We start from the raw sequence: 288358 nt of genomic DNA on the forward strand, positions 1-288358 counted from the left end.
GTGCTAGGGATGAAACTTGAATCTTTAACTTTTTTGGCCGCCTGTCAAACAGCTAATGACAATCAGTAAACAGCAAAAGTACAACAAAAGAACAATAATTTATGGTGCACCCTTCTTTTCACACAAGCCCCCCCTCCAATCCTTTTCAAATGAGATTATTTTCAGAGGTCCTCTGTATTCAGATGAATGCCACTGCACACTGATTGAAACTGTAGTGGGAGAGCCAGTTTTCTTTCCCCAACATTCCCACCCCTACTATTCTGTCCCAAGTGCACTTCAGTAATTAGGTTTAGAACAGGTGTGCTTTGTAAGATGATACATAAAATGTGTATATGGAATTATATTATATATCTGAAATAACAGACGGGCATTCACAGATCTATCACCTAGCTTAGGATATAGAATATTATCAGATACTGTTTTTTGAACTTCTAATCTTATTTTATATTATTAATTTTCTTTATTTTTCTAGATTTTTAAAACATTTTTATTAGATATATTTTTTTACTTACATTTCAAATGTTATTTCCTTTCCTGGTTTCCTGTCCATAAGCACTCCCATCCCCTCCCCCTCCTCCATAAGAGTGTCCCCCCCATCCACCCCCTTACCTCCCACCCCCGAAATTCCCCTGCACTGGGGGTCCAACCTTGGAAGGACCAAGGGCTTTCCCTTCCACTTTAGCCCCAAAAAGGTTATTCTCTGCTACATTTACAGTTGGAGGCCTGGGTCAGTCCATGTATAGTTTTTTTGGTAGTGGTTTAGTCCCTGGAAGCTCTAGTTGGTTAGCATTGTTGTTTTTATGGAATTGCGAGCTTCTTCAACTCTTTCAATCCTTCCTCTAATTCCCCCCCATGGGGGTCCTATTCTCAGTTCAGTGGTTTGCTGCTAGCATTGACCTCTGTATTGGACATGCTCTGGATGTGTCTCTCAGTAGAGATCTATATCTGGTCCCTTTCAGCATGCACTTTTTAGCACTTTTTCGCTTCATCAATCTTTTCTAGTTTTGGTACACACACACACACACACTCACACACACACATCTATATATATGTATATGTGTATGTGTATGTGTATGTGTATGTGTATGTGTATGTGTATGTATATATATATATGTATATGTATATGTATATGTATATGTATATGTATATGTATATGTATATGTATATGTATATGTATATGTATATGTATATGTATATGTATATGTATATGTATGGGCCACATGTGGGGCAGGCTCTGAATGGCCATTCCTTCAGTCTCTGCTCTAAACTTTGCTTGCATATCCCCTACTATGGATATTTTTTCCCCTTTTAAGAAGGAATGGGAGCATCTGCATCTTGGTCATCCTTCTTGAGTTTCCTGTGGTCTGTGGATTACATCTTGGGTAATTCGAGCTTTTGGGCTAATATCCACTTATCAATGAGTGCATACCAAGTGTGTTTTTCTGTGATTGGGTTACCTCAATCAGGATGATATTTTCCAGTTCCATCCATTTGCCTATGAATTTCATGAAGTCATTGTTTTTGATAGCTGAGTAATATTCCATTGTGTAGATGTACCACATTTTCTGTATCCATTCCTCTGTTGAAGGGCATCTGGGTTCTTTCCAGCTTCTGGCTATTATACATAAGTCTGCTATGAACATAGTGGAGCATGTGTCTTAATCTCTACAATACCTTTTATCTGTTATTAATGCCCATCCCTCCAGAAGAAGATACCACAATTAATTTTATGTTCTTGATTCTTTTCTTGCTATATGAGTTTTTAAAGGCATCTATCTGTGTATTAAGACATTAAAATTTTATATTTTATCTTTCTAAGAGTAAAAAAGATTGTGAATTTATTTTCCTCGTATCCTTATATTTATGTGATAAAGATCGTTACTTAACTATATTTTATTTATATTTAATATTGTATTCCACTGTATGAGTTGGCCCATGCAGTAAATACTGGGTATATATGCAAAATTAATACTAGCAGATCATAAAAATTGAATGTATTCAATGTTTCCAAAGTTTTCATACCAGTTATTAGCTGACTGTATAAGTAACCTCATCTTTGTAAATACTCATTAACAGATTTAACATTTTTGTAATTGTAAAATTTATATTGTTTTTATTTTGTGTTTCTTTGATTATAAAGGAGGTGGGCAGCTTGTCATATATTTTATAGGTCATTCATAGTAGTTGGGAAGTGTCAAATAACTTTATTAGATGTTCATTTTTCCCTATGAACTACAATAACTAGCTCTGTTGTATTTTGGGTTTTCATAATTGCATACATATAATTTTGAATTCCTTGTTGGATTTACTTCATTTTCCTATTCAATCTTCTTTTTTCTATTTCATCTTAATTAGGGTGACTGTATGAGTCAAATTTTGGAGAGATGACTAAATAAAAAACTAAAATTTAAGAGTAACTGTTTTCAGGAATATCCTGTAATTGTGTGTTTACTTTATCAATGTTTTAAATGGGTAGAATACCATAGGGATTAAGTGATTGACTGGAAAGGGAAAAAAGGGGGAGTGTATTACAGCTTATAAATATATATAACTACCTCTGCCATAATCATTCTTAAAGTCATTTATGCTGTATTTTTATTGTTTTTGAAAATGTTGGGACTGTATACAGGAACTCATTGCATAATAAGTAAGTTCTTTATCATTTACCTATATCCACAGTTCTAACATACTAAAATGATACACAATTGTATGTATTTATGGAGTAGACTATGATAGTGTGACACAAGCATATAATATGCAATAATCATATCAAAGATCAGCATTTCCATCTCTTTGAACACTGCAGTCAAATGGTTTTAAGAGCAGAAAAGCTAAATGCACAGATGTATTAGTATGACTGTTGCTAAGTACGTGATGAAGCATGTGATTTTATTTCCTTGAGTTAGGCAGGGAGTTAGTTCAAGGATAGTGTGCTTGTCTAGTAGATATGAGGTCCTCAGTTTGCACAACTGCCATTAAAATAAAATTAATTTCAGGAGATCCCATTTATTAATTTTTATTTTAGTGCCTGTGCTATCAGTGTTCTGTTCAGAAAACTTTTCCTGTGTCAATGAGTTCAAGACTATTCAGTACTTTCTCTTCCATGTATTCAATGTATCTGGCCTTATGTTGAGGTCTTTGATCCATTTGGACTTGAGTTTGTGTAGGGCAGCAAATGTGAATCTATTTTCATTCTTGTGCATGAAGGTAACCAATTTGACCAAAACCATTTGTTGAAGATGTCATTTTTCAGTGTTCATTCCTGGGTTCTTTATAAAAACTCAGTTGGGGGCTGGGGATTTAGCTCAGTGGTAGAGCGCTTACCTAGGAAGCGCAAGGCCCTGGGTTCGGTCCCCAGCTCCGAAAAAAAGAACCAAAAAAAAAAAAAAAAACCTCAGTTGTCCATAGGTGTTTGAACTTACTTCTAGGTCTTCAACTCTATTTCATTGATAAATCTATCTGTTTTGTTCAATACCATGCTATTTTTATCACTGTAACTCTGCAGCACAATTTGATATTGGTGATGGTTATATTTCCTATAGTCCTTCTATCATGTGTATGTGTGTGTTTCCTTATGAAAATTGTCCTTTTAAGTTCTGAAAATATTTGTGTTGGAATTTTGATGGTGATTCCATTGAATGTTTAGATTGCTTTTGGTAAGATGGCCGTTTTTTACTGTATTAATCTTATCAATCCATGAACATAGGAGATCTTTCCATTTTCTGATATCTTCTTCAATTTCTTTCTTCAAAGACTAGAAGATTTCATCATATAAGTATTTTGTTTGCTTGGGTTAGATTTACCTGCAAAATATTTTAAATTATTTGAGGCTACTATAAAGGGTGTTGTTTCCCCGATTTCTTTCTCAGTCTCTTTGTCATTTGTATATAGGAGGGCTACTGATTTTTGTGAGTTAATTTTGTGTCCTGCTACTTTGCTGAAAGGGTTTATCTGCTGCAGGAGTTTCCTGATGGAATTTAGGGTTAGTTTTGTATACTATCATATCATCTCCAAATAAAGATACTTTGACTTCTTCCCTTCCTATTTGTATCTCATTGATATCCTTTAGGTGTCTTATTACTCTAAGACTCCAAGTACTATATTAAATAGCTATGGAGAGAGTGGACAACCTTGTGTTGCTCCTAATTTTACTGGAATCTCATTGAGTTTTTCTCCATTTAAATTGATGTTAGTTATGAGCATACTGGTAACTGCTTCTATTATTTTGAGGTATGTCCTTTTCTCGCTATCTTTCCAGGACTTCTATCATGAAGGGGCATTGGACTTTCTCAAAGACTTTTTGTGCATTTAATGAGATAATAAAGTTTTTGGTCTGTTTATGTGGTGGATTACATCGATTTGCATATGTCAAATGTTTCTTGCATCTCTGCGATAAAGCATACATGATCATAGTTACACTCTTTTTGATGTGCTTTTGAATGCAGTTTGTATTTTATTGAGAATTTTTGTATCCGTATTCATAAGAGAAATCAGTTTGCAATTCTCTTTCTTTCTTTGGTTTTTATGTAGTTTGGGTATTAGAGTAACTGTGGCCTCATAAGATGAATTGGGCAATGCTCCTTCTGTTTCTTTTTTGTGGAGTAATTTAAGAGTTTTTGCCATTAACTCTTCTTTGAAAATCTGATAAAAGTCTGTGCTAAAACTATTTGACCCCAGACATTTTGTGTTTGGAGAATTTTAATGACTACTTCTCTTTCACTGGGGGTTATATGTCTGTTTACATTGTTTACTTGATCTTGGTTTACCCTTGGTATGATGTATGTGTCAAACACATTTTCCATTTTTCTTAGACTTCCAATTTGGTGGAATACAGGTTTTTAAAGTATGTCCTTATGATTTCATGGATTTCCACGGTGTCTATTGTTACGTCTCCTCTTCATTTCTAATTTTCTTAAATTGGATATTCTTTTTCTGAATTGATGCTTTCTTCTTTAGATGTATATAAGAACATTACAGAAAACTCTTACCAACCAACTTAGTATGAAATACATAGAAGAATATGATAAGGACACTTATGTGGTTATTCATAAGGTTAAAGCTAAATAATAATGATTAAAACAGTTATCCAGTATTCACTGCATATTTTCTAGGTGATATAAGAACCATAGAAGCTGGCCATAGTGCTGAATGACTTTAGTTCTAGGAATATACAGGCAGATCTCTGTGAATTCAAGGACAAATTGACTATTGACAAGTCAATGTGACTTGTTCCAGGACAATTAAAATTACATAGAGAGACCCTCCCTCAAAAAAGAAAGAAAAGAAAGAAAATGAAGGAAGTAAAGAAAGGAAGGAAGGAAGGAAGGAAGGAAGGAAGGAAGAAAGAAAGAGGATGCAATAACTATCCAGTTGATTTTGTATTATCCTTGAGATTTTAGTAAACTTTTGCAGTGTGGACTTCAGATTTCTATTCCTATTCTTCTCAACCATATTCATACTTTCCTTTATGTATTCATCCCTGCCTTTAGCAGGAAGCTTGCCTCAGGTCATAGAGTCAGGGTAAATTTTGGTACCCTAATTTGGAATTCTGAGAAGAATTTCTATACGCCCCTCTAGGTGCTAATAGCACATGCAGTCTTCATTGTAGTTGGCAACTATGCTATCACCAGTAATAGATCAATGTAGAACAAAGCCAATCCTGTGTACTGTAGAACAGAAAGTGAGACCACATATTTGAAAGCATTAAGTTAAGGAATCTACTAGTATCTAGATGCTCTAGTTAATTAAGAAAGTAAATACCCTTTTTGTTTAGGCCACTTTGCATTAGATATTTTTGGTTTTTGCAACATAAAGTATTAGTTAAAACATAAATATTTTCACAACTCAGGTAATGAATGGTATAATAATTCTTAAGTTTTAGTTGAACTAGTAAGTGTTGGGTATGGGCCCAGGTCAGCAGTACTGCTATTACTTAGGAAGTTAGTAGGAATACAAATTATGTGACTGCACTCTGGAATTTCTGAATCAGAAATTGTTGTGGGAAGGACTAAGTGATTTGTGTTTATTTATTTATTTATTCATTTAATTTATTTATTTTTGTTTTGTTTTAAAGCTTTCTAGGAGGTTATGTTGTATGTTGAAGTTTTTAATTGCTGCTCTAGAAGTTTAGAAAATGAAAGATTAATATTTACTGAAGGATTTTGGAAGACTTCATGGAGGAGAAGTGCTGTACCAGCTCCAGTGGTGCCTGTCTGACATGAAACAATCATGGTCAGCAGGCTAGAGATATGTGATCCGTGCAACTTGGTCTCCTGGAGACACTTGGCCACTTCCTTCTCGACTTTCTGCCTAGCTGACTCGAATAGACTTTCTGCCTAGCTGATTCGAATAGGTACGATCGGGAGCTACATACTGGCTTTTTTGTTTCTTTCTCTACTAACTGGAACATTGAGACCTGACTTGGTCTTTATGGGTCATGCCTCTTTTGAAAGCACTAGCAAAACATAAGTAGAATCAGAATGAAACTCTAAGAGATGTGATCAATAACTTACAGCAGGAAGAATTAACTGTGGACAATCCAGACCTCATGTGAAAGAATTAAGGCGCTAGCTATTAGAGGGGAAAGTCCCGTCAATTATAAAAAATCCAAACATTTAGGAATTCCTATCAAGTAGTTACATGGAAGAAAACACTATTTAATTAGAGGAAGGTGGTGGGCCCCTCCTTTAGGTTAAAAACAGCTTGAGTACATACAGGACCACTGCGGAGCCATTGCCCTACACAGGGACATATGATGAAGAAGGCGATTGATGGGTTAATATTGATGGAAAGAGAGTATTATATTATTCTTCAAATTTTATAAAACGCTTGACCAGATCACATCCCCGTGCTTGCCTATTATCAAAATGAACTACCCTATCTTTAAAAAGATAATTACATGAATTTTGGCTAACAGAGAATAAAAGACTAAAGATTCCTTACAGCTGGCTGTCCTGTTGTTATCCGAGAAATGATATTCAGAGATTGAGGTAAATGAGGTATATGACCACTGTCTGGCACCAGTCTGATTCTCAGGAAAATTTATTTCCTGTCTCTCTTTCTGTTCTGAACTTCATGTAAAATGTTAAACTCCAAAAAATTAGCTCCTGTTCAAGCATTGTATATAACCACAAAGCAGATTTCAGTAAAATTGCAGCAGATTCAAACTACCCTGAGTGTGTTGTGTCTGCCTGTCATTGCGCTGAACCTGTGCCTCCTGAGAACCAGAGCCCTGCTTCTTCCACAATGTCCTCCATCTGAGTGGTCCGTGACAGAGAAGAAAAGCAATCTAAATCCACACACAAGGATACTTGTAAAATAGAATGTATGAATGAAGAGAAATAGTAATGAATATTGGTGCTTATGAGATGTTAACTGAGGTTGGGGATTTAGCTCAGTGGTAGAGCGCTTGCCTAGCAAGCGCAAGGACCTGGGTTCGGTCCCCAGCTCCGGAAAAACATAAAAGGAGATGTTAACTGAGTACATTAATACAATAGAGAAGATTAATGTTCTGTGGGGAGTGAGAATGGTATAAAACTAGTGACTGAGAATGTTTTTTTAAATTTTTTTTGCTTCCACTTTAGCCATATTCCATTTTCAATGAAAATATGAAAAATAGAAATCATATTGGTATTATTCATTTCAGGTGCTTTTATGTTAAGATGAGACTATTCAGGATAGCACTAAGTAGTAAGATCTTAACTTGTTAGGGCATTGGGAGATGTTTGGTAAAATTCTTTATTTTCTTCTATATTTTATGAGTGAAGTTTCTACATTAATAATGGCATCACTGTCTGATGTTCATTATCTGTCCAGTGTGTCTGCTTGCTTTGTTAATGTGTGCTTGGGTGGAACTGTTTATATTTTAGCTTTTCCCTAAAGCTCTATAAGCCAGGCATAAAGATGCAATCCTGTGAAATTATGGGATGGGAAGTAACTTTGGCTCAGAGACGCTGCTGGAAAAAGAGAGGTAAGCATTTTACACCTGAAGAGCTAATGGCTGTAATAACCAAACACTAGAAGGTTTAAGTCTCTTCTTTGTAACTTGCCTGGATTTGGTGTTGTTGGTGGTATGCATAAGTGTGTGACGTTGGCACTGAGGAAGAGAAGAATGCTTCAATGTAAATAAACAAATAGACTTTCCTGTTGAAAGCTTTTTTGCTAACAGTGCCAGAATAGTGACTAAGCATTTCTAAAGTATAGACATAGCTCAGTGAATATAGTTATTACTTAATTAGTCTTGATAATGGGACATCATTTTAAAGAGTCTTTAATGATCATGATATTGAATGACCTTATTATGAAAAAGATTCTCTCTCTCTCTCTCTCTCTCTCTCTCTCTCTCTGTGTGTGTGTGTGTGTGTGTGTGTGTGTGTGTGTGTGTATAAAATGCAAATAATGCAAGTGGCTTTTGGAGTTGAGCCAGAAATCCCTGAGCACCAAGCTAAGGTTACGTTAAATCTGCTTGCTTTGCAGGTCATATTTAAGGATGTCTGAGACAAGCAATAAATTCTTCCCTTCTGCCACTCTGGAAGGACAAATCAGCCAATGAATCACCTCTTGTTTGTTTAGCTAGACAGAGCCATCATTTGACTTGTATGGATGGTCAAAAGCTTAACTTTTTCCTGTCTTTGGCAATTGGGTAAGGGGTGACCACAGACGGTTCAAGTCAAGAGACACTAGTGATTTAGGGAGGGAGGGGGCAGGAAGAACTGTAGGGATTGCTTCAAGGAGCAATGCTAGCTTTTTTTTGCCTATGAAAAAATTTCCCGATGCAGAGTGGTTTCCATGGGTACAGGCTTGAGGACAAGGCGGATTTGCAAAGCTCTTTGTTTTAAAAGGTAGAGTGTTTTGATTGTCTTATCACAGGTTTCATAAGGCCTATTTGAGTCTCTTACCAGTTTTACAAGCTAGGGCCTTAGAGACTTTGACTAACATGAAATTGTTTTTTTTTATTCCTTATTTAAGCTCTTGTATATTTATAATATATTCATTTAAATACCTTATTTGGAGTCCATTTCAATCATGAAATGCATCTCTGGCTCTAAGCATAACCAATTTGAAGTCAAAGAAAAGATATATGATCTGAAATTCCCTCTTGTGTCTTGTAAAGTGAAATAGGTCCTACTGCAGCAAACATACTCAAGAGACAACTGACAGGAGCACTTCAACTGACATTGTTGAGTGAAGATGTAACATACTAAATATTCTACATGATATTTACATTCAGTTGGTTTGCTGACACCATCATGGTTTTCTATAAAATTCATGAACTATATGTTGCAGTTTTTCTATTGCAGAATGCATAGTACTTTGGACTAATATCTCAGAGTATATACTTCACTTATTTCTTTGAATTGCATTTCTTTCAAGCATGCACAGGTATACATGCATGCATGAGTGCATGTATGTATGTGTGTGTACGTGTGTGTGTGTGTGTGTCTGTGTGTGTGTCTGTGTGTCTGTGTCTGTGTCTGTGTCTGTGTGGGTTTAGGTCAGAGAGAGAGCAGACACAGGTGTCATTTCTCAACTGTTTGTGACATGTTTATTTGTATATATATATATATATATATATATATATATATATATATATATATATATATACTTGTCTAAAAGCCTGCAGAGATTTTCCTGTCTTTTCCTCCCATATTCTCATTGGAATGCTAGGGATGCAGGTGTATACCATAGGGCCACGTTTATGTGGGTTCTGGGGATCAAGAACTCATGTTTATGTGACAAGTGCTTTACATAGAGACATCTTACTAGTCTTGTATTTTCTTCATAGTGAATCCTTGGGGAAGACTTATTCTTTCAGTTTTGATTACCCCAATTGTCGTTTACAACTTATACTTGACTTTCCTCTTTCATGGGGTCATTATAAGTGTGGTAACAAGACATTTAAGATTAAATTAGAATTGCCTTACCAGTCAGATACTCCTAAACACATAGAAAAGAAGCACAAAATAGTTTTGTTGAGTGTCAGTTGTTATGAAAGACTAGAGTCTCCTAGAAAAGAACTCCTCAGTGGGCAGGGAAGGATTCAGACACATGGAACTAACCAAGAACTAAAGATAGGGAGTTACAATAAAAGAAATGCCAAAAGTCTTTAAATGCATGCTCGGAACCTAAAGTAAAAGGACATCTGAAACATTTTAGCTTAATCAGCAGCCCAGAATGTAAGAGTTCTTAAATGTGCAACAACAGGAGTAGGAGATCTTTTGTGGGAAGCAGTTGGTTATTACTCTCAGAATAGCAGAAGTGTCTGGGAAAAGGCTTCAACTTTACAGGGTAGGCTGAGTGTAAATAGGTAGGATGATAGGAGGCTGTCCATTGAGTATATCCCAATCTGAAAGAGGATATTGCACTATGCACCTAAAGTCCTAACATAATTGCTAGCTTAAAAAAGACAAGAACTCCTAAGCCTTATTTTAATGGCAAATTGTACATAACATGGAGCTTGGATAAAAAGGAAGTCAATTGCAGCCTCTCTGCCTTAACTGACACCTACTTTGAATCATTCAAAGATCACTCCTACTTCCTTTCTGTTTGGCTATTTTTCATTTGTTCTAATATTCCTTTTACTTAGTCAATTTATGCTCTTGGGACATTTTGTTTTGTTTTCTATGCCTATGACTCATTTATAGGCATGAAGGTTATCTAGTTTAAAAATGGTTTGAATAAAGCTGCAATTACTGTAATGTTTTATCCCCTTTAAAAGGTGATTTTGTCATTTTGAATACAGCCAACTTTGCAATCAAGAACTCATTTTTGTATCATTCTGGACAGTTATTTTTCATATAAGTTGTATAAGATCTCTAGAATCAAGGTGTTTTGATTTGCTGTAGCAGAATACATGAGCTGAGGCAAAATTCATTTCTTAGAATTCTCAGAGCTGGGAAGTATGAAGTCATGGCCCTGAAAGATTCATTGCCCAGTAAGGGACCTCCCTCCCTTTCCCTCCTTCCACAAGTCTCCCTGTCTCTCTGTGTATCTATCTCTGTTTTCTCTCTCTGTTTCTCTTTAACTGTCTATCTGTCTCTGTCTTTCTCTCCCTTCTCCATCCATCTCTGACAGATACTGTGTAGTTCATGCTGCCATTTTGACCTTGAACTCATGATCTTGATTCAGATTCTTAGTGTAGACAGGCACCCCTTCCTTCTAGAATTGACTTTTGTATTCTGGTCCATTTCAGGTGTGTCCTTGCACAGTAAAAGAGGCAAGTCAAAGCAAAGTGGGGCATAGTAGTGTGAGCCTATAATCCCAGCTATTCAGAACATTTTGAGACAAGAGGATTTCTTGCTCTGAGTAGTTTTGAAGCAGCCTGGGGAACATGATGCTACTCCATTCTATAACAACATAGCAAAGAAGCTCTCTGACTTGAATGAATAAGAGCACTGGCCCTTCAATTAGAGCTCTGGTGGTTAATATGGATTGTTAACTTGACATGCTCTAAAGTCATCTAGGAGGCGAGGCACGTCAGTGAAGGGGTTTCTAGATTAGGTTACAAGAAGTAGAAAGGTTCATCCTAAATGCTGGTGGTGCCATTCCATTGCCTGGACTGAATAAACAGGAGAAATCCAGCTGAGCACCAATATTAATCTTTCTGCTTCCTAACTTTAGATGCAATGTGAACAGCTACCTCCTACTTCTGTTGCAATATTTTTCTTGCCATGATGAACTGTACCTTGGAACTGTGAGTTTTTCTAATGTTGCTTTCATTAGCTATTTACTCATGGCAATATGAAAAGAAGTTAAGACAGACAAGTGGATAAAGGACCTCCACATCAAACCACACACACTCAAACTAATAGAAGAAAAAACTAGGGAAGCATCTGGAACACATGGGCACTGGAAAAAATTTCCTGAACAAAACACCAATGGCTTATGCTCTAGGATCAAGAATCGACAAATGGGATCTCATAAAACTGCAAAGCTTCTGTAAGGCAAAGGACACTGTGGTTAGGACAAAATGGCAACCAACAGATTGGGAAAAGATCTTTACCAATCCTACAACAGATAGAGGCCTTATATCCAAAATATACAAAGAACTCAAGAAGTTAGACCGCAGGGAAACAAATAACCCTATTAAAAATGGGGTTCAGAGCTAAACAAAGAATTCACAGCTGAGGAATGCCGAAAGGCTGAGAAACACCTAATGAAATGTTCAGCATCTTTAGTCATAAGGGAAATGCAAATCAAAACAACCCTGAGATTTCACCTCACACCAGTGAGAATGGCTAAGATCAAAAACTCAGGTGACAGCAAATGCTGGCGAGGATGCAGAGAAAGAGGAACACTCCTCCATTGTTGGTGGGATTGCAGACTGGTACAACCATTCTGGAAATCAGTCTGGAGGTTCCTCAGAAAATTGGACATTGAACTGCCTGAGGATCCAGCTATACCTCTCTTGGGCATATACCCAAAAGATGCCCCAACATATAAAAAAGACACGTGCTCCACTATGTTCATCGCAGCCTTATTTATAATAGCCAGAAGCTGGAAAGAACCCAGATGCCCTTCAACAGAGGAATGGATACAGAAAATGTGGTACATCTACACAATGGAATATTACTCAGCTATCAAAAACAATGACTTTATGAAATTCATAGGCAAATGGTTGGAACTGGAAAATATCATCCTGAGTGAGGTAACCCAATCATAGAAAAACACACATGGTATGCACTCATTGATAAGTGGCTATTAGCCCAAATGCTTGAATTACCCTAGATGCCTAGAACAAATGAAACTCAAGACGGATGATCAAAATGTGAATGCTTCACTCCTTCTTTAAAAGGGGAACAAGAATACCCTTGGCAGGGAAGAGAGAGGCAAAGATTAAAACAGACACAGAAGGAACACCCATTCAGAGCCTGCCCCACATGTGGCCCACACATATACAGCCATCCAATTAGACAAGATGGATGAAGCAAAGAAGTGCAGGCCGACAGGAGCTGGATGTAGATCGCTCCTGAGAGATACAGCCAGAATACAGCAAATACAGAGGCGAATGCCAGCAGCAAAACACTGAACTGAGAACGGGACCCCCGTTGAAGGAATCAGAGAAAGAACTGGAAGAGTTTGAAGGAGCTCAAGACCCCTTATGAACAACAATGCCAAGCAACCAGAGCTTCCAGGGACTAAGCCACTACCTAAGGACTATACATGGACTGACCCTGGACTCTGACCTCATAGGTAGCAATGAATATTCTAGTAAGATCACCAGTGGAAGGGGAAGCCCTTGGTCCTGCTAAGACTGAACCCCCAGTGAACGTGATTGTTGGGGGGAGGGTGGTAATGGGGGGAGGATGGGAAGGGGAACACCCATAGAGAAGGGGAGGGGGAGGGGTTGGGGGATGTTTGCCTGGAAACCGGGAAAGGGAATAACACTCGAAATGTAAATAAGAAACACTCAAGTTAATAAAAAAAGAAAGAAATGCTGTGACCTTCAGTCATTGATCTACATAGAGAATAAAAATTTGTAGTACATAACGAAAAAAAAAAAAGAAGTTAAGACAGAGAAGTGGTGCCAAGAAGTGGAAGCATTACTGTCATAAAACTGAACATGTATTTTTTAGACACTTTTAAAAATGGTTTGTAGGAAGAATGTGGAATAGTTTGGAACTTTGACCTAGAAAACCCCTAGAGTTCTGCAAACAAAGATTAATAGACCATATGGGTAGGAATTTGGAAGGACAGAATGCTCGAAAAATATGGATATTGGACTTCATGAGGCTTAGAAGTAGAATAAGGACTATGTCAGGAATTTTTCTAGAAGCCATTTGTTGTTTAATCTAATAAATAATCTGGCCACATTCTTCCTGTGTCCTGAGAATTTGACTGAGGTAGAATTTAAAGGCAATGGACTAAGTTATTTGATACTGGAAATTTCAAGAAAGGATAGTATTCACACTGTATAGTCCTTACTTATCACTGCTCTTATTCAGGTCTAAAGTGAGAGAGAAACCTGAAGAAAGTAAAATGATATGAAAGATGTGTCACTCGATGGGAGAAAGGAGAGAGCTTGTAGTTGCACACAAGGCAAGTGCTTTCCTATAATTATTAAATCAGCCTCAATTAAGAGTTTTCTCCCACAAGCCCATTGTGAAACAGACTTTCTTAGAAATGACTGCATAAATAAGATAAAAATGATGCAATATCAATGGACATGTCAATGTGGAAGGGGGAAAATTTCATGGGGGTCATACCCCCTAGACAAAGAGTTACAGAGAAGTGATGACTTCTGGGACAGGGGGAATTCTCTTCTCCCTGGCATGAGCTCCCTTACTGGTTGTCCAATGTAGAGTGGGCAACTCTGAAACTATATGCATACAAAAACCAAAAGTAGGCTCAACATATTTTAATTTTTATATCCATGCACATAAACACATAGATATATATGTATGTAACAAGTAATAAAGCAAAAAGATGTTATCAGTTTGAGAGTACTGGAAAATATGGGAAGGGTTGAAGGGAGGAAAGGAAAGGGGGACAGTGTTACAATCATATTTTAATTAAAATGTATTTAATCAAAGAAAAATATGTCAAGACTACAGATTATATATTTAGTAAATACAAGTGGAAAAGTATTTAAGAAACACACACACACACACACACACACACACACACACACACACACACACACACACACACACACACACAAAGCTTTGTCACCCAATATGCTTTCTTGTACTTGCTATTTGAATAAGAAATCATTTTTTCTTAAACTAATTTATGAATTCACACATGACTATTGTAATTATTAAATAATAAGTCTTCATGACCAGCAAAACAGAGAGAAACTTGCTGCTCAGCACTGGGACAGTAAGAAAAATGTCCTAAGGGCAAGAGTCTTTTCACTGTAAGCGCTATCTTGTGAAAATGCAAATTTATTCAAATGAAGAGAGCTTGAACTGAGAATTTCCTGTTCTAAAGTAACTTCCCAGGAAAGCGCTTTTGGATTTTGCAGATTTAAATATGTAAAGCAACCCACAGAGGCCACTACAACATTAGCATTGGTCTAAGGGCTTGGGCCTCTGTCCCAGGCTTAGAGCGGAAGTTGATAGCGTTGTCCGGATAGTACTTGTTTTGCAGTTATGAAATGAGCAAATTCATGGACTCTAACACTACAGTTCCAGAAGGCTGCTTAAGCCAGACAATGTACGACAGGGTTCAACTGTCTGTTAGAGTACATAGATTATGTGAAGGTGAAGCCAAAGTTGCATTGGAGATACCAAGATATTGGAGATGCCAAAGCCTTAGTAGGTGAACCACTAAGGAAAGCAGAACGTACTGAAGGGAGCTAGCATAAAAAGAGACTATTATGTATTTTAGAAGGCAGAGGTGGAGGGGCAGGGTTACTGAGCCCTTTGGAGCCCAGATAATCCTATTATAAGCACCACATGCAGTATTTGGAACTTTCTTTGGCCCAATTATTTCTTGTTATGCCACCATTTCTCCTTTTTGGGTAGTAAGATTTACTCTGTGAGATTATACATTTGGAGTTATAACTTGCTTGACCACAGTTAGGTGATTTCCTGAAGTCTTAGAACAGACTTAAAAGTTTTGGGCAAACAAACAAACAAACAAACAAACAAACAAAACCAAACTGTGGGAATGCCTAGAGAAAAACTAAACACATTTTACATTATGAGATGAAAATGAGATTTTTGGAGACCAGGGGTAAAATATTGATAATTTAAAGTGATATGTTTGACTTAAATTGACAAGGATAATATTTATTATACTGCTGGGATCTAGAGCAGTGGTTCTCAACCTTCCTAATACTGTGACCCTTTATTACAGTCCCTAATGTTGTGGTGACCCCAACCATAAAATTATTTTTATTGTTACTTCCTAACTGTAATTTGCTATTGCTATGAATCATAACATAAATAAGTGATATCCAGGATGTCTGATGTGTGACCTCCACAAAGGGGTCATAACCCACAAGTCGAGAATGACATATCTAGACTAACCTAGGTGGCAGACCTCTGAACATGATTGAAGTAATTGAAGTTGGACAAGCCACCGTAAATGTGAGTGGGTAGGGTCCTTAACCAAATAAAACAAAAATAAGATCAGCACCCCTTGCTCGCTGAGTGCAGAAGTAACTTGACTGGCTGCTTTCCAATACTGTTTCCATGCTTTTTCTTCCATAAAACTGTAACCCAGAAATAGCAAAACCAAAAGAACCAAAAACCTCCCTCCCAGAAATTTCTTCTTGTTAGGCATTTGGTCAGAGCAATTAATTAGAAAAGTGACCAACATAAGAGTTTTGCAGTCCTGACTTTCCAAAGACCTGTCCCCACCCCAGCCAATGCTTTCACATTGCATTGGTGATTAAGTTTCAGCATGTTAATTTCTGAGAATGCAAACCTTCTACTTTAAGTAAAAATCTTGATAAAATTTAGTGCTGTCCATTTGTTCCCATGTTCCTGGTTTGAGGGATGATTATTAGGTATATTGTCCAATTGGGGAAACCTTCACCACAGCGAATGACATTTTTCCCAAAGCAACATTTACCACGATTCTTGAAGAAAATGTGAAAAATAAAAATAGAAAATAAAAATCCTTTAGGGATCTCAAGGACCGCCTCACCATCCTACCCCAATGTAAGCTTATGGAGCCCAGTTTACTAACCCAGGAATTACTCCAACTCACACATTTCTAAAACAGGACAGAAAAAGCAGCAGCTTTATGAAGTCTATAGATATTCTATTAGTCTTCATATCATCCAGCATTGATACTTTTAGAATGGGAGTACAGTTAATACAAGACTGATTTTATAGGTTTATCAGGGCACTGATGTCACCTGGGAATAACATACTTCACTTACACATCATGTGTGAAAAACAGAATCAGACACAAATCACAAAGAAATGTAGTTAATGTTTTATGAGTTCATAAATCTGGAGCTGTGACCAACATTGGGATCTCCAATGGTAGCCTCCAGCCTTATAATTCAGGTACTCCGAGGATTAATTTTACCATTCAGAGTTTAGGCTGGGAGCTAAACTACATTTACATGCAAATCCAGACCCCCGAGAATAACTAAATACATTTTTACATGGAGATTTGTAAAAATGTAGTGGCAAAACAACTATACTAGGGGCCTTTGAATTGTCACTTGCTAGTTGCATTCACAATGGGAAGCATATGATATTTCTGTTCAGTCAAAACTTAATGTTTAATGATAACTAGATTTTTAAATGTTAACCAAAATTAACAGGCATTAAGTCATGTGAATGAATATGTAAAGTTGTATGACTATTTATTGTTATTTAAGTTTTCATTTATCATTGTATATGTGTTTATAATGTAGTGTGAATGTATATATATCTGAGTGTGTGTATGGCACCGTGTGAATCTGGAGGTCAGAGTACAATCTCAAGTATCAACTTCCCTTCTGCCTTGTTTGAGAGAGGATTTTGTCCTGTATGCCTCACAGTATGTGGCCAGTGAACTTCTTGGGATTCTCCTGTTTCTGCCTCCCACTGCTGTATAGGAGTGCTGGGGTTCTAGATGGTAACACTGTAGTCATAGTTTTACCTGGGCTCTGGGGATTTGAATCCAGGTACTCATATTTTTCTTGCTTTTGTTTTTACAAAGTGAGCCATCTTTTTAGACCCATATTCCTACTTTATAAGTCAGAAACTTGAAGCTAAACCCTGGTAAATAAATCATTCAAGGTTATTAAGCCACGGCCTTAGAAATGGGAAACAAGTCCATGGTTAATTATCTTCCTATACAATCACATCATATGAAACAAGAATCCCATAAATCTATCTCTTTGTTCCTGCAAACATATAGACTTCATGGACAGAAACATATACACCTGATAAAATACAAGGATCTGAATGGTTGTGGATATAGAGGTCATGCAATATTGTTATGACTAAGAGGAGCATTGTAGATAAAGTTGAAACGTCTTGTCAATTATACATCATTTCTAGGGGAAAATTTAGACTTCTACCTTCCTTTTAATGCGTGAATTTCTACAAAGTCAAACAGCTAATGTTGAAACTTAAAGCTTCTTGTGATATGAGTTAGGGGAACTGGGGTACCCAGATATCCATATAAACTACAAGGTTATTCTTCCTATTATATTTGTTCATAATAGATGTCTATTTAGAGACTTGCTTTTTAACTTCTCATTTTGAAATATTTACAGTGTACTATAAAGTAATAAAAATAGCAGAGTTCCATGTACACTCCACGAAGCTCCTTATGTTAGTACCTTACATAAAATATACTACACTATTAAAAACCAAGAAATAAATTGATGCAGCACAAAGCTGTTAACTAAACTATATGTTTTTCCAGATTGCACCACATTTTACATGTACTCATTTATAGGTAGGGTGTATGTGTGTGTGTGTGTGTGTGTGTGTGTGTGTGTGTGTGTGTATGTTAATTCTGTTACTTGTATTTTTAGTTTTCTCTAGTTTAAAGCTCTAATTTTTATTGAAATACTAAATTTCCCCCAATAGGATAAATATTATTTTGGTGACAGAAAGAACACAGACTTTGGAACCTGACAATCTTTTTTTTTCCATCTTTATTAACTTTAGTATTTCTTATTTACATTTCGAGTGTTATTCCCTTTCCCGGTTTCCGGGCAAACATCCCCCTAACCCCGCCCCCCTCCCCTTTTTTATGGGTGTTCCCCTCCCCATCCTCCCCCCATTGCCGCCCTCCCCCCAACAGTCTAGTTCACTGGGGGTTCAGTCTTAGCAGGACCCAGGGCTTCCCCTTCCACTGGTGCTCTTACTAGGATATTCATTGCTACCTATGAGGTCAGAGTCCAGGGTCAGTCCATGTATAGTCCTTAGGTAGTGGCTTAGTCCCTGGAAGCTCTGGTTGCTCGGCATTGTTTTTTCATAAGGGGTCTCAAGCCCCTTCAAGCTCTTCCAGTTCTTTCTCTGATTCCTTCAACGGGGGTCCTGTTCTCAGTTCAGTGGTTTGCTGCTGGCATTCGCCTATGTATTTGCTGTATTCTGGCTGTGTCTCTCAGGAGCGATCTACATCCAGTTCCTGACAATCTTAAGAATTAAAGTCTAGACTTGTGTCTTAATTAAGGATTTTATTGTGTGAAGAGACACCATTTCTGCCACACCGTCTATAAAGGAAAACATTTAATTGGAGCTGGCTTACAGTTTCAGGAGTTTTGTGCATTATTGTCATGGCAGGAAACATGCTGACATGCAAGCAGACATGGTGCTGGAGAAGGAGCTGAGACTTCTACATCTTGATCTGCAGGCAACAAAATCGACTGTGCACCATAAGCAGAGTAGCTTGAGCATGTAAGAGCTCAAAGTCCACCTCCCCAGTGACACAGCTTCTCCTCCAACAAGACCGCACCCACTCCAACCAGGCCATACACCCTAATAATGTTGCTGTCTATGGCCAGCCAAGGAGTCAAACACATGAGTCTATTGAAGACATATCTATTCAAAGCACTTCAGTTTGCCTTTTCTCAGCATACAAAGTGACTCTGATGTAAGGAATTCTTTCAACTCAACAGCTTCAGTTTTCTCTTCTGCAAAATGGGGGTAATTTCTATTCATGGGACAATGTTTTTGTTGGGGGAGAATTAAAAGCCAAAGTGATTGGTCCAGCAAATGCTCTTTCAGTTTCTAGTTTTAAAAGGCAGCGTTTTAAGCTGATAATGCTTTTTTTTTTTTTAATTTCGGAGTCCGTCTTGATTAGAAAATGTTTCAGTAGGAAGGGAAGTAAGTAGTGCATGAAAGGATTGTATGTGTAAATTGATTTGGAGAGAGAGGAGGATCTGAGAAGGGAAGGCATAGAAGCAACAAAGGAACACTTCACCAAGTTTATAATTTTGTTTGATATTAATCCTGTTATAGGAGGTGTGCAGCTTCCTTCAAGTGCATGTTTATAATATTCCTACTGTGAGTTTACTTTAAACAGGAATTACAGACCTAAAATATTTGGAAGTAATTTTTTTCTTTATGTTTTACCATTTATAAGGTCAGAGGGATTGATGTTTCTGGAGTTTCAATTATTATACAAGTAGTGCTTTATACATGTCAGTGCTGTCCTAGTCATATAATAATGCTGCTCACTCTTCTTTCTGTCTGGATAGAGAAAATGACGACAAAGTTCATTAAGGATGCTGCTAAGTTTGGGGGTCTGACCTAAGGTTCTCTTTCTTTTCATTTATATACTTAAAAAAAATCAAGGTTATAGGGCTAGAGGGATTGTGCTAAAGTTAAGTGCTCTTGTTCCCCTTGTAGAGGATCAGAGTCCAATTCCCAGCACCCACATGGCAGCTCAAAACCATCTGATGCTGTCTTCTGGTCTATGTAAGCCCTGCAGACATGTGACACACTTATATACATACAGTTAAAACAATCAGGCATATACAGTCTTTAAAATTTCAAAGTTATTGAGCCATAAATCATTCACCAAAAATTTTACCTTTTTCCTAAAGTCATATATTTTGACAAATAGTTGTATAACAATAATAATCAAGTTATTGAATATTCCCATAACCCCTAAAAGATTCCATATACCCTATCATAGTCAATTTCTCCCACTTTTCGCAGCTATTAATTTTTTTATTATATAATTTTATTTTATTTTTTTTTAAAAAAAAGTCAAATCATGTAGTTAGAATTTGAGTCTGGCCTTCACTCTTTATTTAACAAATTTGAAACTAATCTATGTTGCTGTTAGGCTATTAGCAGTTTTCCTGGGTAGTATTTCATTGTATGGAATACTACAGGTGTGTTTATTCATTTGCCTGTTAAAAATATTTTGGTTGTTTCTAATTTATGGATACAAACAAAGCTGCTGAAAAAAATGTGTTTCGAGTAAAGGGGATTGCTGGGTCATATTATATGAACATGTCAAACTATTCTTCAAAGTAGCTAATAATACATTGCTTAGTTGCTCTGTATCTTTGATAATTCCTCAAAATATGTCTTTTTCCTACTCAGAAAGGCTTTTATTCATATATCATATCATTTGGTTATTTTTTATTGCATTGTTTGTTTTGTTCCAAATATTTTGGTTTGGGCTGTTATGTATTCTGGATATAAGTCTTTATCAGATATTTAACTTCAAAATATTGCTTCCAGCTCTTTGACTTGCTTTTGCTTCCCTAGCATTGTATTTGTAGAACAAAGATTTTAAATTTTGATGGATCATCCTTTTGGTGTCCATTTTATAGCCTGTTATCTTCAACTCTAGTCTCAAAGATATTTTCTTATGCTTTCCTTTAGACTTTGTTACTTTTATGTAGATATGATTGACAAGATTTGAGTTAACTTTTATATACAGTGCAAGGAATAGTTTGATGTTAACTTTTTAGCACATACTTGTTCAATATTTCTAACACAATGTGCATTGTCTATCTTTATACTTCTTTCATCAAATAAGCAAATTATATATGTATGGGATTAGTTCCAGACTATTTATTCTGCATGATTTATCTAAGCACCTATGTTTCTGTCAGTATCATACTGTTTTGTATACTGTGCCTGTGTATAAAGCTGATATAAGGTAGTATGTACATGTTCTCCAACCTGTTCATTTCAAAATTGATCTGGCTATATCAGATTCTTTGCTTTTCTATGTGAATTTTATGCTTATCAATTCCAATGAAAACATATCCTCTGGAATTTGAGTATGATTGCATTGAATCCAAAAATCCATTTTGGGAAAAGATGACATTTTCCTGTTGTATTTTCTGACCCATTAACTTGATGTGTATATGTAGTTTTAGATTATCTTGCCCTTTTTACTATTTTACCTTTTTTTTTGTTAGAAGTGCATTTAAGCAGTTAATGTTTGGGGCTGATTGTACTGCTTTATTATTACTAATGTATACGATATATTTGATTGTGTTTTATTATTTTTTATACCCTGGGAACATGTTAAATTCTTGCTATTAGTTCTAGCAGCTTAAAAGATTTCTTTGCAATTCTGTAGACCATTATGTTATTGTGAACAGTATCAGTTTTATCTCTTTGTGTGCATTTTAATGTTATTACTACTGATTTTAATTTTGACTGACTTCTAATTTATTGGATAGCATTGATGAAAGTAGATTTTATTCATTTCTGTTTGATTTTAAGTAGAACATATAGACCTTGAAAGAGCAATTCTCAATTTCATGTGGAACTACAAAACTCCCAGGATATCGAAAACAATTCTTAGTAATAAAAGAGCTTTGGGAGGAATAACCATCCCTGAGCTCAAGCTTTACTATACATCAATAATGATATAAACCGCATGTGTTAATACAGTAACAGTTTACATTGATCAATGGAATTGAATTGAAGACGCAGAAATAAACCCAAGTACCTATTGATATTTGATTATTGATAAAGAAGTCAAAGCCATATAATGAAAAATAGCATCTGCAACAAGTGGTGCTGGTTCTTGGTGGATGTCTATATGTAGAATGAAAATAGACCCATATTTATCATCCTGCACAAAACTCAAGGCCAAGTGGATCAAGGACCTCAACATAAAATCACTAAATAATACTAAATAATAACAGAAGAGAAAGTGGGGAATACCCTTGAATACATTGGTACAGAAGACAACTTCTGAAACAAAACGCCATTGGCTCAACAATTGACCTCATGAAATTGCAAAGTTTCTACAAGGCAAAGGATAATGTCAACAGGACAAAATGGTGGCCTACAGATTGGGAAAGGATATTCAATAACTCTACATCTGATAGAGAACTAATATCCAAAATTTACAAAGAACTCAATAAGTCAGACACCAAGAAACCAAATAACCAAATTAAAAAAATGGGGCACAGAGCAGAACAGAGAATTCTCAGCAGAGGAATCTTGAATAGTTTAGAAGTACTTAATTAAGTACAAATGTTCATAGTCCTTAGTCATTGGGGAAATGTAAATCAAAATATCTCTGAGGTTCCATATTACATCTATCAGAATGACTAAGATCAAAAATTCAAGAGATAGCAGATGCTGGCATGGATGTGGAGCAAGGGGAACACTCTTCCATTGCTGGTAGGAGTGCAAACTTTTTCAACAACTTTGCAAGTCAATTTGGCACTTTCTCAGAAAACTGGGGCTAGTGCTATCTCAAGGCCCATCTATACCACTCCTGGGCATATACCCAAAAGTTGCTCCACCATCCCACAAGAACACTTGCTCATCTATGTTCATAGAATCTTTACTCATAATCGAAACTGGACAAAACCTAGATGTCCCTCAACTGAAGAATGGATAAAGAAAATGTGGTACATCCACACAGGGAATACTATTCAACTATTAAAAACTGAGACATCATGAATTTTGCAGGCAAATGGATGGAACTTGAGAATATTACCTGAGGGATGTAACTTAACCCCAAAAGACATGCATGATATGTACTCATTTATAAGTGGATATTAGCCATAAAATCCAGGTACCACATTATATTCCACAGATCCTAAGAAGTTAACAAGAAGGAAGGCCCAAGCAAGGAAGATTGAATCTCATTTAGAAGGGGAAATAAAGTAGTCATGAGAGGCAGATGGAGGGAGGGAGTTGTAAGGGAGGTGGGTGAAGAGGAGAATGGGGGTTTCAGGATCAGGTGTAGGGAAGGACAGGAGAGATGGCTAGATGGCCATGAAAATGTGTGGAAATCTGCAACTAGTGGGACTGGGGAGGTAGGGAGCATCTTCAGAATAAGACAGAGACCTGGGATAAGGGAGGCACACAAGAATCAATGGGGGTGACTTTAGCTATGACTCACAACAATGGAAATATGGAACCTGGAAAGGTCACCCCATGTAGCCAGGCAGTAACCCTGGTGGAGTGATATAAACACTAACCTCCCCACAAAACTTTCAACCCAAAATTTATCCTGTCAACAAGAAATGCAAACACAGGGGATGGAGCAGAGACTGAGGAAATGGCCAACAAATAACTGACCTAACTTGAGACCAGAGCAATCGTCAGTACATGGCAGCATTAATGATACTCTTCTATGCTTGTAGACAAGAACATGTTGCCCTTTGTGAGGCTCTAACTCAGCAGTTGACTCAGACAGATACAGAAACCCAGAGTCAAACATTCAATGGAGCTTGAGGACTCTTATGGAAGAAGTGAGGAAGGATTGGTAGCTCCAAAGGGCTAGGAACTTCATAGGAAGACCAACAGAGTCAAGTAAAATGGATCTCTGGGGCTCTGAGTTTGTGAACCACCAACCGAGGAACATACACGGGCGGGACCTAAGCTTCCCTAAGCTGATGTATAGCTTGGTCTTCATGTGGGTCACCAAACAGTTGGAGCAGGGGCTATCCCAAAAGCTGTTTCCTGTACATGGGGTACGTTCCTCTAGCTGGGTTGTCTTGTCTGGCCTCAGTGGTAGAGAAAGCGCCTAGTCCTGCAGAGTCCTTGAAGTGCCAGGGTGAGGGGATACCCAGGGGGCCTCATCTGCTCAGAGGAGAAGGGGAGGGATGATGAGAGAAGGATTGCAGAACAGGGTGACCGGGAAGGGAGCAGTGGGCATAATGTAAAGTGAATAAGTAAAAAAAAGATCCCCAGCTTGATTTACCACATTAAAAAAAAATGTAGGGTCTTTGGGTTTCATACTGAACAGTAATTATCAAAGATTGTTCCTTAGTGTAGTAATGTCAGCTTCATGTGGTAGTAGTAATTTAAATTCTTAGGAAATGACACCATCACATACCTACTGAATAAAACTTTTAGAAAAAATATTCAAAGTGCTTAAGCAAGTTATTCAAGTGTTTTTGATACATGTTCAAATTTGAGAATTGTTCTCTTAAGGACAAAAGTTTATATTTCCAGTTATTCATTTCATATCTGTGAGGAGGTAGGCTCCCTTTGGTCTAAGTGTTTTGAATGCAATTTAATGAAATAAGGTGAGGAGTACTCAAGGGCCAAACCTCTGTTTTGGTTTTGTTCCAATTTAAAATTTCATCTGTGACTCTGAAAGAATTGCATTTATCTTGGGTGTGCTGGGCTGAGGTTTCATTTTTTTCTGGTTCATCAGTTCAGCATTCTTTGCCTTTCACATCTTAGGAATTCCTAAAGTTTGTAGATTGCCCTAGTTTTCATCTCCAGACTCTTTTAAAGAAAATCTTTCATTTTTTTTTTCTATCAGCCACTGACTTAAGGACGAGGAACAGAGCTATTGTTTATTCCTATTAAAATGCTAACACAAACCCTTTCTACCTAAGGGCTCATTAGGAAAGGAAATTGGTTTTCTAACTTCTTTTGATTTGGCAGAAATATATATATATATATATATATATATATATATATATTCTGGATATTCAATGAATAGTAGAATTAAAGAACAAATCATGGCCATATTGTGTTGAACTTTAGAAATACAGTTTTATGTGCCCATTTCACCAAGGAGAACATTACAAGTGGGGAAATGTAGTTTGACCTAGTTCATATAGCATGTTGTTTCAGGGCTGGTGAACTTACAACTCATAGTGAACTTGCGATTCCTGTTTGTCGAGGCAATGTGGAAGAAGTTGAAGCAGAAGGACAACTTTCTGCCTTGGGTTGATTTAAATACAAGCATCTCTCATAGTGTCCCGTGCTAGAGCAAACTGGCTCCTAACCATTGCCCAGCCTCGGTGTATGTAGGCTGCTGGCACTGAAGTGGGTCACACAGTGGAAAAAAAAAAGAAAAAAAATTCAAGCATGCATCTACTTTTGAACTTTATTACCTTGACTACAATAATCTACTACTTTTACATGGTTTCAACTTTCAGAAAATCAGGCAGTTAGAAGTCAGAAGGAATTAGCAGTTGATATATATATATATATATATATATATATATATATATATATATATATATATATATATACACACACACATATATGCACAGAGGGCTTTTGCCAGCATTCAAAAATCTTGTCATATTTGAGAAAATGTTCCAATATGGTACATATGCTCATTCATGTGTGTAAACCTATGGTTTTAGTGCCTTGCCAATACAAATATGGTTTGCATTATAAGCTGAAATGAGGGCAAGATTGCATGTTTATCCCTCAGAATCAAATTGCCCACCTCTTTGATTTTGTGCTTCCTTTGTTTCTTTTCTTACTCTTGCTGTTTCACTTCTTGGAGAAAATAGTGAGGGATGTAGGGATCATGTTAGTTTCGTCAGTGAATTCACTCTGGTTCTCTCCATACTTGTTCTTCCTTTCAAGTCTACTGACACCTCTCTTTTAATCTCCATCATGGCCAGAGTTTGGAGAAGAGGCCCTATGTCTCAGTAGAGTGGAATTATGATTTCTTTTTTTTTTAAATTTAGAGAATACTTTATTAGTTTTTGTAATCAAACCCACGTAGATAAGACCTTACATATTTAATACAGTGTGTTACCCCTGTACAAATGGAAAAAACTTAAGTTCAACATTTCTAGACCAATATGGCTGTTAATTTCTGTACAGTGAACTCAACACAGTAAACGGGGATACTTTTTTCCAAAGTTGACAGCACAGCTAAAGTTTCAAAAAATTCAAATTATATATCTGTATATATATATATATATTTATATTTATATAAAAAGACCAATAATAGCAGTGTGTTATGCATCAACAGCAGCAACAGCTTTTCCAGGTTCTGCAGTCATCTGAACAAAACTGTAGAGACATCCAGCACACTCCATTAAAAAAAAAAGTAAAAAAACAAAACCTAAGAAAACAGCACAGTTCTGTTACTCTTGTGGTACCTGGCACCATTTTATATATATATATATATATATATATATATATATATATATATATATATATATATATATATATATATTTTATTAACTTGAGTATTTCTTATATACATTTCAAGTGTTATTCCCTTTCCTGGTATCCGGGCAAACATCCCCCTCCCCCCTCCCCTTCCTTATGGGTGTTCCCCTCCCAACCCTCCCCCCATTGCCGCCCTCCCCCCACCAGTCTAGTTCACTGGGGGTTCAGTCTTAGCAGGACCCAGGGCTTCCCCTTCCACTGGTGCTCTTACTAGGATATGCATTGCTACCTATGAGGTCGGAGTCCAGGGTCAGTCCATGTATAGTCTTTAGGTAGTGGCTTGGTCCCTGGAAGCTCTGGTTGCTTGGCATTGTGGTACCTACGGGGTCTCGAGCCCCTTCAGGCTCTTCCAGTTCTTTCTCTGATTCCTTCAACGGGGGTCCTATTCTCAGTTCAGTGGTTTGCTGCTGGCATTCGCCTCTGTATTTGCTGTATTCTGGCTGTGTCTCTTAGGAGCGATCTACATCCGGCTCCTGTCGGTCTGCACTTCTTTGCTTCATCCATCTTGTCTAATTGGGTGGCTATATATGTATGGGCCACAAGTGGGGCAGACTCTGAATGGGTGTTCCTTCAGTCTCTGTTTTTTTTTTTTTTTCAAGCTCCAACAACTTTATTTTTTTCTCTTAGCCTTCTTTTTTTTTTTTTTTATTATTAACTTGAGTATTTCTTATATACATTTCGAGTGTTATTCCCTTTCCCAGTTTCCGGGCAAACATCCCCCTCCCCCTCCCCTTTCTTATCGGTGTTCCCCTCCCCACCCTCCCCCCATTGTCCCCCTCCCCCCAACAGTCTAGTTCACTGGGGGTTCAGTCTTTTTTTTTTTTTTGAAAATCAAATATTCTCTTTATTGTGCTTTTTCTTTTTTTTTGACTTTCTTTATTTTTATTTTTTATTATTATTTTTTTATTAACTTGAGTATTTCTTTTTTTTTTTATTATCCATCTTGTCTAATTGGATGGCTGTATATGTGTGGGCCACATGTGGGGCAGGCTCTGAATGGGTGTTCCTTCAGTCTCTGTTTTAATCTTTGCCTCTCTCTTCCCTGCCAAGGGTATTCTTGTTCCCCTTTTAAAGAAGGAGTGAAGCATTCACATTTTGATCATCTGTCTTGAGTTTCATTTGCTCTAGGCATCTAGGGTAATTCAAGCATTTGGGCTAATAGCCACTTATCAATGAGTGCATACCATGTATGTCTTTCTGTGATTGGGTTAGCTCACTCAGGTAGATGTTTTCCAGTTCCAACCATTTGCCTACTAATTGCTTCTTCTAGGGTATAGCTTGCCTCCTTATGTTGGGCTTTACCATTTATTATCCTTTGTAGTGCTGGATTTGTAGAAAGATATTGTAGAAAGATATTGTGTAAATTTGGTTTTGTCATGGAATATCTTGGTTTCTCCATCTATGTTAATTGAGAGTTTTGCAGGATACAGTAACCTGGGCTGGCATTTGTGTTCTCTTAGGGTCTGTATGACATCAGTCCAGAATCTTCTGGCCTTCATAGTTTCTGGTGAAAAGTCTGGTGTGATTCTGATAGGTCTGCCTTTATATGTTACTTGACCTTTTTCCCTTACTGCTTTTAATATTCTTTCTTTATTTTGTCCGTTTGGTGTTTTGACTATTATGTGACGGGAGGTGTTTCTTTTCTGGTCCAATCTATTTGGAGTTCTGTAGGCTTCTTGTATGCCTATGGGTATCTCTTTTTTTAGATTAGGGAAGTTTTCTTCTATGATTTTGTTGAAGATATTTACTGGTCCTTTGAGCTGGGAGTCTTCACTCTCTTCTATACCTATTATCCTTAGGTTTGATCTTCTCATTGAGTCCTGGATTTCCTGTATGTTTTGGACCAGTAGCTTTTTCTGCTTTACATTATCTTTGACAGTTGAGTCAATGATTTCTATGGAATCTTCTGCTCCAGAGATTCTCTCTTCCATCTCTTGTATTCTGTTGGTGAAGCTTGTATCTACAGCTCCTTGTCTCTTCTTTTGGTTTTCTATATCCAGGGTTGTTTCCATGTGTTCTTTCTTGATTGCTTCTATTTCCATTTTTAATTCCTTCAACTGTTTGATTGTGTTTTCCTGGAATTCTTTCAGGGATTTTTGCGATTCCTCTCTGTAGGCTTCTACTTGTTTATTAATGTTTTCCTGTGTTTCCCTAAGGGAGTTCTTCACATCTTTCTTGAAGTCCTCCAGCATCATGATCAAATATGATTTTGAAACTAGATCTTGCTTTTCTGGTGTGTTTGGATATTCCATGTTTGTTTTGGTGGGAGAATTGGGCTCCGATGATGCCAAGTAGTCTTGGTTTCTGTTGCTTGGGTTCCTGCGCTTGCCTCTCTCCATCAGATTATCTCTAGTGTTACTTTGTTCTGCTATTTCTGACAGTGGCTAGACTGTCCTATAAGCCTGTGTGTCAGGAGTGCTGTAGACCTGTTTTCCTGTTTTCTTTCAGCCAGTTATGGGAACAGAGTGTTCTGCTTTCGGGCGTGTAGTTTTTCCTCTCTACAGGTCTTCAGCTGTTCCTGTGGGCCTGTGTCTTGAGTTCACCAGGCAGCTTTCTTGCAGCAGAAAAGTTGGTCTTACCTGTGGTCCCGAGGCTCAAGTTCGCTCGTGGGGTGCTGCCCACGGGCTCTCTGCGGCGGCAGCAACCAGGAATACCTGTGCCGCCTCTTCCGGGAGCTTCAGTGCACCAGGGTTCCAGAAGGTCTTTGGCTTTTTCCTCTGGCGTCCGAGATGTGTGTGCAGAGATCAGTCTCTTCTGGTTTCCCAGGCTTGTCTGCCTCTCTGAAGGTTTAGCTCTCCCTCCCACGGGATTTGGGTGCAGAGAACTGTTTATCCGGTCTGTTTCCTTCAGGGTCCGGCGGTGTCTCTGGCAGGGGTCCTGCTGCTCCTGGGCCCTCCCCCACGGGAGCCCAGAGGCCTTATACAGTTTCCTCTTGGGCCAGGGATGTTGGCAGGGGTGAGCAGTGTTGGTGGTCTCTTCCGCTCTGCAGCCTCAGGAGTGCCCACCTGACCAGGCGGTTGGGTCTCTCTCTCACAGGGTCTGGGAGCAGAGAGCTGCTGCGGGCCGGGATCCGAGGGTGTGGGACTTCTGGTAAACACAGAACGTGCCTGGTCCTAGAGGAATTCTGCTTCCGTGTGTCCCAAGCTCACCAGGCAGCTTTCTTGCAGCAGAAAAGTTGGTCTTACCTGTGGTCCCGAGGCTCAAGTTCGCTCGTGGGGTGCTGCCCACGGGCTCTCTGCAGCGGCAGCAACCAGGAAGACCTGTGCCGCCCCTTCTGGGAGCTTCAGTGCACCAGGGTTCCAGATGGTCTTTGGCTTTTTCCTCTGGCGTCCGAGATGTGTGTGCAGAGATCAGTCTCTTCTGGTTTCCCAGGCTTGTCTGCCTCTCTGAAGGTTTAGCTCTCCCTCCCACGGGATTTGGGTGCAGAGAACTGTTTATCCGGTCTGTTTCCTTCAGGGTCCGGCGGTGTCTCTGGCAGGGGTCCTGCCGCTCCTGGGCCCTCCCCCATGGGAGCCCAGAGGCCTTATACAGTTTCCTCTTGGGCCACGGATGTGGGCAGTGGTGAGCAGTGTTGGTGGTCTCTTCCGCTCTGCAGCCTCAGGAGTGCCCACCTGACCAGGCGGTTGGGTCTTTCTCTCACCCATTTTTTTTTTAAATTAGCTTCTCAATCATCATCTGGAAAGAAAACATTCTGAGCAACATGATTAAAAACAGCTCTGATAAAGCACGGTCACTACTACGTATCATAAAGCAGGTACAAGCTATTTTACATCCACAGAGGTATGATACAGTACTGTCCTACATCTATAATACTAGAGGATACAATTTAAAAGGCATTATTTGAGACTTGATTCTACTTTTCCAGCAGAGGGCCCAAAGGATGGTGTGACACAGCTTTGTAAAGAAACATACTCTAGACAGGATTTCCTTTCACTAGTGGCACAGTTCTAAGGATTCATTCTCTCCATGAATGTCAGCTAAAACCGTTATTAAAAAAATGAAATATCCGTAGAACAAAACCGTATAACCACCGGATTCACATGAAGATGACCTAGTGGAGACAAGCTGGACCTCACCTTACCAACAAGCTATCAAATCTGTTATGTTTAAACAGTGAGACCTCCAAGGAAGGAGATGCCAAGTAGTGCTTCAAAGCTTCGGACCACAATCAAACACAGCATCCTTTTCAACAGAAGCAGAAGCTCATCTGAATATGCTCAAGGATGCTGACATCAACATTTAATCATCTCCTCACTCATCCAGGAAGAAGGGGAGATCAGTTACTACTGTACTTTATTGTGTTCAACCAAATCACCATGTTACAAAAATAGCAAGCTGCCATAATAAAAAATGAGGCTCCTCTATCCAGCACCAGATAGCATCATTTTACTTTCAAGCCTAGAAATTGCACAATTGTATATAAACCAACCGAAGATGAGGATTGAGAGTTCATCTTGGTGGATTTTTCCTTTGATGAATATGAAGTGTCCTTCCTTATCTTTTTTGATGACTTTTAATTGAAAATTGATTTTATTTGATATTAGAATGGCTACTCCAGCTTGCTTCTTCTGACCATTTGCTTGGAAAGTTGTTTTCCAGCCTTTCACTCTGAGGTAGTGTCTGTCTTTGTCTCTGAGGTGTGTTTCCTGTAGGCAGCAGAATGCAGGGTCCTCATTGCGTATCCAGTTTGTTAATCTATGTCTTTTTATTGGGGAGTTGAGGCCATTGATGTTGAGAGATATTAAGGAATAGTGATTATTGCTTCCTGTTATATTCATATTTGGATGTGAGGTTATGATTGTGTGCTTTCATTCTCTTTGTTTTGTTGCCAAGACGATTAGTTTCTTGCTTCTTCTAGGGTATAGCTTGCCTCCTTATGTTGGGCTTTACCATTTATTATCCTTTGTAGTGCTGGATTTGCAGAAAGATATTGTGTAAATTTGGTTTTGTCATGGAATATCTTGGTTTCTCCATCTATGTTAATTGAGAGTTTTGCAGGATACAGTAACCTGGGCTGGCATTTGTGTTCTCTTAGGGTCTGTATGACATCAGTCCAGGATCTTCTGGCCTTCATAGTTTCTGGTGAAAAGTCTGGTGTGATTCTGATAGGTCTGCCTTTATATGTTACTTGACCTTTTTCCCTTACTGCTTTTAATATTCTTTCTTTATTTTGTCCGTTTGGTGTTTTGACTATTATGTGACGGGAGGTGTTTCTTTTCTGGTCCAATCTATTTGGAGTTCTGTAGGCTTCTTGTATGCCTATGGGTATCTCTTTTTTTAGATTAGGGAAGTTTTCTTCTATGATTTTGTTGAAGATATTTACTGGTCCTTTGAGCTGGGAGTCTTCACTCTCTTCTATACCTATTATCCTTAGGTTTGATCTTCTCATTGAGTCCTGGATTTCCTGTATGTTTTGGACCAGTAGCTTTTTCTGCTTTACATTATCTTTGACAGTTGAGTCAATGATTTCTATGGAATCTTCTGCTCCAGAGATTCTCTCTTCCATCTCTTGTATTCTGTTGGTGAAGCTTGTATCTACAGCTCCTTGTCTCTTCTTTTGGTTTTCTATATCCAGGGTTGTTTCCATGTGTTCTTTCTTGATTGCTTCTATTTCCATTTTTAATTCCTTCAACTGTTTGATTGTGTTTTCCTGGAATTCTTTCAGGGATTTTTGCGATTCCTCTCTGTAGGCTTCTACTTGTTCTCTAAGGGAGTTCTTTATGTCTTTCTTAAAGTCCTGCAGCATCATGATCAAATATGATTTTGAAACTAGATCTTGCTTTTCTGGTGTGTTTGGATATTCCGTGTTTGCTTTCGTGGGAGAATTGGGCTCCGATGATGCCATGTAGTCTTGGTTTCTGTTGCTTGGGTTCCTGTGCTTGCCTCTCGCCATCAGATTATCTCGAGTGTTACTTTCTTCTGCTATTTCTGACCCTGGCTAGACTGTCCTATAAGCCTGTGTGTCAGGAGTGCTGTAGACCTGTTTTCCTGTTTTCTTTCAGCCAGTTATGGGGACAGAGTGTTCTGCTTTCGGGCGTGTAGTTTTTCCTATCTACAGGTCTTCAGCTGTTCCTGTGGGCCTGTGTCTTGAATTCACCAGGCAGGTTACTTGCAGCAGGAAGGTTGGTCCTACCTGTGGACCTGAGGCTCAAGTTTGCTTGTGGGGTGCTGCCTACGAGCTCTCTGTGGCGGCAGCAACTGGGAAGATCTGCGCCGCTCTTTCCGGGAGCCTCCGTGCACCAGGGTTCCAGATGGCGTTTGGTGTTTTCCTCTGGCGTCTGGATGTGCACAGAGTGCAATCTCTTCTGGTTTCCCAGGCGTGTCTGCCTCTCTGAAGGTCCAGCTCTCCCTCCCATGGGATTTGGGTGCAGAGAACTGTTTATCTGGTCTGTTTCCTTCAGGTTCCGGCGGTGTCTCAGGCGCAGGGGTCTTGCCGCTCCTGGGCCCTCCCCCACGGGAACCCAGAGGCCGTATATAGTTTCCTCTTGGGCCAGGGATGTGGGCAGGTGTGGGCAGTGTTGGTGGTCTCTTCTGCTCTGCAGTCTCAGGAGTGCCCACCTGACCAGGTGGTGAGGTCTCTCTCCAGTGGGGTTTGGGAGCAGAGAGCTGCTGCGGGCCGGGATCCGCGGGTTTGGGACTTCCGGTAAACACAGGAAGTGCTCGGTCCTAGAGGAATTTTGCCTCTGTGTGTCCTGAGTTCACCAGGCAGGTCTCTTGCAGCAGAAAAGTTGGTCTTACCTGTGGTCCTGAGGCTCAAGTTTGCTCGTGGGGTGCTGCCTATGAGCTCTCCGAGACGGCAGCAACCAGGAATATCAGTTTTTTTTTTTAATGTTTATCTTTTTTTTTATTAACTTGATTATTTCTTATATACATTTCGAGTGTTATTCCCTTTCTCGGTTTCCGGGCAAACATCCCCCTAATCCCTCCCCCTTCCCTTTTTTATGGGTGTTCCCCTCCCCACCCTCCCCCCATTGCTGCCCTCCCCCCAACAATCTAGTTCACTGGTGGTTCAGTCTTAGCACGACCAAGGGTTTCCCCTTCCACTGGTGCTTTTACTAGAATATTCATTGCTACCTATGAGGTCAGAGTCCAGGGTCAGTCTATGTATAGTCCTTAGGTAGTGGCTTATTCCCTGGAAGCTCTGGTTGCTTGGCATTGTTGTACATATGGGGTTTTGAGCCCCTTCAAGCTCTTCCAGTTCTTTCTCTGATTCCTTCAATGGGGGTCCTATTCTCAATTCAGTGGTTTGTTGCTGGCATACGCCTCTGTGTTTGCTGTATTTTGGCTGTGTCTCTCGGGAGCGATCTACATCCGGCTCCTGTCGGCCTGCACTTCTTTGCTTCATCTATCTTGTCTAATTGGATGGCTGTATATGTGTGGGCCACATGTGGGGCAGGCTCTGAATCGGTGTTCCTTCAGTCTCTGTTTTAATCTTTGCCTCTCTATTCCCTGCCAAGGGTATTCTTGTTTCCCTTTTAAAGAAGGAGTGAAGCATTCACATTTTGATCATCTTTCTTGAGTTTCATTTGTTCTAGGCATCTAGGGTAATTCAAGCATTTGGGCTAATAGCCACTTATCAATGAGTGCATACCATGTGTGTTTTTCTGTGATTGGGTTACCTCACTCAGGATGATATTTTCCAGTTCCAACCATTTGCCTACGAATTTCATAAAGTCATTGTTTTTGATAGCTGAGTAATATTCCATTGTGTAAATGTACCACATTTTCTGTATCCATTCCTCTGTTGAAGGGCATCTGGGTTCTTTCCAGCTTCTGGCTATTATAAATAAGGCTGTGATGAACATAGTGGAGCACGTGTCTTTTTTATATGTTGGGGCATTTTTTGGGTATATGCCCAAGAGAGGTATAGCTGGATCCTCAGGCAGTTCAATGTCCAATTTTCTGAGGAACCTCCACACTGATTTCCAGAATGGTTGTACCAGTCTGCAATCCCACCAACAATGGAGGAGTGTTCCTCTTTCTTTGCATCCTTGCCAGCATCTGCTGTCACCTGAGTTTTTGATCTTAGCCATTCTCACTGGTGTGATGTGAAATCTCAGGGTTGTTTTGATTTGCATTTCCCTTATGACTAAAAATGTTGAATATTTCTTTAGGTGTTTGTCAGCCATTCGGCATTCCTCAGCTGTGAATTCTTTGTTTAGCTCTGAACCCCATTTTTTAATAGGGTTATTTGTCTCCCTGCGGTCCTACTTCTTGAGTTCTTTGTATATTTTGGATATAAGGCCTCTATCTGTTGTAGGATTGGTAAAGATCTTTTCCCAATCTGTTGGTTGCCGTTTTGTCCTAACCACAGTGTCCTTTGCCTTACAGAAGCTTTGTAGTTTTATGAGATCCCATTTGTCGATTCTTGATCTTAGAGCATAAGCCATTGGTGTTTTGTTTAGGAAATTTTTTCCAGTGCCCATGTGTTCCAGATGCTTCCCTAGTTTTTCTTCTATTAGTTTGAGTGTATCTGGTTTGAGTCTTTGTAGTTTTAACAAGGTGGCTGAATGTCTACCAGTCTAGTTACAGAATAAGAGATTTGGCATTGAACAGAATGTAACACGGGGCAATTCAAATGTCTGAGGTGCTATACCCTTTTAGTTCATTCTATAAGTACATTTAATATTCTTTTCTGTTCACCATCTTCAGATAATAGAAGATCAACTTCATGAAAATTCTTGTAAAACACCTATACATAATCCTTATGTAAGAGGCATGGAATCTCAGTGACTAATTGATTTTATAGCTGATAGTTTGAGTTTTGGAACTTTTTTTGAGTCATTAGGTAGGAAAATACACTGCTTTTACAAGCAATGCTGATGACATGAGTTATCAGATACTAGTATTTGTATTTTTTATCCAAAAGGAAATCTGTTAAGAGATGAGGATGGATATTAAGTCCTTAGAATCGAATCATTCCTGAAATGCAATATATATATATATATATTATATATACGATTATATTATATATATATGATTATATATATTTTATATATATATATATAATTAAAGTATGATTTTGGAGCAGGCTATTGGTCACTTGCCACTTAAGGAGCCTTAGTTGACATATCTCATTTCATATCCTCTTCTTTTCTGACACAGTCTCCTCTCTTTTCTGCAAATCAGCAGGCTGGGATAAAGATATGGTCACAGTTTGAGAAAACACCATAGGGTTGATCAAGTTTGAAGGACAGAACATTCCTATTCCTTATGTAACCATTAAATGAGAAGTCCTCAAATCTATGCTCATGTACTTTAGAAAGGGGAAACAATGTAGTTTTTGAATTGCCCACTTTCTGCTTACTCTGCACTTGGCAGGGCAGGGAGTCCTATGTCAAACTGTTATCTGGCAAATTAGAGAAAAGCTGCAATTACAAAACTTTTGCTTGTTCTTTGTGTTTCTCAGTGTGCAAGGAACGTAGTTTTGTTCATGAAAAAGCATCTTGATAGACTTTTTTATTATACATGAAAAGTTGGAATTCTAGGGCAAGATCCACAATGAGAAATTTGATAGAAAATTGCAAAATTGACCTTTTACATATAACAGTTTTGTGCCAGAGGAACCTTATGGATGAAATAAGGAGAACCTGTGCACCCCTGTAATGTGACACTCTGGTCAGAGACCAACCACAGCTCTGAGTACAGGGATATGAGATGGTTGGAGGGGAATAATAAGAGTAAACTAGGAAAATGCAAATCAGAACATAATTTCTCACCCCAAGGAACCCTGGAATATTGGAGTGTCTTTACCTTTTCAGATGATGCTTATTTTCAGACAGAAGTTAACTCAGAAGCTGGAAGGATTGAGAAAGATAACCATGAAACACATTCATCCTCTCTGTCCCTTTAACCACTTCTGGCCTGTCTACATAAATACACTCTCAGTTCCTGAAAAACAAAACTCTCCTGGGGATATGGTTTTTTCTCTGAAATTCATCCAGACCACATCCAGCTCCCCCATTACTTGTTTCACCTTGAGCTTACTCTATGTCACTCAATGTCATAGTTTCTGAAGAGTGTCACTTTATATCCACTTCCTGAGAGGAGCTCTTTATTATCCACTTCTGGTTAATAACTATACTTACAGGGGATAGGGAGAGGGAAATCAGTAAAGAGTTTGCTGACAGGTACACAGGCCTGAGTTCAGATCCCCAGGAACCATATAAAAAAATGGGCTTGGTGGCATATGCCTGTAACTTTTGTGATGGGGAGGACGAGGAGACAGGCACATCGGTGGAGCTCATTGGCTACGAATCCTAGTCAAATTGATGAGCTCCAAGTTCACACTGCATGAACACATCCACATAGCTGTACAAGAGACAGACACATATGGAGAGAGACAGAGACACAGTGATATAGAGACACAGGGACCTAGAAGCAGAGAGACAAAGACAGAGACAGAAAAAGAGAGAAAGAGGAAGAGACAGCAAAATTCCCAAGAAAGGCATCTGCTTCATTTGTCTGGACTTGTGATACCAGCAGGTCAGGCCTATTCTACCTCAGAATTCTTGCTAAGAAATGAAGATGGGAAAACTTTCTCTTTCTCAAATTGTTCAATTGCTCCATCTGTTTTGAAAACGTAATGTATTTCTTTGCTGAACTATCCCAGGTGATATTTTCAGCCTTAAGTCAAAGCATGCACCTTCAGTTTTCTTAATGCTAATAAAGTTATATAGTGTATGGTGCTGTGGACATAATGAATATCAGTATGCTTTGGGTGGAATGCTTACAGATACTCTGCTAAATGTAGGATATTTATGTTAATTATATGATATGTACATTACAGGATTATTTCTGTTCACTGAGTGTCTTTAATACTTGTGGTGTATCATCCTTTTGATCCTCCAGATATCTTCAGAACTGGGCTTTATCTCCAAGGAGACCAGTTTTTATGGGTCATATGCATCAGTTAGGTCCCTTTCTCACTGGTTTTTGATTTGGTTTTATAACTGGGAAGAGTTGGCAGGGAGTTGGAAGGTGGGAGGAAAACAGCGAGGCACTTACTCTAGTTCTCCTTCCTGATGTAATTTGGGATTGACTTTGTTCCTTTATGGAAGGGCACAGTTTCTATTAGGTATCTCTCCCCTACAGTTCTTTCATGCTTGGTTAGTGCTTTAGATAAGCATGGGATTAATGTTTTCTGATTTATCTACTTTATCACTCCTTGCTGATTTCCCTTAATCATTTTACATTACAAAGAACTCCTTTATTAAATATTAAATTATGTTTCTCTTTGTATGTGTCATCTATTTCCTGAGGTGCAACTCTAGTTCTGTATAAAACAATGTTCCTTATTATTAAGATGAGTTTTCATCTTTAGAAAACATTCTCTGGAAGAGAAATGAGTGTATTGCTTTCTTAGGCATATTTGAATATGCCTATGGCATTGGTTTTCAATTATCATGGACTAGCTAACTCTGGTCTTTTGCTTCACTATCAGTGAACTTCTCAGAATTTTATATTCTGATTGGTAACATGTATATTCTATTGTACAGCACTATAAACACTGCTATAGGACTTACATGAATTAAATTGTCACCTAACTCAGGTTTACCAATCTTGTGGGGCTAAGGAAGCCACTTGTAATGTTTTGATTCCTGTAAGAATCAAATACTGTTCTTCCACTGTCACTCAGAACACTTGTACTATTACTCACAATAAACATCTTTTTTCCCATTTTTAAAAATTAATTTTTAATGTTAGCACACAATTAAATATTTTTGTATGGCATTTTCATGTGGTGTTCTTTCAAAAATCACTTTTTTATGTTTATGTGTGGGTACCTCTATGTATGTCTGTATGTATGCATGCATGTATGTATGTATGCATGTATGTATGTACATATGTTTGTATGTCTACCAAATACATGCCTGGTGCTCATGGAAACCAGAAGAGGGAACCAAAACCCATGGAATTGTAGTTATATGAAGTTGTGAACTACATGATGTGGGCAGCAGATAGCAAACTGGGGTCCTCTGCATGATTAGTAAGTGCTGTTAACTGCTGCGCCATCTCTCCAACTCTCTCTCTATTATTCTTATTGTCTCTGCTATTATTAACTTTGCAGTTTTTAATGAATTACCTGGGAAGATATTCACAATGAAGCATTGTTTGCATTTGGTTTGCCTGTAGGCATGTATATGGGGGTTGTGTATCTCAATTAAGGAAGGTCCAGTCAACTTTGGGTGGCACCATTCTCTAAGAAGGTGGAAGGTGGTACTGAACTGTGTTAGAGTCTAGCAGCTGAGCCGAGCACAAGCAAACAAGGAAAGAGTCAGCTTGAATGAATTCACTTCTTTCTGTTCTTCACTATGAATGTGTAAATTTTTGCCTTGACTTCCTTGGAACCTGGAATTATATGTCAAACAAATGCTTTCTTCTGTTTCTTTTCATTGGGGTATTTTTTTATCACGGCTACATAAATGAAATAATAACAGCTCTCCCCACTTAAATCACTCTGTTACTTTTATCTTCTTATGTCCCTTTCTTGTTAGTATCTGTTCCCTGCCTACAACACCCTCTTTCTTCTTTCATGTAGCATGTATAAATGCATCAGTCTAGGCAACATTGCTGGCCCAGATCAAGCAGAAAATGCTTCAATCTACCAATATTGGTTCATTAGTGCCTTCTTTGACTAAGACAAATGTTGATATTGTTTAAATCAGTAGCAAAGCTAGAACTTGGATGATGTACAAAGGCAGAATGTAAATGAAGTCTTCCAAAACAATACTCATATTTTAATTGTGGAAAGTATATCTTGATGCTTCTGTACCTCTTTATCTTGGTTTTCAGAATATATAAGACAGATTTCCAAACACAATTACAGCAATGATTTTATTTGTATTTTTGGGTAAAACTATAACTCCCTTTTTCATCAATGATGACCACTTTTTTCTTCTTTATTGAACTGGTTTTGGGGTTATTAAAATCCTATTGAAGCTACTTTAAATTCTTCTTGATATAGAGGATATTATGAGTGAAAAGGAATGGGTCAAATATCTGTGTGCTTCCTGTGTCCCCACTCCTCAAATGCTCCAGTCTCCCAGGGCCTCAGATTCTTTTTTGTACTTTTGCCCAGAAAATGACTCCTAGAAATATTTAGAATGGGTTTCATAAGGTGCTTTTAAAATCATAAAATATGAGGGAACATGTTACCCTCTGAAATTAACATCTGGGTAAGGTAGATATATACAACTATTTAAAGTTAAATGGTACACAGATTAGTATTAATGTGTATACTATATTAATATATTAGATAAAGAAATCTGTAAAGATGATATATCATTCCAATAAGTATAAAAGAGATTCAGGAAATCACATGGTAGCTGTGTCTACCAAAGCCTGCTGAGAAGAGGAGAGAGTTTGAGCTAATGTTCTTCTAATACTCTGACCTATTATTGAAAGCATCTCAATAAGACCAATGCATCAGGCTACAAATGATGCCTTTAAATCTTAGATCCTTTTGATTTCCTTTGTGATGATTTCAAGTTCATTATGTAAACCTTCTGAGTATTATGTGGCTTTCCATGCACTACAACTACGACAGAAAAATATCCTGTTCTTATCAACTATGAATAATCCTGTGCTGGTGACAGTTAATTCTCAGTGTAAATTTAATAAAATAATGTTTTATTATGATTTGGCCTCCCACATGGTATGACTACTGGGAAAGAATTCTCTTATTATGCTGACTTGATTATGCTAGTCCCTGTGAGGCTTATATTTTGCTTTGTCAGTTAATGAACTGGCATTTTGGTGTCTGTTTCAGTCTGGGGAGCTTAATTAGTGTGCATGCATTGCTGAGATGTGGATTTGTTGGTGAGCTGATAATATCTGGTTTCAGAGGTTGCAAGGCATAGAGCCAAACCCAGCACCATGGTAAGTTAGCCAAAGTAATGAGCACCTTTCTGTGAGGTCTTGTGGGAACCAGCATGTGGCCTTTTTCCCCTAATGGTATGCTATGTAGCCGAGACTAAGTGTGTTTTTATTTTATTAAATGATAGAGCTTCTAACAGCCTATTAGCCATGCTTACTCTATCTTGGATACCTAGCATGAGCCTGTGGTAAAGTGTATTTACATTATTTTTTTTTCAGTTTTAAAATTCTGTACTTGAAAACTAGCAAATTACTAGCACTGTTAAATTTTTTTCATTTTCATTCCTGATTTGAATTCCTGCTTGTCTCAAAGGTAAGTATTGGCCTAAACTATGCACTTAACATTTCCTTGAAATCAGAACTTTATCATACATGTAGATGATTCCAACTGGCGTTTTTGTCCATTATTGTTTTCGCATGAACATCATAAAATCTGTATCATGTTGTTGTCTTAGATACTTTTCTATTGCATGATACTACATCCTGACAAACGCTATTTATAGAAGAAAGTGTTTGGGGCTTACAGTGCAAAGAGTTAAAGGCAATGGTGGCAGAACAAAGGTATGATTGCAGGAACAGCGGGGAGATTACATTTTGATCCACAAGTAGGAGGTGCAGGGTGGTGGAGGACAAAAAGAGAAAAGGTGTTGGGAGGAATGTGGAAAGCCCACAACTAGTGATATGCCTCCTCCAACAAGACCATACCTCCTCATCCTCCCCAACAGTCCACCAACTGAGGATCAAGTATTCAAATATATGGGACTACAGGGACCATTCTCATTCAACCACACTATGTGTTTTTCTCTGACATGTCTTTTTTCATTCTATGTTCCAGAATTGTGCATATTGTTGCTTTTATGTATACTTAAATCATTTTTATTGTGAATAATATTTCTTCATGTGACTATGTCACAATTTGTTTACTGCTGAACATTTAGAATATTGCAAAGAACACCATTATAAATATGGGAATAAAATTGTTTCATAATAAGGTACATGTCATCAATTTTACCAGATGACAACATCTCCAAATGATTACAATTATATTTCCACCCACAGTGTGAGATCTCCTGTGTTCCACATTCTTTCCAACACCTTTTCTCTTTTTATAAAAAATATTTCCTTTACTTTGTGATATTATAATGACATCATTTTCTTCTATTTCTTTTTCCCCAAAATTTCTTATATACCTCTGCTTGCTCTTTTTTTCAAATCCATGGCCCTTCTATTCATTAATTCTCAGTATCTCTCTCTGTGTGTGTGTGTGTGTGTGTGTGTGTGTGTGCACACATGCATGTGCATACCTATATATTCCTAAATATAATCTGTTCAATGTATATAGTGTTACCTTCATGTATGTTTTAAGAGTTGAGTGACTCTGGACTACCAAATGGTGTTCTCTCCCAAAGGCCATTTTTGTTGCTCTCAGCTTTTTTCAGTTGCCTATAGTACTTTGTGTAAGGTTAAAACCTCATGGACGTTTTCCTGTGTTTGTTGCTTTTTTTTCTTTTCAATTTACGTTTGGGTGGTCATTTTGCCAGGACTTTAATGGAATAGCCTTTGATTCAGAAATCCATGATCTTCTGCCTCTTACAAAACCATGCACTTGAGATACAGGGCCTAGAGACTCTTGGGATAGAACTGATCTGAATGCCTCCTTCCTGAGGATGAGATTTCACAGTACCACAAGTTCCATAAAAGCTTTCAAAGGAGGGAGGTAACTGATAGTCTCACCTACCTGTGATGTCTATGAATCATATCAATGACCAGTATGGCACAAAGATCAAAAGGATAGTTAATGGCACACATACCATTGTGGTGAGTAGTATCTCTATAATTGGACTTAAGACCCAGTTAACAAGAGGGATACCATGCCTGGTATTGGAAACCTAGATAAAACTCAGAGCTAATGAAATTATGGTAATTGGAGGAGAATCTCCAACCACTAACTTACCAAACCAGCACGATACTTAACATCAATTTATAAACATTTGTCCTTATAACTGCCAATAAGTATAGTCTTCACCTATATGCCTATCAAGGAAAACTCATTGCAACAGACAAAGACAAGTACAGAAAGCTACAGCCAATCAATATGCATAGTTGTAGAGCCCAGTCACAACTGATACATCTACAAAACACTCTCACACCCAAAGCTCAGAGAACATTGCAGAAGAAAGGGCAGAAACACTATACCTTGATCTTAGTAATTATATTAGTCATGGTTCTCTAGAGTCACAGAACTTATGGAATGCCTCTATATATTAAGGGAATTTATTTTAATGACTTATTGACTGTAGTTCAACTGACCCGACAATTGGCAGGTGTGAATGGAAAGTCCAAAGAATCTAGTAGTTACTCAGCCCATTAAGCTAGTTGTTTCACCTGATCTTCTGTATAAGCTGGAATCCTGAAGAGGTAGGTTCCAACAGATACACTGGCATGTAAATGCAAGCAGGTAAAGAAGGGTGAGCCTTCTTTCTTCCAATGTCCTTATGTAGTCCTCCAGCAGAAGTGGCTCAGATTAAAGGTATGTACCACCATGCCTGGATCTGGAGCTTGCTCTGTCCCAGGCTGACCTTGACCTCATAAATCTGCTTGCCTCAGTCTCCTGGGATTAAAGGCATGTATTGCCTTGCCTGGCTCTAAGCTTTTCATGTCCACTGTGCCTCAAGGTCTCCATGTCAAAATTTAGGTCAGAAGCCTGTGTCTTCCAGCTCCTAGATCTGGATCACTGGTGTGCCATCCAATTCTGGATTATATTTTTTTTCTAGATGTAGTCAACTTAATGAGAAATAACTATGAAAGTAATTGTATGTCATAATTTTGTAATTGTTGCAAAGATAACTGACTTAAAAGAAGGAATGAACAATTTTTTTTGTGACTAATGGTCTCAGACCTTTCAGTTCATAGTAAATTGATTCTACTGTTACTGTCCCCACCTATATAGTATGAGGCAGAATACTGGAGAATAGTATCTCAGTTCATTGTATCCAAGAGACAAAGAAAATGAAAATAATGAATGTTGCACAAGTTATACTCTTTAAAGGCATGCTCTTAGAAACTTATTTTTCTCTGACTAGTTTCAATCTTTTATGAATTCCTTCACTATGATGTCATCAATGAATTATTACACCAATCAAGAGTTCTTTCATGATCCAATAACATTAATACCAATACTGACTGGAGACCAAAGCCTTTAGTACCCTAACAATTTAGGAGAGTAGTTCATATCCAAACCCTAGTAACAATGTCTGTCTTCTGCATGCATGTGGAGCTTCCAAAACATATGCAGTGAGTGTGTTTCCATAGTTAGCATGCCATTTCCTTTACTCCTAACTCAACATCTCTAAATCTGCCCTCAGTTTAGTTGCCTGGTTACCTACTGTGAAGCCCATGGACCTTGCTGCCCAAGAAACTCTGAGGCTGCCCTTCCATGTGCTGCTTTCTTTTTCCACTTACATTTTGGAAGATCTCTCTTGCATCTCTGAGATTGTTCCATTTCTCTCTCCCCAGGTCTCTTGATTCTCCTTATCTCTCCTAGACCAAGGGAACCCCTAGGTCCCACCACTTTCCTTCTTCCCAACCATTAGTGGCTAGCATCTTTATTGATTGATTAAGAACCAACTGGGGACAAAGACTTTCAGCGTCAGCATTCGCAGATTCCAGATTAAAGCATCAGAATCATTTCTCTAAACTTCCCTCCTCATTTTCCTTCTCCTTCCCTGCTTTCTCCTCCTCCCCCTTCCTCTTCCTCTTCCTCCTTCTTTTGGAGGAGGTCATAAGGATTGGGGGCAGAACTTGGAGGACTGAGAAGTGTGATCAGAGTGCATGATATGAAATTACCAAATAATCAATAAAACTATTATTTTAGAAAGAAAAGAGAAATCAAATTGATCACCAGCCCTCTTTTCTCTCTGCTTCATGACTATGGATATGATGTGAGCAGCTATCTCATTTTCCTGCTACCATGACTTCTATCTCATGATGAAGTATATCCTTTTAAACTGTGGACCTATATAAAGTATTCCTAAATTTGCTTTTGTTAGGTATTTTATCACAACAAGGTTAAAGGTCACTGATATAGTCATTAAAACTATATTGCTTTCTACTTGTTTTTAAGTAGAATCTTTCATAAAGATTCAGAAATGCTCTTCATTAAGGAGCCATGGGCATTATTTATATTTCAAAACTAGAACATATGACCTATGTATTGAGTTTATTTGATTTTTCTAGCCATTAATCTAGCACATAGGGAAGCTATTATTAGATTTATAGCATATTTCCCCAAGTTTCTTAAAAGCATATATTAGAACAAAAAGATCTCCATAGAATTTTTCTGTATATAATATAGTTTTCAAGATAATATAATATAAACATGTTATAATATTCTCTAACTCATAGTTGAGCTAAAGATATGTCTAATTTATTAAGTTTTACTATTTAAATTTCAACTGGCAGTACCTGTGTAGAGTATACTAGTAACTATGTAATTTTTACCTACAGTGAAATGAAGGAATATTTTCTCTAAAAGCTGACTGTATTACTGATATCAAGAGAGAAAAGCTGATGTTCTTCAAAATATGGGAAATTTTGTTCAATGCATAGATTCATTAAATATTTCAAACATTCTTAATACCTGATATTCGGCTACTCTCTTTTTTTTTAATCAGCAATAAGACTCATATAATCATAGTAGTATAACTATTATTTCAGGTGTCAAATAATGTGGAATGAGCAGATTGATCCCTGACTATTATCTAAAGTGGGGTACAAGCTTGTTAGTCATTGTTTAAGTGTTTTTTTTTACTTTTCTTTTTTTCTTCCTATAATATCACAAACTATTTTTCTTTTTTATATTTTTTAATTGGATATATTTTTATTTACATTACAAAAGGTATTTCCTTTCCTGGTTTCCTGTCCATAAGCTCCCTATCTCCCCCTCCCCTTCTCCTATAACGGTTTCCCCTCCCCATCCACCCCCTTCCCACCACCCCTCCAACATTCCCTTACACTGGGGGTCCAATCTTGGCAGGACCAAGGGCTTATCATTCCATCGGTGCCCAACAAGGCCATTCTCTGCTACATATGAAGCTGGAGCCATGGTTCTGTCCATGTATAGTCTTTGGGTAGTGGTTTAGTCCCTGGGAGCTCTGGTTGGTTGGCATTGTTGCTTTTATGGGGGTATAAACCCCTTCAGCTCCTTTAATCCTTTCTCTAACTCCTCCAACAGGAACCCTGTTCTCAGTTCAATGGTTGGCTGTTAGCATTCACCTCTGTATTTGACATTCTCTGACTGTGTCTCTCCGGAGACACCTATATCCGGTTCCTGTCAGCATGCACTTCTTAGCTTCATCAATCTTACCTAGTTTTGGTGACTATATATCTCACATGTGGGGCAGCCTCTGCATGGCCGTTCCTTCTATCTCTGCTTGAAACTTTGCCTCCATATCCCCTCCTATGAATATTTTTGTTCCATCTTTTAAGGAGTAAAGCATCTGCACTTTGGTCATCCTTCTTCTTGAGCTTCATATGGTTGGAGGATTATATTTTGGTTAATTCGAGCTTTTGGACTAATATCCATTGATCAGTGAGTGCACACCATGTGTGTTTTTCTGTGATTGGGTTACCTTACTCAGTATGATATTTTCTTTTTTTTTTTTATTAACTTGAGTATTTCTTATATAAATTTCTAGTGTTATTCCCTTTACCGGTTTCCGGGCAAACATCCCCCTCCCCCTCCCCTTCCCTATGGGTGTTCTCCTCCCAACCCTCCCCCCATTGCCGCCCTCTCCCCAACAGTCTAGTTCACTGGGGGTTCAGTCTTAGCAGGACCCAGGGCTTCCCCTTCCACTGGTGCTCTTACTAGAATATTCATTGCTATCTATGAGGTCAGAGTCCAGGGTCAGTCCATGTATAGTCTTTAGGTAGTGGCTTAGTCCCTGGAAGCTCTGGTTGCTTGGCATTGTTGTACATATGGGGTCTCGAGCCCCTTCAAGCTCTTCCAGTTCTTTCTCTGATTCCTTCAACGGGGGTCCTATTCTCAGTTCAGTGGTTTGCTGCTGGCATTCACCTCTGTGTTTGCTGTATTCTGGCTGTGTCTCTCAGGAGCGATCTACATCCGGCTCCTGTCGGTCTGCACTTCTTTGCTTCATCCATTTTGTCTGATTGGGTGGCTGTATATGTATGGGCCACATGTGGGGCAGGCTCTGAATGGGTGTTCCTTCAGTCTCTGTTTTAATCTTTGTCTCTCTCTTCCCTGGCAAGGGTATTCTTGTTCCCCTTTTAGAGAAGGAGTGAAGCATTCACATTTTGATCATCCGTCTTGAGTTTCATTTGTTCTAGGCATCTAGGGTAATTCAAGCATTTGGGCTAATAGCCACTTATCAATGAGTGCATACCATGTATGTCTTTCTGTGATTGGGTTACCTCACTCAGGATGATATTTTCCAGTTCCAACCATTTGCCTACGAATTTCATAAAGTCGTTGTTTTTGATAGCTGAGTAATATTCCATTGTGTAGATGTACCACATTTTCTGTATCCATTCCTCTGTTGAAGGGCATCTGGGTTCTTTCCAGCTTCTGGCTATTATAAATAAGGCTGCTATGAACATAAGAAGGATGACTAAAGTGCAAATGCTTCATTCCTTCTTTAAAAGGGAAACAAGAATACCCTTGGGAGGGAATAAGGAGGCAAAGTTTAGAACAGAGACTGAAGGAACATCCATTCAGAGCCTGCCCCACATGTGGCCCACACATATACAGCCACCAAACTAGATAAGATGGATGAAGCAAAGAAGTGCAGGCCGACAGGAACTGGATGTAGATCTGTCCTAAGAGACACAGCCAGAATACAGCAAATACATAGGTGAATGCCATTATTAAACCACTGAACTGAGAACGGGACCCCCGTTGAAGGAATCTTAGAAAGGACTAAAAGAGCTTGAAGGGGCTTGAGACCCCATATGAACAACAATGCCAACCAACCAGAGCTTCCTGGGACTAAGCCACTACCCAAAGACTATACATGGACTGACCCTGGATTCCAATCTCATAGGTAGCAATGAATAGCCTAGTAAGAGCACCAGTGGAAGGGGAAGCCCTTGGTCCTGCCAAGAATGAATCTCCAGTGAACATGATTGTTGAGGGGAGGGCGGTAATGGGGGGAGGGTGGGGAGGGGAACACCCATATAGAAGGGGAGCGGGAAGGGTTCGGGGGATGTTGGCCTGGAAACCAGGAAGGGGAATAACAATCAAAATGTAAATAAGAAATACTCAAGTTAATAAAGATGAAAAAAAAATCCCGGATCTGAAAATGGAAATAGAAACAATAAAGAAATCACAGAGGAAGACAAATTTGGAGATAGAAAACCTAGGAAGGAGATCAGGAGTCCTAGATGCAAACATCACCAACAGAAAACAAAAGATAGAAGAGAGAATCTCAGGGGAAGAAGATATGATAAAAAAAACTTTGAAACAATCATCAAAGAAAATATAAAATGCAGAAAGCTCCTAAACCAAAACATCCAGTAAATACAGGACACAATGAGAAGATCACATCTGAGGATAGTAAGTATAGAAGAAAGCAAAGATTCCCAAATTAAAGGGCCAGTAAATATCCTCCACAAAAGTATAGAAGAAAACTTCCCTAACCTAAGAATAGAAATGCCCATAAATATACAAGAAGCATACAGAACTGCAGATAGATTGGACCAGAAAAGAAATTCCTCCTATTACATAATAGTCAAAATACAAAATGCACCAAACAAAGTAAGAATTTTAAAAGCAGTAAGGGAAAAAGGTCAAGTAACATATAAAGGCAGACCTATCAGAATTATACAAGACTTTATTGTGTAATTATGAAAGAGATTGTGAAAGGCAGAAAATTCTGGGAAGATATATAGACCCTAAGAGAACACAAATGCCAGCCCATGGTACTATACCCAGCAAAACTCCCAATTAACATAGATGGAGAAACCAAGATATTCTATGACAAAACCAAATTTACATAATATCTTTCCACGACTCTAGCCCTACAAAAGATAATAGATGGAAAACTCCAACACAAGGTGGGGGAGGGAGGGACTACACCCTTGGAAAAGCAAGAAAGTCATCTTCTTGCAACAAATCCAAAGGAAGAGAGGCACAAATACATAATTTCACCTTTAAGAACAAAAATAACAGGAAACAACAATGACTATTCCTTAATATCTCTTAGCATCAATGGACTCAATTTTGCAATTAAAGACATAGGCTAAGAGAATGGATATGGAAACAGGACCCAGAAGTTTGCTGCATACAGGAAACATACCTTAGTGACAAAGATAGCCACTACCTCAGATTAAAATGCTGGAAAACCATTGTCCAACCAAATGGTCCCAAGAAAAAAGCTGGAGTAGCCATTCTAATATCAAATAAAATTGATTTTCAACCAAAAGATATCAAAAAAGATAAGGAAGGACACTTCATATTCATCCAAGGAAAAACCCACCAAGATGAACTCTCAATCCTGAATATCTATGCTCCAAATTCAAGGGCATATACATTCATAAAAGAAACCTTACTAAAGCTCAAAGCACACATTGTACCTCACAGAATAATAGTGGGAGACTTCAACACACCACTCTTATCACTGGACAGATCATGGAAACAGAATCTAAACAGAGACATAGAAAAGCTAACAGAAGTTATGACACAAATGGATTTAACAGATATTTATAGAACATTTCATCCTAAAACAAAAGAATAATCCTTCTTCTCAGCACCTCAAGGTACCTTCTCCAAGATTGACCATATAATCAGTCACAAAACAGGCCTCAGCAGATACAAGAAGATTGAAATTATCCCATGCATCCTATGAGATTACTATAGACTAAGGCTGGTCTTCAATAACAACAAAAATGACAGAAAGCCCACATACACATGGAAATTGAACAACACTGTACTCAGTGATAACTTGGTCATAACAGTGATAACTGTACTCAGTGAAAAAAAATAAAGAAATTAAAGACTTTTTAGAATTTAATGAAAATGAAGGCACAATATACCCAAAGTGATGGGGCACAATGAAAGCAGTGTTAAGAGAAATACACATAGCTTTGAGTAACTCCAAATAAAAACTGGAGAGAGCCTACATTAGCAGCCTGACAGAACTCCTACACTCTCTAAAACAAAAAGAAGCAAGAGGAGTAGATGACAGGAAATATTCAAACTCAGGGCTGAAATCAACCAAGTAGAAACAAAAAGAACTATACTAAGAATCAACAAAACCAGGAGCTGGTTGTTTGAGAAAATCAACAAGATAGAAAAACCTTTAGCCAGACTAATCAGAGGGCACAGAGAGAGTATCCAAATTAATAAAATGAGAAAAACAAAAGGGAGACATAACAACAGAAATTGAGGAAATTAAAAAAAAATCAGATCCTACTACAAAATCTGTATTCACCAAAACTGGAAAATCTGGATGAAATGGACAATTTGAGAGAGAGAGAGAGAGAGAGAGAGAGAGAGAGAGAGAGAGAGAGAGAGAGAGAGAGAGAGAGAGAGAGAAAGAGAGAGAGAGAGCAGGTACCAAAGTTCAATCAGGATCAGATAAACCATCTAAACTGTCCCATAACTCCTAAAGAAATAGAAGCAGTTATTAAAAGTCTCCCAACTAAAATAAGCCCAGGACAAGATGGGTGTAGTGCAGAATCTATCATACCTTCATAGAAGGATTAATACCAATACTGTCCAAACTATTCTGCAAAATAAAGACAGAAGAAACCCTACCCAATTCGTTCTATGAAGCCACAGTTATGCTTAGAACAAAACCACACAAAGACCCAACAAAGAAAGAGATCTTCAGGCCGATTTCAATACTTTGTGAATATTGACACAAAAATACTCATTGAAATTCTTGCAGGCTGAGTACAAGAACTTATCAAAACTATCATCCATTATGATCAAGTAGGCTTCATTCCAGGGTTGCAGGCATGGTTCAATATAAGGAAATCCATCAACATAATCCACTACATAAGCAAACTCAAAGAAAAAAACACATGATCATCTCATTAGATGCTGAGAAAACATTTGACAAAATTCAACACCCCTTCATGTTAAAAGTCTTGGAAAGATAAGGAATGCAGGGCCCATACCTAAACATAGTAAAAGCCATATACAGCAAACCCGTAGCCAACATCAAACTAAATGGAGAGAACTTTGAAGCAATCCCACTAAAATCAGGGACTAGACAAGGTTGCCCACTCTTCCCCTATCTATTCAATACAGTACTTGTAGTCATAGCCAGAGCAATCAGAGAACAAAAGGAGGGCAAAGAAATACAAATTGGAAAGGAAAAAGTTAAAATACCAGTATTTGCAGATGATATGATAGTATATTTAAGTGACCCCAAAAATTCCACCAGAGAACTCCTAAACCTGACAAACAACTTTAGCAGAGTGGTTTTATATGAAATTAACTCAAACAAATCAATAGACTTCCTGCATTCAATGGAAAAATAGTCTGAGAAAGAAATTAGGGAAGCAACACCCTTCCAAATATTCACAAATTACATAAAATACCTAGGTGTGACTCTAACCAAGCAAGTGAAAGATCTGTATGAGAGGAACGTCAATTCGTTTAAGAAAGAAATTGAAGAAGATTTCAGAAGATGGAAAAATCTCCTATGCTCATGTATTGCCAGGATTAGTATTGTAAAAATGGTCATCTTGCCAAAAGCAATCTACAGATTCAATGCAATCCCCATCAAAATTCCAATTCACTTCTTCATAGAGTTAGAAAGAGCAATTTGCAAATTAATTTGGAATAACAAAAAACCCAGGATAGTGAAAACTATCCATCGACAATAAAAGAACTTCTTGGGGAATCACCATCCCTGACCTCAAGCAGTATTACAGAGCAATCATGGTTAAAAACTGTATTGTATTGGTCCAAAGACAGGCAAGTATATCAGTGGAATAGAATTGAAGACCCAGAAATGAACCTACCCATCTATGGTTACTTGATCTTTGACAGAGGACCTAAAACCATCCAGTGGAAAGAAGACAGCATTTTCAACATATCCTGCTGGTTCCACTGGAGGTAGAAGAATGCAAATCAATGCATTCTTATCGCCCTGTACAAACTCAAGTTCAAGTGGATCATGGATCTTTGCATAAAACCAGATACACTCAAACAAGTAGAAGAAATATTGAGAAAGAGCCTTGAACACATAGGCACTGGGGAAAATGTCTTTAAACAAAATACCAACTACTTATCCTCTAAGATCAAGAATCCACAAGTGGGACCTCACAAAATTGCAAAGCTTCTGTAAGGCAAAACACTCTGTCATTTAGGACAAAACAGCAACCAACAGATTGGGAAAAGATCTTTACCAATCGTTCATCAGATAGAGGACTAATATCAAAGATATACAAAGAACTCAATAAGTTAGACTCCTGAGTGTCAAATAACCCTATTTCAAAATGGAGTACAGAGCTAAACAAAGAATTCTCAGCTGAGGAATATAGAATGGCCGAGAAACGCCTAAAGAAATGTTCAACATCCTTAGTCATCAGGGAAATGCAAATCAAAACAATCCTGAGATTCCATCTCACATCAGTCAGAATGGCTAAGATCAAAAACGTAGGTGACAACAGATACTGTTGAGGATGTGGAGAAAGAGTAACACTCCTCCATTGTTAGCGAGATTGCAAACTGGTAAAACTACTCTGGAAATCAGTCTGGAGTTTCCTCAGAAAATTGGAAGGAGCTGAATGGTCTTGCAACTCCATAAGAACAGCAATACCAACCAACCAGAGCTTCCTGGGACTACACATTACCTAAAGAGTACACTTGGACAGACCCATTTCTCCAGGTGCTTATACAGCAGAGGACGGCCTTGTTGGGCACCAATGGGAGAAGCCCTTAGTCCTGCCAGGGTTGAAACCCCCAATGTAGGGAAGTGTCAGGGTGGGGATATGGGAAGGCGTAGGTATTTGGGGGAGAGGGAACACCCTCATAGACTAAGGGTGAGTGGGGAGGGGGTATATGAATGGGAAACTGGGAAAGGGGATAGCATTTTAAATGTAAATAAGAAATACCCAGTTTAAAAAATAAAAAAAAATCTGTAATTTTCAAGGAAAATTCCCCTTATAAGAAATTGAATTATATCAAATGTGTAATTGAAATATGACTTGTTTGTATATGTTTATATTCTATCCAGTACTTCTAGACTGTTGGTTTTTGCATGTTGCTGTATATATATTTGAATTCATGAAGATGCTTATAACAGGTGGCAATTAACACAGAAACCCCCAAATTGGTAAAGATACAGAGAATAGGAAACACTGGAATGTTGATCCCTAAATGGGGCATACATCATCATGCTCTTTCCATGCAAGTCCCAGGGATTGTTATGGATGTGGGAGCAGAGAGATTGTAAGAGGCCGTGATTGTGACACACATCAAGGAAACTGTTTTTTTCCTCTAAGGCATGCAGGGCAATTGGATATGCAATCTCATAGTGACTGCGACAGCATACATAAGCACATGCCAGACAAAAAAATCACAGCATGGCAGGAGGTGTGCATGGAATCCCACCCTGAGCTGAGGTATTTCATAACTTCTGGGGAACTGAGGGAGATCTATTTTTCTTTAATGATGGGACTCCTGGTAGACTGAACAAGTGCTAGAACAGACTCCACTCCCAAGAATAGGTAGGCAACACAAACTCGACCCAAAGGGGTGGGGGTGGAAGCTTGAAATTGGGTGGGAAGGGTTGGTTGAGAGTGGGGATATGAGAGAAGTTGGAGGATAAGCATAAATATGATAAAAATATGATGAATACTCAAAGATCTCATAAAATATTAGAAATAATTTATATTATGTAAAAAGAGTAAGATCACTTAAAATGTCATTTTATACCCTCCCCTCTAATATATTTTTTGTTAGCTGTGCACTTCTATCAAACTAACCTCAAGTTAGTGTACAGGCAAATTTTGGATGCCTCAACACCTCAACCCACTCCCAGGGAGACTAAATCTTTCATACATCCAGTTAGGGGAGCAAAAATACAGATGGCTATAATGGCTGACCATTCAAAAATAGTGTTAAGGTAAAAGATATGGGAACAATTTGACTATTTAATTTACACAGAAGCAATGCTGTCATCTCCTGGTGTGGACTCAGGGTGAGCACTTAGCTATCTTCCTCTAAGGAGTGGGGGTGGCTTTTTGAGCATGAGGAACTTCCTGTAGCCATATATCTCATTGATACTTAGAATGACTATTAAAAACAAACAAAAAACGATGTACAAACAATGTCCTCATCCATATTGTAGAACTTTGGGGGATGCTTGCTTCAACCGATTACTATTGGCTTCACCATTCCACTTTTAAAACCCTGAGTCAAAAGCACCAAAACAAAACAAAATGACATACCACAGCTTCTCTTTGATGTTACTCACAATTTCCCTTTTGGCTTTAGTTGTGAAGCTTTAGCCACACTCAGTCAGGATCTTTATGAGATAGTCTGTCAGATCACAGCTAGCCAAGTCCAGACAAAGGATGGCATGAGGAAGAGCCTAGTTCTCATAGATGTTCACAGTGTGGATGACCCCATCTCTGGAGTTTGTTATAATGCCAGTGATATGACCAGAAGCATACAGGGACAGCACAGCCTGGGTGGCTATGTCCATAACTGGGGTTTTGAAAGTGTCAAACATGATCTTGGTTATCTTTTCACAGTTGGCCTTGCTGTTCAAAGGGGCTCCAAGAATAGTACGAGGTGCTCCTCAGAAGCCACATGCAGTTTGGTGTAGAGGTGTGGTGCCAGATCTTCTTCATATTGTTCGAGCTAGTGACATTGCCATGATCAATGGAATACTACAGGGTCAGAATGCTTCTCTTGTTCTGGACATCATCATACACATAGGTGTCCTTCTGGCCCAAGTCCACCACCCCATCCTGGTACATAGCGTGGCTCATGATGAGGAAGAAGATGGCCTAGGGAACTTTTTTATTTGTGAAGCTAGCTTTGCACATGCTGGAGCCGTTGTCAACAAGGAACAAAGCAATCTCATCATTCATGGTGAGCTGGTAGCAGGTGTAGACTGGTGATAGTAGAGATGTAAGAGGACTGTGCTAGCAGGTGGACATGGACTGGATCCCCTCTGATATTTTACAGAGCATGGAACAGCCTTCCATTTCTTGTGTACACCCCTAAAATCCCCCAAGTTCTAGATGTTCATGTTGGCCTGCTAGTCTAGTCTTCATTTTCTCCTTCTCTTGTTAGATGTAGTCTTACCTCTTTATCTTTCTCAAATCAAGAATTTGTTCATTGTCTTTCTCAGTTTAGTATCTGGTAATATGTCCTATCATTACTATGTCAATCAACCTAACACATTACAAGGGAAGGATTTCTTTTGGCACATCATTTCAGTGTATGATCCCCTTGATCCATAGCTATGAGCAAGTGGTAAGGCAGAACATTATGGTGATGAAAGCATGCTATGCAACAAAGCATAATACTAAAATGGGGATGGGACTGGGACTTAGGGAAGGGATAGAATGTGAAAGAGCATTAATAAAAGATTATGGAGCAAAAGAGCCAGAAAGCAAGAGTGAGAGCAAGACTGAGTGAATCTGTGTGTGTGTGTGTGTGTGTGTGTGTGTGTGTGTGTGCGCACGCGCGCGTGTGCATGCGTGATAAAGAGACAGACACACAGAGAGAGACAGAGAGACAGAGACAGAGAGGGAGGGAGGGAGGGAGGGAGGAAGGGAGGGAGGGAGAGGGAGGAGGAGAGGGAGAGGGAGAGGGAGAGGGAGAAGGAATCTCTTTCAGGACATACTCCTATCAGCCTATTTCCTCAAACTAGACATCTCTGAAAGTTTCTATAAACTAAATATATCATCAGATTATGAACCTATCAGTCGGTGAGGCCAGAGCCCTAATGATGTAATCTCCTGAGCATTTTTGTGGATATTACCCTCTTCTAGAAATAGAAGATTAAGAGGCATTTTTTAAAATTTTATTTCAGGACAAAAAAAGGATTTTGAGACAGGGTCTCTTGCATCAAATGATAAGTAATCTTCCTGTTCCTGTCGCCCAAGTGCTGGGGTCACAGACATGCAGTACCATATTAGGCTTAGAGGTTAATGTTTTTAACATAGCCCTAGAGATGACACAGCAGAAACACAACCTTTGCAGTATCTGTCCTGGAAAGTAAAAAGAAAATCTCTTGGCTGGATACTATAGTTTGAAAGAAATATGGTTTTGATTACTTGCTGTGGCAAAATACAACAATCATCATTTTAACCAATTTTAAGTATGCGTTGTAGTGACAAGAATTACATATAAAGGGATATGAAACCACAATTACCTATTTCAAAAACTTTTCTTCACTTAAACAAACTTTATAGTCACATTCAATAGCAACCTATAACATTCTGTCCACAATCATTGTATAACTTGTACTCTGATTTTTAAGTGTTTTCTTTTGTGACCACATGGCACTTATTTTGAGAGGAGGCCTATCATTGGCTTGAAACTAGACTGACTGCCTGGCTAGTGAGCCCCAGAAATCTGCCTGGCTTATTCTTTTTCCTATGTGGGTTTTGGAGAATAAAACTCAGCCCCAATGCTTACAAGGCAAGCAATTTACTGACTGAGTTATCAGCTTTACCCTAATCTCTATTCTTTCCACATGAATGTATCTATTTCAGATATGCCACCTTGTCCTTTTGTGGGTACCTTATTTCACTTAACATGGTCTTTTTTGGGTTTATCTACATTGTAGCCTGTATTCATTTTGTTGTTGCTATAATAAAACATCCTGACAAAAACAGCTTAAGAGTGAAAAGATTTATTTTGGTTACAGTTCTAGAGGTATAGAGTTCAGTGTGGTAGGGGAGACATATTAACAGGCAGGGCAGGGATGGTGATAGAAACAGAGAAGCCTGGATAATCATATTCAAGCTACACTCTGGAAATGGAGAAAGAATAGCAAGTGAAACCAGGCAATAGAATCTCAGTTTCCCCCAAGTGATGAATATATGCATAATTTAGGAGGCTTCTTCCATCTTTAGTATTATTTATTACGCCTTACACTCCTTCCTCTACTATAGTCTCTGTTTCACCATTCCAGTTCAATCCTTCTTGTTTCTTGTTCCATGATTCACTTTTAATTCTTTTTAATTACAGGGTGTTCTATCTTCCCTCCCTTAAAAGGTTCTCCTCATTGCCTCCTTGTAATTTTCTGACTTTTATGGGTATTCCTGGTGAAATGAGAATTTGGAGATTCGTAGATGAAAGAAAACATGTGACTTTTGTTTCTCTGGGTAATATAACCCAGACCCAGACATTTAGCCACACATTTTATCATTTCATTTGTAAGTACATGTACCATACATTCAGTATCCATTTACTAACTGATGGGCATCTTGGTCGTTTCCATTTCCAGATTTTTGTGATTATAGTAGCAGTGAGGATGGATGAGCAGGTTTCCCTAGAATAGAGTTCTTCTTCTTAGATTCTGAATTGACTCCCTTACTTCATTTATAAGTTTATTTGAATCCTCCCCATGTTCTGAAAAGTCACCCTTTGCAATCATTTTCTGGCTTTCTAGATATATTCATAAGTATAACCTGTCGAGTCCATATAATGTTGCTTGTATATATGTTTTCAGAGCACTGAACAACCAACTTGTATGCTCTTGAGAAGACCATCTCTTCCACTCCCAGAATTCCTCAGCTGCCTATAGTTATTTGTGAAGGTTGAGTTCTTATGGGTTTTCCCCCATCCACATTGGCATGTTCATTAGTGTCCACTTTTTTTCAGCTTATGTTTGTGCAGTCATGTTAGTAAGACTTAATGGGTGTAGCTTCTGACATTCCTCGGAGACAGTCTCATAGCAAACTACCCAGCCTTCTGGCTCATAACTTTTCAGACCCCTCTTTAACAATGTTCCTTGAGCCTTAGTCATAGAGCGCTTTTTTTTCTTTTCTTAACATGTATCCATTTAGACTGGGCTCTACAACTCTGCATTTTGATAGCTTGCAATTTTCTATAGTGGTCTCTGTCTCTTGCAGTGGAGTTTCATTGATAGGAGTAAGGGGGAAGACTACATTAATCTGTGGGTATAAGCACAAATGCTTATTGATAACCCTTAATTTCTTTTGGTTTTGTCCTTCTACACTTCCTTTCTAGCATTTTTTGGATAACATTTGCTATCTAGCCTAGGCTGTCCTTGAACTCAAGTTCTCCCTCCCTCTGCCACCTATGTGCTGGGAATAATGGCATAAAACATCATCCTTGGTTGCTTTGGCTTTCTTAACTATACCTAGCTTTGTCCCAAAGTAGGGCCTTTGGGTTTTGCCAATAATATCCCATTTCCCCTTTCAATAAAGATACCATAAGTCTTCTCAAAGGTCTTACACTTGAAATAGTTTGTGTCTTATTTTCAAGAGGTATTTTTGTTGTAGTTGTAATAGAGTGCAACTGCTCCTTTGATTTATTTAAATAAATGTTCATGTCTCTTCATGCACAATGATTCTCTGCAGGGAAGATACTACTTTATTTCTTCTCTTCTTATTCATCACAGACCTTTGAACTCAGTTAGATGATACTCTGAGACATGGTTTGATTATATTTTTGAAGTTTATTTTAAACTCCTATATGAAATAGTTGAAGATGTACATGACAATGGGTACCATTTAATGTATATATTTGTGTGTATGAGTGTGTGTGTATGTATGTGTGCCTCTGATGCTCAAATCAGATTAAGCATATCTACTGGAACATTTGCCATTTATTTATGGTGAAAGATTTCAAAAGCTTTTCTTTTAGCTTTTGGAACGTTGACTATACTCCTCTTACCTATGAAGACCTTAGAATTCCATACCTTTTTGTTCCTACTTAACTGCAACTTATTGTATACTGATCAGCCTTTCTCCCTGGACTCTCCCTGACCTGATTTACTTCAAAAAGCTCCCTTTCACTAAATTATTAAAGTATTTCTCAGGAACATTTACATTTTAGGATCAATTCTTTTAAGATCCTATTCTTTGAGCAGTGTTTTCCCACAGCAAAATTGTCTAAAAGCATTTTTAACAAGGTACTGTTGGAAACAATGTGGACTTCAGAAGGAACAATAATTGACTCATTTAAAGATCAGTCATTTTTCAATTGCTCCAGAAAGTTTCAAAGAATTACAGAAAGTATAGAGTTTTGTTATATATTTCTCTGTTAATTGACCATACACATCAACACTAGGTTAGGACTGGAGGATGTAATTAGAGAGAAACTCCTCAAATAATGCTACAGTGATAAAAAGCTCTCTCGAATGACATTAAATCTGTTTCTACTAGGGCAAACTCTTTGGAAGTGGTTGTTAAATGGGACAGAATCAAGAATTGGGAAAGTTTTTAAAAAGTTTCCTAAAAGAGAGAAGACCCAGGCTGAAAGTTCCTTTAGAGGATATTAGAGAAAACAGTGTCAAAGCAGTTCAATTGTAATTAAAAGTAAACGGTGCGTAATTTCTAAGCATTAAGTAAATACTTTTTCATATACTCACAGGAAAGTGTAGCTTAGCTCTCACCTTTCATCAAAGAAATTTCTTTTCACAACAAATAATGACTGTCCTGGAAATCCACAACTGTTCACAATGTAGAGATTGACAGACATCTGGGAGCTAAGTCCAAATGGATACATTTATATCATAGTTCATGCATTTATACATCATGGAATATGGGGAGAATGTAAGGATATCAAGAGCTTTGCTGGGATAGTCTCTTCTAGAAATGTGTACATAAACTAGACTGGAACAATGACAATTTCAATAGACATGCAAAGGCAAAACTGGAAATTTTCACTCCAAAAAAATTATGGACATCTAATGACTGCTGAGAGAGAGAGAGAGAGAGAGAGAGAGAGAGAGAGAGAGAGAGAGAGAGAGAGAGAGAGAGAGAGAGAGAGAGAGAGAGAAGGATGAGCCTCTTTATTGGTTATCCAATACAAAATGGTCAGGTTTGAAATCATATAACACAAACACAAATATTGGACTCAAGCAGTTGTATTATATATTTGTTTATCCAACAAAGTAAAGGAGGTTATCAATTTGAAAATGTGAATGAAATTAGAGGGGTACCTAGGAGAAGACTGAGGAAGAAAAAGAAGTGGATAAGTGTTACAATTCTAATTTTTACTAAAATAAAATGTATTTTAAAACTAAAAACATCATCAGAGAACCTCTAAGACCCATACAGAAATTCTCTTGCATTGATGTAACCTATCTTTCTGGTTTTTCTACCAATTTATTTTAAAAATGCTTTGATTTATGATTTTATTTTGTTCTGTCACTGAAATAGTTTTATGGAAACATTTCTACATTGAAACATGTTCTTTGGGCTGTCTGGATCTGTGCTCCTATGCCATAGTCACTCATACCTCTAGAATAAACTATTTCTCATTCCCTTAAAAAAGGGAGAAGATACCAAATGTCACTAGGTGATTTGCTCTGTACAACCATGGTTGTTTTTTTTCCCTTTCCATAAGTTTCTTTATTTAATAACACATTACCATCTTTCTCAGAGGAATAACAAAGAAGGGAACTTGCTGTGGTAAATATTATGAATTAAAATTAAGACATTAACCCATGCTATTGCTGATACCACAGGGGCACATGGCATCTTCTGGGTATTTTCATCTTAATCAGCAAAGTGTCTCAACCAACTTACTAAGTTTTCAATTTTCCTCTCATGCTATTGCCAGCCACTCTCTGGGCCCTGTGGTCTTTCCAACTCCATGACTAGCACCACAATGGCAGTCATCTGTCTTGTGGCTCTCTGCTATGAACTCTGCTCTCATTCACAGCATCTGCCCACTGTGGTTATTGTAACAATTTCCAGTATCCCAGTAAAATCAAAACCTTAGACGCTTGTAATTTATTAGTCAGATTTATATCAGTAAATTCTCACTCCACAAAATGTCACACAATGAACCTAGAACCAACTAATATTGATATAAACTGGCCACCTAAATAAGACAAATTTTCCTATAATTATCCATCTTTATATGATTTTTCATAGCTACTTGTGGTTATTTAAAGCCACACAGAGGGTGGGTCATCCTTCTCCTTCTGCATCTTCATTTGTTCTTTTTTTGTTTCCACTCTCTCTTCCCTCTCCAAAACTCCGTGCCTGCTATAATTTTTTACTGTCCAGGCACAGGCCTTGCCTTATCTAATGCCTGTCCTCACCTGAATAAAGACATCAATCCACAGGATTTTGATAATCATTAGAAAGTCCCAATAAGGGTAATAATAAGGCTTTGTTGCAAAAGTCTAGCAGAAGCTTTGTAAATCACTAATGAGCGAGTCATCTATTCTACTTAATTTTAACTAAGTATTATTTAGATATGACTCTTTAGTATATATAAGTCTTCCATGGCACGTGTTTCTCTCTCTCTTTTTTTTATTAACTTGAGTATTTCTTATTTACATTTCCAGTGTTATTCCCTTTCCTGGTTTCCGGTCAAACATCCCCCTAATTCCTCCCCCTCCCCTTCTTTATGGGTGTTCCCCTCCTCATCCTCCCCCATTGCTGCCCTCCCCCCAACAATCACGTTCACTGGGATTTCAGTCTTAGCAGGACCAAGGGCTACCCCTTCCATTGGTGATCTTACTAGAATATTCATTGCTACCTATGAGGTCAGAGTCCAGGGTCAATCCATGTATAGTCTTTAGGTAGTGGCTTAGTCCCTGGAAGCTTTGGTTGCTTGGCATTGTTGTTCATATGGGGTCTCGAGCTCCTTCAAGCTCTTCCAGTTCTTTCTCTGATTCCTTCAACGGGGGTCCTATTCTCAGTTCAGTGGTTTGCTGCTGGCATTCGCCTCTGTATTTGCTGTATTCTGGCTGTGTCTCTCAGGAGCGATCTACATCCGGCTCCTGTCGGCCTGCACTTCTTTGCTCTATCCATCTTGTCTAATTGAATGGCTGTATATGTATGGGCCACATGTGGGGCACGCTCTGAATGGGTGTTCTTTCTGTGTCTGTTTTAATCTTTGCCTCTCTCTTCCCTGCCAAGGGTATTCTTGTTCCCCTTTTAAAGAAGGAGTGAAGCATTCACATTTTGATCATCTGTCTTGAGTTTCATTTGTTCTAGGCATCTAGGGTAATTCAAGCATTTGGGCTAATAGCCACTTATCAATGAGTGCATACCATGTGTGTTTTTCTGTGATTGGGTTAGCTCACTCAGGATGATATTTTCCAGTTCCAACCATTTGCCTACGAATTTCATAAAGTCATTGTTTTTGATAGCTGAGTAATATTCCATTGTGTAGATGTACCACATTTTCTGTATCCATTCCTCTGTTGAAGGGCATCTGGGTTCTTTCCAGCCTCTGGCTATTATAAATAAGGCTGCGATGAACATAGTGGAGCACGTGTCTTTTTTATATGTTGGGGCATCTTTTGGGTATATGCCCAAGAGAGGTATAGCTGGATCCTCAGGCAGTTCAATGTCCAATTTTCTGAGGAACCTCCAGACTGATTTCCAGAATGGTTGTACCAGTCTGCCATCCCACCAACAATGGAGGAGTATTCCTCTTTCTCCACATCCTCGCCAGAATCTGCTGTCACCTGAGTTTTTGATCTTAGCCATTCTCACTGGTGTGAGGTGAAATCTCAGGGTTATTTTGATTTGCATTTCCCTTATGACTAAAGACGTTGAACATTTCTTTAGGTGTTTCTCAGCCATTCGGCATTCCTCAGCTGTGAATTCTTTGTTTAGCTCTGAACCCCATTTTTTAATAGGGTTATTTGTTTCCCTGCGGTCTAACTTCTTGAGTTCTTTGTATATTTTGGATATAAGGCCTCTATCTGTTGTAGGATTGGTAAAGATCTTTTCCCAATCTGTTGGTTGCCGTTTTGTCCTAACCACAGTGTCCTTTGCCTTACAGAAACTTTGCAGTTTTATGAGATCCCATTTGTCGATTCTTGATCTTAGAGCATAAGCCATTGGTGTTTTGTTCAGGAAATTTTTTCCAGTGCCCATGTGTTCCAGATGCTTCCCTAGTTTTTCTTCTATTAGTTTGAGTGTATCTGGTTTGATGTGGAGGTCCTTGATCCACTTGGACTTACGCTTTGTACAGTGTGATAAGCATGGATCGATCTGCATTCTTCTACATGTTGACCTCCAGTTGAACCAGCACCATTTGCTGAAAATGCTTTCTTTTTTCCATTGGATGGTTTTGGCTCCTTTGTGAAACATCAAGTGCCCATAGGTGTGTGGGTTCATTTCTGGGTCTTCAATTATGTTCCATTGGACCATGACTGTCTCTGTACCAATACCATGCAGTTTTTATCACTATTGCTCTGTAATACTGCTTGAGTTCAGGGATAGTGACTCCCCCTGAAGTCCTTTTATTGTTGAGGATAGTTTTAGCTATCCTAGGTTTTTTGTTATTCTAGATGAATTTGCAAATTGTTCTGTCTAACTCTTTGAAGAATTGGATTGGTATTTTGATGGGGATTGCATTGAATCTGTAGATCGCTTTTGGTAGAATGGCCATTTTTACTCTATTAATCCTGCCAATCCATGAGCATGGGAGATCTTTCCATCTTCTGAGGTCTTCTTCAATTTCTTTCTTCAGAGTCTTGAAGTTCTTATTGTACAAATCTTTTACTTGCTTGGTTAATGTCACAACGAGGTACTTTATATTATTTGGGTCTATTATGAAGGGTGTTGTTTCCCTAATTTCTTTCTCGGCATGTTTTTCTTTTGTGTAGAGGAAGGCTACTGATTTATTTGAGTTAATTTTATACCCAGCCACTTTGCTGAAGCTGTTTATCAGCTTTAGTAGTTCTCCGGTGGAACTTTTGGGATCACTTAAATATACTATCATGTCATCTGCAAATAGTGATATTTTGACTTCTTCTTTTCCGATCTGTATCCCCTTGACCTCCTTTTGTTGTCTGATTGCTCTGTCTAGAACTTCCAGAACTATATTGAATAAGTAGGGAGAGAGTGGGCAGCCTTGTCTAGTCCCTGATTTTAGTGGGGTTGCTTCAAGTTTCTCTCCATTTAGTTTAATGTTAGCAACTGGTTTGCTGTATATGGCTTTTACTATGTTTAGGTATGGGCCTTGAATTCTTATTCTTTCCAGGACTTTTATCATGAAGGGGTGTTGAATTTTATCAAATGCCTTCTCAGCATCTAATGAAATGATCATGTGGTTTTGTTCTTTCAGTTTGTTTATATAATGGATCAAGTTGATGGTTTTCCGTATATTAAACCATCCCTGCATGCCTGGGATGAAGACTACTTGATCATGGTGGATGATTGTTTTGATGTGCTCTTGGATTCGACAACCATGGTTGTTAATGGTGGCTAATTACTAAAATGACCTGGGAATTTATGAAGTACTGACCTCTGTGTTTCATATTTGAAATTTTGGATGATATAGCTTGAGCATTTTCATATTCTTTCCCCTCATTAATTTATATATTCACTTTACATCCTGATCACTGTTCCACCTCTTGGATCCTCTCCCACAATTCCTTTCCCCTTCACACTCCCCTTCTACTCTGAGAGAGTGGAGCCTCCCTTGATATCCCTCCACCCTGGCACATCAAGTCTCTGAAGGGCTAGGTGTATTCTCTCCCACTGAGGCCAGAAAATGCAGCCTAGCCAGAATATATATCCCAGAAGCAGACAACAGCTTTAGGGACAACTACCCCCAATCTGTTGTTGGTGAACCCACATGAAGACTAAGCTGCATATCTGCTACATATGTGTGGGAGGCGTTTATTCAGATCATGTATGCTCATTCATTGGTGGTTCATTCTCTAGGAGCCCCCAAGGGTCCAGGGTAGTTGACTTTGTTGGTCTTCCTGTGGAATTCCTATCCCCTCTAGGTCCCTCAATCCTTCCCCTAACATTCCAGACTCCCTGAGCTAATGTTTGGTTGTGGGTCTCTGCATCTGACTACAAGAAATGCAGTGACAAAGATGGAGCAGAGGCTGAGGGAATGGACAACCAATGACCAGCCCAACTTGAAACCTATCCCATAGGCAAGAACCAATCCCTGACACTATTAGAATGTTCTGTTATACTTGTAGATGGGAGTCCAGTATAACTGTATTCTGAGAGGTTCCATCTAACAGCTGACATTTTTGAGATTCTTAAAGATCTGTAGGTAAATGATATGTGCTGACAAGTTTGAGAACTGTTGCTGGGGCTAACAAAGCAGGGATTGTGACACTATACTAAAGTGATGTGTGTTATAGTTTTCACATTTACTAAATGAAGTGAAAGTGAATTCATTACCTTGCCTAAGATATCTAAGGGGTGTTTGATTGTTTGATTTTGAATATTTCTGGATTTAAAAGTAAAACATATTTAAATATACTTTTCATTGAATAGAGAACTCTCAGTTCCATATCATGCAATTTACAAATTTAAACTTTATGCTTACAGTTAGTATGTTTTAAAAAATAATCCAAAAACTACAGTAAATTCTTATTATCTATGGCATTGAATAATACCTCGATCCAAGATTCTGTCTAGAACCTGAAATGTGCTTCTTTTAGATTCAAAAAACATTTAGAAGAGTCATTTCACATTTTACTTTGTTAAGTATGATTATAAAGCAATGCTATATGTACAAACCCTTTACTTTATGATAGGTAACATGATAGACATTTTAAAAAATGATACATAATACTTCATTAATCCCAGAAGTAGGTATTATGGCTGTCTTGATTTTGAAAAATTAAAATAAAAGAAAGAGGGAGAGAGAATTGTCCCAGGTTATAAAGTAACCTTTCGACAGAACTTGCATTTCATTTTCTATTTTTGCTGAAGCAAAAAACCAAAACAGAACAAAAAACAGTCAAAAAGTCTTACTTATGGTAGAAGTAATCCAGCATTCATTTGGGTATTTAACTTTTATTAATAAGTTGTTGAATACAAAATTCACTCAAACAAATCAGTAGCCTTCCTCTACACAAAGGATAAATGGGCTGAGAAAGAAATTAGGGAAACAACACCCTTCACAATAGTCACAAATAATATAAAATACCTTGGAGTGACTCTAACCAACCAAATGAAAGATCTAGTTGACAAGAATTTCAAGTCTCTGAAGAAAGAAATTGAAAAAGACCTCAGAAGATGGAAAGACCTCCCTTACTCATGGATCAGCAGTATTAACATAGTTAAAATGGCCACCTTGCCAAAAGCAATCTACAGATTCAACGCAATCACCATCAAAATTCCAACTCAATTCTTCATAGAGTTAGAGTAATTTGCAAACTCATTTGGAACACAAAAAACCCAATATAGAAAAAACTATTCTCAACAGTAAGAGAACTTCTGGGGGAATTACCATCCCTGACTTCAAGTTCTATTACAGAACAATAGTGATAAAAACCACATGGTATTGATATAGAGACAGGCATGTGGAACAATGGAGTAGAAGTGAAGACACAGAAATGAACCCTCACACCTATGGTCACTTGATCTTTGACAAAGGAGATAAAACCATCCAGTGAAAATGCAGTGAAGATAGCATTTTCAACAACTGGTGCTGGTTCAACTGGAGGTCAGCATATAGAAGAATGCAAATTGATCCATTCTTAACTCTTTGTACAAAATTCCAGACCATGTAGATCAAGGACCTCCACATAAAATCAGATACACTGAATCTAATAGAAGAGAAAATGTGGAAGAGCCTTGAACATGGGTACAGGGGAAATTTTCCTGAACAGAGCACCAATGGCTTATGCTCTAAGATCAACAATCAAAAAATAGGATGTCATAAAATTGAATATCTTCTGTAAGGCAAAGGACATTGTCAATAGGACAAAATGGCTACCCACAGATTGGAAAAAGACTTTTACTAACTCTCCATCCTATGGAGGGCTAATATCCAAAATATACAAAGATCTCAAGAAGTTAGACCTCAGAGAACCAAATAACCCTATTAAAATGGGGTACAGAGCTAAACAGAGAATTCTCAACTGAGAAATTTCGAATGGCCAAGAAGCACCTAAAGAAATGTTCAACATCCTTAGTCATCAGGGAAATACAGATCAAAACAACCCTGAGATTCCACCTCATACCAGTCAGATGTCTAAGATCAAAAACTCAGGTGACACCAGATGCTGGCAAGGATGTGGAGAAAGAGGAATAATACTCCATTGCTGGTGGGATTACAAGCTGGTACAGCTACTCTGGAAATCAATCTGGAAGTTCCTCAGAAAATTGGACATAGTACTACCTGAGGAATCAGCTATACCACTCCTGGGTATATAACCAAAAGATGCACCAACATATAAAAAGGACACATTCTCTGATTATAGCAGCCTAATTTATAATAGCAGAAGCTGGAAACAACCAGATGTCTCTGAACAGAGTAATAAACACAGAAATTGTGGTACATTTACACAATGGAGTACTACTCAGGTATTAAAAACAATGACTTCATGAAATTTTTAGGCAAATGGATGGAACTAGAAAATATCATCCTGAGTGAGGTGATCCAGTCACAAAAGAACACCCATGGTATGCACTCACTGATAAGTGGATATTAGGAAAGAAAAGCTCGGATTACCCATGATACAACTCACTGATCATATGACGCTCAAGAAGAAGGAAGACCAAAGTGTGGATGCCTCAGTCTTACGTAGAAGGGGAACAAAATAATCATGGTAGCTAGAGAGTGGGAGTGAATTAGGAATAAGCACATCTTGAAACAAAATTTACATGAAAAATAATCTGTCTAGTGGTGGTCACCTACTCCATGGCACTCTATTGGAGAAGACTGATTTACTCTTTCCCATCAGGCATCAGTTCCAAATAGCTTCTTGATGCCCACATGCCATTCTCTGAGCTGGGATTTTGGAGGTTTGAACCAGTGAAGGTCTCATGCATTGTGTCACAATATATATATATATATATATATATATATATATATATATATATATATATATATATATATATATATATATATATATATATATATACTATACTGATATATCAGTTTAGTTGTGTCTGTAAGGCTATATTTCTCTGGGATCACCCACCACCTCTGACTCTTAGAAATTTTACCTTCTATTCTATGTAGATCCTTGAGAGGTGGGGTGTGATAAAATATACCATCTAGGGCTGAACACCCGAAAGTCTGTTGTCACTTTCTGCATGTTTCCAAAATTTTGGGTCTCTGTGTGAATTACCATTTACTGCAAGGAGAAGCATCTCTGTTGAGGGCCAGTGACTCATGAAGATCAGTCACTGAACTAATCCCAGTGCATAGTGTCAAATGAAGAAAGCAAACAAAGAAAAAATAATGATGTTTATTTTGCATACTACTATAATAAGAGTGCATATGTCACAGTAAACTGAGAATATATGAAAACCTTGAATCAAAGATACTCTTAAAAGACAATGTGAAATGCTTCTTATAGCAGCTGATGGGAAAAGATACAGAGATCCACAAGCAAATATTAGGTGGAACTCGGGAACCTTAGAAGATGTAGAGGAAGTGCCAGAGGGATCAGGGATACCAGGAGAACACAGCTCATAGAATCAACTAAACAGGACTCATAGAGACCGAAGGAGCAACCACAGAGCCTGTATGGGCCTGAGCTAGGGCCTCCTCTACACATGAATTTTGGTTATGTAGCTTGGTGTTATTGTGCGACTCTTAGCAGTGGGAGTGGTGGTGTCTCTGACTATTTAGCCTGCATGTGGGACAATTTTCCTCCTACTGGATTGCCTTTTCCAGTCATGAGGAAATGTTTCTAGAATAATCACAACTTGATATACCGTATTTGGGAGGTCTGACCTTTTCTATAGGGAAAGGAGGAAGAGTGGATCTGGAGGAGTGGGAAGGTGGCAGGGGAGAGACTCAGGGGAGAGGAGGAAGGGATTGTATGAGAGAAGAATAAAAAAAATGAAAAAAAATGTGAGAAGGATCACAGTGATTAACAACAGCAAAGATAGCCTTAGATTGAACAGACAGCTGCTGGCACATTTTCTTGTATGATATTGTGCTGTGTGTACAAATTCTTTTATTTTCAATAGTCTTTTGTAATAGTTATCAGAAATCATGTGTAAAAACACTTGCTTCAAAACGTTTCCTTTTATCTACTCTTTCCTTCTGTTAGGGTTTGTGGGACTCTTTTGTTTCTGAAAACTTTGGCATTTTTCTCCCATTCTCTTCATTTTCAAAATTATTCCATGAAAATGTGTTTTATTAACCATCCCACAGGTTTTGGACCTGGGTTTTGTACTGGTTGTTGGTTTGTTCTCTTCTAATGAGGGATATCTGAGCTAAAGTTGAACAATTTATGACTGTGTTCCAGTGTCCAAAACTCTTTAGATTGAACAGCCAACAACTAGTAAACGGTTTGTTTTCAGACTAAATTCAAATACAATTTGTGGTTATGTCTTACATTGCCATCTAAAATCACAGGGTCATTTTTTCTTTTTAAAAGTTACACTTCTGTAGAATTTTGGCAGGCAATTGCAACAAAGCTTGAAACAGAAAATTTGAAACAAGAAAAACAAACAATTTGAATAATAGTTTTGAACTAAGAATCTATTTTTATCTTTCTATAATAGTGTTTACTAAAGATAACCAAAGAAAACTTTACTTGTACAATGAGTTTTGTTTTGTGAAAAATCATATTTAAGAGTAGAGATTTAGGGTGTGGCGAGATGGCTCAACAGTTCAGAGATTACTCTTCCATCGTACCCAGGTTTGATTTCCAGTAGCCTGTGGTCTTCTAGGGCACCATTCATACATGTGGTTCACAGACATTCATGCAGTCAAAACACATATACACACTAATAAAATGAAATAAATTAAAAATATCTTAGTTAATCTGCAGCCTTTTGATGAATTTGGTTGCAATCATTTAGAAAAATATCAAAATTGTAGATGATAAAAGGCTAGGACTACTACTAATAAAATTTTGTTAGAATTTAGCATGTAATAAGGAATTTTATTTCCAATATTTTATCATAAGGGCCATGATAAGCCTCATTATCCTACAACTATAATAATTTTATGCATTTTATGTAATGTTTAGAATATTTAATATAAAATATGATCACTACTGACTGGTGAATTAACAGCTATTTACTTAACCTGTGTAACTAACCAAATTTAACTAAGTGTAAAGTAACTACTTCAAAGATTCAAAGTGCATACATATCTTTTTTTTTATTAAATTGAGTATTTCTTATGTACATTTCGAGTGTTATTCCCTTTCCCAGTTTCCGGGCAAACATCCCCCTCCCCCTCCCCTTCCTTATGGGTGCTCCCCTACCCACCCTCCCCCCATTGCCGCCCTCCCCCCAACAATCTGGTTCACTGGGGGTTCAGTCTTAGCAGGACCCATGGCTTCCCATTCCACTGGTACTCTTACTAGGATATTCATTGCTACCTATGAGGTCAGAGTCCAAGGTCAGTCCATGTATAGTCTTTACGTAGTGGCTTAGTCCCTGGAAGCTCTGGTTGCTTGGTATTGTTGTACATATGGAGTCTCGAGCCTCTTCAAGCTCTTCCAGTTCTTTCTCTGATTCCTTCAACGGGGGACCTATTCTCAGTTCAGTGGTTTGCTGCTGGCATTCGCCTCTGTATTTGCTGTATTCTGGCTGTGTCTCTCAGGAGCGATCTACATCCGGCTCCTGTCGGTCTGCACTTCTTTGCTTCATCCATCTTGTCTAATTGGGTGGCTGTATATGTATGGGCCACATGTGGGGCAGGCTCTGAAGGTGTTCCTTCAGTCTCTGTTTTAATCGTTGCCTCTCTCTTCCCTGCCAAGGGTATTCTTGTTCCCCTTTTAAAGAAGGAGTGAAGCATTCACATTTTGATCATCCGTCTTGAGTTTCATTTGTTCTAGGCATCTAGGGTAATTCAAGCATTTGGGCTAATAGCCACTTATCAATGAGTGCATACCATGTGTGTCTTTCTGTGATTGGGTTAGCTCACTCAGGATGATATTTTCCAGTTCCAACCATTTGCCTACGAATTTCATAAAGTCATTGTTTTTGATAGCTGAGTAACATTCCATTGTGTAGATGTACCACATTTTCTGTATCCATTCCTCTGTTAAAGGGCATCTGGGTTCTTTCCAGCTTCTGGCTATTATAAATAAGGCTGCGATGAACATAGTGGAGCACGTGTCTTTTTTATATGTTGGGGCATCTTTTGGGTAAATGCCCAAGAGAGGTATAGCTGGATCCTCAGGCAGTTCAATGTCCAATTTTCTGAGGAACCTCCAGACTGATTTCCAGAATGGTTGTACCAGTCTGCAATCCCACCAAAAATGGAGGAGTGTTCCTCTTTCTCCACATCCTCGCCAGAATCTGCTGTCACCTGAGTTTTTGATCTTAGCCATTCTCACTGGTTTGAGGTGAAATCTCAGGGTTGTTTTGATTTGCATTTCCCTTATGACTAAAGATGTTGAACATTTCTTTAGGTGTTTCTCAGCCATTCGGCATTCCTCAGCTGTGAATTCTTTGTTTAGCTCTGAACCCCATTTTTTAATAATTTGTCTCCCTGCGGTCTAACTTCTTGAGTTCTTTGTATATTTTGGATATAAGGCCTCTATCTGTTGTAGGATTGGTAAAGATCTTTTCCCAATCTGTTGGTTGCCGTTTTGTCCTAACCAGTGTCCTTTGCCTTACAGAAGCTTTGTAGTTTTATGAGATCCCATTTGTAGAATCTTGATCTTAGAGCATAAGCCATTGGTGTTTTGTTCAGGAAATTTTTTCCAGTGCCCATGTGTTCCAGATGCTTCCCTAGTTTTTCTTCTATTAGTTTGAGTGTGTCTGGTTTGATGTGGAGGTCCTTGATCCACTTGGACTTAAGCTTTGTACAGGGTGATAAGCATGGATCGATCTGCATTCTTCTACATGTTGACCTCCAGTTGAACCAGCACCATTTGCTGAAAATGCTATCTTTTTTCCATTGGATGGTTTTGGCTCCTTTGTCAAAAATCAAGTGACCATAGCTGTGTGGGTTCATTTCTGGGTCTTCAATTCTATTCCATTTGTCTATCTCTCTGTCTCTGTACAAATACCATGCAGTTTTTATCACTATTGCTCTGTAATACTGCTTGAGTTCAGGGATAGTGATTCCCCCTGAAGTCCTTTTATTGTTGAGGATAGTTTTAGCTATCCTAGGTTTTTTGTTATTCCAGATGAATTTGCAAATTGTTCTGTCTAACTCTTTGAAGAATTGGATTGGTATTTTGATGGGGATTGCATTGAATCTATAGATTGCTTTTGGTAAAATGGCCATTTTTATTATATTAATCCTGCCAATCCATGAGCATGGGAGATCTTTCCATCTTCTGAGGTCTTCTTCAATTTCTTTCTTCAGAGTGTTGAAGTTCTTATTGTAAAAATCTTTTACTTGCTTGGTTAAAGTCACACCGAGGTACTTTATATTATTTGGGTCTATTATGAAGGGTGTTGTTTCCCTAATTTCTTTCTCGGCGTGTTTTTCTTTTGTGTAGAGGAAGGCTACTGATTTATTTGAGTTAATTTTATACCCAGCCACTTTGCTGAAGCTGTTTACCAGCTTTAGTAGTTCTCTGGTGGAACTTTTGGGATCACTTAAATATACTATCATATCATCTGCAAATAGTGATATTTTGACTTCTTCTTTTCCGATCTGTATCCCCTTGACCTCCTTTTGTTGTCTGATTGCTCTGGCTAGAACTTCAAGAACTATATTGAATAAGTAGGGAGAGAGTGGGCAGCCTTGTCCAGTCCCTGATTTTAGTGGGGTTGCTTCAAGTTTCTCTCCATTTAGTTTAATGTTAGCAACTGGTTTGCTGTATATGGCTTTTACTATGTTTAGGTATGGGCCTTGAATTCCTATTCTTTCCAGGACTTTTATCATGAAGGGGTGTTGAATTTTGTCAAATGCTTTCTCAGCATCTAATGAAATGATCATGTGGTTTTGATCTTTCAGTTTGTTTATATAATGGATCAAGTTGATGGTTTTCTGTATATTAAACCATCCCTGCATGCCTGGGATGAAGCCTACTTGATCATGGTGGATGATTGTTTTGATGTGCTCTTGGATTCGGTTTGCCAGAATTTTATTGGGTATTTTTGCGTCAATATTCATAAGGGAAATTGGTCTGAAGTTCTCTTTCTTTGTTGGGTCTTTGTGTGGTTTAGGTATAAGAGTAATTGTGGCTTCATAGAAGGAATTCGGTAGTGCTCCATCTGTTTCAATTTTGTGGAATAGTTTGGATAATATTGGTATGAGGTCTTCTATGAAGGTCTGATAGAATTCTGCACTAAACCCGTCTGGACCTGGGCTCTTTTTGGTTGGGAGACCTTTAATGACTGCTTCTATTTCCTTAGGAGTTATGAGATTGTTTAACTGGTTTATGTGTTCCTGATTTAACTTCGGTACCTGGTCTGTCTAGGATATTGTCCATTTCCTGCAGATATTCAAGTTTTGTTGAATATAGGCTTTTATAGTAAGATCTGATGATTTTTTGAATTTCCTCTGAATCTGTAGTTATGTCTCCCTTTTCATTTCTGATTTTGTTAATTTGGACACACTCTCTGTGTCCTCTCGTTAATCTGGCTAAGGGTTTATCTATCTTGTTGATTTTCTCAAAGAACCAACTTTTGGTTCTGTTGATTCTTTTTATGGTCCTTTTTGTTTCTACTTGGTTGATTTCAGCTCTGAGTTTGATTATTTCCTGCCTTCTACTCCTCCTGGGTGTATTTGTATTGTCATGCTGCTGACATATGCTCTTTCCTGTTTTCTTTGTGCAGGCACTCAGCGCTATGAATTTTCCTCTTAGCACAGCTTTCATTGTGTCCCGCAAGTTTGGGTGTGTTGTACCTTCATTTTCATTAAATTCTAAAAAGTCTTTAATTTCTTTCTTTATTTCTTTCTTGACCAGGTTATCATTGAGTAGGGCATTGTTCAATTTCCATGTATATGTGGGCATTCTTCCCTTATTGTTATTGAAGATCAGTTTTAGGCCGTGGTGGTCTGTTAGCACGCATGGGATTATTTCTATCTTTCTGTACCTGTTGAAGCCAGTTTTTTTTTTTTTTTTACCAATTGTATGGTCAGTTTTGGAGAAAGTACCATGAGGAGCTGAGAAGAAGGTATATCCTTTTGCTTTAGGATAGAATGTTCTATAAATATCTGTTAAGTCCATTTGGCTCATGACTTCTCTTAGTCTGTCTACGTCTCTGTTTAATTTATGTTTCCATGATCTGTCCATTGATGAGAGTGGGGTGTTGAAATCTCCTACTATTATTGTGTGAGGTGCAATGTGTGTTTTGAGCTTTAGTAAAGTTTCTTTTACGTATGTAGGTGCCCTTGTATTTGGGGCCTAGATATTTATGATTGAGAGTTCATCTTGGTGGATTTTTCTGTTATGAATATGAAGTGTCCTTCCTTATCTTTTTTTGATGACTTTTAGTTGAAAATTGATTTTATTTGATATTGGAATGGCTACTCCAGCTTGCTTCTTCCCACCATTTGCTTGGAAAGTTGTTTTTCAGCCTTTCCCTCTGAGGTAGTGTCTGTCTTTGTCACTGAGGTGTGTTTCCTATAGGCAGCAGAATACAGGGTCCTCGTTGCGTATCCAGTTTGTTCATCTATGTCTTTTCATTGGGGAGTTGAGGCCATTGATGTTGAGAGATATTAAGGAATAGTGATTATTGCTTCCCGTTATATTCATATTTGGATGTGAGGTTATGGTTGTGTCCTTTTCTTCTCTTTGTTTTGTTGCCAAGACGATTAGTTTCTTGCTTCTTCTAGGGTATAGCTTGCCTCCTTATGTTGGGCTTTACCATTTATTATCCTTTGTAGTGCTGGATTTGTAGAAAGATATTGTGTAAATTTGGTTTTGTCATGGAATATCTTGGTTTCTCCATCTATGTTAATTGAGAGTTTTGCAGGATACAGTATCCTGGGCTGGCATTTGTGTTCTCTTAGGGTCTGTATGACATCTGTCCAGGATCTTCTGGCCTTCATAGTTTCTGGCGAAAAGTCTGGTGTGATTCTGATAGGTCTGCCTTTATATGTTACTTGACCTTTTTCCATTACTGCTTTTAATATCCTTTTTTTATTTTGTGCGTTTGGTGTTTTGACAATTATGTGACAGGAGGTGTTTCTTTTCTGGTCCAATCTATTTGGAGTTCTGTAGGCTTCTTGTATGCTTATGGGTATCTCATTTTTTAGGTTAGGGAAGTTTTCTTCTATGATTTTGTTGAAGATATTTACTGGTCCTTTGAGCTGGGAGACTTCACTCTCTTCTATACCTATTATCCTTAGGTTTGATCTTCTCATTGAGTCCTGGATTTCCTGTATGTTTTGGACCAGTAGCTTTTTCTGCTTTACATTATCTTTGACAGTTGAGTCAATGATTTCTATGGAATCTTCTGCTCCCGAGATTCTCTCTTCCATCTCTTGTATTCTGCTGGTGAAGCTTGTATCTACAGCTCCTTGTCTCTTCTTTTGGTTTTCTATATCCAGGGTTGTTTCCATGTGTTCTTTCTTGATTGCTTTTATTTCCATTTTTAATTCCTTCAACTGTTTGATTGTGTTTTCCTGGAATTCTTTCAGGGATTTTTGCGATTCCTCTCTGTAGGCTTCTACTTGTTTTCTAAGGGAGTTCTCACGTCTTTCTTGAAGTCCTCCAGCATCACGATCAAATATGATTTTGAAACTAGATCTTGCTTTTCTGGTGTGTTTGGATATTCCATGTTTGTTTTGCTGGGAGAATTGGGCTCCGATGATGCCATGTAGTCTTGGTTTCTGTTGCTTGGGTTCCTGTGCTTGCCTCGCCATCAGATTATCTCTAGTGTTACTTTGTTCTGCTATTTCTGACAGTGGCTAGACTGTCCTATAAGCCTGTGTGTCAGGAGTGCTGTAGACCTGTTTTCCTGTTTTCTTTCAGCCAGTTATGGGGACAGAGTGTTCTGCTTTCGGGCGTGTAGTTTTTCCTCTCTACAGGTCTTCAGCTGTTCCTGTGGGCTTGTGTCTTGAGTTCACCAGGCAGGTCACTTGCAGCAGAAAAGTTGGTCTTACCTGTAGTCCCGAGGCTCAAGTTTGCTCGCGGGGTGCTGTCCACGAGCTCTCAGTGGCGGCAGCAACCAGGAAGATCTGCGCCGCCCTTTCTGGGAGCTTCCGTGCACCAGGGTTCCAGATGGCGTTTGGTGTTTTCCTCTGGTGTCTGAGATGTGCGCAGAGTGCATTCTCTTCTGGTTTCCCAGGCATGTCTGCCTCTCTGAAGGTTTAGCTCTCCCTCCCACGGGATTTGGGTGCAGAGAACTGTTTATCCGGTCTGTTCCTTCAGATTATGGCGGTGTCTCAGGCGCAGCGGTCTCCTGCTCCTGGCCCCTCCTCTGCGGGAACCCAGAGGCCTTATACAGTTTCCTCTTGGGCCAGGGATGTGGGCAGGGGTGCGCAGTGTTGGTGGTCTCTTCCGCTCTGCAGCCTCAGGAGTGCCCACCTGATCAGGCGGTGAGGTCTCTCTCCCACGGGGTCTGGGAGCAGAGAGCTGCTGCGGGCCGGGATCCGCGGGTTTCGTGCATACATATCTTAAAGATGTTTGTTTAAATTACAAAAAATCTAATAACTATAGCATAAATTTTAAGAGATTACATTGATTTAAAACGAATCTTTGTTTTCTGGAATAGTTTTTGTGACTTTTATTAAAAGCATATTAATATCTAAAGAAAAAAACTTGCATTAACATAAAGAATCAGTTTGTGGGTCTAAATTAGTTTTAGAAACCTATGCAAACAATTGCTTTTAGTTATACCTAACTTGATCATAACAATATTTTCTTTCATAAGATTCTCCTTCATGAAGTTGTGTAATGCCCAGACTCCTTTAACCTTTAGTTTTTCCTATCTTTCTTCTTTCTAACCAAGGAAAACCCAACCATACTACTTGAAGTAAAAATCATACACTATGTGACATTTCTTATTAAAAACCAACATATTTTTCGATGAAAAAAATCTATCTCCTCTGTTAATATTCCTCATAAAAATCTCATTATTTTCACATTAACTTTTGACTGTTCTCTATCTTTTCTTAAATTTACATTTTCACCATCTCTCAAAAATCTCCAAATTAGAGAAATGTACCTTTTCCTTAACTAAACAGCATACTTTGACCTTCATGTAGTTTAGTAGTATAAAACCACAACTTAAAGGCTCTGTTATTAGAAACTATTTCTATGTTTATTATGATATATGTCATATAATACATAATTCATATATAACATATATAATGCAATTAATAAATATGCATGGACGCATTGTGTGTGTGTGTGTGTGTGTGTGTGTGTGTGTGTGTGTGTGTGTGCATGCATTTGTGTGTAGATTAGAGGACAACTTTGAGGAGTCAGTTCTTTTTTTACACCATGGTTTGGACTGATGAAACTCAGGTCACCAGACTTGTATAGCAAGTAGTTTTACTTGCCGAACCATTCCAATTGCCCTCTTTTTTTTGGTGTTCTTTGCATATACAGCTAATAAATACATATTATTTAGAACTTTAAATTATTAGCACCTTTCCTTTTGGTAACAATATAAAACCATTCTTACTGTGTTAGATCTTAGACCTGAGGCATTGATAAGCATGTGACAGAGCAAAAAGCAGACTCTAGAGCAGTGGTTCTCAACCTGTTGGTCATGACCCATTTTGGGGGAGGGGTTGAATGACCCTTGACAGGGGTCACATATCATATATCCCCACATATCAGATGCTTACATTGTGAATCATACCAATAGAATAATTACAGTTATGAAATAGCAAACAAAAATAATTTTATGGTTGGGCTTCACAACAACATGAGGAATTATATTAAAGAGTTACATCATTAGGAAGAACCACTGTTCAAGAGAATATTCTCTCACAAAATTTTAGAATGCAGATTCAACTAGTTACACTGCTGGTGTAGTGTAACTAGTGCAGACACTATGTAAATCAGTATGGTTTCTTCAAACATCAGAATCATTATTTTGAAGTCTACTGACTTTAAAATTAGGTATAATGAGTGATTTTGATACCATGAATATTATGTAGACACTTAAGCCAAATCTTCAGTTATGTTTCACCACAGATATATTGACAGCTGGTCTTTTTCCTGATGTGATTCGTCTCTATGTATTTGTGTATATAGATATTTGGTTTCATGTTATCACAATGAATCTTCCTGGTGATTTTGTTATTGTTTATTGTTATCACTAAAGATATAAAAATAAACCACCCAAACTGGGATAATATAGTCCAGTCCAGGAAATTCATAAAAAAGGTTTTATCATTATGTCACAGATATCTTTTTCATCCATATTTATTTAAGTACTACTCATAGTGGTGCAGACATTGGATTGGCCTACAAACAATCAAGTGACAAATGAATAAAAATGATGGTATATATATGTATATATATATATATATATATATTTTAAATGGAGATTTATTTAACCATTAAAAAGAACAAAATATTGTCACTTCCAGGAAAACAAATAAACAAATAAAATTGAAGATTATGATATTTAGTGAAATAAGCCAAATGCAGAAAGATAAATACCATGTTTTTCCTCATATGTGGAAAGAAGAGTGATAAAAAACCTACAGAATAGAAAAAATATCACCAGTACTTCTGGAATATATGAAGAACTCAAAAATTAAACACATAAATAGCCCTGAGATAATGTCTCCAGTAAATGAAAATGACATGAATATTCTTTCGCATATGTTTAAATGTATGCATATATGTGTGATATATATGCATATATATATATATATATATGACGTGAAAATAGAATGGAGCATAGTTAAAAAGAAGAATGGGAGTTAGTGAATTTGGTCAAAATACTTGCTATGTGTAAAAAATGGCATTAGGGTACCCATTACTTTGTACAATGAATACATACTGATAAAAATTAAGAAATATTTACTCATAGATTCAAATATATTTTACAAATACAATTTAAGAGGCCTATTATATTTTACAATAGTTATTTTAGCATTTTAATTTACCTAGAAAATTATGTTTTACATGTTACTTAATGTATCACAATGTAATTAAAGTGCCAAATGAATACATATTAATAGTGCATCTTAATGGATTAAGTGTAATGTTTCCATACATCCATCAGTCAGGCACTGATTAAATCCAGCTATAGTGATCTTTCCAATCACTGGCAATCAAGAATCTAATGTAAATTGGAACTTTTTATTTTCAGGTCTGAGGAAGCCCACACAGGACTTGTCTTCCTGCTTCTCAGTTATTGCACTGGGTACAATGTTTCAGTTTGTTGCCAATTAGAGGATTTCAATTTTTGAAGTCTGAATAATAATTTATTACTCTATATTCATTATATATTCTATAGAATGATATCCTCTAGACATAGCCACCATCATCTTTATCAGTGCAACTGTGACTACTTGCAAAAGACCTGAGATCAGCCTGAGGCAGGACCCTCACTTGAGATACCAGCCACTCTTGCCTGCACATCTCAGCCAGCTGTATGTAATTGTTTCCTAATTACAGTGAGTCTTATGGTCATGGGAGGTTCTAAGGAATATAGAACAGGATTGTTTAACTGAAAAGGAGGACTCCCATCTAGTTAGCAGTAGAGTGAGTCATGTTGGTGTTTTAATTGCTTCATGGTCATCCACACTCTTTTAAGTAACACCCTCATTCATTACTATATAAATAAACTCAATAATCTCATTGGTTCCCTAAGCTGGGAACCTTGGTGTAGTCACACTTTGGTGTGCAGCTTGTGCTTTATATTGGAGGGGAGACGCTTGTTCATGTCTCCCCAGGAAAATGTTATGTTCATCCTTTGATTCCAAATATTGGAAACTGATTCTATATATGTTATTGTCAGTACTGTTACAGTGAACACACTCAAACTAGAATAAATAAAGTGATTTCAGGGTTGGGGATTTAGCTCAGTGGTAGAGCGCTTGCCTAGCAAGCACAAGGCCCTGGGTTCGGTCCCCAGCTCCGAAAAAAAAAATAAAAAAAAAAATAAAGTGATTTAATTTCCTTTGCATGTATACCCGAAAGTGGATAGTTAAGGAGTGGGACTTAAGTTCATCCTATTTTTAGTGTTATTTTTTTCAAGCGACACACCATGATTCACGGTAGTCTGCTTTTCTTCCAACAACATGCAAGGGTCCCCTTTCTTCCCTTATATCTTCGGTGGCACTTCTTATTTTTTCTTTTTCTCTAAAACAACATTTTTAAAAATATTTTTATTGGATATTTAATGTATTTACATTTCAAATGTTATCCCCTTTCCTGGTTCCCTTGTCTCCCACCCCACCTCCCCTTGCTTCTATGAGAATGCTCTCCCTCCTATCCAACCAGCCCCAACTCAACACCCTGGCATTTCGCTACACTAGGGAAACAAGACTTCACAGGACCAAGGGCTTCTCCTTCTACTGATGGCAGACAATGCCATCCTCTGCTACATATGTAGTTAAAGCTATGGGTCCCTCCATGTGTACCCTTTGGTTGGTCCATGGGAGCTTGGGGTTCTGGTTGGTTGATATTGCTGTTCTTCCTATGGGGTGGCAAACCCCTTAATCTCCTTCAGTCTTTTCTCTAACTCTCCCATTGGGGTTTCCATGCTCAGTCTGATGGTTAGTTGCAAACATCTTCATCTGTATCAGTAGGGCACTGGCACAGCCTCTCAAGAGACACATATTTGGCTCCTGTCAGCAAGCACTTCTTGGCATCAGCAATAGTGACTGGGTTTGGTGGTTGGATATGGAATGGATTCCCATGTGGGACAGTCTCTACATGGCCTTTCCTTCAGTTAATGCTCCACTTTTTGTTCCTATATTTCCTACCATGAGTATTTTGTTCCCCTTCTAAGAGAGACTGGAGCATCCACATTTTGGTATTCCTTCTTCTTGAGTTTCATGTGGTCTGTGAAATGTATCTTGAAGATTCTGAAGTTTTGGGCTAATATACACTTATCAGAGAGTGCATACCATGTGTGTTCTTTTGTTACTGGGTTACCTAACTCAGGATGATATTTTGTAGTTCCATTCATCTGCCTATGAATTTCATGTGTCACTGTTTTTAATAGCTGAGTAGTGCTCCATGGTGTAAATGTACCACATTTACTGTATCCATTCCTCTGTTGAAGGACATTTGGGTTCTTTCTGGCTTCTGGTTATTTATTATAAATAAGGCTGCTATAAACATAGTGAAGCATGTGTCCTTGTTATATTTTGTAGCATCTTTCGTGAATATGCCCAGGAGTGTTATTATAGCTGGGTCTTCAGGTAGCACTCTGTCCAATTTTCTGAGGAAATACCAGACTGATTTCCAGAGTGGTTGTATCAGCTTGCAGTCCCAACAACAATGAAAGAGTATTCCTCTTTTTCCACATCCTCACCAGAATTTGATGTCACCTGTGTTTTTGGTCTTAGCCATTCTGACTGGTGTGAGGTGGAATCTCAGGGTTGTTTTGATTTGCATTTTCCTGACGACTAAAGGTGTTGAGCATTTCTTTAGGTGCTTCTCAGCCATTTGATATTCTTATTTGAGAATTCTTTGTTTAGCCCTGTACCTTATTTTTAAAAGGATCATTTCATTCTCTGCAGCCTAATTTCTTGAATTCTTTGTATATATTGAATATCAGCCTTCTATTGGATATAGGATTGGTTAAGATTTTTCCCAATCTGTTTGTCAACATTTTGTCCTATCGACAGTGTCCTTTGCCTTACAGAAGCTTTACAGTTTTATGAGGTCCCATTTGTTGATTCTTGATCTTAGAGCATAAGCCATTGGTGTTCTGTTCAGGAAATTTTTGCCTGTGCCTGTGTTTGAGGCTCTTCCCCACTTTCTCTTCTAGTAGTTTAAGTGTATATGGTTTGATGTGGAGGTCCTTGATCCTCTTGGTCTTGAGCTTTGTTCAAGGTGATAAGAATGGATTGATTTGCATTCTTCTACATGCTGACCTCCAGTTGAAGGAGCAGCATTTGTTGAAAATGCTATCTTTTTTTTTCCACTAGATGGTTTTAGCTCCTTTGTCAAAGATCAGCTGAACATAGGTGTGTAGGTTCATTTCTGAGTCTTCAATTCCATTCTATTAATCTACCTGCCTGTCTCTGTACCAATACCATGCAGATTTTATCTTAATTGCTCTGTAATACAGCTTGAGATCAGGGATGGTGATTTCCCTAGAATTTTTTTTTTTTTATTGTTGAGAATAGTTTTCAGTATCCTGGATTTTTTTGTTGTTCCAAATGAGTTTGCAAATTGCTCTTTCTGACTCTATGAAGAATTGAGTTAGAATTTTGATAGTGGTTGCATTGCATCTGTAGATTGCTTTTGGCAAGTTGGCCATTTTACTGTATTAATCTTGCCAATCCATGAGCATGGGAGATCTTTCCATCTTCTGAGGTCTTCTTCAATTTCTTTCTTCAGAGACTTGAAGTTCTTGTCATACAGATCTTTCACTTCGTTAGTTGGAGTCACAACTATTTTATATTATTTGTGACTATTGTGAAGGGTGTCATTTTCCTAATTTCTCTCTCAATTTGTTTATCCTTTGAGTAGAGTAGCAGTGATTTGTTTGAGTTAATTTTATTTGTTTTTCTTTCTTTTTTTCGGAGCTGGGGACCGAACCCAGGGCCTTGAGCTTGCTAGGCAAGCGCTCTACCACTGAGCTAAATCCCCAACCCCTTGAGTTAATTTTATACCCAGCTACTTTGCTCAAGTTGTTTTCAGGTTTAGTAGTTCTCTGGTGGAATTTTTGGGGTCACTTAAGTGTACTATCATATCATCTGCAAATAGTGGTATTTTGACTTCTTCCTTTCTAATTTGTATCCATTTGACCTCTTTTTGTTGTCTAATTGCTCTGGCTAGGACTTCAGCCACTATATTGGCTAGGTAGAGAGAGAGTGGGCAGCCTTGCCTAGTCTCTGATTTTAGTGGGATTGCTTCAAGGTTCTCTGATTTAGTTTGATGTTGGTTATTGGTTTGCTGTGTATTGTTTTTACTATGTTTAGGTATGGGCCTTGAATTCCTGATCTTTCCAAGACTTTTTAACATGAAGGGGTATTAAATTTTGTCAAATGCTTTCTCAGCATCATAGTGGGTTAGGCTGATGGATTTCCATATATTGAACCTTCCCTGCATCCCTGGAATGAAACCCACTTGATCATGAGGAATGACCACTTTGATGTTTTCTTTGATTCTGTTTGTGAGAATTTTATTGAGTATTTTTGCATTGACATTCGTAAGGAAAATTGATCTGAAGTTCTCTTTCTTTGTAGGATTTTTTTTTTGTGGTTTAGGTATATTTGTGGCTTCAAAGAATGAATTGGGTAGTGTTCCTTTTTAAAAATTCAATTATTTTTTCTTTCATTGTTAAGTTTTAATTTTCATTTTAAATGTTATCCTCTTTTCCAGTTTCCCCTCCAGAAAAGCCCTATACATGTTCCCTTCCCTGCTTCTATGAGGGTGCTCCCTTACTCACACACCCACCCCCTCCTCCTCGCCCTGACATCCCCCTACACTGGGACATCGAGCCTTGACAGGACCAAGGAAGTTCAAGAAGAAGGGTGTCCAAAATGTGGATGCTTCTACTCCTTCTTAAAAGGAGGAACAAAAATATCCACAGGAAGGTAGATGGAGGCAAAGTTTAGAGCAGAGACTGAAGGAACGGTCATTCAGAGCCTGCCCCACATGTGACCCATATATATACAACCACCAAAACTAGATAAGATTGATGAAGCTGAGAAGTGCATATAGCTCTCTCCTGAGAGACACATCCAGAGCTTGTCAAATACAGAGGTGAATGCTATCATCAAACTACTGAACTGAGAACAGGACTCCCTTTGGAGGAATTAGAGGAAGGATTGAAAGAATTGAAGGGTCTTGAAACCCCATATGAACAACAATGCCAACCAACCAGAGCTTCCAGGGGCTAAACCACTACCCAAAGACTATACATGGATTGACCCAGGGCTCCAACTGCATATGTAGCAAGGAATAGCCTTGTTGAGGCACCAGTGGAAGGGGAAGCTCTTGGTTTTGCCAAGGTTGGGGGGGTGAATGGGGGAGACACCCATATGGGGGAAGAGGGAGGGGATGGGGGCTTATGGATAGGAAACCGGGAAAAGGAATAACATTTGAAATGTAAATAAAGACATATATGTAATAAAAATTTAGGTTACTTATTATCGTTGAGTTTTTCTGAATTATTGAGATATGACTGATATGTTATTCATATCAATCCTCTGGCACATGAAGTCTTAAAATTATTTTCTCCCATTCTAAGGGTTTTCTCTTTATTTTATTTATTTATTTATTTATTTATTTATTTATTTATTTTTGCTGAACAGAGACTGGCTTGATATAATCTTATTTATCAATTCCTGGTTTTGCCTCCTGTTTTTTAAGTCTCATCGTTACCTATTTCATTATCCTGAAATGTATTTTGTATAACCTTCATATAACAAACACTCAAAATTACAGGAAAAACTAAGTGCCTCTATGATCCAATTACCTGTTCCTATAACATCTACCTGGGGCTGAGCCTGTAGCTCTGGCTGACCCTTTTTGTGGCTCTTACTTCTGCAAATTGCAGCACTAGTTTTATGACGATTGTGGAAAGAGGTGATTGTGCTTCGACCTAACTTCCCAGGCATTGGGTTGTCTCCCCATGGCATATTTTCTCCTGTGGGAAATATGCCAAAGAGGTTGCAACTAATATGATTCTTGCTTTATCAAAATAAAAAAAATTTTTTTCAGCTGAAAAAGTATGGCTATAGCAGCATAATTTCTCTTTGGTAGGACACAGATGTTTGACTCTATCCAATAGATACTATTTAAGATTTCAGATTATGTTGTTTTAGCCATATTGCGTATCATGTATTTTAGCATTTTACTTATCATCACTGCCATGTATGAGTGGGGGGCATATAGATGCAATTTGGAGAACAACTTTTTTCTCTCCCTGCTATCATAAGACTGAGGGAGGAGTCAAACAGGTCATTAAACTTTAAGAGCGATTGCTTTCATCCATTAATTCATGTCACTGGCCTCATTTAACATATTTTGTATTGTTTTATATTTTATATTGTTTATGAACAATTAATATTTAACATTATTATATCTTTTAGTCTTCTGATTCATTTTGTTTTTGAGACAGTCTCACTATGTAGCCCTGTTTGTACTAGTACTCACTCTGTAGATAAAGTTGGCCTTGAATTCTACCTGCCTCAGTCTTCCAAGTACAGGGATTAAAGGCATGTGCCACTTTGTCAGCCTTTTAATTTTTTTAATTTAATACTAAAGATAAGAATGATGTGTATATAACATTTACAATTACAGAATAGTTTCACTTTGAATAATTAATCTAACCCGCATCATTCCTTTCCATGCTTTTGGTTTGAAGAATTTTTTTTTAACATTTATTATAGGGCAAGAGCTGTGTTCTTCCAGCATTTTCCCCAGAATCTAATTTCTTCTTCACTTCCAAACAATAGCTTGGGTTGTTACAATATTCTTTGTTGCTTGCTTAAATTTCCCTTCTGTTCTTTGAGAATGCCTCTTCTGGATGATAAGATTCTGACTAAGAACCCTCATAGCAGACAAAATGAGTTGTAAGTGCTGGATTATATTATGTTTTGGGGGTAGACATGGTTGAGTTAAATACTTGCCCCCCCATGTCAATGTTTCTTGCAGTTTCTTCATTACTTTGCATCTCTTTTGTTGTTTTCTTTCAAGTTCACCAATTCTTTCTTCTGATCTGGCTTGAGTTTACTGCCCTTTGTTCAGTTCATTAAGTTTTTTCTTTCTTCTGTTTGATTTAAAAAAATTTTGCCATCTTTTTATTAAGTTTATCCATTAGAGTACTGAATAATGATTTCTGTGTTTTTAAAAATTCTTTGAAACAGCTATATTAAATTTAAGAATTCGTCCAGCTGAATACTGTTTGGTGTTTTCTTAACAGCTCTTTTTTTCCTGTTTAGTGAGATCATGGTTTACTGGAAGTTATTGAAAGGTATTAGTGTAGGCTTTTCTGATCACTGAAGGATATGATTTTTATTACTGTTCCTAATCTACAGTTCTTTGTAGCCACATTTCTAATATTTATAAGCATGTACTTTTTTCTCTTAGCATGTAATAACTTCTGGCATTTCAGAAGTGAGGATAGCCCAGGTCCACATTTTCCGGGAATATGCTGGTCTATTTAGAGAGTGATACAAAAATAGGTTTGTTTCAAATCCATAGTTTGTGTGTTGTTCTGCATGAACACAGGTTGTATATTGAAAGATAAGTTAGAATGAAAATTTGATACAGATATATATATATATATATATATGTGTGTGTGTGTGTGTGTGTGTGTGTGTGTGTGTGTGTGTGTGTATGTCTTAGTAAGTGTTTCTATTGTTGTAAAAAGACTCCATAACCAAGACAACATTTAATTATGGCTGGTTCACAGTATCAGAGGTTTAATCCATTATTGTTATAATAATGGAAACATGACAGGGCTGGAGAAGGAGCTGAGAGTTCTACATCTTGGTCTGAAGGCAAACAGGAGACTGTGACACAATGGCCAGACACGAGCATAGGAGACCTCAAGGTCCACTCCCATACTGACACACTTCCTCCACCAAGACCACACTTATTCCAACAAGGCCACACTTCCTAATAGTGCCAAACATTTAAACTTATGACTCTATGGGGGTCATTCCTATTCAAACCATCACTTATATATATTATATTATATATTATATGTATATGTATATATACACATATTATATGTGCATGTATATGTATATATATACTTTGAATATATATGTATATATACTATATATATAATTTGAATATTACTCAACTCTAAAGAAGTGGATGGACTTAGAATGCAAAATATTAAATGATCTTAGAAAGAAAAACCTGCATGTCCTCTCTCATATGTGGAATTTAGTCAATAGTATCTGTATATATGTACATATGAAATAACATGTATATATGAAAACAAATGCACATGTGTGTTTAACATAACATGAAAAAGAAAAATAAGAAATCCTAAATAAAAGGGAGTAAGGAAGGACTGAATATAGAAAATGGACTCAAGTTATGAAGAAGATATTAAGCTAATTAATTTTTTTAAGTTTTAATTTTGTCATGGAATTTTTGTTTCTGGTGGTAGATAAATACATAAAATATTTAGTAGAGAAGATGTAAAGTTTAATGTAAATTTCCTTAACTTTCATTTCAAATACTTATTCTACCTGTATAGGAGTATTATTGAGTTGTATATGTTTTGTGTCTGGTTAATTTTGGTATGTAAAGTTTTTGTTTATTTGTAATAGTTTGATAATATTTTCCCTTTCATTTCCTTCATATCATGGAAAATCCATCCTGTGTGCTTTAAAAGAAAACAAATTACACTCTCCATCTTGTGACATATGACTCAGCATATGACCCATGCAACTCTACTGTCAAATAATGTGGAAGTTGACAGAATCAAGACATAGTGATTTATGGCAATAATAGTAATAATAATGAAGAAGTAGCTATAACTCAAACATTATGAAAAGAAGGTTTTGTAGTATCTATTACTAAAGATGTCCACAACCAAAAAAATGGTAGAAGTCATGGAATTTTTTTCAACTGAAAATACTTGTGGACTCTTTCTATTGAGCAGATGATTTCACAGTTCATTATGGAAGTAGATTTTCTAAATTTTGGGTTTTCATGATGATAATGGTACTATTAAAATATTTGTAGATCTACACTATTCTAAGGAAGAAGTTTGTCAATTTGAGGGTGAATATATTGTTTATACAAAGCTGCTCTTTTTCCTTATATAATTTACAGTTATTGTATAATCTCACAATAACTTCCCTTTTCAGTTTAAGTGACAATTAAACTCTATGTTTTGAATTAGTTAATTGCTCTTTCTTGTGAATAGTAGCTGCTGAGGTCTTAGAGATGATCTCATTTAAATCGTACAGTATATTTTGAGGAAAATCTTATTCTTTTAATATTCAGCCAAGACATTCCTTTTCAGGCCATTGATATGCACATTGATAAGATACTGCTCTTGCTACAGTGTTCAAGGTAGTGAAAATTGTAGAACTATTAGAATGTGATATTCTCCAAATTTATACTATGTGACAGCCTAGCTCAGGGTCTCTGTGTGAGAGAGAGAGAGATGTGTATTTACAATTGAAGCTGGCCCTGAAAATCTGATCATCAATTGAGAAAATCACGCTCAGAGTCAGCTTTCTCTGTAATTGGTTAACACTTCACTTTCTCCATGTAATCAAGTAATAGAAAAATAAATGCAGAGTAAATAGAATTTCATGCTTGTGTAAGTCACTGGCAGAATCATCATTGGGTCATGCAAGAAGAGGTGTTCTATGTAGAGAAAAATTATCAGGAATGGAAACATTTTATTTCAATTTCTCTTATTTATCCTTTTGATGTTCTGGTCTCAAAAACACTGATATTTGCAGATAGACAGGGAAAGATAGTACTTTGAACCCATCTTTGGCTTCGGGTGAGTTATTTCAATTTATCAATACTGATTTATGTATGTAGATTTGAATACCAGGGTTATTTGAATACCATATTCAATGACATAAGTGAATATTAGAACCAAATTGCTATCAGCAACAATTATGAATTATATTTGTTGGAAAGGAGGTAAAATAATCAAAGGTAATATTATAAAATAAATGACTTTAATTCTGTTTTTTTCCTCTCCTAATCACTTTTCCTGCTACATATACTAGTTTTATATTGTTGGAGTAACAATTACGTACTGGTTACCTTCGCATAACTGTAGCAGAATACCCAAAGGAGGTAAAACTTATTTTGTCATGCTAATAGTTTTTTTATTGTTTTTGTTTCCTGAACCTGTAATGAGGCAGAATGTCACCATAACAGGGGACATATTGTGAAACAAAATGGCTCACCCAGATGTCTACATGTAGAAGAATGAAAATAGATCCATACTTACCACCTTCCACAAAACTCAAGTCCAATTGGATCAAGGACCTCAATCTGAAACTTGATACAGTAAATCTCATAGAAGAGAAAGTGGAAAATACCCTTGAGCACATTGGACAGGAGACTAGTTCCTGAACAGAATGCCAATGGCTCAGGCTCTAAGATCAACAATTGGTAAATGGAACCTCATGAAACTATAAACTTTTGTAAGGCAAAGGACATTGTCAATAGGACAAATTGGTAGGCCACAGATTGGGAAAGGATCTTCACCAACCCTTCATATGAAAGAGGGCTAATATTGAAAATTTACTAAGAACTCAAGAACTTAGATACTGACAACCCAAATAACCCAATTAAAATGGGGCACAGAACTAAATGGAGAATTCTCAACAGAGGAATCCCGAATGGATGAGAAGCAATTAAGGAAATGTTCAAAGTTCATAGTCATTAGGGAAATACAAATCAAAACAACTCTGAGGTTCCATCTTCTACCCATCAGAATGGCTAAGATAAAAAAAATTGAGGTAACATATTCTGACATGGATGTGGAGCTAAGGGAACACTCCTCCATTGCTGGTGGGAGTATAAACTTGTACAACCACTTTGGAAATCAATTTGGCATTTTCTCAGAAAACTGGGACAAGTTCTATCTCAATGGGACAACTACACCACTCCTGGGCACATACACAAAAGATGCTCCATCATCTCACAAAGACACTTACTATGTTCATAGTATCGTTATTCACGATAGCCAGAAACTGGACACAACCTAGATGTCCCTCAAAAGAAGAATGGATAAAGAAAATATGATATACCTACACAGTGGAACACTGTTCAGCTAATAAAAACCAAGTCATCATGAATTTTGTAAGCAAATGGGTGGGACTTAAGAATATCATCCTGAATGAGTTAACCCAGTCTAAAAAGGACATGTACTCACTGGTAAGTTGACATTAGTCATAAAATATAGGTACCATGTTGCACTCTACAGACACAACGAAGCTAAGCAAGGTAGAAGAAAGGCCCAAGTGAGGAAGCTTGAATGTCACTTAGAAGGGGAAATAAAATAATCATAAGCGACAGATGGAGGGAGAAACCTGGGAGGAAGAGGGGATGGGGAGGGAATCAGGATTCAGGATCAGGTGTGGGGAAGGAAAGAAGAGATGGCTAGCTAGATGGCTATGAAAATGAGTGGAAATCTGCAACTGATGGGAGTGAGGAGGTGGAGGCATCTCTAGGGCAAGACAGAGACCTGGGATAAGAGAAGTACCCAAGAATCTATGGGGATGACCTTAGCTGTGACTCACTACATTGTGGCTATGGAACCTGAAGAGTCCACCTACTGTATCCAGTTAGGAACCCCAGTGGAGCGATATAGACACCAACTCATCCCCAGAATTTTCAACCCAAAATTTATCCTGTGTACAAGAAATGCAATCATGGGGGTTGGAGTAGAGACTGTGTGAATGGCCAACCAATAACAAGCCCAACTTGAGACCCATCCCATGGGCAAGCACACTCCCTGACACTATTAATGATACTCTGTTATGGTTGGAGACAGGAGCATGTTGTCCACTGAGAAGCTCCACCCAGCAGCTAATTCAGAGAAATAGATACCCACAGCCAAGCAGAGGATGGAGCTTTGGGATTCTTATGGAAGAGTAAGAGGAAGGATTGAGGGTTACAAAGAAGATGGGAACTCGGCAGGAAGGCCAACAGAGTCAACTAACCTGGACCATTGGGGTTCTTAGAGTTTGAACTACCATACACAGGCTGGATCTCGGCCATCCTGCTTGTATGTAGCAGATGTGCAGCTTGGCCTTCATGTGGATCTTGAACAACTGGAACGGGGCTATCCCAAAAGCTGTTACTTGCCATATTACCCAAATATTATCTCAAGTATTATCTTTGAGAATGCTATGGAAGATGAAAGGCCCTTATTGCATTGTAAATACTCATTGTCTTCAGCCAGAGAAGAGAAACTGCTAGAAATAAAGATAAATAAGGATAGCAAAAGACAGAGGAAGGCTGTCCTCTGTGAGGCTCTACCAGTAGCTGACTGAGACAGATGCAGATACTTACAGCCAACCATCGGACTGAAGTTGCAGAACCACTATGAAAGAGTTTGGGGAAAGATCGAAGGAGCTGAAGGGAATGGCAACCCCATAGGAAGCTCAACAGTATCAACTAACATGGATCCCTGGCAGCTCCCACAGACTAAGCCACTAACCAAAGGCACATATGGGCTGATTTGAGGCCCCCAGCACATATGTAGAAGAGGACTGCCTTGTCTGGCCTTAGGTGGAGAGGATGTGCCTAATCCTGTAGAGACTTGATGCCCCCAGGTAGGGGGATGCAGAGGGGAAAGTTGGTAAGGTGGGATGAGTAGGTGGGTAAGGGGAGTGGGGATTAGGTGGGGGAGCAACAACTCAGATGCAAAGGGAGGGGGGATGGGGTGAAGGATTCTTGGAGGGGGGACTGGGAATGGGGACATTTGGAATGTAAATAAAACAATTAAAAATAAATAACATAAAAAGAGTGAATAGGTAGGGCCAGGGTCCAAATGTAACTTTCAATGGTATCCTTCCAGTCATCTAGTTACTTCAAATAGTCCTCATTTCCTAGAGTTTCCATCACTTCCCAATAGCACTTTTTTTTTTTTCCGGAGCTGGGTACCAAACCCAGGGCCTTGCGCTTGCTAGGCAAGCACTCTACCACTGAGCTAAATCCCCAACCCCCAATAGCACTTTTGACTGGGGACCAAGCCTCTAATTCATTACAATGTAGGGTACTTGAAATTGGAACTAAGACATTGCAACTTTGTCCTCTGTGGTTGTTTGAGTGAGAAATATCTCTCATAGTCTTGGACATTTCAACACTTGGTCTCCAGTTGGTGGTGCTGTTTAGAAATGTTTAGGAAGTACTTTTGGCTGGAGGAAGTATGTTACTAGGGAAGGGCTTCGAGACCTTAAAGCAGCGGTTCTCAGGGTTTGCCCAAGGCCATCTGAATTCACAGATATTCACATCATGATTCACAATGGTAGTATAATTACAGTTATGAAGTAGCAATGAAAATAATTTTATGGTTGGGGGTGGGTTCCAGTAACAGAAGGAACTGCATTAAAGGGTCATAATGTTAGGGTGTTAGGAAGGTTGAGAATCAATGCCTTAAAGCCTTTCCTAATTTCAGTTCACTCTATTTCATGATTGCTGTTGAGGATGGGAGCCCTGGCTTTGGCAGCCATGCTCCTTGTTGCCACACCTCTCCATCACAATGGACTCTTACCCCTCTGGAACGCTAAGCATAAATAAACTTTTTCTTCTCTAAATTGCTTTGGCCATGGGTTTCATCACAGCAACAGAAAAGTAATATTCTCCACAAGGCTCATATGCATTTCACAGAGGAACATGTATCCTTTCTGTATCTCAGAGCCTTAACAGTTTTATCATAAAGTTCACAAGTCTAAACCCAGTATCTCCAAAGTTTGAGGCAATCTACTTAGCATAAAACTTTGCAAAAAATTAAAAATAATCAAGTTATAGATTTTAACTATATACTAATAAGAAAGATAGACACTCTTATTCTGAGAAGGGAGAAATAGGGGCCTAGGAGGGGCGATTGAAGCAAGACATATCTAACAAACTTAAAGCAACAGGAGAAACATTAAATCTTGCAATTACCAGATAGGAAGGCTCTGACATCTTAGTATACCCTTCATGACAATGCCCCCAAGGACCTATGGCTTCAAAATGAATGACCTCCTGATATTTTCATTTCCTCCCCAAAGTACTATCATCTGCAGAACAAGACCTCAGCACATTCTGGGGGATGAGTAATTTCTAGACTATAACAAATTAGTATAATCTTACTGGATTAATTAATACAAATGTTACCATGAAGTTCTAGAGACCAGTAGTTAAAGCAAATTTCAGTGAGATAAAGTCAAGGTTTTGACAGAACTGAATTCCCTTCTAAAGACTTGGTAGAAGAATGTGCTTTCTTGCCTTTTCCCACTTCTAGAAGCCACCCACATTTCCTTAGTTCATATCCCTTCATTTTCAGAGTTTGCCATGGCTACCCAAGGTTTCTTTATGTCACAGCCTTCTGAGGTCTTCTTTCTTTTACCTTTGAAGCCCATTCTGAATACAGTGAACCAACCTGTACAATATAGGACTAATCTTTGCAAAGTGGGCTTATTTAGTGCATTTAATTTTACTTGCAGTATTATTTTCATTTTGCTCTAAAGTCTAAGATATTTAAAGGTGCTGGGGATGAGGTTGTGAATGCCTCAGGTAGAGGCTTTATCCTCCTAATACAGATGTCAAATACTGCAGGCTTTAAAAATGTTTATGTATTCACGTGTATACATCTGTGTGAGAATAGAAGCCAGATTATGGTGTCTGTGTTTTCTCTTAGGCTCCAACTTTGCTTTCAATGTAGGGTCACTTCCTGTACTCCGGCTCATGTTTTATAGACTATGATAAAAGCAAAAATGTTCTGTTGATCCTCCTGTCTTCATTTCCCTCAGTTCTGGGTTCACAGACATGTGTTGTATGCGTAACTTGTTGCATGTACACTGGGGTCCAAACTATGGTCTTCATGATTATGCAGCAAGTGATGAACCTCTGAGGCATCTCTCCAGCCCATGTTCTAGGCTTTTTATCATATTCATTATATGACAAAAAATATGCTCTCTTTTCTAAGAATGCTACTCTTTAAAAAATATTAGAGTATATTTGATAGGAACATTAGATTGAACAGCCAAGGACCTGGGTCAGAAACCAGCCTGTTCACCTTTGAACTGTATAACGGGCTCAGCTTCTTCATCTATGACCTTTTACTCCCTCTTCTACAAAATCAAATTTGTTCTGTGTACTCATTAGCATTTCTCAACTGAGAACTCATTAATTTGGAAAATGAATTCAAGCTAAAATGTTAATAACTAGTAATGGCCTCATGTACTCCCATTCCCTTTCTCACCCCACTCTTCATTTGCCCTATAAGGCAGCATTTATTTTAGTCAGATGAATTCACAAGTAAATGGAGTAGGCTACTGACCACCCCTTAAACGCTGGCAGTCCTTATGCACTTAAGAAGATAGTATGTGTAGGATTATCAGAGAAACTAGTTTATCTATGTTAGTACTAGCTTGTGTTTATGACCTTGTTATCTCTTAAATGTCCTGGTTTGGGTGGTTTTGATTTCAATATATTGAGTGTATTATCACATTTCTACCATGGTGGGTTGATGATGTAGTTTGGTGGTCAGATGGCTACATAGAATTTTGTAAAATCCCTTCCCTTTCTTCTATCTTGAATGTGTTTAAAGACTAAGCCATTTCAATTACTATTTACAATTTTCTGAGGTACATAGCCTAAATTTCACGTATCATGGATTCTGCATAGCTGTTTCTGACTTATTATACCCTACATTTTATTATATTCTTGTCATTATTATTTCTCCAAGTAAAGTTTTTAAACCAAGTATTAACAAGACTGTGATGGTCACCAATCTCTATGTTGAATCCTTAGCTCTCAAAGTTACTGCATATAAAGGGAAATTCTTTAAAGTGAAAACAAAAATTAAATGAGGTTGTAAGAGAGCAGAACTGCAGTCTACTTGTTTCCTTATACAAAGAGAATAACACCAGGAATATGCAAGAGGAGAGCATTGTCCACGTGAGGGTAAGAGGAAGGATGATGGCCACTGCTAAGTGGAGAAAAGAGGCACTAGGAAAAACTCCAATTGATAACACCTTAATCTTGGACTTGGGCATTTTTATTAGTATTTTGCTTGTATAATTTCCAATTTTGTGTTTTTATGGATTCGTGTGTATCTATGTATTTTCTTCATTTTTTTTACTTTATTATAACTTGCTTGTTTTTGTCTGCCTATTTGAGAAAGAAAGAGACAGAGAGGGAGAGAGAGGAGAGGGGGGCATGGAATTATATGGGTATGGAGGTGGGTACGAGTTGGGAGGAGTTGGGGGGAGGGGAAATCATGATCAGGATATATTGTATAAAACATTTGTTGCAATTACAAAAAGAAAAAGATTAATATACTCAGCCTGAAAGAATTTATTATGACTGCCTTTGCCCTATTTTGTATAAGTAACTGATTTTGTTAAAAATTCAGTTTTCAGAGGCTATCCTGCTTGACTTTAGACTCTGTTTAGTAGGGTTTGAAGACATGGTATTTTCCTAAGTGACTCTTATGTCTCCTAGGAAGGACCACTAAGCCTCAACCTTACACAAAGTACTTTAAGCAGTTTGTGAATGCTGAGAGTGGGAGAAATAGTTTTCTTGAGGGGAGAGTACAACATTTGGTTGTCTATCACCAAGTGATCAACCATGAAAACATATATTCAAACAATATCATACAGACCCAGCAGCCTATATGTAGAAAAATTATATATATGCCTACATACACATGTACAGGTATGTATGTAACAACTTATGAAAAAAAGAGGACATGAATTTAAAAAGAGCAAGACCAAGGAGGGGCATATAAAAGGGTTGGAAGTTGGAGGAGAAATGATATAATTATAAGTTCAAACAATAAAATAGTTAAGATTAATCAAATTTAAATTTGAAAAAAGGATTAAATTTAAGAACCACCGAATCAGAGGTTAAGCACTAAAATCCTTACTATATTTGTTTATTTATTTACTTATTCACTTTACATTTTGCCCATTGCCCCATCTCTGTTACTCTCTCCCACAATATTTCCTCCCATCCTTTCTCCCCTTCTCCTCTGAGCAGGTGAGGACCACCCTGGGTATTCTCCACACTGACACATCAAGTCTTCATGGCTAGGCACATCCTCTCCCACTGAGGCCAGATAAGGCAGCTCAGGTAGAAAAACATATCCCACATATAGGCAACAGCTCTTGGGATAGCTTCTGCTCTGGTTGTTTGGGACCCACATGAAGACCAAGCTGTATATCTGCTGTGTATATGTCCGGAGAGGACTAGGTCCAGCCTGTGTGTGTTCCTTGGTTGGTGGTTCAGACTCTGAGAGCCCCAAGGGTTCAGATTAGTTGACTCTGTTGGTTTTCATGTAGAGATGCTATTCTCTTCAGAGCCCACCACAATCCTCCCCCCATTCTTCCATAAGAGTCCCCAAGTTCCATCCATTGTTTGGTTGTGGGTCTCTGCATCCATTTGAGTCAGCTTCTAGGTGGAGCCTCTCAGACAACACCCATGTTAGACTTCTGTCTGCAAGCATAACGGAGTATCATTAATAGTTTCAGAAACTGATGTTTGTCGATGGGATGGGTCTCAAAGTTGGGCTGCTTATTGGTTGGCCTTTCCCTCAGTCTCTGCTCCATCTCCTGTGCCTGCATTTCTTGTAGGCAGGATAGGTTTCGGATTGAAAGTTTTGTGGGTGTGTTTGTGTCCCTAACACTCCTCTGGGGTTCCTGCCTGACTATAGGAGGTGGCCTCCTCAGGTTCCATATCCCCAATACTGTGATTTTTGCATGCCTTCCTTTTCCTAGGTCTCTATAATACTTCTTAAAGTATTATATCATGTAGGAGTGCTGTACCTTCTTATTCTATTTAGGGACTTTCTATATATGCAGAAAGATTGAGTATCTTGGTAATCTTTGGAATGTGGTGTTATCAGTGAATAGTTTGAGAAATTGCAGAGTATATATTTGCCCTGTATATATGACGAATCTATGAGTTAAAGACCACGTAACTTTAGGGGAAAACTACTATCAACAACAAATTAGAAAGTTATTAAAGCTGGGTATAAGCATTGCTTCTTACGTTAAACTAGTAAACAGTACTCAGATGTAATCCTTCATCTCTTTACTTGGGACACTTAAAGGGTTTTGATTTTCAAGTCTTGTAGAATAGGTACCTTGACTGCATATCTGACCCTGTGCTTCAAATATGGAGTTACATAGTTTCCAGAAATTGAAGCATATTTGAATGTAGCTATATTAGGGTCAGAAAAATGAAGGGTCAAGCAATCAGCTGGGAATTTATTCTAGAAAAATGTTCATGCCAAAGAAGTCAGGTGCAATGTAAATGTCAGATCTAATTACAATTAACTTGCATTTCCTTGCCAATTTCATGGTTGTTGAAAGTGCCAAACCTTCCCCTGATCTCTAAAATTCAAATTTCTGCCAATAATTCAATTACACAGATTTTTTTTACTATATAAAGATTTTATATAAACATTTTACTGAACCCTGTAGGAGATTTGGAGTCATTCATATTGTAGCTAGGCAAACAATATTAACATGCTCTAGTCTTAGCTGTCAGACGCATTTTACTACCCATCATTTAAGTCTAGCTCCTTTTTATATTGCTATTTTTTTTTACCTTCTCCTATATTTAAGGTCAAAACAATAAAGCATTAAGAGCAACTTTTCCCCCACCTCTAGGATGTGCTGCTGCCTGGTCATTCAAGTATTTCATGGCAAGAGAAAGGAATGATTGAGAAGATTCATTTTCTATCCTTCTACTTTAATCACATACCAAGGCAATCATTCAAACCATGATAATATTATTCTTAAGAGAAGTTCTAGTGATCGACTTTGTCTCTGTCTTATTTCATAAGAATACTATTTAGGTTACTGCCATGAAACAGATATTATGGATATGTCATGGGTAAGTGAGAAGAACACTATCAGGCAAGAAGTTAGTTTACTAAAATGCATCCTATGTGCTCAGAACAAAGCTAAGTAATTTATGTATGCTTTCTTACTTGATTTTCAAAATAATTATCTTTAGTATATCATTATTAATCACACATCACAAATTAGGGACATGAGGGTCAAAGAGTGTATATGAAAGTGACTTGAGCTACTAAGAAGAAAAATCTAGTATGTAAATTCAGGTTTTATGACTATATGTATTTTCATTATGTAGATTGTGAGTCATGATTCTGAAATCCAAAATGTAGCCCAATCATAATACTCTAAAATAGAATCTTTTTTGAGTAATGAATTTCTGGTTTTGCATATTGTCTTTTTAAATTATAGACAGCCAGGCAACAAAGTTTATTCAGGTATTCCCAGTTGTGAGAAAAAAAACACCAAAAGCTCTGAATTCTTTATTTTTTATTTTTCTAGTGGATATTTTTATTTACACTTCAAATGTTATCCCCTTTCCTGATTTGCCACCCACGAACTCCCTATCCCATCCTCCTTCCCCCTGTTTCTATGAGGGTGTTCCTCCACCCACCCACCCCTGCTTGCCTCCCCTCCCTGACATTCCCCTACACTGGGGCATTGAGCCTTGTTGGGATCAAAGGCTTCTCCTTCCATTGATGTCCAATAAGGCAATCCTCTGCTATATATGTAGCTGGAATCAAACCTGAATTCTATGAGACTGTTCTTATTTCTTTTGGAGAAGGGATATTCAATCTTAAGCAATATATGTGTCACCACTAGGAATCTGGGATTCCGGATTCTACTAGTGGCTTGGGTGACCTTGAGGAGATCACGGTCTGTTTCTGAGTTTTAGTTCCTTATCTAGAAAACAGAAATGTTGAGCTAAATTGTTTCTGACAATTTTTGAATGATAATATAACTTTCTTTTATGTCCTTATACAATGTACAAAGTCAAATGAGAGATGGTGTACTATGCCTTGCTTAATTAAGGCAGGATTTCATAATAACCCAAACTCTGGACTTTTCTTGTCTTTGCTACTGGAATTGATTATTTGTTATGAGACATTTATTTATTTTCATAGTATAAAATTACTGGGCTTCTTATTTATAATAGCAAGAAGCTGGAAAGAACCCAAATGCCCTTCAACAGAGGAATGGATACAGAAAATGTGGTACATCTACACAATGGAATATTACTCAGCTATCAAAAACAATGACTTTATGAAATTCGTAGGCAAATGGTTGGAACTGGAAAAATATCATCCTGAGTGAGGTAACCCAATCACAGAAAAACACACATGGTATGCACTCATTGATAAGTGGCTATTAGCCCAAATGCTTGAATTACCCTAGATGCCTAGAACAAATGAAACCCAAGACGGATGATCAAAATGTGAATGCATCACTCCTTCTTTAAAAGGGGAACAAGAATACCCTTGGCAGGGAATAGAGAGGCAAAGATTAAAACAGACACAGAAGGAACACCCATTCAGAGCCTGCCCCACATGTGGCCCATACATGTACAGCCATCCAATTAGACAAGATGGATGAAGCAAAGAAGTGCAGGCTGACAGGAGCCGGATGTAGATCGCTCCTGAGAGACACAGCCAGAATACAGCAAATACAGAGGCGAATGCCAGCAGCAAACCACTGAACTGAGAACGGGACCCCCGTTGAAGGAATCAGAGAAAGAACTGGAAGAGCTTGAAGGAGCTCAAGACCCCTTATGAACAACAATGCCAAGCAACCAGAGCTTCCAGGGACTAAGCCATTACCTAAGGACTATACATGGACTGACCCTGGACTTTGACCTCATAAGTAGCAATGAATATTCTAGTAAGATCATCAGTGGAAGGGGAAGCCCTTGGTCCTGCTAAGACTGATCCCCAGGGAACGTGATTGTTGGGGGGAGGGCGGCAATGGGGGGAGGATGGGGAGGGGAACACCAATAAAGAAGGGGAGGGGGAGGGATTAGGGGGATGTTTGCCTGGAAACTGGGAAAGGGAATAACACTCGAAATGTAAATAAGAAACACTCAAGTTAATAAAAAAAAATTACTGGGCTTCATATGTATTGGTCCAAGGATTCTTTATTTTTTAAAAGAAATATTAACTTTTATATTTTATTTTACCCATAATTGTCAGCTTTACCCTGAAACAACAAGCTTGGATGGTCACTGAAATATTAATGAGGTGTGTGACAGCTTTGTCCTTGTATATAAGAAGCTGTAAAAGGAATGTTTTATATTCTTCATCTTGGACATTACTCCTAAATCATAAAGGTTGTTTCTGACCCTAAGTGTCCATAGCCTAGGCTGCTGCCATTTTCTACATAACATGCACTAATGAAGAAGAGATGGCCGAAGGTGAAGAAACCCATCACCATAGCAAATGCTTAGCAAAGGTTACACTACCCTAGTGGCAAATGTAAATGTAATCATCTGGTTTTAGGGCACTTGTTTATAGTGAAGACTTGCTACTATATAAAGTAATCATGGGCTTAGTGTACTGGCTAAATTGTTATCCATGTGAAGAGGATTTAGTAGAGTGCTATACAGGATCCTGCTTGTATTTAGTAAATACAGTAAGGAATGGAATTTCTCAGGAATGATCTTAAGATTTATGGCCATTTTACAAATTCTACGACTTGCACTAACTATTTCTATCTGGCAAAACTCCTGCTTCCAAAGTCAATAAGCAAACAACATTACCATTTATTTCTCCAGTGCTTTCAGTGTGTTGCTTTATTTTACAATGACAACCCAAGAGAGTCCTTGTTTCTGTTCAAACTGTATAGATGAGGATCCCCAAAGTCTGCAGGTTTATATAGCTCTCCAAAGTTCATATGGCTAGCTACTGTCGAACAAAAATATTAATTTTTGTGTATCCTCTGATGCTTCTGCTTCCTTCCAAACTCTGCTTTCACTGTCTCTGTATCAGCTTGATATCTGGTAGCCATCCCACTGAGTACTTTGTGGTATTCCTTCCACAAGTATTCTTCCAGGACAGTTGAGACCAATGGGTTAAATAAAAGTCAATAGACTGATCTGTCAATCAAGTAGTTAAGTATTCATTTAATGTTGCTGTATACAGGCCCTGAGGATACAGTATCACAAAGACACAAGAGTAACCCTTATCCTTATGAAACACAAGTTAACTACCAGTACTATCCAGAGAAATAACCAGTGCCAATTTACATTTAAGTTAACTAAAGTTCAAGGCAATGAAAAATTCAGTTTCTCTGTCATGCCAGCCAATTTTCAGATGCTCAATGGACATACAAAATTATTGGCCACTCTCTTGGATGCCATAGGTATAGGATATTTTCATTTTCAAAGAAAGTTCTATGGGACAACACAACACAATAACAGTTTTTCTGCATGCAAAATTGACATATAAATGGTTGCAATTCTTCGCTAGGAACTATGAGAGGCTTTTTGTGAGTTGTGCTTTTGATCAGAAATAACTGACCAAATATTCATGCCCATGAGATCTAGAATATCTGTTGATACTCTGTGATGTGAGACTGGACAGATCCCATAGTGATAGAAGCAAGGTCAATTTGCTATTTGTCTTCCATTGAAGGGAACCTTCATTCTGGCCTCAATAGACATAACCTTACATAAACAAGGAAGGACAGAATAGAGTACAGTAAGACTATTTTACATCTCTATTGTTTAAGATCAGCTTGATTGAACCCAGAACCATGGATTACTATGAGTGAGGACCTCTGCATCTTTTTAGTTTAGTTCTTGATTACATTTTCCTTTTAAATGTGAATATATATCAACCTGTATCGTAATATTAAATTTTCTAGGATGTACAGGATGATTTATAGTTTCAGAGCATCTTGAACAAGGAGAGAAAAATGGGCTAAGAAGAGAAGCAGTTAGCTGTGCCTGGGTCTATATGGTATCAGGAGCTATATGCTCCATGAGACTCAATAACCAGCACTAGGGAGGCGAAAGATATTTATATATCCACACATTTGTAGGTAGGGAGTTAAGTTTAAGTTTACAACCTGGCTTAGAAATATAGCAGTTTGATTTATCATAAAATTAATTACAATAGAAATAGACTTTTTCCCTGTCATTCTCTCTCCTTTTTCTATTTCTATAATCTATCTACATATTTTTCAAGAAGTCCTGGAATCTCTAGTTACAGCATCTTAATTCAGGCCTCAGTTCTCTCTCTGATTCAAGTATCTGTTCTCTCCAATGTCAATGGTATGATGTACACATATTTTATATTTAGTTTGCTGAGAAAGAAAACAAAGTTCCCAAAATGGGAATTGAAAATTCTTATCACAGCTACCGGCTCTGTCAGTAAAAACTGCTGATAAAAGTTATCTGTTTGTATCAGAAGTGTTACAAAAATCAGGCAGACTATATGAGCTTCTAGCTTCCATCCATCTATATTAGCTTCACAGAGATGTCATGATGTCAGAAATGAGAACAAATCAGATCCTCAAACACACCCCAGTTTTAAAAATCTCTGTAAATGGCTCCATCAGTCCTTTATATCTAGCAGATATTTTTCACTTGTATATTGAGATATTTTTGAATGCATGATATTGCTACTGTTTTGAGAGTTAGGATTTGCTTCTGAAAGTCACATTTTCTTCAAGAGCTACTGAAACTTTTCCTTTGGTGTTAAATCATGCTCTCTGCCATCCTTCAGAGACCTTGACTCACTGGCTATGGCTGGAATCCAAGCCCTGTCCCTTTCAGTTTTTGCTGCATATTCTGAGCATTGTCAAAGTAATGTTGAATTTGATTTTTCTTCTGCCAGGATGGTGACTCTGTATCAGCCAATGTGCCAAGCACTCCTGTGGGAACCTTTCCAAAGCAGATAATTTAATTTCCTTGTTTTCAGAAAGCAAAGAGCGAGCCTTCTTATTAACTAGAAATGTGCTTATTTGGTGCCGAGGAAGGGCTAACATTATCCTTCTGAATGTTTTAAAGAATCTAAGCCTGTCCCTAAGATCTCATTTTCCTTAGTGTCTCCGTGAAATTCTCTTGTTCTTTACACGTTCCTCATATATAGACACGTGCTTCCAGCTCTAAGCCCTGTGAATCCTATGAGGCCTAGTTTATATGCCATCACCACCATGGATTCTTCTCTAAGGAAATGGAACTGCTTTTTTCTCTTCTTCTACACTGTTTATTGTGCACAATACACAATTGAATGCTTGTTTATTGTACTAATTTATGCCATCCCCCTTGATCAGAGAATAAATTCTTTGAGAGGGACTACTTAAGGTATTAGAAATGTTTACCAGTTGAATTTTTATCCCTTCTTCTAATCAACAATCATATATTCAGCACCCACCACATATAAGATCTTGAGATAAGCAATGGAGCTATAAAAAGGAGTAAGAGAAAGTTGAGTAAGACTTTGTTCTTGTCCTTAAGAAGAGATCAGTAGAAAAAATTAGGAACTAAGTATATGGGGGTAGTGATGTATTGTAGGCACTATGATAGAAATCAAGATAAGGTGATTAATATAAGCACAAATGAGGGATGGGGCAGTTCTATTTAAATTAGGTGGTAGTAGGCTGAAAAAGGCAATGATGACTAAGCCTTGTCTTAAAAGCTTAGTTCATATTTACTTGGCATAAAAGAGGGAGAACTGTCATCCAAACAGTAAGATCAGCAGAAGAAATGCCAGAAACTTGAAAATGTATGAAACATTGATTATAAATGGTTTGACAGGACCAGAAGGTCATACTTTGAAAGTAGGTCAGACAAATAAACGAAAGGCAGTAAGGTCCTGATTACGGAGGGTCTTGCCACTTTTATGATACTGTAACTTAAGCTGCAGACAATGATGAATCATTGTATAATTCTGTATGGAGTAGTTACATAATCTGATTTGTGTTTGAGAATGGTTAATGAATCTAATTAGAAATAATGGAGAGTAATAGACTGAGTTCTGTGGGTGTAGGGATTGAAAGGAAGCATAGAGGCTCGAAGTATAAGGAGCACAGCAGGACTTGGTGATTGATTGAACAGGGAGGACTGAAGATGGGGAAGTCATAGTCAAGGATACATCTCAGGTACTGTGTTCAGACCACAGGGTAAGGGAGTATTACTTTTCTTTATGAATTGTCTCCTCAAAGGCTCATAAGGTAAAGTGTGTGGATGCAATTGCTGAGAGGCAAATGCATCCAGAAGACTCTGACCTAATCAGGTGATAGGTTTATAATCTCATGGCATGATTAAGAGGTGATCAGACGAAAGCCAGCCCTGAGGAGCGACTTCAGGCCTGAGACCAGAGGTAAGACCAACATGTCTGCTCCGACTTGACCTGCCTGGTGGATTCAGGACACACAAAGACAAAATTCCTCTGGGACTGGACACTTCCAGTTTTTAGCTGGCGCCCAGACCTCACTGACCCCAGTGCACAGCTCCCTCCTCCCAAACCCTGTGGGAGAGAGAGTGGATCACCCAGAAGTGTGGTCAATCCTGAGACTGCAGGGCAGGAGAGAAAGCCACGTCTGCCTACCTTTGCCCACATCCTTGGCCCAAGAGGAAACTGTATAGTGCCTCTGGGCACAGGAAGATTGCAGCAGTCAAGCTGCAGGAGCCCTGTGGTCCAGACTGTGCCCAGATAATGAAAGGACCCAGTCAAACAGCTCTCTGCACCCAAGTCCCATGGGAGAGAGAGCTAGACCTTCAGAGGGGCAGACACGCCAGGAAGAACAGAGGAGACTACTCTTTGCCCACATTTCTGACTCTAGAGGAAAACACCTAGCACCATCTGCGCCCCCTGCACACAGGGACCTAGGAGAAGAAGGGGCAGGCACTTCTGGTTTCCACCCACAGGGACAGCTGAAAGCCAGTGGACAGGAATGACTACATGCCTGATAGCAGAACACTCTGTATCCATAACTGGCTGAAAGAAAACAGGAACAAAGGTCTACAGTACTCCTGACACACAGGGCTATAGGAAGGTCAACCACTGTCAGAAATAGCAAAACAAGGTAACACCAGAGACAACCTGATGGCAAGGGGCAAATGCAGGAACCTAAGCAACAGAAACCAAGACTACATGGCATCATTGGAGCCCAATTCTCCCACCAAAGCAAACACTGAATATCCAAACACACCAGACAAGCATGATCTAGATTTAAAATCACATTTGATGATGATGCTGGAGGACTTCAAGAAAGACATGAAGAACTCCCTTAGAGAACCGCAAGAAAACATAGATAAACAAGTAGAAGCCTATAGAGAGGAATCATAAAAATCCCTGAAAGAATTCCAGGAAAACATAATCAAACAGGTGAAGGAGTTAAAAATGGAAATAGAAGCAATAAAGAAAGCACAAAGGGAGACAACCCTGGATATAGAAAACCAAAGGAAGAGACAAAGAGCCATAGATATAAGCATCACCAACAGAATATAAGAGATAGAAGAGAGAATCTCAGGAGGAGAAGATTCCATAGAAATCATTGAAACAACGGTCAAAGATAATGGAAAATGGAAAAAGCTACTGGTCCAAAACATACGAAGATCAAACCTAAGGATAATAGGTATAGAAGAGAGTGAAGATTCCCAGCTCAAAGGACCAGTAAACATCTTCAACAAAATCATAGAAGAAAACTTCCCTATCCTAAAGAAAGTGATGCCCATAAACATACAAGAAGCCTACAGAACTCCAAATAGATTGGACCAGAAAAGAAATTCCTCCCATCACATAATAGTCAAAACACTAAATGCACAAAACAAAGAAAGAATATTAAAAGCAGTAAGGGAAAAAGGTCAAGTAACATATAAAGGCAGACCTATCAGAATTACACCAGACTTCTAACCAGAGACTGTGAAAGCCAGAAGATCCTGGGCATATGTCACACAGACCCTAAAAGAACACAAATGCCAGTCCAGGTTACTATATCCAGCAAAAATAGATGGAGAAACCAAGATATTCCATGACAAAACCAAATTTACACAATATCTTTCTACAAATCCAGCCCTAGAAAGGATAATAAATGGTAAAGCCCAACACAAGGAGGCAAGTTACACCCTAGAAAAGGCAAGAAACTAATCATTTTGCAAGAAAACAAAGAGGAGGAGAAGCACAAAAACATAATCTCACTTCCAAATACAGAGATAACAGGAAGCAACAATCACTATTCCTTAATATCCCTCAACATCAATGGACTCAATTCCCCAATAAAAAGACACAGATTAACAAATTGGATACGTAATTAGGACCCAGCATTTGGCTGTATACTTCAGAGTACAAGGCTGGAAAACAAATTTCCAAGCCAATGGTCTGAAGAAGCAAGCTGGAGTAGCCATTATAATATCGAACAAAATCTATTGTCAACCAAAAGTCATCAATAAAGGTAAAGAAGGACACTTCATATTCATCAAAGGAAAAATCCACCAAGATGAACTCTCAATCCTAAATATCTATGCTCCAAATACAAGGGCATCTACCTACATAAAGAAAACCTTACTGAAGCTCAAAGCACACATTGCGCCTCACACAATAATATTAGGAGATTTCAACACTCCACTCTCATCAGTAGACAGATCATGGAAACAAATTAAACAGAGACAGACAGACTAACAGAAGTTATGAACCAAATGGACTTAATAGATATTTATAGAATATTCTATCCTAAAACAAAAGGATATACCTTCTTCTCACCACCTCATGGTACTTTCTCCAAAACTGACCATATAATCGGGCACAAAACAGGCCTCAACAGATACAGAAAGATAGAAATTATAACATACGTCCTATCAGACCAACACGGGCTAAAGCTGATCTTCAATAAAAATAAGGGAAGAACACCTACATATACATGGGAGTTATACAATGCTCTACTCAACAATAACCTGGTCAAGGAAGAAATCAAGAAAGAAATTAAAGACTTCCAAGAATTTAATGAAAATGAAGGTACAACATACCCAAACTTATGGGACACAATGAAAGCTGTGCTAAGAGGAAAACTCATAGCTCTGAGTGCCTACAGAAAGAAACAGGAAAGAGCATATATCAGCAGCTTGACAGCACACCTGAAAGTTCTAGAACAAAAAGAAGCAAATACACCCAGGAGGAGTAGAAGGCAGGAAATAATCAAACTCAGAGCTGAAATCAACCAAGTAGAAACAAAAAGGACTATACAAAGAATCAACAGAACCAAAAGCTGGTTCTTTGAGAAAATAAACAAGATAGATAAACCCTTAGCCACACTAACCAGAGGGCACAGAGTGTGTCCAAATTAACAAAATCAGAAATAAAAAGGGAGACATAACAACAGAATCAGAGGAAATTGAAAAAAATTATCAGATCCTACTACAAAAGCCTATATTCAACAAAACTTGAAAATCTGGAGGAAATTGACAATTTTCTAGACAGATACGAGGTCCCGAAATTAAATCAGGAACAGATAAACCATTTAAACAACCCCATAACTCCTAAAGAAATAGAAGCAGTCATTAAAATCTCCCAACCAAAAGGAGCACAGGTCCAGATGGGTTCAGTGCAGAATTCTCTCCTTAGAGACACAGCCAGAATACAGCAAATACATAGGCGAATGCCATCATTAAACCACTGAACTGAGAATGGGACCCCTGTTGAACGAATCAGAAATGACTGAAATAGCTGAAAGGGCTTGAGACCCCATATGAACTACGTTGCCAAACAACCAGAGCTTCCAGTGACTAAGCCACTACCCAAAGTCTATACATGGACTGACCCTGGGCCCCAACTGCATAGGTAGGAATGAATAGCCTAGTAAGAGCACCAGTGGAAGGGGAAGCCAAAGGCTTCTTGTGGGGAGGGCGGTAATCGGGGGAGGCTATGGAGGGGAACAGTCACATAGAATGGGAGGGGGAGGGGTTAGGACGATGTTAGCCTGGAAACTGGAAATAACATTTGAAATGTAAATAAGTAATACCCAATTTAATAAAAATGGGAAAAAAGAAATCTATGGTCTTTGAAGAACTGCCCCCCCAAATAAGTGCTAAACTAAGAAATTTGTGACTACAGATATGTTTCTGTATGCAAATTCATAATAAAGAATATGAATTACAAAAAAACCAGTGGTGATGATCAGACCTTTTGGAGGCAGAACCTAGTTGGGTGATTTAGGAAACTGGGAGTATACCCTGGTCCTTCTTTTTCTCTCTGTCTCTGATTCCTGTCTACCGTGAGGTAAAAAGTTACAGCCAGCCAAGCAAGTACAGAACTCTGAGTCTAGGAGCTAAAGAAGTTTTTCCACTTTTATTATTTTCTTCTGCTCCTTGTCACAGTGATAGAACACTGATTAGCATAGTGATTGTGTCACTCACCAAGGCAGGAAACACCTGAGGTTTCCTCCTTCCACTGGTGTCCTCAGTACTTATTCAATGAATGTGTGATGTTTATTAAATCTCTCTCTATTAAGAAAGAGGAGAAAGTCATGGCCCAACTTAGCTTCTATGAGATGTTCCCAGTATGAAAAGTTGCTTGGCCTGTTAAATTCTGTCGCTTTATGACACATCTGCTGCTCTGATCTATCTCTATAATCCTTTGGTGCAGGTTTGAGGCTCATTACTCAGCTTGCTTTTATTGTTAGTGCTGTACACCTCTGATCTTTGTCTCTATGTGTGATTTAATAACAGTAATTTCTCACATTTGAACAGTGATTTGCAGTTTACAAGGCATGTTCAAATATATCTCCTTTGATCCCTATTTCTGTTCTGTAAAGAAGACAGTGAAGTAAATTTCATTGTCCCGTTTCATATGTAAAGGAATACAGGCAGTGGTGATGTGACCTCCCAAAGATCACACAACCACTAAGTATTATAACTGTGTCTATGATTGCCTCTATAGCCACTGTGCCTTAATTACTCAACCTTGCTGTCTGTTAAGCAAGCAGTTCCAGAATCCCCTGAGCTATTCTCATATTAACTCCCTACATCACTATCACTCCCAGCACTTAGATGTCTCAAGTGCACTATGAACTTCTACTTCTAGCAACTTCGCTTGCTAGACCATGCTCTGAATGTGCAAGTTTGCTTTGACTCCCTAGTTCAGTCCTCTTGGCCTGTCTTTGTAATCCTAACTACATTCTTGACAGTGAGTCAGCAGGACTTGCAGATGGATTTGTAGCACTAGAACGTTTCTTCTCAAGAACATAGGAAGACACCCACAGTCAGTCTGTTGGAAGCAAACTTGACCTGAGGGGATATTGACCTTTGGGACTGTGATACTTAAACAAGTATTTCATTTGTGATGTGATCTGCTAGAGAAGGCAGTACTCAAGACAACATTTCCAACTCACAGTTTTTCTTGCCAGTACAGAAGTCACTTAAGGCTGTTGCTGTGGCTAAGTCTTTCCATGAATATATGCATCTCCCTATTCAAATGTTTCAGACTGTGGTAGCAGCCATCTCCTGTTGGGAACAAAACTTTTGGAAAAGCTCCTTCATATTAGATATGGTTGATATACTAGGACCTAGGATTACCTTGGCTCTTTTAGTACTTCAGCATTTTTTAGTTGAACAGCAAATACTTGTGAAATACCTACTCACAGGTTAAGCATTCTCAAAGAACTAATAAACACAAATGAACCAAAGATCCCCTTCAAAGCAAACAAACATGTTACTAACTCCTTGCTCTTGAGCCTGATGTGGCATTGAGAGTACTTTGTGGTACTTTAGAGTTGTTGCACTGTAACTGAGTAGTAGCACACAAAACATCTTATGTTAGGAATTTGGAACAGAAAATGAACTAGCAGTACCCTAGGAAAACATTTTAAACTGGTCTTCAGGAAGGATTAAAATGCAGAGGAGAGTGGATGAGTCAGCGTTAAGTCTGCTATTCTTGGTTGGCACAATGGTGGGATGTAAATCAAAGAGGATTTCCATCTTGGGAAGTGAATTTAGAAGGGCACTTGTCAAACCAGACTTTCCTTATTAGCAAAGCCAGATCTTATACCTTACTTTCCTTAATTCTATAGTTTCGTTCCTGTGCAGGACGGTTTTACGCTGTGGTGTGAACTCAGTCCAGGAGACTCCTTTCTCAAGTTAGACTTCAACTCAGGTAAAAACTGAGTTTGTACTTTTGAGATAATTGTTCTAAGAAGGGAGCACTGCTAAAACACAGGCCAGAATAGCAAAGTTAGCTTCGTGTTGCTCTGAGATGCAATTATCTCTGTTCTTCTTTGGCAGAGATGATGCTGTGACTGGGGAGCCTACTCAGAGTGACAGATCTGTGTAGGCTGAAGCCCCAGTTTGATCATGAGGAGGCGGAAGATGGAAATGTCTTTTTCCCCCTCTATGATAGATTCTGATGCAGGCGACTATATGTTAAGGAAGCACTTGCTGGGGGCTTTGTTATTGAACAAGCAACCTCTATAGCATGCTTTGACAGTGGGGTAGGGGGTAGGGTATGCAAAATGAGAGAAATTAAAATTGGAGTAAATTTGTTGCAGTCATGGTCTGAAAATATGCTGCATCTGATATCAAATTCAATTGCTTCACCCAGTTTTCCACTTCTTTCAAAGATTTTCCTAGATGCTAGGGTCAACTGAGGTAAGCTATTCCATCTCCCAGTTTGGATAGTAGTGGGAAATTGTTAAAAGTGGGTAGAGATAATTGGTTTTTGAACAATCTTGAACTTATACATACATACATACATATATGCACAATTCAACATGTTAATTTTATGTGTTTAGCTTATCTGTCTGTGATTCCTTCTTAGTATTCTATCCTGAAAAATTAGAATACCTGTGAATTCTATGCTGAGATTTCAGTAGTGATGCATAAAGAGAGAGTGTACTTGAACTGTAAGAATGGTGTCAATGCTATCTCATTAAAGGTCTCCATCTCAAGTACAATGTCTTAAGAAAATAGCACATTCTTGCTCAGCATAGCTTGTTGTCTGTGCCTCAGGATAGGAATTGATTGTCAGACTCAATCTGGGTATGTCCCTGGAGCTTACTTGACAAAATGCACCTCAAAGACTTCGTTAGCATGGCTTCAGTGGAAGAGCAATTAGTATAAATAAGGTAAAAATAACATCTACCATTTATTTATCCCTTATTATATGACAGGTGTTTATGTAAAGTTCTTATAAATTTTTTATAACCATATGAGCTAGGTCATTTTTATCAATGTTTTACTCATAGGTTAAAGAAAGTTTTATGGTTTAAGTCCTCAGAGATGGCAAATAGAACAAGATTGACTAGCTTATTTTTTTATTATGATAAACACATTAAATTGACTATTTCAGACACATTCCAACAAGAATTAACTTTTGTTGCAATATATCTTGATCATTTCCCCTTCCTGATGCCTTCCAGATCCTCTACACTCTTCCTAACCTCCCAACTTCATGTTCTTTCTCTTTCAATAAACAAAACAAAGCAAAATCAAAACTAAAGCAAAACAAAATGAAAATTAGAACAAACACACAAACAAACAAAAAATTGAAAAGAAAAAAAATATCTAAATAAAATAAAATGAAACCATGCTGGTCATCTACGTTTTTGCATGGGACCTGCTTTGGAGTGGAGTTGACATACCCAGTGACACTCCAAGTAAACGAGTTTCCCTCTGCTAGTGGCTACCACCTGCTAATAGCTTTTTGGTCTCAATGGAAATTTTTGCTATGTGGGTCGATCCTCTATCAGACTTATAATTGGTAAAGATCTTTTTGAATTCTGTAGGCTGTTATTTTGCTGGAATGATGTTGTCCTTTGCCAGAAGCTTTTCAATTTCATGAGATTCTATTTATTAACTGTTAGACTTATTGGCTGTGCTTTCCCGTTCAGGAAGTCTTCTCATTTGCCACTGAGTTCAAGCCTATTCCCCACTATCTCTTCTTTTAGACTTAGGGTATTTGGTTTTACAGTGAGGTCCTTAATCCATTTGGAGTTGAGTTTTGTACAGGATGAAAAATAAGAAACAATGTATATTCTACATACAGATATCCAGTTTGACCAGTTCAAATTGTTGAAGATTCTGATTTTTCTCCAGTGTGTATTTCAGGCTTCTTTCTCAAAAATCATGTGACCAAGGGGGACCTAGTAGTGCATGGTTTTAGTCCTAGAACTTGGGAGGCCGAGGCAGATGGATCTCTGTGAGTCTGAGGCCAGGCTGGAAGAAGATTCTCTGATGAGGGTTGAGATTTCACTTAGGATGATTGTTTCTAGCTCCATACATTTACCTACAAATTTCTTTTTTAAACAGCTGCATAATACTCCATTACGTAACATGTATCACATTTTTATCATCCACTCATCAGTTGTTTGACATCTAGACTGTTTTTTATTTCTAGCTATTTTGAATAGAGTAACAATGAACATGGCCACCAACAAAGGCATACTAACAATTAATAAGTGGAACTTTATTTACTATAAAAATATCCATTCTTATCAACTCATAAAGCTCAAGTTCAAGTGGATCAATGACCTCCACATAAAACCAGATACCCTGAAACTAATAGAAGAGAAAGTGGGGGAAAGCCTCAAACATATAAGCTCAGGGGAAATTTTCTTGAACAGAACACCAATGGCTTATGCTCTAAGACCAAGAATCAATAAATGGCACCTCATAAAATTGCAAAGCTTCTGTAAGGCAAATGACACTGTCAATAGGACAAAATGGCAACCAACAGATTGGGAAAAGATCTTTAGCAATCCCATGTGATAGATGGCTAATATCTAATATGTATGAAGATCTAAAAAAGCTAGACTACAGAGAACCAAATAATTTTATTAAAAATGGGGTACAGAGCTATCAAAGAATTTTCAACTGAGGACTATTAAATAGCCAAGAAGTACCTAAAGAAATGTTCAACATCCTGTCGTCATCAGGGAAATGCAAATCAAAACAACCCTGACATTCCACCTCACACCAGTGAGAATGGCTAAGATCAAAAACTCAGGTGACAACAGATACTGGCGAGGATGTGGAGAAATAGGAACACTCCCTCACTGCTTGTGGGATTGCAACCTGGTACAACCACTCTGGAAATCAGTTTGGTGGTTCCTCAGAAAACTGGACATAGTGTTATCTGAGAACCCAGCTATACCACTCCTGGCCATATACCCAAAAGATGCTCCAACATATAACAAGAACACATGATCCACTTTGTTCATACTTATAATATCCTTATTTATAATATCCAGAAGCTAGAAACAACCCAGATGTCCCTCAACAGAGGAATGGTTACAGAAAAAAAGTGGTTTATTTATGCAATAGAGTGCTATTCAGCTATTAAAACAATGACTCCATCACAAAAGAACACATATGGTATGCATTGACTGATAAGCAGATAGTAGGAATAGCCAAGCTTGGAATACCCAAAATACAATTCACAAACTGCATGAAATTCAAGAAGAAGGAAAAACAAAGTGTGGATATTTCAGACCTTCTTAGAAGGGGGAACAATAATACTCACAAGAGAAAACATGGAGACAAAGTGTGGAGCAGAGACTGCCCCACCTAGGGGATCCATCCCATACAGACACCAAACCTAGACACTATTGCAGATGCCAAGAAGTACATGCTGACAGAAGCCTGTTATACCTGTCTCCTGAGAGGCTCTGCCAGAGCCTGATAAATACAGAAGCAGATGCTCATAGCCAACAATTGAACAGAGAACAGGGTCCCTAATGAAGGAGTTAGAGAAAGGACTAAAGGAGCTGAATGGTTTGCAATCCCATAAGAAGAACAACAATACTAACCAACCAGATCCCCCCAGAGCTCCCAGGTACTAAACCACCATTCAAAGAGTACATAGGAATGGACCTATGGCTTTAGTCACGAATGTAGCAGAGGATGCCCTTGTCAAGCATCATTGTGAAGAGAGACCCTTGGTCCTGTGAAGGCTTGATGCTCCAGTTTAGGGGAATGTCAGGGTTGGGAGGTGGGAGGGAGTGGGTGTGTGGAAGCACCCTTATAGAAGTGGAGGTTGGGGGGGAGAAGGGGATGGGATAGAGGGTTTCTGCAAGGGAAACTGGGAAAAGGGATAACATTTAGAATGTAAATAAAAAATATCCAATAAAAATTACATTCACAAAAAAGAAACCAAAACCAACCAAACAAACCCAAAAAACAAAAAGCAAAAAACAAAACAAAACAAACAAATAATTAAAAAAAATCCATTTTTCCTTTTCCAGCCCCAGCTCTGGGAATGACTCTGAGGCTAATTATTTATTATTAAATGCCTAAGCCATAAACTTTGGCTCATTCCACGACTGTGTGATAGCTTATTTAACCCATTCCAACCATTCTATTCTACCATTTGGTTAGTTACTTCTTTTCAGACCCACTCTACCAAATGAGCTGTACCCAGAGGCTCTGCACATATCAAAAGTTTTCAAAGATTTAACGAAGCCCAGAAATCTCCAATGAGTCCATTTTAGAATATGTCATCACCCCAGTATGAGATCTCAGATACATTTATTAATGATTTCTTTTGATCCTTAACCCTGCTTGCTCCAGGAAACCACTAATCTGGTCTCTGTATAATTCTCTAGAACCATTTTTAAAATTAAGTTATTTGTTTATATTGCTTTTTGAAAGAATGTGTGCTGGGGGGAGGGGAGAGAATAATTGTGCACATTTGGAAGTCAGATTACAACTTGGGAGTTGATCTTCTGCTTCTGTCATACAGTTCCTAAGAATTAGCCTCAAGATATTAGTGGGTTCCATGGTACAATGGTGACCTTGGACTCTGGACTCTGGACTCTGAAACTCCAGATATCCCACTTGACAGCAAGTGCTGGTACTTACTGAGCAGTTTGGAGGTCTCAAAAATTATTTTTAAATGGTAGACTTTAATTGTGATAAAAAGATACTACCAAATTATCATATAATTTAAAAAGTATTGAATATAATTATGTTACTATGGTAACCAGTTTTGATAACTTTTTCATCTTTTAACTAAATCTGTTACCCATCATGTAACAGATCATTTATTTCTTTTTTCCCCAACTTCTTTTATTTTTTTGCATTTTATTTGATATTTTATGTATTTACATTTCAAATGTTATCCCTTTCCTTGTTCCCTCCTCTCCTATCCCCCTCCCCCTGCTTCTATGAGAATGCTCCTCTACCCACCCACTCCCACCTCAACACATTGGCATTCCCCTTTACTGGGGAAATGAGAATTCATAGGATCAAGGGCTTTTACTCCTATTGATGCCAGACAATGCTGTCCTCTGCTACGTATGTGGCTGGAGTCATGGGTCTATCCCTGTGTACTCTTTGTTGGTGATTTAGTCCCTAGGAGCTGAGGGTATCTGGATACGTGATACTGTTGTTCTTCCTATGGGGTTGTAAACCCCTTCAGCTCCTTCAGTCCTTTCTCTAACTCCTCTATTGGGGTCCCAATCCTCAGTTCAATGGTAAGCTTCAAGCATCCTCATTTGTATCAGAAAGGCTCTGGTAGAGTCTCCCAGGGGATATTCATGTCAGCAATTACTTTTTGGCAACAGCAATAGTGACTGGGTTTGGTGGCTGCATGTTGGGCAGTCTCTAGATGGTCTTTCCTTCAGTCTTTGTTCCCATATTTCCTCTGGTGAGTATTTTGTCCCCCTATCTAAGAAGGACTGAAGTATGTACATTTTGGTCTTCCTTCTTCTTGAACTTCACATGGTCTGTGATTTGTTTCTTGGGTATTCTGAACTTTTGGGCTAATATCCACTTATCAGTGAGTACATATGATATGTGTTCTTTTGTGACCAGGTTATCTCATGCAGGGTATTTTCTAGTTCTATTCATTTGCCTAAGAATTTCATCAAGTCATTGTTTTAATAGCTATGTAGTACTCCCTTGTGTCAATGTACCACATTTTCTGTATCCATTCCTCTGTTGAAGGACATCTGATTCTTTCCATCTTCTATTATTAAAAAAAAAGGCTGTCATGAACACAGTGGAGCATGTGTCCTTGTTATATGTTGGAGCATCTTTTGGGATGCCCAGGAGTGGTATAGCTGAATCCTCAGGCAGCACTATGTCCAATATTCTGAGGAAATGCCAGATGATTTCTGGAGTGGTTGTACTAGACTGTAATCCTACCAACAATGAAAGAGTGTTCTTTTTTCTCCACATCCTCTTCAGAATATGCTGTCACCTGAGTTTTTGGTCTTAGCCATTCTGACTAGTCTAAGGTGGAATCTCAGGGTTGTTTTGCTTTGTATTTCCCTGATGACTAAGAATTGAACATTTCTTTTGGTACTTCTAGGCCATTCGATATTCCTCAGTTGAGAATTCTTTGTTTACCTCTCTTCCCCATTTTTAATAGGCTGATTTGGCTCTCTGGAGTCTAACTTCTGAGTTCATTGTACATATTGGATATTAGTCCTCTATTAGATGTAGGATTGGTAAAGATCCTTTCCCAATCTGTTGGTTGCTGTTTGACCTATTGACAGTGTCCTTTGCCTTACAGAAGCTTTGCAGTTTTATGAGGTCCCATTTGTCAATTCTTGATCTTAGAGTATAAGCCACTGGTGTTCAGGAACTTTTCCCCTGTGCCCATGTGTTTGAAGCTCTTCCCCACTTTCTCTCCTATTTGTTTCAGTGTATCTGGTTTTATGTGGAGGTCCTTAATCTACTTGAATTTGAGCTTTGTACAAGGAGATTAGAATGGATCAATTTACATTCTTCTACATACTGGCCTCCAGTTGAACGAGCATGATTTGTTAAAAATGCTCTTTTTTCCACTGGATTGTTTAGATCCTTTATCAAAGATCAAGTTACCATAGGTGTGTGGGTTCATTTCTTGGTCTTCAGTTCTATTCCATGAATCTACCTGCCCGTCTCTGTAACAATACTATGTAGTTTTTATCACTATTGCTCTGTAATACAGCTTGAAGTTACATATAGTGATCCCCCAGAAATTCTTTTATTGTTGAGGATAGTTTTTGCTATCCTGGGTTTTTTGTTATTCCAAATATATTTGCAAATTGCTCTTTCTCTAATTCTGTGAAGAATTGAGTTCAATTTTGATGGTGATTGCATTGAATCTGTAGATTGCTTTTGACAATATGGTCAGTTTTACTATATTAATCCTGCCAATCCATGAGAGTGGGAGATCTTTCCAACTTCTGAGATCTTCTTCAATTTATTTCTTCAGAGACTGGAAGTTCCTGTCATATAGATTTTTCTCTTGATTGGTAAGAGTCACACTAAGGTATTTTATATTAATTGTGACTATTGTGATGGGTGTTATTTCCCTAATTTCTTTCTCAGCCTCGTTATCCTTTGTGTAGAGGAAGGCTACCGATTTGTTTGAGTTAATTTTATACCCAGCCACTTTGCTGAAGCAAAGGTTTGTGAGTTCTTTGTTGGAAATTTTGGGGTCACTTAAATGTACTATCATAGCATCTGCAAATAGTGATATTTTGACTTCTTCCTTTCCAATTTGTATCCCTTTGACCTCTTTTTTTCTCTGATTGCTCTGGCTAGGATTTTGAATACTATATTGAATAAGTAGGGAGAGAGTGAGCAGCCTTGTCTAATTCCTGATTTTAGTGGGATTGCTTCAAGTTTCTCTCCATTTAGTTTTATGTTGGCTACTAGTTTGCTGTATATTGCTTTTCTGTGTTTAAGTATGGCCTCTGAAATTCCTGATCTTTCCAAAGCTTTAATGTGGAAGGGGTGTTGAACTTTATCAAATGCTTTTTCATCATATAATGAAATGATTATGTATTTTTTCCTTTGAGTTTGTTTATATAGTGGATTACATTGATGGGTTTCTCTATATTGAACCACCCTGCATCCCTGGGCTGAAGCCTACTTGATCATGATGGATTATCATTTTGACGTGTTCTTGGATTCTGTTTGCAAGAATTTTATGGAGTATTTTTGCCTTGATATTCATAAGTGAAATTGGTCTGAAGTTCTCTTTCCTTGTTGGGTCTTTGTGTGGTTAAGTATAAGCATAATTGGTGCTTCATAGAACGAATTGTGTGATGTTCCTTTTTTCTGTTGTGTGGAATAGTTTGAAGAGTATTGCTATTAGATCTTCTTTTAGGGTCTCATAGAATTCTGCACTAAACCCATGTGGGTTTGAGGGAGGGGAACTGGGACAGTGTAGAGGGAAGACTTGAGTGAGCAAATGATGCAATTTTATTTAAATTAAAACATTTGAAATGAAAATCTCTAACTAGTTAAAAAAGAAAACCACTGTATCTTAATATGATTTTTGGAAAGTTTTAAACTTATGCATTTGTTTCTTGATCTATTTTATTAATCATAATACCATTTAGAATTTCTTTCATCTTGAATGAGTTTTAATAGCTTAGTGAAATAATGGGGTTTTTTTGAATCTAAATTGTCATAGTAAGTTCTTAAAGTTGTCTTGTGTGGCAAATTTTCACTATTAATGAGAAATCCATGAGAAAATCAGTTTAAAATCAAAATCAATAGTTCCCGAGGATTCAGTGAGGCTTCACTGCTGTGGGTTTCATGACGGAAATGTGCAGTGCAACACAATAGCCTACCCGATGATGGGAAGAGAAAGAGGTTTTGACATATATCTAATCATCTAATTCTCTAACCAGGCTCCACCTCCTATTTTCTATCAATTCCCAATAATGTCATCTAAGCGGAAGTTCACAAAATGGATTGTTTCATTGATCAAGTTCGGCCTTTGGAATGTAATCAATTCCCCCAAAATAATCAGTTGGCAAACCAACTCTTGGAACAGAGACAGTTCATAAGCAAATCATTACACTTTAATATACTTTAAATGGTTTTAGTCATTAGCACCCATATATTTCACTTCTGGATTGATATCTATGCCTCTTACCCTTTCTTATTCTTACAAAAATTATGTTAATCTCTTTTTTAAATTTAAAAATTTCATATATGTGAACTTCATTCACATAATTTGCCCCCTCCTTCTATTACCTCCTTGGTCCTACCTGCCTTTTCTAATTCATGGCTTTTTTTTATTTAATTGTATATATCTATATGTATATAACTGAGTAAAATGTAAATTCAATATACTGAGTCTGTTTAATGTTGTTCATGTGTATATGCTTTCAAGGTTGACAACTTGGTAATGGATAACCAATTTGGGGGTTCTTCCTTGCTTTCAACATCCCTTAGTTGCTTATAGAATTTTTTAGGGTTTAGGTCCTATAATGTTTTGGAAGTGTGCTGGACATCTCTGACCAAAAGTCAAAAACAGATTGCCATGCCTGGTGCTGCATATGTGTATACACACACACACACACACACACACACACACACACACACACACACACACACACATATATATATATATATATATATATATATATATATATATATATATATATATATGTCTCATGGAGGCAGCACTGTCATTCCAGATGGGAAAACTTTATAATTGTACTTAAATATATAAAAGCATACATTATTATAGAAATTTTTTAGGTATATAGGTAATGGCATGATTCCTTGTGACCTTTTCAGACATCCTGATTGCTATTTTATGCTCATTCTGCATTGATCTCCCTCTGGTTTCTTAATTGCAGCTACTCTATCTTCTGCAATTTCCACATTTCTCCCCTTTGAATCAATTGTTCTCCTTCTATTACTCTGCCTTCAGGAAACATGTGTTTTTGCTTTGTTTTGTTGTTTTTTTTATTTTTTTAAAAATTATTATTTATTTTAAATTTTTATTAGACATATTTCTTTTTTTATTTTTTATCTTTATTAACGAGTATTTTTTATTTGAATTTTTTTGTTATCTTTATTAACTTGAGTATTTTTTATTTACATTTCGATTGTTATTCACTTTCCCGGTTTCCCGGCCAACATCCCCCTAACACCTCCCCCTCCCCTTCTCTATCGGTGTTCCCCTCCCCATCCTCCCCCCATTACCGCCCTCCCCCCAACAATCACATTCACTGGGGGTTCAGTCTTGGCAGGACCAAGGGCTTCCCCTTCCACTGGTGCTCTTACTAGGCTATTCATTGCTATTTTTTAATGAATTAAAATTTAGTTCATTAAATATTTAATGAATTCATTAAATATTTAATGAATTTAATGAATTTTTAGTGAATTTTTTAATTAAAACATCTTAAGCAAATGGAGTAAATTCTAGTCCTTTCCAACACTGATTTAGAAGAATACTAGTTCTACAGGAGATTAGTAGGTATTTTATAACATACTCTATTCTTAGAGAAATCAGAAGTTCAGAGCTACAGACACTTTAAGGACTGCCTTGTGAACTTACAGGTATATTGAGGGAAGCATTATAAAACTCTAAATTTGTGATACATCTACCAAAAAAGTGCCATGCCTTACTGCTTTAGTATAACACCAAACATTCATTTGGTTGTTGATTTATTTGATGGATGGATGGATGGATGGTCTTATATGTCCCACATGGGTCTCTAATTCACAGTGAAATTCACAGCCAAAACTGACATTAAATTTATGATTCTGCCACATCACTCTTTCCCGTGTTGGGATTATTAGCATGAACCTCCATACCCAGCTGTGCTATCATTTTTTTTCTTTTTTTTTTAATCTTTATTAACTTGAGTATTTCTTATTTACATTTCGATTATTATTCCCCTTCCCGGTTTCCGGGCCAACATCCCCCTAACCCATCCCCTCCCCTTCTATATGGGCTTCCCCTCCCCATCTTCCCCCCATTACCACCCTCCCCCCAACAATCACGTTCACTGGGGGTTCAGTCTTGGCAGGACCAAGGGCTTCCCCTTCCACTGGTGCTCTTATTAGGCTATTCATTGCTACCTATGAGGTTGGAGCCCAGGGTCAGTCCATGTATAGTCTTTGGGTAGTGGCTACTTTTTACTCTGTTTATCAGGGATGTTGGTCTGTGATTTTCTTGTCTTCCTTTTGGTTGTTTTATTTTTACCTGGTTTTTGTATTAGAGTGATTCTTTTTATTAATCATTTTATTTTTTTACATCTCAAATGACATCCCACTTCCTGGTTAACCCTCCACCAACCCCCAACATATCTCTGCCCTCCCCCTCTCCCCTTTGCCTGTATGAGGGTGCTCCCCCACCCACCCACACTCTCCTGCCCCATCACTCCTCTCCAGTATCTCCTTACACTGGGACACCAAACCTCTCCAGAACCAAGGGCTTCCCCTTCCATTACTGTCGGGGAAGACCATCTTCTGATATATATCTGGAGCCATGGATCCCTCCAGGTATTCTCCTTGGTTATTGATCTAAGCTCTTGGAGAACTTGGTGCTCAGGCCAGTATATATTGTTCTTCCAATGGGGTTGCAGTCCTCCTCTGCTCCTCTAGTCCTTCTGCCAGCTCCCCCACCATTTATCATTCAGTAATGAGTTATTTAATCTGCATGAATTTGTTTACTTGCTAGAAAATTTTTGGTTTTGTTTTTAAATGTTATTGCACTATGGCCAGATAGAATGCACAGAGAAATTATAGTCTTTCTGAATTTGTTGACATTTGTGTTAAACATAATTTAATACTGTTACCGAGAGAGAAATCGACTTATCAAGTTGAATAGAGATTTATAAAACAACATAAACACACAAAACTTTGGTACATGATAGCATAGCAATATTTTTCTGGTAGGAAATTTATAAACAATTCAAGTCATAATTAGGAGAAGAATTGTATAAATTGTTCCATAGTGGCACAGTGGAATATAGCAGAACTTTGGAAATTAATGAGCTACAACTTTCATGTGTTAATTTTGAATAGTGTAGTGATTTAAAGTATTAGTTTAAAAAACATTCTTTATAGAATTACACCCTTTATGAAGAACATATTCCAGATAAAAATAAAATATATTTTTAGTTATAGGGATGAACACTGTAAAATAAAAGAAAAAAACAAACAAATCATAAATGCAATGTAACAGTCAGGTTGGTCATTGTTTCTGGACATGAAACAGAAGAGATGTGGAGAGGGTAGGTATCAGTAGTACATTTGTAATGTTCAATGCCTCAGAATGTTTTTGGTGATCAAATTGTTTGAGATTTTTAAAATAGTATATAATCTAGTAGATGAAATAAAAACACCATGTATGGGCCTATTGTGACAATATGTGGTTATCTCAGAACCTATTTTGTGCATCTTTGGTACTTTAGACCAAGGAATTGTCAACTAATGATAATAACCAAAGTACATCATGGTCGAAGTTCCTATAGGTTCATTGTACACTGATGTAGAATCAACCATCCTTCAAATATTTCTTTTCATCTTTGAAAAAGTCTACAGATATCTACTAAAAATACTTAATAATACATGAATAGATAAATAATGTTAGTTGAAGTATGAAGTGGTATCTGAGTGACCAGTGACTAAATATAAGTGCTTATGAGAACCAGTGTGGACTACTCTTTGTAATGGCAATGATGACTATGTAATTCTGATGGCTCTATTATATACTCAAGTGTTCCTTAGGAGTTTTGGATAAAAGAAGGAAAAATAATGGAATCCAATTTATTAAGTATAAATTTTTGAAATATGACAAGAGCCTATCAGTCTAAATTTTTATAATGTATATCATTTTATGAACGTTCTTGGCATGATATAAACAAATTTTAATCCAGAGTCAGCCCAGATAATGCAGCAATGTCAGAGCTAAGCATGATTTTACCGAAGTATACCTTGGTATACCAATGCTTTTATTTATGTTTAGTGAGTTTAACCCCATCATGGAAGAAGAGCTCTTGGAAGCCTCGCCATGGTGTCTTGCATTCAGTTAACTTTCTCATTTCTATCTCCTCACCTGTAACTGGAAATGGGTAGGAAGGAGTAATGTCTAGAATCTCAGGTGAGATTCTTATGTCTCTTTCTTTTCTGCTGCTATTATGGTATGTTAAGAGCTATATTACTATGATCACAGACTGAAATATCATTGTATGACTGTTTGATTAGTTGTTGTGGCTATTGGGCTAAAGTAATATTTACTTCAAAATGGCAATTTTCTGTCCACATATATGCTCAGGGGGAAAAGACCATACTATAGCATACTCACACAAAATTAAAAAACAAACATTTGATTCACGGTGAAAATAGAGGTATTCTGGATTTTTAATTAAGAATTTAGTATTGATCTAGTAGCAAAAGCTTACTGTTAAGACAAAATATTCATGGAGGACTGCCTGAAAGATACACAATTCCTCACAGTAATTGTTTTTAAAAAACAATTAGATGTCTGCCAACAATATTAGCATCCTTTGGCAGCTTTTAAGAATTGGATAAATCATAGGCTCCATTTCAGAGCTCTCAAATCAGTGCTTGGTCATGAGCCTGTCCCTATAAAACATTGGTCTCTCTAGGAGGCCAGATCCTACAGCCTGACAAAATGAAGTTTTGTTCTCTTCAGCATTCTCTCTCTCCCTTCCTCTCTTCTCTGTCTCTGTCTCTCTGTCTCTCTGTCTCTGTTTCTGTCTCTGTCTGTCTCTTTCTCTTTCTCTGTCTCCCTGTCTTTCTCTGTCTGTCTCTGTCTGTCTCTGTGTCTCTGTGTCTGTCTCTCTCTCTCTCTCTCTCTCTCTCTCTCTCTCTCTCTCTCTCGGACAGTTAAGAAGCTGTTCTGTACTGTGATTTTTACAGCTATTAATTTATGGTTTTATCCAATATCTGGCTCCTGCATACATTTTGTCTTGTAGGGTATGTGAAATAAATCATGTGATGTGGAACTTCCAGCCAGGTCCCACAAGGATATAAAAATCATATATTTTCCTTTGTTTGGGAAATTTCTCTGAAGGCTCATTTCTTTGAACCTTTCTCTGACATCTTGCCCACAATGGTTTTCCCTCTTTGTCTGACTTTAACTTACCTCCCTTAATGAAATTCCTTGATGAAATTCTTAAAGGAAGCCTGTCTTTCTTTAAAACCTTGTTCAAGTACTGTTCCTTTTTTAACATGTTCCTACCTCAAGGTCTGATCATGGCTTCCATGATCTCAAGGGCTTTTCTCCTAATCAAGCTAATTCTTGAAGGGCACTCTCCTTTTCCAAACCAACCTGCATGCCCTAACACTTGTCTTCTTTACTTACTAATCAGAATTTTCATTTAGCAGAATTCTCTAAACATTATGTGTACATGAATGTTTGAGAAACAGTCGTGCTGAGGCTTATGAATTGAGGCTCACCAAAGGCTGTATTTAAATGTCTTAATTTATTGAAACTTTGCACAAAATTTTGAGTTTGAATATTTTTTCTAAGATGTGAAATATATTTCATTCTTAGATTAGGTAGACCATTGAAATCTTTAGTTGTTACCAAATCTTTTGATGGATAATTATTTCTCGGAATGTACCTTGATTTTATGTTTTATTTCCTTGCAATGAGAAACACCATGAAATGTAGCTGTTGAAATTCACAGTATATTACTTATTATTAGACATAAGAGAATATGTTCCATGGGTGGTTATAAAGCTTGCTTGCCACATATAATCATCTGATATCATTTTAAACTAAGGTATTGAAGTTCTACCTAGGACTATGAATTTTTAACAAATCCTCCTGGGCATTTTGATCAAACAGCTCCATCAAATAGTGAGATGGAAACAGTTTCTAAACTGCAGAGAGAGAGAGAGAGAGAGAGAGAGAGAGAGAGATCACCCCTTTATTTATTTTGGGTAACTGATACACACTTATCATATGGATAGTTCAAGCAGGAATTGTCATGAGCATACTAGATCAAAAATATAAACACATTGTATCTTTCCACAATGTTAAGGTCAAACTGGGATTAAGTGGCAACTATCTATTTGCCACATACTATTTCTTGATAATCCTGGCCACAGAAAACAGAATTTTTAATCCACTTTTCATTAATAGCAAATATCATAGCATTATATATATATACATATATATATAACATATATATATAAAACATATACATATATAAAACACACACATACACACACACACACACATCAGATTGGCTATAAAGGGTCACAAAGTCACAGTAGCATTCAAGAGGTTCTAGAGATAAGCTGATAGAAGTGGAAGTGGATTCTACTTCCACTGAACTGAACCAGGATACAGGGAAGAAGCTGAGGAAATAGTAGTATCTGAGGATGCCATTGGTTTGAAAGCAAAACAGCAGAGCAGAATGTGACTGCAGATACAAAAGAGTAAGACAGTGTCCAGATGAAAGAATGGATAGAGAGTTAGACAGCAGGTTCAAACAGATGAACAGGAAGATGGCCAGGAAAATGGAAAATTGTGAAGGTCAAGTTAGCAGTAGGGATCAAACTGAGATAAAGTCCCAAGGAGAGTCAAGAATTCTCTTTATTCCTGTATACTGGTCCTTGATGCATAGACAGAGTGATCAGATGACAGATCCTTGGGGGCTGTCACTATCACACTACTCAGAGTCTACCTATTTAAGGATTCTGACTAAGGGTGTGTCTTATCTTTGATCTGGCATTCTGCTCTTTAGGTTTTTTCTCCCGGGAGGTGAGGACCGAACCCACAACCTTGTGCTTGCTAGGCAAGTGCTCTACCACTGAGCTAAACCCCCAACTGATCTGGCATTTTAAATGTTATTATTTATATTATTTTATCATCTTTACATGTTTTTATATTTTAATTCACCCAGGGACAGACAGTTTATCAGTTTGTGCTTCATGGATGGTGTCACACCAACAGTGAGGTTGACAAGTACATCTAGGTGTCAAGTCATTCTCCATCTTCAAAAAGGACTCACAGTTTGCTTATAAAATGGCGTCTCGGCCCAGGAGCGGCAGGACCCTGCGCCTGAGACACTGCCAGAACCTGAAGGAACAGATCGGATAAACAGTTCTCTGCACCCAAATCCTGTGGGAGGGAGAGCTAAACGTTCAGAGAGGCAGACACACCTGGGAAACCAGAAGAGACTGCACTCTGCACACATTACTGATTCCAGAGGAAAATACCAAATGCCATCTGGAACCCTGGTGCACTGAAGCTCCCGGAAACGGCAGCTCAGATCTTCCTGGTTGCTGCTGCTGCAGAGAGCTCGTGGGCAGCACCCCGCGAGCAAACTTGAGCCTCGGGACCACAGGTAAGACCAACTTTTCTGCTGCAAGAGACCTGCCTGGTGAACTCGGACACACAGAGGCAGAATTCCTCTAGGACCGGGCACTTCCTGTGTTTACCGGGAGTCCCACACCCGCGGATCCAGGCCCGCAGCAGCTCTCTGCTCCCAGACCCCGTGGGAGAGAGACCTCACCACCTGGTCAAGTGGGCACTCCTGAGGCTGCAGAGCGGAAGAGACCACCAACACTGTCCACCCCTGCCCACATCCCTGGCCCAAGAGGAAACTGTATAAGGCCTCTGGGTTCCCGTGGGGGAGTGCCCAGGAGCGGCAGGACCCCTGCACCTGAGACACCGCCGGAACCTGAAGGGATCTACCAGATAAAGAGTTCTCTGCACCCAAATCCCCTGGGAGTGAGAGCTAAACCTTCAGAGAGGCAGACACGCCTGGGAAACCAGAAGATACTGCACTCTGCACACATTACTGATTCCAGAGGAAAACACCAAATGCCATCTGGAACCCTGGTGCACTGAAGCTACCGGAAACGGCAGCTCAGATCTTCCTGGTTGCTGCTGCCACAGAGAGCTCGTGGGCAGCACCCCGCGAGCAAACTTGAGCCTTGGGACCACAGAGGAAAACACCAAATGCCATCTGGAACCCTGGTGCACTGAAGCTCCCGGAAACGGCGCCACAGATCTTCCTGGTTGCTGCCGCTGCAGAGAGCTCGTGGGCAGCACCCCGCGAGCAAACTTGAGCCTTGGGACCACAGGTAAGACCAACTTTTCTGCTGCAAGTGACCTGCCTGGTGAACCCAAGACACAGGCCCACAGGAACAGCTGAAGACCTGGAGAGGAAAAACTACACACCCGAAAGCAGAACACTTTGTCCCCATAACAGGCTGAAAGAAAACAGGAAAACAGGTCTACAGCACTCCTGACACTCAGGCTTATAGGACAGTCTAGCCACTGTCAGAAATAGCAGAACAAAGTAACACTAGAGATATTGTGATGGTGAGAGTCAAGCGCAGGAACCCAAGGAACAGAAACCAAGACTACATGGCATCATCGGAGCCCAATTCTCCCATCAAAACAAACATGGATAATCCAAACACACCAGAAAAGCAAGATCTAGTTTCAAAATCATATTTGATCATGATGCTGGAGGACTTCAAGAAAGACGTGACGAACTCCCTTAGAGAAAGACAGGAAAACATTAACAAACAAGTAGAAGCCTACAGAGGAATTGCAAAAATACCTGAAAGAATTGCAGGAAAACATAACTAAACAAGTAGAAGCCCATAGAGAGGAGACACAAAAATCCCTGAAAGAATTCCAGGAAAACACAATCAAACAGTTGAAGGAATTAAAAATGGAAATGGAAGCAATCAAGAAAGAACACATGGAAACAACCCTGGATATAGAAAACCAAAAGAAGAGACAAGGAGCTGTAGATACAAGCTTCACCAACAGAATACAAGAGATGGAAGAGAGAATCTCAGGAGCAGAAGATTCCATAGAAATCATTGACTCAACTGTCAAAGATAATGTAAAGCGGAAAAAGCTACTGGTCCAAAACATACAGGAAATCCAGGACTCAATGAGAAGATCAAACGTAAGGATAATAGGTATAGAAGAGAGTGAAGACTCCCAGCTCAAAGGACCAGTAAATATCTTCAACAAAATCATAGAAGAAAACTTCCCTAACCTAAAAAAAGAGATACGCATAAGCATACAAGAAGCCTACAGAACTCCAAATAGATTGGACCAGAAAAGAAACACCTCCCGTCACATAATTGTCAAAACACCAAACGCACAAAATAAAGAAAGAATATTAAAAGCAGTAAGGGAAAAAGGTCAAGTAACATATAAAGGCAGACCTATCAGAATCACACCAGACTTCTCGCCAGAAACTATGAAGGCCAGAAGATCCTGGACTGATGTCATACAGACCCTAAGAGAACACAAATGCCAGCCCAGGTTACTGTATCCAGCAAAACTCTCAATTAACATAGATGGAGAAACCAAGATATTCCATGACAAAACCAAATTTACACAATATCTTTCTACAAATCCAGCACTTCAAAGGATAATAAATGGTAAAGCCCAACATAAGGAGGCAAGCTATACCCTAGAAGAAGCAAGAAACTAATCGTCTTGGCAACAAAACAAAGAGAATGAAAGCACACAAACATAACCTCACATCCAAATATGAATATAAAGGGAAACAATAATCACTATTCCTTAATATCTCTCAACATCAATGGCCTCAACTCCCCAATAAAAAGACATAGATTAACAAACTGGATACGCAATGAGGACCCTGCATTCTGCTGCCTACAGGAAACACACCTCAGAGACAAAGACAGACACTACCTCAGAGTGAAAGGCTGGAAAACAATTTTCCAAGCAAATGGTCAGAAGAAGCAAGCTGGAGTAGCCATTCTAATATCAAATAAAATCAATTTCCAACTAAAAGTCATCAAAAAAGATAAGGAAGGACACTTCATATTCATCAAAGGAAAAATCAACCAAGATGAACTCTCAATCCTAAATATCTATGCCCCAAATACAAGGGCACCTACATACGTAAAAGAAACCTTACTAAAGCTCAAAACACACATTGCACCTCACACAATAATAGTGGGAGATTTCAACACCCCACTCTCATCAATGGACAGATCATGGAAACAGAAATTAAACAGTGATGTCGACAGACTAAGAGAAGTCATGAGCCAAATGGACTTAACGGATATTTATAGAACATTCTATCCTAAAGCAAAAGGATATACCTTCTTCTCAGCTCCTCATGGTACTTTCTCCAAAATTGACCATATAATTGGTCAAAAAACGGGCCTCAACAGGTACAGAAAGATAGAAATAATCCCATGCGTACTATCGGACCACCACGGCCTAAAACTGGTCTTCAATAACAATAAGGGAAGAATGCCCACATATACGTGGAAATTGAACAATGCTCTACTCAATGATAACCTGGTCAAGGAAGAAATAAAGAAAGAAATTAAAAACTTTTTAGAATTTAATGAAAATGAAGATACAACATACTCAAACTTATGGGACACAATGAAAGCTGTGCTAAGAGGAAAACTCATAGCGCTGAGTGCCTGCAGAAAGAAACAGGAAAGAGCATATGTCAGCAGCTTGACAGCACACCTAAAAGCTCTAGAACAAAAAGAAGCAAATACACCCAGGAGGAGTAGAAGGCAGGAAATAATCAAACTCAGAGCTGAAATTAACGAAAAGAAGAAACAAAAAGGACCATAGAAAGAATCAACAGAACCAAAAGTTGGTTCTTTGAGAAAATCAACAAGATAGATAAACCCTTAGCCAGACTAACGAGAGGACACAGAGAGTGCGTCCAAATTAACAAAATCAGAAATGAAAAGGGAGACATAACTACAGATTCAGAGGAAATTCAAAAAATCATCAGATCTTACTATAAAAACCTATATTCAACAAAATTTGAAAATCTTCAGGAAATGGACAATTTCCTAGACAGATACCAGGTATCGAAGTTAAATCAGGAACAGATAAACCAGTTAAACAACCCCATAACTCCTAAGGAAATAGAAGCAGTCATTAAAGGTCTCCCAAAAAGAGCCCAGGTCCAGACGGGTTTAGTGCAGAATTCTATCAAACCTTCATAGAAGACGTCATACCAATATTATCCAAACTATTCCACAAAATTGAAACAGATGGAGCCCTACCGAATTCCTTCTACGAAGCCACAATTACTCTTATACCTAAACCACACAAAGACACAACAAAGAAAGAGAACTTCAGACCAATTTCCCTTATGAATATCGACGCAAAAATACTCAATAAAATTCTGGCAAACCGAATTCAAGAGCACATCAAAACAATCATCCACCATGATCAAGTAGGCTTCATCCCAGGCATGCAAGGATGGTTTAATATACGGAAAACCATCAACGTGATCCATTATATAAACAAACTGAAAGAACAGAGCCACATGATCATTTCATTAGATGCTGAGAAAGCATTTGACAAAATTCAACACCCCTTCATGATAAAAGTCCTGGAAAGAATAGGAATTCAAGGCCCATACCTAAACATAGTAAAAGCCATATACAGCAAACCAGTTGCTAACATTAAACTAAATGGAGAGAAACTTGAAGCAATCCCACTAAAATCAGGGACTAGACAAGGCTGCCCACTCTCTCCCTACTTATTCAATATAGTTCTTGAAGTTCTAGCCAGAGCAATCAGACAACAAAAGGAGATCAAAGGGATACAGATCGGAAAAGAAGAGGTCAAAATATCACTATTTGCAGATGACATGATAGTATATTTAAGTGATCCCAAAAGTTCCACCAGAGAACTACTAAAGCTGATAAACAACTTCAGCAAAGTGGCTGGGTATAAAATTAACTCAAATAAATCAGTTGCCTTCCTCTATACAAAAGAGAAACAAGCCGAGAAAGAAATTAGGGAAACGACACCCTTCATAATAGACCCAAATAATATAAAGTACCTCGGTGTGACTTTAACCAAGCAAGTAAAAGATCTGTACAATAAGAACTTCAAGACACTGAGGAAAGAAATTGAAGAAGACCTCAGAAGATGGAGAGATCTCCCATGCTCATGGATTGGCAGGATTAATATAGTAAAAATGGCCATTTTACCAAAAGCAATCTACAGATTCAATGCAATCCCCATCAAAATACCAATCCAATTCTTCAAAGAGTTAGACAGAACAATTTGCAAATTCATCTGGAATAACAAAAAACCCAGGATAGCTAAAGCTATCCTCTACAATAAAAGGACTTCCGGGGGAATCACTATCCCTGAACTCAAGCAGTATTACAGAGCAATAGTGATAAAAACTGCATGGTATTGGTACAGACAGACAGATAGACAAATGGAATAGAATTGAAGACCCAGAAATGAACCCACACACCTATGGTCACTTGATTTTTGACAAAGGAGCCAAAACCATCCAATGGAAAAAAGATAGCATTTTCAGCAAATGGTGCTGGTTCAACTGGAGGGCAACATGTAGAAGAATGCAGATCGATCCATGCTTATCACCCTGTACAAAGCTTAAGTCCAAGTGGATCAAGGACCTCCACATCAAACCAGACACACTCAAACTAATAGAAGAAAAACTAGGGAAACATCTGGAACACATGGGCACTGGAAAAAATTTCCTGAACAAAACACCAATGGCTTATGCTCTAAGATCAAGAATCGACAAATGGGATCTCATAAAACTGCAAAGCTTCTGTAAGGCAAAGGACACTGTGGTTAGGACAAAACGGCAACCAACAGATTGGGAAAAGATCTTTACCAATCCTACAACAGATAGAGGCCTTATATCCAAAATATACAAAGAACTCAAGAAGTTAGACCGCAGGGAAACAAATAACCCTATTAAAAAATGGGGTTCAGAGCTAAACAAAGAATTCACAGCTGAGGAATGCCGAATGGCTGAGAAACACCTAAAGAAATGTTCAACATCTTTAGTCATAAGGGAAATGCAAATCAAAACTACCCTGAGATTTCACCTCACACCAGTGCGATTGGCTAAGATCAAAAACTCAGGTGACAGCAGATGCTGGCGAGGATGTGGAGAAAGAGGAACACTCCTCCATTGTTGGTGGGATTGCAAACTGGTACAACCATTCTGGAAATCAGTCTGGAGGTTCCTCAGAAAATTGGACATTGAACTGCCTGAGGATCCAGCTATACCTCTCTTGGGCATATACCCAAAAGATGCCCCAACATATAAAAAAGACACGTGCTCCACTATGTTCATTGCAGCCTTATTTATAATAGCCAGAAGCTGGAAAGAACCCAGATGCCCTTCAACAGAGGAATGGATACAGAAAATGTGGTACATCTACACAATGGAATATTACTCAGCTATCAAAAACAACGACTTTATGAAATTCGTAGGCAAATGGTTGGAACTGGAAAATATCATCCTGAGTGAGCTAACCCAATCACAGAAAGACATACATGGTATGCACTCATTGATAAGTGGCTATTAGCCCAAATGCTTGAATTACCCTAGATCCCTAGAACAAATGAAACTCAAGACGGATGATCAAAATGTGAATGCTTCACTCCTTCTTTAAATGAGGAAAAAGAATACCCTTGGCAGGGAAGGGAGAGGCAAAGATTAAAACAGAGACTGAAGGAACACCCATTCAGAGCCTGCCCCACATGTGGCCCATACATATACAGCCACCCAATCAGACAAGATGGATGAAGCAAAGAAGTGCAGACCGACAGGAGCCGGATGTAGATCGCTCCTGAGAGACACAGCCAGAATACAGCAAATACAGAGGCGAATGCCAGCAGCAAACCACTGAACTGAGAATAGGTCCCCTATTGAAGGAATCAGAGAAAGAACTGGAAGAGCTTGAAGGGGCTCGAGACCCCAAAAGTACAACAATGCCAAGCAACCAGAGCTTCCAGGGACTAAGCCACTACCTAAAGACTATACATGGACTGACCCTGGACTCTGACCCCATAGGTAGCAATGAATATCCTAGTAAGAGCACCAGTGGAAGGGGAAGCCCTGGGTCCTGCTAAGACTGAACCCCCAGTGAACTAGTCTATGGGGGGAGGGCGGCAATGGGGGGAGGGTTGGGAGGGGAACACCCATAAGGAAGGGGAGGGGAGAGGGGGATGTTTGCCCGGAAACCGGGAAAGGGAATAACACTCGAAATGTATATAAGAAATACTCAAGTTAATAAAAAAAAATCCAGAAAAAAATGTTAAAGATAGTTATATAAGACCAAACAATTCTAGTATATGATATATATGTTTAAAAAATAAAAATACAGTTCTATAAAAATGTTATACTGAAATTTTCATAATAACCATATTTTAATAGATCAAAAGTAAGAAACAGATCAAAAGAGCACCAAGGGGTAAGTAGGGTGTGTGTGTGTGTGTGTGTGTGTGTGTGTGTGTGTGTGTGTGTGTGTTTATGTAGATATACATACATATTCACATAATATGATATTTAAATATTTTTGGCTGTAGAAAGAATGTACCATTGTTGTTGCTTAAATGACGTTTATTGGACCAAATGAATGGTGCTTGATATAAAAGTCCATATTATTATTCCATTTATAGGAAATGCCAGGCACAAAAGTCATTTACCACTGACTATATCATCAGAACTCCAGTACCTTGTTAACAGAGTATCTGTGACCATGGGAATTTTTGATTATTTTAACAGAGTGATAGTTAAATTATATGGTGTTCTTGTTCTAAAGCTTCTATTCAAATAGTGATGTGTGTAGTCTCCACTCATATGTGGTTGCCTGAAACTAGTTGGATGGCCATATGGTCATACATAGTGTATATTGTGTTTTAGGGCAAGTGAAGGTGATAAGGGTCAAAAAATTTAATTCTGCTGCATTATTCTACTGTATAGGAAACTACTACAAAGGAATAAAATATAAATATTTGGCACATAGTCCTTAGTGTTCAATTAAGTATTTTTAAAATGTGCTTATTGATATCAAATAACTCTTCTGATTTTGAATACTGTTCTTATCTAAGAAACAATGAGATAGGTTTCCAGTTTTGGCATGTCTTACTTCATGAATAACGCCATAAATTATTTCTGTATGTTATAACTTAATAAAACAATATATGTACATATAAGATAAAACAGTAGAGAAGTAAATATGTTAGAATTGGAGTTTTTGATGGATATCTTTAAATGTATTTCTTTATAAAAGACTATATAATTCTACATTCATGAAATATAGTAGAAGTATAAAAACATACTAAAAAGAGTGTAAGTATTACAAATAGAGTTGTGAACAGATGCAGTAAACACTTCAAAGTGCTGTGTAATGCCTCTTGGGCCTGATTGATTTGAGAGACAGTGGGCATATGCATATGCCTACCTTGACATCTTCTATAATTTTCATGGTACTCATATTTAATTAATGAAATAATAAATTCTGTGAAATAGTTTTAAATGATCTTTAAATACTTCGGGCTTTTCATTATTATCATCGCTTCTATTGTCACAGGATTTAATTTGCTTTTTATCATTACTCTGTGAGGTAGAATAGATTTTGTGTGTGGTTGTTTCTGTCTATAGTTAGGAAAGCTCAGAACTATTTATCATTGTTCACAGCTACATGGTTAGTAAACAGAGGCCTCATACTAGAAGTCATTATGTGTCTCTCAGGTCAGCATTGTTCCTCTCTCACCAAGTTATTGGATGGAACATAAATGCACTAGAGGAAATTTAAAATGCCCTAGATGAAAGAGGAAAGGAAAATTCTCAATTTCCCAAGGTGTAGCTGACATTGCATCAGCAAACAAGTTGAAGAAACAGAAGGTACTGCCTTCTGATAAGGGAAAGAGATTGTGATAGGACTGATTCCCTGTATGGTCTAAAGTTAATGGTGAGAAAATGGTCTTTCCAAGGGACCAATTAGAGGCTCGGTAGCCTGATGTATTTCACAGAATGTCATCTCTCAAAGAAGCTGAGGAAAGGTAGTTATGCCTGCCTTGAAGAATTGTGCAAAGTGGGCTGGCAGTGTTGCTTCCATTTTTGTGACAGACAATACCTTTCTAATTTTAGTCTTTTAAGGGGTGGATAGGCTTTTGTGCAAAAGGTAGCTTTGCTCCGTGCTCATTTTGAGAGGCATCTGTGAATGCATTTTGTATCCTGTTTGAAAAAGGAAGACAATGAGGTGCAAGTGTAAAATGAGCTTATGTATAAGGTTACTATGTTGCTCAGTAGAGATGGTGTAAATAGGGATGTAAATACCACCTATTGCTGTCTTCTCTGTGTTATAGAGATGCGTATCATTGGGTCAGTGCAGATTTTGGAACCCTTTGATTGTAACATATCTCTGGGTGTGGTAAGGTGAGCATGGTTTACTTAGCAAGTTGTTTAAGAAGTGACAAAGATTTTTACCTGGCTGGCTCTTTGAGTCTTGGTCAGCTTCTCAATCATAGGAAGGGAATTTAGTTTATACATTCTAGTTTTTAAGATATCACTTATAAGATAGCTTTTTTTTTCATTTTTGCCTTTGGTCAAGGAACAAATGGTCTAAATAAAAATGCTTGGTATTGGGGAGGTTGAATCAAGAAACCATGATCTTTCTATTTGTAGTACGGAAAAGGAAAACAATTTGGAGTAAGTGTAAAATGAGTTTGCTTACGTATTGAGGTTACGTTATGTCCTAAGCAGGAACTTGTCAATTTTCTTTTTTAAACAAAGAGCTTACATGTATTCTAAAAGTAGGACTTCTGGGCTGGAGAGATGGCTCAGTCGTTAAAGGCTAGGCTCACAACCAAAAATATAAAAGTAGGACTTCCATCTAAGATAAAGTCTTCAACTAATCTAGGATCTAAGTCTGAAGTTTTCTAATCCATTATTTCATTATGAAGTGTTTTCATTGCCAAATCCTAAAAGGCTACATTTGATTTAGATATGAATTAGAAAATGGCTCACATGTGGTAGCTTATGACTGTAATCCCAGCATCTGGAAAGGTTGCTGTGATTTCAAAGACATTTTGGGCTAAAGAGTGAGAGCCTGTCCTTTCTTTCAAAGTAGGAGAAAGGTCTTGTTCAGGACCAAAGTCTGTAAGATTCTTTAGAATGTGTACTACATTCATTACTATACTATTATACTAGACTTCCATTATCTTCAGAGCAACTGCAAAGGAAAGGAAAAATCCTAATGAGTATTTGAGCTGAGTAATTGCCACTCTCCCCACCTCCATCTCTATTTCATAGGATGAATATATGAAAATCTGTTACTATTGTAAAAAACAAGCCTCTAATCTACTTGTAAATAGCTTCCCACCCAAATAATGCACTAAAGAGATTTTTTAGTTATTCCCTGGAGCCTTTAAAATATTTACTATTTGTTTATTTTACCAATTCATTTTTTGATAGTGTGGTGGTTTGAATGAGAATATCACAATAGGCTCACATATTTGAACACTTAGTCCCCAGCTAGTGGAATTGTTTGGGATGGATTGGGGAATGTGATCTTGTTGGAAGAAATGTGTCTCTGGGACTAGGCTTTAATATTTTAAAAGCCTACACTATTCCTAGGTTTATTTACTCTCTCTTTATCTGCCTTGTGCTTGTGGATCAAAATGTAAGTTCTTACATAGTGCGCCAGTGACTCCCTTCCTGTTGCCATGCCCCAGCCTTAATGACCATGATCATGGACTCTAACTCCCTGCAACTGTGAACTCCAAATTAAATGGTTTCTAAATTGCCTTGGTCCTGGGATTTTATCACAATAATAGAACTAAGACAGGCAGGGTTTCACACTGTAGTCAAGGTGGCACTCCAATCACAGTTATCTTCCTGCTTCAGCCTTCCCGTGCTGGGTTTACAGTTAGGTGCCACGACTTCTGCCTTGTGTGTTGCTGGCTATTAAATTAGTGGTCTTATTTCTTTTTCTCTCTAAAGTTTTATCTACCTAGAAATTTAAAGAACTTTCTAAAGTAAAAATTGATCGTATCTAATGCCTGCTGAAGTCCTTTAATGACTTCCCTTCGTCATTAGAACAAGTGTATAATTTTCTTTTAACATAACCATAAGGTTTTGAATAACCTGCTTGAATTTACTTTTGCCATACTTTATTTCCTCAGTGTATTACTCAGTGATAGTCACAGATATTTTGCCTTCTTTGTATACATCTATTTATTTCTACCTCCAGTTCCATGACTGAGTTTCAAACCACCATTTTCTTTGCTTTGTGTTCATGTTATGATGAATATTTCATTGATTTATCTGATTTCTGTATGCTTGTTCTCCTTCAATACATCCCCAGAGCAGTCAAGATCCTATATTTAGTACAGATAGCTCGTGTGGCTGTTCTTTAACTCTTCATTTATCTACATCATATATAACAAGGACATAAATTAAATGAGTGGTTCAGGATCATGTAAATGATTATGTGTCATCTTTTTATCCAGTACTAGATATTAAATCCAGGTCTTTGTAATTCAGTGGTAGGCACATTTCCTACTACTGACCTACATCACCAGTTGCCAAGGTTATATTTTCAATGTAGCAAATAGGGCCTTCTTGGACATGGCTTCAACTTCCTTTTCAGCTATGCTCTATTATTAATTTTCACTGTGTGGTGTCTTTAACAATAATTATAATAGTAGTAACAATACCATATAATACTAACATTTACAAGTTATCAACCTTTGTTAATATAGTACCTTTGTGATAATAAATAATTCTCAAAAGAGTATTTCTAGTTTTTATGGAATCAGTACTCTTTGTTCCCTATTAGAATGATGGGCAGTGATTTGAAATAAAGTTCTTTTTTATTATATTAAGTAATATTTTTGTCTTTGAACTTACTATTTCATTCTCTGACTCAGTTTCTTCAGTGAAGTACACAGTTCCAGATGTAGACTGTCATCTTTTTCCTGAACAATTTCGTCCTATATTTGTTTGTTGACTCCAATTCTTTCTAGTTATGGGGCTTTATGCACTGAGATTCAGTCTTTGGTATGGAACTGGGATACAGATATGACTTCAAGCTGAGAAAGTCATTGAGAGAAGAGTTTTCAAGCATACTTACAGGGTCTGGTTGTGCTGTGCTAAACCAGGAATCCCATGGCCAGGACTTGTAAGAAGGCAGCATATGAAACTTAAGAGAGTAGTGTTTCATAGAATGTAAAGGCAGACAAAGTTTTGGCTTACAGAACATGACCAACCACTTCTTGAGAAAGGACACTGCTGTTGTATCTGGTACTGTATAAACTAGCCTAGGAAGAAAATCTTCAAATAGTCAGTTATTAGATGTGATTTCATTTTCTATGCCCCACTGGGCTCAGCACTGGCCTGAGAATGCCATTCTAAAGGCTAGAACAATGTCTCTAAACAATATGCACATTGGATGGAATGAATAGAATTGTCTCATAGGAGAATGGGGCAAATGAGGCAGAGCAAGATCCCTATAGAACTGGAACTACTGATCCCTTCATACCTAGTCCCTCTTCTCCCCTAGTCTTCCACCAGAAACTCATGGCCAACAGAAATGTGTGTACTCTATGTGCTTTGCATTAATTTTGATGCATCCATAATAAACTCAGACTTACCAATAATTCATTGCTGTTACATTAAGGAAAAGGAATCAGGGTATTTTCCCTCACTGTCATTTAGCCAGGAGCAAGCACAGATTTGAATGCTTTACTTCATTGTCCATGTGTTTGTTGTCCTCTGTCTGTCTGTCTTCGTGTGAGACTGAAATTGCCTTCCTAAAGGCTGACTTGTGAATCTCTCCCTGTGTCTGTCCTTAACAGAGGACTCTACTTTCTTTTATTGAATAGCACAGAAAGTATCAAATCAAGAAGGAAGGGGGCTAGTTTACAGAAAACATTAACAGAGTTTTACAAGCGATTAGAGCATCAACCCTCAGATGACCCAAATATAAAACAATAATAAAAGCATCATTGTTTATCAACCAAAATCTTTATTATATTCAGAGGATATTAATTTTGTAAGGTTGCTTTCTAGCTATATTTGTTGTTTTCAGAAAATGATTATTATGTCATATATACAGGGTCACAATTGAGCACATAGTTTAAGATGGAAGCTACTTATTAGTGTCAAAGGCAAATATGGATGGTTGTTACATTGTTCCCTTAAAGGGAGGTTAAACAAACAGGTCTAGTACACAGCAGTCTGAAGAGACCTCGAAATGTACTATTAACTCTGCCCACGAGGCAAAAGTTTCAGTCTCTTAAAATGTAAGAGAGATTTTAATATTAATGCATCACCACAGTACTCCTCCAGGATTTTCTCTTTATTCTGTAGAATATCTTCTCACTTTTTGCCTATCAATTCTTTGAGCTTGAGCTAAAACATTATCTTCACTGCACAGATGCAATTACTTTTGTCTGTGTTCTCACACCGACTTCTGATTTATTTGTGGATGTACTTTGCTTTCATCCATGGGCTCCTTACTTTGTTCTCTTTTCACTGGGTATTCATTATGTGCTAAAACATCTACCACTCAAAATATCATACGTATTCATTCACCTGTCTTCTTCTTTCTCTAGATTGAAGAGCCTTTAGAGGCAAAGCTTGTCACTCATCAGCACTCTTAGTATGAACATACCTGTCTCAGGAAAGAAAACATTGGTCCACATTTTGTGTGATAAAGATATGAGAAAATATGGCCAGATTTCATGGGGGGAGGTCAAACGTAGTTATTCCAAGAAATTATCAGAGCCGTTCTCCTGTATGGCCAAGTCCACCTAAGCTCTCTAACTGCTTGAGGAATAGAGTCACCTGAAATACCCTCCTATTCTGAAGCTCCTGAATACCACCCAGCTGATGATACCATTGAGACCATGGGAGCTATCTTTTCTGTACTTAACAGGGTTACAAATCTTAGAATCTTGCATCTGAGTAAGGGATTCTTGCCAGAATCTAAGGGAGTAGATAGCAAAACTAATTTTGGTTGAGAGGTCACAAGGAATCCTATAAGAAATATCACTCTTCCACTATCGATAGGAGAAAACAGCAGCCTACAGAGTAGAAAAAGATTTTCATCAACCCAACATCTAATGGAGGGATCATTTACAAAATATATAAAGTACTTAAACTAGACATCAACAAACCAAATAATGCAATTAAAATGGGGTACAGATCCAAACACAATTTGCAGCAGAAGAATCTCAAATAGATGAGAAATACTTAAAGAAATGTTCAATATCCTTGGCCTCCAGGGAAGTGCAAAGCGAAATCAACCTGAGATTCTATCTTACACCTGTCCAAATGGTTATGATAAAAAAACACAAGGGATAGCTCATGCTGGCGAGGACGTGGAGCAAGGGGAATACTTCTCCATTTCTGGTGGGAATGCAAACTTGTAGTCCCACTTTGTAAATCAATATGGAGGGTTCTCAGAAAATTGGGAATCTCAGCCATTCGAGACTCCTCTGTTGTGAATTTCTAGTTTAGTTCTATACTCCATTATTTGATTGAGTTGTTTGTTTGTTTGTTTTGGTGGTTAGTTTCTTGAGTTCCTTATACATTTTGGATATTAGCCCTGTATTGGATGTGGACTTAGTGAAGTTTTTTTCCCCAATCTGTAGGTTGCCGATTTGTCTGACTATGTTGACTTGCCTTACAGAAGTTTTCCAGTTTCATGAGGTCCCATTTATCAATTCGTGATCTTAGAACATAAGCCACTGGAGTTCTGTTTAGGAAATGTCCCCCTGTACAAATGAGTTCAAGGCTCTTTCCCACTTTCTCTTCTATTATATTCAGTGTTTTATGTTGAGGTCCTTGATCCACTTGGACTTGAGTTTTGTGCATGATGACAAATATGGGTCTATTTTCATTTTCCTACATACAAACAGCCAGTTAGACCAGCACCATTTATTGAAGAGGCTTTCTTTCTTTCTTCCATTGTATAATTTTGGCTTCTTTGACAAAGATCAAGTGTGAGTGTGTGGTTTTATTTCTGGGTCTTCAATTCAAGTTCATTGATCAACCTGCACCAATACCATTCAGTTTTTATCACTATTGTTCTGTAGTAGAGCTTGAGGTCAGGGATGGTGATTCTGTCAGCCATTTTATATTATTAAGAACTGTTTTTTGCTATTCTGTTTTTTTTGTCTTTCCAGATGAATTTGAGAATTGCTCTTTCCATGTCTTTGAAGAATTGTGTTGGGATTTTGATAGGAATTGCATTGAATCTGTACATTGCCTTTGGTGGATGGCCATTTTTACTATGTTAATTCTGCCAATCTATAAGCATGGGGGATCTCTCCATTTTTTGAGATCTTCATTGATTTCTTTCTTGAGAGACTTGAAGTTCTTAACATATAGATCTTTCACTTGTTTGGTTAGAGTTACTCCAAGATATTTTATATTATCTGTGGCTATTGTGAAAGGAATGGCTTCCCTAATTTCTTTCTCAGCCTGAAGAAATGTTCAAAGACCTTAGTGATCAGTGAAATGCAAATCAAAACAACCCTGAGATTCTACTTTATACTAGTCAGAATGGCTAAGATCAAAACCTCAGGTGAAGGCAAATGTTGGTGAGGATGTGGAGAAAGAGGAACACTCCTCCATTATTGTTGGGATTGCAAACTGGTACAACCACTCTGGAAATCAATTTGGACATTCCTCAGAAAATTAGAAATAGACACACCTACAGACCCAGAAATACCACTCTTGGGAATATACCCAAAAGATGTCCCATCATGCCATAGGGTGCCTCTTCCACTATGTTCAGAGCTGCTTTATTTGTGATACCCAGAAGCTAGAAACAACCCAGATGTCCCACAACAGAAGAATGAATACAGAAAATGTGGTTCACTTACACAGTGGAATACTACTTATCTATTAAGAATGAGGACATCCTGAGTTTTGCCCGCAAATGCATGAAACTAGAAATTATCATCCTGAGGCAACTCAGACCCAAAAGGACATGCATGGTATGTTCTCATTAATAAGTGAATATTCGCCAAAAAATGTACTGAATACCCAAGATGTAGTCCATAGAACTCAAAAAGGTCAAAAAACTGAAGGGCCCAAGTGAGGCTGTCTCAGTCCCACTTGGGAAGGAGAAGAAAGGAACTACAAGAGGGTAAGGAGGGAAGAACAGGGGAGGGAAAGAGAATGGGGGTGGGGGCAAAGGGGAGCACGATCTGGTATTGGGTGGGGGAAAAGAACTGAAGCTCTGAGGGACAGCAGACAGAATTAAAATAGGCAACCTCAGGAGGAAGGAGGTTGGGAAGACCCTCTAAAATATACCAGAGACCTAGGAAGTGAGAGACTCTCAGGACTCAAAGAGGGGACTTGCTGTACCTACCTCCAGAAGAAAGAGCACCAAGTGAGGGGTGGAGTTGCTATCCCACAGTCAAAGCTCTGACCCATAATTGTTCCTGTCTGAAAGCAATGTAGGAATAGAGATGGAGAAGAGCCTGAGGAAAAGAAGGTCCAGCAACAGGCCCAAAGTGAGATATAGCTCAAGAGGAGACCCTAAGACCTGATACCATTACTGAGGCTATTGGGCTCTCACAAAAGACTGCCCTCCGAAAGACCCAACAACCAGCTGAAAGAGTCAGATGTAAATATGTGCACTAAATCAATGAACAGAAGGTGCTGGCCCCTCTAGTTGACTTAGGGAAAAGCTGGAGGAAGCTGAGAAGGAGGGCAACTCTGTAGGAGGACCAGCAGTCTCAATTAACCTGGACCTCTGAGATCTCTGAGTCTGGATCATCGACCAGGCAGCACACACCAGCCAAGGTGAGGCCCTGTACTTGCTGGTTTTGTGTGTCAACTTCACACAAGCTGGAGTTATCACAGATAACTCATCATCAGTTGATGAAATGCCTCCATGAAACCCAGCTGTAAGGCATTTTCTCAACTAGTGATCAAAAGGGGAGGACCTGGCCCATTGTGGGTGGTGCCATCCTTCAGCTGGTGGTCTTGGATTCTATAAGAGATAAGCTTAGCAATCCAGGGGAAGCAAGCCAGTAAGTAACATCCCTCCATGGCCTCTGTATCAGCTCCTGCTTTCTGACCTGCTTGACTTCCTTTGGTGATGGACAGCAGCGTGGAAGTGTAAGCTGAATAAACCCTTTCCTCCCTAACTTGCTTCTTGGTCATGATGTTTATGCAGGAATAGAAACTCTAACTAAGACAGACTCCTGACACAATTACAGCAGAGGACTCCCGGGTCTGGTTTCAGTTAGAGAAGATGCACCTAACCCTCAAGAGACTAGAGGCTCCAGGGAGTTTAGAGGTCTGGTTGAGTGGGGATATTCTTGTGGAGATGGGAGGGGGAAGAGATATGGTATATGGAACAGTTGTAGGGTGGACTGGGAGGGGAATAAAATCTGGAGTGTGAAAATAAATTTAAAAAGGAACAAACAAACAAAAATAAAATTGGGAATTAATCTACCTCAAGACCCAGTTTTACCACTCCTGGGCATATGCCCAAAGGATGCTTCATCATACCACAAGGACACTTGCTCAACAATGTTCATAGTGGCTTTATTCATAATAGCTAGAAACTGGAGACAAATTAGATTGCCCTTAACTGTAGAATAGTTAATGAAAATGTGGTGTATTTGCAAATGGAATATTATTTAGCCATTAAAGAAAAATAATACCATGAAATGTGTAATGGATAGAACTAGAAAAAAGTACCCTAATTAAGATTATCCAGACCCAGAAAGACAAACATTGTATATACTCACTTATAAATGGATATTAGCTATAAAGTAAAGGATAATCATGCTACAATCCATAGAATCAGAGAGGCTAAATAAGAAGGAGGGCTCAATGGGAGACAAATCGATGTCCCTGGGAAGCAGAAATAGAATAGATTTTTTTGGGTTGTTGATGGTAATGTGGGTTGGTTGGTATCAGGTTGGGGAGGATGGCAGGAGAGAATACTAAAAGAAATGCCTGGAAACGAAGGGCATTTTGGGAGGTGAGTTGAAAACATAATGTAGTGGAAACTCTCCGATATTTATGAAGTGGCCCTAGGGAAGACTCCTAGTAATGGGTGATACAGGATCTAAAGCAGGTGTTCTCTAAACAGGTATGGTGGTTTGAATATGCTTGGCTCAGGGAGTAGCTCTGTTAGGAAGTATGGCCTTATTGGAAGAAGTATGTCACTGTGGGCGTGGGCAATGAGACCCTCCTCCTAATCACATGGAAGTCAACTTTCTCTTAGCTTTCAGATGAAGATATAGAACTCCCAACTCCTCCTCACCTTGCCTGCCTGGATGATGCCATACTCCCATCTTGATGATAAAGGACTGAAACTTTGACCCTGTAATCTAGTCCCAATTAAATGTTGTCCTTGTAAGAACTGCCTTTGTCATGGTGTCTTTTCACAGTAGTAAAACCCTAACTAAGATACCAGACAAGGCTTTCAGGCAAGGGATTTGGACACCAACCCAGTCACATAATGTTTGAGCTAGAATTTATTTTACTTACAAGATGTTCTGGGGTAAAAAGGTAGCACAAAACAAGTGGGATTAGCCAACCAAAAACTGGTCCAGCTTGAGACCCATGCCAGGAGAGGAAGCATATACTTGACACTGTCTGGAGGGCTAATAACCAGAGGGTGGATAGCCAGGGAACCTAGGATAGAACCAAATAAGCAAAAAGAAAGGCAATGGAATTATCCTTAATGGTACTCTGCTATTCTGTAGAACATAGCCTAGCATAATTGTCATTAGAGAGGCTTCATCAAACAACTGATTAGAGGAGCTGCAGAGATCCACAGCCAAACATTAGGTGAAGTTCAGAGAATCCTGTAGAAAACTGGGAGAAAGGATTGTAGGATCCAGAGTGGTCAAGGACACAAGAAAATGGGCCAAATGAATCAACTAACAAGGACTCATAGAGGCTCATAGAGACGGAAGCAACCATCAGTCAGCCTTTATGGGTCTGATCTAGGCCCAACCTTAATAGTAGAGGATGTACCTAGTCTTATTGCAACTTGATATGCCATGTTTAGTTGATATCCCTGGGAGGCCTTCCCTTTTCTGAAGTGAAATGGAGGACTTGATCTAGGGAACAGGGTAGGTGGAAGGGGGCTGGGAGATAAGGAAGGAGGGAGAACTGTGACTGCAATATAATATATGAGAGACTAAATAAATAAATAAATAAATAAATAAATAAATAAACAAACAAATAGTCCTCATGTGGTTAATGCAGTTTTCCCAGAGACCTGAGAGCATGGTACAAGATGAGCCTCTACTATTGGCTTTAAAAGCCTTCTCAGTGGCAGTTAGGAAATTGGACAGGTTAAGTTCATAAGGTTTTTTTGCCTAGGCTTCTGTCCAACTATGTGGATTTACTCAGTGAAAAATAATATTCTATGACTGTGAGACATAGGCAACAGGAGGGCTTGACCATTGGGGAAAATTGTGACTATAGTCATTTGATCTCTATGATACTCAGTGCCTACATATATTCAATGGACATGAGAGTATCCTTTATAATATTCTCAAAACACTGGGGCAATATGCTGTAGGGGCTATTTTCCTCCAGTCTCCTTCATGGGACATAAGAAAAGAGATATTTCTACCAATGTTTGGGCTCTTTACATACAGTTCAGTTAAGTTCTTCAGACAACCAATGAAGTCTTGGAACAAAAGAGAGCACTTCCATACAAGCAAGTTCCATAGCGCAATGAACAGGGGTGAGGGGTGGCAGTTATGAAGTTAATAGTGGAGCTGGGACAGTGTTCTAAGGAGTTAGCAGTGGGTTGAGCCCCTGGGGTACCAAATCTACCAGAGAAGAGGAAAATCTTTGATGCAGCTCTATGTACAGGAATAAGATGAGAGCTGACAGCAGTGTTGCTTTATCTTGGAAAGCTGAGAACCTTCAGTACCTGGTACAGTTCCAGAGATAATGGCTCTTCGACTATTCACTTAATTTAGAAGATTGGGAGTCAGTGTGATTATCTGTTTTTTTTTGTTACATTTACTAGTATTTTATGGAAAACTCTATTAAGATGGTATCTTAGTCTATTCTAGTTGCTATAACAAAATGTTTTAGTTTGGGTGTTTTGTAAGCAATAGATTTTATTTTTTTAAGAAATTTGGATCTTGGAAAGTCCAAGATAAAGCCACAGACATATTTAGTGTCTCATAAAGGCACATTCTCTACTTACCACATCATATTGTTTTCCCTCTATATTCATTTATCAGAAGAGTAAGACAATTCATATATACTTCTCTTAGGTGTATATCAGTCATCTACCAATCCTCTCCTAAGGTAATTACCTGTTAAAGGATTCATCTCTTAATATTATGATATTGATTTTTAAGTTCAATAAATCAATTTGGCAGGAACTATTCAGATTTTATCAGGTCATCATTGCTTTTGGTTTGTTGATGTTATAAAGACCACAATTAAAACAATTTAGGAGATGAGGGGTTTTGTTTAGCTTCACGAAACCAATATTCCAAGTCAAAGTCTATTATTGAAGGAAGTAGGGCAGGGACTCAAGCAGGAACTAAAATCAGAAACCATGGAAGAATTCTACTTGTTGGTTTGCCTGCAGGCTCATCTTTGCTTTTTGGTATAGCTTATGATGACATATCTAGGGAATGGTGCTGCCCACAATGGGCTAGACCCTCCCTCATCAATTAAAAATCAAGAAAACCCCTTAAAGATATGCCCACATACTTCATAAAGATGATCAATTGACACTGTTTTCAGATGTTTCTCAGTTATTTCAAGTTTATAGTTAATTCTAACTAAAGCAGTCATATAGATATTTTTCTTTATTGATGTGGTATATACTACAGTTGTTGTTGCTAATAGAAAAGAATGTGACATTTGAGGAAATAGTCCTTTGAAACCCTGTGGCATTTAAACCTTTAATACACTGTTAAATTTATTTCTGAATATTTTGTTTGGAATTTAGTTATATTTATGACTGAAATGTCAACATTTCTATGTATGGATATATGAATGTTCACATGTACATATTTCATGGCTTTGTTAGCTTTGATGTCAGAGTTGTACTAACTTTATAATAAAAAGGAGTAAACATTTCTCATAATTACTTGTTTAATATCTGTCCCCAACATTAGATTATTTCTTCCTCAAAGGTAGTAAACCTGTCCAGGGATCACCCTAACATAACAGTGCCTGCGGTGGTTTGAATGAGACACCTCCTCCATAGGCATTTACTTGAACACTTGGTTCTCAGTTGGTGGTGTAGCCTTGCTGGCAGAAATATGTCACTGGACTAAGGCTTTGAAGTTCACAGTCTTGCCCTACTTCCAGTTTGTTCTCTGCTTCATGTTTAAGATTGAGGATATTATCATTCAGCTTCCTTCTCTGACCCCCATGCCTTCCTGCTGTAATGCTTTCGCACTACTATGGACTCTTCCCTTTGGAATTAAAGCCCAAATAAACCCCCATCTTCTGAGAGTTGCTTTGGTCATTGTATCTTATCTCTGCAACAGAAAAATAATGAATACAGTATCTATTCTAGTTTCCTTTAAGATCCAGTGATAAAACATTCCAACCATTTATAGGACGAAATACTTAATTTGGCTTACACTTTGAGGTCACAGTCCATCACTGAAAGAAGTCAGGGGATGAAATTAAGCAGTAGCTTGAAGCAGAAAACATGGAGGGATGCTACTTTCTGGCTTGATTGCAGACTCATGCTAAATTATGTTTCTTATACACCTCAGGACTACTTATTCAGAGAATGAGGCTGCCCATAGTGGGCTGCACACTCTTATACCACATGACAATTAAGCTTATCCTCAAGAAACATGCTCATAGACAACCTTATCTGGGTAATTCATGAATTGAAATTCCCTTCTAAGATAATTCTAAGTTGTGTCAAGTTGTCTATTAATATCAACAAAGACAATATATAATAATGTATAAATTTTTACTGAATATTTGAATTTACTCACATATTATATATTGGATGCTAGGGCTCAGAGTGTTTAAACAACTTACTCAGGCTCATATACTTAGTTGATGGCACAATTAGTCCAAGGATAGCTATAAAGAATGCAAATTGATATTTGTGCTACAGACTTTGTTAGAAAGGTTATTCAAGACTTCACAATTTGTAGCTAAAATTTCAAAGTGTGAAACACATTTCACAATGGACTTATTTTGATTTAGACTTATAGAGTTCATTTTAAACTGAAGCATGGACAATGTGTGTTCTCAGAGTTTCTCATTTTCCCGTAGTTCATTGTGAAGGGAGACTGTGTAATCTATTGTCTAAAGTAGAATAATTTTTATTGAAAAAATTTTCACATAATATATTTTGATCATGTTTTTTTCCTTCCCCCAATTCCTCCCAGATCATTCCTGCCTCCCTGCTAAATTAGTGGAATAGTTTTGAAAAATGACTCAAGCTACTAGTAGTAATTATGCCAAGATAATTATAAGTTGGGTTGTCTTGAGCTAATGTGAATAATATTGGACAGGCACCAGGAAGTCTGGCTTTATTGCTTAGTCACATATGACTTTCATATGCATAACTTTGCCCATAGTAGGCTTTTCCCCCCAAAAGTTCAATTTCTCCTCTTTTGCCTATCATACTTTATGTGTCATTTGAGTGTTTCCTGCTTTCAGAAGGTTTGTTGGGCTCCCAATTTCCTTCCATAATCATTGAAATGTTTTAGGCTCATCTGTCTTTACCACTCTGTGATGACTCCACTGGAGTATTTATCATTCTCTCAAGTAAATGCATATTTAATGCTTTACCTTCTGATAGGCTGTGAGCTCCCTGATGGCAGGAGTTCTGTCTTTTTACCCTTGGATCCTGATACTGTTTGGCACATTGTATGTGCTCACTGATTGTTTGTTGTGAGCAATATGAGGAGATGAGTGAATGAGCAGAAAAATACAATTGTGTTGCCCCCTCTCAAGAAAGCTGTTATTTTTAGCGAAGGGACTAGAGCAGGAAAACTTGATGTACATGGATACAAGCTCTCTACTGTCACCCTTTTAGAAAACAGTAGGGCATGAACAGATGGCCTCACTATGCTGTGAAATGTGCTAAAAGGTGGTTTAAACAATACAGCTTCCACTGGTGTGTTACAGTGTCTGGAATGCTGCCATCACAGCCACTCCTTTGAGGGGTAAACACTGTCTCCAGATGGCCATTCCTAAATGTACATATGTTATCTGAGAGGGTTAGCCTTCTAAATTGTCACTCCTTTGCCTACACATTTAGATTTTTCTAGAAATAGAATATCATATGTGGAATCTATGAATTTCAGTAACAGTGGGCAAAATCTGGGTTTTGGAATTTTACTTATCTGTAATTATTATTCTGTTCATATGCTGTGTGTGTGTGTGTGTGTGTGTGTGTGTGTGTGTGTGTACGCATGTTTGTGTACTTACCATGTACTGTGTACTGATGTATTGTAAGCTCCACTAAGGCAAAGAGAAAGCTCATTTGAATTACTCACATTTATTATTAAAATGAGGGTCAGATAAGAGACATGAGTAAGCAGTGGGGAAAAATATATTCTTTTTCTTGAGCCTCAGTTTTCTATTTTATTCCATGAAAGCAGACTGTGCAAGGAGCAATCTTAATTTGAATTACTTTGGATGGTGTTTGTTGATATTCATTGACGGATTCTGTGTCCATGTCCATACGACTGAAGGATATGAAATCCATGGATTCACATTCTAACCTAGCATTCAGTCTGGCCACTTAAAAATCTATATAAAGTGAAAGCTAAGTATGTTTTCCTTCCCCAAGCCTCCTAGTTGGTATGTATTTGTAGGCCAAGCCTGGCGTTCCCTGGAGTACTTACAAAGCCACATCCTTCCTGTGTTAACTTTTCTGTTATAATCTCCAAACAATGTGGGTTGACTCTTGAAAATTCCTCTTCCCTACCCCAGGGGATTGTATCTCTTGAGATTCTTCTTATTTCTTGAGATTCTAGCTGTGGCTCTGTATTTGAGCATCATATTATAATTCCTAATTTGAATGTGCACTTTGCTTTTGGGATGAATGAATCAATTATGATTTTTTTCCACAAAAGGAATAACCGATTCTCATGTGGGAAGGGCTATCTTGGACTAAGTTGGAAGAGCTATCAATTTTGCACAGTCATGACCAAACACAGAGCTAAGCCTTTGGTTCTATCCCTAGTAACATAAAAGTTGTTCATAATGTCCATAATATGCTTATGAAACAAGTAATATTTAAAAAATATTTTATAGATTATTCAAATGAGGTTCAGATAAAATACACAGATAAGACCAACCACATAGTAAGTGGTGAGGAAAAAGACATTTTCATTCCTGAGCCTCAGCTTTCCATATTATTCCATGAGAGAAGGCTGTGTGGGTGGTAATAAGGTGGCAATTTGATGGAAATGGTGCAGAGTCACACACATGTGCCCCACACATTTCCGTAGTACTTGTTCTGTTAATCTTTGTGTCTAATGATGTTTTTATATTGCCAGAATGACCCTGTTTGCCTCTCAGAAGTCTGTGTCTTAGAAATCTTAGAGAGCAGAGCATACAGAGAATTGAGTCAGACATTAATTAGCTATGCTAGGAGGTGGCTCTACTGTCCACTACCTGCTCCCTACGGGCCAGCCAGTGTGCTGGCAGTCAGTATATATGCTGGATTTTAAATGACAGAAGTAGTTAATTTTAGACTATTTGCTTGCTTTGCCAAAAGAAAAAAAGTGAAATTAATTTGGTCATGAACTTTCTCTCTCCCTCCCTCTTTTCTTTCTCTTCTTCTTTCCCCTCCCTTCCTTTTCTCCTTCATCCCTTTCCCCCCCTACTTCTACTTTCTCTTGTTCCCACCTCTCTCGCTATCATTCTTATAAATTGGTTGGATTTCTTTCAGAATAATTTATTGTATTTAGAATAACTGGAGGTGTGTGAATGGAAAGTGATCCCACCATGCAAAGGTAATTGCGATAAATTAAAACAAATCCCTGGGACACATAGAAAATGCTGAATTATGGGCCTATCAGCTCTCACCTGGCTTTCGCCAGGCTTGCCTGGTTTGGAAGTACAGGATATATGGGTTTAGCTGGCATGTTATAAACTTTACAGCTTCTCATTTTCTACTCAGGGTATTTGAGGCCTGATCGAGCTATAATACATTTCCAGAAAGATCAGGCCAGCATGCTGTGGGTAGAAGTTGCAGGCATGTCTACAGCAAGAATATATCCAGGGAGAAACACATGAAACAATCAGTTCAGTGACCAGGACTAGTAATAATCCTACCATATCTTGAATCTTCTTTTCAAGCCAGCTGCAATTTACCATTTTGAAAGTGGCCATCAAAACCATAAATGGGTTGTACATAGTTGTGTGTGTGTGTGTGTGTGTGTGTGTGTGTGTGTGTGTGCGTGCGTGCGCGTTTTGAGACAGAGAATTGTGTAGCACAGGCTGCCTTGAAGTTGTTATAAGGCTGAGAATAATCTTGATCTTCCTACTTCTTGGTCCCAAATCCTGAGATTACAGACATGTATAACCAGGGTTATATGGTGCTGGAACTGAACAGGGGATTTAGTCCATGATAGATAAGAGGTTTATAGTGCTGTATCTCCTCCCTTATTTCAAATATTTTATTGACTAAAGGGAGTGTATATGTGAAAATTTGTCTTATTCTAATGTTTTGCTTGTGATTCAGTACTACTGAACTTATGCTTAACTTACTCATTCTTAACTGAGTCTTTGTTTATACTATTCCTATTTCTTTCCAGCCATTTCCTTCATTTGTCCTTTACTATTTCTTCACGTCTTTATTCTCTACTTACCATTCTTATTACTCTGAATATACAAAATGCCAAAGATAATAAAACAATGGATTGCTTAGAATGATTACTTAAAGAATTACTATGTGATTTCCATACTCACATGACAAATAGAGTTATTGTCGTAATATCTTTAGAAAATTTTCTTTTATAATTTCATACATAAGGAAACTAATAAGCAATGTATATACATGTTGTGCTCTAACAAAGTGTTTAAATGATTTCCAACCAGCAACAAGTAGAGGTATTATAGGGACAATAGAGAGGAACATATATATTATATTTAATTAGCATATTCAAAGACCTGTTGACCACCTTTTCAGGAAGTAAGTAATTTTCTTTTTTAACCTTTACATGATCTTGATTAATTCTTGTAATGACTTAGTGAGGATGTTGCTATTCTTGTTTTAAAGAATAATATGATCAGAGTGGAGTTCAGAAGGTTTAAGTAACTTGCTGAAACTCATGTAGTTAAGAAATAACAGAATTTGAACTACACCCCAAATCCTACTTTACACTATCCCAAACTAACTCAAATCCACATTGTAAGACCTTTCTTGAGAATCTTTGAGTCAACAAATTATTGCTAATTTTCCCTAATCTAAATCGTGAGCATATGTTATCACCATCACTTCATATTTAAAAGCTGTATTTTTATGTCTAGGTGCAATCTTTATTTTACATATATGTTTAGCATATAACAGGTACCCAGAACATTCACAGGATTCCTTGTAAAATGAAGGGGATAATTTTGGCAGTAGAAATTCCAGGAATAAGGGTTGAATTAAAGCAAGGTAAATTACAATTGAATAAAACTTTTAAAAACTGAGGCAAATAACTCAAGTATATATTTATTTTGGAAGAGTTGTGGAAAATGAAGGGAAACAAACAACTAAAGAAAGATATTTTTGAGTAAATTTTAGCTTACAGATCCTACTTGGTGTAGTCAGTTTTCCACATATAATCATGTTGATTATTTTGGTTGAATTATCTAAGACACTGCCTTGATAAGATTAAAATTACAAGTGTGCCACATTCTATAAGTTCATAGGTCATAGACATGCATTATTGATTCAGCCTTTTCCTATGGTTTTCAATTTCCTTTACTAAAATGGGATAGACTTCAGAATTCAAGTGGATGTTTGGGCATAATTCATGAAAAAAGTAATGATGACTCAAAGCCATGTGCATTGCTTTTGATGATCCAAGAAGTCACTCCTTTCCATTATGTTAAAATACATAATAACATGTTATATATTATATAAAATAAGCTCTTATTATTGTTGCTTGGGAAATGCTTGTCAAAAACTATTCTACCATGCTGGATTATAGGGGAAACTTCTATCTTGTACAAATTGGTTATCTAGTCATGCAGTTCTTGATAGATATTACTTGTATATTCAGGTGATGAGCATCAATAAAGTCATGCAAGTGGGAAGTCATTTTTATCAGTTATTAGTATTTTGTACTGTTCCAGTATTGACAAATTTATGCCTTTTCCCAAGTGTATTTCATATTTCATTGCTTTCAGTCTGTTCCCAGTGATCTTGGATCATTTTTTTTTTTATATTCTTAAGGCAGGTTTAGCCACTAACATTGGCTCTAGAGTTTCATCAGTTTCTCAGCATATTCCTTTTCTCCTTACAAGATGAATAAAGAAAATATTTGGTAAGACTCTTCAAGGCTTTGGTCATGGTCACAGTCTTAGCCTTCCTGATCAAGATATGGGTATGTAGTGCTAAGAGTTCTAGGTGGATTGTGATGATTGCCTCCAGAGTCCTGGTAGGAATTCTAGAGTATCTGTGAGGGAGTCAACATGGTGGGTGACTGAAGAAACTCGGTGGTAGAAGTGTGTTGGGGTCCATCTTAGGATGCTATAAAGAGGTAGTGAAGGTCTTGCTCAGAGTGTCTGACTTGGAAAGTGGCTGAGCATTGCATTCTGTCCTAGTAGTGTTGATATATTGAACTTTAGTATTTAGTGGAGCTTTGATAAAGCTGTTTGAAAGGTTATTTATTAGCATTTATCCCCTGCTCTTTTGCTCCATTTGATTACTATAAATTAGGCAATGACTTTGGACTAGGTTTTCTTATTTTGGTCAGCATTAATATTTTTGGTCCAGCACCAAACCACCCACAAAATGTTCCACCCAAATTTTATCCTGTCTACAAGAAATGCAGTCACAGAGGATATTACAGAGACTGAGGGGAATGGCCAACCAATAACTGGCCCAACTTGAGACCTGTACCATGGGCAAAGCACCAATCTCTGACACTACTATGCATGAAGACAGAAGTATAGCTTTCCTCTGAAAGGGTCCATCCAGCAGCTGACTCAGACAGATATAGACATCCACAGCTAAACAGGAGATGAAGCTTGGGGATTCTTATGGCAGAGTAGGAGGAAGGATTGCTTGTACCAAAGTGGGTAGAAGCTTCACAGGAAGACCAACAGAATCAACTAACCTGGACCATTGGGGATCCCAGAATCTGAACTACAACCAATAAATGTATATGAGTTGGACCTAGGCCTCTTCACACATATGTAATAGACATACAGTTTGGCTTTCATGTGGGTCCTAAAAACTGGAGTGGGAGCTATCCCAAAAGTTTTTGCCTGTCTGTAGGAAATGTTCTTCTTGCTGGGCTGCCATGTCTGTCCTCAGTGGGAGAGGAAGTGCCTAACCCTGAAGATACTTTGAAGTGCCAGGGTTGGGGGGTACCCAGGGTGTCCCCCACCTGCTCAGAAGAGAAAGGAGGGGTGATGGGGGAAGGATTGTGGAAGGGGTAACCAGGATGGGTTGACTGGGATGGGGGCAGTGAGTGGGATGTAAGATGAATAAGTATGAAATAAAATAAAATTAATAATCAATAATTAAATTGAATTTGCTTATCCATATTGACCACCAAGATGGATAGTGTACATCATGAACTATGGGGCTCACTATCACTGTGTAAGACTTAAGGATTATGGCTAAAGGACTATATGTTTTATAAAAGATATGACTGCAAGACATTTGAATGAACTTGATCATGTCAGAGTACAACTGCCACTAATCACTTCTTTTTTTATACTAACCAACAAAATTATGTATACATACAGTATATATAATATAGAAGATGATATTTTTAAATATGCATATATTGTAGAATGGTTAAATAGACATAGTTAAGACATTCACTGCCTCCCACATCTAGATTTTAATGAAAAAAAATTCTCAGGGCAAATTATTTTCTCTAAGGATGAGGCCCCTGATAGTTCGTCCAATTTTCAACAGTCATTTCTAAACACATAGGCATAAGATAATCACTACATTGTAGGTTTATATGTATATATGTAACAGTAATAACTAAAGGATAGGAGACAAAGAAATTGAGGAGTGAGGGGAATGTGTGAAGAGTTGGAGGCAGCTGAGGGAGGGAAGAAATGATACCAATACAAAATTCTTAAAATAAAAAAATATAATCTGATTAAAATTTTTTAAATTTTGTTTCTGATTTACATGATAGTTCTATATATGTATACCACATGCACCATTCAAGTCTGGTGTTTTGCTAACGTGTAGCAAGTTTTGAGCATCAAAGACATTTTAAAAATTGTAAAATCATGTTATACAATTGATTTTTGAATGTACTTATCCTAAATGCAAATTTGAGAACTATTTTCACTAGGGACTAAACCCAAGACCTCATTCATGTTAAGCATATACTCTATTGAAAACACTGTTCTACTACCATATCCCCAGACCTGAAACTGTTTTTGTGAACCCAGTGAAAATCCCGTTCTTTGGTCCACTGTCCATGATGTATGCTTAGGGATCATAAGTCCTTATAGTCATTGGCCTGAACACTGATGATGGATTCTTGTTTAGTGATTTCATTAAAATATCTCTATATTTTGATGTGAGCTTGGGTGCTCACATTGTTCAGAGCTCATTCACCCAGCTTGAAGAACGATGGTAGTTCCAAACTTCTAGTGTTCTTTATGTGGGCAATTATGCATAATTACTGCATGTGAGTTTTAGTTTGTTTGCAGATGAAGGATAGACTGAAAACCTAAATCTGGGATTATTTTTACTAAACAGAAGCTGACACTGAAATCCTATTACTTGTTTACTTCTTTTTGATCTTATGTTTGATTTTCTTTATGAGTGAGTAGCACCTAGTCCTTCATCAGTCATGGTTTAAAGGAGAAATGATAGCTAGAAAACCTGATATCAATGATAATCTTTAATGCCTTGCATTTCTTTTTCATTTGATTATAGAGAACTAGTGGAATATGATTGTTAAGACTATTGACCATTACATTCTCTATATGCTACTTATTATTGAACATATCTTTCTGAGGATATTATTTACACTTTTAGGATCTTAGGTTTCAGGCTGCAAACTTGATGTGTGTGAGAAATATTTATTTTAACATAATTTTCTTGAATACTAAGCCAAAAATACATTCATTGTGTACTTAGTACACGTTTACTAAGTATAAACTATTGTGAGTGTTATAAGTTATTGCTAGTGTTATGTGCCTATCATGTCATTCTATGTGTACTAGGCCTGTGGAAATAAATATATAAATAACTTCTATGGCAAAAAGTGACATGTTGTGAAAAAAGAAATGATGAAATTCTTTGATAGTTAACAAATCTAGTGTTGGGGTCTTTATAGTGAAGAAACAGGCAAAGAATCAGACAAAGTTATCTGAAATTTGAAGGAAGGATTAAATTAAGGCATGATGTGAGAATATTATCTCTGGAATAAGCTGTTATGACTTGCAGTATTAGACTACAAATTATCGCACAAATTTTTATTATCATCAATATATAGAGAGAAAGTCCATGATGGAAACTATTTCTTATGCACTAATGACTTTTCCCCTTTGTTTGCAGTGGAGACCACAGAGGGGCAGTTTTATAGACTGTTAGAGTAGTTCAAGATGATATGGTCAACCTTCAATAAGATGAACTCACAAAGTAATTAAGTACTATGTAGATGTGCACTAGGTATCTCCTGTAAGTCAATAGTGTGGCATTCAAGAAATTATGGTCAAGTTGGGGAAATAAAATCAAAGTGTCAATTATTATTTTAAAATACCATGATATTTAATGTTCAACTGTAGATTGTAGATCAGAACTCTCTGATAAGAATTCTGAAAGAAAGATTCATGGAGGGAAGGATTCATAGAGAAATAGGGAACTGAGTCAAGATTTGAATTGGTATGAATGAGGGCAGCATGAACATTTGAAATGTGGGAATTTCTGTAACAAAGCTGCATATTGTTTACTGATGAGCTGATGAGTGGAGAAAGATAACACCTTTTAATCCACAGATGAAAGTTTCAGTAATGTCTGCACCTCCTCATTTGAACGATATTTGCAGGGATGCGTTTAGATCAGTTTTGTCATATGCTCTCCCTTAGGCTTATTTACAAACAGCACATGCAATCCTAGTTCTTTCTACAGTTCCTGCTCTTGCTGATGCTTTCCTCCATCCAGAAACGACACATGCATGAGATAAACGAATGTCATGCCATTGACAGGAATAATTCTCCCTTTTCTAGACATATTGAGGAAATGAATAATATAGGCTCATTTCAAAACAGAGTCTTTCAAAGTCAGCACATTCTCTGACACTTTTCCCTTCTCCCCCTTGCACGCATGAACCCCACTGATATTTTTTAGGAAGATGCACTGGTTGTCATGGTAAAAACTACATTAATTGGCTGCCTCTAGTTGATGTTCTGTCAAGCTCACTGCCCCACTGAGGATTTGGAATAGAGCACTTAACTTTTTGCTTCTCTAAGAACGTGTTGTCAGCAAGTCAGCTGCCTCAGCAGAAAATAGAAGGTATTTGAAATGTCCAATATGTTATCCAAATAGTTCACCCTTCATGGGGCCAAATGCGCAGTTTTGCTTTCACTTGGTATCTTCTTTCTATAGAGAGCTCTGATAGAAGCTCAGTACTTGTATTAAGTGGATTCGGGAGCATTTGTAAAGAAACATATGGCCAGGCCATTAATTTGAGGAGAACTGAGCCCAGAATGGTGGGATATGGAGCATATTATGAAGTCATTCTCTGTTTTGTTATGTTCTTGTGCCATTTTCCCAGTTGCTATGAGGAAGAGTAGGAGGGGGAAAGAATGACAAATAAGGCTAGTTATTTCTGATATAATGTTTGCTTACAACAACTTTAGACTCTTTCCAATTCCATTTCATTTATAGTCTGACCATTCTTCAAAATTCATGCCTTGAAGTCCATTGGAGTGGTATTAAGATATGGAATCTACTGGGAATGATTAAATCACGAGGTTTCTGCTTTCCTAGAATAAATGGATCCCTTTAAAAAAGCTTCTGGTAATTGTATTAAGCCCACCTCCCTGTTGTGCCTTTCTATTCCTTCAGTTATGTGAGGCCATAGAGTCGTTCCCTTAGGATATAAAAACCAGTCATCATCTTGTAAGGAGAGAACAGATTTTGTAGCAATCAACTTACCAATACCTTGATTTTAGGTTTCCTTGGGCTCCAGAACTTTGAGAAAGAAATTTCTGACTTTCGTTGCTTGGTTTTTAAATATAACCTTTCTATGAATTCCAGGTTGTCCTCAAATTTTCTATGTATCCAGACTTTTGTCAAACTCACAATCTTCCTGCTTTAAACTTTGGAGTGCTGAGAATATAGGTATGTGCTATCATAGCTAGCTTGTAAAATTCTCTGTTCTTTGTAAGTTACTCAATACGAAGTATTTTGGTATAGTCTCAAAAAGAAAAAATGTTCTATTTCAGCCTCTACTATGAAAATGTAGCTATCCAGTGCATCTTATTATCATCAAGTTCTCTGTGGAATTTTAGGAAAAATCTTGTTTTTCATGCTTCTGCATTACATATCATATGACTTAATAGAATTCAATGCTTAGAATTATCCTCAAGAAACTTTGAAGTACATATCTTCATATTCCTTATTTAGATCAAGTAAACTGGTACCATCATCCCCACACTAATTTAGTTTACCCTATATTTTGGTAATAATGACACAGTAAGAACTTTTGACCTTCTTATGACCTTCAATTTTCTTACTTGAAGAATAAAGTTCATGTTTCCCTTTATTATCGGGGTGCTCTGAGGTGGTATGCTAGGAGCACTGAAAGATCTTAATCATCTTCTAGAATATTTTTAATGGTGTTAGAAACTCACCTGGAAACTTACTTTCTCTTTATCTCTTTGGATTAATTTTTAATTGTCATTGATTCTCCAAACTTCAATATGAGAGAAGGTTCTGGATTCTGCATACACAAGGGAAAATGATAGGAAAGGAGAATATGCAATGCATGTTAGAGAAGAGAAAACAGCTTGCTTTGTTGTAAGACCCCAGAAGTGGCCCTACCTCAGGAGTGCCACCCACAGAGCACAGACTGACAAAGTGACCTCTGTAATAGCAAGAGGGTATAAGGTTTTTAATCCACATACATGGGGTTGCTCATCCACACACAGAGAGGCAACCCCAAACCCAAAAAGCACACAACTTTTATTCATTACAGAAGGCAGACTTTAGCAACAGGGTTAGCTGGCCTATTCTCATTGGTGGCACACAGGACAAAGGATCTGGTCAGGTATTGTCTGTCCTGCTCAAGGAGCTGTTCTTGGCTCAATTGGTCACTTTCCTCATCCAGCCCCGCACCTGGCCTTGGAAAATTCTTGGGAAAGGGCTAAATTTGCACGTCCCTTATAGGGGGCTAGGAACTGGGTGGTCGGGCAGGGTCAGGATGTCATCTTGTGGTCATTCTTGGAATCTACCTCAGGGAGGGGTAGAGGGAACAGTTGTTTTTGTTTTGGCTAGTTTCCATCAAGCCTGGACACTCTGACCACCAAGACCTTGCTTCTGTATTCCCAGAACTTCATTCTTACAGCTTTGTTTCTTGCATCTATGAAACTATGAAACTTTATTTCTTCAGCCTTTTGAGCAATTTTGCCTTAGTCTGGTGGTGGGAAGAATAATGATAATAATCATCAAAAGTGGTGGCCAATTTAGCATTTAATTGAGCATGGTGCTGTACTTAAAGAGCTCCATAGCTGTAGCCTGTTTTTGCATTGAGTCAAAGACATACTGGGTCTTAGAGACTATGTAGACTATATGAAACAGTTTTCCCATAGGGGAAAGACAAGGGCAATGAGAGTACATATGCCAAGAGAAGAGGGGCTTGAATATTGTTTTGGTTTTACTGCTAAAATATTTGGAAATGTTCGGCTCTTTCATGCTTTTGACAATATTGCCACAGACTCTTGAGAAATAATTGAAGCCCTTGCTAGGTATCTGGAACATCACTTCGACAACAGAAATTGCTATCTATTCTTGGTAGCAGCAAGAGAAATGCTGAGAGGTAGGTAAGGGCTGACATAGAAACCTTTCTGAAAGATGGCTTTTAGAAGACATTATAAAGTAAAATATTATTAATATATGTTAAAATTAGTTCCAGGTACTGTGTGAAGATCCCACATCTGTTATTTTAATTAATTCTCTCAATAAGCATTTTGCAGGTAAGGAATTAGAAGAACAGTAAATATAAAGTTTCAAAACTCATGTTGCAATAGTACTGAATACACAATACACCCTGTGTTAAATTTCCTTGATAGATTTTCAGAAATTTTTCTTATCATTGGGCACCCTAAGGAAAAAGTGGATGCAATTAGTTGAGGATTCCACTCCATTGGGTTCTGTTTAATTGAAATCAGACTCTTTCATAGGGAGGTTGCAGATGACTCGGTTCAGGCACGTTAGCCTCTGAATTTCCACCAAATAATCACCTCAGGTAGCTGGTTGCTAGAGATTAAGTAGCCTCATATTAATACACTAAAGAAACTTGTACCCAAGTTAACAAAATAATTCACAGGGTCAGGAACTTTGTTGAATTGAAGCTGGTCTTATAATTCCATTATTGTTAAATCCCTTCTTTCCAACAATCTGCCAGTCTCCCAGTCTTAATGGCTTGTTTACAAAGCATTTCTTTATTTGAAAGGGAAAAGGAGCTTAGCAGCTCTAGGGGTAAAGGTGAATCTTACCTAAGCTGTACTTCCTACAGTTTGCCTTTACTTGTTTCCATAGAAACAGAGTAGTAGATTGAACTAAAAAAATTACATTTTCTTTCGTTTTTTTATGTTGTCAGAAACTTGTGTTAACTTTACTAAAGCTAAAGAGGTTCCTGTCTTTCCATTCTACTGGGAAATTTATGGAATCCGTATAGTCAGAGTAAAAAGAGGGTACATAGGAACTTTGAGTATCAGATATGCATTGGTGATGAAAATGTTATTTGGATTCAGGAAATGCCTTCCATTCCCCCTAACCCACTCAAAGCTGCTTATTTAGCTCATCTCACTGGACCTAGGGTTTAGGATGATTTTCAAAGCCTGAAAATACTTAAAAGTATGGGCTATACAGTTAGGCAGATTTCGGTTTAATTCTTGCCTTGCAATACATGATTTTATGTGAAGTATTGGAAACAGATTCTCTCTCTCTCTCTCTCTCTCTCTCTCTCTCTCTCTCTCTCTCTCTCTCTCTCTCTCTCTCTCATTGGGTCTCAGTCTGATGTCCTGACTGGCCTAGAACGCCCTATATAGACCAGCCTAGCCTTGAGCTCACAGAGATCAACCTGCCTTGGTTCTCTCACTCCCACCTTATGAGTTCTGGAATTAAAAGCATTGGCTAGCAATATTGTCAAAAGCATGAATATATATATTACACTCCAGATTTTATTCCTTTCCCGGTCAACCCTCCGACTGTTCCATATCCCATACCTCCTCCCTGCATGCCCCCCCCACAGGATGTCCCCACTCCACCCACTCTACCAGACCTCTAAACTTCCTGGGGCCTCCAGGCTCTTGAGGGTTAGGTGCATCTTCTCTGACTGAACCCAGACCGGGGAGTCCTCTGCTATATATGTGTTGGGGGCCTCATCTCAGTTTGTGTATGCTGCCTGGTTGATGTATAGTGTCTGAGAGATGTCAGGGGTCCAGGTTAATTGAGACTGCTAGTCCTCCTACAGGGTTGCCCTCTTCCTCAGCTTCTTCCAGCTTTTCCCTAATTCAACCAGAGGGGTCAGAAGCTTCTGTTCATTAGTTGGGTGCACATATCTGCATCTGACTCTTTCAGCTGCTTATTGGGTCTTTTGGAGGGCAGTCAAGTTCTGGCTTTGCAATATCTGATTTTATGTGAGATATTGAAAGCAAATTCTCTCTCTCTCTCTCTCTCTCTCTCTCTCTCTCTCTCTCTCTCTTGCTCTCAGACAGGGTCTGAGTCTGATATAGTTCTGACTGGCCTAGAACTCTCTATGTAGATCAGCCTAGCCTTGAACTCACAGAGATCCACCTGCCTTAGTTCTCTCACTCCTACCCCATGAGTTCTAGAATTAAAGGTATGTTCCATCATGCCTGGCTAGCAAGCAGAATTTTAAACACTCTGATCCTCATGTGAAAAACTGAGGCTAACACTGATACTTGCTTCAGAGGAGTATTGTGGGGGAATAAATGAGCTTGATCATCCATGCCGCAATGCCAACAACATTGCAGGCAGTTAATTGATAGCTCTTAGGAAACTCATGCAAGGGGTAGTGTCTCATGTTTGTAATCCCAGTGCTGGCGAGGCTGAGGCAGGATTGCCAGCAAATGGTATATTTAAATCGAGTCTACAATGCAGTGTGAGACTTTTGTTTTAGTCAGCAACAATAAAACTGACCTCTTTTCCTGCCTCAAACCTCACCAGTCTCTCTTACTGGATCATTTCCTTTGAGGCTATATCTCTAACCCCATCACATCTCATGTTGTGTTCTGTGACTTCATATTGGTTGGTACCATTGAGTTGGTTGGTAAGATTCTTTTACTAGAATACCAGCCTCTCTGTACAGCTATATTATTTTAACCTGGAGCACCTGGTTGATTCTTGCCTAATGCAATATTGAGCACCTTGAAAATGCTAATTAAATATACTTGTGAGAGTGAAGAGTAGATTCTGTGATTCAGTAATTCATTCAGAGCTTAGGTTGCTTTGAGTCTACAGAAATAATAATAATAATAATAATAATAATAATAATAATACATTCTTCCTTCTTTGAGGTATTTAATCAAAGTGGCAAAAGGGGATGAATATAATATCCAATGGTAGATTCTATGAGGACTGATGAAAATTAAAGAATTCGCACAAACTAAGATTTTGCTCCTCTGTGGGTTCCTGTGTCCAAAGTTCATTTCCTTTCGTGGCAACACTGTGTTTAGGTTAGTGTCAAGGGCAGATGAAGGAACTTTTGAGTGTGAGCTAGTGTTGCCATCATGAGGACTGAGTTGGGACTGAGGTCAGTTTCAGGTTAAAATTCTCTGTTGATAAGCATTGGATAGCAGTACACTCAATGGTTAAAACCGTAAGCTTTGGCGATTTTTATCAGTTATTTGCAGTAAAAGATGATATCTAAGGTGGAAAACCAGTAATGTGGAATTTCTTCAGTTAGTGATCTATTATTAGGAGCCTGCTGTAGCAGAAGGGAAGACAGTAAAGAATTAAGAGAAAAAAAAAACCCACTTCTTCACCAGTGCTCTATAAGGATGGGGGTGGAGGGTCAAAGTAGGAACTCCCACAGGAAGTGAACACAGAGCATTAATTTACCTCATTTCCAAAGACCATTATCATTTTAGTCAAGTAGCACTATATAATTCCAATTATTTTGCCACACTGAAGAAAGCAGATATCCGAAAAGGGTATTTTTAGAGACCTCTTCAGGTAGGAGGCACATCCTAGTGAGAGGGTGATTTTCTGTTCTCTTTAGCCCTCCCTGTAGTGATATAGTGAATGCATCCACAGGCCAAGTTGGCTGAATTTCCTCTATAAATAAAATAGGTTAACTCTTGGAAACTTGGAGAGCCATCTATGGTTCTACCTAGTTTCGAGTCAGAGATACTGTCTAATAAAAAGGCTGAAGAGACTACAAGGTGTGGCTTTCCTTATGTAAAGGTGCAAAGACAAGGAGAAAAGCAAAATGGCTAGGCTTATTCATCTAGTCTTTCCTCTTTTTTTGGTATGGAGGGGTCAGAGTGCATGTACAACATGTGGAGGTCAGGGGTCAGCTTATGGGAGTCAGTCCTCTCTTCTATCATGGGGGTCCTGGAAATCAAATTCAGTCATTATGCTTGGTGATAACTATCATTATTTTCTTGCTTGCTTTCATCTTGCTGGCCTTTATCCAGCATTTTAATTGTACTTTCTGCTTTTAGTCCTGTCTTTTCCCATCCCTTTCTCCACAAAACCACTATTGTCCTCCATCCAGTTCATAAATCAGATTGTCTAATTCTCCTTCTCAAAACCCTTCAATGTTCTCTGTTGTCTTCACCATGAAGTATTAACTGCCTGTCATAATGATCTATGTCTTGCTGTGATGAATCTCACTGCCTCTTTTTGATCTCACACTTTGTGCTATAGTAATGTTGAGTGAATACAGGTATTTTCATGCTTTTACTAACCTTTTTATATATATTATATTCTTACAAACCCAATAGGCTGCCCCACAGTTTTGTTCCTCTTTGTTTGCTAGTTTCTGTTCATATATCCAGACACTACTGAAGTGGAAGTTTTTGGCTATGTAGACTCATGTAGTGTTTGTTAAGGCAGACTTATGTGGTGTTTTGATGAGGCAAGACCCGTGGGAGGACATGCGATGTTTGGAAGGAGTATAAATAGGACTCAACAGACAGTGATCGCACATTTGCATAGATAGCTTTGGTCCCTGGTCTTTGTAGATCTTTATTTTGTTGAGAGAGCCATGGCAGAGAATTAGAGACTTTTTTTTTTTTTTTGGTGTCTGCCTAGTCTAGTCTTAGTTGCTTTTGCTGACTCATATCTATTTAGCAGAGGCCTGGAGGTTTGTGTTAGATTGTGTTGCTGCTGTTTATTTGTGTTTGACATTTTGAAATTATTTAAAAGGACTGTTGGTATCCTGGCAAACAGATTGGAATTGCACCCCCCCCAAAAAAAAACTATTATTAAATAGGTCCACATCCCCTTGTCTTTTTTAATCATCCTCCCCGCCACGGTTAGATGGTGGGCTAGAAGGGGAATCCAAGCATTTGAGAAGCCTTATTAAAACTAGGTCTACACACAACTCAGACAACATGTTCTCTGAAGCCATTTTTGAGAACTTCCTGTGCCACTGAATTTTTCCCTAAAGTTCCATGGCATCAACATCTCTCTCATCATTTGCTCCATCCTATTGAAGATATCTCTTTAGATGTCTGTTTTTCTTTAATTTTTATTGAATTGGGCATTTCTTATTTACATTTAAAATGTTATTCCCTTTCCCAAATTCCTGTCCATCAGCCCCCTAACCCCCCTTTCCCTTTCTATATAGGTGTTCCACTCTTCATCCTCCCCCATTACTCCCTCAACAATCCCCTACACTGGGTGTCCAACCATGGCAGGACCCAGGGCTTCCCCTTCTACTTGTGCCCCAACAAGTCTATTCACTGCTACCTATGCAGTTGGAGCCCAGGGTCAGTCCATGTATAGTCTTTGGATAGTGGCTTAGTCCCTGGAAGCTCTGGTTGGTTGGCATTGTTGTTCATATGGGGTCTCGAGCCCCTTCAAGCTCTTCCAGTTCTTTCTCTGATTCCTTCAACGGGGGTCCTATTCTCAGTTCAGTGGTTTGCTGCTGGCATTCGCCTCTGTATTTGCTGTATTCTGGCTGTGTCTCTCAGGAGCGATCTACATCCGGCTCCTGTCGGCCTGCACTTCCTTGCTTTATCCATCTTATCTAGTTTTGTCTAGTTTTGGTGGCCAAATGTGGGGCAGGCTCTGAATGGCTGTTCCTTCAGTCTTTGCTCCAAACTTTGCCTCCCTATCCCCTCCCAAGGGTATTTTTGTTCCTCTTTTAAAGAAGGAGTGAAGATCCCCATTTTGGTCATCCTTCTTGAGTTTCATGTGGTCTGTGCAGCTTGGGTAATTCAAGCATTTGGACTAATATCAAGTCATCAATGAGTGCATGCCATGTGTATTTTTCTGTGGTTGGGTTGCCTCACTCAGGATGTTATTTTCTAGGTCCATTCATTTACCTATATTTCTTTTTTATTCAATAGAATGAAACCTCTTTGGAGATGAGGTTGAAGACACTGAAAGAGAGAACAAAGCCAGTAGAAGTCTTTTTTTTTCTTTTTCTTTTTTTCTTTTTTTTTCCAGAGCTGGGGACCGAACCCAGGGCCTTGCGCTTACTAGGCAAGCGCTCTACCACTGAGCTAAATCCCCAACCCAGCCAGTAGAAGTCTTAAAGTGCCTGTGAAGATACAGCAATTGTTTTGAACTTTCTTCTTGTTCAACTGATGCCTGCTTTCCTATTGGTTCATACATTTGTGAAAAGTTGCCCATTCATCAAACTTGGATCTGTGGAATGTCTGCATTTGAAATGCAAGCCCATGTTGTTTTACCTTTAGTGAAAAATGTTTTTCAGGCACTGAAGCAGGGTCTGAAGCAGGCACTGAAGCATGGTTTCTTGACTCCTACTATTTAATTAGGGCAACTGTCCATTTTACTTGTGCTTAGTCAGGGTCTACCCATACCCATTAGTCACCACAGTGATGTTAATGTTCAGTTAGTATTTGTGGGTGTGTTGATACTCAGGCTGTAGCTAGAGTATAGATTTCTTGAGGACAGAGTTATTTTTCAACATATCTGCAGTTTGAAGAAGACTATAAAATTGCCCATGTTGTAGAAACCCCAGGAATGGAGTGGAGCTCTAGACCAGTTCTCATGATTTATAAGAGGTTTCTCTTTTGGAATTTTGCCTAAAACAATGTGGAGGCTAACATTTTAGTATAATCTATCTGTGAAACTGGTCCTGTGCTTCAAATTCCAGAATATTGTCTGAGGTGTAAATCTAAGGTTTACACTAAAGCTAACGCAAACAAAATGAACCATAGATCAAGAACAACTAAGACCATCTAACATGGCCACTTTCACTACACTGTCATTTCTCAGAAATTTGAGATGATTCTTACTGAAAAAAATGAAGGAATTACATCTTATAGTATCTAGAGGAAAATGTGCTCTAAGTAGCAACATCTTTATTGGAGAAATGCCAGTTAAGAAGACTGATAAACAGTTTTGTTCAGACCATCTGTTAGTTAGTAAAATAGTGTATGTTTAACCCCTTTGTGCCAGGCTGTAATCATTGATCAATCTAGTAAGTTACTGCATTAGGGCCTGGGGTTCTTAAGAGGAGTCCTCTGACTTCAAGGGGCTTAAATTTTAATAGCAGAGACAAGAGATACATGATCTTGTATAAAATAAAGCAGAGTATACTAAATGTAAAACAGTTACCAAATGTGGTGGAAGTCCCAGTCAGATGAAGGTTACTCTTGGCTAGGAGATAGGAAAATGTTCTCAGGGGTGTCTGAATGCAAGTAAAAAGTGTGGAAATTATGGGCATTCAGAATATAGGGAATAACATGGTGACTATTATAACATAGTCATAAATAACATACCATGTTGACTATTATAACATAGCAAGGAAGATTCAAGGTAGTCTGTAGATGAGAATAGTCTGAGAAAGGCATTCGGGGTATGGAAATAAAAAGAGAACATCAGATAAATTGTTTTTAAGTTAGACAAAGGACATATTTGATGGTCAAATAAAGGGGTTAAGGCTTATTTTGTTTTTATCCAGTAGACAGTAAGTTGTCAGGGTCTTGCTCATAGGTGTGCTTGAGAAGGATATTTGGAGCACCCTTGCCAGTATAGGTTAAGTGCTGATCTATTTTCTCTAACCCCAGGGGAGGTAGAAATGGATCCATTGCTTCTGCTACTCAAAATGGAATGCACTGAGCTTTGCAGACTTGGAGCTCTATTTTTCTTTTATTGGTTGCTACTAGATTGATAGTCCGCAGGTCATGGCTCAGGCCAAGAAAACTAGCCTGGCTGGAATGATAGGGTATATTTTTTTAATTCTAGATTTTGAGCCCATGTGAACTTTGTGGGATTTGTGTTAAATATAGGCCAACTTTTCAATGCTATCTTGGTGTTCTTTTGTTATATGTATGTATGTACGTATGTATGTATGTATGTATGTATATCTGTACATACATATATGATACCTTTTAATTTTGGGAGAGAAGTACCTATGGTATTTTTTTCTGCTCTTTCCCATTTTTATAGCACACTAGGTGCTTTGTAATTATATTTGTGGACTTCTATATAATTCAGGGCTTCTGCATCACATTATTTTAGTTACCTTTCTATTTCTGCGAAGAGATACTTTGACTAAGGGAACTTATAAATGAAGGCATTTAATGGAGGCTTGCTTATTCATTCCAAGGGTTAGCTTATGGCCAGCAAGAAGCAGTGCAGAAGGCAGGAACACATGGTGCTTTAGCAGTAGCTGAGAGCTTTTGTCTGATTCACAAGCACAAAGCAGAGAGAGCTACAGAGAGATTAACAGGGAGAGGAAGAGGCAGAGGGTAAAAATGAAGAGGAGGTAGAGGGAGACGGTGAAGGAGAACTGGAATGACTCGTACTTTTAAAACCTCAAAGCCTTAAAACCTACCCAGTAACGCACCTCCACCAATAAGGCCAAACCTCCTAGTCTTCTCAAATAGTTTCACAACCTGGGAACCAAAGAATCAAATATAAGAGCTTATGGGGCCATTATCACTCAAACCACACACATATATGTTAAAGTAGCCTATGGTGAGGACTACATGGAATTAATTATATCTGAAATATATTTTTATATTCTCCATGTTTATTCTGAATTAATGGCATCTCATAGTAAGGTTTATGTCATGGGAATAGATTTTTGATAGGGATGAAAACCAATGTTCATACAAGTATGACCCTCCTTGGCTGTTTTTAATAAAATTTACCTGGAGGAAATCTAGGTGTTAGACTCAGTATTGGGGTAAGAGATGGGCAAATAGATTAGTCAGGGAAATTCTTGCTATTAAAGTGTGAAGACCTGGGCTTGGATTCTCAGTACTGATGTAGAAAGCACATTCTCTATGTGCCTAGCACTGGGAAGTGGGGAAGTAGAAAAAGAAAGATTCCAGCTGGCTTGCTAGCCAGCTGCTCTAGATAGTTTGTAAGATCCAGGTTTAATAGAGTAAGATACTCAGTGTCAATGATGAACTCTGTACATGTACTCACGCAATACACACACACACACACACACACACACACACACCCCACAGAAGAAGAGGCAAAGTCAATAGTGGGAGTGGGAGGGAGCAGGAGCAAGAGAGAGAAAGACAGAGGGGGGGAATGAGGAGGAGGAAAAGGGGAAGAAGAGGAGGAGGAGGGGGAGAGGAGAGGAGAGGAGAGGAGAGGGGAGGGAAGAGGAGAGGAGAGGAGAGGAGAGGAGAGGAGAGGAGAGGAGAGGGGAGGAGAGGAGAGGAGAGGAGAGGAGAGGAGAGGAAAGGAGAGGAGAGGAGAGGAGAGGAGAGGAGAGAGAAAACCCAGGATAAGCTTGTTCAATAAATTGTTGAATTGATTGAGATAAATGCCCAGGTTTGAGGGCCATTCAAATAACAAAAGAGGAAAAAAAAACAAGGTGTGGAACTTTGAACTTGAAAAAGATGATGAATGTTGGTAGATCATAAGATAAAAAAAACCTAGCTTTTAAAAATGTTAAAACATAGGGGCCAGAGAGATGTCTCAGTGATTAAGAGCATACACTGCTCTTGAATAGGACACTAGTTTATTTCCTAACACTCATAACAAGTGCATACAATTGCCTATAACTTCTGTTCCAGGGAACACAGCACCCGCTTCTGGCCTCTGCCAGCACTTGTGCTTGTGGTAAACATAAACCCCTGGGAGTATATACATAAATAAATAATAAAAATCTATTAAAATGAAAACTTGGAGTTTTCAATATTTTGATTTAATATGCTCCAAACTTTCATGTCAAAAGAAGAAATGTTTGTTGTGGAAGGACTTCCTCAAGTTGGAACATTTTTGTTTGTTTTGCAATTCTAGTACAAGATTCACCATTCTGCAATGGTGTTAAGTATCCAACTCTTCTTATGTATTCCATAGCCACTCCAGTGAGTTAATAAAGGAGGTGTGTGTGTGTGTGTGTGTGTGTGTGTGTGTGTGTGTGTGTGTGTGTGTGTGGTGGAGTTAGGATTCAGAGGTGCCTTCATTCCCTCACTGCTCCTTTCATTTGTCATTTATCAGTAAAACTTCCTTATGTATCAGCTTGCCTATATAAAGCAATGACGTGAATTAAGTCTCCCTTGCCTCATACTTATTGAAATCATCTCCCTAACCAGTTTTTAAGTCCATTGTGGTAGAACATTATGACATATTTCTTTTAACATTTTCTTCAATTCTGTAGCCCTTAGTAGGATGTTTGTCCCAGTAGGAGCATAATAGATACTTTCAGAATCTGTGAAAGGATTTCAGAGGACATGATGTACCAAAGCTATATGGAGAAACAAAATGGTGAAAGGAAACCAGATATGTGACTGTATTCACTAAAATAGTCAAATCCTTTAGCATGGAAAATACAGTATTATTTCTTCTCCCTGCAACAGCTTTAGAGAATTGTGTACCAAATTTGTTTTCATTTATGTGAAAAATAACTCATTTCCGTAAACCACCTTTCAGTTTCAACAGTCTTTCAATCCCAGCCATGACGCAGGTTCTCTTTATTTCTGACAGCATTGTCATCTTTTAACTAGGAAGTAAAAGAAACTTTAAATTGTGACTTTTGAACTTCTTGAGTAATTCTCTAAGTCTTTCTGAAGGGCTGAGTGCCAGTCATCTGTGCAATGTCTGATTTTATCATTCATTACACTGGTTCTCTCCTAAAATTCTTTTCATCCTTTGGGAATTTGATAACTGACCTGTGTTTAATTGCTTTTGTCAAAATACATCTTAGCCTTATCAACCTGCCCCCTCATTTTTCCTTTGAAGCTTCAGCTTCCCTGATTTTAGAGTGTGGGGGACTGGGGTGGGTGGGAATTAATGCCTGCCTGTGCTTTTTCAGTACCAGCAGCAACATTAGTTTTATATTTTGTGTTCTGCCACTGAAAATGCCTCAGCCCACACATAACTGGTTCTCATTCTCTTCCTGTTCCCCCCACCCACATAATCTTACGACTCCCTCTCCCTAAAAGCTTGCCCCCCCCTTCCTCAGTGGCCACTTGTATTAAAAGTTCCAGAATGGTTTCATTCATCACTGTCACAGTCCCAGTTGATGGTAACTCTCCATTTTATCTACAGCCCCCAGTAAATGAGTTTGCATTTAATATTTTAAGGAGGTTTTTTTTTCTAACGTTTTTCCACCCACGGATACTTGTACTTATGTGTCTTGCTGTCACTTTTTCTCTCTGCCAGTTGGTTGGCAGGAACCAATCTCCTCCAGAAGATGTGCGAGGATCATCCTGTCACTTGGGAAATCTGTCTCATCGTCATCTGACATTGGCTACAAGTGCTTGCTTTTTCTTTGGGTGAGAAAGACAGACTTAACAAGAAGAGGGACAACTTAAGAATTTGGCAGAGGCTGCTAAAAGTTTCAAGTGATCAGGTTGGACACTTGGAAATTTAGGGGTCGAGCTTATGTCCTGATCTGACCTACTGTTAGATTGGGTTTAATTAATTAATTAATTAATTAATTAATTGTGTCCCAAATGTTGCCCCTAATGCCCCCTTGCAGAGTTATTCTCCCATCCTTCTCCTTTTCAACTCTGAAAGGGTACCTCTCTGCCCTTATTCCCCTGGGATATCAAGCCCCTACAGAATTGAGCACATCCTCTCCCACTGAGGCCAGACAAGGCAGCCCTCTTCTACATGTGAGCCAGGGACCTCAGACTAGTCATGTACGCTCGTTTGTTGGTGGTGGCTTAGTCTCTGTGAGCTCCCAGGGGTCTGGGTTAGTAGACACAGTTGGTCTTTCCATGGGGTTGCAATCTCCTTCAGCTCTTTCATTTCTTCCCCTAACATTTCCATAGGGATCTCAACCTCTATCCAATGGTTGGCTGTAAGTATCTGCATCTGTCTCAGTCAAATGCTGGTAGAGCCTCTCAGAGAAGAGCCATGCTAGGCTTCTGTCTGCAAGCACAACATGGTATCAGTAAGAGTGTCAGGGTTTGTTGCTTACCCATAGGATGGATTCCAAGTTTGGCTGGCTACTGGTCTCTGCTTCAGTTTATGTTCCATTTTTTGTTCTTGTGTTTCTTTAAGACTGGAACAATTTTGGGTCCAAAGTTTTGTAGGTGGATTGGTGTCCCCTCCTTCCACTGGGGATCCTGCCTGACTACTGGAGGGGGTCTCTTCAGGTTCCATATCCCTACTGTTGGGCATTTTGGCTAATGTCAACCACAATGATTCCTGGGAGTCTCTTCCATCTAAGATCTCTGGGACTTTCTAGACCAGAGGTTACCCAAACTCTCCACCCCTGTCAGCTTCATATTTCCATTAATTCTCCTGGTCATCTTGGCTTCTATCCTGTATCCCCTCCATACCCAATCATGCCCTTCATTTCCCATCCCTGTCCCTTCTCCTGCCCAGGTCCCTCCCTCACTCTACCACCCATAATTATTTTGTTCCCCCTTCTAAGTGGTATTCAAGCACCTCATTTTGGTCTTCCTTCTTGTTAAATTTCTTATAATATATATCATAGATATATTGTACTTTTTAAACTAATATCTACTTATCAGTGAGACTATACCATGCATGTCCTTTTGGGACTGGGTTATCTCACCTAGGATGTTATTTTCTAGTTTTATCCATTTGCCTACAAAATTATTGATGTCTTCATTTTTTTAAATTAATTAGATATATTTCTTTACTTACATTTCTTTTTTCTCCATCTTTATTAAATTGGGTATTTCTTATTTACATTTCAAATGTTATTCCCTTTCCTGGTTTCCAGGCCAACATCACCCAACCCTTCCCCTTCCCCTGCCATGTGGCTGTTCCCCTCCCAATCCTCCCCCCATTACCGCCCTCCCCCCAACAATCCTGTTCACTGGGGTCCAGCTTTGGCAGGGCCAAGGGCTTCCCCTTCCATTGGTGCCCCTAATAGGCTATTCATTGCTATCTATGAATTTGGATCCCAGGGTCAGTCCATGTATATATAGTCTTTGTGTAGTAGCTTAGTCCCTGGAAGCTCTGGTTGGTTGGCATTGTTGTATTTATGGGGTAGAAGCCCCTTCAGCTCTTCCAGTCCATTCTCTGGTTCCTTCAATGGGGGTTCCATTCTCAGTTCAGTGGTTTGTTGCTGGCATTCGCCTATGGATTTGCCATATTTTGGCTGTGTCTCTCCGGAGAGGTAAACATCTGGTTCCTGTCAGCCAGCACCTCTTTGATTCATCCATCTTATCTAGTATGGTGGCTGTATATGTATGGGCCACATGTGGGGCAGGCTCTGAATGGGTGTTCCTTCAGCCTCTGTTCTAAACTTTGCCTCCCTATTCCCTCCCAAGTGTATTCTTATTCCCCTTTTAAAGAAGGAGTGAAGAATCTGCATTTTTGTCATCCTTCTTGAGTTTCATATACTCTGTGCATCTTGGGTAATTTGAGCATTTGGGCTAATATCCATTTAACAATGAGTGCATACCATGTGTGCTTTTCTGTGATTGGGTTACCTCACTCAGGATGATATTTTCCAGTTCCATTCATTTGCCTATGAATTTCATGAAGTCATTGTTTTTAATAGCTGAGCAGTACTCCATTGTGTAGATGTACCACATTTTCTGTATCCATTCCTCTGTTGAAGGGCATCTGGGTTCTTTCCAGCTTCTGGCTATTATAAATAAGGCTGCTATGAACATAGTGGAGCACGTGTCTTTGTTATATGTTGGAGCATCTTTTGGGTATATGCCCAAGAGAGGTAGAGCTGGGTCCTCAGGTAGTTCAATGTCCAATTTTCTGAGGAACCTCCTGACTGATTTCTGGAATGGTTTACCAGTCTGCAACCTCAACGCCAATGGAGGAGTGTTCCTCTTTCTCCACATCGTCGCTGGCATCTGCTGTCACTGGTTTTTGTTCTTAGCCATTCTGACTGGTATGAGGTGAAATCTCAGGGATGTTTTGATTTGCATTTCCCTTATGACTAAAGATGTTGAACATTTCTTTAGGTCCTTCTCATCCATTCAATATTCCTCAGCTGTGAATTCTTTGTTTAGCTCTGAACCCCATTTTAATAGGGTTATTTGGCTCCCTGCAGTCTAAATTCATGAGTTCTTTGTATATATTGGATATAAGACTTCTATCAGTTGTAGGATTGGTAAAGATCTTTTCCCTATCTGTTGGTTGCAGTTTGCTCCTTTGCCTTGCAGAAGCTTTGTAGCTTTATGAGATCCCATTTGTTGATTCTTGAACTTAGAGCACATGCCATTGGTGTTTGTTCACGAAATTTTCTCCAGTGCCCATGTGTTCGAGATGCTTCCCCACTTTTTCTTCTATTAGTTTGAGTGTGTCTAGTTTAATGTGGAGGTCCTTGATCCATTTAAGCTTTGTACAGGGTGATAAGCATGGATCGATCTGCATTCTTCTACATGCTGACCTCCAGCACCATTTGCTGAAAATGCTATCTTTTTTCCATTGGAAGGTTATGGTTCCTTTGTCAAAAATCAAGTGATCATAGGTGTGTGTGTTCATTTCTGTGTCTTCAATTCTATTTAACTGGTCTGTCTGCCTGTCTCTGTACCAATACCATACAGTTTTTATCACTATTGCTCTGTAATACTGCTTGAGTTCAGGGATAGTGATTCCCCCGGAAGTCCTTTTATTGTTGAGGATAGTTTAGATATCCTGGGTTTTTTGTTATTCCAGATGAATTTGCAAATTTTTGTGTTTAATTCTATGAAGAATTGGATTGGAATTTTGATGGGGATTGCATTGAATCTGTAGATCGCTTTTGGTAAAATGGCCATTTTTTTCTATATAAATCCTGCCAATCCATGAGCATGGGAGATCTTTCTATCTTCAGAGATATTCTTCAAGTTTTTTCTACAGTGGCTTGAAGTACTTTTCATACAGATATTTCACTTGCTTGGTTAAAGTCACACTGAGGTATTTTATATTATTTGGGATTATTATGAAGGGTGTCGTTTCCCTAATTTCTTTCACAGCTTGTTTCTCTTTTGTGTAGAGGAAGGCTACTGATTTATTTGAGTTAATTTTATAACCAGCCACATTGCTGAAGGTGTTTATCAGGTTTAGTAGTTCTCTGGTGGAACTTTTTTTAGGATCACTTAAATATACTATCATATCATCTACAAATAGTGATATTTTGACTTCTTCCTTTCCAATCTGTATCCCTTTGATCTCCTTTCACTGTCTGATTGCTATGGCTAAGACTTTGAGAACTATAATGAATAAAGAGGGAGAGAGTGGACAACCCTGTCTAGTCCCTGATTTTAGTGGGATTGCTTCAAGTTTCTCTCCATTTAGTTTAATGTTAGCTACTGGTTTGCTGTATATGGCTTTTACTATTTTTAGGTATGGGCCTTGAATTTCTATTCTTTCCAGGAGTTTTATCCTGAAGGAGTGTTGAATTTTGTCAAATGCTTTTTCAGCATCTAATGAAATGATCATGTGGTTTTTATGTGTTAGTTTGTTTATATAGTGGATTATGTTGATGGTTTTTTGTATGTTAAACCATCCCTGCATACCTGGGATGAAGCCTACTTGATCATGATGGATGATTGTTTTGATGTGCTCTTGGATTGGGTGTGCAAGGATTTTATTGAGTATTTTTGTGTCAATATTCATAAGGGAAATTGGTCTGAAGTTCTCTTTCTTGTTGGGTTTTTGTTTGGTTTAGGTATAAGAGTAATTGTGGCTTCATAGAAGGAATTCAGTAGCGCTCCATCTGTTTCAATTTTGTGGAATATTTTGGATAGTATCGGTATGAGGTCTTCTATGAAGGTCTGATAGAATTCTGCACTGAACCCATCTGGACCTGGGCTCTTTTTGGTTGGGAGACTTTTAATGACTACTTCTATTTCTTAAGGAGTTATGGGGTTGTTTAAATGGTTTATCTGTTCCTGATTTAACTTCGGTACCTGGTATCTGTCTAGGGCATTGTCCATTTCCTCCAGATTTTCAAGTGTTGTTGAATATAGGCTTTTGTAGTAGGATCTGAAGATTTTTTTAATTTCCTCTGATTCTCTTGTTATGTCTCCCTTTTCATTTCTGATTTTGTTAATTTGGCCACACTCTGTGTCCTCTGGTTAGTCTATCTTGTTGATTTTCTCAAAGAAGCATCTTTTGGTTCTGTTGATTCTTTGTATAGTCCTTTTTGTTTCTACTTGGCTGATTTCAGCTCTGAGTTTGATTATTTCCTGCCTTCTACTCCTCCTGGGTGTATTTGCTTCTTTTTGTTCTAGAGCTTTAAGTGTGCTGTTAAGCTGCTTACATATGCTCTCTCCTGTTTCTTTCTGCAGGCACTCAGAGCTATGAGATTTCCTCTTAGCACAACTCTCATTGTGTCCCATAAGTTTGGGTATGTTGTACCTTCATTTTCATTAAATTCTTAGAAGTCTGTAATTTCTTTCTTTATTTCTTCCTTAACCAGGTTATCATTGAGTAGAGCATTGTTCAACTTCCATGTATAAGTGGATGTTCTTTCCTTATTGTTATTGAAGACCAGCTTTAGCCCATAGTGGTCTGATAGAACGCATGGGATTATTTCTATCTTTCTGTATATGTTGAGCCCTATTTTATGACCAAGTATATGGTCAATTTTGGAGAAAGTACCATGAGTTGGTGAGAAGAGGGTATATCCTTTTGTTGTAGGAAAGAATGTTCTATAAATATCTGTTAAGGCCATTTGGTTCATAACTTCTATTAGTCTTTCTATGTCTCTGTTTAATTTCTTGCCAGCATCTGATTTCACCTGAGTTTTTTTTTTAAACTTTGCCATTCTGTTTGGGATAAGGTGGAATCTCAGGGGCATTTTGATTTGCATTTCCCTGAAGACTGAGGATGTTGAACATTTCTTTCAGTGTTTCTTGACGGTTTGAGTTCCCTCCATTGAGAATCCTCTGTTTAGTTATGTATTCTATTTTTCAAATTGTGATATTTTGTTTTTGGAGTCTAACTTCTTGAGTTCTTTACATATTTCAGGTATTACCTCTGTCTGACACAGGTTTCCCAAATCTGATGGCTGCTGTTTTGTCCTATTGACTGTGTCTTTTGCCTTATAGAGCTTTTCAGTTTCAATAGGTCCTATTTATCAAATGTTGGTTTTAGAGCCTGAGCTATTGGTGTTCTGTTCAAGAAAATTTCTTCCATATAAATATTTTCAAGGTTATTTCCCACTTTCTCTTCTATTAGTTTCAGTATATCTGGTTTTATATTGAGTTCCTTGATCCACTTGGACTTGAGTTTTGTGTCAGGTGATAAATGTGGATCAATTTGAATTCTTTTACATTCAACCTACCAATTAGACCAGAACCATTTGTTGAGGATTCTTTTTTTAACCATTGTATGAATTTGGGTTTATTTCTGGGTCTTCTATTCAATTCCATTGATCAACCTGTCTATCTCTGTACCAATATCATGTTTTTAACTACTATTTCTCTGTAGTACAGCTTGAGGTCAGAGACTGTGCTTCCTCCAGGTCTTTTATTGTTCAGAATTTTTCTGGCTATCTTGAGTTTTTGCTTTTTTCATACGAAGCTGAGAATTGCTCTTTCAATGTCTGTAAATATATGCACATAGTTTAAATAAATTTTCTCATCTGAGTTGATAAAGTTCCTTTCAAGAGTCAGACCATCTCACAAGAACCACAACACCAGGAATGAAAAGCCATCTTTTGAGTCATTGGTATGGATTATCCAAGAGTCTTACAAAATACATAGCTTGTTTCTCTTGCCTTTGGTTGTTCCCCTGAAGTAAAATGTATGCCCCTATTACTAGAGACACCATGAACTTCAGGTACAGGGCCCAGAAATCTTTGAGCTGGGATTAGCCTAATGCAGCTTTCATGATATCATGTAAACTTCCAAAAATCAAAGTAACTAATAATGATGGATGTCTACAACAATGACAAACATGGCATGTTAATCCTAGTATCCATGCATGCCTTCATGGTAAGCAACAAATCTCTAATTTATCTTAAGATCTTCTCAACAAAAGGGAAAAATACCTTATATTGGAAAGCTAACCAGCTAACTGGGGCTAGTGAAATCTTGGTTGTTGGAGAAAAATTACAACCAACACTTTACTAAACCAGTGTAACCCCAACTACATTTTAAGTATTTGTTCTTATACCCACATATACATGTAGTTTTCACCCTACATCAAAGAAACTTTTCTTCACAAGAGATAGATACCATTGCAAAAATCCATGACCAATTAAAATGCAGAGTTTTGGAACCTGTCCACATGGATAGACCTAGTAAACAATTACTGTACTTAAGGTTTAGGAAACATTACAGTGGAGGGGGCTGGAAGACTGTGAAACCCAAGGGATCATGGAGGTTATTGTGAGTTTCTGCCTCCTAGGAATATCCAAAGCTGCACCATAAAGCCTTACTAAGAAAACTGCTTAAACAAGGAGGCAACCTAACATGACTAGGTGTTGGAGTAGAGCCCCGGAAGCTCTAACTTCATACAAAGGACTATAGGTAAGCAAGGAATGCTAAGATTGGGAGAAATAGTCTACCCAGGGAAAATCATCATGACCAATTATCCAAAATCAAAGGATCAGTCTGAAAATTGTATGATCATATGTACTGATAATATTATACAGATTAAAATGTTAAATATATATTAAACAACTAATGAAAAAGAGATCATGAGTTTGAAAGGGAGCAAAGAGGCTTGTATAGGAGGATTTGGAGGGAGAAAAGAGAAGGAAAATGGATGTAATTGTAATTATAATGTCAAAATTAAAAGAAATAATAAGAGTCTATCCTGTATCATTTCTCATTTTAACTATAATATTTGAATAGCAATGAAAATATTTATAAGATTATTATGATAGTAAACAAGCCACCAAAATATATAGAGATGATAAACAGTGCCTCATAGAGCAAGGGGATCATGGTAAACTATTGACAAATGGCAAACGTGCAACTTGTTACATATACATTAAGGATGCTTGTCTTTAAACACAGTAAGGTCTGGAGAGATGACCTCACAGTGAAGAAGAAAGCATGCTGTTCTTGTAGTGGACCTGGGTTTGGTTCCTCGTACCCAAATTAAGTGGATCACAACCACCTGCAATTCCAGGTATAAAGGATCAAACATCCTCTTCTACACTCCACAGACACATGGACTCAAATCTACATACCCACCCCTTTTGTATTTGTACATAATTGAAAATAAAAATAAAATCCTTAATAACAAAATTTGTAGGAATGTGGATGTACTATACACTATATATGTATAATACAGTGTTCCAAAAAAGCCACTTATTTTGCAAAATCAATATACAAATTAATAAAGAACTATGTTGGACTCCAGTTAAATGAGAGAGAATGAATGAATGAATGAATGAATGAATGAATTCTGCTTTTTGTGGGAAAACAAAACTCTAGACAGGAGTCTTAAAATATGCTGTTACTCAGTACTGTGTATTGAGACAGAGCAGAGGTTTAAATATTTTTGTATATTATCTCTTCTAGAAGTATCGAATATTTCTGTAATTTAGAAAACTATCAAATTTTATTCCCCATGATAGAAGAACTTTAATGAAATGCTTGCGAAGAGATGGTATGTGGCATTATCAGCTTGGAAGCTAGAGAGATTTTAAAAATTTGAAAAATCACTCCTGAAAGTATACAATAGCTTCTTGCTTGAGAACTTTTCAATATCTTGCAGATTACATTTTATTAGGAGCTAAGCCAGATCCTCCCTACTCTGTTCTGTTATCACACAAGCATCCCTAAGTAGGATGTCTCTCCGGATTCATATTAGAATAAAGAAAATGATGTGTCAACATGTTTCACTAACCAAATTAATGAGGCATAGATGATAAAAATAAATTAATCATGTAGAGTAAACTATTTTAGTGAAAGTTAATCTTAGGTATAAGCCTCTATTGGTGCTGTCCAGATTGTCCTCTTTTAGTGCATACCTTTTGTTACCCTACCATCTACTGTAATAGCTACAAGAACGAAGAGCAGATCAGAGAAGTAGTCTGGAACTTAAATTTTATCTGATTTATGTCACTTCTCTCAAAGGAGAAAGAGATAGTGAAAGAAAAATCAACTGAAACCCACATTAAGGCAGGGTGGTGGCTATATTTTTCTTATCATTCGTTGCAAACTGAGGATTGGGAAAGTTTGAAGTGGGAAGTTACAACAGCTGCTGGAAGTGGCACTCCAATTTTACATGAGTCAATGGAAGGAAAGAAGTTTCTTCTGAATGACTTCATTTTCTTGCAATGTGTGATGAGCAAATGTGTGTGAATAAGCATCGTGATGTCTGGGAAGAAGGGAAGAACAGTTGGGCTGGGTTCAGATTAGCTGGAATTTTTAGGGTTATTTCTAACATCTGTTCCCTTTCCTATCTTTGGTTAAAAATAGTTCTCAAATATTAGAGAAACTATTTTGGTTCAAATCCAATTGAGTCAGTGCTTACCTACAACTATCCTATATTATTTTAGTCTTATATGAGCAACCTGAAATTCAGACGGTTTAAGTATATTTTCCAAGGCTACATGGTAGGGAAATAAAGCAACAAGGATCTGAAGCCAAAGGTTTTTTCATGCGTTCTGTCCTCTTTAGCATTTGAGGGTCAGGCTAAGCTGCAGGGTTCCATTTTAGTGTTAGGAGCCACCTAAGCACTGGAGTTATTGTTCCCATGTAACTGTATTTCAGAATCATGTCTTCTCATAGATACTTCCCATTGAGTGCTGATTGCTGCCTAAAAGAGGGCTCATAATTATTATATTTGTGGACATTCTACATTAAAAATGACAGAAAATACATATACACGTTAAGACTTTAAGAAATTCACTACATATACATTACATAACTACATAGAAATCTGCATCCAGACCTGATATTTTCTTTGTAAACTTGCAAGTTCTAATTTTGAGGGTTAACCAACCACTTACACATCATTCTGAGGCTTTTTATGTATAAATTAAAGCAGTATCACTATAGCAGGCTACTATAGAAAGATCCATGAGAATATGCAGTCTTCACTAGCCTATATAATGCCCTACAAAATACAGTATGTGATATCTGAGAAATATTCTTAAGTTAAATGGTGAAGACTAATTGATCTCTCAATTGGATTCTTTTTAACTTTGCTTATGAAATTGTTATAAAAATGCTATAACTCATTTTCTTTGCTGTTTGTTGTTGTTATTATTGTTGCTACATGGTTGTATGTATGTGCTTGTGTGTGTATGTGTGTGTATGTGTATGTATTCCTAAATTTATATATTCAAAATAAAGCAAAGAACTCCAAAATTAAATTGATTTTGTAAGTTTAGTTTTTATGTACTGATAAGTTCTGAGTGGAGAAAATCAGCACACCTAAACTTTCTGCAGCTCCTTGACTTATTGTAATGGTAGTTGAAATTTTTTTAGAATACATTCACAAGTCCCAAGGGACTAAGGAGGAAAGATGCACACAGTTCAGGAAGGAGTTATTCTCTCTCAGCAATGTAAGCTATATAGCTTCTCTGTTGTACCTTGATGAAAAATGGCAGGCGAAGTAGCCTTTGGTATATACTGGATTCCAAAAACATACAATTAGGTTAAGGCTGTGAAACATTTTGTACTTGACAATACAGTTGAGAGGGTCTGAACAAAATATGCTGGATGAAGGAGAATGTTTCACATGTGGTTTTCAGGGAGAAATTCTGTGTGTGATTCTTTAGAGTTTTTGTAAAAGACTTTTCTTTGTTGGTACCATACATTAAGGCAAGCTGCCTTTATGAGGAAACTCAGATTTTCATGTTTGCTTTATGTCCCTATTAAATATGAATGAGATAAGGGAAGAAAAATAACTAAATTATATTAACTTTTCTATATTTTAGCCATTGTATTATAGTAAGAAAAATGAATACTTAATAAAGGGTTCTGAATTCAGAACAGTATAACACATTAGTGAGATTAATTTCTGTGGTTGATGTAAAGTAAGATGAAAGTAAGTATTAATGGGAATGAAGGTCTTAGAAATTCTCACTCAATTGTAACCAAGTGATCTAGATGTACATGTTGACATTATCTTTTGCCCTATAAATATTAGTATTCCTTCATGTATTTAAAAGGAATAAATAGAGAGTGAATTCCATTCTGGATTCAGAGTTAACTATGTACTAAGAGAGATAGGTTTGCTATCCTAAAGAATAGCACTTATAGTGAAAAATTATATTTGAATTTACCCCAAAATATTTCATTCATGAAAGCCAGTATCTGCGTGTGAATTCTCAGAATTGCCTTTTTTATATTATAGCTGCTTTATTAATGGCTGTTTTTTATCCTGTAGTCATAGAGCCAACTAGCTGCAATAGATTTTATGGTCTACAAATCTAGAGTATCTATTTGATTTTTTTTACCAATATTTTCCAGATACTTGCTTACATGATCTTTCATCCAAAGTTTCTTTCTAACACAACATCCATTTGCTGTGTAATTAATGAATGCATTGCTTCTTACATTAATAATAAACTACATTTCTCTACAGTTATACTTATCTTTAAGAGGAATTAACTAAGTCTCATATATATCACTAATTTACTTAACATGCAACCTATTATTTAATTTAATACTTCACAAGACTGTATTCATATACTTCTGATTATTTTCATATCTTCTTTCAAAAATGCCTATCTTTTGACTAGTTTTGAATCAACATTTTTATTATTGATTTTAAGAGTTCTATCTGTTCTAAACATTAATTTTCATCAAAGACATCACTTAGAAAATTTACTGTCATTTGGGAGATTGTACTGTAGATAAGAATGGTTGGATGGACAACATTTTTCATTTATCACTTTTCAGGTTTTGTTTGTGCTTTGAATATCAGGAAGTGGTTGCCTAATCCAATATGAACATTTTCTACAATGCTTTATCCTCAGGAGCTTTACTGTTTTATTTCTTATGTTTAGGTTTCTGATCCATGTTGGGTTAATTTTTGTATATGTACAATGTCTAATTTTGGTTTCACACATGTATATCTAGCATTTCTATCATTTGTTGAAAAGACATATTTTTCTATTAATTGTTGTATTTTCTACCATTGTTGAAAACCCACCTGGTGTAGACATAATGGTGCACTGGTTCCATTTAAGTTCCATTGGTCTATGTATCTTCTTAGGCTGCTTTTAAATGCTTTAGTCACTAAATTTGATTGTCTTCTTGTAATGCACTCAGAAAAAAAATCACAAAAGAACTAGATTAAGACAGGAATTGAGACAGGTGCTGGCTTAGTCTAAAAGTCTATGCATCTTGGTGAATTTCTGTTCAGTTAGAATAATCATCCCGAAGCCATGGAGCATCGTTTACTGTTTTGTATTTTTGCTATCAATCACATTCTTATCTACTTATTCTAGTTACTGTAGTTTTATAAAAAGCTTATAAGATAGTAACTGTGTGTTCTTTATATATGTTCTTTTAAAATATTGTTTTACTTATTCATGATGACTTGAAATTTCATGTGAATTTATGGAACAACTTGTTTTTATTTCTATAAAAAGCTTTCTTGACTTTTTTTTTTAGCCACTGTATTGAATCTGTAGATCATTTCGGATAGCATTGCCATCTTCAAAATCTTTAGTCTTTCTGTCTGTGAACATAAATATCTTAATATTTATTTAAATCTTTAACTTGCTTCACCAATATTTTAGTTTTCCGTATATAAAATTTTCATTTCCATGATTAAAATTTTCCTTAAATATTGTATTCTTCCAGTTGCTGTTGTAATTAGAACTGATACTTAGTTTCTACTTTGGACAGTTCATTGCTGACATTGAAATGCATTTGACTTCTATACATTAATGTCACCTGTAACTATGTTACATTTATGAGCTTTAATAGATTTCTATGGGATTTTTATATAGTGAATCATGTCATCTGTTTAAAAGTGTTACTTCTTTCCAACTTAGATGTCTTTATTTTGTTGTTATTGTTGTTCAGCTGCACTGGCTAGATATTCTAATACTACTTTTAATAGCAACAACAAAAGCAGACATTCTGTTTTGTTGCCAATATTACGGAGAAAGTACTTTACTTTTCACTATTTAGTGTGTTTATCACTTTTTATTTTTTATTTTTATCTTACTTTATTCTTTTTACATTTTAAAAAATTGTTTCATTTATTTACATTCCAAATATTGGCCTCGTTTACAGTACCCACTCCAAGAGTTCTTAACTGCATCCCTCCTCCTCTTTGGTTCTGAGAGGGTACTTCCCCACCCAAGAACCCACCCTCCTCACTCCCCAACCAAGACTCACCCCTAGCTATCTCCTTAGGAACTCACCCACCCCCAACTCATCCCACCTCCAGCATCCTCCATTCCTAGGGCATCAAGTCTCTAACAGGATTAGGTACATCCTCTCCCACTGAGGCTGGACAAGGCAGTCCTCTGCTACATATGTGCTGGGGGCCATGGGCCTGCCCATGTATGTTCTTTGGTTGGTGACTTATTCTCTGAGAGCTCTCAGAGGTGCAGTTCAGTTGAAACTGTTGTTCTTCCTGTGGAGTTGCCCTCTCCTTCAGTTCCATCAATCCTTCCCCTAACTCTTCCATAGGGGTCCTCGAACTCAGTCCTGTGGTTGGGTGACTGTAACTATCTACACCTGTCTCAGGCAACTGCTGGTAGTTTCTCAGAGAACAGCCATGCTAGGCTCCTGTCCATAAGCATAACATAGCATCAGTAAGAATATGAGGCTTTGGTACCTGATGGTGCCTTGAGATGGATCTCAAGTTGGGCTGGTCACTGGACAACCTTTCCTTCAATCGTTGCTCCATTTTTGTCCCTGAATTTCTTGGAGATAGTCTCTTCAGGTTCCCTCTCCCCACTCTTTGGCATTTCAGCTAAGGCCACCCTCATTGAGTCCTGAGAGCCTCTCATACCACTGGTATCAGGGACTTTCTAGAGGGTCCCTCTATCCCCCACCCCCAGAAGTAGCACATTTCCATTCATTCTCCTGGTCACCTGGGCTTCTCTCTGACTCCCCCCCCCCCAATTACCTAATCCTGCCCTCCTTTTCCTCTCTCTTCTTTCTCCCACCCAGATCCTTCTCTCCTGCCTCTGTTCCCCCTTCTAAGTGGGGTTGAAACATTCTCACTTGGACCTTTCTTCTTGTTAAACTTATGGTCTGTGGATTCTGTTGTCATGTTAACTGTGGATTTTTCATTAATATTCTTTCCTTTATTATAATATGTAACTTGGGTAGTATAGTTGGGAAAATGTCTTTCAAAAAATTTAGAAATTTTCAGTCTTTATTTTTTCAAATATATATATATATATATATATATATATACATATATATCTTATCTTAAGATTTTCACATGCACACAACCATTCACTTGATGGTGTCATAGACAGTGCTTAAACTTTCCATTTTCTTTAATTCTTTTATTTCTGTTCCTCAGATTATTTCAATAGTGCTATGCTCAATTATGCTGCTTCTATATGAAGTAAATTCAGATCTGCATTTGACCCACACCACATATATTGTACATGTAAAGTTTTATATTTCTCAAACCTAGAATTTTTCAATTAATTTTTTTCTTTTTTTTTTTATTAACTTGAGTATTTCTTATATACATTTCGAGTGTTATTCCCTTTCCCGGTTTCCGGGCAAACATCCCCCTCCCCCCTCCCCTTCTTTATGGGCGTTCCCCTCCCCATCCTCCCCCCCTTGCCGCCCTCTCCCCAACAATCTAGTTCACTGGGGGTTCAGTCTTAGCAGGACCCAGGGCTTCCCCTTCCACTGGTGCTCTTACTAGGATATTCATTGCTACCTATGAGGTCAGAGTCCAGGGTCAGTCCATGTATGGTCTTTAGGTAGTGGCTTAGTCCCTGAAAGCTCTGGTTGCTTGGCATTGTTGTACATATGGGGTCTCGAGCCCCTTCAAGCTCTTCCAGTTCTTTCTCTGATTCCTTCAGCGGGGGTCCTATTCTCAGTTCAGTGGTTTGCTGCTGGCATTTGCCTCTGTGTTTGCTGTATTCTGGCTGTGTCTCTCAGGAGCGATCTACATCCGGCTCCTATCGGCCTACACTTCTTTGTTTCATCCATCTTGTCTAATTGGATGGCTGTATATGCATGGGCCACATGTGGGGCAGGCTCTGAATGGGTGTTCCTTCTGTATCTGTTTTAATCTTTGCCTCTCTATTCCCTGCTAAGGGTATTCTTGTTCCCCTTTTAAAGAAGGAGTGAAGCATTCACATTTTGATCATCCGTCTTGAGTTTCATTTGTTCTAGGCATCTAGGGTAATTCAAGCATTTGGGCTAATAGCCACTTATCAATGAGTGCATACCATGTGTGTTTTTCTGTGATTGGGTTACCTCACTCAGGATGATATTTTCCAGTTCCGACCATTTGCCTACGAATTTCATAAAGTCATTGTTTTTGATAGCTGAGTAATATTCCATTGTGTAGATGTACCACATTTTCTGTATCCATTCCTCTGTTGAAGGGCAATTATTTTTTTAATCAGTGAGATAATTTTGTGATTCATAAGTTGTCTTTGTCTGTGACAACTGTGAGCTCTTGGATTATGGTAAAGTCTTCATATAGTATATTTATAACACATGGGATTCCTCTGGTATTCTTTCTTTTTTTTTTTCATCTTTATTAACTTGAGTATTTCTTATTTACATGTCAATTGTTATTCCCCTTCCCGGTTTCTGGGCCAATATCCCTCTACCTCCTCCTCCTCCCCTTCTCTATGTATCCCCCCCCACCCATCCTCCCCCCATTACCGCCCTCCCCACAACAATCACATTCACTGGGGGTTCAGTCTTGGCAGGATCAAGGACTTCCCCTTCCACTGGTGCTCTTACTAGGATATTCATTGCTACCTATGAGGTCAGAGTCCAGGGTCAGTCCATGTATAGTCTTTAGGTAGTGGCTTAGTCCCTGGAAGCTCTAGTTGCTTGGCATTGTTGTTCATAAGGGGTCTCGAGCTCCTTCAAGCTCTTCCAGTTCTTTCTCTGATTCCTTCAACGGGGGTCCTATTCTCAGTTCAGTGATTTGCTGCTGGCATTCGCCTCTGTATTTGCTATATTCTGACTGTGTCTGTCAGGAGAGATCTACATCCGGTTCCTGTCAGCCTTCACTTCTTTGCTTCATCCATCTTATCTAGTTTGGTGGCTGTATGTGTATGGGCCACATGTGGGGCAGGCTCTGAATGGGTGTTGCTTCTGCCTCTGTTCTAAACTTTGCCTCCCTATTCCTTGCAAATGGTATTCTTGTTCCCCTTCTAAAGAAGTGAACATTTGCATTTTGGTCATCCTTCTTGAGTTTCATGTGTTCTGTGCATTTAGGGTAATTCAAGCATTTGGGCTAATAGCCACTTATCAATGAGTGCATACCATGTGTGTTTTTCTGTGATTGGGTTACCTCACTCACTCAGGATGATATTTTCCAGTTCCAACCATTTGCCTACGGATTTCATAAAGTCATTGTTTTTGATAGCTGAGTAATATTCCATTGTGTAGATGTACCACATTTTCTATATCCATTCCTCTGTTGAAGGGCATCTGGGTTCTTTCCAGCTTCTGGCTATTATAAATAAGGCTGCGATGAACATAGTGGAGCACGTGTCTTTTTTATATGTTGGGGCATCATTTGGGTATATGCCAAAGAGAGGTATAAGCTGGGTCATCAGGTAGTTCAATGTCCAATTTTCTGAGGAACCTCCAGACTGATTTCCAGAATGGTTGTACCAGTCTGCAATCCCTCTGGCATTCTTTCTTTTGGTTGAGGTTGTCCCATTAAAAGGACTATTCTTCTTCTCTCTGTGTTTGATGAGTTTTTATTTTGAAAACTTGTCATTTTAATCTTATAAAACATCTCTAAAGTTTGACTTTACTTGGAGTTTGGAGATATTTTACGTCTTTAATTGTAGAAGATATGCCAAGAATTAGCCTGATATGAAAACTTAATTTTTTTTTCGTTTTTTTAGGAAATCTTCCAGCTCATCTTTTCCTTTGGTGGCATGCACAGTGGTAAAACGGATTTTATAGTGCAACAATCCAAACACAAGTGGGACTCTTATCAATCTTCCAAAAAATGGTTCAGCATGCATGGATTTAGACAGTAGTAGTCAGTTTCCATTCTAGTGTCTTATCAATCAGAGTAGCAGCCCACAATCAAAAGGGAGACAGAAATTATCGATATTTAGAAATCAAGGGCCTCATTTTTTAAGCCCCTGGGTTCATAGCTAAAATCAATTTAACTACAAATTACCAGGAAGTTCTCCCTGTATTTCCCAGTAGATCTGGGACTTCCAAAATTATAATTCAGATAGTTTCTTTCAGTCTAAATATTCAGTTGGACAGATGTATTGTTTATCTTTCAGTACTGATGACTTTTTTGGTATTGCACTGCACAGTTGATGTTATTGAATGCTGGCATCTGCTTTTCCTTGCATTTATTTGATATGTATTCATTTTTCTCACTATAGTTATGATATGAAAGTAATATATTATTATAAAATATGGGCACATGCATATAGAATGTAACTTATTTTCCAAAAAATAAATATTCATATCCAGGTAATTTTTAAATAAAAATTGAATAGCACTATGGACATACAGAGTTAATTAATGCTTCTCTTTTCTAATTCTTAGACAACATTTTAAATCAATTCTTTGTTTAGACACACCAAAGTTTCTGTATGATTCACAGATTTATAGTATATTCATAGACTCATGCATTCTAAACAACTATTGGTTTCATCTCTTCTGTGCTACTATGACAGAATTCCATAAAATTGGAATTGTAATGGATGAAAACTAGAAATCTGCTCCTTATAATTACAGAGGCTGACGGGTCCAAGATCAAGTTTCTGGCATCTGATAAGTGTTTTCTACTTGTGATTCCAAAGCCAAGAAAGACTGAATTAAAACTTTATTTTTATAATAATATTAACTCAGAATATTATCATAAGCTAAACATGCAGTGTTATGGTCACTATACAACACTGTTGAAATGGTGATTAAATTTCCAAAATCATGAATTTTTCAGATATACCATATGTTTTATGGCATTGTCATCAAAACCCAAAGAAAGCTCATAATTGTAAACATTTACTACCCATTTTTCTTCAAATTCCACTATAAAGTATAGCACTGCTTACTTTTCTTTTTCCTTCCGCAAGGTCTGTTTTAGTCATTGTCTATAAATATAATTTTAGAATACATAATTTGTTGTAAGCAGCTACTTTCATCCTGAAATCCCACCAACAATGGAAGAGTGTTTTTGTTTTTCACCTCTTTGCCAGCATCTGTTGTCACCTGAATTTTTATTCTTAGCCATTCTGACTGGTGTGAGGTGGGATCTCAGGGTTGTTTTGATTTGCATTTCTCTGATGACTGAGGATGTTGAACATTTCAATAGGTGCTTCTCAGCTACTAGATATTTCTCAGGTGAGAATTCTTTGTTTAGCTCCGTACTCCGTTTTAATAGGGTTGTTTGACTCTCTGGAGTCTACCTTCTTGAGCTCTTTGTATATTTTGGATATTAGCCCTCTATCAGATGTAGGATCAGTAAAGATCTTTTCAAAATCTGTTGGTTGCCTTTTTGTCCAATTGACAGTGTCCTTTGCCTTAAATAGGCTTTGCAATTTTATGAGGTTCCATTTGTGGATTCTTGATCTTAGAGGATAAGTCATTGGTGTTTTGTTCAGAAAATTTTCCACAATGCCTGTGTTCGAGGCTTTTTCCCAATTATTCTTCTATTTGTTTGAGTGTGTCTGGTTTTATGTGGAGGTCCATGCTCACTTGGACTTGAGCTTTGTACAGGGTGATAAGAATGGGTTAATTTGCATTCTTCTTCATGTTGACCTCCAATTGAACCAACATCATTTGTTGAAAATGCTATCTTTTTTTCACTGGATAGTTTTAGCTCTTTTGTCAAAGGTCAAGTGACCATAGGTGTGTGGGTTCATTTATGGGTTTTCAGTTCTTTTCCATTGACCTACCTGCATGTCTCTGTACAAATTCCATACAGTTTTTAGCACTATTGCTCTGTAATACAGATTGAGGTCAGGGATGGTGATTCTCCCAGAAGTTCTTTTACTGTTGAGGGGAGTTTTCGCTATCCTGGGTTTTTGGTTATTCCTAATGAATTTGCAAATTCCTTTTAACTCTATGAATCATTGAGTTGGAATGTTGATGGGGATTGCATTGAATCTGTAGGTTGCTTTTGGCAAGATGGACGTTTTTATTATATTAATCCTGCCAATCCATGAGCATGGTAGATCTTTTCATCTTCTGAGATCTTCAATTTCTTTCCCCAGAGATGTGAAGTTCTTGTCATACTGATATTTCACTTGCTTGGTTAGAGTCACTCCAAGGCATTTTATATTATTTACTAACACTATTGTAAAGGGTATCATTTCCCTAATTTCTCTCTCAGCCTGTTTATCCTTTGAGTAGAGGAAGGTTACTGATTTGTTTGAGCTAATTTTATATTCAGCCACTATGCTGAAGTTGTTTTTCAGGCTTAGTAATTCTCTGGTGGAACTATTGGGGTCATTTAAGTGTACTATCAGTTCACTTGCAAATACTGATATTATGACTTCTTCCTTTCCAATTTGTATCCTTTCTTTTTCTTTTTTCTTTTTCTTTTTTTTTTTTTTTCGGAGCTGGGGACCGAACCCAGGGCCTTGCGCTTGCTAGGCAAGTGCTCTACCACTGAGCTAAATCCCCAACCCCCAATTTGTATCCTTTTGACCTCCTTTTGTGTTTTGATTGCTCCAGTTAGGATTATGACTACAATATTGAGTAAGTATGAATAGAGTGGGCATCCTTGTCTAGTCCCTGATTTTTGTGGAATTTTTTTCAAGTTTCTCTAGTTTTTCAATTTAGTTTGATGTTGTCTACAGGTTTTCTGTATATTGCTTTTTCTAGGTTTAGGTATAGGCCTTGAATCCTTGATCTTTCAAAGTCTTTTAACATGAAAAGGTGTTGAATTTTGTCAAATGATTTCTCAGCATCTAATGAGATGATCATGTATTTTTTTCCTTTGAGTTTGTTTATATAGTGGGTTATGTTGATGGATTTCTGTATATTGAAGCATCCCTGCATCCCTGAGATGATGCCTACTTGATCATGATGGATGATCCTTTTGATGTGTTCTTGAATTCAGTTTACAGGAATTTTATTGAGTATTTTTTTGCATTGATATTCATAAGGGAAACTGGTCTGAAGTTCTTTTTCTTTGTTGGGTCTTTCTGTGGTTTAGGTATAAGCATAATTGTGGCTTCATAGAAAGAATTGTGTAGTCTTCCTTTGGTTTCTATTTTGTGAAATTGTTAGGACATTATTGATATTAAGTCTTCTGTGAAGGTCTGATAGAATTTGCACCTTAACCCATCTGTTCCTTTTTTTGTTGTTGCTGTTTTTTCATTTTTATTTTTATTTTTTGTAGGGAGACTTTTAATGACTACTTCTATTTCACTAGGAGTTATGGGACTGTTTAGATGGTTTAACTATTCCTGATTTAACTTGGGTATCTAATATCTCTCTAGAAAATTGTACATTTCATCCAGATATTCCAGTTTTGTTGAGTATAGGCTTTTGTGGTAAGATCTGATAACCTTTTGATTTTTCTCAGATCCTCATGGTCTATCTTCCTTTTCATCTCTGATTTTGTTATTTTGGATACTTAGTCTGTGTTTGCTGGTTAGTCTGGGTAAGGGTTTATCTATTTTTTCTATTTTCTCAACGAACTAGCTACTATTTTTTGATACTTTGTATAGTTCTTTTTGCTTCTACTTGGTTCATTTCAGTCCTGAGTTTGATTATTTCCTTCCTTCTACTCCTCTTGGGTGTATTGGTTCTTTTTCTTTTTAGAGATTTTAGGTGTGATTTTCAAGCTGCGAATGTATGCTCTCTCCTGGTTTTTTTTTTTTTTTTTTGTGTTGTTTTTTGTTTTTGTTTTGTTTCTTTCTTTTTTTTTTTTGAGGCACTCATAGCAATGAGTTTTCCTCTTAGCACAGTTTTCATTGTGTCCCATAAGTTTGGGTATGTTGTGCCTTCATTGTCATTAAATTCTGAAAAGTCTTTAATTTCTTTCTTTATTTCTTCCTTGACCAAGTTATCATTGAGTAGAGCATTATTCAACTTCCCAGTGTATGTGGGCTCTATGTCCCTTTTCTTGTTATTGAAGACTAGCCTTATTCTGAGGTGATCTTATAGAATGCATGGGATTATTTCAATCTTCTTGTATCTGTTTTGTGATCAATTATATGGTCAGTTTTGGAGAAGGTACCATGAGTTTCTGAGAACTAGGTATATTTATTGTTTTAGGATGAAATGTTCTATAACTATCTGTTAAATCCATTTGGTTCATAACTTCTGTTAGTTTCCCTATGTCTCTGTTCATTTTCTGTTTCCATGATCTGTTCATCGATGAGAGTGGGGTGTTGAAATCTCCTACTATTATTGTGTGAGTTGCAATGTGTACTTTGAGCTTTAGTAAGGTTTCTTTTATGAATGTTGGTGCCCCTGCATTTGGAGCATAGATATTTGGGTATGAGAGTTCATCTTGGTGGATTTTTCCTTTGATGAATATGGTGCCCTTCCTTATCTTTTTTGATAACTTTTGGTTGAAAATTGATTTTATTCAACATTAGAATAGCTACTCCAGCTTGTTTCTTGGGACTGTTTGCTTGGAAAATTGGTTTCCAGTCTTGTACTCTGAGGTAGTGTCTATCTTTGTCTCTGATGTGTGTTTTCTCTATACAGCAAAATGGTGGATCACCTTTCTGTATCCAGTCTATTAGTCTATGTCTTTTTATTAGGGAATTGGTTCTATTGGTGTTAAAAAGTATTAAGTAATAGTGATTGTTGTTTCCTATTATTTTTGTTGTTAGATGTGTAATTATGTTTGTGTGTCTCTCTTCTTTTGGGTTTGTTGCAGGAAGATTACTTTCTTGCTTTTTCTAGGGTGTAGTTTCCCTCCTTGTGTTGGAGTTTTCCATTTATATCTATTTTCATTTGCATGGCTGGATTTTTGGAAAGATACTGTACAAATTTTGTTTTGCCATGGCATATCTTGTTTTTTCCATCAATGTTATTTGAGAGTTTTGCTGTATATAGTAACCTTAGCTGTCATAGCATTCTTTTTGGGTCTGTAAGTCATTTGCTCAGGATCTTCTGGCTTTCAGAGTCTCTGATGAGAAGTCTGGTGTCATTCTGGTAGATCTGCCTTTATATGTTACTTGACCTTTTTCCCTTATGCTTTATGTGATGGGTTGGATTTCTTTTCTGGTGTAATCTATTTGGAGTTCTGTACACTTCTTGTATATTTATGGGCATCTCTTTAGGTTAGGGAAGTTTACTTCTATAATTTTGTTGAAGATATTTACTTCCCCTCTAATTTGGGAATCTTCCTTCTCTTCTATACCTTTTATCCTTATATTTGATCTTATTATTGTGTCCTGGAATTCCTGGATGTTTTGGGTTAGAAGCTTTGTGCATTTTGCATTATCTTTGATGGTTGTGTCAATGTTTTCTATGGTATCTTCTGCCCCTGAGATTCTTTCTTCTATCTCTTGTATTCTGTTAGTGATGCTGTGACTCCTGATCGCTTTCCTAGGTTTTCTATCTCCAGGGTTGTCTCCCTTTGTGATTTCTTTATTGTGTCTATTTCCATTTTTAGATCCTTCCTTGTTTTGTGGAATTTCTTTACCTGTTTAGTTCTGATTTCCTATAATTTTTAAAGGGAATTTTGTGTTTCCTTTTTAAGGGCTTCTACTTGTTTACCTTTATTGTCCTGTATTTTTTAAGGGAGTTTTTTTATGTCATTCTTAAAGTCCTCTATTATCATCATGAAGTATGATTTTAAATCTAAATCTTGCTTTTCTGATGTGTTGGTTTATACAATATTTGTTTTGGTGAGAGAACGAGGCTCTGATTATGCCAAGCAGTCTTTGTTTCTGTTGCTTAGGTTCTTGTGCTTGCATCTCGCCATCTGCTTGTCTATAGTGTTAGCTGATCTTGCTATCTCTGACAATGGTTTGACCTTCTTGTAAGCCTGTGTGTCAGCACTCCTGGAGACTATCTATCTCTCATTTGTATCTGGGCACAGAGTGCTGTGTGCCGGGTCAGCTCTGGGCAGAGGCAGAAACTGGAATTTCCCCTGGATTCATGTATCCTGTGAGTTCCAGGCGGGCCCCTTGGAGCAGAAGTAGTGGTCTTAACTCTGCTCCCAGGTGTGACAGAGCTCCTGGCAACTGGCTTTCAGCTCTGGGCACAGAGAGAGACCAGAAGGATCATCTTCCTGACTGCTCCTAGGTTCCTGTTTCCATAGGGCTCCAGGTGGGTTCCTCCTGGGCCAGGAATGTGAGCAGAAGTGGCCATCTCCCCTGAGCTCTCAGGATAGTCCATACTTCTGAGAGTCCAGCTCTTTCCCCAATGGGGATTTGGGTACAGAGAGCTGTGGTACCACATCAGTTCCTTTCACAGGCAAATGTGAGCCATTAGTAACTTTATGTAAGCCATAAGTAATGGAGCCTAGGTAACTTACCAGGGGTGCAGGGGACATATTCCTACAGATAAGTGACTCTTCATGCCCTAACAACTGTTAACTAGAGATAGGGGTTTTTAAGCCTCTCCCCCATCTGAACTGGCATTTTGACTGTTTTGGTCTTGTACAAACAGCCACAAGTACAGTGAGTTCAGGAGTGTAGCAGTCCTGTCTTGTCCAAAGATACTGTTTTCCAGCAGTCTTCCAAAACTTGTGGCTCTTATGACCTTTAGGTCCAATCCATGATGTTCTTACAGTTGGAGGAAAGTGATATAGATAGCTCATTTAGACATGAGCACTCCATGGTCACTTGTTATCTGTATTTTGACTAGTTATGAATGTCCATGCTAACCAACATCCAGAACAAAATGAAGCTTCTGTGAAGATGGTTGCAAGATGCATTGATTTATGGGTATAAAGTGAACTAATTAGAAGATAGTTTGGTAATATGATCATTTAGCAAAATATCAATAGTGGGTTCTGTCTTAGGGAAAATAAAATCCTAGCCACAGTTTCTTGTTCTGGTTTTTAGTATTAGGTATATGAGTTCTGTCCTGTAGAGTGAGCCTTAAATTCAACAAGAAAGTGATTACTTATCCTCATAACATTTATGGCACTATTATACCCATTATGGTAATCATTACTGCAGTTCTCAGAGTTCACAGCTGGGTAAGGCTTTTAATATCCCCCTTCCCCAGGAGCCTACACAGTACCTTGTAGCACGATAAAGTGAGGAAGCTTCCAGGTCAGTACCAGGTTGATTTCTGTATGTACCATGACTAAAGTGTGTGGTAAGTCATCAATATGGTCTTAACATTGTTTTAAAGCTTAATTTATGTTATATAATTTATCAGTAATCCATTTCATTTTTAAAGAGGGAATCTCAGTATATAGTCCAAACTGTTTCATGGGTCTCTGGGACAGACTATACCTCCAACTGACAAATAGGGGTGAGGTATCCAATTTTGCTTTTTGTTTGCTAACCTTGGGATATGGGAGAATCATTACCTGTCCACCTCCATAGAGAGTACCTCAATATGTAAGGAAGCCCCTAAATTAGGTTTATGGCTTTTATAAAATGCCTTTAGTGTTAACTTTCTCTGCATCATTCTGTGTTTCTGCCCTACCATCCATTAACCTCCCAATTTAATTTTTTCTACCATTATTGTTCTTTTTTTCTGATACCACCTGTGGTGGTTTCAACACACTTGGCTGAGAGAGTAGCACTATTAAAAAGTGTGGCCTTGTTGGAGTAGTTCTTACTGGAAGAGGTATGTCATTGTGGGTGTGGGCTTTAAGACCCTCATCCTAGCTGCCTGGAAGCTAGTCTTCTCTTGTCTGCCTTCAGATGAAGATGTAGAACTTTCAACTAATGCACCATACCTTCCATGTCCCGGCATTAATGATAATGGCTTGAACCTCTGAACCTATAGGCCAGCCCCAATTAAAACGTTGTCCTTATAAGAGTTGCTTTGGTTATGGTGTCTGTTCACAGCAGTATAACTCTAACTAAATCACCACTTCTATCTTATTATTCCTTTCCCTTAAGCTCTTTCTCATCCTCAGTGATCCCTTTCTACATGTCTAGTTTCTAAATGCCCTCAATTTAAACAAATAAACTATAAATTCTAAGCATTAAAATACTGAGGGAGAGATATGGCTCAACAGATAAGAGCACTTACTCCTCTACCATCGTCTTTGACTATAGTACCTAGCTGTTGGAAGTATTTCAATGGAAGAACTGAGCAGGGAACATTTTCCTCCTCTAACTACTCATTTCCCCAGTGTTTTGTTTCCAGATCCTCCAGCACTATGGGGACCACTGTTCCTGGATGAGCATTGTTAATTTCATTGTTAAATTGTTGCAATTCACAGTCACTATGAGGATAAAAAATCTCTGGGCATATTTATGAGGATTACCTAACTTAGATTAACTGAGGTGAAAGACTCAGACTAAATGTGGGAGATACCATTCAAGGATCTGAAGGTCTTTGTTTAAAAAAGAAAGAAAGAAAGAAAGAAAAAAGAAAAAAAGAAAAGAAGGAAAAAAACATGAACTGGGTACAGTGACTCTTTCCCACTTCCAGTCAGGAATGTTGTATCATTGAGAAAATAACTAAAAATCCAGGTAAAATTTCAGAAAGTGGGTGGTGGAATAATTGTAGGTTCAACAACTACCAGTGGTTTGAAGGCGATAACATTTATCCTTCTTCCTTCAATATCAGTTCCAGATTGGCACTTAACGTCAGAATTTACACTGGTTTGGCATGCTTATTTGGTGATCCATATTCTCCCTGCTGAAAGAGTATGGAATTTGTGGTTTTTAAGAGTGTGCAAAATTGTATATTATTAAAATTTTTATTTATATATTGAATGTGAGGGGTAGGGCACACATGTCATGGTACCTGTGTGGAGGTCAGAGAATAACTTCTAGGAGTCAGATCTCTCATTTCATTATATGGGCCCCAAAAATGGAACTCAGGTCAATTTTGGCAACAAACAACATTACCCACTGAGAACATTTCCCTAGCTATTAGTATCCATTTTGAAGACTGTAGATTTATTAAACCTGTAATGAAATGCCTCAGTGGTTAGCTCAGGCCATACTTATCCTTTATTGTGTAGAGAATAATCACCTTAAAGTGTTTTCTTCACAATATGGCAGCAGGTACAGCCACTGGAATTGAAAAGCTAAATATGTCATTGAAATAAATTGAAGGTTGATTTTTTTTTAATAGAAATGGTTTCAGGTGCTGAAAGAAAACTGCCCATGGCCCTTTCTCAGTCAGTATATTAAGTCAGAAAGAAAATATCCAAAGCCTCAAATAACACAGTCAAAGTCTGTAAAGCTTAATGTAAGGCTTTATTTAAACTCTGAACTTGAGGTAATCAGAATTCTTCAAACAGACAAGCATAAAATATGCTTCTAAATTTGTAAAATTTTACTACACTCTGTCTCTAATAACTTTCTGCTTCATGGAAAATTATGGGTCTTTTCCTAGTAAAAATTTGTATATTTCTATTTATGTGTATTCTTTTGATGCTTATAGAGAATTCCCTCAGATTCTGAGTACATCAAGTAGGAACTTAAGCTTTGCCATATGAACAGGCAGAGTAATCGTCAAGTTTTGTTACAGGATGCAGTAACAACTACAAAGACGAACTTTGAGTCTAAAAGACAGACTCAGGGAGCTGCTGCTATAAAATTATAAAAAATGCTGTCTTTTAACACTCACTTGATCTGACACTGTAGTGCCACATGATATCCAGTAGATATCTTCATCTCAGTCAGCAAAGCCTCTCACCCACTTTGCTCTATCCCGTACCACACTGCCGATGCCTTCTCTCTGAGCCTGGCAACAATCTCTCTACACATCTAGTTCCCTAGACAGGTTGCCACTATGTGAGAAATATACATCCCAATTCTGTGGTGGCCAACACTAGGACACAACTCAGCTACTGCATACTCTCTTGAACTTAAATGACCACATGAGAGAACCCACAACATAATAACCTCTGATCCAAATGATAAGATAGGGGAATTAGAGAAAGGATTGAAAGAGCTGAAAGTGCTTTCAACCCCATACGAACAACAATGTCAACCAACCAGAGCTTCTAGGGACTAAACCACTACCCAAAGACTATACATGGACTGATCCAGGGCTCCAACTGCATATGTAGCAGAGAATAGCCTTGTTGGGCAATAGTGGAAGGAGAAGCCCTTGGTCCTGCCAAGGTTGAACCCCTAGTGCAGGGGAATATGGGGGTGGTGGTAAGGGGGGTGAATGGGGGGAAACACCCTTATGGGGGAGGGTTAGGGGATAGGGGGTTTATATCAGATAAACTGGGAAAGAGAATAACATTTGAAATGTAAATAAAGAAATATATCCAATTGGGGAAAAAGAAAAATAATTGAAAAGCTTAAGAAAATCTGGAGTGTAAGAAAAAAGATTCAGATTCCGGGTGGGGGGAGGGAAGAGAGCTGACCACCCAGGAGTGCAGACATCCTGAGACCGCAGGGCAGACTGCCATCCCTGGTCCAAGGGGAAACTACACAGTGCCTCTGGACACAGGGATATAGAGACAGACAGCTGCCTGTACCTGCGCTTCTGGTCTGTGCCCAGGACTGAACTGAACCAGCCAAACAGCTCCCTGTACCCAAAATCCCATGGGGGAGAGAGCTGGACCCTCAGACGTGTGGATACTCCTGAGAAGTCAGAGGAGATGACCCTCTGCCCACAGTCCAGACCCAAGAGAGAATCGCATAGTGCCAACTGTGCCTGCTGGGTGCAAGGACCTGCACTAGCAATCAGGGGCAGGACCCTTTGATTCCTGCCTGCACCTAGAGCTGGAAGACAGTCTCCAGAAGTGCCACCACAGCTGAGAGCAGAGGTAAGACCCACTTTTCTGCTACCCAGTGACCTGCCTGGTGGATTCCTGATACACAGAGGCAGAAGTCCTCTGGGTCAGGGCACTTCCTGTTTCTGGCTCTGCCCAGAAGTGAACTGATACCATCCCACAGTTCCCTGTACCCAAATCTTGTGGGGAAGAGAGTTGACCACCCAGGAGTGCAGACATCTTGAAACAGACTGCCACCTCCGCATACCTCTGCCCATATCCCTGGTTCAAGGGGAAGCTGCAGAGTGCCTCTGGACACAGGGACATAGGAATAGTGCCAACTATGCCCGATGGGTGCAAGGACCTACGAGAAATCAGGGACAGGACTCTTTGATTCCTGCCCATGCCTAGAGCTGGAAGACAGTCTCCAGGAGTGCTGACACACCTGAAATCAGAACACCTGTTCTCAGGAAAGGCTGAAAGAAAACAGGAAAACATTTCTACAAGAGTGCTGACACAGAAGCCTAGAGCAGGGTCAAGTCACTCACAGAAACAGCAAGACAAGCAAACACCAGAGACAACCCAATGGCTAGAGACAAGCGCAGGAACCTGAGCAACAGAAACCAAGACTACTTGTCATCATTAGAGCCCAGTTCTCCTACCAAAGAAAATACTGGATATTCAAACACACCAGAAGACCAAAATTTAGATTTAAAATCACATTTTTTGATAATGATGGAGGACTTTAAGAAAGACATAAAGAACTCCCTTAAAGAAATGCAGGAAAACACAGGTAAACAAGTAGAAGCCCTTAGAGAGGAAACACAAAAAAACCCTGCAAACAAACAGGTGAAAGAATTGAAAATGGAAATAGAAACAATAAAGAAAGCACAAAGGGAGACAACCCTGGATGAAGAAAACCCAAGGAAGAGACAAGGAGCCGTAGATACAAGCATCACCAACAGAATACAAGAAATAGAAGAGAGAATCTCAGTGGCAGAAGATACCATAGAAAACATCGACACAACTGTCAAAGATAATATAAAACGCAAAAAGCTCCTAGCCCAAAACATACAAGAAATCCAGGAATCAAAGAGAAGATGAAACCAAAGGATAATAGGTATAGAAGAAAGTGAAGATTCCCAATTTAAGGGCCAGTAAATATCTTCAACAAAATTATAGAAGAAAATTTCCCTAACCTAAAGAAAGAGATGCCCATAAATATACAAGAAGCCTACAGAACTCCAAATAGATTGGACCAGAAGAGAAATTCCTCCCATCATAAAATAGTTAAAACACCAAATGCACAAAACAAAGAAAGAATATTAAAAGCAGTAAGGGAAAAAGGTCAAGTGACATGTAAAGTCAGACCTATCAGAATTCCATCAGACTTCTCACCAGAGACTATGAAAGCCAGAAGATCCTGGATAGATGTCATACAGACCCTAAGAGAAAACTAATGCCAGCCAAAGTTACTATATCCAACAAAACTCTCAATAAACATAGACGGAGAAACCAAGATATTCCATGACAAAACCAAATTTACACAATGTCTTTCTACAAATCCAGCCCTACAAAGGATAATAGATGGAAAACTCCAACACAAGGAGAGAAACTACACTGAACAGAAAGCAAGAATATAATTTCCTTGCAATGAAACCAAAAGAGAGACAAACAAACATAATTCCACCTCTAACAACAAAGATAATAGGAAGCAACAATCACTATTCCTTAATATCTCTCAACATCAACAGACTCAATTCCCCAATAAAAAGACATAGAATAACAGACTGGAGACATAAAGAGGACCTAGCATTTTGCTGCCTTCTGAAAACAAAACTCAGAGACAAAGATAGACAAAAATTACCTCAGAGTAAATGGCTGGAAAACAACTTTCCAAGCAAATGGCCTGAAGAAACAAGCTGGGGTTGCTATTCTAATATCAAATAAAATTGACTTTCCACCAAAAGACATTAAAAAAGATAAGGAAGGACACTTCATATCCATCAATGGAAAAATCCACCAAGATGAACTCTCAATCTCTGTGCTCCAAATGCAAGGGCACCTACATACATAAAAGAAACCTTACTAAACCTCAAAGTACACATTGTACCTCACAGGATAATAGTAGGAGATTTCAACATCCCAATTTCATCAATGGACAGATCATGGAAACATAAATTAAACAGACATAGAGGAACTGACAGAAGTTAGGAGCTAAATTGATTTAACAGATATTTATAGAACATTCCATCCTAAATCAAAAGGATATACCTTCTTCTTAGCACTTCATGGAACTTTCTCCAAAATTGACCATATAATTGGTCACAAAACTGGCCTCAACAGATACAGGAAGATAGAAATAATCCCAGGCATCCTATCGGATCACCACACACTAAGACTGGTCTTTAATAAAAACAATAATGACAGAAAGCCCACATATACGTGGAAGGTGAACAATGCTCTACTCAGTGACAACGTGGTCAAGGAAGAAATAAAGAAGGAAATTAAAGGCTTCTTAGAATTTAATGAAAATGAAAATACAACATTCCCAAACTTACGGGACACAATGAAAGCTGTGCTAAGAGGAAAACTCATAGCTCTGAGTGCCTGCAGAAAGAAACAGGAGCGAGCATATGTCAGCAGCTTGACAGCACACCTAAAAGCTCTAGAACAAAAAGAAATAAATAAACCCAAGAGGAGTAGAAAGCAGGAAATAATCAAATTCAGGGCCGAAATCAACCAAGTAGAAACAAAAAGGACCATACACAGAATCAAAAAAACCAGGAGCTGGTTCTTTGAGAAAATCAACAAGATAGATAAACCCTTAGCCAGATGAACCAGAGGTCACAGGGAGTGTATTCAAATGAACAAAATCAGAAATGAAAAAGGAGACATAACAGCAGAATCTGAAGAAATTTAAAAAAAAAATCATCATTTCCTACTATAAAAGTCTATATTCAACAAAACTGGAAAATCTGGAGGAAATGGACAATTTTCAAGACAGATACCAGGTACCAAAGTTAAATCAGGAACAAATAAACTATGTAAACAACCCCATAACTCCTAAAGAAATAGAAGCAGTTATTAAAACTCTCCCAACCAAAAAAGAGCCAAGGTCTAGATGGGTTCAGTGCAGAATTCTATTAAACCTTCACAGAAGACCTCATACCAATACTGTCCAAATTATTCCACGAAATTGAAACAGACGTAGTACTACCAAATTCCTTCTATGAAGCCATAATTTCCCTTTTACCGAAACCACACAAAGACCCAACAAAGAGAACATCAAACCAATTTCCCTTATCAATATTGATGCAAAAATACTCAATACAATTCTTGCAAACAGAATCCAAGAATATATCAAAACGATCATCCATCATGATCAAGTAGGCTTCATCCCAGGGATGCAGGGGTGGTTGAATACATGAAAATCCATCAATGTAATCCACTGTATAAACAAATTAAAGATAAGAACCACAGAATCATTTCATTAAATGCTGAGAAAACATTCGCAAAATTCAAATGCTTCATGATAAAATTCTTTGAATGATCAGGAATTAAAGGCCCATATATAAACATAGTAAAAGCAATATACAGCAAACCATTAGCTAACATCAAACTAAGTTGAGAGAAACATGACGCAATACCATTAAAATCAGGGACTAGACAAGGCTGCCCACTCTCTCCCTACTTATTCAATATAGTACTCGAAATCCTAGCCAGAGTAATCAGACAGCAAAAGGAGGTCAAAGTGATACAAATTGGAAGGGAAAAAAATCAAAATATCACTATTTGCAGATGATATGATAGTGTACTTAAGTGATCCCAAAAGTTCCAACAGAGAACTACTTAACCTGATAATTTCAGCGAAGTGTTGGGGTATAAAACTAATGCAAACAAATCAGTAGCCTTCCTCTACTCAAAGGATAAACAGGTTGAGAAAAAAATTAGGGAAATGACACCCTTCACAATAGTCCCAAATAATATAAAATATCTTGGTGTGACTTTAACCAAGCAAGTGAAAGATCTATATGACAAGAACTTCAAGTCACTGAATAAATAATTTGAAGATCTCAGAAGGTGGAAAGATCTTCCATGCTCATGGATTGGCAGGATTAATATAGTAAAGATGGCCCTTTGGCCAAAAGCAATCTACAGATTCTATGCAATGCCCATCAAAATTCTTACTCAATTCTTTATAGAGATAGAAAGAACAATTTGCATATTCATTTGGAATAACAAAAAAGCCAGGATAGAGAAAACTATCCTCAACAATAAAAGGACTTCCGAGGGAATCACTATCGCTGAACTCAAGCAGTATTACAGAGCAATAGTGATAAAAACTCATGGTATTGGTACAGAGACAGGCAGATCAGTGGAATAGAATTGAAGATCCAGAAATGAACCCACACACCTATGGTCACTTGATCTTTGGACAAAGGAGCTAAAACCATCCAATGGAAGAAAGATAGCATTTTTAGCAAATGCTGCTGGTACAACTGGAGGTCAGCATGTAGAATAGTGAAAATCGATCCATTCTTATCACCATGTACAAAGTTTAAGTCCAAGTGGATCAAGGACCTCCACATCAAATCAGATACACTCAAACTAATAGAAGAAAAAGTCGGGAAGAGCCTCAAACACATGGGCACTGGGGAAAATTTCCTGAACAGAACACCAATGGCTCATGCTCTAAGATCAAGAATTGACAAAGGGACCTCATAAAACTACAAAGCAAAAGACACTGTCTTTAGGATAAAATGTCAATCCACAGATTTTGAAAAGATCTTTACTAATCCTACATCTGGTAGAGGGCTAATATCCATAATATACAAAAAACTCAAGAAATTTGACTCCAGAGAGCCAAATAAACCTATTAAAAATGGGGTACAGAGCTAAACAAAACATTCTCAGGTGAGGATTATTGAATGGCTAACAATCACCTAAAGAAATGTTCAACATTCTTAGTCATCAGGGAAATGTAAACCAAAACAACCCTGAGATTCCACCTCACATCAATCAGAATGGCTAAGATCAAAAACTCAGGTGACAGCAGATGCTGGCGATGATGTGGAGAAAGAGGAACACTCCTCCATTGTTGGTGGGATTGCAAACTGGTACAACTACTCTGGAAATCAGTCTGTAGGTTCCTCAGAAAACTGGACATTCTACGACCTGAGGACCCAGCTATACCTTGGGCATATACCCAAAAGATGCTCCAACATATAACAAAGACACATGCTCCACTATGTTCATAGCAGCTTTATTTATAATAGCCAGAAGCTGGAAAGAACTCCAATATCCTTCAACAGAGGAATGGATTAAAAAATGTACATCTACACAATGGAGTACTACTCAGCTATCAAATATAATGACTTTATGAAATTCATAGGTAACTGAAATGAACTAGAAAATATCATCCTGAGTGAGGTAATTCAATCACAGAAAACCACACTTGGTTTGCACTCATTGATAAGTAGATATTAGCCAAAAAGCTCAAATTACCCAATATGCAATCCACAGACCACAGGAAGCTCGAGAAGAAGGATGACCAAAGTGCAGATGCTCCCACTCCTTCTTAAAAGGGGAAATAACTATCCATAGGAGGGGATATGGAAGCAAAGTTTAGAGGAGTGACTCAAGGAATGGCCATTCAGAGCCTGACACACATGTGGCCCATATATATACAGCCACCAAAACTAGATAAGACTCATGAAGCTAAAATATTCATGCAGAAAGGGACCGAATATATATCTCTCCTGAGAGACAGACACATCCAGAGCATGTGCAATACAGAGGGCAATGCTAGCAGCAAGCCACCAAACTGAGTACAGGACCCCACATGGGGGAAATTAGAGGAAGTATTGAAAGAGTAGAAGGAGTTTGCAAACCCATAAAAACAACAATGCCAACCAACCAGAGCTTCCAGTGAATAAACCACTACCGAAAGACGATACATGGACTGAGCCAGGGTTCCAACTGCATATGTAGTAGAGAATAGCCTTGTTGGGGGACCAGTGCAAGGGGAAGTCCTTGGTCCTGCCATGTTTGGAGGGGAATATGGGGGGGGCAGTAAGGGGAATGTATGGGGGGAATACCCGTATAGGGGAGTGGAAGGGGAGGGAATGGGGGCTTATGGACAGAAAACCGGGAAGGGGAATAAAAGATTCAATGAAATATAGTAATATATATATATATATATAGAGAGAGAGAGAGAGAAATAAAGTAATATATATATAGTAATATATATATATATATTACTTTAAAGAAATGAAAATCAGACAAAGAAAACTCTACACAAGTAAATACAGAATCATCAGAAACATAGAATTCTGGCAGAACTGGAAAGGCAAAAGGAAAATTTACATGAAGATATTTCTGAACCTTAATATCAGCAATAAAATTCTACCCACAAAAATAAAAATTGATATAATTTATCACCTTAATTGATAAGATCTAAAAGCCTAGACATGCAATGTACACATTGTGCCCTGTACACATCCATCCCTTAAGAATATTCATAACATCCTGTAGATATGCAGAGTAATCTTAACATCTTTCTCCATGTTCTCTCTGCTGTGTCTCCCTCCTCTGCTCCAGTCTCATCCTCTCTCTAAAACTTTTCTCCTGCCCATCCTTCCTTCTTGTCCAATGACAGGCCTCGTTCTATCTTGTATCTGCCTTCACCTGTATGACATCATCCTACAGGAAGCAGCTTAATATATATTCTATGTAAGTCATATGAATTTTATTTGTGCTTAAGACCCATGATTATCCTACTATCTCCATGTAATGGGTCATTCATTCCACTCCATTCCTCATACCCTATGCCACTCCACACCACTTCTTCCTGTCATAGCTAGATAGCACAATCTCACAACAGAATTCAGGGTCCTCTAGCTACTACATTCTTTATGCAGCCTTTTCAGAGACATCCCCTGAGCTGTAGGTGCAGGGGCTGTGTTGTAGTTATATCAAATGGGGACGAGCACTTGACAGTGAATTATTCCCTGCATTTTGACCACTTGTGGTTTTCTGTAATGGCTTCCATTTGCTGCAAAACGAAGCTTCTTTGATGAGGGATGAAAGCAATACTTATCAGTGGGTATAAACCCAGGCACAAAAGAACACACTTGGTCTGCACTCACTGATAAGTGGATATTAGCCCAAAAAGCTCGGAATACCCAAGATACAATTCACAGACCATATGAAGCTCAAGAAGGAGGAAGACCAAAATGTGGATGCTCCAGTCCTTCTTAGAAGGGGGAACAAAATACTCACAGGAGGAAATACAGACAAAGAGTGGAACAGAGACTGAAGGAAAGGCCATCCAGAGACTGTCCCACCTGGGAGTTCATCCCATATGCAGCCACCAATCTCAGTCACTATTGCTGATGACAAGAAGTGCTTGCTGACATGCTGACAGGAGCCTGATGTGGATGTCTCCTGAGAGGCTTTGCCAGAGCCTTACTGATACTGATGATGATGCTTGCAGCTTACCATCAGACTGAGCACAGGGACCCCAATGGCAGAGTTAGAGAAAGGACTGAAGGAGCTGAAGAACATAGGAAGAACAACAAGTTCAACCAACCAGACTACCCAGAGCTCTCAGAGACTAAACCAGCAACTAAAGAGTACACATGAGGGGACTCATGGCTCCAGTCACATATTTACCAGAGGATGACATTGTCTGCATCAATAGGATAAGAAGCCCTTAGCCCTGTGAAGTCTTGTTTCCCCAGTGTAGGGGAATGCCAGGGTGTTGAGGTAGGATTGCATGGGTAGGAGGGGAAGCATCCTCATAGAAGCAGGGGTAGGGCAGATGGGATGGGGGAAACCGGGAAGGGGGATAACATTTGAAATGTAAATACATAAAATATCCAATTAAAAAAATGAAAGTGTGCACCACAAAAATATCTAGTTATAATAAAATTAGGAATTATACTGGTTTAGGAATGTGGAAGTGGTAAATTTTCCTTTAAAATTTGTGACCTTACTATCCTGGGTAATTGGCCTGTTTTTTATTATCAGGCATGATTTCTGCCCTGTTGAGTGGGTTTTTTTCTATACAACTGGAGAACTGTGGGCAACCTCCAAGAAGAAAATTGTCACTATTTTACCTTTATCAAAACGTTACAATTCTAGTAATTGTGGTTCACTGGCCTTATGTATTTTATTAATTCTTTGCAAATTTTATATAGTAAATTTGATTATATTCACCCACACCCTTTCCCCCAACTTCTGAAAGATCCAACCTTTCCTCTCTACCTCCACTTACTTTCTGTCCATTTCAAAAACGCTACCTTGCAACAAATGTCCTCTAGCTGTTACAATCTTCCTGCTCCCTTCTTAGTAACACTCCTGAGCTTTAGGCATAGGGGTTGTGTTGTTACTGTATTAATTTGGAATGGGCATCCTAGGGTCAGTTGTTCTCTGCATTGTGACTAGTTGTGACTTTCTGTAATGATCTCTATCTGCAGCTTGAAGCTTCTTTGATGAGGGGTGAAAACTAACTTATTTGTGGCATATATGTAAATAAATATTTAGAATGTACTTAGAAATCATACTGGTTTAGGAAGGTAGCAGAAGTAGGTTCTCCACTAGTTTCCTTAACCATGGCCTCAGTAGCCATGGGTAGTTGGCTAATTTTATAGCACCAGACATGATTTTCCTCCTATCAAGACTTAAATCCAATTAGTTGATTGTTGGTTTCCTCCAGTCTATCAGAAACACTATTGCGTTCATAGGGATAGCTTGTCATTTTGGTTGTTGCTGAGGTTTGTTGGTATTATATTTCTTTTCTCCATTGGACTTTCCTTAGCTCCTTACAATTTTGTAAGAGCTAGACCTCAGAGAGGAAGATTCTAGGATATTTCCAACTGCATTCCTTCCAATTCTGTATCATCACTTTGTGGCATTTTCAGCAATAGTGTCTTACCCTTCTATTCTAGAAGGGAATCAAGAGCAATATTAATATGCTATATTGTTTTAGCCCCCTTGACCTCACCTTACCAACACCAGACATGGAAGCTTTCCATGCCTGGCAGTGAAATTTTTGTTAGATAGTCTCCGGATTTTGGTGGGGAGTCTTTTGTCACTGCAAGTGGTATAACTTGGGTTAAACTCTCTGTCTGTCCATCTGCCTGCCTGCCTGCCTGCCTATCTATCTATCTATCTATCTATCTATCTATCTATCTATCTATCTATCTATCTGTCGTCTATCTATGTATCGGTGTAATTTTTTAAGAAATATAAAATAATATGATTATCTATTACTTCTCAAACATCCTCGATGTTATTTATTCTTCCTACTTTTTTCTTTGTGTTGTTCTCCCTCCTCTTCCTCAGGTAAGTCTCCACTGACCATTTTCCTCATTCCCCACATTATAGTAACTTTGTGTCCTAGATCTCTCCTTTTCCATACTCCTGCTATGGTGCTTTTCTGTTGTCCTAGTATCTGCATTTTTTCTAGTTTATATAGTCCTTAAATCCAAAGATCTGGATCTAAGAATTACAAATAAAGAATATAAGAATTATAAATAAGAATTACAGAACAAATTTTATTTGTGTTGACTTGTTTAGTCCTGAAATTACGTTTATAGGATAAGCCACATTGTTGGTAATGTTACAGAGCAGAGAGAGTGAGGAGTCTGTCTCTGGATCCTTCTCTCACAGTCATTGCAGTACACTGAACTCCATAGAAGCAGCACCAGGGCAAGCGAGAGCCAGACGGGCACTGGCCTACTCTGTTCCTCGAAGAGGAAAATCAACTAAACATAGACAAAGGAGATCTAAAAAGTCAAGATGCAAAATGTCCTCATACACATTCTTTGTGCAAACCTGCCAGGAGGAGTACAAGAAGCACCTGGATGCTTCTGTCAACTTTTCAGAATTCTCTAAGAAGTGCTCAGAGAGGTGGGAGACCATGTTTGCTAAAGTAAAGGGGAAATTTGAAGATATGGCAAAGGCTGACAAGGCTAGTTATGAAAGAGAAATGAAAACCCACACTCCCCCCTAAAAGGGAGACCAAAAAGAGGTTCAAGGAGCCCAATGCACTCAAGAGGACTCCTTAAGCCTTCTTCCTGTTCTGTTCTGAGTTCTGCTCAGAAATCAAAGGCGAGCATCCTGGATTACCCCAATTATAATGTTGCAAAGAAAATGAGATGTGGAACAACACTGCTGCAGATGACAAGCAGCCTTATAAGAAGGCCAGCAAGCTGAAGGAGAAGTATGAGAAGGATATTGCTGCCTACAGAGCTAAAGAAAAACCTCATGCAGCGAAAAAAAGGGGGTGGTCAAGGCTGAAAAGAGTAAGAAAAAAGAAGGAAGAGGAAGACTATGAGGAGGATGAGGAAGAGGAGGAAGAAAAGGAAGAAGAATCCGAAGAAGAGAAGAAGAAGAAGAAGAAGAAGAAGAAGAAGAAGAAGAAGAAGAAGAAGAAGAAGAAGAAGAAGAAGAAGAGGAAGAGGAAGAGGAAGAGGAAGAGGAAGAGGAAGAGGAAGAGGAAGAAGAAGAGGAAGAGGAGGAAGAGGAGGAAGAGGAGGAAGAGGAGGAAGAGGAAGAGGAAGAGGAAGAGGAAGAGGAAGAGGAAGAAGAAGAGGAAGAGGAGGAAGAGGAGGAGGAGGAAGAGGAAGAGGAGGAAGAGGAAGAGGAGGAGGAGGAAGAGGAAGAGGAAGAAGAAGAAGAAGAAGAAGAAGAAGAAGAAAGAGGAAGAGGAAGAGGAAGAGGAAGAGGAAGAGGAAGAGGAAGAGGAAGAGGAAGAAGAAGAAGAAGAAGAAGAAGAAGAAGTTGGTTCTAGTGCACGTTTTTCTTGTCTATAAACACTTAACACCCCTGTACACAACTCACTCCATTTAAAGAAAAAAATTGAAATGTAAGGCTGTGTAAGATTTGTTTGTAAACTGTACAGTATCTTTTTTTTTCCGTATAGATAACACACTACCAAATGTGTCTTTAGATAGCCCTGTCCTGGTGGTATTTTCAACAGCCACTAACCTTGCCTGGTACAGTCTGGGGGGTATAAATTGGCATGGAAATTTAAATCAGGTTCTTGTTGGTTCAGAGCACAAGTTAGTTATATATGTGGGCAGTAGTTTTGTTTTTGTTTTGTTTTCTTTTGATTTTATTTTTGTTTTTTTATCACTTTCAGTTGTCTCTGATACAGCTTATATAATGATAATGGTTGTTTTGTTCATCGAACACCACTCTGTAATTGCAAAAAATAATTGTGGCTGTTTTGTTGACATTCTAAATGCTTTTAAGTAAATACATTTTTTTTATAAAAAAAAAGAAGTACCATTTTTATCATTTTGCAAATGAGTTCGCTGAGATACAGGGGAGTTACTTAAATTATCTAGAACAATTTATCAACACACTGTATTGTTTAGATAATTTCTTTTATTCTTTATTTTATTTTTAACTAATTTTGAATTTGAGGGCATTTCAAAAAATTTGAGTACTGTATGTACAACAACTTTTCTACTATCTCTGTTTGGGGCTCATTTCTTGAAAAAACTGATTTTCTCTCTTAACATTCATTGATTTTCAATAGCTCTTCATATAGGGGTGGAGCTTTGTGACATTTTCTCCATCCTCATAGGCATGGTAACTTGTGTGATCATTATACAGACATTGTTCAGGTAACTTTACTATTAAGATGTCATGATTGTAGCAACCATCACAGCAAGCAACCAGGTTCTCTGGTTCTTGCAATTTTTCCATCATCTCTCTTGTGCTAATCCATAAGCCTTGTCTGTAAGGATTGCATTGTAGATGTATCAGTTGATATGGGGTACCTGTTGTTCATGGTGAGATGGGAACAAGCATCTACTCACCCCACTAGGATAAATAACACGTGCCTCAGAAGTCCTGCTTGGTAAACCATTGCATTTTATTGGGGTTATTTCCAGGAATGTGAGAGATTACTTACATGGAAACAAATGACTCAAAGACCACTTCATCAGCAAAGCCTACTCCAGCATGGCTGAGAGCTTACAAAATTTGAGAAACTGGAGCATATTGCAGTCTAGAGGCTCAACAAGTTGGAGAATGCCCTTTCCAGGTGGCTCAGTTAGTCTAATCCCCTTCTAGGCAGCTCAGCTGATCGTTGTTCTTTCCTGGCAATTTAGCTGCTCTCTGCTTCTTCCAGGTGGCAGAGCTTGTTTGAGGTGACTTTCAATAATACTCAATGTTTATATGACATATTTCATCGACTTTCAGAAGGTATCATGACTTGTGTCCTGTCTTAATTATCTTTCCTGCAGAATGGAGTGTTTCAGTATTGGAGAAAACTGATACACTATAGTGCCCTGTGGTCTCTATTTTCTGCATTTTGGCCAGTTGTGGATCTCTGTAGTAGCCTTACCTGCTGCAAAAAAGAAGCTCCTCTGATTACATGTGAGACCTACAGATGTGTAGATATAAAGGTAATCATTTAATGTACAGTTAGGAAGTATACTGATTTAGAAAAACGAGAGCAGTAAGCTCTATATGGTCTATAACTTCACCATCCATTGGTAGCTGGCTAGGTTTAAAGTCCAGGCATGGATTTCTATCTATTTATCAGGACTTAATTTCAATCAGACAGTAGTTTGTTACCTCCATGATATAAGCACCAGTATTCACAACTGGAATGTCTTGTTTGGCCATGTGGTTCTTAGGTTTTATACTTGGGTAGGAGTCTTTTATAAGCTTAATTAGCAATGCATACATGCATGTTTGTATATATTGGATGGAGTTATACATCATGGGGTAACAATGGTCCCTCCAAAAACCGTAGACCATCTAACGAAAGTCTAGATCTAGGTAAGGAAAACCATCCTTCAAGTTGTTATTAGGAGTGAGATGTGGTTTTCTGCAATAGTCTCTGTTGCAAAGAGGAGTTCCCTGAGGAGAAGTGAGAATTATACTTATATGTGAGTATAATGATGAATATTTAGAATATAGCTAGGATTTGGTTTTATTTTGTAAGGGGGACATTATAGGTTCTCCTCCAAGATGCATAGCTTCACTAGCCATAAGTTGCTTGCTAGGTTTACAGTAATAGGCAGAATTTCCTTCTTGTTGAGTGGGCCTTAGTCTGGCAAGAGATCTGTTGGTTACTACCCAATTATTTGTGCCACTAATGTATATTATTAAAGTTATCATGCCATTATTGTCTCTTACAATATTTCTGGCATCTTTCCACACTCTTAGTGTGTTCTTGTGTGTGTGTGTGTGTGTGTGTGTGTGTGTGTGTGTGTTTGTTGTGTGGTGTATGTGGTGTGTATGTGTGCTTGCCTGTATATATGTGTGTGATAAAACTGTCCTGTTTAGGGCTGAATTCAGTTTCTCTTTTTCTGAATTTCTATCAGTAGTATATCTTTCTGTTAACTATCATCTATTACAAAAAGAAACCTGTCCAATGAGGATTGAGAGTTAACTTTTGTGTGTAGCAATAAGTTATTAGGAGTCATTTTAATATACCAGAGGGTACCTGAGTTTTGAACAGAGGCAGTATTCTCTCTGAACATACAATAGTCTGTCTCTTTCAAATTTCAGTCATAATTTCTTCATCGTATTTTTATGGTTATAGTAACAAATGCAGATATAGTGACTTGTTTTATTTAATAATGTGATTTATGTAATTTAATTTTGTGGTTGTCTCTAAAATTTTGTGTTTCTCTAGGTTTTTAGGACATTTTACTCTTAATAGTCAGCCATGGTATAAGGATGATGTGTGCCAGTGAACTTGCTACTCCTTTGCTACAGTCTCTGAAAATTCTCTGAATTACTGTGTGTTTTCTTATATCTAAATGCCATAGCCAGTCCCTCACTCTCAGTTTATGTCAATGCATGAAGGTTATTCAGATACATTTGCGCCAGCAGTTAATGGGATGTCAATCTCAGCAGATGCCAATTAGAAATTCCTAAGCCAGCAGAACTCTAAGCTATTGCATAATATAAAATTGTAATCAGTTGGATGGATCTATTGAGTTCAAGAGCCATAAATTCTGAACTACCATCTCAGAACCAAAGTGTTACTTCAGAAAAGGAAAGGAAGAAATTTCTTCCAAGATGACCAAAGAGTAACACATGCTACCTTTGAAGCTGTCAGCCATAAAACTCAAGACTATAGTAGTAACAACAGAAAGCAGTGATGAATTTGAGTTGACTATCCTCATAATAATTGCTAAACAGAATTGGTTTTATGAATAGCAAAGTTGAAAAAAATAAACATACCTCTTAGTCTTTATATGTCTTTTTTATGCTTCATTTGCTGTCCATATTTTTGCAAATTTCAGTATGTCTTAGATGTTATAGTATTACTACTTTGTTGAGTTCATGTGTAAATACTGTTAGAAGGGTAAACACCACAATAGCATTAGTCATGGATGTCTGTGAGTAGAGGTTGGTGTAATTGGTATTGTATTTAATTAACAATGTACTTTAGAAAGCAGGCTTAGGATTTCTGAGAAATTGTGACACATAGCAGACTTTTTCTAGAATAAGCCAAGTACATCTCAATTCTTTGCTTTACAAGGAGTCTAGGTCCCCTTTGTCTTTGACACTGACAACATGGTGACAACACCAACATAGTAAAGGAGAAACACACTAGTGTGGGATCTGAGAACTCAGCTTTAAGCTTCACCCCTGCCATATCTTAGCACAAGTTAATTTTGTTGTGCATTTCCTTGTTGAAAGATGAGGGAATTTACAATAGGTCTTCTCAAACCTGAGGCCCCTCGTACATATATAGCAGAGGACTGCCTGGTCTGACCTCAGTGGGAGACAAAGCACTTAATCTTTGAGAGACTTGAGGCCCCAGGGAACAGGGGAGGACTGGTGGGTGTAGTACTTTCTTGGAGATAAAGGGGAGGAGGAATGCGATGAGGAACTGTGGGAGGGGGACAATGGGGGGCAACGACTAGAATGTAAACAAATAAAATAATTTTTTAAAAAAGAACTATGAAAGAGAATTTGTTAGAAATCGAAGATGTGTTTCTATCCTCCATTTATTTACCTCTTGTTTCATTAAGTTTAGATAAGGTCCCCAAATCTTCATATATAGAAGTATGTCAAAGAATATGTTATGGTTGATGGTCGTTCTTGGAGAAACTTCTAAAATCTTCCCAGGACTAAATATTTGTCTGCTGTTTTTTTCTTTGGTTTTGTTTTGTTTTCTGCTTTAAGTACTTTTTTCTGGTTTGCAACAGGAACAAATAATTTGCATGCCATCAGTATTCATTGTATCTTCATTCTTTCCTCTTAAGCCCACTTTCTTCCATTTCTCCAATATCATTGTCAGTATTAGACAGTGATGGTAATTGGTTCTAGAGGTGGTAAAATGATCCAATTTTAACTCTGATGTATACTGTTTGGGGCCCTTTAGGAACCACGACAACTCTACCCTAGTATTTGGTTAGAAGTAGAAAAATACATTCACCTAATTGAGAAGTGGCATCTGGGGTGTTTATTTTTGACAGAAAGAGAAACTGTAGAAATAGCATAGAGAAACAATAGCTATTAAACCAACTGGCTATTGTCTGTTAGCAAAAGAGTACATAATGAAAATATAATATATATGCAGAATTGATTTTTAGCTATACCTTTTGTAGGGAAATGGATAGAGCTGAAGATAACCACATTATGTGAACTATATTAAACTTGGAAAGACAACCATTAAACAGCCTTCTTCGATTTGCATATATATATATATATATATATATATATATATATATATATATATATATATATAAGTACAAGGATCTTATATGTATATATGATGTTAAAGTAGACACCAAACTTTCTGGGGAACAAAGAATACTAACAAGATGGGTGAGGGATGAGAAAGGGGAAGTCAGGAAGGCAAAGAGGTAGAATATGTTTAAAGGACATTGTATATATGTATGAAAATTTCCTTATACATTCAGCTCCAATTAAATAAAGGTGGGGGGGGGACCACCACCACTACCATAGCAACCAAACAACCAAAACAGAGATTGAAATACTTGATATACAGATATAAAATAACTTTCTTTTTCTAAAATGTCCCTTCCAGGGTAGGCCTAGAAAGAGTTTATTTCTAGGTTTTCCTTCTTTCCTATTGCCTCTAAATATTTCTCAATTAAGGATTCCAACTTGCCTCACAATGCATGGGTCTGGGATGCCAGTCTTCTTCTAATCACTTAGATTCTTCTTCCTGGGTCACCTTTGATACTGGGCTCAGTTCTCTTATTCAGACAGTAGAAGGGAGTACTTTAAGCATCTCCATGATGGAGATTTCATCTGAACACAGACATTTCAGCCTTTTCTGTAGTTGGGGACTTTGTAGATGTCCAGTATTATCTCTGTTTTAACTTTTACATGTTGTTTCAATTCCAGCAATAAAACCCAAATAGATGAAATGAAAAAATATTCAATGATTCAGCTTTATTTTCAATTCATTTGCTTCTCTCAGTTCTTGTTATTCATTAGGGAGAACATTTAGTATATATATTGATGAGTCTACTTTTATATGCTTTTACTGAATAGTGACTTTAAATCTCCTCTTCAGAAACAACAGAATCTGCACATTGTTCATTTTATTTGCTTTCTCACAGCAGTGAAATAGCTACAAGATTTCCTTTCTATCTGGTAAATAATACATAAATTCTTAATAGTTTACAATGAACTTTTCTAATCTACTCTTCGGTCCCCATAACAAAGCTGTATATCAGATGGAGAGAGGGGAGAAGCCATGGCAGGTGATGTTAAGATTCTGCTCTGTGTATTTATAGGTTGATATCAATGTTCCTAAGGGATGGATGGTACCAGGCTTTGTATATTTAAGTGGGCAATTATGTCTTACCAATTGGGTTGAAGATTATTGTGTTGTGTGTTCTTTTATGTGAGGGTTTGAGTGTAGGAAAGTGTGCAGCTGGGATGTGTTTCCGCCAAGATATCTAGCAGATATCTTGGGGCACCGAGGTGCGGGACCAAGCTGGTAAAAGACAACTATACTTTTTTATTTTTTATATTTTTACAACAGATGGTGAACCAAAGTGATGGGCAAGAATCCACTAGTATTCCTAAGAGTTGAAAGAAAGTTTTTATTTTCTAAGAGGAGGCCGGAGCCATGTTAAGTCATGTGATATCTCTAGGGTGGGAATTCAAACAATGAAACTGGGAAATAGCCTGGGCTAGCAGGTTGTCGGTCTCCTGCTGTGTGATAAGTAATGGCAGCTCAGAGAGTTAGAGATTAAAAGCTGCTTTTTAAAGAAAGTTGTTTAGAAAGTCTTTCAGGATACTCATATTCTTTTTAACATGGGCTCCACGGAAATTTTGGGTTGAAATCCTAGTTAGACAAGCTACTTCTTTATTACAGGTATTATTAAAAGGTGATTAAGTTTGTTTTTAGAAAGAAGAGAGTAAAGAGATTACCTGAATCAGGCGGGGATTTTCATCCACGGTTCAGAATTTAGGGAAAAATTAGTCACTACCTCCAAGTAGAGAGTTGTGATGAAATGTCTGTAACACCAGGGAGAGTGAATGCTGGCATATATTGTAGAAGTTATTAAGGTTAAAGAAAAATCTGTGGCTCCGGATAGAGAGCTTAACAGATGGATATATTTTGGGCTAAAGTTCTGAGTTTTAAGTTGTTTGTTGGTTTTAGAATTGATATAAGGTGTTTAAGTTTGTTTTAAGGAGAGTAAAGAGATTACCTGAATCATGTGGTGATTTTCATCTATGGTTCGGAACTTAGGGAAAAATTGGTCACTAACTCCAAGTAGAGAGTTGTGATAAATGTCTGTAACACTGTGGAGAGTGAATGCAGACATATATTATAGAAGTTATTAAGGATAGAGAAAAATCTGTGGCTCCGGGTAGAGAGCTTAGCAGATTGAGATATTTTGGGCAAAAGTCCTGGTTTGATGTGTTGCCTATTGATATTAGAATTGATAGAAGGTATTTGGTTTGTTTTATGAATTACCCTGCTAAGGCCATATGGCTTGTTGATGCCGGCTAGCGAGGGTTTGTGGTTAACTTTTGATATTTACCACAATAGGAAGCTCAAATTCTCTTAACATGGATTCCATGGGAACTTTGGGTTAATTTCCTGATATTTCAGAGTGCAAAAGCCTATCAGCCTCATTGTTTAGCTTACTTCCTTTTTAAAAAATTGTTTAGTCTTCATGATGGGTGTGACTTTGAATTTTATGGTTATATTATTACTCTGGGAGAGAGTGCAAGACACAAGCTTTTCTGGTTTCAGACTAAGGAACACAGTATTTTGGGAGAAAGATTTTGTCTTTGTGTTTTTAAAAAGTGTGATTAGGCTCTGGAAACCTCACAGAGTCATACTGATCAGATTTGATAGAGGTAGACCGCCTGAAAAATTTATTCAGGAGAATCAAACAAAAAGATATCTCGATTCTAAACTTTTGTCTTGAGAGTTGTATTTTGTAGAGTGTGCCTACTTGGATTCCTGGTCTCAAGGACTTTCAGCTGGGTCCAGTCAGGACACATCGGTTACAGCATTTGCTTCATTCTTCCTACCCCCTACCCCCAAGGATATTTCAACGTCCATGTACAGCTTGAAGAAGTTATGGAGGAGTTGTCGCCCCAATTCCCTGGACTTTAGGGGGCTGAAAGTGGTTATTCTAAAGTTGTTTTTATGAGGAATTTAGAAATGGTTGTAATTTAACAGGGAGGAATTAGGTAGATTGAGTTATACAGTCATAATCTTATTTGTTAACTAAGCTAAAATCATATCTTTGCTTTGATATAAAATTTATTTGTTAAAAGTTTAAAAGTACAGGTTTAGAGCCAGTCCTTTGATTGTCATTATAAACTTCTGAGTTGATTACACCTGTGAGTTAAGGGCCAAATAGCAAACATATTACTGAGTTTGTGAGGTGAGAGAACTTTCAAGATATTATTAAAATATAAAGACAACAGTCCAGATTGTCTTATATAGATAGATGGTTTTCAAAATCGTCAGAAATCCACAAAATTTGAGATTTAAAGTTATTTATCTTTTGTTGAGACATATCTGCTCCTAACAGTTGCCCTTTGGTGGATTTAACGAAGGATTTGAACATCCCTACCTCCAGGTGAGGCAATACTTTATGGCTAGGCAACCACTGAACAAAACTGCCTGTTTCATCTGCAGACTAATACTGTCCAGAAAAGGACAAATTATGCTGTATAGTTGACTGATAAACTCTGCCAAGACAGGGTGATCAGCCATTCAAAATCTGCATTTCAAGAGTCTGTCAGTTGATTTCGGGCCAGAAGGCTGAAGACTTGCTAACAGGGGACTGTGCTAGTGGAGATTTGTCTCTACAACCTCTCAGTTCTGGAAGCCGTGTTAGGCTTCCTATGTGTATAGATATTTGGCCATTCCCAGATTTCTGACAAGGTTGAAGACATTATAGTCTCATAGCCTATCAGGCTGTTTAACTCTAAATATACATATTTTATTGGATAGTTATCAGCTAGTATACAAGCTAGCCAAGATATAATACAAATTGTAAGCCTTTCTTAAGCTGGAATGGATAACTACATGTTCTGTTTAACTGATATAGTGATGGACTGGGTGTTGAGAATATCATATGCTTTATAAATTGTAGAATGGTAATAATTGTACTCAATTTATATATAAGTGAAAAGGCTTTTTAACTGGACAAAAAGGGGGAAATGTTGTGGTTTGCCCTGAAGTTATCTGTATTTTGATGCTAATTCCACTGCCCCAAGGACAGCTGCCTAGTCACATACTCAGGAATCAGGTGACTTCAACCAGAACCTCCTCATTGAATTTGTAAAGTACAGGTGAGGTGCAGGTACAGGATAGAAGGAGGCCTGTCATTGGAGGAGAAGGAAGGATGGGCGGGAGAGAAGTTTGAAGGAAGAGGAGACAGGAGAGAGACAGGAGACGGAGAGAGGGGAGAAGCCATGGCAGGTGATGTTAAGATTCTGCTCTGTGTATTTACAGGTTGTTATCAATGTTCCTAAGGTATGGAAGGTACTGGGCTTTGTATGTTTAAGTGGGCAATTATATCTTACCAATTGGGTCAAAAACAAAATAAAGCAAAACAAACAAACAAACAAAAGCTGTATATCATGGCCCACGTGAGCTATTAGTATTGTTTTAAAGATAATAGTACTGAGATACAGGGAGGTCAGGTGTACCATGTTTATGCATATAGTCATATAAATACCTATTGTCTGCATGGCAGGATCAGGGAGCTTTTGCTTGGTTCTTGTTTGGTTATTATCTGTCTTCTCTACAGGTGGAGGGCAGGTTGATGTGAATCAAGCCTTATTTTTCATCTCTGCTGCTGGAACCCCTGGATACTAGACTAGTACACCCCATATAATAAATACTCTTGTAAACCGTGAATGAAATAAAACTTTTCCATGAATGAATGAAATAAACCTTTTGTCTAAAATTTTGTGATCTAAATTTGCTACAGTTACTCATTATTTTTTTTAGTATTTAAACACATAAAAATGTGAAGGATCACATAGATAGTAATCGGTGGAATGCTTGGACCAGGATTGGTTTGTATACTTCCCAGCAAAGTAGCTTTATGATTCTTTATTTTTGTACACTGACCAATCCAACACCATGGTGTGCCATGCTTTAGGAAGATCCTCAAATGGTGATATACATATGCCAAATGCATATGTAACATTTTAGAAAGTTGTGGAATAGGAAAAATGTCTCCTTTAATTATTTATCCCCTCCTTCTTTACCTGCTCTTAGGTTTTGTGTCCTGAGCATGAGGTTGAACCATAGTATGATTGTCAGTGCTCAGGATTTTCTCATAGCCTCTTTCTCCCATTAAAGTCCTTCTATTCTTTTACTCATTGTTAACGCAAATAGATATCCGTTGTTATTTTCAACTTCCTTCAGACAATGAGGATAATATATTCTAATTACCCGTATCATATATGTGGTATAGACTGAAAATTATCTTTGGCTTATAAAACATTATGTGTTATGAGGTGGCAGTATTTTTTTGTAGGAAATGCCTAATATACAAACATATTTCTAAAGTCTTAGTGTTTTTAAATAAGAGTTTGTCTATTTTAGGATTTCCCAGTTAAACTTTACCAACAGCATTCCATACCTTTAACCAAAATGAAATTTACAGGGTAGAAATTTTAAGAGTCTTGGCAGGTCTATAGGAGACAGATTGTGACTTGGGATTAGGAGGAGAGATATTTGGAGCTGTGAAATTTACTTTGAAACATTGCTTGTCTGACCTATTTTTCCACCCTATGTACCTGTATATTACTACGTGTAGGTCATGGATACCAAAACCCTACACTGTCAGGTTTGTCTGAAATGATTTTAACTCACCCAGGCTAGTTAGAGTCCATTTGGCTCACATTCATAGTTTCCCAGTACAGGATTCTCGTGTGTTGCAGTGGTAAAGAGTTCTCTACTAAACTCATGCTGTTAAATTAGAATAAAGTGCTGATAGTCTGTGACTAAGGAACCAATGTTCATGAGGTAAAATGTGAGAGTTATATAGTTCACAGAATCCTGCATCTGAGAAAGTTGAGGCCAAACCAGAAAGAGTCTTGTTTATGTGGAGTCTTGCACTATTGTGCTCTCACTGAGGCCTCTTTGTCAAAAACTGACAACAAGTGCCTTTTTCTTAGTTATGAGAAGCAGAGGTTTTCTTTCCAGGCATTTTTCCCGACAGAAATGTCATTGTTGAAAATTATAGAGTGTCAATCGAAACTAAGATTATAGGTTTAAAGAGCCCTTGCTTCGTTGCCACTCTGGACAGCCTAAGCAAAGCGAAGAAGCTAAATTTGGCCTTACTCATTATGAAAATTGAAAGTAAGGCTTGACAATTAAGAGTCTGAAAATAGCCTTTAACTCGGATTCCATAAAAATATTGATGGGGTAGGAGGGCACAATGTACAGGTCTCAAGGAGGCAGTATTAAAGAAGAGGCAAAGCTTTTAGATCTGTGTTAATAGTTTAAATGTGATCTGTAGGATAGGACAATGTGAAGTCATAGACTGTTTATGTGGAGTCTTGCACTATTGTGCTCTTTCCCAAATCCTTTGGGAAAGAAAGCTGGATTCTCAGAAGAGCGGACAATCCTGAAAGCTCAGGGGAGAACACCACATCCATCCATCCAGTGACATGCAACATTCAACTTTGTTGTAAATTTGATGCTTAGGAAGGCAAGCTTAGTTCATATAGTCATGTTGAGGCCAGGCTGAAGGAAGTAGTAAGATCTTGTCTCAGAACACCAATTAGTTTACCAATCAGATAATCAATAATCCATGCTCTAAAAAAAGTAAAGACTGTATTTAAGAAACAGGGACAATGTTAAAATACATAGGAGATTATAATAGAAATATAAACTGAAGACTAAACTTAGAATGTAAAGAAGGAAAGAATTATCCAATTGTCTGAGTACAGATGGTAACAACAGAAACAGTGAAATCTTGTAATTGAATTCTATGAATTTCAACACCATAGGAAATAGAAGAAAACTTATGGTGTAAAACCTTTTCTTAAACTAGAAACATACCTTCTATAGATCCCTTAGGAAAGGTTTGGGCAACTACCAACAAATACTCAAAGTACTCACAAGTTCTTGTGAATGTTCTGAATTTCAAGTACCAGGCCAAAAAAAAATCATGTAATTATTCATTCTAAAAATATAAGAGGTTGTATGAAACAACAAAAATTGAAAATGGGTTCTTTTAAAAACTGTAGCCCTAGACTTTTCTATAATACTAAATGTCTGAAGAAAATGTAGCAGCCATTACATGTTAGTGGAAAGATATTTTAACCAGGTAGTTCGATACTCTGCCAATGACATATGAAAATATCCTTAGAATTGGGAAATCTTAGAAACATACCTTCTGAAGAACCTTTAGGGAAGGTTTGGGGCAATTCTTAACAAATACCCAACATATTCAGAAAAAGAAAAGGGAGGGCACCCGGAGCTGACCCAGTCCCACAGCTCTTTGTACCCAAATCCTTTAGGAAAGAGAGCTGGATTCCCAGAAAAGCAGACAATCCTGAGAGCTCAGGGGAGAACATCACTTCTGTTCACAGTCCTGGCACAAGAAAAACCCACATAGAACCCTCTGGACACAGGAACCCAGGAACAGTCAAAGACAGGATCTTTCTGGGCTCTGCCAGCCAGTCTCCAGGAGCTCAGACAAACCTGAGAGCTGAAGTAGGACCACAACTATTACTCTGAGGGACCTGCCTAGAGCCCTCAGGACAAAGGAACCAAGGAGGAGTCTGGGACAGGATTCTTCCGGTTTGAGCCAATGCCTAGAGCTGAAACTGGGACAGAGCACTCTGTACCCAGATACTGGGGGAAAGCCTGTCTCCAGGAGTGTTGACACACAGGCTTACAGGAGGGTAAATCCACTGTCAGAGACAGTCAGACCAGCTAACACCAGAGAAAACCAGATGGCAAGAGGCAAGCACAAAAAACAAAGCAAAAAAAAAACAAGACTACTTGACATCATCATAGCCTATTTCTCCCACCAAGGCAAATATTGCATAACCCAAAACACTGGACAAGCAAGATTTGGATTCAAATCACATCTTATGATGATGATAGAGGACTTTAAGGATGACATAAAAAACTCCCTAAAGAAATACAGAACAATACAGATAAAGAAGTAGGAACCCTTAAAGAGGAAACAGAAAAATCCCTTAAAGAATTACAAGAACATACAAACGAAAATAGAAGCAATTGAACAAAACCATCCAGGATCTAAAAATGGAAATAGAAATAATAAAGAAACCACAAAGGGAGACAACCCTGGCAATAGAAAACCCAGGAAAGAGATCAGAAGTCATAGATGCAAGTATCACCAACAGAATATGAGAGATTGAAGAGAAACTCTCAGAGGCAAAAGATACCACAGAAAACATTGAAACAATAGTCAAAGAATAAACAAAAAGCAAAAAGCTCCTTATCCAAAATATCCAGGAAATCCAGGACACAATGAGATCAAACCTAAGGATAATAGGTATAGAAGAGAGAGAAGATTCCCAATTTAAGGGCCACTAAATAACTTTAACAAAATTATACAAGAAATCTTCCCTAACCTAAAGAAAGAGATGCTCATTAACATAACAAACAAAAGCCTATAGAACTCCAAATAGATTGGACCAGAAAAGAAATTGCTACCATCACATAATAGTCAAAATGCCAAATGCACAAAACAAATAAAGAATATTAAAAGCAGTAAGAGGGAAAGGTCAAGTAACATGTAAAGGCAGACCTATCAGAATTTCACCAGAGAGTATGAAGGCCAGAAGATCCTGGGCAGATGTCATACAGACCTTAAAAGAAAACAGATGCCAGTCCAGGCTACTATATCCAGCAAAATTCTCAATTAACATAGATGCAGAAACCAAGATATTCCAGGACAAAAGCAGATTTACACAATATCTTTCCACAAATACAGCTCTACAAAAGATAATAGATGGAAAACTCTAACACAAGGAAGGAAACTACACCCTAGTAAATGTAAGAAAATAATCTTCTTACAAAAAAACCCAAAAGAACAAGGACACACAAATAGAATTCCACCGCTAACAACAAAAGTAATAGGAAACAGCAATCGCTATTCCTTACTATCTCTTAACATCATTGGACTCAATTCCCCAATAAAAAGACATAGTCTAACAGACTGGATACATAAAGAGGACCCAGCATTTTGCTGCATACAGGAAACACACCTCAGTGACAAATACAGACAGTACCTCAGAGAAAAAGGCTGGAAAACAATTTTCCAAGAAACAAGCTGGAGTACCCATTATAATATTGAATAAAATTGACTTTCAGCCAACAGCTATCAAAAAGGATAAGAAAGGATAATTCATATTCATCAAAGGAAAAGTCCCCCAATCCTGAATCCTCTCAATCCTGAATATTTATGCTCCAAATGCAAGGGGACCTACATTAAAAAAAGAAACCTTACTAAAGCTCAAAGCACACATTGCACCTCAAAGAATAATAGTGGGAGACTTCAACATACCACTCTCATCAATGGACAGATCATGGAATCAGAAACTAAATAGAGACACAATGAAACCAAGAGAAGTTATGTAGCAAATGTATTTAATAGATATTTATAGAACATTTCATCCTAAAACAAAAGAATATACCTTCTTCTTAGCACTTCATGGTACTTTCTCCAAAATTGCCCAAATAATCTGTCACAGAATAGGCCTCAACAGATAAAAAAGATTGAAAACATATCATGCATCCTATCAGATCACCAATAACAACATAAACGACAAAAAGCCCACATAAACATGGAAGCTGAAGAATGCTCTATTCAATGATAACTTGGTCAACAAAGAAATAAAGAAAGAAATTAAAGACTTTTTAGAATTTAATGAAAATGAAGGCATAACATACCCAAACTTATGGGACACAATGAAAGTGATGCTAAGAGGAAAACTCATAGCTCTGAGTGCCTCCAAAAAGAAATTGGAGAGAGCCTAAAATAGCAGATTGACAGAACACCTAAAAGCTCTAGAATAAAAAGAAGAAAATACACCCAAGAGTAGAGGATGGCAGGAAATAGTCAAACTCAGGACTGAAATCAACCAAGTAGAAAATAAAGAACTATACAAAGAATCAATAAAACTAGGAGCTGGTTCTTTGAGAGCATCAGAAGATAGATAAACCCTTAGCCAGACTAATCAGAGGGCACAGAGAGGGTATTCATACTAACAAAATCAGAAATGAAAAAGGAGATATAACAACATAATCTGAGAAAATTAAAAAACATCATCAGATCCTACTACAAAAGCCTATATTCAACAAAACTGGCAAATCTGCATGTAATGTACAATTTTCTATAGAGATATCAGGTACCAAAGTGAAATCAGGATCAGATGACCCATCTAAACAGTCCCATAACTCCTAAAGAAATAGAAGCAGTGATTAAAAGTCTCCCATCCAAAAAAAAAAAAAAAAAAAGTCCAGGACCAGTGGGTTCAGTCCTTGTATTTCCTCCCCAGAGTATTTTGTTCTCCCTTCTAAGATGGAATTAAACATTCACATTTTGGTCTTCCTTCTTCTTGAGCTTCATATGATCTGGGAATTTTGTCTTAGGTATTCCAAGCATTTGGGCTAATATGCACTTATTGTGCAATATGGTGCAGACCATATGCGCTACTTTATACCTGGGTTATCCCATTCAGGATATTTTCTAGTTCCATCCATTTACCTATGAATTTCATGAAGTCATTGTTTTAATAGCTGAGTAGTACTCCATTGTGTAGATTTATCACATTTTCTGTATCCATTCCTCTGTTGAAGGACATCTGGGTTCTTGCCAACTTCTGGCTATTATAAATAACGCTGCTATGAACATAGTATAGCATGGTTCCTTGTCATATGTTAGAGAATCATTAGGGTATATGTCCAGGAGTGGTATAGCTGGATCCTAAGATAGTACTATGTCCAGTTTTCTGAGGAACCTTCAGGATTTCCAAAGTGGTTGTACCAGCTTGCAATCCCATTACAATGGAGGACTATAGCTTTTTCTCCACATACTCACTAGCATCTACTGTCAGAGGAGTTTTTGATCTTGGTCATTCTAACTTGTGTGCGGTGGAATCTCAGGGTTGTTCTGATTTGCATTTCCCTGATGACTAATGATGTTGAACATTTCTTTAGGTACTTCTCTCAGCCATTCAAATTCCTCATCTAAGAAATCTTTGTTTAGCTCTGTACAAGATGTTTAAGAGGGTCATTTGACTCTCTGGAGTCTAACTTCTTAAGTTTTTATATATTTTGGATATAAGCCCTCTATCAGATGTAGCATTGGTAAATAAATTTTCCCAATCAATTCATTAGCATTTTGTCCTATTGACAGTTTCCTTTGCCTTACAAGAAGTTTTACAATTTTATGAGGTCCCATTTGTCGATTCTTTTTTTTTCTTTTTTTTTCATATATTATAATTTAAGTTTGTGACATAAATACAGATGATGATCCCTTTGTCAAGATGCTTGACACCAGAAGTATTTTGAATTTTTTTTTCATGGAGAACAATTTTATTTTGGCTCACACCATTTGTCGATTCTTGATCTTACAGCATAAGCCATTTCTCTTCAGGAAATTTTCCCCTGTGACTATATTTTTGAGCTCCTTCCCCACTTTCTCTTCTGTTAGTTTCAGTGTACCTACTTTTATGTGGAGGTTTTTGATCCACTTAGACTTGTGCTTTTTACAAGTAGATAAGAATGGGTTAAATTCCAATCTTCTACATGCTAACCTTCAGTTGAACCAACACCATTTGTTGAAAATGCTGTCTTTTTACCACTAGATAGTTTTAGCTCCTTTGTCCAAGATCAAGTGACCAGCAAGCATGTGGGTTCATTTCTGGATCTTCAATTCTATTCCATTGATCTACCTGCCTGTCTCTGTACCAATAACATACAGTTTTTATCTCTTTTGCTCTCTAACAGGGCTTGAAGTCAGGGATGGTGATTTGGTGATTCCCCCAGAAGTTCTTTTTTTTTTTTTTTTTTTTTTTTTTTTGTTGAGGATAGTTTTAGCTGTCCTGGGTTTAGTGTTATTCCAAATGAATTTGCAAGTTGCTCTTTCTATGCAATTCTATGAAGAATTGAATTGGAATTTTGATGGGGATTGCATTGAATCTATAGATCGCTTTTGGCAACATGACCATTTTTACTATATTTATTTTGCCAGTCCATGAGCATGGGAGATCTTTACATCTTATGAGATCTTCAATTTCTTGCTTTAGAGACTTGAAGTTCTTGTCATACAGGTCTTTCACTTGCTTGGTTAGAGTCACACTGAGGTATTTTATATTATTTGTGACTATTGTGAAGGGTGTCATTTTCCTAATTTCTTTCTCAGCCTGTTTATCCTTTGAGTAAAGGAAGGCTACTGATTTATTTGAGTTAATTTTATAGCCAGCCACTTTGCTGAAGTTGTTTATCAGTATTAGATTTCTCCGGTGGAACTTTTGTGGTCACTTAAGTATACTAACATATCATTTGCATATAGTGTTATTTTGACTTCTTTCTTTCCAGTTTGTATCCCTTTGACATCTTTTTGCTGTCTAATTTCTCTGGCTAGGATTTCAAGTAGTATATTGAATAGGTAGGGACAGAGTGGGCAGCCTTGTCTAGTCCCCAATTTTAGTGTGCTTGCTTCAAGTTTCTCTGCATTTAGTTTGATATTGGTTACTGGTTTGCTGTATATTGCTTTTACTATGTTTAGTTATGGGCCTTGAATTTCTGATCTCTCCAAGACTTTTCTCCTGCAGTTGAGTTGAATTTTGTCAAGTGTTTAATCAATATCTAGTGAAATGACAATGTGGTATTTTTCCTTGGGTTTGTTTACATAGTGGATGTCATTGGTGAATTTCCTTATAGTGAACCATCCTTGCATCTCTTGGATGAAACCTACTTGATCATGATGAATGATCATTTTAGTGTGTTCTTGGATTTGGTTTGTGAGAATTTTACTGAGTATTTTTGCATCTATATTCATGAGAGAAATTGTCCTGAAGTTCTCTCTCTCTCTCTCTCTCTCTCTCTCTCTCTCTCTTTTGCTGGGTTTTTGTGTGGTTTAGGTATTAGCAAAATTTTGGCTTCAAAGAATAAATTGGGTAGTGTTCCTTCTGTTTCTATTTTGTGGAATATTTTGGAGAGTATTGGTATTAGGTCTTCTTTGAAGGTCTGATAGAATGCTGCAATAAACCCATCTTATCCAGGGCTATTTTTGTTTGGGAGATTTTTAATGACTGCTTCTATTTATTTAGGGGATATGGGGCAGTTTAGATATTTTATCTTATCCTGATTTAACTTTGGTACGTGGTATCTGTCTAGAAAATTGTCCCTTTCTTTCAGATGTTCCAGTTTTGATGAGTCTAGTCTTTTGTAGTAGGATCTGATAATTTTTTGAATTTCCTCAGCTTATGATGTTATATTTCCCTTATTTCTGATTTTGTTAATTTGGATACTGTTTCTCTGCCCTCTGGTTAGTCTGGCTAAGTGTTTACCTGTCTTGTTGCTTTTTCTCGAAGAACCTGCTCTTGGTTTTGTAGATTTGTGGTGTGTGTGTGTGTGTGTGTGTGTGTGTGTGTGGGTGTGTGTGTGTGTGTAGTTCTTGTTTCTATTTGGTTTATTTCAGTTCTGAGTTTGGTTATTTCCTGCCATATGGGTGAATATGTTTCTTTTTGTTCTAGAGCTGTCGAGTGTGCTCTCAAGCTGTTAGTGTATGCTCTCTCCAGTTTTTTTTTTTTTTTTTTTATTAACTTGAGTATTTCTTATATACATTTCGAGTGTTATTCCCTTTCCCGGTTTCCGGGCAAACATCCCCCTCCCCCCTCCCCTTCCTTATGGGTGTTCCCCTCCCAACCCTCCCCCCATTGCCGCCCTCCCCCCATAGACTAGTTCACTGTGGGTTCAGTCTTAGCAGGACCCAGGGCTTCCCCTTCCACTGGTGCTCTTACTAGGATATTCATTGCTACCTATGGGGTCAGAGTCCAGGGTCAGTCCATGTATAGTCTTTAGGTAGTGGCTTAGTCCCTGGAAGCTCTGGTTGCTTGGCATTGTTGTACTTTTGGGGTCTCGAGCCCCTTCAAGCTCTTCCAGTTCTTTCTCTGATTCCTTCAATAGGGGACCTATTCTCAGTTCAGTGGTTTGCTGCTGGCATTCGCCTCTATATTTGCTGTATTCTGGCTGTGTCTCTCAGGAGCGATCTACATCCGGCTCCTGTCGGTCTGCACTTCTTTGCTTCATCCATCTTGTCTAATTGGGTGGCTGTATATGTATGGGCCACATGTGGGGCAGGCTCTGAATGGGTGTTCCTTCAGTCTCTGTTTTAATCTTTGCCTCTCCCTTCCCTGCCAAGGGTATTCTTTTTCCTCATTTAAAGAAGGAGTGAAGCATTCACATTTTGATCATCCGTCTTGAGTTTCGTTTGTTCTAGGGATCTAGGGTAATTCAAGCATTTGGGCTAATAGCCACTTATCAATGAGTGCATACCATGTATGTCTTTCTGTGATTGGGTTAGCTCACTCAGGATGATATTTTCCAGTTCCAACCATTTGCCTACGAATTTCATAAAGTCGTTGTTTTTGATAGCTGAGTAATATTCCATTGTGTAGATGTACCACATTTTCTGTATCCATTCCTCTGTTGAAGGGCATCTGGGTTCTTTCCAGCTTCTGGCTATTATAAATAAGGCTGCGATGAACATAGTGGAGCACGTGTCTCTTTTATATGTTGAGGCATCTTTTGGGTATATGCCCAAGAGAGGTATAGCTGGATCCTCAGGCAGTTCAATGTCCAATTTTCTGAGGAACCTCCAGACTGATTTCCAGAATGGTTTTACCAGTCTGCAATCCCACCAACAATGGAGGAGTGTTCCTCTTTCTCCACATCCTCGCCAGCATCTGCTGTCACCTGAGTTTTTGATCTTAGCCAATCGCACTGGTGTGAGGTAAAATCTCAGGGTTGTTTTGATTTGCATTTCCCTTATGACTAAAGATGTTGAACATTTCTTTAGGTGTTTCTCAGCCATTCGGCATTCCTCAGCTGTGAATTCTTTGTTTAGCTCTGAACCCCATTTTTTAATAGGGTTATTTGTTTCCCTGCGGTCTAACTTCTTGAGTTCTTTGTATATTTTGGAAATAAGGCCTCTATCTGTTGTAGGATTGGTAAAGATCTTTTCCCAATCTGTTGGTTGCCGTTTTGTCCTAACCACAGTGTCCTTTGCCTTACAGAAGCTTTGCAGTTTTATGAGATCCCATTTGTCGATTCTTGATCTTAGAGCATAAGCCATTGGTGTTTTGTTCAGGAAATTTTTTCCAGTGCCCATGTGTTCCAGATGCTTCCCTAGTTTTTCTTCTATTAGTTTGAGTGTGTCTGGTTTGATGTGGAGGTCCTTGATCCACTTGGACTTAAGCTTTGTACAGGGTGATAAGGATGGATCGATCTGCATTCTTCTACATGTTGCCCTCCAGTTGAACCAGCACCATTTGCTGAAAATACTATCTTTTTTCCATTGGATGGTTTTGGCTCCTTTGTCAAAAATCAAGTGACCATAGGTGTGTGGGTTCATTTCTGGGTCTTCAATTCTATTCCATTGGTCTATCTGTCTGTCTCTGTACCAATACCATGCAGTTTTTATCACTATTGCTCTGTAATACTGCTTGAGTTCAGGGATAGTGATTCCCCCTGAAGTCCTTTTATTGTTGAGGATCGCTTTAGCTATCCTAGGTTTTTTGTTATTCCAGATGAATTTGCAAATTGTTCTGTCTAACTCTTTGAAGAATTGGATTGGTATTTTGATGGGGATTGCATTGAATCTGTAGATTGCTTTTGGTAAAATGGCCATTTTTACCATATTAATCCTGCCAATCCATGAGCATGGGAGATCTTTCCATCTTCTGAGGTCTCCTTCAATTTCTTTCCTCAGTGTCTTGAAGTTCTTATTGTACAGATCTTTTACTTGCTTGGTTAAAGTCACACCGAGGTACTTTATATTATTTGGGTCTATTATGAAGGGTGTCGTTTCCCTAATTTCTTTCTCGGCTTGTTTCTCTTTTGTATAGAGGAAGGCAACTGATTTATTTGAGTTAATTTTATACCCAGCCACTTTGCTGAAGTTGTTTATCAGCTTTAGTAGTTCTCTGGTGGAACTTTTGGGATCACTTAAATATACTATCATGTCATCTGCAAATAGTGATATTTTGACCTCTTCTTTTCCGATCTGTATCCCTTTGATCTCCTTTTGTTGTCTGATTGCTCTGGCTAGAACTTCAAGAACTATATTGAATAAGTAGGGAGAGAGTGGGCAGCCTTGTCTAGTCCCTGATTTTAGTGGGATTGCTTCAAGTTTCTCTCCATTTAGTTTAATGTTAGCAACTGGTTTGCTGTATATGGCTTTTACTATGTTTAGGTATGGGCCTTGAATTCCTATTCTTTCCAGGACTTTTATCATGAAGGGGTGTTGAATTTTGTCAAATGCTTTCTCAGCATCTAATGAAATGATCATGTGGTTCTGTTCTTTCAGTTTGTTTATATAATGGATCACGTTGATGGTTTTCCGTATATTAAACCATCCCTGCATGCCTGGGATGAAGCCTACTTGATCATGGTGGATGATTGTTTTGATGTGCTCTTGAATTCGGTTTGCCAGAATTTTATTGAGTATTTTTGCGTCGATATTCATAAGGGAAATTGGTCTGAAGTTCTCTTTCTTTGTTGTGTCTTTGTGTGGTTTAGGTATAAGAGTAATTGTGGCTTCATAGAAGGAATTCGGTAGGGCTCCATCTGTTTCAATTTTGTGGAATAGTTTGGATAATATTGGTATGAGGTCTTCTATGAAGGTTTGATAGAATTCTGCACTAAACCCGTCTGGACCTGGGCTCTTTTTGGTTGGGAGACCTTTAATGACTGCTTCTATTTCCTTAGGAGTTATGGGGTTGTTTAACTGGTTTATCTGTTCCTGATTTAACTTCGATACCTGGTATCTGTCTAGGAAATTGTCCATTTCCTGAAGATTTTCAAATTTTGTTGAATATAGGTTTTTATAGTAAGATCTGATGATTTTTTGAATTTCCTCCGAATCTGTAGTTATGTCTCCCTTTTCATTTCTGATTTTGTTAATTTGGACACACTCTCTGTGTCCTCTCGTTAGTCTGGCTAAGGGTTTATCTATCTTGTTGATTTTCTCAAAGAACCAACTTTTGGTTCTGTTGATTCTTTCTATGGTCCTTTTTGTTTCTACTTGGTTGATTTCAGCTCTGAGTTTGATTATTTCCTGCCTTCTACTCCTCCTGGGTGTATTTGCTTCTTTTTGTTCTAGAGCTTTTAGGTGTGCTGTCAAGCTGCTGACATATGCTCTTTCCTGTTTCTTTCTGCAGGCACTCAGCGCTATGAGTTTTCCTCTTAGCACAGCTTTCATTGTGTCCCATAAGTTTGAGTATGTTGTATCTTCATTTTCATTAAATTCTAAAAAGTTTTTAATTTCTTTCTTTATTTCTTCCTTGACCAGGTTATCATTGAGTAGAGCATTGTTCAATTTCCACGTATATGTGGGCATTCTTCCCTTATTGTTATTGAAGACCAGTTTTAGGCCGTGGTGGTCCGATAGCACGCATGGGATTATTTCTATCTTTCTGTACCTGTTGAGGCCCGTTTTTTGACCAATTATATGGTCAATTTTGGAGAAAGTACCATGAGGAGCTGAGAAGAAGGTATATCCTTTTGCTTTAGGATAGAATGTTCTATAAATATCCGTTAAGTCCATTTGGCTCTTGACTTCTCTTAGTCTGTCTACATCACTGTTTAATTTCTGTTTCCATGATCTGTCCATTGATGAGAGTGGGGTGTTGAAATCTCCCACTATTATTGTGTGAGGTGCAATGTGTGTTTTGAGCTTTAGTAAGGTTTCTTTTACATATGTAGGTGCCCTTGTATTTGGGGCATAGATATTTAGGATTGAGAGTTCATCTTGGTTGATTTTTCCTTTGATGAATATGAAGTGTCCTTCCTTATCTTTTTTGATGACTTTTAGTTGGAAATTGATTTTATTTGATATTAGAATGGCTACTCCAGCTTGCTTCTTCTGACCATTTGCTTGGAAAGTTGTTTTCCAGCCTTTCACTCTGAGGTAGTGTCTGTCTTTGTCTCTGAGGTGTGTTTCCTGTAGGCAGCAGAATGCAGGGTCCTCGTTGCGTATCCAGTTTGTTAATCTATGTCTTTTTATTGGGGAGTTGAGGCCATTGATATTGAGAGATATTAAGGAATAGTGATTATTGCTTCCCGTTATATTCATATTTGATGTGAGGTTATGTTTGTGTGCTTTCATTCTCTTTGTTTTGTTGCCAAGACGATTAGTTTCTTGCTTCTTCTAGGGTATAGCTTGCCTCCTTATGTTGGGCTTTACCATTTATTATCCTTTGTAGTGCTGGATTTGTAGAAAGATATTGTGTAAATTTGGTTTTGTCATGGAATATCTTGGTTTCTCCATCAATGTTAATTGAGAGTTTTGCTGGATACAGTAATCTGGGCTGGCATTTGTGTTCTCTTAGGGTCTGTATAACATCAGTCCAGGATCTTCTGGCCTTCATAGTTTCTGGCGAGAAGTCTGGTGTGATTCTGATAGGTCTCCCTTTATATGTTACTTGACCTTTTTCCCTTACTGCTTTTAATATTCTTTCTTTATTTTGTGCGTTTGGTGTTTTGACAATTATGTGACGGGAGGTGTTTCTTTTCTGGTCCAATCTATTTGGAGTTCTGTAGGCTTCCTGTATGTCTATGGGTATCTCTTTTTTTAGGTTAGGGAAGTTTTCTTCTATGATTTTGTTGAAGATATTTACTGGTCCTTTGAGCTGGGAGTCTTCACTCTCTTCTATACCTATTATCCTTAGGTTTGATCTTCTCATTGAGTCCTGGATTTCCTGTATGTTTTGGACCAGTAGCTTTTTCCGCTTTACATTATCTTTGACAGTTGAGTCAATGATTTCTATGGAATCTTCTGCTCCTGAGATTCTCTCTTCCATCTCTTGTATTCTGTTGGTGAAGCTTGTATCTACAGCTCCTTGTCTCTTCTTTTGGTTTTCTATATCCAGGGTTGTTTCCATGTGTTCTTTCTTGATTGCTTCTATTTCCATTTTTAATTCCTTCAACTGTTTGATTGTGTTTTCCTGGAATTCTTTCAGGGATTTTTGCGATTCCTCTCTGTAGGCTTTTACTTGTTTATTAATGTTTTCCTGTGCTTCCCTAAGTGTGTTCAGGTCTTTCCTGAAGTCCTCCAGCATCATGATCAAATATGATTTTGAAACTAGATCTTGCTTTTCTGGTGTGTTTGGATATTCCATGTTTGTTTTGGTGGGAGAATTGGGCTCCGATGATGGCATGTAGTCTTGGTTTCTGTTGCTTGGGTTCCTGCGCTTGCCTCTCGCCATCAGATTATCTCTAGTGTTACTTTGTTCTGCTATTTCTGACAGTGGCTAGACTGTCCTGTAAGCCTGTGTGTCAGGAGTGCTGTAGACCTGTTTTCCTCTCTTTCAGTCAGTTATGGGGACAGAGTGTTCTGCTTTCGGGCGTGTAGTTTTTCCTCTCTACAGGTCTTCAGCTGTTCCTGTGGGCCTGTGTCTTGAGTTCACCAGGCAGCTTTCTTGCAGCAGAAAATTTGGCCTTACCTGTGGTCCCGAGGCTCAGGTTTGCTCGTGGGGTGCTGTCCAGGGGCTCTCTGCAGCGGCAGCAACCAGGAAGACCTGTGCCGCCGTTTCCGGGAGCTTCAGTGCACCAGGGTTCCAGATGGTCTTTGGCTTTTTCCTCTGGCGTCCGAGATGTGTGTGTAGAGAGCAGTCTCTTCTGGTTTCCCAGGCTTGTCTGCCTCTCTGAAGGTTCAGCTCTCCCTCCCACGGGATTTGGGTGCAGAGAACTGTTTATCCGGTCTGTTTCCTTCTGGTTCTGGTGGTGTCTTAGGCACAGGGGTCCTGCCACTCCTGGGCCCTCCCCCACGGGAGCCCAGAGGCCTTATACAGTTTCCTCTTGGGCCAGGGATGTGGGCAGGGGTGAGCAGTTTTGGTGGTCTCTTCCGCTCTGCAGCCTCAGGAGTGCCCACCTGACCAGGCGGTTGGGTCTCTCTCTCACCGGGTCTGGGAGCAGAGAGGTGCTGCGGGCCGGGATCCGCGGGTGTGGGACTTCCGGTAAACACAGAACGTGCCCGGTTCTAGAGAAATTCTGCTTCCGTGTGTCCCAAGCTCACCAGGCAGCTTTCTTGCAGCAGAAAATTTGGTCTTACCTGTGGTCTCGAGGCTCAAGTTCGCTCGTGGGGTGCTGCCCAGGGGCTCTCTGCAGCGGCAGCCAGTTTTTTTTTTTTAATTGAGGCACTCTGAGCTATGAGTTTTCTTGCACTACTTTCACTGTATCCCATAAGTTTTGGGTATGTTGTACCTTCATTTTCACTAATTTCCAAGAAGGTTTTAATTTCCTCATTTCTTTCTTAATCAAATTGTCATTGAGTACAGCACTGTTCAGCTCCCATGTCTATGTGGGCTTTCTGTTGTTTTTGTTGTTTTCGAAGACTGACCTTAATCCAGAGTGCTCTGATAGGGTGCCTGGGATTATTTCTATCATTCTGTATCAGCTGAGGCCTGTTTTGTGACCGATTTTATTGTCACTTTTGGAGCAGGTTTCATCAGGTGTGTAGAAGAAGGCATATTTTTTACTTTAGGATGGACTGACTGTTCTACATGTGGTTCTATATGTGTCTGTTGAATTCATTTGGCTCATAACTTCTCTTAGTTTCTCTACGTCTCTGTTTAATTTCTGATTCCATGATCTGTCCATTGATGAGAGCGGGGTGTTGAAGTCTCCTACTATTATTGTGTGAGGTGCAATGTGTGTTTTGAGCTTTAGTAAGGTTTCTTTTATGTATGTAGGTGTCCTTGCATTTGGAGCATAGATATTCAGGATTGAGAGTTCATCTTGGTGGATTTTTCCTTTGATGAATATTAAGTGTCCTTCCTTATCTTTTTTGGTAATTTTTGGTTGAAAATTGATTTTGTTTGATATTGGAATGGCTACTCGTACAGCATGTTTCTTAGGACCATTTTCTTAGAAAAAAAATCCCAGTCTTTTACTCTTAGGTAGTGTCTGTCAGTGAGGCGTGTTTCCTGTGTGCAGCAAAATGCTAGGTCCACTTTACATATCCGGTCTGTAAGTCTATGTCTTTTTATTGTGGAATTAAATCCATTGATGTTAAGAGATATTAAGGAATAGTGATTGTTTCCTTTTATTTTTTGTTGTTAGTAGTGGAATTCTGTTTGTGTAGCTACCTTCTTTTGTTTGTTTTTTTTTTTTTTGCCAGAAAATTACTTTCTTGCTTTTTCCATCGTATAGTTTCCCTCCTTGTGTTGGAGTTGTCCATCTATTATCCTTTGTTGGGCTGGATTTGTAGAAAGATTTTGTGCAAATTTGCAAATTTGATTTTGTGCAAATTTGGAATATCTTGGTTTCTCCATCTATGTTAATTGAGAATTTAGGTGGATATAGTAGCCTGGGCTGGCATTTGTCTTCTCTTAGAATCTGAATGACATCTGCCCAGGATCTTCTAGCATTCATAATCTCTGGTGAGAAGTCTGGTGTAATTCTGAAAGGTCTGCCTTTATATGCTACTTGATCTTACTGCTTTTAATATCCTTTATTTATTTTGTGCTTTTTGCATTGGTATGTTGACTATTATGTGATGGGAGGAATTTTTTTGTTCTAATCTATTTGGAGTTCTGTAGGCTTCTTATATATTTATGGGCATCTCTTTTTTTAAGTTAGGGAAGTTTTCTTCTATAATTTTGTTGAAGATATTTACTGGCCCTTAAATTGGGAATCTTCTCTCTCTTCTTTACCTATTATCCTTAGGTTTGATTTTCTCATTGTGTCCTGGATTTCCTGGATGTTTTGGGTAAGGAGCTTTTTGCATTTTGCATTTTCTTTGACTATTATTTCAATGTTTTCTATAGTATCTTTTGCTTCTGAGAGTCTCTCTTCTATCTCTTGTATTCTGTCGGTGATGCTTGTATCTATGACTCCTAAATCAATGACTCCTAATCTCTTTCCTAGGTCTTCTATTTCTGCGTTGTTTCAACTTGTGATTTTTTTTTTTATTGTTTCTATTTCCAGTTTTAGATCCTGGATGTTTTAGTTCAATTCCTTTCCTGTTTTTTGCATTTTCTTATAAATCTTTAAGGGATTTTTCTGTTTCCTCTTTAAGTGCTTCTACTTGTTTACCTGTATTTCTTTAAGGGAGTTATTTTTATCAGACTTAAAGTCATCTATCATCATCATCAGATGTGATTTTCAATACAAATCTTGCTTTTCTGGTGAGTTGGGATATTCCATATTTGTTGTGGTTGGAGAACTTGGTTCCAATGATAGTACACCAAGTAGTCTTGGTGTCTGTTGCTTAGGTTTCTGTGCTTGCCTCTTGCCATCTGGTTATCTCCGATGCTAGTTTGTCTTGTCTCTGACTGGAGCTTGTTTCTACTGTGTGCTTGTGAGGCTGTGAGTCTGTGATCTTAGGGTTGAGAGTGCTTCTGGGAGACTAGTTCTCTCAGAGCAGGTTTTGGTTCTGAGAGATGTGGGACAGCCCCAGCTCTAGGCACAGTTGGAGACTGGAAGTGTCCTATCCTAGTCTGTACTGCAGCTCCCGAATTCCGTGCACTTTCAGCAGGTCTCTCTTTGGACAGTCAGTAGCCAGAAAGTGGGTTCCTACCTGTGGACTTAGGAGGGAGAGTGCTCGTGGCAGAGCAGCTCTTTGCAGGTAGGTTTTATGTCGAGGGTTGTGGAACAGGACCAGTTCTGGGTGTAGTTGGAGACTGGAAGGGTCCTTAATTTTTTTATTCCATATGCCAAATGGAATGAAAACTGTAAAACCCTTGTAGAAAATGCTTCCTGCTAATATGTTTAGAAATTTCTATACTGCTCTGAGAACAATAAATAGAGAAAGGCAGTGACTATTTGCAGGTAAAATGTAATTCTTCAATTTAGGGAGGAAAAAGCACAATTCCTGAATGCATACAAATTAAAATGAGAATGCACAGTTTGGTCAAACTAAAAAATGTTGCTGAACTTCAGCCAGGAAAATATAAAGCTTCACGATTTCTCCTAAATTATTAACTTTTAGAGTTAGGAGTATAGAAAGAAGGAATTAATATATCTATTATCAAGTTAGCCAACTAGATATCCAATGGAAGCAATGCCATTAAAAATACATTTTAAAATACAAAAGGACAATTAACCTAGTTTAAAAAAAAGGAGAGGAAATATTCTATAAAATTAATGACAAAGGGAATATCATCACAAGTGTGGAGAATTATTTCCAAATTTAATATAGTATATATGTTAGTTTTAAAAAATGTATTATTGATTTATTGAATAGAAAACTTTCCAGATGAGATAATCAAGTCTAATACCAATGAGTATAAAATTCTACATATAGTGTTTCATAACTTTTAAGTCGTATTTTATAAATTTTCATGTTAAAATTTTCTTCTATGAATTTGTATATTTATATACTACTTATATCATTTGACACTTCTTCCACTTCTTTTAGTAACTCTCATGCCTCCTCCATTTCTAATTCATAGTTTCTTCTTTATTACGATTATAGATATATAGTGTCAATAAATATATAAATTAATCTGCTGAGTCAATTTTGCATTGGCTGTATGTTTATGTTTTCAGAGATGACCACGTGGTATTTTATAACAAATTAGGAGTTCATCCCTGAGGAAGACTGGTTCTTTCTTAATGGCCATTAATTATCTAAGATGCTCATCCAGGGTTGAAGTCTCATGAAAATACCATGGCTCTACTAATATAAGATGACTAACCCTGATGAGGAAAAAACAGATTTAAGTTCACTTGACAAATTCACCCTTTAAGTTAAAGAGCTAGCAGTGAGCAAACTCAAGGTAGAATGAACCCCTTAAAGGGGAGACTAATTGTCAGTCAGGCAATATCATGCTTTTACTGTGTCAACTCTTAAGACTAGGAAGATTTGAGGGGTTTGTGGCAAAAAGAAAGGTTTTCTTATATGGAAACGTTGGTAGCAAAAGAGACACCAAAGTACAATATATAACAGTGTTTCCTGAAAAGAGAAAGGAGAGGCGGAAAGGGTACTCTGCAGATGACACTCACCACTGACCACACACAAGAATGAGTGGCTCTATGCATCTAAAGGCTGGCAGAAAAGATGAGAAATCAACACTAAATTCAGGAAATGGCTTCAAATACCATAGCAGTTAATTTCCGATGAAATAATAATTCTAACATTTTAAGGCAAGTTAGGATTTCCCCAAAACCATGACAATAATATAACCTGGGCTAAGAAAATATGTTTTAGTTTAGGAGCCTTGGAATGTGGTAAAAGAAGCATGTGACTTCATGAAATTCTTAGCAAATAGATGGAATTAGAAAATATCCTGAGTGAGATAACATAGTCACAAAATAACAAACAGGTAGGCACTCACTGATAAGTAGATATTAACCCCAAAGCTTGGAATACCCAAGATACAATTCACAAACCACATGAAGCTCATGAAGGAAGACCAAAGCATGGAAGCTTCAGTTCTTCTTAGATGGGGGAACAAAATAATCAAGGGAGGGACTAAGGAGACACAGCAGGGACTGAAGCAAAGGCCATCCAAAGAATGCCCTACCTGGAGTCAATCAGTCACCAAACCTAGACTATTGCAGATGCCAAGAAGTGCATGCTGAAAGGAGCCTGATATAGCTGTCTGCTGAGAGGTTCTGCCAGAGTCTGACAAATACAGAGGAGGATGCTCAGAGCCAACTGTTGGACCTAGCACTGGGGGTCCCCAATGGAGGAGTTACAGAAAGGACTGAAGGAGCTGAAGGGGTTTGCAACCCATAGGAATAACAACAGTATCTACCAACCACACCCCCAGAGCTCCCAGAGACTAAACCACTAACCAAAGAGTACACATGGAGGGACCCATGGCTCCAGCTGCATATGTATCAGAGGATGGCCTTGTTGGAAATCAATGGGAAGAGAGGCCCTTGGTCCTGTGAAGGTTTGATGCTCCAGTGTAGGGAGATGCCAGGGCAAGGAGGTGGGAGTGGGTGGGTGTTTGGGGGACCACCCTCATAGAAGCAGAGGAGGAAGAATGGGATTGGGGGGTTTCAGATGGGAACCTGGGAAAGGGGATAACATTTGAAATGTAAATAAATAAAATATCTAATGAAAAGAAGCATGTCTATCTGCTCCACCTATAAAACCGTGATATACTAGTCATAATTCTCTTCCTAATCCATTCCATAACAACATCTTTACTAGCCAGCTTCATCATTCCAATATCATACAAGTAGCCTCATCATACCACTAATAGGTGTAGTCCTGTTTTAGAGAACTTAACCTGGTAAAGAAAAATCAGAACTGTGAATTGCTACCATGTGATTGTTGTAATTTCTTCCATTGATCTTAAAGATTGTAAATAAAGAACAAACACCACCTGGGACACAAAGCATTTTTTTTATTAACTTGAGTATTTCTTATTTACATTTCGAGTGTTATTCCCTTTCCCGGTTTCCGGGCAAACATCCCACTAATCCCTCCCCCTCCCCTTCTTTATGGGTGTTCCCCACCCCACCCTCCCCCCATTGCCGCCCTCCCCCCAACAATCTAGTTCACTGGGGGTTCAGTCTTAGCAGGACCCAGGGCTTCCCCTTCCACTGGTGCTCTTACTAGGATATTCATTGCTACCTATGAGGTCAGAGTCCAGGGTCAGTCCATGTATAGTCTTTAGGTAGTGGCTTAGTCCCTGGAAGCTCTGGTTGCTTGGCATTATTGTTCATAAGGGGTCTCGAGCCCCTTCAAGCTCTTCCAGTTCTTTCTCTGATTCCTTCAACAAGGGTCCAATTCTAAGTTCAGTGGTTTGCTGCTGGCATTCGCCTCTGTATTTGCTGTATTCTGGCTGTGTCTCTCAGGAACGATCTACATCCGGCTCCTGTCAGTCTGCACTTCTTTGCTTCATCCATCTTGTCTAAATGGGTGGCTGTATATGTATGGGCCACATGTGGGGCAGGCTCTGAATGGGTGTTCCTTCAGTCTCTGTTTTAATCTTTGCCTCTCCCTTCCCTGCCAAGGGTATTCTTTTTCCTCATTTAAAGAAGAAGTGAAGCATTCACATTTTGATCATCTGTCTTGAGTTTCCTTTGTTCTAGGGATCTAGGGTAATTCAAGCATTTGGGCTAAGAGCCACTTATCAATGAGTGCATACCATGTATGTCTTTCTGTGATTGGGTTAGCTCACTCAGGATGATATTTTCCAGTTCCAACCATTTGCCTACGAATTTCATAAACTCGTTGTTTTTTATTGCTGAGTAATATTCCATTGTGTAGATGTACCACATTTTCTGTATCCATTCCTCTGTTGAAGGGCATCTGGGTTCTTTCCAGTTTCTGGCTATTATAAATAAGGCTGCGATGAACATAGTGGAACACATGTCTCTTTTATATGTTGAGGCATCTTTTGTGTATATGCCCAAGAGAGGTATAGCTGGATCCTCAGGCAGTTCAATGTCCAATTTTCTGAGGAACCTCCAGACTGATTTCCAGAATGGTTTTACCAGTCTGCAATCCCACCAACAATGGAGGAGTGTTCCTCTTTCTCCACATCCTCGCCAGCATCTGCTGTCACCTGAGTTTTTGATCTTAGCCATTCTCACTGGTGTGAGGTGAAATCTCAGGGTTGTTTTGATTTGTATTTCCCTTATGACTAAAGATGTTGAACATTTCTTTAGGTGTTTCTCAGCCATTCGGCATTCCTCAGCTGTGAATTCTTTGTTTAGCTCTGAACCCCATTTTTTAATAGGGTTATTTGTTTCCCTGCGGTCTAACTTCTTGAGTTCTTTGTATATTTTGGATATAAGGCCTCTATCTGTTGTAGGATTGGTAAAGATCTTTTCCCAATCTGTTGGTTGCCGTTTTGTCCTAACCACAGTGTCCTTTGCCTTACAGAAGCTTTGCAGTTTTATGAGATCCCATTTGTCGATTCTTGATCTTAGAGCATAAGCCATTGGTGTTTTGTTCAGGAAATTTTTTCCAGTGCCCATGTGTTCCAGATGCTTCCCTAGTTTTTCTTCTATTAGTTTGAGTGTGTCTGGTTTGATGTGGAGGTCCTTGATCCACTTGGAATTAAGCTTTGTACAGGGTGATAAGCATGGATCGATCTGCATTCTTCTACATGTTGACCTCCAGTTGAACCAGCACCATTTGCTGAAAATGCTATCTTTTTTCAATTGGATGGTTTTGGCTCCTTTGTCAAAAATCAAGTGACCATAGGTGTGTGGGTTCATTTCTGGGTCTTCAATTCTATTCCATTGGTCTATCTGTCTGTCTCTGTACCAATACCATGCAGTTTTTATCACTATTGCTCTGTAATACTGCTTGAGTTCAGGGATAGTGATTCCCCCTGAAGTCCTTTTATTGTTGAGGATAGCTTTAGCTATCCTGGGTTTTTTGTTATTCCAGATGAATTTGCAAATTGTTCTGTCTAACTCTTTGAAGAATTGGATTGGTATTTTGATGGGGATTGCATTGAATCTGTAGATTGCTTTTGGTAAAATGGCCATTTTTACTATATTAATCCTGCCAATCCATGAGCATGGCAGATCTTTCCATCCTCTGAGGTCTTCTTCAATTTCTTTCCTCAGTGTCTTGAAGTTATTGTACAGATCTTTTACTTGCTTGGTTAAAGTCATACTGAGGTACTTTATATTATTTGGGTCTATTATGAAGGGTGTCGTTTCCCTAATTGCTTTCTCGGCTTGTTTCTCTTTTGTGTAGAGGAAGGCTACTGATTTATTTGAGTTAATTTTATACCCAGACACTTTGCTGAAGTTGTTTATCAGCTTTAGTAGTTCTCTGGTGGAACTTTTGGGATCACTTAAATATACTATCATATCATCTGCAAATAGTGATATTTTGACCTCTTCTTTTCTGATCTGTATCCCCTTGATCTCCTTTTGTTGTCTGATTGCTCTGGCTAGAACTTCAAGAACTATATTGAATAAGTAGGGAGAGAGGGGGCAGCCTTGTCTAGTCCCTGATTTTAGTGGGATTGCTTCAAGTTTCTCTCCATTTAGTTTAATGTTAGCAACTGGTTTGCTGTATACGGCTTTTACTATGTTTAGGTATGGGCCTTGAATTCCTATTCTTTCCAGGACTTTTATCCTGAAGGGCTGTTGAATATTGTCAAATGCTTTCTCAGCATCTAATGAAATGATCATGTGGTTTTGTTCTTTCAGTTTGTTTATATAATGGATCACGTTGATGGTTTTCCGTATATTAAACCATCCCTGCAAGCCTGGGATGAAGCCTACTTGATCATGGTGGATGATTGTTTTGATGTGCTCTTGGATTCGGTTTGCCAGAATTTTATTGAGTATTTTTGCGTCGATATTCATAACGGTAATTGGTCTGAAGTTCTCTTTCTTTGTTGTGTCTTTGTGTGGTTTAGGTATAAGAGTAATTGTGGCTTCGTAGAAGGAATTCGGTAGGGCTCCATCTGTTTCAATTTTGTGGAATAGTTTGGATAATATTGGTATGAGGTCTTCTATGAAGGTTTGATAGAATTCTGCTCTAAACCCGTCTGGACCTGGGCTCTTTTTGGTTGGGAGACCTTTAATGACTGCTTCTATTTCCTTAGGAGTTATGGGGTTGTTTACCTGGTTTATCTGTTCCTGATTTAACTTCGGTACCTGGTATCTGTCTGGGAAATTGTCCATTTCCTGCAGATTTTCAAGTTTTGTTGAATATAGGCTTTTATAGTAAGATCTGATGATTTTTTGAATTTCCTCTGAATCTGTAGTTATGTCTCCATTTTCATTTCTGATTTTGTTAATTTGGACACACTCTCTGTGTCGTCTCGTTAGTCTGGCTAAGGGTTTATCTATCTTGTTGATTTTCTCAAAGAACCAACTTTTGGTTCTGTTGATTCTTTCTATCGTCCTTTTTGTTTCTACTTGGTTGATTTCAGCTCTGAGTTTGATTATTTCCTGGCTTCTACTCCTCCTGGGTGTATTTGCTTCTTTTTGTTCTAGAGCTTTTAGGTGTGCTGTCAAGCTGTGACATATGCTCTTTCCTGTTTCTTTCTGCAGGCACTCAGCGCTATGAGTTTTCCTCTTAGCACAGCTTTCATTGTGTCCCATAAGTTTGGGTATGTTGTACCTTCATTTTTATTAAATTCTAAAAAGTTTTTAATTTCTTTCTTTATTTCTTCCTTGACCAGGTTATCATTGAGTAGAGCATTGTTCAATTTCCATGTATATGTGGGCATTCTTCCCTTATTGTTATTGAAGAACAGTTTTAGGCCGTGGTGGTCCGATAGCACGCATGGGATTATTTCTATCTTTCTGTACCTGTTGAGTCCCGTTTTTTGACCAATTATATGGTCAATTTTGGAGAAAGTACCATGAGGAGCTGAGAAGAAGGTATGTCCTTTTGCTTTAGGATAGAATGTTCTATAAATATCCGTTAAGTCCATTTGGCTCATGACTCCTCTTAGTCTGTCTACATCTCTGTTTAATTTCTGTATCCATGATCTGTCCATTGAGGAGTGTGGGGTGTTGAAATCTCCCACTATTATTGTGTGAGGTGCAGTGTGTGTTTTGAGCTTTAGTAAGGTTTCTTTTACGTATGTAGGTTCCCTTGTATTTGGGGCATAGATATTTAGGATTGAGAGTTCATCTTGGTGGATTTTTTCTTTGATGAATATGAAGTGTCTTTCTTTATGTTTTTTGATGACTTTTAGTTGAAAATTGATTTTATTTGATATTAGAATGGCTACTCCAGCTTGCTTCTTCTGACCATTTGCTTGGAAAATTGTTTTCCAGCCTTTCACTCTGAGGTAGTGTATGTCTTTGTCTCTGAGGTGTGTTTCCTGTAGGCAGCAGAATGCAGGGTCCTCGTTGCGTATCCAGTTTGTTAATCTATTTCTTTTTATTGGGGAGTTGAAGCCATTGATGTTGAGAGATATTAAGGAATAGTGATTATTGCTTCCCGTTATATTCATATTTGGATGTGAGGTTATGTTTGTGTGCTTTCACTCGCTTTGTTTTGTTGCCAAGACGATTAGTTTCTTGCTTCTTCTAGGGTATAGCTTGCCTCCTTATGTTGGGCTTTACCATTTATTATCTTTTGTAGTGCTGGATTTGTAGAAAGATATTGTGTAAATTTGGTTTTGTCATGGAATATCTTGGTTTCTCCACCTATGTTAATTGAGAGTTTTGCAGGATACAGTAACCTGGGCTGGCATTTGTGTTCTCCTAGGGTCTGTATGACATCAGTCCAGGATCTTCTGGCCTTCATAGTTTCTGGAGAGAAGTCTGGTGTGATTCTGATAGGTCTGCCTTTATATGTTACTTGACCTTTTTCCCTTACTGCTTTTAATATTCTTTCTTTATTTTGTGCGTTTGGTGTTTTGACAATTATGTGACGGGAGGTGTTTCTTTTCTGGTCCAATCTATTTGGAGTTCTGTAGGCTTCTTGTATGTCTATGGGTATCTCTTTTTTTAGGTTAGGGAAGTTTTCTTCTATGATTTTGTTGAAGATATTTACTGGTGCTTTGAGCTGGGAGTCTTCACTCTCTTCTATACCTATTATCCTTAGGTTTGATCTTCTCATTGAGTCCTGGATTTCCTGTATGTTTTGGACCAGTAGCTTTTTCCGTTTACATTATCTTTGACATTTTTTCAATGATTTCTATGGAATCTTCTGCTCCTGAGATTCTCTCTTCCATCTCTTGTATTCTGTTGGTGAAGCTTGTATCTACAGCTCCTTGTCTCTTCTTTTGGTTTTCTATATCCAGGGTTGTTTCCATGTGTTCTTTCTTGATTGCTTCTATTTCCATTTTTAATTCCTTCAACTGTTTGATTGTATTTTCCTGGAATTCTTTCAGGGATTTTTGTGACTCCTCTCTATGGGCTTCTATTTGTTTATGATTTCCTGGACTTCTTTCAGGGATTTTTGTGACTCCTCTCTATGGGCTTCTACTTGTTTAATTATGTTTTCCTGGAATTCTTTCAGGCATTTTTGTGATTCCTCTCTGTAGGCTTCTACTTGTTCTCTAAGGGAGTTCTTCACGTCTATCTTGAAGTCCTCCAGCATCATGATCAAAAATGATTTTGAAACTAGATCTTGCTTTTCTGGCATGTTTGGATATTCCGTGTTTGTTTTGGTGGGAGAATTGGGCTCCGATGGTGCCATGTAGTCTTGGTTTCTGTTGCTTGGGTTCCTGTGCTTGCCTCTCGCCATCAGATTATCTCTAGTGTTACTTTGTTCTGCTATTTCTGACAGTGGCTAGACTGTCCTATAAGCCTGTGTGTCAGGAGTGCTGTAGACCTGTTTTCCTCTCTTTCAGTCAGTTATGGGGACAGAGTGTTCTGCTTTCGGGCATGTAGTTTTTCCTCTCTACAGGTCTTCAGCTGTTCCTGTGGGCCTGTGTCTTGAGTTCACCAGGCAGCTTTCTTGCAGCAGAAAAGTTGGTCTTACCTGTGGTCCCGAGGCTCAAGTTCACTCGTGGGGTGCTGCCCACGGGCTCTCTGCAGCGGCAGCAACCAGGAAGATATGCACTGCCCCTTCCGGGAGCTTCAGTGCACCAGGGTTCCAGATGGCCTTTGGTGTTTTCATCTGGCGTCCGAGATGTGTGTGCAGAGAGCAGTCTCTTCTGGTTTCCCAGGCTTGTCTGCCTCTCTGAAGGTTTAGCTCTCCCTCCCACGGGATTTGGATGCAGAGAACTGTTTATCCAGTCTGTTTCCTTCAGGTTCCGGCGGTGTCTCAGGCAGGGGTCCTGCCGCTCCTGGGCCCCCCCCCCCACGGGAGCCCAGAGGCCTTATACAGTTTCCTCTTGGGCCAGGGATGTGGGCAGGGGTGGGCAGTGTTGGTGGTCTCTTCCGCTCTGCAGCCTCAGGAGTGCCCACCTGACCAGGCGGTTGGGTCTCTCTCTCACCCCATGTATAGTCTTTAGGTAGTGCCTTAGTCCCTGGAAGCTCTGGTTGCTTGAGATTGTTGTACATATGGGGTCTCAAGCCCCTTCAAGCTCTTCCAGTCCTTTCTCTGATTCCTTCAACGGGGGTCCTATTCTCAGTTCAGTGGTTTGCTGCTGGCATTCGCCTCTGTATTTGCTGTATTCTGGCTCTGTCCCTCAGGAGCGATCTACATCCGGCTCCTGTCGGCCTGCACTTCTTTGCTTCATCCATCTTGTCTAATTGGGTGGCTGTATATGTATGGGCCACATGTGGGGCAGGCTCTGAATGGGTGTTCCTTCAGTCTCTGTTTTAATCTTTGCCTCTCCCTTCCCTGCCAAGGGTATTCTTATTTGCCTTTCAAAGAAGGAGTGAAGCATTCGCATTTTGATCATCCGTCTTGAGTTTCATGTGTTCTAGGCATCTAGGGTAATTCAAGCATTTGGGCTAATAGCCACTTATCAGTGAGTGCATACCATGTGTGTTTTTCTGTGATTGGGTTAGCTCACTCAGGATGATATTTTCCAGTTCCAACCGTTTGCCTACGAATTTCATAAACTCGTTGTTTTTTATTGCTGAGTAATATTCCATTGTGTAGATGTACCACATTTTCTGTATCCATTCCTCTGTTGAAGGGCATCTGGGTTCTTTCCAGTTTCTGGCTATTATAAATAAGGCTGCGATGAACATAGTGGAACACATGTCTCTTTTATATGTTGAGGCATCTTTTGTGTATATGCCCAAGAATGGTATAGCTGGATCCTCAGGCAGTTCAATGTCCAATTTTCTGAGGAACCTCCAGACTGATTTCCAGAATGGTTTTACCAGTCTGCAATCCCACCAACAATGGAGGAGTGTTCCTCTTTCTCCACATCCTCGCCAGCATCTGCTGTCACCTAAGTTTTTGATCTTAGCCATTCTCACTGGTGTGAGGTGAAATCTCAGGGTTGTTTTGATTTGTATTTCCCTTATGACTAAAGATGTTGAACATTTCTTTAGGTGTTTCTCAGCCATTCGGCATTCCTCAGCTGTGAATTCTTTGTTTAGCTCTGAACCCCATTTTTTAATAGGGTTATTTGTTTCCCTGCGGTCTAACTTCTTGAGTTCTTTGTATATTTTGGATATAAGGCCTCTATCTGTTGTAGGATTGGTAAAGATCTTTTCCCAATCTGTTGGTTGCCGTTTTGTCCTAACCACAGTGTCCTTTGCCTTACAGAAGCTTTGCAGTTTTATGAGATCCCATTTGTCGATTCTTGATCTTAGAGCATAAGCCATTGGTGTTTTGTTCAGGAAATTTTTTCCAGTGCCCATGTGTTCCAGATGCTTCCCTAGTTTTTCTTCTATTAGTTTGAGTGTGTCTGGTTTGATGTGGAGGTCCTTGATCCACTTGGAATTAAGCTTTGTACAGGGTGATAAGCATGGATCGATCTGCATTCTTCTACATGTTGACCTCCAGTTGAACCAGCACCATTTGCTGAAAATGCTATCTTTTTTCAATTGGATGGTTTTGGCTCCTTTGTCAAAAATCAAGTGACCATAGGTGTGTGGGTTCATTTCTGGGTCTTCAATTCTATTCCATTGGTCTATCTGTCTGTCTCTGTACCAATACCATGCAGTTTTTATCACTATTGCTCTGTAATACTGCTTGAGTTCAGGGATAGTGATTCCCCCTGAAGTCCTTTTATTGTTGAGGATAGCTTTAGCTATCCTGGGTTTTTTGTTATTCCAGATGAATTTGCAAATTGTTCTGTCTAACTCTTTGCAGAATTGGATTGGTATTTTGATGGGGATTGCATTGAATCTGTAGATTGCTTTTGGTAAAATGGCCATTTTTACTATATTAATCCTGCCAATCCATGAGCATGGCAGATCTTTCCATCCTCTGAGGTCTTCTTCAATTTCTTTCCTCAGTGTCTTGAAGTTATTGTACAGATCTTTTACTTGCTTGGTTAAAGTCATACTGAGGTACTTTATATTATTTGGGTCTATTATGAAGGGTGTCGTTTCCCTAATTGCTTTCTCGGCTTGTTTCTCTTTTGTGTAGAGGAAGGCTACTGATTTATTTGAGTTAATTTTATACCCAGACACTTTGCTGAAGTTGTTTATCAGCTTTAGTAGTTCTCTGGTGGAACTTTTGGGATCACTTAAATATACTATCATATCATCTGCAAATAGTGATATTTTGACCTCTTCTTTTCTGATCTGTATCCCCTTGATCTCCTTTTGTTGTCTGATTGCTCTGGCTAGAACTTCAAGAACTATATTGAATAAATAGGGAGAGAGGGGGCAGCCTTGTCTAGTCCCTGATTTTAGTGGGATTGCTTCAAGTTTCTCTCCATTTAGTTTAATGTTAGCAACTGGTTTGCTGTATACGGCTTTTACTATGTTTAGGTATGGGCCTTGAATTCCTATTCTTTCCAGGACTTTTATCCTGAAGGGCTGTTGAATATTGTCAAATGCTTTCTCAGCATCTAATGAAATGATCATGTGGTTTTGTTCTTTCAGTTTGTTTATATAATGGATCACGTTGATGGTTTTCCGTATATTAAACCATCCCTGCAAGCCTGGGATGAAGCCTACTTGATCATGGTGGATGATTGTTTTGATGTGCTCTTGGATTCGGTTTGCCAGAATTTTATTGAGTATTTTTGCGTCGATATTCATAACGGTAATTGGTCTGAAGTTCTCTTTCTTTGTTGTGTCTTTGTGTGGTTTAGGTATAAGAGTAATTGTGGCTTCGTAGAAGGAATTCGGTAGGGCTCCATCTGTTTCAATTTTGTGGAATAGTTTGGATAATATTGGTATGAGGTCTTCTATGAAGGTTTGATAGAATTCTGCTCTAAACCCGTCTGGACCTGGGCTCTTTTTGGTTGGGAGACCTTTAATGACTGCTTCTATTTCCTTAGGAGTTATGGGGTTGTTTACCTGGTTTATCTGTTCCTGATTTAACTTCGGTACCTGGTATCTGTCTGGGAAATTGTCCATTTCCTGCAGATTTTCAAGTTTTGTTGAATATAGGCTTTTATAGTAAGATCTGATGATTTTTTGAATTTCCTCTGAATCTGTAGTTATGTCTCCATTTTCATTTCTGATTTTGTTAATTTGGACACACTCTCTGTGTCGTCTCGTTAGTCTGGCTAAGGGTTTATCTATCTTGTTGATTTTCTCAAAGAACCAACTTTTGGTTCTGTTGATTCTTTCTATCGTCCTTTTTGTTTCTACTTGGTTGATTTCAGCTCTGAGTTTGATTATTTCCTGGCTTCTACTCCTCCTGGGTGTATTTGCTTCTTTTTGTTCTAGAGCTTTTAGGTGTGCTGTCAAGCTGTGACATATGCTCTTTCCTGTTTCTTTCTGCAGGCACTCAGCGCTATGAGTTTTCCTCTTAGCACAGCTTTCATTGTGTCCCATAAGTTTGGGTATGTTGTACCTTCATTTTTATTAAATTCTAAAAAGTTTTTAATTTCTTTCTTTATTTCTTCCTTGACCAGGTTATCATTGAGTAGAGCATTGTTCAATTTCCATGTATATGTGGGCATTCTTCCCTTATTGTTATTGAAGAACAGTTTTAGGCCGTGGTGGTCCGATAGCACGCATGGGATTATTTCTATCTTTCTGTACCTGTTGAGTCCCGTTTTTTGACCAATTATATGGTCAATTTTGGAGAAAGTACCATGAGGAGCTGAGAAGAAGGTATGTCCTTTTGCTTTAGGATAGAATGTTCTATAAATATCCGTTAAGTCCATTTGGCTCATGACTCCTCTTAGTCTGTCTACATCTCTGTTTAATTTCTGTATCCATGATCTGTCCATTGAGGAGTGTGGGGTGTTGAAATCTCCCACTATTATTGTGTGAGGTGCAGTGTGTGTTTTGAGCTTTAGTAAGGTTTCTTTTACGTATGTAGGTTCCCTTGTATTTGGGGCATAGATATTTAGGATTGAGAGTTCATCTTGGTGGATTTTTTCTTTGATGAATATGAAGTGTCTTTCTTTATGTTTTTTGATGACTTTTAGTTGAAAATTGATTTTATTTGATATTAGAATGGCTACTCCAGCTTGCTTCTTCTGACCATTTGCTTGGAAAATTGTTTTCCAGCCTTTCACTCTGAGGTAGTGTATGTCTTTGTCTCTGAGGTGTGTTTCCTGTAGGCAGCAGAATGCAGGGTCCTCGTTGCGTATCCAGTTTGTTAATCTATTTCTTTTTATTGGGGAGTTGAAGCCATTGATGTTGAGAGATATTAAGGAATAGTGATTATTGCTTCCCGTTATATTCATATTTGGATGTGAGGTTATGTTTGTGTGCTTTCACTCGCTTTGTTTTGTTGCCAAGACGATTAGTTTCTTGCTTCTTCTAGGGTATAGCTTGCCTCCTTATGTTGGGCTTTACCATTTATTATCTTTTGTAGTGCTGGATTTGTAGAAAGATATTGTGTAAATTTGGTTTTGTCATGGAATATCTTGGTTTCTCCATCTATGTTAATTGAGAGTTTTGCAGGATACAGTAACCTGGGCTGGCATTTGTGTTCTCCTAGGGTCTGTATGACATCAGTCCAGGATCTTCTGGCCTTCATAGTTTCTGGAGAGAAGTCTGGTGTGATTCTGATAGGTCTGCCTTTATATGTTACTTGACCTTTTTCCCTTACTGCTTTTAATATTCTTTCTTTATTTTGTGCGTTTGGTGTTTTGACAATTATGTGACGGGAGGTGTTTCTTTTCTGGTCCAATCTATTTGGAGTTCTGTAGGCTTCTTGTATGTCTATGGGTATCTCTTTTTTTAGGTTAGGGAAGTTTTCTTCTATGATTTTGTTGAAGATATTTACTGGTGCTTTGAGCTGGGAGTCTTCACTCTCTTCTATACCTATTATCCTTAGGTTTGATCTTCTCATTGAGTCCTGGATTTCCTGTATGTTTTGGACCAGTAGCTTTTTCCGTTTACATTATCTTTGACATTTTTTCAATGATTTCTATGGAATCTTCTGCTCCTGAGATTCTCTCTTCCATCTCTTGTATTCTGTTGGTGAAGCTTGTATCTACAGCTCCTTGTCTCTTCTTTTGGTTTTCTATATCCAGGGTTGTTTCCATGTGTTCTTTCTTGATTGCTTCTATTTCCATTTTTAATTCCTTCAACTGTTTGATTGTATTTTCCTGGAATTCTTTCAGGGATTTTTGTGACTCCTCTCTATGGGCTTCTATTTGTTTATGATTTCCTGGACTTCTTTCAGGGATTTTTGTGACTCCTCTCTATGGGCTTCTACTTGTTTAATTATGTTTTCCTGGAATTCTTTCAGGCATTTTTGTGATTCCTCTCTGTAGGCTTCTACTTGTTCTCTAAGGGAGTTCTTCACGTCTATCTTGAAGTCCTCCAGCATCATGATCAAAAATGATTTTGAAACTAGATCTTGCTTTTCTGGCATGTTTGGATATTCCGTGTTTGTTTTGGTGGGAGAATTGGGCTCCGATGGTGCCATGTAGTCTTGGTTTCTGTTGCTTGGGTTCCTGTGCTTGCCTCTCGCCATCAGATTATCTCTAGTGTTACTTTGTTCTGCTATTTCTGACAGTGGCTAGACTGTCCTATAAGCCTGTGTGTCAGGAGTGCTGTAGACCTGTTTTCCTCTCTTTCAGTCAGTTATGGGGACAGAGTGTTCTGCTTTCGGGCATGTAGTTTTTCCTCTCTACAGGTCTTCAGCTGTTCCTGTGGGCCTGTGTCTTGAGTTCACCAGGCAGCTTTCTTGCAGCAGAAAAGTTGGTCTTACCTGTGGTCCCGAGGCTCAAGTTCACTCGTGGGGTGCTGCCCACGGGCTCTCTGCAGCGGCAGCAACCAGGAAGATATGCACTGCCCCTTCCGGGAGCTTCAGTGCACCAGGGTTCCAGATGGCCTTTGGTGTTTTCATCTGGCGTCCGAGATGTGTGTGCAGAGAGCAGTCTCTTCTGGTTTCCCAGGCTTGTCTGCCTCTCTGAAGGTTTAGCTCTCCCTCCCACGGGATTTGGATGCAGAGAACTGTTTATCCAGTCTGTTTCCTTCAGGTTCCGGCGGTGTCTCAGGCAGGGGTCCTGCCGCTCCTGGGCCCCCCCCCCCCCACGGGAGCCCAGAGGCCTTATACAGTTTCCTCTTGGGCCAGGGATGTGGGCAGGGGTGGGCAGTGTTGGTGGTCTCTTCCGCTCTGCAGCCTCAGGAGTGCCCACCTGACCAGGCGGTTGGGTCTCTCTCTCACCCCATGTATAATCTTTAGGTAGTGCCTTAGTCCCTGGAAGCTCTGGTTGCTTGAGATTGTTGTACATATGGGGTCTCAAGCCCCTTCAAGCTCTTCCAGTCCTTTCTCTGATTCCTTCAACGGGGGTCCTATTCTCAGTTCAGTGGTTTGCTGCTGGCATTCGCCTCTGTATTTGCTGTATTCTGGCTCTGTCCCTCAGGAGCGATCTACATCCGGCTCCTGTCGGCCTGCACTTCTTTGCTTCATCCATCTTGTCTAATTGGGTGGCTGTATATGTATGGGCCACATGTGGGGCAGGCTCTGAATGGGTGTTCCTTCAGTCTCTGTTTTAATCTTTGCCTCTCTCTTCCCTGCCAAGGGTATTCTTATTTGCCTTTCAAAGAAGGAGTGAAGCATTCGCATTTTGATCATCTGTCTTGAGTTTCGTTTGTTCTAGGGATCTAGGGTAATTCAAGCATTTGGGCTAAGAGCCACTTATCAATGAGTGCATACCATGTATGTCTTTCTGTGATTGGGTTAGCTCACTCAGGATGATATTTTCCAGTTCCAACCATTTGCCTACGAATTTCATAAAGTCATGACACAAAGCATTTTCAGCTGTAAACAATGAAGTTGCCCAGTGCCAAGTTAACCCTTCGTTAGTAAGTTAGTACTTCCACGTTAGGAAGTCTATTGGTGTTTTCATTTGTCTAGATCTTCATATGATAGCAATATTGTTGAGATTTCATGGTATAACAATTTAGTAATATTCATAAAGCAGAAACTCAGCGGATATCCTGGTATTGTTGCTCTTACCATATCTGTGCCCCATTCTCTGTGATTTTCTACTAGCCTTATGTATAGAGCCTTTGTTGTGGATGTATTAATTGGGAATACCATCCCATGATCAGTTGTTCTCATCATTTTAACCAGTTTTACTTCTGTAATAGTCTTTTTGTGGCTAAAAGAAGTTTTTATGGCAAGGGAAGGGAGCTATGGGTTATCAGACTAGAGTTGAGCATAGCATGATAGCCCAGGTTTAGCACATTATTTTTGAGCACTAATTTATTTAAAATCATAGTCTTACAAATATACAAATATCTCATTTCAAGTATAAAAAATGATAATATGTATTAATGTACAAAAGACTTCTGACACTTTTTCATTTTGTAAAGTGAAATTTACTAAACAGTTCTTGCATATTCTGTTCCATTTAGAACACTTGATGAGCATCATTTTATGAGTTCTTTCTATGGATTTTAGTGGTTTAGTTACCATACATAAGTGGAATCACAAAGTAGCTGACTTATTTCATGTTGCATGCTGTTCTCAAGGTCCATCCATACAGTTGCATATATAGTACATTTTCCTTACCTATTCATAAAAAAGCAGCCATTTGAGTTGTTTTATAAAGACCATGTTTATGTATGTATTTATAATATTTTCCTGTGAAGCACATTGGTTTGAATTTTTCTTTTTGATATATAATATGGGAAAGTAATTGTACTGGGAAAATTATATATTATCAGTGGGTGATTTTCAGAATTACTATTTTTATTAATTTAGACACATATGTTCTATTATGCAACCATAATTGCCAGGGTTACTTTGTTTCATTCTTGTAGATAGGTAGTTTCTATGCTTACTGGTAGGCTTTTTGCTAGAGCTTCTTTATTATCTTTTGAGAAAGCTAGCTTTTATTTTCCAGTTTTTTTTCCAAGAACCATGTTTTAGAATAGTTCTTAAATTCTTATATGATCCAAAACACTTTTCCAGTTGTTCATAAAAGAATATGTTAGTAACTATTGTTCATTTTAAACTTTTAAAGATTGTTGGGCAGATATTGGTTTACTTTCTTCTAGTGTTAAATGTGCTTCATATTTTATTTATTGGAAGGTATAAATATTTCGAGCTCTGTTATTTTATTTTATTTTATTTTATTTTGGTGCTGGAATTTGGAGCCAGGGCCTTGCACATCCTAGATAGTGGCCTTTTTTTTGTCATACCCAGAAGCTAGAAACAATCTGTATGTCCAATGATAGAAGAATGGATATGGAAAATGTGGTTCATTTACACAATGGAGTACTACTCAGCTATTAAGAACGAAGATATCCTGAGTTTTGCAGACAAATGGATTTAACTAGAAAATACCATCTTGAGTGAGGTAACTCAGACCAAAAGGTCATGCATGGTATGTTCTCAGTAATAAGTGGACTTAACCGCCCCCCTCAAAGTACAGAATACCCAAGATACAGTCCACAAAACTCAAAAGGTCAACAAGCTGAAGGGCCCAAGTGAAGCTGCCTCAGTTCCATTTGGGAAGGAGAAGAAAGCAACCACAAGGGAGGAGGGAGAGAGGGGCTGGGAAGTAAAGGAGACTGCGGTGTGGGAAGAGGGGAACATGATCTGGTATTGGGTAGGGAAAAGGACTGAAGCTCTGAGGGCCAGTGGAAAGAATTGAAACAGGCAACCTTGGGAGGAAAGAGAGTGGGAGGACACTCTACAATGTACCAGAGACCTGGGAAGTGAGAGAACTTCAGGACTCAAATGGGGGGGGGGGTAGATGAAATGCCCTATAACGGGGAGGGGGAATTTATTGAATCCACCTACATCAAGTGAGGGATGGGGTTTCTATCTCACAGCCAAAGCTTTGACGCATAATTCTTCCTGTCTGAAAGAAATGCAGGGATGGAGAAGAGCCTGAGGTAAAGGAGGTCTAGCGACAGGCCCAAAATGGGTTGCAGCTCAAGGGGAGGCCCCAACTCCTGATACCATTACTGAAGCTATGGGGGCATTCACAAAAAGGGACCTACCATGACTGCTCTCCAAAAGACCCAACAAATAGCTGAAAGAGTCAGATGCAATATGTGCACCCAACCAATGAACAGAAGCTGCTGACACCTCTGGTTGAATTCAAGAAAAGCTGGAAGAAGCTGAGGAGGAGGGCAACCCTGCAGGAGGACCAGCAGTCTCAATTAACTTGGACCCCCGAGATCTTTCAGACATTGGACCACCAACCAGGCAGTATACAGCAGCTGATATGAAGCCCCCAACATATATACAGCAGAGAACTCCTGGGTCTGGGTTCAGTCAGAGAAGGTGTACCTAACCCTCAAGAGACTGGAAGCCCCAGGAAGTTTAGAGGTCTGATGGGGTGGGGGTTGTGGACATCCTTATGGAAACATGGGGCAGGAAGGAGGTATATGATGTGGAACAGTTGGAGGGTGGACCCAGAAGGGAATAAAATCAAGAGTGTTAAAAAAAAGATTAATAAAAGAGAAGGGGAAAAAACTGAGTTCCACCTCCAGGCTGGTTAATTCTTCATCTTTCTCAATACTGCTTATATTTAGATTTCTTTTGTCTATCTTTTATATCTATTATATCAAGGCATTTTTGATTCATTAAAGCTCCCTATTTGCATTTCATTTTCATAGTTTTAAAATCATGTATGCTGTCCTCTACTGATGCTGTCTCAGTATCACTTTTCCTTTGTGAAATTGCAATTTGGTTTTAAAATATATTCCACTGATTTTGCTTTAGTTCAAATGATCAGTATATAATGTATAGGCATACATATAATATATACATACATATACATACATATAATTGTGTATATATGTGTACATGTGCATATATATAATTTTATATGTTTGAGTGTGTAGCCTGTATGCATGTCTGTGTATAGGTCCAGTGACTATAGAAGTCAAAAAAGATAATAGTTCCCTTGAAACTGGATTTATGGATGGCTGTGAGCCACCATATTGGTCCTGAGAACTTAACCCAGGTCCTCTGCAAGTGCAAGGAGTACTCTCTTAACCACTTATGAATTTTATGAATTGTATTTTATCTGTAATGGTTTATACAACCAAATCATTACATAAAATCGTATTTAAAAATCCCTTTTTGTTTGTTATTGGGGACTAAACCGAGCGCTTCACATGTGTTATGCAAGTGTTCTTCTAGATACCACTTCCTTTATCCATATTTTTTAAATTGAGGAAATATTTCTTTCTAACTTCCAGCCACTTCTTTATGGTCTAAATTTATATATCTGTACTACTCAGATCTCCAACTGCAACTCTTACAGCTCTTGGTGATTTTGTGATTACAGAACTTGCTTTCCAGTTTTGTAAACTCTTGTTTACTTGTCTGAAAACTAGCCTGGATGTTTTGGCAAACCATGAGTTGTGTTTATTGTTCTTGTTCAGTCATGTATTCCCAGCATCTAGCCTGTAATAACCCTTCCATTTATGTCCTAAATTGTCTGGAAGGGCTTCTAGATGAAACTCATCATCAAAAAGGATACAGCCATACAAGTTGCTAATTGCAAACATGCACTGAATCTGTAGCATGAGTATGAAAAAAACTGTTCTTACTCTCCCCAGATTTTCAGTCAGTGTTCATGCAGTTCAGCTAGATGAAGTAGAAGTCAATTTTCCTGATAAGGTGCTTCTTACTTTCTATGATCCTGCTCATCCTCAAGACTTTTTTTCTTTCCATAGGAATTAAATCAAGAGCTGAACGGTGGTGACACAAACCGTAAATCCCAGTACTTAGGAGGCATAGGCAGGTACATCTCTGTGAGTTCAAGGCCAGTCTGGTCTACAGAGTGAGTTTCAAGACACCAAGGGCTACATAATGAAACTCTGTGCTGGAGTAAATCTTCAGTGAGGTTCTGAAACTTGAGGACAGAGGTGTGATGAGAACAAAAGTAAGACACTACTTTTTGTTGACATTCAAGCAAATGGCCCTAATAGCTGAAGTTGTCTTTACTTGTACAGTCACAGTCCTACTTTCCTAAGAAGTGGTATCTGTGGTTATTTTATTTAAAGAAGTCATAGCATCAGCATTATAAAAGCTCCATCATTGTAAAAGCCACCCCCAATAGTTTCTATTCTTTCTTCCCCTTACTGTTGGGTCAATCACCCCCTAACCTTATTTGACACTACAAAGCACAATTTCAGTAAGCTAAAAATAAATGTCTAGCCAAGCATGTCCTGTGGACACAATCACATACCCAGCTGGCAGCAAATACAGCCACACAATTGTGTCAGGTAAAAGAGAGATTAACCATTTGTGGATATAAGTTCAGCCATCAAACAGCACCCCTCTGTCATATTATTTTTTAAATTGCAGGAAGCTACATGCTCATGGTACCAAGCAACCTTTCTGAGATAGAGCTATCAGTTTCTGATACCATCTTTCCAAGAATCATTTTTTAAATCTCTGCTGATCAGACATAACTTCCCCATATTTTAAGACTCTGTTGATCAGACATAGCTTTCTCAGAACAGTTACGTGCTCTCCACAACTGGTACAGGATTCCTTAGTGTGACTGCAGTTGCCTCTCTAGGGACAGGATTACATGTCTCAGAACATCCAGGATTAATGGGTACATCTGGAGAATTGTAGAGAGAGGAGAAGAGGGTTCTATACCTCAATATTCAAGCATGGTGGGAAACATAAAATCATCCACCGGATTTTCAGTCTGCATGATCCAGGCCTTGCCCATGATCCACACAGTGAATCTGATTATTGTTATGTGTATAAAGAGCATAGCAAAAGGAAGGAAAGCTTGTAGCACATGCAATCCAGGTAATAAACACAGAGGTTACCAAAATTCACCACAGGATCTTGACAAGTAGGAAGGGGTTTCCTATGGGCATTGCCAACATAGAGGCCCATCAGTGAAACATTAATATGCTGTTCCCTGCAGATGTTGCATAGTCACTGACAACCCTGTCTTGAAAAAACCAACCAACCAACCAACCAACCAACCAACCAACCAACCAACCAACAAACAAACGAACAAAAAGAAATTAAACCATGGATTTTTATTTGATATGTAAACTTCATGGATGTAGGTGATATAGTTCTTGGATGGGGCCTGGGTGACGGTGAGGGAGGCTTCCATACTGCTCTAATAGTACTAGTGCACATATCCAGTGAAATACTGTGTGATACAAAATAGAGGGTCCCAGCAAACCTTGAATTCTGAGGTGTAGAACTCTCCTCTCTCTACTTATATCTATCCTCCAGATGTAACCATTAATTCTGGGTATTATGGGACATGTAATCATGTCCCCAGAGAAGCAGCTGCAGTGACAGAATGGGCTTGGAAAAGTACCCTTTTCCAAGGTGGTGGCTGCTTCTCCAGTGTTAATGGAAGCCCCCTCAGGTGCTGGCAGCCTGAAACCTCCCCTTTGTGCCAGTGATTGGCTACTCCATATCAAGTGTGGATTCCCATTGGTCCAAAGGTTGCATAAAAAATGCTTACTGCTGATCAATAGATGCTGGTCTCTGGAGTCTGTTTCCTGGGTTCATGACTCTGCCTCCCTCACCCCACCTGGATCTTGATTCCCACACATGTAAGACTGAAGCTTCTTAGTATATTTGTATACTTATAGTCTTCTTTTAGCAACATATTTAAATATTTAATCAACTTTTCATTTTGCTGAGAATGAAAGCCAGGGTCTTGAACATGTTAGGTAAATGTTGTATAATATTCTACATCATTTGTCCTTTATTTATGGGTGAATTATCTATATAACATTTCTTTTACTAATATTGATTATCCATTCCTTTGATAAGAGGGTCCCTCACCAATAGATATACTAATAAGAAAGTTGTAGCCCTGCATTCCTGACACAGAGCTTTAGAATTTAGTCTTTTTTGGTAGCTGTCTTGATTAGTATGATCTCTCCTTGTTATGCCACCATTCCTCCCTTTCGGAATGGAAATACTTATTGTGTGCCATTGTATATTGTAACATGTTTTTGATTTTGTATAAGATTACAGTTAAGAGTTTTCACTGAGTCTCAGACGTGGAATTTTGAAGTTTTAAAGAGGTGTTGGCACTTTTAAAGGCTATGGGGGCATTTGAACCTGAAATGAATATATTTGTACTCTGAGATGGCCATGAACTAATATTGAGAAAAGTTAGATGGGTTATGTCTTAATTGTTGAATGTTTGGATGTCAACTTGATAAGGGGTGGGCTTGTGACAGTTGATATTGGTTGTTAACTTGGAAGGATATAGAAATAACCAGGAGATAAGCTCTGAACATGCATGTGAAGGAGTTTTAGATAAGGATATTTAATTAAGTTAAGAAGACTGACAATAATTTTTGGTGACATTGGTCCATGGGCAGGGATCCTGTACCAAATTAAAACAGAGAAAACCAGATGAGCAGCAGCATTCTTTTAGGTATACTACTTACAAAGAAGAGAATCCACTGTAGTGTATCCATAGTATATTGTTTTTACAATGAGAGTTAACTTACATTTGTTTCACTACAAAGTTATTTTAATATATTAGCAAATTGTCATGGATAAAAGAATAATTAATATTTAATATATATTTTGTCATACTCCTTACTATCAAACTAATGATATGAACAGTTGGAAAAATGGCATCTAGAAAGAAGCTTGTTCATTGTGGTATGGTCATACATCTTTAGTGTGTAAAAATATAATATCTGGAAAGTGAAATAAAATGAGCTTCTTTTGTATGTGTTTCTGTATATGACTATATACACTTGCTTTCCAAGTTACTGATGACAGTAACTGGATGTGGTAGAAATTGTTAAACTGAAAGGAACCTCTTTCCAGCGTGATCTTTCATGTTTGTTCCAATTCCACTACTCTTTTAACTGTGGCTTTAAACATTTGAATGATTACCTGAGATTTAATTCAGGTCTTCTTACACACAAGTAAGAGGGCATGCAACACTACTGAATTATTTTGGATGGTTCTTAGCTTGGTGATGTCTTTTTATACAGTAGAATCCCTAGTGATAGAGGACAGAAAATATCTAGAGGCTGTAATTTCAGTATTATGAAAATATATCACTAGAGAAAGCCTATGGGCAGTTCTGTGAATTTACATTCCAACTTTGTGGAATTACTCCCTTCTTCTTCTTTTTTTTTTTTTTTGTGTGTGTAGTTTTAGTACATCAAGATTTTTTTTTTACCTTTTCAATATCCTTGTATCATCAATCTTTGCCCCTTTCAGCTATGTTGCTGCTTTATTGTTTTTGAGCTATCCAACAAGAAACAGGCAAGCCAACAAAATAAAACTAGCAGACTCGGGGGCCTAACATTTGTTGTACGAACTTCTGTGTTTCAGCCACAAACACGTGTGAACTGAGGCTAAACAGACACAGTTCTAAGACTAACATGAAGTTTTTGAAATCAATCTATTCTGAAAAACAGTTATTACAATTTCCCCTCTACTTTCCCCTGTGTTCTTTTTATGGAATTGTCCAGTTTGCTCAGGACAGCTTTTCATGAGGGCTGGTAAAGGAGCTTTACCTATACTCTCTTTTTTATTCTAACACTTCTGTAGAAAGCCTGCCAGTGATAATTAATCGTGTATATGCACTTTTTCCTCAGGTGGAATACCTTCTTCCTAGCCTCTCCCAATTTTATTGTTCTTTAATATTTTGTTAAGATCCCACGTTCTCCATAAAGGATTCTATGATTCCTCGATGGAATCCTTATTTCGATCCCTGAACCTGAACTTTGTGACTGTTAAACACGTTAAATAACTTTGTTGTGTCTCAGTGTCCTTATTAGCAAATGACAAGGATGCTGGTATTATCAAGTTGCATGTTACGTGGATAAATTAAGCCAATGCTTGTAAAAGCCATTATTAATATTGGTTCATGAAGCAAAACTTCGTGTTAATTGTTAGACTACTACTACTACTACTACTACTACTACTACTACTACTACTACTACTACTACTACTGCTACTGCAATATGGTTTAAAACATTTGAGTTGAGACTTGGTGGACTTTATGTGTGTAAATCAGTTTGAAAGACGATATCATAGGGGAAACATTATGAATTCAGGTTTTGTCTCTATTGTATCTAGGTCTATCATTTAATAGTCCTATGATATATGCTGTTTAATTAACGTCATTGATTTTGTTTCATTATAATTAGGATAATTATACAAGACTATCTCAGGGAGGATAAAAGAAGGTAAATTGTATAGTATAGCAGACATACAGTAATTGGACCATCTACTGTTGAGACACTATTATTATATATTTCAAAATTCAATGTGTATACCAAATTTAGAAATCCATTGCACAGTTTTTAAATTTTTCTTAAAGTAAACTATTCTGCTCTTCCTGGAAATCTATTTTCATGTCATTAAAAATAATATGGACTGGATATGGATAAATGCATCTTTGAACTCTTTCATATAACCTATCAATGTGTTATGTCCAGATCATGATAAGTCAAAGATCACTAGGGCTTGACCCCGATGGAATTTACCCAAGGGTTGATTCAGCACAAGTTTGAGCTCAGGATGCAAACCTTCAGTGACTAAGCAGGTGGGTCTGCAGGTGAGCAACCTGGAGCTCTAAGGAAAGGGAAAAACTCACAAGTTGGGGTTAGGGGTTGGGGGTTTCTAAGTCTTGGCATTACAAGATTGGGTAAGAGGTGTATGGGCAGGTGGACTTTTGAAGTGATTGGCCCATTTTAGACGCCAAGGCCTCTAATGGCTCTGGTCTGGCCATCTCAAGAATGTCTGGCTATTAATTAATAGCTGCTACAGAAGAGGAGTGATTAGCACCCTTCGCATTTACACAGAGGTGTTGCTCTCTTCTGAGGGAAAAGTATGCAGGAAAGGGAGGAGGGTTGCTAGGAGACGCTATCTTCTTTAGTACAGAAAAGAATGTTGTAGGACTGGTAATTCCCAGCAGCTGCAGCTGGCTGGATATGTCTCATCTTGGGACCTGATTCCTTGTCTAAACTTATGTCTCCAGGCCTTTCCTTGGGTTTCTCAGTTTTTCAAATGCAGATGTACTTTTTCATGTGTTATAGTTAGTAATGATAATGCTGGAAAATAGTAATTGTGGATACCATTTTCTGATTTCTTACAGTGTGATATGTATGTTCTAAATTCTCAATATAAGCTATCCCTATCCTGTTTCAGGTAATTTTAAAATCGCTACCACCTTTTCCTAGGAAGGGCTGTGCTACCAGCCCCCTCCAGGCCTCCGTTTCTACCTGCCTTTTTTTTTTTTTTTTTTTGGAGAGGCTATATTACCAGCACACAGACCCTTGTATCTGCAGATAAAAGACACTCACACACAGCTTGTTACTTTATAACTTGCCTTCTAGGCACGGTTGCTGGGCACAGATATCTCCCACCTGGAAAAGCGTGTCCTTACCAATTTATTCTCTCCTTCTTTCCTCATGCTCTTAACTTAGTGGCTTTTTCCACATAGTCCCTGCCAAACATCCTTGGCCACCTGCATGTAGCAGAGGGTTCAGGCCCTAGCTTCCCCTCCCCAGGTGATGATTGCTGTGTTCTTCTTCCTCCAATGCATTGCAGGAAAAGCTTCTCTCTCCTGCCTTGCTTCTCCTTTTGAACTTGGGACCTGGAAGTTCCATCTGTCCCTTCCACCCAGAAATTGGCTCCCGGCCTTCTTTATTGACAGACAAAGAACCAAATGGGGAATGGATTTTAACTTCAGGATCTCCCTTTACACTAGTCTCCCTTTCCCCTAATGTTATATCCTCTCTTCAGTGAATTTATCTACTATTATGACTTCAAATAAGTTTATATGTCAATGACTGTCAAAACAGCCAAGTATCTTTTCTTCTGACACTCATTGAGCTCTATAATCACAACCAATATATATCAATGTACCTGACTGCAAATGATACTCATATTTGAATATTTCTCTTTTTTTCTTTATTAACTTGAGTATTTCTTATTTACATTTTCATTGTTATTCCCTTTCCCAGTTTCCGGGCAAACATCCCCCTCCCCCCTCCCCTTATTTATGGGTGTTCCCCTCCCCATCCTTCCCCCATTGCCACCCTCCCCCCAACAATCACGTTCACTGGGGGTTCAGTCTTAGCAGGACCAAGGGCTTCCCCTTCCACTGGTGCTCTTACTAGGCTATTCATTGCTACCTATGAGGTCAGAGTCCAGGGTCAGTCCATGTATAGTCTTTAGGTAGTGGCTTAGTCCCTGGAATTTCATAATTATTAAAACAATCTGTTTTAAGCACAACTCTATAGCATTTGTGTGTGTGTGTGTGTGTGTGTGTGTGTGTGTGTGTGTGTGTGTGTGTGTATGCTATAGAGTTCCACCTGGAATCAATACAGGACATACCCAAATACCAAATTCTCAGCACAATGGATATTTCTTATCCTGGAAGGGCAGATGGGCATTGGGCTAGACTGCAAATGTAGCAGCAGAAGCAATATGCAAGCAAGCAATAAAACAGCTGGGTTTTGTAGGAGTGCTTTTTTTCCAATAATTAGTTTATTTATTCACACTCCTCTCACTCCTTTCTTCCCAGTCCTATCTCCAATAAACCCATCCCCAGTTACCCCCCCCCCCCCTCCTCAGAGAAAGGGAAGCAAACCTTGGGCACCACTCAGTTCTGAGACATCAAGTATCAGCAGGACTAGGCACATCCTGTCCAGTTGAGGTCTGACAAGCAGTCCAGCTAGGAGAAGGGGATCCAATGGCAGACAACAGAGTCAGAGATAGCCCCTGCTCCCATTGTTAGGGGAACCCTCATGAAGACAAAGATATGCATCTGCTACAAACGTGTAGTTGGCCTAGATCCATCTCATGCATACTCTTTGGTCAGTGGTTTAGTCTCTGTGAGCACCCATGGGACAAGGTTAGTTGACACTATAGGTCTTCTTGTAGTGTCCGTGAACACTCTGGTTTCCTCAGTCCTATCTTCCACTCTTCTCCAAGACTCTCTGAGCTCCACCTAATGTTTGTTTGTGGGTCTATTCATCTGCTTTCTTCACCTGCTAGATAATGCCTTTCAGAGGACACTTATGCTAGGCTCCTGTCTACAAGCATAGCATATTATTATTAATAATGTCAGGGATTGGCTCTCTCCCATGGGATGATTCTTTTTTTTTATTGGATATTTTTTATTTATTTACATTTCAAATGTTATCCGATTTCCTGGTTTCCCATCCATAAACACCTATCCCATCCCCTATCCCCATTCTTTTATGAGGATGTTCCCCATCCCCAACTACCCCCTCACTGCCATGACATTCCTGTACACTTGGGAGGTTCAGCCTTGGCAGGACCAAGGACTTCTCTTCCCGTTGGTGCCCAACAAGTCCATCCTTTGCTCCATATGCAGTTGAAGCCATGGGTCTGTCCATGTATACTCTTTGGATGGGGGTTAAGTTCCTGGGAGCTCTGGTTGTTTGGTATTGTTGTTCTTATGGGGTTGCAAAGCTTTCAGCTCCTTCAATCCTTTCTCTAACTCCTCCACTGGGGACCCCATTCACAGTTCAATGGTTGCTCAGGAGAATACCCCTCTTTAATTGTCATGCTCTGACAGAGCCTGTCGGGTGACAGCTATATCAGGTTCCTGTCGGCATGCAGTTCTTGGCCTCCCCAATACTGACTGGATTTGGTGGCTGTATGTATATGGCTGGATTCCCAGGTGGGGCAGTCTTTGAATGGCCATTCCTTCTTTCTCTGCTCCAAACTTTGTCTCCATATCTCCTTCTACGTATATTTTTGTTCCCCCTTCTAAGAAGGACTGAAGCAGCTTCACTTTGGTTGTCCTCCTTCTTGAGCTTCATGTGGTCTATGGATTGTATCTTGGGTAATCTGAGCTTTTGAGCTAATATCCACTTACGGGTGGGTGCATACCATGTGCTTTTTTGTAATTGGGTTACCTTACTCAGCATGGTATTTTCTAGTTCCATCCATTTGCCTATGAATTTCATGAAGTCATTGTTTTTGATAGCTGAGTAGTACTCCATTTTGTAAATGTACCAAATTTTCTGTATCCATTCTTCTGTTGAAGAGTATCTGGGTTCTTTCCAGCTTCTGGCTATTATAAATAAGGCTGCTATGAACATAGTGGAGCACGTGTCTTTGTTGTATGTTAGAGCATCTTTTGGGTATAGGCCCAGGAGTGGTATATCTGTGTCTTCAGGTAGTACTGTGTCCAATTTTCTGAGGAAACTCCAGACTGATTTCCAGAGTAGTTGTACCAGCTTGCAATCCCACCAACAATGGAGGAGTGTTCCTCTTTCTCCACATCCTCACCAGCATCTGTTGTCACCTGTGTTTTGATCTTACCCATTCTGACTGGTGTGAGGTGGAATTTCAGGGTTGTTTTGATTTGCATTTCCCTGATGACTAATGATGTTGAACATTTACTTAGTTACTTTTCAGCCATTCGATATTCCTCAGTTGAGAATTATTTGTTTAACTCTGTACCCCATTTTAATAGGGTTATTTGATTTATGGAGTCTTAACTTCTTGAATCTAACATTTGTTGAAAATGTATATATTAGATATGAGCCCTCTATCAGATGGAGCATTGGTAAAAATCTTTCCCCAATCTAGTGGTTGCCATTTTGTCCAAATGACAGTGTCCTTTGCCTTACAAAACCTTCTCAATTTCATGAAGTCCCATTTGTCAATTCTTGATCTTAGAGCATAAGCCATTGGTGTTCTGTTCAGCAAATTTTCCCCAGTGCCCATGTGTTCCAGGCTCTTCCCCACTTTTTCTTCTAATAGTTTTAGTGTATCTGGTTTTATTTGGAGGTCCTTGATCCACTTGGACTTGAGCTTTGTACAGGGCAATAAGAATGGATCTATTTGCATTCTTCTCCATGGTGACCTCAGCTGAACCAACACCATTTGTTGAAAATGCTATCTTTTTTCCATTGGATGGTTTTAACACCTTTTTCAAAGATAAAGTGACCATAGGTGTGTGGGTTCATTTATGGGTCTTCAATTCTGTTCCATTGGTCTATCTGTCTGTCTCTGTATCAATACCATGCAGTTTTTATGACTATTGCTCTGTAATACTGCTTGAGGTCAGGGATAGTGATTCCCGCGGAAGTCCTTTTATTGTTGAGCACAGTTTTCGATATCCTGGGTTTTTTGTTATTCCAAGTGAATTTGCAATTTGCTCTTTCTAACTCGAAGAAGAATTGAGTTGGAATTTTGATGGGGATTGCATTGAATCTGTAGATTGGTTTTGGCAAGATGGCCATTTCTATAATATGAATCCTGCCAATCTGTGAGCATAGGAGATTTTTCCATCTTCTAAGATCCCCTTCAATTTCTTTCATCAGAAGCTTGAAGCTCTTGTTGTACAGATCTTTTACTTGCTTGGTTAAAGTCACACTGAGGTATTTTATATTATTTGGGACTATTGTGAATGGTGTTGTTTCCCTAATTTCTTTCTCAGCCTGTTTATCCTTTAAGTAGAGGAAGGCTACTGATTTATATTAGTTAATTTTATATCCAGCCACTTTGCTGAAGTTGTTTATCAGGCTTGGTAATTCTCTGGTGGAACTTTTGGGGTCATTTAAGTGTACTATCATATCATCTACAAATAGTGATATTTTGACTTCTTACTTTGCAATTTTTATGCCTTTGACCTCCTTTTGTTGTCTGATTGCTCTGGCTAGGACTTCAAGAACTATATTGAATAAGTAGGGAGAGAGTGGGCAGCCTTGTTTAGTCCCTGATTTTAGTGGGATTGCTTCAAGTTTCTCTCCTTTTAGTTTGATGTTGGCTACTTGTTTTTTTGTATATTGCTTTTACTATGTTTAGGTATGGGCCTTAGATTCCCAGTCTTTCCAAGACCTTTAACTCGAAACAGTGTTGAATTTTGTCAAATGCTTTCTCAGCATCTAATGAGATGATCATGTGCCTTTTTTCCTTTAAGTTTGATTATATATTGGATTATGTTGATGGATTTTCTTATATTGAACCATCCCTGCTCCCTCAGATGAAGCCTACTTGATCATGATGGATCATCACTTCGATGTGTTCTTGGATTCAGTTTGGGAGAATTTTATTGAGTATTATGGCATTGTTATTTATGAGGGACATTGTTCTGAAGTTCTGTTTCTTTGTTTGGTCTTTGTGTGGTTTAGGTATAAGTATAACTGTGCCTTCATAGAAGGAATTGGGTAGTGTTCCTTCTGTTTCTATTTTGTGGAATAGTGTGGGCACTATTGGTATTAGGTCTTCTATGAAGGTTTTATAGAAATCTTCACTAAACCCATCTGGTCCTGGGATTTTTTTTGGTTGGAAGACTTTTAAGGACTGCTTCTTTATCTTTAGAAGTTATGGGACTATTTAGATGATTTATCTGATCCTGATTTAACTTTCTTACCTGGTATCTGTCTAAAAAATTGTCCATTTCATCAGATTTTCAGTTTCATTTAGTATGGTGTTTTATAGTAGGATCTGAAGATCATTTGAATTTTTTCAGTTTCTGTCATTATGTCTCCCTTTTCATTTCTGATTTTGTTAATTTGGATATTCTCTCTTTGTGCCCTCTGATTAGTCTGGTTAAGGATTTATCTATCTTGTTGATTTTCTCAAAGAAACAGCTCCTTGTTTTGTTGAAAGTTTTTTATAGTTCTTTTTGTTTTACTTGCTTGATTTCAGTCCTGGTTTGATTATTTTTTGCCATGTGCTACTCTTAAGTGTATTTGCTTCTTTTTGTTCTAGAGTGTTTAGGTGTGCTCTCAAGCTGCTGATGTATGCTCTCTCCTGTTTCTTTTTGCAGGTACTCAGAGCTATGGGTTTTCCTCTTAGCACCGCTTTTATTGTGTTCCATAAGTTTAGGTATGTTGTGCCTTCATTTTCATTAAATTCTAAGAAGTCTTTAATTTCTTTATTTATTTCTTCCTTGAACAAGTTATCATTGAGTAGAGGATTGTTCAGCTTCCATGTGTATGTGGGATTTCTGTAGTTTTTGTTGTTATTGAAGACCAGCCTTAGTCTATGCAATATGATAGGATGCACAGGATTAGTTCATTCTTCTTGTATCTGTGCTCTCAGGATTCCCCACACTTCTGAGAATTCAGCTTTCTACCCACAAGATCTGGTTATAGAGATCAGGGTTAGCTCTCGGTGTAGGTGGAAACCAGCAGTATCCTGTCCCAGACTGCTCCTAAGTCCCTATGTCCAGAGGGCTCCAGGCAGGTTCCTCTTTGGCCAGGAATGTGAGCACAAGTGGTGGTCTTACCTGTGCTCTCAGAATTTTCTGCACTTCTGAGAGTCCATCTCTCTCCCCATGAGATCTGGGTACAGAGAGCTGTGTCACAGGATCAGTTCTGGGTGTAGGCGGAAACTGGAAGCTAATGGGATGATTCTTAAGTCGAGCCAGTCATCGGCAGGCTGTTTACTCCATCTGTGCTCCATCTTTAGCCCTGAGCATTTTATAAACAGGACATATTTTGAGTTGAAGTTCTAGTTGGTGAGTTGATGTCCCCCTCCCTCCACTGGAAGTCCTGCCTGCCTATAGGAGGTGACCACTCTAGTCTCCATATCCACAGATGCTAGGAGTCTCACCTAGAGTCACCCTTTTATTGAGAAAAATGGGAAGTCTGTGCTATGGTGAATTGGTAACTCTTGATTGGACATGTAGCAAATTAATGAATTTTGGTTGTTGGACCTTGGTGTTTTTGTCTCAGTGGCTACATAGAATAGACCTTGGGGACTGGCATTAGGAATGTAATGTAAGGGTTTTGTTTGTTTGTTTGTTTTTAATTAGGAAAAGGCAAAAACAAATCTGTGTGTATCATTCTTGAGTTGGCAATGTTCCAATATTGGCCATCATCCCAGAGTATATGGGCAACACAAATGGTACTTGGAATAGTTAAGAAAAGGAGGACAAAGTGACTGCATAGGGAAGTGGGGATGAATCTGGGAGGCGTTGTGGGGGAGATGAATATGTTGAAAATACATTGTATCTAATTCTCTACGAACTAAAATGAGGATTAAAAATATATAAAATCAGGTGATTTTGTTTATGGTAAAGATGGGTAAATGATCTTAGGGTATACAGCTCAGTGGTAGAATTTTTTCTACACATGTAGAAAATGCTGGCTTATATTCCTTTAAGTACTGAGCAGCAGATTTTACTTTCAAGCATTTCAGTTACTCTTCATCAACTACAGGTTAACCATGTTAAGAAATGAACAATCTATGAATTGTAAATTGCCTGTTAGTGTAGCATGATGAAACTCTGTGCTGTCTCACGCAGAATGTGAATCACCTTGTTATACAGAACATTGCCAGAGTACACACATCCAACCTGAGACAGCAAAGAGACAGGGTGAGAAAAGAAATGAGAGAGAACATTCAAATGAAAATATATACCTTTATATAACTATTAGAGCAAATAGTTATATTTATCCTATTTTTAAATTAGTTAACCTCTTACTATGCCTAATATATGAACAAAACTTTATCATAAGAATATGTATAATAAAAAAGTATATACATTTCAGTATTGGCTAATTTTAGGCATCCACTGGAAGACTTACAACATATCCTTTGAGGATGGGGTGGGGGGGCTACTCTAATGAGCTCATTAAGTCTTTGTGTAATAGAAAAGCCTCCTACAGGCTAGTTATTGATCTGACCTTCATTTTCAGATGAGGAAAAAAATTCTCATGGAAGTTAAATAACTTGGTTGAACTCACAGTTAGTAATCAAAGAGCCCAGAAGTGTATCTGATTTCAAAGCTCTTACGTAGTCTTTTGCTTTTTATAATATAAATCTGATGCCCCTTGTAGAAGTCTCCCCTTAGAGTTAAAAAGCCAGGCAGGAGTGGGTGGACAGGTGGGGGAGCACCCTCATAGAGGCCGGGGGTAGGGGGAGAAGGGATAGGAGGCTCATGGAGGGGAAACTAGAAAAGGTATAACATTTGAAATGTAAGGAAATAAAATAACCAATAAAAAATGAACTTCCTCCCCCCCCCAAAAAAAAAGAAAGAAAAAAGCCATGCTCTGAAATTGCATAGATCAGTAAAAGATTTTTTTGGTACCACCCAAGCTCTAGGAACTCCTCTATTGGGGGGACTTCTGTCTTCTTCTCTATGGTTTTCCTTCTACTAGTACTGGGAGCTACGATTTGGATCCCATATCTGGATGTGAACAATGCCCTGATGAGCCAGCACTCCTCCCCAAATTGATGATCTATTTTCTCTAATAACCTCAGTTGTACTCATTAGTTTCCTGTCTATTAAGCCAAATAAAGTAATTGTCCTTTTAGTTGGCTGTATTTTTAGAGTTGAATAAACTATTACAATGAAAATATCCCTAGCATGAATATACAAAGATGAAAAAAAAATTATTTCTCAACCAATCCACCTTAGGGCACTTCTACAGAGTGAGGAGATCCGTTGGCAACTTAAGGTTTTGCTAGATTTTTGACCAAAGTACTTTTTGAGTTAATTTCTAGATTAAAGAAACAGTTCTCTATATTCTATATAGTAAGTTCTTGTTAACCATGTATGTTGATAAACTTGGAATTACAATAATGAAATGCCTGAGATAGGCTACTTTATAAATAAGTGAGGTTCAGTTGGGACTCATGCTTCTGGAGGCACAGTATCTGAGGTTTTCTTGTGGCAGTTGCCTTTTTGGTGGCAGAATGCTAAGCTATAAAGAACATTGTATGACTTAAGATAAGGAGTAGATGCTTTTATATGTGTGTGCATATTTGTCTTTTTCCAGGACTCTATCACTGGGGTCTTGCCCTCACGTTGTTATCTACATTTCCAAAGGTCCTATCTTTAAACACTGTAACTAAATTATGTTTTTAACCCTCTTCATCTTGAGATGGAATCTTACTATATTCTTGGATTACCTGGATCTGGCTGTATAGAATAGGCTGACTCCAAAGTTACAAAGATCTACCTGCCTCTGCTTCTTAAGTGCTAGGATTAAGGTGTGCACCATCACCTGCAACAAGTTTCTTCATTTTTTTATAGTATTAACACATACTTTGGGGAATTAAAACCTGACATGAATTTAGGGATTTGGTGTATCAAACCATATTGAGAATCTAGCATCATTATATCTCTTGACTTAGATATGCTGTAGTTTTTGAAACATTCTTGAAAATCATTATATAGATTGAGAAATGAAACCCTATTACAACTTATATTTTCCATGATCAGTGTCACATTCAGCCACTGTCATCTTGGTAGCTCTGTTTCCTTTATTGTCTAAATTCCTCAGCTCTTTCTAACTTACTCTATGGAAATACAAAAGCATACATATTAGTTATGATATTTGAACTAGTTAAATGGGAGAAGTAAAAGAATATTTGCTTTCATCTAATGAGTGAAATGTATATTAAATAGCACATTAAGAGCTTTACATTTCATATATTTCACACATATTTATATAAAAAATCAATCCATTCCTATATATTATATATAATATATATGTTTCTAAATATGCAAATGCAAACTACTAAATTAATATATGTTACTTGTATATACATGTTTTCACAGCTGACCATTTGGCATTAGATACCAGGGAAGAACAATTGTGTTATTCCCTGGAGAAGGTGACTTCCCTTGCATTCAAATTTCTTTAGTTGCCTATAGTTTTCAGTCTAGGGTTGAGGCACCATGATCTTTGAACCTTTAATGTTAGTGTTAGTATGTCTACTGATGTAGTCATTGTTTATGTCTAAACAGCCATACCAGTGAGACCTCACAGATGTAGGCTTTTTTGACATTTCTAGAAGACATAGTCTCTTGGCAAACTTTCTGTTCCTTTGACTTTTTCAATCTTTGCATCTCCTACTCTGGAATGATCCTGAGCTTTAGGTGAAGGAATTATGTTATAGATGCATCATTGGGACTAAACTATGCAATTCTGCGTTTTTTAGTTGTGGTTTTCTATAATGGCCTTTGGCTGTTGAAAAGAGAATTTTCCTTGATGAGGGGTAAGGACTACCCCAATATATGGGTATAAGGATAAATAATTAAAATATAATAAGAGATGATGTTGATTTAGTAAAATGATGACTGTAGGTTCTACTCCAAGATGCATGAATTCACAAGCCCTGGGTAGTTGTCTAGGTTTCCAATAACAGGCATGGTTTCTCTCATGTTGAGCAGGTCTTAAGCCCAATTAGAGAGCTTCTGGTTACACTAAGTTGTGCATGTTACTATTGTATTGTTAGGATTTTTGTGCCATGTTAGCCATTGTGTTCGTAGTTAGGCTATGGGGTAGCTTGAATAGTGTGTTCTGGGACCATGAAACAGGCTCTCCAGGAGGAAGGTTTCAGACCAGATACAGTTCAGATACTTGAAAAGAATAGGGTAAAATAAGATTAAGGATATCCAAAGAAGTTATAAATAATTATTAACTCTCTACCTAAATATACCTGTAATACAAAAGAATTTGTAAACACACACACAAAGAGAGAGGGATGAAGGGAAGGAGGGAGGAAAGGAGGGAGGGAGGGAGAGAGAGATTAAGTGAGATTTTCCATCTAGGCTGGCAAAGCTCAGCTCAAGAGCCGGAAGGAAACTAACTAGCAAAATCTCCAATACCAGCCGTGAAAAGCCCTGTTTTGAGGTGTTGCTCAGGGTTGTCTAAGAGACTCCCCCAATTCTAGGCTATTGCTAATGCCTTTGGTTGCTCCCTCCAGAGGTGCTCCATTTTTGAAGACACTGTGTGCTTTGGGCATTGGTCAGACATTTTATCTCCAGGATCTGATGTACTCATTAGTATCTCTGTATTTCTGAATGGCTTTAAAGACAAAACAAGTAGATGTGATATGCAATTCAGCTTCAGAATTTGTCTCATGACTAATCAAGTAGTTGTTGTGCAGCATTTACTAAGTAGTTACTGTAATAACTAATGATTATTGTGTAACAAAAATTTGTATTAATTCATCTTCGACAATAATTCTGAAGGTCCAGTCTATAAATGCCTCATCTTATTATTTAGAGTCATTTATTAGAAACACTGATCCAGATACCTAGATCTTTGATGCTGTAACATTGCTGCCAATACATCACTAGGGACACAATATTCCTTTCTCTGTTAGGTTAGCAGCTAGTTTAAGGACCTGTTGTGTTTTAAAAGATCAGTTAGAATCTTAAAATTAAAGCTGTTCTTTTGTACTTGATGGTTTCTTATATTTCTTACAGGCTTAATTGCTGTCTGCATTGAGAATTGCCTCATTGTAGAATTTGTGGTGTGTGTGTGTGTGTGTGTGTGTGTGTGTGTGTGTTGTGTATGCATGTGAATATATTCAAGCAAGTGTATGCATGTGAAGGATCACATGGAATCTAGAGGTCAATGTATTTTCCTCTATAATTCTTTACCTTATCTTTTGATACAGGGTGTTCTAGGTTTATTTCTGTTGATGCGATGCAACACTCTGTCCAAAAGCTACTGATGGAAAGAAAGATTTTGTTTAATTTATGCTTTCAGGTTATAGAGTCCATCACTGGGGGAGTTATAACAGTAGCTTAAGAACCCATGAAAGAAAACACCATCTGCTGGCTTGTTTGCTCACAGCCTCATACTTAACTAACTTTCTTCCACATTCCGGAGCCATCTTACCAGAGAATGGTGCTGTCGAGAGTACGCTGGACCTTCCTACATCAATTAATAACAAAGACAACCCCCCCATAGACATGCACATAGACTAATATGGTCTGGGTAATACCTGGATTCCCTTCTCAGGTGATTTAGGTAATGTCACGTTATATTTAAAACTAGCTAGGACATACAGTCTCACTGAATTTGAAATTCACTAATCCAGCTAGAATGATGGCCAGTAACATCCTGGGATAAGGCTGTCTGTCTCATCCTCCGTCACTGCGATTACAAATGTGCAGTGCCATACCCAGCTCTTTGTTACCATTCCTGGCTATTTATACGAGCACTTGTTTGGGGGTTGCCCTATGTGTGTAGCAAGCATTTTATAGCCACAGCCATTTCCACAGCTTCCCATCTCAGTTTGGGGCAGTTCTAGGAACTCCATGCATGCTAGGCAAGTACTCTATGAATGAGACATAGTCCTCATACCTGAATACCTGAAGGACTAAAAAGAAAACATTTGCTTTTCCCTCTCACAAGGGTACCTTGTTTTACAAATAGTATTACTGTCTTTTTCTATGCCAGACCTGCCATTTTCCTAATTCATGTTGTTAACATCTTAGAAAAGTCCCAACATCCTTTGGGCTCTAAGTCTCTTTCAGTTGTGACAGTAGTTATTCAAAAATAAATCAAATACATTGTTCCTCTTGAGGAATTTTAGCTTCTTGCATTCATTTTAGTGGGTGTCAGAGGAATAGTCAGAAGCCCAGCGAAACATGAAAAATTTTCCTTTAGACAACAGACCCAGTGATTACATTTGAAGATACTTTGGCGGAATACTCTTCTCTACACTAAATTCTTCTTAAGATATAACCAAGTATGATTTTTCCTTCTTTTTTTATTGGTTATTTTATTTATTTACATTTCAAATGTTATCCCTCTTCTTGGTTTTCCCTATGGAAACCCCCTATCCCATCCTCCCTGCCCTCTGTTTCTATGAGGGTGCACCCCACCCACCCATCCACTTCTGCCTCACAGCCCTAGCACTCCTCTATGCTGAGACATTGAGCCTCCACAGGGCCAAAAGCCTTCCCTCCCATTGATGCCAGTTAAGGCATTCCTCTGCTACATATGCAGCTGGAGACATGGGTCCCTCCAAGTGTACACTTTGGTTGGTGGATTAGTCCCAGGGTTCATTAAATTTACAGGCAATTGGATGGAACTAGAAAATGTCATCCTGTGTGAGGTTACCCTGTCACAAAAGAACACACATAGTATGTACTCACTGATAAGTGGATATTAGGCAAAAAGCTTGAAATACCCATGATACATCTCACAGACCATATGAACCTCAAGAAAAAGGAAGGCCAAAATGTGGATGCTTCAGTTCTACTTAGAAAGCAGAACAAAATAATCATGGGAGGTAGAGGGAGGGATGGAGTTAGGAGGGAGAGAGGAGGGGGAGGGAAAATGGATCAGGCATGGGAGGAGATGGGGTTGGAGATGTACAAAGGGTGAGGAAATTGAATAAAGGTATGTAGCAATGGAGGATGGGGAAGGTAGGGTAGCCACCAGAATGTGTCAGATGCCAGGAAAGTAAGAGGCTCCCAGGACCCAACGAGGAGGACATTAGTTGAAATACCCAACAAAGAGGAGAGAGAACCTATATTGACCATATTCAGAGGTTGGGCATGGCCTCTGGTTGAGGGATAGGGCCACACACCCATCTCAAAAACATTAACCTAGAATTGCTCCTGTCTAAAGGAAATAGAGGGACAAAGAGTGGAGAAGAGACGAAGAAAAAGCCATCCAGAGACTGCCCCACCTGGAGTTCCACCCCATATGCAGCCACCAAACCCAGACACTATTGCTGATGCCAAGAAGTGCTTGCTGACAGGAGCCTGATATAGCTGTATCCTGAAAGGCTCTGCCAGAGCCTGACCAATACAGATGCAGATGCACACAGTTAACCATTGGATTGAGAACAGAGTCCTGGTTGTGGGAGTTAGAGAAAGGATTGAAGGAGCTGAAGAGGTTTTGCAACCCTATAGGAAGGACAACAATATCAATCAACCAGACTCAAGCACAATTTCTTTCTCCTTAAATTTCGGTTAAAATTGCCTTCATATGCTTATCTAAAGGTCATAAGAATGGTACATAAAGCTATTATGTCTGAAGTGTCTCAGGTAAAGCACACAGTTTTATTTTACAAAATGAGGTGTTATGTCTAATTCATCCTTAAATCATGTGATTTAAATCTTTATACTTTACATGTACCTGGGATTATTTTGGAGACTTAATCATATTCTTAGTCCAGAATAAGTTGTGGCTGTTCAGCGATGGCTCGTTGGTAAAATTGAATTAGTTAAACGATGGGCATCAGCTATTTAGAACATTTGTGAATTAAACACAGAATCCCAGGCTCATGGGTTTTATGCCTTGAAGTAATAGGTTAATCATTAGGTTCATAGGCTTGCTCATATATACCATTTATTCTACTCTCAATTCCCAACTTTTAAGTACATTTCCATCATGCATGGAGATTTCTCTTTTTTCAGACATCATGAACTCTGAAGCCAAACCCTGTGAAGTACTAGCTTAAAATATGAGGTGTAATAATATTTTGACAGAATGGTGCTTAGGTGTACAGAAGAAATTTCCTCTGTTCTGTAATTTGCAATACAGCAGTGCACACTGTGTACTTGAGGAATTTTGCTCTTTTTTGGAACTAGAAAGACAAATAAGTGAAGAACTAATTCCTTCATAGGCAGAATTTTCTCTGCATCTATCACTCCACATTGCTAGAGGATCAGGATTATATTTCCCTGTAACCTTGAAACAGTGATTTCCTATAGATACCAACTCTCACACAGATCCTCAAATAGAGTCCTCTTCACATTTCTACAAAGGGACATTTTCTATTTGACCAACTAAAACATTTTTTGTGGATCAATTTGTTTCTCTAAGTGTCAGAAAATCACTAGTCTGTGAGTAAGATGGTTATTTTTTAAGTGTAAATTTATGGTTCTTACCTTAGGCACATTGTGTACAAATTACAATTTTTAATGAATGTTCATATTCTACTAACCACTGCTCAGTGTCTTATGCGGACTTATAATTTTTAGAATGTTCATTTCCTTATCTTTGCCTACGAAACCTTTGTCCATCTCACAAGATACAGTTCAAAGTCTATTTCCTCACTGAAGCCTCTTGGGTAGTCTTCCTGGTCAGTAGATAAAAATCTTTTGTGCTTATATGATATGGAGAAAGCAAGCAGATTAGAACTGAGGTACAGGAGGTATTGTGGAAACACTTGAACAGAATTAGTGGCAGAATCCTTTAAAAATACATTTGTTTTTATTTCATGTATATATGTGAGTGCCTGCAGGCATGTATAGGAACTAAGTACATGTGTTTCATGCAGTGATGACCCAAAGATCATAGTGGATCCCTTTAACTGGAATTCAAATGGGTTGTGAGTCATTTGTTACAGTTTCTAGGAACTGAAGCCCAGTCCTCTTCAGGAGCAGCAAGATTATTTAATTGTTGAGCCAACTGTCCATCTTCAAACCCTTAGTTTAACAGGGATTATTATTTATTTTTACTTCACGGTTTCACTCTTGTTTTTTACACACACACACACACACACACACACACACACACACACACACACACACGAGAGAGAGAGAGAGAGAGAGAGAGAGAGAGAGAGAGAGAGAGAGAGAGAGAGAGAGAGAGAGAGAGAGAGACTGAATAAACTAACAGCAAAGCAAAATGTACCCACATGGTCAGAGTAGTGAATCCTGGTCCCATAGCAACCATGTTTGAGGAGGATGCTTGGTGACCATATCAGGATGAGCAAGTGGGAGGGAAGCAGAGACAAATGCCCACTTGACAGCCTCCTCAGGGATGGAATGTGGAGGCATAAAATTATTTTAATGACTTCACACACATGCTTTCAGACACCCCTTTAAATATATTATTTTTCATATTTTTGTTTCATCCTTCAAATGTATAAATCCTGAGATTCAATGTTCGACACTTTGGTTTCTCATGAATCAGGTAGCAAAGTATGGTGTAGATTTGAGAAAATGGTAAAGAAAGGTTTTGCTTTGTACCAGAATTTAAAGTTAGCACACAAAATCATAGGTTTCATTAACATTTTGCTTGGTTCTTGATATGCTTTGTTTTTGTTTCCTGTCCAACCTTCCAGTCTTATCACTATCCATTCCTTGTTTTTCTCTTCTGTCCCCCAGTTATCCCTATTCTATTTTCATATCACTTGTAGTCTATCACCTGACCCCACTCTAGGCACTTAAGATCTTTCCTTCTCAACCACAAAGACAAATGCTCACAGTTTGTTAAAAAAAAAAAAAGGTAATATATTGATCTACGTATCATCTACCTGGCATCTCTGTATACATAATACTTTCAGGAGAGTGTCCAATGCAAAGTTTGAAAGAAAGCATTGCCAGTCAATTGGCTATTGATATGTAACATTCTTTTGAGGTGAAGGTAAATAGCAGCAGTACTTGGCTTGGTCCTCGTAAGAACAAAAGTTTGCTTTTCCCTTTGAGATTATGGTACAGAGACTTCCCATATATCTCTTCTTTGAGTCCTGAACCAACTAGTAGAGGATTATGTTCTTGGTTGGTGATAAAGAAAGTGGGTTTTCCAGAGAAACTGTAGTTCACAGATAAGTCATTTTAACTAGACAACTACCTGTCTTTATAAATTTCTGTCATGTTGATGGAGATGCTTGACATTCACGAATACCTGGTCCATCTCTGAGCAGTTCTAAGGTTAATAGAATGTTGCATGCCACTGTGCACATTGCCTTTTAAATGTTAGAACCTTTGCATTTTTTCAAAAGCCACTTTAATGATATGTGGTTTTATAGGAAGCAGAAACCGTTAATTAAGAAGGTTTAGAATACATACATTCTCATCCACAGATAAACTGCTTTGTGGCATGGAATGATTTGATTTTCTTAAATTCTCATAAATCTATGTTACTCAGATTCACTTTCGAATGAAGACAGTGTTTGTCTGCAGGAAATAGAGTGGCTAAATAAACTTGGAGGGTCTTAGCGGCCACCAGACATTTCATGCAATCATGTAACAACAGAGCTCATTATTTTTCAAAGGCCTCATTTCATACTTATGGAAAATTGTATACTTGAGGCCTAGAGAGCCTGAGCTCATGAAATATCAATGTTGAAATGCTTTCTAGTCTATCATCATGGAACTAGGTGAAGATCATCTAGTTAATTATTAGAGAAGGCTAATCCTTGAAAATTAATTTTTAAGACATGATTCTGGAGATGATATATGACCATAGTTATTTTTATATTATGACACTGTTCTAAGTGATATTATAAGCTATTGAAAAATACCAAATCTCTTATTTTCATAATGTATGTATAAAGTTTATGTTAATAGTTTTCAGCTTCATTGGGAAGATGACAATACTGAGCCATGTGGTTTGTGGTTAAATTTTAGAATAAGAGCATATGTGGATGCCTGGGTTTGGTTTCAAGCAGCAGCAAATTATTTAGAAAGGAAAACTGAGTCACAGACAGTAAAATTACTTTCTCATTTGCACACAATTATTAAATGGGTTATTTATTTACTTACTTAAATTTGTAATGATTATAAGGTCTTTTGAGAGTTTCATACTGTTTTTGATTATACACACTCCTTCCAAAAACTCCTCCTGAATCCACTCCCTTTTCCTACCTACCTGTGTTTGTGTTCTCTTCCATTTTTAAAACCTATCAAGTCCAATTTGGGCTGTCAGTACATTCTTGAATCCATGGCTTTCCACTGAAGTGTGGTCCAGGTATAGAGACCACATTAGACCCTTAACCAAAAAACTCTCCCTCTCTAAATAGCTAATACAAGCAGAGTTTTAATTTAAATATAAGTTTTTCTTTTTAGATTTGTGGAAGAATACAATAAGCTTTGCCTGTAAAATTTTTAGTGCAGGCTTCAGATGAATATAAAAATCTCTTCATCAGTTATTTTTACTAGATACTGTAATGGAAAGAAAATAGATTCTGAAGTCAGACACCTTACTTCTACTTCAGGCTCTCCCACTAATTAGTTCTGATCTGTCAGAGTCTGAACTTCCTTAGTTTCAAAATTTATGTGATAATATTTCACAAGGCTGTCACAGCAATGAAATGAGATAGCCAGCGCAGTGTCTGATACACACCAGATTCCTACACAGTTAGACACCACAAAGTGAAACAACACACATTTATTCTCTCATTATTCTGGATGTTCAAATCTAGAATGAGTCTTATGAAATAAAAATTGAGGCAACAGCATAGGTGTTTCGATTTCTTTTATTTTACTGTGCAAGCCTCAAGAAATAAATCCATTTCTTCCTACCTACCGTGGTGGTTACCATCTTTGGGGTTGTGTCTGTATTTCTTCCTTCAGTGCCTTTTTTGTAAGATTGCCTATTCCTCTTCTCTGTGCCAGTACCTCTTTATGGCTCTCTCCTATATTTGTGACATTATTGATGTCCTACACAAAACATTCAGGGTAACTACCATCATATTATGATAGTAACAATTATATCTGCAAAGTTACCTTTCCCATATGAGGAAATATAACCACAAGATTCAAGGGCTAAAACTTGGAGATCTTTGAGAAGCCACTAACAACTCTGTCATGGATGCTAATTGACATTTCTTATAAGATCAGATGTTTCCTGTATGCATTACCTCATGTTAAGTTAAGTATAGAAAATATAGTGAATTTAGACAAAAATCAGACTGAAAGTCATTATGTCATTTATTATTATGGTTCCACCAAAAATGATTAATATACTGTGGTGAAGTAGTCCTTCTGGAAGCTACGTTGTACATAACAGATAGGTGGCATATATGACACTCGCTACTACATTAGACAGAAATCATCTGTATTCCTTAATTCAGGTTAAATGAATTAATTATTTATTTCCAGTAAATGGAAGAGATTCTCTGGTTTGAGGGCAGATAAATTAGTGTTGTGACAAATTGAAAATGAGACCATAATTAGAAGATGAAGGAAAATAAAACTTATGTTGTCCTTCTGTCTTCTATACTCACAGCTAAAATCTAGCTCTGAAAAGAGTTACAGATCCAAGCCTGAAGAGCTGCAGGAGATCAGTTAGGTTGTTCATACTAAAGCCATCAGTTTACAGTTGGGGACCTGGTGGTTCAGGAGGAGGGACAAATGTTCAATGTTGTTCAATAAGCAAGGAAAGTCTTATTTCATTTTAAGAGGAGATACTCTTAGAGGGAGAGAGAAGGAGAGGTAGAGGGAGAGAGAGAGGGAGAGAGGGGGAGAGGAAGAGGGAGAGGGGAGAGGGAGAAGGAATGAGTTAAAAGTAAAATATTTTTTCTAAGAATGTGGATGTAATATTATACTTTTGTTACTCTTCTTTGACATCCTCTTTATGAAGACTTAGGCTGCTAACTGTAAGAAATCATGCTCCCAACAATAACACAATATATATATATATATATATATATATATGTCTCAGAAAAAAAAAAAACAGAATCAACTCTCATTACCCACATCTAAAAGACTTTGAGTGTTAGAATTGTGGCTCAGTGCTCAGTAGGGTCTACACAGTTCACATGTATTTCAGTATCTCTGTCCATATCTCTGTCTTGACTATTAATTGACTTTGATTGGATTTAGAAATAGATTATATGTACGAATCAATTTCTGCCTTGGATGTTCACATTAGCTTGCCTAATGTCCTTGCAGCAGCTATAAAGGTGAAGACGGGCAGATCACTAGTCTCCTGGGAGCATGGTGGCTTTAACATCTGACAGACTTTTGGATATTATTGCTACATAGCTACCTAATCTGACCTTGTCTAGAATATTACAGTATATGTAGCAAGATGGTCATCATACTTAGCAAGACTGCTCTGTCATGTGAAGTCTGGTAGATGACATTGAAGGCTGCTCAAGCCTCCACATTCATAGTCTGATTCTGGATCTGTATTTTTGCTTTCACTGAACAAACCATATCCTTTTTACTGGAATCTATGAATGGCCAAGGTTTGATAGTCCTTGTCCCCATTTTACACCTAACTGTCTGGCTTATTATTGAGTTGCCTCTGGGTCTAATTTCTTGGTGGCTGTGGCTTAACCTCAAGCATTCAAATTTACATACCTCCTGATGGCCCATACATTTTTCATTATGGGCCATTGCCCATTTTACAGGTTGAGATACGGGGTAAAATTCTTTGCAGTCCTTAGTTAGGGTAAATACAGAGCTATACTGCTAAAGAAAAGATTAGTTTGCATGTCTCTAGCCCATAGGATGAATAAGAAGTATCTAGCTAAGTTTTAGAGACTCAAATATTTATAACTTAATGCTTTTCGTGTTGTCTTCTTTTTCTAACACTCAGACTTAAAAGGTCAGTTTTTGAGACTATTTGAGAAAGATAATGATCATGTTCATGAAGACCTTTAGCAACATTTTTAAAAGCATTTTCATATTTTGTTACAGGGCTTATAAAAATATTCTGAAATAGAATGGAAAAGAATTCTTAGATACTGGCAAAAACCATAAATAAGACCAGGTGCCACTTGTGAAAACCATGGCATTTGGTTTGCTGGCTTTTTATTTTGTCTTCTGCTATATCACCCTCAAGTCACGGAATGGCATTAGCACAGAAAAAGTTGCTAACAGTCCTGTCAGAAATGATCAAAGAACCTAATAAACAAGTGACAAAAGGAACATTAAAGTTTATGAGCTGGAGGAGGTTGAGCACATGCTTTTGACATTAAAGTTTCTCTCTGTCTAAAGTCGATATTAGGGATAATTGTTTTGTCCTTTAAAAATGGTTCCCCAGTCTGTTTACTTGTGTGGAGTCTATAGAAATAAGTACTAATTCTCAGAAGTGCTGGAAGTAAGGGCTAGGTGCTGTAGGAGGGAAGATAACAAGAAAAAGGTGCTTAAAGCTTTTGGAGTAATTCCCTCTTAAAAGAGACTTACACTGTATAAAAATCTTTCTTCATATGGTATGCTCTATTATATCTACTTTCTGGATCAACTGTATGGTACTTTGGTCATTCAGCTGGTTAAAACACTAAGTAGGGCAGGCCAGCCAAGGAATTTAAATGATTTGTGTCTGACATTATGTTACAATTCTAAAAGTGATTCTACAATCAACTATGGAATGCTGAAAGTGGGAAACTAGTTTTTTTTCCAGGGAAGAGCTTACAATGTATCCTGATCATATTCACTCCTTCCTCTACTCTTTCCACAAAATACACATCTACCTTTGGGTGCCATTTTTAATTTTTTTTAATCACTTGAGTGCAGGCTACGTTGCATATATTCGTGGACATGTAGTCTTTCACTGGAGTATTAACTTACTATGGGTGCTACTCTTATCGAAAACTGTCTCCCAGAAGCTAAGAATTGCCAATAACTTCTCGAGGAGTTGAACTTTTGTCTAACTTTTCTTTGCATGCTGCTATTTTTTTCGGGTATGAGCTTTCACAGGTCTTGTGAATGTTGCTATAACTTCTATGAATTTATATGTGCAATAGTATCACGGTGTCTGGAAATAATTGTTTTCAGTGCTTTGAGATTATCCACCACCTCTGGCTCTTACAATCATTTTATGTCTACAAAAGTTCCCGAGTCTTGGGAGCAGGGTCTGTTGAAGGTATTTCATTTTGGGCTGAAGAACACCAACATCACTTATTCTCTGCATTTGAACACTTGTGGGCATCTGTGATGAGAGAGGCACTAATGCATAGCTATAGTGATTTAAAGAGTGGATTTTGCTGCAAAGCTTCTGTAAGGCAAAGGACATTGTCATTAGGACAAAACGGCAACCAAAAGATTGGGAAACATCTTTCCCAATCCTACATCTGATAAAGGGCTAATATCCAAAATATACAAAGAACTCAAGAAGTTAGACTCCAGAGAGCCAAATAACCCTATTAAAATGGGGTACAGAGCTAAACAAAGAATTCTCAGCTGAGGAATATCGAATGGCTCAAAAATACTTAAAAAATGTTCAACATCCTTAGTCATCAGGGAAATGCAAATCAAAACAACCCTGAGATTCCACCTCATACCAGTCAGAATGGCTAAGACCAAAAACTCAGGTGACAGCAGATGCTGGTAAGGATGTGGAGAAAGAGGAACACTCCTCCATTGTTGGTGGGATTGCAAACTGGTATAACTGCTCTGGAAACCAGTCTGGAAGTTCCTCAGAAAATTTGACATTGCACTACCTGAGGACCCTGCTGTACCACTACTGGGAATATACCCAAAAGATGCCCCAACATATAACAAAGACACGTGCTCCACTGTTCATAGCAGCCTTACTTATAATAGCCAGAAGCTGGAAAGAACCCAGATGCCCTTCAACAGAGGAATGGATACAGAAAATGTGGTACATCTACACAATGGAATATTACTCAGCTATCAAAAACAATGACTTTATGAAATTTGTAGGCAAATGGTCAGAACTGGGAAATATCATCCTAAGTGAGGTAACCCAATCACAGAAAAACACACATGGTATGCACTCACTGATAAGAGGGTATTAGCCCAGAGCTTGAATTACCCAAGATACAATCCACAGACCACATGAAGCTCAAGAAGAAGGATGGCCAAAGTCCTTCTTAAAAGGGGGAACAAAATATTCATAGGAGGGGATATGGAGGCCACATTTGAAGCAGAGACTGAAGGAACAGAATGGTCATTCCAACCCTGCCCCACCTGGGTATACAGCCCATATACATACAGCCACCAAAGTTACATAAGATTGATGAAGTTAAGAAGTGCATGCTGAGAGAAGCCTGATACAGCTGTTTCCTGAGAGGTACAGCCAGAGCCTGACAAATACAGAGGCGAATGCTAGCAGTGAACCCTTGAACTGAGAATGAGATCTCCGTTGGAGGAATTAGAGAAAGGATTCAAAGAGCTGACGGGGTTTGCAACCCCATAAGAACAGCAATGCCAACCAACCAGACCTCCCAGGGACTAAACCACTACCCAAAGACTATACTAGGACTGACCCATGACTCCAACTGTATATGTATATGTAGCACAGGATGGCCTTGTTGGGCACCAATGGAAGGAGAAGCCCTTGGTCTTTCCGAGGCTGGACCTCCCAGTGTAGGGAAATGTGTGTGTGGGAGAGGTGAGATGGTTGGGGAGGGGAACACCCTTATAGGAGAGGGGGGGGGGAGATGGGATAGTGCATTTATGTCCAGGAAACCGGGAAAGGGAGTAATATCAAAAATGTAAATAAAAATATCTAATAAAAAAGAGTGGGTTTAAAAAGAACATTCTTTAGAAAGATATCTTGCTTTGCTTCTGTTTATTTTTACTTAATGGAATTGTAACAATTTACACACTCCTTTCTTTTGGACTCAACATTCTAACTGTGACTGGATTTTTGGGGGGTGTGGGGTGAGATGTTAATTTTCTTGTAGTCCAGTTATGGTTGGTTGAAAGAATGAAAATATAAAACTGTTTTACTTTTATGAAAAAAATTTTCTGGGGGAATAGGGCACAAATTTTGGAGCCTCAACTTCTTAGATTGTTCCCACCGTAATCCAGACTGCTAGCATATGAGGGATCTCTCTCCTAGGTAGACATATGGCTCTACTACCTTTATGAGTCCCTGGTGCTAAGAAATACAGAAAGAGAAAATATGTTTTAGGACATTGCCAAACACCTTACAATATTACCTGTCTCAATGTAGTGGAACATCATGCATTTATTTGTAAAAAACTGGGAATATAGTGTTTGTTGTATACTTGAATCTAGTATACTTGTGTAGCAGTTACTTTTTATAAATAACGTAATGGCAAGCTAAAACTAATCTTGTATACAAGAAAATTTTAGCATGAAAAGTATTCTTTATAAGTGCTGCCCTTTAGCTTCTAATTACAGCAATAAACATTAGAAACAGTCATGAACTTTAGAATGCTTCTTATTCTATGAAAAAGATTCAGTGTAAACTGAGGACTCTCTTAGTGCCTTCTCTAAAGCAATGATTTTACTTTAAGATATGATGATAGACAAAGTGTTTGTGGCCATTTGAATGAGAATGTTCCCCAAGCTCTTGCTGTTTGAAAGGTTGGTCCCTAGTTGGTACAAGTGTTTGAGGAGGATTAGGAAATGTGATCTTGTTGGAGGAGGTGTGTCAGGATTTCCAATTAACCCTCTCCTTGCCTTTTTGTGGATCTGATATAAACTCTCAGGTACTGCTCCAGTACTGTATCTGCTTACCTTCTCTCATTTTCTCTACCATGATAGTCATGGACTCTAACCTTTTGGAATGGTGAGCCACCAAATTAAATGCTTTCCTTTATACGCTGCCTTTTTTTTTTTTTTTTTTTTTGCCATGGAAATAGAAAATAGCTGAGACAGGGTTCATTAAATTTGTTTTTATTTCTTTTGGGTTTTCTGTAATATAGCCCTTTTCTTTTGTACACCTCCTTGTTACTTAATTGTACATACATTATTAAAGAAGGAATAATATATAATTCCTATATTTAGTGAAGATAAATAAGTTTTCAAAGTCTGGAGCCAGAGTAGCCAATTTGTACTCTAAACACTGACTAGGCATAAAATGTATACCTAATGGAAGTTATCCAAAATTTAACTGTAGCAATGAGAATAAATGAATAAGTGATGATGTATTATAATTTAGTTCATATCTAAGTAAGGGGAAAATAGTCTCACCGCCCATAATGCCATTTATTTGATTATACAAGAAGGGAATCCTAAAATGCAGGCACATTATTTGCATAGAATTTAAAACTAATTAACAATACTGGACATTTGTGTTATTTGTGTTTGAGTAGCCACTGGTTTCTGTTGGAAATTTAACTATGAATTAGAGTTTTTGGCTATGGCTAAGCACTAGATATATGTATTGTATATTAGGTGAGAGAACAACTTTAGAGTATTTTAAACTAATGCCAAAGCCTTTATTAAGGCTTATATGTTATAGTACTATAAATTCATATATATAATCAATACCATGTAGACTGTTTTGTAGTAAAAATACCATCAAGTGTATAGCACTTGCTGTGTGTTGGTATGCTTTATATGTCCAACATCATTGCTATGTCAATTCTTTGGCATACTTCTATGATTAATCCTAGGAGAAAACAGAGAAATTTTCAGTAATATCTCAAATTTCACTGAACTTCCCCTCCATGTTTTTACATTAGACCCCTAGCTCCTCTGAAAGCCCTTCTACTAATCTTGCTCTGCCCTCTTCCTTGTTGACTATACTTACAAATGTCCAGATACATGTGAAACTTCACACTTTGTGAAGTACTGTTTCTGACCACTCTTGGCTTCTAGTTTTCCTGTGTGTTCTCCTGCTGCTCTCTTCCACACTGTGGTGGATAGTGTATTTGAGGTGAGTGAGGGAACCCAAGGTTCAGTGAACCTTTGGCTTTGGAGAAGGTTATGTCTATATCTATGTCTATGTCTATATTTGTATCATCTCTATCTATCTCTATATTTATCTATCACTACCTTTATATCAAACTAATCTCTATCTATCTAATATATATTATAAATATATAAATAATGGTGTAATTATAGTAGACCAAGATTTTTGCCTTTGTCCTGAGCCAGATTATAGAGCAAAAGAGAGAAATACTTGTTTTCACAATCCTCTTTGATAGTGTGTTCCAAATCATCTAATGAATTCTCAGTAGGACTCACATTTTAAGAATTCTACAGTGTGTAAAGACTTTCAATCTAGACAGAAAATCATCTACAGATAAAATTCTGAGGTATTTTAGCATATAAGCTATAATCAAACCAAACATTAAATTTTAGTAAATGTGCAAGCATTTTAGTCATGCAATTTAAATATGTCTGGAATGAAAGATTATTCCTTGTAGAAAGGGAGATATAATTTAATTCTGACTCTACCAATATTTATTATTTCCTTTCTAGATGTTAGGCACTGCATTGGATGTTTACAGTACCTTAATGTAATATTTTAAACTATCAGCAATTACCAAATCATGCACTTTAAGAATTCTTTCGGCTCTCTATATAGACTTTTATGCTTTGCATTGAAAGTTGATTATTAGATGTAATATTTTGCTGGAGAATAATTAGATATATACTGAAATAGAGGTTTCTAAGTGACTTATGTTCCTATTATTTAGAAATAATGTTGTTACCTATATGAACATCATTTCAACTATTTCCATGCATATACCTTATTTTATAGGATTGATTTCTTTCCAACTTTTGTTGTTTTAATTCCTAGTTATTATTTAGTTTCATCATGATTCTTATAGTCAGACTTACAAATATTATCATGCCATTTTAAGCTATGATTACTACAGTGAAGTATTGTAAGCTTTATTGTAACTCAGAAGTTCCATTTAATACAAGGAGAGCTTTGGAATTTAATGAAACTCATACTACAAAGGAGCAAGAGTGCAAAGATTTGAATGATGCCAGAAAATATATAAGAGATATTTCTCCAGAGATACATGTTTGCATCCACTTTAATCATCTACATTGGTCTTTTGATTTATTTTCTGAGCATAAGGCATTAGAATTCACTATGTACATGCAGATGTGTTATATAGATGAATAGCATTCTTCTCAGAGGGCAAGAGTACATCTTTATCACTTTTCTACAACTAGCACGGTATACTAGGACAGCGAGGCATGGGAAAGCTATGACTTTCAGGAGATTGCACTGAATTGACTCTCACTTTATGTTTTTCATTTCCTGGATTATATGGTTTTCTTGATGTCTCTTTGTATGGGGCAGAACACCTTGTAATAACTTTGGATGATGAGAGTAGGCTGTAAGTGTTAAAAAATGCCAGGAAGTCAAAACCTAGTATAAAATTAATGTTTCTACTGTCAACTTTTCCTTTACAAGTGAGCATTTTAGTTATGAAAATTCCACATATAATATAGTGTAAGGAAAAACCAATAAAGGAAAAATAATATACTTGAATAGATGTTCAAATTTAATGTACACTTAAAATTTTTGAAACACTTAAAAATGCATAGCCCTTGTCTTTGGTGAGAGCAGATTGAGAAAAATCTATGCATTCTAGGAAGAAGCCCAGTTTTAACTAAAAAAATAAATAAAATAAAAAAGGCAAGCTAATTTGTCTCTCTTCTAGAGCCACCAGTATTTTGCCTTTCAGCTGTTGTATAGACTTGTCTCCCATTTGGCTGAATATAAATAGCTTTCATTTTCTCACTTGTCTTTTCTTGCAGTTTGTCAAAAGTGTTGCTTATAACAGTAAATTAATTTCATATCTGGATATATATCCATGGTCAACACAATACTATTTTATGTGTTATATGAATAAAGCAAGAAAATCTGGTTTTGATGGGGGTCCCCAGGGCCACTCTACCACTGCGTTATTTGCATAAAAGACTCAGAACATAGACTACTATCATCATGGTTCATTACAACAAAGCGATACAAATTAAAATCATCAAAGGGAAAAGTTCCATGGGGCAGAGAAATAGGGAAAAACAGATATAAGCATCCAGTTGTCTCCCAGTGGAATTATAAAGATAAGACTTACATTTTTTCAGAAGCCACATCAGATAATATGAAACTGTCACCAAGCAGAATGACCCATCTGAAGCTGAGTGACTAGGTTTTTATTAGGAGTCACAGAGACATAAATCTTCTGTAAGACTGATCTTAGCTATACAGTTTTCTCCATCACATTCTACTGTAACTCACCAAACTGATACAGTGCATCCCAATGCTATAGATGACATTACATTGTCAGTGTAGTCTACCTGATGTGGCTA

At 38.2% G+C, this 288358-nt stretch overlaps 1 non-coding gene and 1 pseudogene across 1 annotated transcript; both read left to right on the forward strand.

Annotated features, from left to right (window-relative positions):
• Positions 1-25509: 25509 nt before the first annotated feature.
• Positions 25510-25643, forward strand: LOC120099455 (small nucleolar RNA SNORA42/SNORA80 family). The gene has a single exon (XR_015647184.1). It is a non-coding gene; the product is annotated as a small nucleolar RNA SNORA42/SNORA80 family (small nucleolar RNA).
• Positions 25644-53726: 28083 nt separating this feature from the next.
• LOC147998356 (uncharacterized) lies at positions 53727-208290 on the forward strand (annotated as a pseudogene).
• Positions 208291-288358: the final 80068 nt, after the last annotated feature.

The sequence above is a fragment of the Rattus norvegicus genome, chromosome X, assembly GCF_021556685.1.
Source record: "Rattus norvegicus strain SHRSP/BbbUtx chromosome X, alternate assembly SHRSP_T2T, whole genome shotgun sequence".
Classification (NCBI taxonomy): domain Eukaryota; kingdom Metazoa; phylum Chordata; class Mammalia; order Rodentia; family Muridae; genus Rattus; species Rattus norvegicus.